The 211,857-nt window shown below is 39.2% G+C and overlaps 22 protein-coding genes across 38 annotated transcripts; 11 read left to right on the plus strand and 11 right to left on the minus strand.

Annotated features, from left to right (window-relative positions):
* Positions 1 to 893: 893 nt before the first annotated feature.
* Positions 894 to 20,921, minus strand: fkbp5 (FKBP prolyl isomerase 5). The gene is made up of 11 exons (XM_026306697.2): positions 20,695 to 20,921; positions 15,395 to 15,527; positions 15,074 to 15,218; positions 13,300 to 13,442; positions 12,299 to 12,413; positions 12,030 to 12,186; positions 11,012 to 11,102; positions 10,747 to 10,830; positions 10,475 to 10,660; positions 10,107 to 10,346; positions 894 to 3,148 (listed from the first exon to the last, which is right to left on the minus strand). The coding sequence occupies exons 2-11, from the start codon at positions 15,497 to 15,499 to the stop codon at positions 3,047 to 3,049; spliced, it is 1,368 nt and encodes a 455-aa protein (XP_026162482.1). The 5' UTR covers positions 15,500 to 15,527; positions 20,695 to 20,921; the 3' UTR covers positions 894 to 3,046.
* Positions 20,922 to 27,734: 6,813 nt separating this feature from the next.
* srsf3a (serine and arginine rich splicing factor 3a) lies at positions 27,735 to 33,780 on the plus strand. Its single transcript, XM_026306383.1, has 7 exons — positions 27,735 to 27,851; positions 28,723 to 28,770; positions 30,261 to 30,471; positions 30,577 to 30,711; positions 32,850 to 32,888; positions 32,972 to 33,058; positions 33,146 to 33,780. The coding sequence occupies exons 2-7, from the start codon at positions 28,764 to 28,766 to the stop codon at positions 33,171 to 33,173; spliced, it is 507 nt and encodes a 168-aa protein (XP_026162168.1). The 5' UTR covers positions 27,735 to 27,851; positions 28,723 to 28,763; the 3' UTR covers positions 33,174 to 33,780.
* Positions 33,781 to 34,023: 243 nt separating this feature from the next.
* Positions 34,024 to 49,266, plus strand: rab44 (RAB44, member RAS oncogene family). 3 transcript variants are annotated; one of them, XM_026306380.1, is made up of 11 exons: positions 34,024 to 34,098; positions 34,364 to 42,636; positions 42,679 to 43,897; positions 44,388 to 44,458; positions 45,405 to 45,493; positions 45,623 to 45,745; positions 45,829 to 45,910; positions 47,013 to 47,127; positions 47,710 to 47,808; positions 47,910 to 47,986; positions 48,107 to 49,266. In XM_026306380.1, the coding sequence occupies exons 2-11, from the start codon at positions 34,382 to 34,384 to the stop codon at positions 48,192 to 48,194; spliced, it is 10,218 nt and encodes a 3,405-aa protein (XP_026162165.1). In that variant the 5' UTR covers positions 34,024 to 34,098; positions 34,364 to 34,381; the 3' UTR covers positions 48,195 to 49,266. The 3 variants fall into 3 exon arrangements, with proteins under 3 accessions (XP_026162165.1, XP_026162166.1, XP_026162164.1); XM_026306381.1 differs by having other exon boundaries at positions 34,364 to 42,633; positions 42,676 to 43,897; XM_026306379.1 differs by having other exon boundaries at positions 34,364 to 43,897.
* A 4-nt stretch (positions 49,267 to 49,270) lies between these two features.
* trub2 (TruB pseudouridine (psi) synthase family member 2) lies at positions 49,271 to 52,901 on the minus strand. 2 transcript variants are annotated; one of them, XR_003295660.1, is made up of 9 exons: positions 52,643 to 52,901; positions 52,348 to 52,482; positions 51,907 to 51,981; positions 51,749 to 51,810; positions 51,587 to 51,668; positions 51,121 to 51,193; positions 50,909 to 51,045; positions 50,511 to 50,815; positions 49,271 to 50,150 (listed from the first exon to the last, which is right to left on the minus strand). XR_003295660.1 is itself a non-coding variant. In XM_026306382.1 (8 exons), exons 1-8 carry the CDS (start codon positions 52,758 to 52,760, stop codon positions 50,589 to 50,591), a joined length of 909 nt encoding a protein of 302 aa, XP_026162167.1. In that variant the 5' UTR covers positions 52,761 to 52,901; the 3' UTR covers positions 49,271 to 50,588. The 2 variants fall into 2 exon arrangements, 1 of the variants encoding a protein (XP_026162167.1); XM_026306382.1 differs by having other exon boundaries at positions 49,271 to 50,815.
* A 250-nt stretch (positions 52,902 to 53,151) lies between these two features.
* Positions 53,152 to 56,074, plus strand: hdhd3 (haloacid dehalogenase-like hydrolase domain containing 3). Its single transcript, XM_026305813.2, has 3 exons — positions 53,152 to 53,253; positions 54,361 to 54,695; positions 54,890 to 56,074. Exons 2-3 carry the CDS (start codon positions 54,366 to 54,368, stop codon positions 55,280 to 55,282), a joined length of 723 nt encoding a protein of 240 aa, XP_026161598.1. The 5' UTR covers positions 53,152 to 53,253; positions 54,361 to 54,365; the 3' UTR covers positions 55,283 to 56,074.
* Positions 56,075 to 57,889: 1,815 nt separating this feature from the next.
* Positions 57,890 to 62,685, minus strand: tgfa (transforming growth factor, alpha). Its single transcript, XM_026307400.1, has 7 exons — positions 62,425 to 62,685; positions 61,496 to 61,666; positions 61,218 to 61,382; positions 59,613 to 59,727; positions 59,143 to 59,292; positions 58,867 to 58,958; positions 57,890 to 58,394 (listed from the first exon to the last, which is right to left on the minus strand). The coding sequence occupies exons 1-7, from the start codon at positions 62,462 to 62,464 to the stop codon at positions 58,387 to 58,389; spliced, it is 741 nt and encodes a 246-aa protein (XP_026163185.1). The 5' UTR covers positions 62,465 to 62,685; the 3' UTR covers positions 57,890 to 58,386.
* Positions 62,686 to 65,048: 2,363 nt separating this feature from the next.
* Positions 65,049 to 74,921, plus strand: slc2a11a (solute carrier family 2 member 11a). Of its 3 annotated transcripts, none has more exons than XM_026306275.2 (12): positions 65,049 to 65,200; positions 65,501 to 65,599; positions 66,227 to 66,387; positions 68,340 to 68,464; positions 68,658 to 68,787; positions 68,868 to 69,016; positions 69,424 to 69,611; positions 70,078 to 70,188; positions 70,437 to 70,538; positions 71,757 to 71,832; positions 72,318 to 72,445; positions 73,182 to 74,921. In XM_026306275.2, exons 1-12 carry the CDS (start codon positions 65,177 to 65,179, stop codon positions 73,398 to 73,400), a joined length of 1,512 nt encoding a protein of 503 aa, XP_026162060.1. In that variant the 5' UTR covers positions 65,049 to 65,176; the 3' UTR covers positions 73,401 to 74,921. The 3 variants fall into 3 exon arrangements, with proteins under 3 accessions (XP_026162060.1, XP_026162062.1, XP_026162061.1); XM_026306276.2 differs by having other exon boundaries at positions 65,159 to 65,200; positions 66,227 to 66,292; XM_026306277.2 differs by lacking the exon at positions 66,227 to 66,387 and having other exon boundaries at positions 65,059 to 65,200.
* Positions 74,922 to 76,395: 1,474 nt separating this feature from the next.
* Positions 76,396 to 84,941, minus strand: patz1 (POZ/BTB and AT hook containing zinc finger 1). 3 transcript variants are annotated; one of them, XM_026306271.1, is made up of 6 exons: positions 83,501 to 84,941; positions 82,245 to 82,308; positions 81,943 to 82,114; positions 80,626 to 80,784; positions 78,173 to 78,385; positions 76,396 to 77,772 (listed from the first exon to the last, which is right to left on the minus strand). In XM_026306271.1, the coding sequence occupies exons 1-6, from the start codon at positions 84,739 to 84,741 to the stop codon at positions 77,300 to 77,302; spliced, it is 2,322 nt and encodes a 773-aa protein (XP_026162056.1). In that variant the 5' UTR covers positions 84,742 to 84,941; the 3' UTR covers positions 76,396 to 77,299. The 3 variants fall into 3 exon arrangements, with proteins under 3 accessions (XP_026162056.1, XP_026162058.1, XP_026162059.1); XM_026306273.1 differs by lacking the exon at positions 78,173 to 78,385 and having other exon boundaries at positions 83,501 to 84,938; XM_026306274.2 differs by lacking the exons at positions 78,173 to 78,385; positions 80,626 to 80,784 and having other exon boundaries at positions 83,501 to 84,940.
* Positions 84,942 to 86,038: 1,097 nt separating this feature from the next.
* On the minus strand, positions 86,039 to 97,496 carry eif4enif1 (eukaryotic translation initiation factor 4E nuclear import factor 1). Its single transcript, XM_026307872.1, has 19 exons — positions 97,147 to 97,496; positions 96,252 to 96,395; positions 96,100 to 96,173; positions 94,855 to 94,982; positions 93,500 to 93,774; positions 92,899 to 93,097; positions 92,608 to 92,765; positions 91,745 to 91,883; positions 91,235 to 91,411; positions 90,684 to 90,955; positions 89,959 to 90,033; positions 89,274 to 89,457; positions 89,016 to 89,104; positions 88,499 to 88,632; positions 88,064 to 88,145; positions 87,838 to 87,970; positions 87,434 to 87,748; positions 87,126 to 87,296; positions 86,039 to 86,778 (listed from the first exon to the last, which is right to left on the minus strand). Exons 2-19 carry the CDS (start codon positions 96,348 to 96,350, stop codon positions 86,591 to 86,593), a joined length of 2,892 nt encoding a protein of 963 aa, XP_026163657.1. The 5' UTR covers positions 96,351 to 96,395; positions 97,147 to 97,496; the 3' UTR covers positions 86,039 to 86,590.
* Positions 97,497 to 97,864: 368 nt separating this feature from the next.
* Positions 97,865 to 109,794, plus strand: sfi1 (SFI1 centrin binding protein). Its single transcript, XM_026306794.1, has 31 exons — positions 97,865 to 98,433; positions 98,521 to 98,592; positions 98,745 to 98,855; positions 99,270 to 99,364; positions 99,448 to 99,565; positions 99,668 to 99,770; positions 99,899 to 100,055; positions 100,150 to 100,311; positions 100,408 to 100,478; positions 100,563 to 100,655; positions 100,755 to 100,852; positions 100,984 to 101,050; positions 101,375 to 101,505; positions 101,622 to 101,703; positions 101,789 to 101,967; positions 102,076 to 102,151; positions 102,619 to 102,714; positions 102,819 to 102,895; positions 102,997 to 103,099; positions 103,202 to 103,298; positions 103,413 to 103,573; positions 103,657 to 103,731; positions 106,804 to 106,878; positions 106,985 to 107,161; positions 107,236 to 107,426; positions 107,525 to 107,608; positions 107,772 to 108,012; positions 108,343 to 108,421; positions 108,515 to 108,659; positions 108,775 to 108,874; positions 109,358 to 109,794. Exons 1-31 carry the CDS (start codon positions 98,276 to 98,278, stop codon positions 109,529 to 109,531), a joined length of 3,648 nt encoding a protein of 1,215 aa, XP_026162579.1. The 5' UTR covers positions 97,865 to 98,275; the 3' UTR covers positions 109,532 to 109,794.
* A 150-nt stretch (positions 109,795 to 109,944) lies between these two features.
* Positions 109,945 to 116,876, plus strand: sxph (saxiphilin). 2 transcript variants are annotated; one of them, XM_026306795.2, is made up of 17 exons: positions 109,945 to 110,144; positions 110,506 to 110,669; positions 111,217 to 111,316; positions 111,400 to 111,576; positions 111,687 to 111,849; positions 111,960 to 112,024; positions 112,533 to 112,690; positions 112,814 to 113,000; positions 113,091 to 113,239; positions 113,360 to 113,450; positions 113,859 to 113,933; positions 114,014 to 114,196; positions 114,406 to 114,553; positions 114,900 to 114,982; positions 115,072 to 115,256; positions 115,594 to 115,774; positions 115,872 to 116,876. In XM_026306795.2, the coding sequence occupies exons 1-17, from the start codon at positions 110,090 to 110,092 to the stop codon at positions 115,913 to 115,915; spliced, it is 2,208 nt and encodes a 735-aa protein (XP_026162580.1). In that variant the 5' UTR covers positions 109,945 to 110,089; the 3' UTR covers positions 115,916 to 116,876. The 2 variants fall into 2 exon arrangements, with proteins under 2 accessions (XP_026162580.1, XP_026162581.1); XM_026306796.2 differs by having other exon boundaries at positions 113,859 to 113,906.
* Positions 116,877 to 123,706: 6,830 nt separating this feature from the next.
* On the plus strand, positions 123,707 to 126,877 carry sirt4 (sirtuin 4). The gene is made up of 4 exons (XM_026306337.2): positions 123,707 to 123,845; positions 124,601 to 125,082; positions 125,824 to 126,118; positions 126,223 to 126,877. The coding sequence occupies exons 2-4, from the start codon at positions 124,601 to 124,603 to the stop codon at positions 126,373 to 126,375; spliced, it is 930 nt and encodes a 309-aa protein (XP_026162122.1). The 5' UTR covers positions 123,707 to 123,845; the 3' UTR covers positions 126,376 to 126,877.
* Positions 126,878 to 127,300: 423 nt separating this feature from the next.
* Positions 127,301 to 128,255, minus strand: c5h1orf74 (chromosome 5 C1orf74 homolog). Its single transcript, XM_026306338.1, has one exon. The coding sequence runs from the start codon at positions 128,221 to 128,223 to the stop codon at positions 127,342 to 127,344; it is 882 nt and encodes a 293-aa protein (XP_026162123.1). The 5' UTR covers positions 128,224 to 128,255; the 3' UTR covers positions 127,301 to 127,341.
* Positions 128,256 to 128,391: 136 nt separating this feature from the next.
* tomm6 (translocase of outer mitochondrial membrane 6 homolog (yeast)) lies at positions 128,392 to 129,703 on the minus strand. Its single transcript, XM_026306343.2, has 3 exons — positions 129,571 to 129,703; positions 128,645 to 128,779; positions 128,392 to 128,439 (listed from the first exon to the last, which is right to left on the minus strand). Exons 1-2 carry the CDS (start codon positions 129,666 to 129,668, stop codon positions 128,683 to 128,685), a joined length of 195 nt encoding a protein of 64 aa, XP_026162128.1. The 5' UTR covers positions 129,669 to 129,703; the 3' UTR covers positions 128,392 to 128,439; positions 128,645 to 128,682.
* An 87-nt stretch (positions 129,704 to 129,790) lies between these two features.
* Positions 129,791 to 132,214, plus strand: uqcc2 (ubiquinol-cytochrome c reductase complex assembly factor 2). The gene is made up of 4 exons (XM_026306342.2): positions 129,791 to 129,954; positions 131,245 to 131,319; positions 131,902 to 131,968; positions 132,047 to 132,214. The coding sequence occupies exons 1-4, from the start codon at positions 129,817 to 129,819 to the stop codon at positions 132,151 to 132,153; spliced, it is 387 nt and encodes a 128-aa protein (XP_026162127.1). The 5' UTR covers positions 129,791 to 129,816; the 3' UTR covers positions 132,154 to 132,214.
* Positions 132,215 to 132,908: 694 nt separating this feature from the next.
* tspo (translocator protein) lies at positions 132,909 to 135,615 on the minus strand. Of its 2 annotated transcripts, XM_026306341.1 has the most exons (5): positions 135,533 to 135,615; positions 135,241 to 135,416; positions 134,231 to 134,406; positions 133,999 to 134,137; positions 132,909 to 133,881 (listed from the first exon to the last, which is right to left on the minus strand). In XM_026306341.1, exons 3-5 carry the CDS (start codon positions 134,401 to 134,403, stop codon positions 133,702 to 133,704), a joined length of 492 nt encoding a protein of 163 aa, XP_026162126.1. In that variant the 5' UTR covers positions 134,404 to 134,406; positions 135,241 to 135,416; positions 135,533 to 135,615; the 3' UTR covers positions 132,909 to 133,701. The 2 variants fall into 2 exon arrangements, with proteins under 2 accessions (XP_026162126.1, XP_026162125.1); XM_026306340.2 differs by having other exon boundaries at positions 135,241 to 135,607.
* Positions 135,616 to 137,385: 1,770 nt separating this feature from the next.
* Positions 137,386 to 148,265, plus strand: frs3 (fibroblast growth factor receptor substrate 3). 3 transcript variants are annotated; one of them, XM_026307661.1, is made up of 7 exons: positions 137,386 to 138,114; positions 139,369 to 139,494; positions 139,610 to 139,698; positions 139,833 to 140,019; positions 140,690 to 140,851; positions 141,601 to 141,722; positions 141,805 to 148,265. In XM_026307661.1, exons 3-7 carry the CDS (start codon positions 139,633 to 139,635, stop codon positions 143,125 to 143,127), a joined length of 1,860 nt encoding a protein of 619 aa, XP_026163446.1. In that variant the 5' UTR covers positions 137,386 to 138,114; positions 139,369 to 139,494; positions 139,610 to 139,632; the 3' UTR covers positions 143,128 to 148,265. The 3 variants fall into 3 exon arrangements, with proteins under 3 accessions (XP_026163446.1, XP_026163447.1, XP_026163445.1); XM_026307662.1 differs by having other exon boundaries at positions 137,386 to 137,692; XM_026307660.1 differs by having other exon boundaries at positions 137,386 to 139,494.
* Positions 148,266 to 160,108: 11,843 nt separating this feature from the next.
* ppil1 (peptidylprolyl isomerase (cyclophilin)-like 1) lies at positions 160,109 to 162,584 on the minus strand. Its single transcript, XM_026307121.1, has 4 exons — positions 162,412 to 162,584; positions 162,031 to 162,185; positions 160,965 to 161,033; positions 160,109 to 160,393 (listed from the first exon to the last, which is right to left on the minus strand). The coding sequence occupies exons 1-4, from the start codon at positions 162,546 to 162,548 to the stop codon at positions 160,173 to 160,175; spliced, it is 582 nt and encodes a 193-aa protein (XP_026162906.1). The 5' UTR covers positions 162,549 to 162,584; the 3' UTR covers positions 160,109 to 160,172.
* A 210-nt stretch (positions 162,585 to 162,794) lies between these two features.
* Positions 162,795 to 170,782, plus strand: eno1b (enolase 1b, (alpha)). 2 transcript variants are annotated; one of them, XM_026307773.1, is made up of 12 exons: positions 162,795 to 162,847; positions 164,244 to 164,344; positions 164,533 to 164,628; positions 165,411 to 165,469; positions 165,567 to 165,636; positions 167,221 to 167,354; positions 167,455 to 167,677; positions 168,286 to 168,483; positions 168,721 to 168,922; positions 169,621 to 169,729; positions 170,015 to 170,073; positions 170,421 to 170,782. In XM_026307773.1, exons 2-12 carry the CDS (start codon positions 164,260 to 164,262, stop codon positions 170,485 to 170,487), a joined length of 1,302 nt encoding a protein of 433 aa, XP_026163558.1. In that variant the 5' UTR covers positions 162,795 to 162,847; positions 164,244 to 164,259; the 3' UTR covers positions 170,488 to 170,782. The 2 variants fall into 2 exon arrangements, with proteins under 2 accessions (XP_026163558.1, XP_026163559.1); XM_026307774.1 differs by having other exon boundaries at positions 162,807 to 162,847; positions 164,250 to 164,344.
* A 927-nt stretch (positions 170,783 to 171,709) lies between these two features.
* Positions 171,710 to 181,874, plus strand: rereb (arginine-glutamic acid dipeptide (RE) repeats b). Of its 3 annotated transcripts, none has more exons than XM_026306973.2 (17): positions 171,710 to 171,860; positions 172,695 to 172,743; positions 173,491 to 173,615; positions 173,948 to 174,047; positions 174,150 to 174,248; positions 174,506 to 174,586; positions 174,689 to 174,842; positions 175,021 to 175,107; positions 175,271 to 175,464; positions 175,689 to 175,850; positions 176,149 to 176,259; positions 176,475 to 177,601; positions 178,267 to 178,465; positions 178,561 to 179,257; positions 179,352 to 179,492; positions 179,587 to 179,758; positions 180,842 to 181,874. In XM_026306973.2, the coding sequence occupies exons 1-17, from the start codon at positions 171,835 to 171,837 to the stop codon at positions 180,873 to 180,875; spliced, it is 3,558 nt and encodes a 1,185-aa protein (XP_026162758.1). In that variant the 5' UTR covers positions 171,710 to 171,834; the 3' UTR covers positions 180,876 to 181,874. The 3 variants fall into 3 exon arrangements, with proteins under 3 accessions (XP_026162758.1, XP_026162761.1, XP_026162759.1); XM_026306976.1 differs by having other exon boundaries at positions 176,152 to 176,259; XM_026306974.1 differs by having other exon boundaries at positions 175,692 to 175,850.
* A 5,252-nt stretch (positions 181,875 to 187,126) lies between these two features.
* Positions 187,127 to 191,741, minus strand: perm1b (PPARGC1 and ESRR induced regulator, muscle 1b). Its single transcript, XM_026306309.1, has 5 exons — positions 191,696 to 191,741; positions 189,784 to 191,136; positions 188,273 to 189,600; positions 188,037 to 188,153; positions 187,127 to 187,203 (listed from the first exon to the last, which is right to left on the minus strand). The coding sequence occupies exons 2-5, from the start codon at positions 191,109 to 191,111 to the stop codon at positions 187,127 to 187,129; spliced, it is 2,850 nt and encodes a 949-aa protein (XP_026162094.1). The 5' UTR covers positions 191,112 to 191,136; positions 191,696 to 191,741.
* Positions 191,742 to 192,822: 1,081 nt separating this feature from the next.
* c5h1orf159 (chromosome 5 C1orf159 homolog) lies at positions 192,823 to 202,663 on the minus strand. Of its 3 annotated transcripts, XM_026308016.1 has the most exons (10): positions 202,469 to 202,663; positions 201,127 to 201,220; positions 200,959 to 201,043; positions 200,561 to 200,656; positions 200,423 to 200,479; positions 198,241 to 198,375; positions 196,018 to 196,043; positions 195,813 to 195,837; positions 195,040 to 195,157; positions 192,823 to 194,079 (listed from the first exon to the last, which is right to left on the minus strand). In XM_026308016.1, the coding sequence occupies exons 2-9, from the start codon at positions 201,196 to 201,198 to the stop codon at positions 195,057 to 195,059; spliced, it is 597 nt and encodes a 198-aa protein (XP_026163801.1). In that variant the 5' UTR covers positions 201,199 to 201,220; positions 202,469 to 202,663; the 3' UTR covers positions 192,823 to 194,079; positions 195,040 to 195,056. The 3 variants fall into 3 exon arrangements, with proteins under 3 accessions (XP_026163801.1, XP_026163800.1, XP_026163799.1); XM_026308015.1 differs by lacking the exon at positions 192,823 to 194,079 and having other exon boundaries at positions 194,380 to 195,157; positions 201,127 to 201,207; XM_026308014.1 differs by lacking the exon at positions 192,823 to 194,079 and having other exon boundaries at positions 194,380 to 195,157.
* Positions 202,664 to 211,857: the final 9,194 nt, after the last annotated feature.

Genomic DNA, 211,857 nt, shown 5'->3' on the forward strand with positions numbered 1-211,857 from the left:
CTTTAAGCATGATAATCTGAGAGAAATGTGGTGGGTAGACATTAGCAGATTGTGAACACTCTATGAATAAATAATCAAACAATGTCAAAAGCATCATTTATATAAAACATATATTTAAGATCCTCCGTTTTTTGTTTTTTTTTTTTGGTGGATGCAATACACCTTCATACACTTCTACACAATGTAAGAAGAATGTGTAACTGTATTGTTAGTTTTGTAGCTGTGGTTCTACAAAACAGGTAAGCACACCACAGACCTTGAGGCCTGAATAGACATCTCTTGACATACCAGATAAAAACTGAGGTAACCTAATTTTTAATCTTGGATGTGTTGTCTTCTAAAACATTATTATGCCACCTTTTAATTGCAGCACTGTATAAGCACCTCTACAAAGCAGGGCACATTTCTACACTGATGCAGCTCTTAAGACAACTGTTTATTTAGATGGTGGAGCAGTGGTTAGCTATGGTGCCTCACAGCTAGAAAGTTCTAGGTCTGAACCCCTTTTAGACTTCGGTTTACTCCCAAAGTTTGATTGGTGACTGTAAATTTTCCTTCTGGCTCAGTATGCCTCAAATGCAAGCAGGACATTTCTGGGCCACAGTCTTGGCCAGAAGATTTCACTAGAAAAAAGTTGCCATCTTGCAACATCTAGTGGTTACTAAAGTGCACCACATGAGGCACGAAAAAAGTCTATTGAGCAGTAGACTACAACATCAAGTGTATTCATTTACCAGAAATAAACTAAAATGTTTGTGGTTTTCTTTGACTAACATAAGACTAAACTATACTGAGATTTACTGCAGGATAAGGCTGACAAATATGACTGAAATTAAAATCATGTTTTATTTCATATATAGCCTAAAATGACTAATAACATGAAGAATGACATTTTTCTGGAACTCTTTAATTCATTTAATGCTTGCTCCAAGTGCAAAAATAAAAATGTATAAAGAAGACATGACCAAATGGACCTTAAGTGTTTTTTTTAGTCAGAAAATATTTCTTTTACATAAATGTCAGTTTAAAACATTGATAACATTTTGATGACATTTTTTACCAGGCTGATGGTCTATCTGAGTACATGTAAACATTTTATCTGACAGAACACTTGAGTTCTAACTTTGCCAGTCTAACTTTGGTTGTGCTGCTGCTTAACCAGCTGCATTTTCTCCTACTTTTTTTATCAAATCTTTCTAAATTATTTATGGAAATAACATTTTCAAGTTATCAGCAATCATCATTGTAGCACCATGAAGCCTATAAATGCTTTTTGTATTTGACAGGGGCAGGATTAATAGATGGTATATACTTAAATATATTGTATAATTGCCACAAATCATGCTTATTTCTACTGGACAAAATTGTTGAATGTTGCAAGCAAATAATACTTGAAAACAACAACAAACTCTTAAAAACCTTGCTAGCATACAGTAATATATATTGACACACACTGTTGATTTTTCACACAAATATTTAAGACAGCAAAGGTTTTCATTCTGAACCAACTGTTTATAAAACATTGTGAGATTATTGACCAGATTTCATCCAAATATTTAACAGTGTTGGTTTGACAGTCACCAAAGTGCATCATTGTCCACTAACCACTGACATTCATACATTTAGAAATAAAACAAATAATAAAGTGAAATAAAGACACAGATTCCTTCTTCATCTTCTTCTCCTCACAAACTCAATACTAGTCCGTCTGAGCTGTCAAATGGGCTGATCAACTTCTATTTCTTTCTCGAAGTTTGAATCATAACTAGGATTTTGACAGTCAAGGGTATTTTTGTGTCTTAGGAATTCATGTCAGATAATGCTACTTGAAACTGCTAAATGTATACTTTATGTGTTGATGATTGTGCCACATACGATGAATGCAGAAACATATTTAGCTGTATTAAATGATTTTGTAGCTGCCACAGTCTATAAGAATGATGCCATCTGTTATCACTCATATAGACAATCGTTGTTTTAATAGATCAACCACACTACCAGACTTCTCGTTAAAACTGTTGCCATACTGCCTGGTGTGTATTTATAGATAAAATGCAAGATTTCAACAATTAATGACAATGATCACGCATGTTAATGAGTTACCTATTTTACTGCATGATTGTGGTCTAACCCATCTTAGGAAAACAATTGCTCATACATGCCTAAAACAAAAAACTCAATTTTAAATGTATTCCTGTAAATAATGCCACTACACCACAATTTGAAGATGTACTGACTTGGCTTCAGTAGCTAAGCAAATACAGTAGTGAATTTGTCAGAATGCCAGAATTATAGATATTATTTAGTATTTAAAGTTTGTGCTTTTATCAAACTCAGGTCTTTGCCTCTGGTGTCTGCTGCTTGGAAACCTTTTTTATCAAATAATTTAAGATATTATTTCAGATTCATGCCTGAAGGAGAATTTAGTTATTGTGTGATTTGTAGTATTCCATTATGCTGGTGTGATAAACTGTAAACCAAGGCTAAACTGTGGGCAATTAACTCAACTTACTTTGATTTTGTCTAAAACACCATTGAGCTAATAGGACTTGTTGCACTTTTTATTCAAAGCACATATTGCACATTTAAAAATATAAGTTTCAAGTCTGAATCCCAAACACCTTGTGATACATGCATGCAGCTGCCCAAGAAAAGGCAGAGGTCTGGAAACTAAAGAGGGTAGTTTTGGAGCTTTGAAATATTTTAACTCTACACAGTAGCCTAATGACAAAGAAATTCATTTGGTGTGTGGTTTTTAAGAAATAAACTATATATTTTTTGTATCCACCCATCATAACTCACTGATTCTGCAGTACTAAATCCACTGGGAATTCCGGCTGGACAGTTGTGCACTCCACATAACGGTAAATTCTGTTTGGCTTGCATCCCTGCTTAAAACTGTTTTATATGCAGGAATGGTAATGCTGGATTTTGGGATAAAGAAGTTTTATTAGAGGCTTTTATACAGCTTCATTACTGCCTCTGCCCTCTGGACTTGGAAAGGAAATGGAAACGTCTTTCTTTTTCTCCCTTTCAAAAGTCAGTGTTACGATGAACAGTCATGACTCCTCCGTCGTCGTCTAACGCTCACTTCGCCATTCATGCTGCTCTTCACACTGTCATCCCGCTTCCTCTTTGTCGTCTGAATCTATTGAAAAAATATAGCATTCAAGATTGTGCTCAGACAAAAGAATACTGATGAGGCATCTCATAAACAACTATAAAAAACAGCAAAATTGACAACAAGATTGGTCATTGACATTGAGAAGCTGTTTTAGTAACATGTTGGTTCTTGTTTTTTGACTACTGATTTATATTTTTAGCCAGAAAACGTGTCAGCATCAGTAAATGATAAAATCAAACCCACAAATGAACACCAGAGGCCAGTAGTACACTGATAATGAAAGCACAATTACACACATGAAGACAATACAGAATGTTGATTTGTTATCAAAATATAACACAAACCACTGAAAAAAATTATATAAACCACATGAATGAATGAAATGCCCATGAATATGGGGGGCATTCTCACCATCAGACTCAAAAAATGCCTGATAAATGGTCAAAACATACACATATTGGTCAAATACAAACACTCCAGTTCCCTGGGCAATGCTGTGAAATGCACATACAGAAAAAATATGTCATCTGTGGCAGCAGCTGGGCACACCTGCCTGTCAGACTATTTCCTACTTTTACACCCTCTGTCCTTGCGCTCAATACATGAGCAGTCTCCCACAAGCCTTTGTGAGCAGATGCGTTACTGCTGTGTTTCACCTCTACCAGCCTACCCCTAGTGAACTACTTCATGGCAGAGAGGGTACCTATAGCTTTCAGTCACAAACAGAAGATTGTATTTGAGAAAGCTACAACTAAAAAGAAGTTGGAGGATGCAACAACTAAAACCAGAATTAATATTGTCATAGTTTCTCGATGATAAAAGAGCAAAAGCCATGGTGACTGTATTTCTGCTGGGCATTAGTTTCAATTTGTTTTGGGGAGATTTGTTGTTTTCCTGAAATAGCAAACATAACTGTTCTGTATGAATTAGCTCAACGCTAATGTTGCTACCCCTTTTCCACTGAAGCAGTCCTGGAGCTGGTCTGGAGTCAGTGCCTAATTTTGAACCAGTACGTTGCATTTCAACAGCAAAAGAACTGGCTCTGGGCCAGGAAAACTGGTTTTAACTTGGCATGAACTCTGCTGGTCTAGAACATCTTACATCAGGAGCTGGAAGCAGGATTATCGTGACAAACAAGGCCAAGTGTGACCTTGTTTGGGTTCCAGTATAGGCTCACAAAGCCAGGAGCAACACGACAAGGGACACGATGAAGTGCACCATAGTTGTTTTTGTGCTTAGCACTAGCATTCCTGGGAAAGCAAAGACATACAGTGATGTAATTATGTGGATCTGTGGTGACTCCAGCCCATGGAAAAGCAAACCATTTCGTAGAAGGTTCACAAGTTAAATAAGTTTGGACTGGCTCGAGCACCAACTCCGAACTAGAACATAGCTCATGTTGAAAAGGAGAATGTGATTGCCTTCTCAATACTCCCTCGTAGAAAAAAAAAAGACTCCTGAGTCATTAGGCTGCTTCGGAGATAAGTCGGAACCAAAGAGTGAGAATAATTTGATCGCTTACATTCAAGCTGCCTGTGGTTGGGTTTTTCAGTGTTGCTAACTATATCTTTAACTGTTCTGATTTGTGATTTTTCAACATAGTGTAGCGGCCATAGGAGGGCGCTTGACGCAGAGGATTGTGGGTAAAAAGGAAAGCTGGTTATTGGTGTTGTTTTCTGTGTTCTACTGTTCATGTTCATGTATTAATTGTTCACTGTGTGTATGTAGGTTATTGTGGGGGGTTATAAGGTGGAAAAGGGGTTGTGAGTTCGGGGAAGGGGATTAAGATACCGTGACTGTGGGAGGCTGCTGGGGGAAGGACCCTTCTTGGGTTGCTGTATGCAAGTTGTTGGAGCTATGCTCTGTGTTGTGTGACTAAATAAATACGCGTTCGGAGTCGTGCGGTGTATGGGGCACGGGCGCCAATAAGAAAAGAGACACTGTGTGAGAGTGAGTTCTTGCTAGCTCTCATAGTTACCTTCTTAGCCAGCTTCTAGTTCGCCACATTGGTGTCAGAAGTGGGATTCGATTGTCTAGAAGATAAATGATGGATCCAGAAATACGTGAACTAGAACGAGCTGTAGCAGAGAGCAGTCTGCTGTTGGAGCAGATAAGATGTGGCCGTCAGCAGAGACCAGAGGGTGCCAGCGTACCGCGAACGGGTGCCACAGAAACAAAGAGAGTGGCCACCGAGAACCTAACACCCCTAGCGATGAGTGCTGTCGTCAATGCTCCGACGAACGCAACTCGCTATGAGGTGATGCACCAGACTCCCAAGACACCGGCTAAGCTTCCCCGGTTCAATGGAACAACTCCGCTGGAGCCTTACCTCACTCAGGTGCGTCTTGCCGCGCTACACAGCGGATGGAGTGAGAAAGAGACGGCTACCCACCTGGCGTTAGCTCTGGAAGGAGAGGCATTACAGATTCTGGTCGACCTCCCTCCCCCAGAGAGCCAGGAATTACCCGCAGTTATAGCCGCACTGGAGAGACGGTTCGGGGAGAGGGTTGCAGTGGAGCAGAGCCGTGCCCAGCTGGCCAACCGACGGCGTGGCGATGGCGAGAGCCTGGGGAGCTACATGGCCGACCTGCGACTCTATGCCCGGCGGGGCTATCCTACTTTTCCACCAGCTGTCCGGGAGGAGTTGAGCCTGCATGCATTCCTCCGCGGGCTCAGCCCCGGACGGCTGCGCCAGCACGTCTGCCTGATGTCACCCCGCTCTCTGGAGGAGGCCCTGCTGGAGGCTCAGCGAGCAGAGGACGTACTGGCCGAGGAACAGCCACACCCGAGGTCACCAGGCCGGCGACTGATAGCCCGAGCAGCTGAGCCCGACGGCGAAGGAGGGGATACCCCAGAGAGCATCTGTATGGCCCAATCGGTGACCACCCCTTTGAGGCGTCGCAGAGAAGGACCCTGTTTCCGCTGTGGGGAGCTGGGTCATCTGGCTCGGGACTGCCCTGCTCCGGCACCGAGAGGCAGAGACCAGCAGCTGTCGGGAAACGGAAAAAGGGCGGGGCAGTGAGGGGTTTCCCGCCCCAGGACCAACATAGTCCCCTAGAACTGTGCACGGTCGCCAGCTGTGAAAGACATTTAAAAGGATTATATTTGACTTGCACTTTGGAGGGGCGACCCTGTCGAGCTCTAGTGGACACAGGGTCCACCATTTGCCTGCTTCGGCCAGGAACTCTGCCGGGCACCAGTGGGGCGCACCCAGAAGGGTGGGTATCTACCAACACTGAACTATTGACAGTGACTGGACAAAAGACTCCCATGCCAGGGAAGAAAACACTGCAAGTCGTGGTGGGGTCCCGGGTGGTGTGTCATGAGTTCTGGCTAGCACCCATCCGTGATGATTGCATCATTGGCTTGGACCTGCTGACCCGCTGGGGTGCCTGTGTCGATGTGGCGGGGCCTGCCCTTTGCCTTGACACGGAGACCGTGGCACTCCAATCCGGTCGGAGTGTAGAGAGTCAACCAAGTGGGGCACGAGCAGGAGACAACCAGCCGAGTTCAGTAGGTGACCCACCCATAGTGCCAGCAGCCGCTCCTTTAGGGGCCCCTGAAGGAAAGATAAAGGAAGCTGTGGAGGAGCTGCTGCAGTGAAGTAGACAACACCTGAGCCCCCAGAAGAGTGGACAGTTGGAGCAGCTCCTGTATGAGTTTGTGGACATTCTGGCTGCAAGGGATGAGGACTGCACTCAAACAGGACTGGTGCAGCATCATATAGAGACTGGTGACGCACAACCTATTCGCCTCCGACCCCATAGACTGCCCCTGGCCAAACGACAGGTTGCAGAGGACCTAATTCAAGCTATGGCCAGTAACGGGATTATTGAGCCCTCCAGCAGTCCCTGGGCCGCTCCGGTAGAACTAGTGAAAAAGAAAGGGGGAGGATGGCGGCCCTGTGTGGACTACCGTCGCCTTAATGCAGTCACCAAGAAGGATTCATACCCTTTGCCCCGCATCGACGACGCGCTGGATCATGTAGCAGGGTCGTCCTGGTTCAGCTCCCTTGACTTGCGCAGTGGATACTGGCAGGTAGAGCTAACACCAGAGGCAAAACCCAAGACTGCCTTCACAATCGGGGAGGGACTGTGGCAGTTCCGGGTCATGCCATTTGGACTATGTAATGCCCCTGCAACATTCGAGCGCCTGATGGAGAGGGTGCTCAATGGGATCCCCAGAGATCGCTGTGTAGTGTATTTGGATGACCTCTTGGTGCATGCCAGTGACTTTGGGGGGGCTTTGAAGAACCTCAGGGAAGTGTTCTCTGCCATCCGGCAGGCCGGGTTGCGGTTGAACCCGGCCAAGTGCAACCTGATGGCCGGGGACACAATGTTTTTGGGACATGTGGTCAGCGGTCAAGGGGTGGCTACTGACTCTGGTAAGGTGGCAGCCGTGAAGGACTGGCCGACACCAACCACCATCAGTGAGCTGCGGAGTTTTCTGGGGCTGGCGTCGTATTACAGGAGGTTCGTAAGGAACTTTGCCAGCATTGCCAGCCCCCTACATCAGCTGACTGAAAAGGGACGAGCCTTCGGATGGACTCAGGCGTGCGATGCCGCCTTTCAACAGCTCAAGATGGCGTTGGTTGACGCCCCAGTGTTGGCTTATCCCTATCCCCAGCAGCCCTTCATTTTGGATACCGATGCCAGCAATGTGGGAGTCGGGGCGGTTCTCTCACAGATGGAGGGCGGTGCAGAGAGAGTGGTGGCCTACTACAGTTGTAGTCTGAACCGGGCAGAGCGCAACTACTGTGTCACCAGACGGGAGTTGCTTGCTGTGATCCTGGCGGTGAGACACTTCAGGCCATATCTGTTGGGCAGTCAGTTCCTCTTGCGCACTGACCATGCTTCGCTCACCTGGTTGCTCACCTTCCGGCAGCCTGAGGGCCAGGTGGCGAGGTGGTTGGAAGTGCTGCAGGAGTATCGGTTTGAGGTCCAACATCGACCAGGGCATCGACATGCCAATGCTGATGCCCTCTCCAGGCGACCCTGTGCGGAGGGGATGTGCCGTCACTGCCAGCGCCAGGAGGAGAGAGAGGGGTCAGAGCCGGCGATGGTGGTAGAACGAGTATCTGGCCCCACAGGCCCCGGCGTAGCGGCGGCGGAACTGCACAGTAGAGGTGGGGGACCATCGGTGACGTCATCGGCTGGGCAAGCAGCAGGTGACCACCTGTTCACCAGGGCCCAGCTGCGACAACAGCAGGCAGCAGATCCCGCTCTGGCCATGGTGAAAGGGTGGCTGGAGGCACAGCAGTGTCCGGACTGGAAAACCATAGCAGCGGAGGGGCCGGAGGTGAAGGTGCTGCATTCCCAGTGGAACAACCTAGAGTGTCACGAGGGGGTGCTCCATCGACGATGGCATGCCCCTGGCCGGGGGACCGATCTGCTGCAGCTGTTGGTACCTCGGGCCCTGAGGGCAGAGGTTCTCCAGATGGTTCATGGCGTGGTGTCGACCAAGGGCGGAATTTCGAAAGCCGTCTGTTCCGTGAAGTGTGCCACCGGATGGGGGTGAGGAAGACGAGGACGACGCCCCTTCACCCCTAGAGTGATGGCCTGGTGGAGCGGTTTAACCGGACTCTGGCTACTCAGCTGGCCATTCTTACTGATCGGCATCAGAGGGACTGGGACCAACACCTGCCTCTGGTTCTGTGGTCCTATAGGACGGCAGTACAGGAATCTAGTCAGTGCACCCCTGCTGCACTGATGTTTGGGAGGGAACTTCGTACCCCAGTGGACCTGGTGTTTGGGGCACCCCCTGAGCCGGAAATAGTTGGGGGAATGGAGTTGGATTATTACCGGAGGCTGCGAGAGAGGCTTCAGGTGGTGCATGACCTGGCACGACAGGCCCAGAAGAATGCAGGGGTAAGACAAAAGCGGGCTTACGACAACCGGTGTTATGGGGGGACATTTCAAGTGGGGGACCAGGTGTGGGTTTATTGCCCTGTGCGAAAGAGGGGTGTCTCCCCAAAGCTCAATAGTCACTGGCGGGGACCAGGGTCTGTGGTGGGGCGTCTTTCGGATGTGGTGTTCCGGATAAGGATGCCAGATGGCGGCAAGACAGTGGTTCTGCATAAGGACCGGTTGGCCCCCTACCATCCCTTGATTTCAACTGGAGGGGGTGGGGGAGGGGAGTCTGCCTCTGCCCCTGGGGACGGTAGCATGGACAATATAGGCTCGGTGCCAGGGCCATCCACCAGGCCTGAGGGCGAGGGGAGACCAGTGCGGAGTCGGCGGACTCCTGGACACTTAAGAGACTTTGTGTTGGGTGATGGGGTCAGTGGGGACACTTGACCCCTCAGGTGGGGGCTATGTAGCGGCCATAGGAGGGCGCTTGACGCAGAGGATTGTGGGTAAAAAGGAAAGCTGGTTATTGGTGTTGTTTTCTGTGTTCTACTGTTCATGTTCATGTATTAATTGTTCACTGTGTGTATGTAGGTTATTGTGGGGGGTTATAAGGTGGAAAAGGGGTTGTGAGTTCGGGGAAGGGGATTAAGATACCGTGACTGTGGGAGGCTGCTGGGGGAAGGACCCTTCTCGGGTTGCTGTATGCAAGTTGTTGGAGCTGTTATTATGCTCTGTGTTGTGTGACTAAATAATCGGAGTTCGTGCGGTGTATGGGGCACGGGCGCCAATAAGAAAAGAGACACTGTGTGAGAGTGAGTTCTTGCTAGCTCTCATAGTTACCTTCTTAGCCAGCTTCTAGTTCGCCACAATAGTAATGTTTTGGTGGATCATAAAACTATCTAGAAATGGTAAGCAAGTCAGTTACTCACAGTCACTGCAAATGTCTAAAAAAGAACACAGATAACTGATCATATCAGTCCCATGGTGTGTGAGTGCGGTAATGCATTAAATGTTATAATTATGTCTTCTACGATTAATGTTCATTGTAAATTCACTTAAGAGAAAGGAAAAAAGGAACACTACCAAGTCATGTTGATAGTTTACACTTATTCAGGAACAGTAAGTGTACTGACCTTGGCGTCCTGTTCTGCAAATTTCTGGAACATGTTCGCGTAGGTCTTCTTATCTTGTTCATGATGTTCCTTAATCTTACTCTGGCAGATAGAAATCTGAGCACGAGCTGCCCGATTCAAAGGATTGATTTGAAGCACTTGCTGAAAGTCTGCATTGGCCAGGCTGAACTCGTTGCGGAGGAGACGGGCTTCCCCACGCCTATACAAAGCCTTCTCATTGATCTCATCGAGCTCAATCACCTTATTGAAATACACACAGAGAAGAATATATTAAAAACAGCAGCAACTACAGCAAAGTGCTGTTGTCAAATTAATTTCATTTAACAGAAAAGACAAACAAGAAGGATCATCAGAGTGATGAAGCTCACCTTGTTGCAATTCTCCACTGCTTGTGAGAACTCTTTTATCCTCAGGAAACACAACGCTAAATTCAGGTGGGCTGTCAAAACAAAGTCTTTTATTCTCTTCTGTTGCTCTACCCCAGTACCACACTCGATCTCTAGCCACGAAATAATACGCTGGTACTGGATGACAGCCTGGTAGTACTGCCCTGCCTAGAAACAGGAGATATTACCAATTTATGACCATGTAAACAAGAACAAAATCATTTAAGATTTAAAATAAAGGTTGGGAACTGTACCTTAAAATACTGATTCCCTTTATGCTTCACCTCAGCAGCCAACTCCAGCTTTTCATTCAAGTCCATTTCCCAGGATTCTTTAGCCTTGTGGACGCACAGCAACACAGTGAGTTAAGTTTGATTGTAGGTAGATTTTAGGTTTAATCTGAAATCATCTTTCAGTCTATCTTAAATTAACCCTAAAACAATATATATCTAATGATGTAAATAAAATAAAATGTATGTGAAGTGTGTGTGCGTTTATTCATTATAAAGCACTGCTCACCTTTTTAAAGTCCTTTAAGGTAACTTCATATACAACATCTTTGTCTGGTCCAATTTTGTATTCTGGTTTGCCTTCACTTCCAAAGCCATACCTGTAAAAAAAATAAGAATATGCATGAGCCTGTTCAATCAATCAATCAGACTTTATTTGTATAGCCCCTTACATCAGCCATAGCTGAACGAAAGTACTTTACAAACAGAAACAAACAGAAACAAACAAATTAGGCACAACGATGGCATCAACTCAAGCCATTTGACTTTTAAACAACTATGGACATGGCAAACCCCATCTGTGACAAGTGAAAATTCTTCATGTTACACCTGTCACAGTTTGTGTTTTTTTAGCAATATTTTAGGAACTTGTTAAAAATAAAATCACACTCTCACTATGGGAATGGAGGTTGATTTAAATTAAAACAAATGACACAATAGAAGAGCTGGTTTCAACCCACTGCCTTTTATTATGAATCTACACTCTCAGTATTTCCATATAAATAGGGGTCAGGATGTACAGGGATGTCATTTTTCAATGATGCTAAGAGGCTGATTGTCCTAGATAAATGTAGATTTCTTTTATTTAAGCTGGAAAAGCATATGAATATAGTTTTACATATATTCTTTTTGTTTTTATGTATTTATTTTTTCTGTCAGATTTATTTTTGTGTTAGTTAACTACATGCTGGCACTCTTGCTCTATGAATTGTTATTATGCTATGAATTCCCAAGAACTTATCACTAGTACTTTGTATTGTTTTGCCTGAGGGGATAAGGGGGATGGTTGGTGGGAGTGGAATTAAAGCAATGATACTGATGTGGTTTGGGCAGTACAATGTTCTCTATTTATTTGTATAATTCCTCAAAATTAATTTTATTTAAGAGAACTATATAAATGTGGTTTGGGCTATACTTCATGATCTCTTCTGTTATTTTTTCTTGGAGGAGAATGGCAGGGAATCCCAAAAAATATAGAGAGGTGGATTCAGTTCTATCTTATCAGTTTTAGATTTTCTGTAACTTACTTTGGTTTTAAATAAAGTACACAGCACTCTCCTTTCTGCATCTTGTCCATGGCTCGGTCCACTCCCAGGGGTACACCTTTATCTTCTCCCTCACCAACAATAAAGCTGACATCCCTGCAGTCAAACAGTCGACCACCACAACTCCCCTCCAGGTGCACTGTGGGACACATGACACAATTTAATCTTTGATGTAACTTATTTACTGTATTTGTTATTTAGCAAACTGGCCCAATATCAATATTTATCCATGAAGAAAAATATGTTGTTACCGTCAACACTTGATCCATCATTGGGATTAGTGTAACCATCCCCTTTGACCTTTATTCTTCTTATGATGCCGCCGTCATCTGTAAGCATCTCTCCTTCGAACTTGAGTAGCTCCATCTGTTTTGGTGTAAACATTTATTTAATCATGGTATTACACAAATAGTGATCTAAGTTCAAAACTACAGCTCTTCAGAGTCTTGGTGTGTGGTGTGACAGTAAGTGTGGGAAAAGAAGAACAAATGCATAACAGACGACATGAAATAATCATCAGTCATAAAAACAAAAGAAGTGATTGAAAAAAGAACTTTTGGTGCAGGACAAGTAGAAGCAGATGTTTATGTACATGTTTTGGAGAACAAATATCGTGAATCAGCCAGCTAAGACTAATACTCAATAGTGAATCAATATGTGTTTATACACCAGCCTCCACTTACAGAGTTAATAGTTAAGCCTACAGGAGGAGTGAAAGTTAATAAATACCTTACTGAACATAGTGTACAACTGTATAAATACATTATAGTTTGTTACAACTGCTAGATAAGGAACTTAAAATAAGGTGTTACATAAAATTCAATAACTCTTGAAAAAAGTGTATGAATAATCTCACTATGTCTACGTGTACAGCGCTTGTTAAACAATTAAATTTAAAGTTAACGCTAAAGGACAAAAGAATATTCACAGGGATACAGTATTCAATTTGTTGATTAGGACGTGTCTGTGGGAGATAACTTGTACAGTAGAGTAATTGTCAAAATGTCTTTTGATTTTTCCCAGAAATGAAATATAATTATTATTGATTATAGAGGACTGAGAAAGCCTGAATTATATCCCCATTGAGCTCCATACATGATGGTAAGATTAGCACCTGCATTATGTGGGATTGAAATAGGCAAACCATTTAATTTTATGGCCAGCTCCATCTGAATAGACTGACACACATGAAATGATCGGGGTCCCTCAGTACAATAAAAAATTTATGTACTGCACAAATGGCACCACCTACCTCGAAGACTACCAGGGAGTTGGGAGGAATTTTGTCGGGATTTCCAGCAGGTCCATAAGCATACTCTGGTTTACAGAGAAACATGCAAAGTTCTCCTCTCTGCATGGACAACACACCGATGTCCCAGGCCTTAAGGATTTGTCCTGTGAGTGGGTAAATTCATTTTAAAAATCAGTGAGAAAAGATAGTGCTGGTTTCTCTGGCACCGAGTTACACGAGAAGGTCGATATCAGTCTCAACACAATCTGTCAAATACATACTTGAAGCCAGCAGTTGATTAGCTTAGCTTAGCATAAAGAATGGAAATGAGGAAATAACTAGCCCGACTCTGTCCACTGGCAAGAAAATCTCTGAAGACACCTGTAAAGATCAGCAATTAAAGGAATATTTTGAGATTTTGGTTATTTTTCTGCTGCCACTAGGCTTCTACATGTCAGCTTATCAGGTGGTCAGATACCTTTAAAAACCGTATTCCCCCACACCTTTCCAACATTGGACTTGGGGGGGGAGTTCGGATTTCAAAACCCTAAGGTTTAACATTAAACCCAAAGGGTAGAAAAAAGACAGCAGATCAATGATGTCAAACTTAATAAAAGTCATGCAGAGAGGTCAGTGCTGCAGGTAGACTCTAAGTTACCCAAGTTAACCAGTCTCACATTTAACATTACGTTCTTGCAAGAAGCAGATGACCTAAGTTAATTTAACTAACAATCCACAAAGAATTAAACAATAGAACAGAAAAACAGCTGAGACTAACTACAGAAATCCAGGCAGCCCACCAACAATTTAACATTAAAGGCTGTAGACAGTTATGTAACATTTCAGTAACCTATCTTTGGCACTAGAAATTATTAAATTCCTGGATTAATATTAGCAGTCAATCATCTACATCTTCCGGTAGATATTAAATAGACCAATGTCACTGTATTAATGTCATCCGACAATTTAGCTTCTCCTTCCAAGCTAAACCCAGTGAATACTATTTTAGTCCACAATCCAGTTTCTCATTTATTGGTTGCTCTGTAGACAGTAGTGTAAGCAAAACAGACTTTTCCAACAACCTCGCAATAAATTCAAAGCAATGTCTATAGCTGTACACATTCCAGGTAATCATAATTGTAATGTAAGAAAATAAAAAAATTTAAAAAATGCGAGTAACATTACTGACAAACACCAGTCTAAAGCATTTCAGCTTTTTGTTGACAAAAAATCAAATGACAAAATGCTGAGTAAAACCAATGTGCATTTTCATCAAAAGGCTCAATCTAAATAAAAATTACTTGGCAAAGTTAACACTGCTTCATATTCCAGCATGTTTTTCATTCTTGACACAATTATTTCAGTGTGAGCAGTGGTGTTGGACTATGAATGCCTTCCATGTCTGAAAATCTGCACATTTATCCCTAGATTTGAACAATGTGTTTCACCCATGTCTGTGACAGCCAACTTTTTACTTCACCTCCCTTCAGAATGATTATACTTTTGATTCCCAGTGTGCTCAGACAATATGCCATAAGAACTAGTTCTAATTAAACTTAGCTCTACTGAGAAGATGCTAAATGGCCCAGATGTGCATAAAGGCAGAAACAGGACAAAGCAAAAGAATAACAATTTTTGGTTTTACAAAGGAGTCAGCTTATATGACTATTCTCAGTCCTGGCTATTCTGTGAAACCAGGAATTGTCTTGTTTACACTTTGTTTTTTATTAAACAAATGAGTACCTTGCTAACTGACCCTAAAGCACCATCAGTTTTAACAGTAATGTGTACCTACCCTTGCCCACATTGAAACAAAAAGGTTCTTGGCGATCTCGACTGCAGTCAAATTTCTTCCCATTGAGCAGTCTTCCAGTGTAGTGGACAGTAACTCTGTCCCCAATCATTGGTCGGTCTCCATCTAAACCTGGATGTTTTACAACCTGCAGACAGAAAGATCAGCATCCAGTGCTACTACAAAATGCTTTTGACAGAGAAAATAGAATTGATAGGAACAAACAGAGACAAAAAAAACATGCCTTATGGTGAAACAGCGAGTCCCAGTTGTGCCCGAATGCCTACAATAAAACGTTAAATTTAAAGCAATGACAATAAATACCTTGATAACACCTTGGTCTTTGTTGGGAGTTATATCAGTGCCCTTTGCAGCAAATATGGCTGTGACTGACTGGGCATCCATTGGCAAATCCTGATCAGTGGTCATTTCTGCGTGTGGGCATCACACAGTAACACTGAAAAAAACATGAACACACGAGCCCACACATGTTAGCAATCTGAGCAACAGAAATAATATGTCCTTCTGTCTCATGTTTTCCCTTTGGGACAAGCTTGAAATAAAGAAAATGGCAATTAACTCATAGAATTTGTGGAGATGGACTGGGAAATCACAATCTCTGACAAAAATGTCAATAAGAGGTCTATAATCAACACATTAAATATGACTTTTGCCCAGACATTATGTACTTTGTAGCTATTTAAGGCCACATTTTCTAATGTCATGTACTCTACTGAAGATATATTTACAGTTTTGCTGCAGAAGTCATATTAACATTAGTTTTATAAGAAGTATTATTCTGAGCTGCAGTTACAGTGATATCACTCATCTGTATCATACTCTGTCTGATCCCCAACAGATAAAGAAATTACATAACTATAAAACTATATTAAAGTCAGTGGCTAGTTGCTTACTATAGTAATTTTATTCTGTAACTCGCTGTACTCATGATAGTACAGTATGTTCAGGACTATTATTTAATAATAGTCAATGCCAAAATAATAGTCAATGCCAAACTATGTCTGCAGTACAGCAGAAATTAATTTAGATATCTGCACTGTTAATTTTGTGATGAGTATTTCAACATTATTCCTCTGTGTTAAAGCCTCATATGTACTGGAAAAGTGTGGGCTCGATAACACTCACACACTCTACTGATAAAGTTGCATCATCAAGTACAGTCATGTTGATCTTTTTCAGTGTTTGTGATGAGGCAGATGAAAATCTTAGATTTGATCAAAACTGATATAATAATAATATAATGCAGCGTATTTCTGGCTTCGACTGGTGATGTGGTTTCTTTATTGCTTTCATTTTTGCATCTTTCAGGCTGTTACACAGTTTTTGGCCTTTATCTGAATAGCCCACAGAACCAAAGATGCTTTGATGAGATTTCTTTCTTGTGCAGCCTATATGTACAGAATACTGTAACTTTACCAATATCAAACTACTATTCTCTCCTCTCTTTCTTATAGAAAGAATAAAATAGAAAGAAAGAATAGAAAGAATAAAACTTTTTTAAACAATATTCTAAACACATCCACTTTTGGGGCATCACAGTTTTAATATTTGCACACAAATATCCATCCAATAACCTCAATAAACTGAAGAACAGGTAAAGACAAATTATAACTTTCAGCAAATTAAAGTTTATTCAAATGCTTGTTTTTATTTTCACTACCCAGCCTTTACTACTATTGCTGATATAATCCCCAATATACATTTTCCAGTAACCTTTGACATATAGATATGTTTTTGTACATCACAATAGTTTTCTGAAGTTGTATGTAATGCAACCGCCCTAATTAAAAATGCCCACAGCTACAATTATACTGATTAAAATTAGGTAGTGTCTGACAAACCAGTAAACCATATCATAAATCTGACCACACATTTGGTGCTCTGTGCACAAGGCAGACAGATGTATTTCTATACTAGTGTTTATACATTTCAGTATTGATTCATATTGATGCAAAAGTGGTAAAGTCTAGATTTAAATCAAGAATTTCCATAATAAGTAAACACATTTATGACAACATTTTACATATAATTGTAAGGAAACCTCTCTGTTCTAGAAATGTTTTAAATATAGTCTAACAGCTGCGTAACTCCCCTAAATTAAAAAACAAGTTCTGAAGTTGACACACTTTTGACAAATGTGAATGAGAGAGTGTAGAGAGCTAGATAGCTGCTATATAACTTTCTTCATGTTTTCTGCTTCCACCTCACACATCAATATGGAAAAATGAATTTCACAAGCAGCTTTGCCAGAGCAATAAAACTGTAATGACCTGTTGGCGTTAGAGATGCTAAATCATATCACAGCAGCAATTGTCAACATGCATAGTTACTGCCTCAATACACATAGCTGCAGGCATTTGCAGTCTGCCCTGGCAAAATAATCTTGACATTGTTTTAAGACAATGAAAAAGCTGACTAGTTATGTTAAGTATGCTGGCAAACACTATTTGGTGGCCGTTATCACATGCAACAGATGGGACGTTAACACTTGTTCACATAGCATCAGAGCACAGTTGTTCTGGGACTTCTGGCGGGATGTTACTAAGGTTAGCACATGTGGCAAAGTAATGAAGTAGTGAATACAAATGAAAATGTAACATGTAAAACAACATACGCTGTGTTAGGCTGACCAGTAAGTGCTTTCTCGAAGAACATGTTTCTCAGAAAAAAAATCAAACTTTTGTTATATTTAGGCTAGAAGAACAACGTTTTGAGTCCATATTGCTTCCATATGGGGTACAGAGCTAGTGTTTTGAAATATACTTTTCCTGAAAGTATTAATGGTATTTTTTTTAAAGGGACCATTCAGTGTTGCAAGCTTTTCAGAAGCAGGAATCCCTGTTCAGGTTTTGGAGTCAGTGTTAATGTACATGCATCCATCCATAATCTATCACTTATCCTGGAGCATCCAGGATTGCCAATGCCAGCTGACATTATGTGAGAGTTGGGGTGCACCCTGGACAGATCACCAGTCTATCACAAGGCTAACACACAGAGACTGACAAACACTCAAATTCACACCTACAGGCAATTTAGTCTTTTGATTGTGGGAGGGAGTCAGAGTACCCAGTGGAAACCCACACAGACACTGGGACAACATAGAGTCTCCACATAGAAAGACCCCAGGATCAAAGCTGTGTTTTGTGTTTGTGTTCTCTGTTTTTGTAAGAGAAACAGTATAAATAAAAATGAGAGATCACCTTACTGATATCATAGGCACAGTTTTTATCAGTCTCAGTCATCATTCAAGCTGCACTGCATATCATGTAACATTAGGACAAGTTTACATAATATAGTGTAGACCTTCTGTAGTAATATAGTGACAGACCTTCTCTCTTCTATTTCTGCCTTAAACGAATATAAAGTATTAAGATTTACTGCAAAGGCTAGTGAACTAACATGAGAGAGAGAATAGATTATACCAGAAACGGATCTGATGATAGCTTGGTGGCGTAAAATTTCCACAAAGATGATTTAAGTTTACCATACAAACTTTGCTCAATGGCACTGAGTTTTGACAGAGGGGAATAGCAGCTCTCATTAACTGCATCATTTTTCTAGATTTTTCCATCAGATGTCCTGTCTGACTTTGAGGACATCCCAGCTGCTGTCGATGACCATGTACAAATATCAGGACATTTCGCTGTGATGACCATGTTCTTAAAGAGCATGTAAATATGAACACTAAACGAAATAGTACACTGTCTAAAATATTTATGAAAAAATTGATTTCAAGTCATTTGTTCTGCGTGAGAAAGGTCTGAGGAACAGGAACATGAACCCCATCAGGGTAAAACCATAAAAATCTCTCTTAATGATAGCTGCAGAATTAATTCTTCTTCTTCTGTGTCCCTTCAGTGTCACTCTCAAAGATCAAGTGTCCATTTACTGAACTCTTCAATTCATGCAGCACAAAATGTCCGTCTCTTCAGTAGCTACACCTTGTCTTGTCTGTTTTAATTTTCATGGATTTCATTTTAAATGAAACTTACCTCTGTGCCTGTGTCTGTATGTGTAGGTGTGTGTGTGTGTGTGTGTGTGTGTGTGTGTGAGGGTGTGTGTGTGTGTGTGTGAGTGTGTGTGTGTGTGAGAACAAAATGTTCCTTCCATTCACAGTTCCCTGCTGGCAAAGCCTGATGGAGTTCACCAATCTGAGACCCCCTCACGTACAACCTTGTTTCAATATTTGGATGAAAAGTAGATTTTAATTAGTCCATTGCTGTTAATTGACCATACTTTTACAATTGTATTAACAAATAATTTAAATTTGAGTAACATTGTGATGGTCACCACTAATACATTCACATTATTAAAAGTTACTCAATCCATTTATTTTATCATTTAACTATTTGCTTTTCCTGTATGAAATAAAATATTTGTATTAAACACTTAACAGGAAAATAGATAGGATACAGATAAGAAGGCATGGAGGCTACGTGTATCTAAACTAAGATACCCTGCAGAGGAATGCAGGAACAGAATACAATGAGGCAAAAGTGTATCCAAAGACGCACACAATATCACTCTACGTACTGGATCACATCTGCAGGACTACTCTGCTGCTATGTGAGCACACAGTGCAGGACAAACCTATGTACTTCTAACACTGACTGATATCAGACAGTGTTTCTTTAACCCAACAAATACACCTTAGGTTGTTAAAAAGAAACCAGAAAATGCTTGTAAAGTTGCTTTTATAGGTATCACCTATTAAAACATGCTGCTAAAGTGGAAATGCTTTGTAGTCAATTTATTTAAATAATTTCTTTGGATGTGCAATGACATTGAAAACACCTGAATTTGATTTTTGTGTTTTTGTTTTTCATTTGTAAGGTAAAGGTAAAGAGCTGGTCATCCATTACTTACATATCTTTTCATCTCAGTGTACTAGGACAAGAAATTATCTAACGTCATTAAACATCTCCATAAGGCAGTCTGGTTCAGTTGTAGGATGTATGTCCATGTCAGCAGGTCAACTCTGTGTCAATGTCATCTTCTCATCTAAATCTAAAAAACATGCAGGCCTGGGATGCACCCATAAATTTAAAATTATTCACAGGTTACCATTACACCATGTAATGTAGGCTCCAACTCTATCCAGCATAAGCACGAAACGAACACAATAATGTTGCAAATTCTTAAAAACAGGGTTTGGCAGTATGTAATTTCTGAAGATACACCTAAGCCTAAAGGGATTTTGGATGCAAACTGCTATCATGGTTTGCCTCCACAGGGAACCACAGCCAAGTGCCACATTCACACAAACACGCTTACCTATAAAGACACACACACAGTCTTATCAGCCCCTATTTTCAAGAGCACAACTGGAACCTCAAATCCCCCAACACATGTGGCAAATTCAACATTTAGTTCTTTTATAACTGCACAACTTCAAATGGAAATATATTTTTTTTTATAACTAACAATTTATGACTCATTTAAATACAATGAGATTTTTTTAATGACAAGCATCTCTAACAAGTGTCCATATAACTCAACCTGGCGTTAACAGAAAACACTAGAAAGCCGGTCTCAGACCACTCAGTAGGACCATCTAATCTAATAGAGAATATCTAATAGAAAGAGAAAATTAAAACACTCACATATTCTTGCGCTCCTTTTTCAAAATTGCTTCTCCAGATACCCAGGTCTATTCCTTCTAATTTAAACCTTATCCAGGGTACTAAATGTTCTGCTCATATGATCAGTGAATAGCGATGTTTTCTATTTTTCTTTATCCCTTTGCGCTCTAAACGTGCCGGTGGAGCAGCCACATGGAGTTCAGACTTCAAAATGACACTGTGGAAGAGAGGCAGACGCACAGAGGGAATAAAAAAATACAGAGAGAGAGAGAGAGAGAGAGAGAGAGTAGAATAGAGTAGAGTTGTGGGAGGGCGTTTAGCGTAAAATTAAGGGCAGGTCTTGGAAAGCAGCCACAAAGTAACACAATGTTCCGGCTGTACTGTAGCTGTACTGCTGCCGCTGCTGATGAGAACACTGTGTTCCAATAGACACCCTGACCTGTAACCCGTTCCGTGCCGAGCAGGCCGGGAACAGCCTGTACCGCAGCAGGCTGTCCTCTCCGCTCAGCTGACAACACATATCATCAACACTGCTGTGTACGAGCCCTGCCTGTCTGCCTGCCTGCCACACACACGGGACGTGAACGCACCGAAATAAAACACACCTCACGCCCGATAAAACGCGTGGTGAGCCGGATTACTCTTTCTGTGAGAGACTGGGAATTTTTGTAAGCATTGTTATTTCTGGTTATATTTTATGCGTTAAGTGCAATTGCGGTTTCTGTAACTCTTATATTAAGGCAGGGACTTCGCTGAAAAACACGCATGAATGTTTTCTTTTATTATTATTGTTGTTTATTATTGTATTTATTTTAAATATTTTTTTTATCAGCGTACTGACTTGTCTAATTTTCCTTTATTGTGATTTTTACTGGTATTGTTTGTATTTGTTTACAGTGTGGAAACAAGTATTCACATGTTTTATGTAAAAGCAGCAACACATATACAAGCATATATATATATATATATATATAAATGGTATAAGTGATCACTTGTGGAGAAAACTTAGCAAACAAATGAAGAAAAGTAACAGTACTCACCAATAATGATGGCTGTTGTAATAAATATGGTCCTGGGGGTGTTCCTGTATGTGTAATTATATTTTGTAACTTTAGGAAGTGTGATAATGTTCCATGAACTATTTTGCAATTCAAATTTTAACCTGCAAAGAAAATTCAGTTGCAGTAACTATGTCATATTTTACTTGCCATCCAAGCATTTCCTGTAGCTTAATAAAGTTTTCCTTCAGTTTAAAAGTAGCTACAAATAAGTATGGAATGACTTAAACTTATGAAGCTGCTTCTGGTGTTGGTTTTTTAGAATTTGAGAAAATTTCATGCATAACTATTTAACAAGTTCTTGTTTTACACGTTAAATCTTAAATCTGCAAAGAAAACAGTGCAATTGTATTTCAATAACCATTAAAATTGTAACTTGAATTATTATATCTATTTGCCTTGCTCCTAGCCAAACCCTATATCAACATACCAGTAAGTATTAAAAGTAAAAGTAGACACTCAAGGATAGAATAGTGTAATGCATCATGCTTAAAAAGTATCATGATAAATATAATTTTAGCTACTTCGTGATTTATCTATTATTGTTGATTAGAAAACACGTTATAAGTAATAGACCATTGAAACACATGGTATTGAAAGTGAAAGTACTTCCTGTTAAGAACTGTCTCATTGACAAGTTCCACAATTCTCTGAACACTACAGGAGGTATGTAGCACCATTCTTCCACAAGATATTCCCTTATTTGGTGTTTTGATGTTGGTGGTGGAGAGTGCTGTCTAACACAGTGTTTAATTGAGTTGAGTTCTGGTGCCTATGAAGAAAACAGTATATGCTTCATATCATTTTCATACTCACCCAACTGTTCAGTGACCCTTCATGCCCTGTACAGATACATCTGCATTTGTTGTTTCCCCATTGTTGTTGCTCCACTCATTGTCCTTTAAATTTGTCAATCATGTGTACTTGCTGTGTTAATTGACACAATAATGTAACAAATAATGTAATTATAAAATAATGTACAAATCAAAGCATAATCTGCAAAGAAAAATATTGTTGGAGTGTTGAGACAATCCCCGCTTTATGCTCTTACAGTAAATAGGCATGCAGAGAGTGACAGTATTCAACAAAGTCTCTCCATCGTCTCATCATAAAACATTGCACATTTGCAAAGTTTAGATCAACACAATGAGTTTTGGGAGCATTTAAAAACCACATGCGTATAAAATGTATGTTTTTCCTTTATGACCTTTGATTGCATCAAGGACTTGTCACCACATGTCAGTGTATTAACACACTTGGTGCAGAAAATTTAAAAAACAAATGAAGAATAGAGCTAGAGACAAGAGAGTGTCAAACCAAGCTAAATAATTTAATTTCGAGAGTTACTATTGCAGTGTTGAGAAAAATCTGCTTAAAAGATTGAGTAGTATCTTCTAGAAAAAGATTTTGTTTTGTTTGTTTGTTTGTTTGTTTGTGTGTTTTTAACTGCGTGCTGTGAAAAATTGCTCGGGGACTAAGTACAATACGGTTGGTGGCTGGAATATGTAACCATAGCTTGCACCAACATTCAGAATGAGAATTTTATCTATTGCTGACATCATATAGAGTTGAGATATTTAAAAATAAAAATCCATTTTCCGAATATCTTTAATGAATTCACACTTTCAGTGACTTTAAGGTTGTGCAAGCTGAAATCCTAAGTCATAAAAGCTTTTTTACTACTTTGCTTTTGTGGTGTAGTGATATTGCTACTGTATACTATTATGTATATCCATGTGAACAATGTTTGCAACACAGGGTGTTTTACGGCTGTAACTTATATTTATTCTCTTCATATTTTTGCATTAAAACTCTTTAACATATGGCATCAGGTCTTCATTGTGGTTTGTATGTTGTAAATATTCAGTTAAAACTCAGCATGCCCCTTATTGTTGGAAATGAACAACTTGGACAGTGTTTTGCAGGTTTCTGGTGGGTGAATCCCATAATCATAGGTGGTGAGGACACTGTCTGGTCACACAGCTGGCAGATGGCCAGGCAGCTATTGAAGGGAACATGATGATCCCATTAATTATGGAGGTGACATTACAACACAAGTGAACTAGATTCTGCCAAGCCACAGGGAAGTTGCCAACCAGCTGAGTAATTATCTGAGAAATCACTTATCAGAAGAAAGTGGGTTTCACACTTTGTTTCATACTGGAATTTTTTATTCATGACAAGACCAAAAAAAGCACAGAAATTGAATGAGTGTGGTCTCATGATCTAATATCACAGCTAGTTCTCACTCTGATACCTCTGTGATACCTCTGCCCACGTGGACTTCTTAACATTCAATGCACAGATTTTTGTTTTTTACAAAACTTGTCAACACAGTTAAGTCCAGCTTGGTCAGAGATTTCCCAGCCTTTCATCTGAACTGCAGTGTCTTGGTAGTTTTGTTGGCACTTCCTCCTGCCTTGTATACTAAAACTGAGATCAAAAAAGGAGTCAACTGACCTGATCTGAACTGAATTGCATAAATAGATATCTATATTGACACATGGCCTGACCTGTTGTCTTCCTTCTTGAAACTTTACGAACATCTTGTTTCTCTTTTGGTGAAACCATCAACCTGGTAGGAAACAGGAAAAGATAGTGAAAGGTTAAACTAGCTGCTTGTAGCTTTTTATTGTTAATGCAACAAAAATACTTTTTAAATATGCATATGGTTATATTATGCACTCTGTGGGCTTAATAGCTTCTTGCTGCATTGGGTTAGAAATTTGAGCTTAACTTTAACTAAAATGCCATGTATTCTTTGTTAAAATAAACCAATAAACACTTTTCTTAATAACTGGTTAATACATTTCCAGGATTTAGCATATAGGACTAAAATCTGACAGGCAGTCAAGAAAACGTCTGTCCAAATGAATGTCTTGTTGTAACCAGAAGCACGCGTGTGAGTTCATACAGGGATACAGGCTGCACAGTCATCAGGAAGTGAAACAGAACAGAATGTGCTGTTCTAATCTGATTGAAAAACACTGCCCTGAGTGGATGCAAGAAAAAAAAGATGTTTCATTTAAACAGCTAAAAGGAGAATCCTATGGCACCAGGCAGATATGTACAAAGAAAATAAACGTAGCTCAGTTGGTGATATAAAAAACAACCAGTGATGATAAGGTTGGAGAAGAACTAGCTCTCCACACCATGACTAAAAGAAAGCTGAGTAACTTAATGCTCTTTGTTTGTGTTCTAGGCATCTGTGTTATGTACATTTGATTAATCTCCTGAGTGATTCCTTTTATCCATGAACTTTTGCCCGCAGAAGCAAGAGTTCCTTACTGCTCTGTCTGCCAAGGATCCTAAATATATGATCTCTTGCTGCCACAAATAAAGAGAAACACAATAGAACAGTGACAAACAGGAGAAGCTTTCAAGTCAACTTGAAACTTAAATGCTTCTATTTTATTCTTTGGTGCTCTGTTATTTCCTTAGATAATCCAATATGAAGGCTGCTTAAAAATATCAGATAATGATAAAAGTTGATGTTTACTACATATTGTACATATAGGAAGTATCCTGAGTTTCCACTTAAGTTACAATACAAGTACTATTTGAGTAAATGTATTTAGAGTCTACTTAACATTGGCCCATATATATTTAGAAAGAACATTTCAAGCAGAAGCTGGTTCCTCCTGTGGCTTGTGTTCAGTTTTAAATATCATTTAATGTGACATCTCATTTTAGATGCTTTTCTCTAAATGTATTTCCACCACACCATGGTAGATGTTTTGTTTTGTATCTCCAGCACCAGGTTACTCTCATGCATGATGGGTACATAGTTAAATTAAAGAATGAAAGACTGCCAGATGTGTGGTTCCTTTTGTCTAACTTTTATGTTTTGTCGGGCCTTATAGAAACACGATTTTGCTGTAATTACATTTTCTTACAATAAAAATTATGAAAAGAACATATCCGTAAAGCTGCCGTGCAGGACAGCACTTAACTTATAATGTTTTATCCTCTTGATATTTCATGACTTTTCCTGATTTTATGAGAATTGCAAATAAAGTTGATGTTAAACGGATGACATGCTTCAGAAGTCCCACACAGAACATTGCTTCTGTTTAGCATCTGAAACCCCAGCTGTAAAACTTTATGTTAAATATAACTAGTTTAAATGTAACTGGTGTTGACACAACCTTTTGCTGCAAGGAAAAATCAGAAAAATCCAAAATACGTCTAATATTTTCTCTACAGAGGTGTTTCTGTAAGAACCTTGTCCATGTAAATGGAATAGGCAAAACACCATTTTAATGCAACACAAGTACAGAGCACCACAAACTACTAGTGATCAAAATGACCATAGAAATGGATTGATAGATCTCCGAGACACTTTCAATAAAAACTGAGCATTGCACATTTTATGAAGGTAGGGTATACTGTACTGTATTAGAGTGCATTAGTTGTAATTAGGTGTACCTAACAAACTGGCTATCTCTTGAATATCTCTCTATGCTTAGTAACACATTCATCGTCACCTTTTTGGTGCAGTAACAAGTTAATTTTCAGATTTTGTTAATTTCATATGACAATGTTGTTATGATTATAAAGGATACAGCACTAGAGTTTGTGGAAGTCCAAAAATGTCAAGGATTAAACTTGTAATTTCAACACCTCTCTCCTTAATGGGGCTGCAGATCCATCAGACACCATGCTAATGGGGAGTTAATATTCTTCATTAAATTTTCTGGTATCGGTTATGGGGACACCTAGCAAGTAGCAATTTCATATGCCATGTTAGACAGTCATTAATCAAAGCTTACAATATGTGTGACTAATAGCTTGATTACAAAGACGAATTCTCACAGTGGTAGCTACTGGGAGCTCAAATGTTTTTCAATGATAAAGGACTTTGTTTAATGCTAGTGTCAATCTGTACTCAGATTAACACTTAACTAAACAAGTAATCTTCCCTCATTTTTTGTTTCATTTTGTAATATAAGGACACGTAGCTAAAACTAATGCTCTGACAATGGGATTGTCCTGATGGTTTAGGTTCATGGCCAGAGACATACAAAGGCTTCTGTTACGCAAACATTTTCCCCTGCTCAGTACAACGTCTTGAATGTTGTCTTTGTATGAGAAGTGTACACACAGTATCTAACCACCCACCTGAAAACATACAAGGGGTCGTTTGTGGTGTTGTCCCCTGTTGAGCAATAACCCTCCTGCTCTGTTCCTTTACTCATGTTACCAGCACTGCAATCACTAAATGGCAGACAGTAACTGTTTCTCTGTTTAAGGTCAAACTTCATGGGTAAAGTTTGTATTTCCTTTCAATTTCAATATAAAACATAAGTAAATGGCATGCTATCAGTACCAACAATGCATTTAATGTAGCAAGACACTAACTTTTCTTATAACCACTGTTTAGCCCACATAGTTAGTACTCAAATCAAGATTTGTTTCCTGTCAAAACTCAATGGACGAAGCCTGTTGCAAACATGGCATTTTCCTCTTATCAAGAGTGACATAACACTTATATCATTTATATTACTTAAAGAAAAAAACATTACAGGTATAAGTCCTGATTTTAAACAAAATTGCAAAAGTATCATCACCTAAATGTGATCACTACAGTAATAGTCAAACTAGCTGTACTTGTACTTGTTTTTCAGAAAACTAAATTGCCCCTGTGACTGATCTAATAATTAACATTAAAATGCTATAGGTGGAACTTGTCTAGACTACTTTATTCAGAAACTAAGGGTCTAACAGTCCGGGCTCCTCAGAAAAGGTCAAGAGATAATTCCGTGGGGTTGTGAGATGATTCATAGAACAGGAAAAACACAGATTGCATTCACAAATAAATTATTTTATTTGATGATTAGATTCTTTTTTTGTATGATTGAGTATGGCTACTCTACAGTCCAAGGGAACAAACTATCAACTCTGGTGCAGTAGGTGACGGTGTGTACATTTAACATTGCATTGAAAACACAGCGAAGAAGAAATTCGTGTCGTCATGCTTGTGGCTCTTACACTAAGGGTGCACGCAACCTGCCGGAAATCTATTAGTAGAAGAAGACGGCATCGAGGCTAAAAAGATTAGCTTAGTGGGGAGCTGACGGCGTGGAAACCGCTGCTAAGATTTTGTCCGTTGCTAACAAGGTGAACTGTATTTCTTTAATCTATGGCTCTGCTGTTTAGTCCACTTCATGTTTCGTGTCTCCTAACGTCGGTTATTTCGTTAGTGGATTTAGAAGGACGTTTTCTTTTTAAATATTTGATAAATGCTAACGCTACTGCATTCTGTGTGAATTAGCGTAGCCACGCTGTTTGCGGGTTTGGGGATATTAGCTGTTAAATATTTAGTAAGGTAGCTAATTTAGACTCAGGTAATTGCTTATGTAGTAACTGTACAAATGTGTGTCAAAATAAAGTGAAACGTTACTCTGGGCTTTATAGTAAAACTACTTAGCGTTAGCTGCTAATATGGCGCTATTGTTAACGTCTAACGTAAAACAATGGCGTTAATCTTAACTCCGTTACAATTTAGTAATATGGCCAGATAAAACCACTGCAGCCTGGTGTCATCCTGTAATAAACCCTATCTTGTTGGAGGCTGTAAGTTTGGGTGTTTGTTTCACTCCGGCTTAGATGGGAGTTTGTCCAGTATTAGAGGCTGTAGTCTAACCCACATTGATCAAACTGGATGGATGAGATACCTGTCATTGTTCCTCTGCATTCTCCAAAATGAAATGTTGAATCAACATCAACAGGCCTTTCAAAAGAAAGCGAACACAGTAACGTGTCCTTAGTAAACTGGCAAATGGGTGTAACTCACAAGTTTCATTTGTAGTCATCATCGCACAGTTAACCATGTGTAAAAGTACCCACGGTTACTTTAGAAACTTGTGCATGAATAGCCAAGCACTGATGGTGGAGTTTCTAAATGGACTCCTATAACATTAAATTGGATGAATGCATTTATAGTAGTCACTCCTCAGGTTTAAGTCTTACTGTCTTTCTTCTGTTTCAGAGTCATCTAACTGTAGGCCTCTAACAAGAAGATTTGTTGAAATGGGAGGTATGACAACTTATTTCACTCATGCTACTTTTTCTAGTTCAATAGGCTTAATGACCACACATTTTAATAACACATCAAGATCTATGTGAAAACACCATTGGTCCTTTCTGTTAAAGGTCAATGTTGGCTGCCGATGTGTGTTTTTGTTTTAATTTATTTTGTTTAGAATAAGCCAACACATTTTCTTTAGTATTTAGTCTATACAGCATTGTCTGTGCAGGTGAAGTTATCTAGAGGTTGAGTCGTGGAAACTGGACTTCTAATTTTTAAGTTGAAACATTTCACTATTCATCGGAGTAGCTTCAACTACATCCTAATCTATACAGCATTAGAGACTGGAAAAATACCCAAGACAGTTTCAGAATACATGGTTATGTCATCAAATGTAAGAATGATGTAAGAAGCCAAACCCGAGAGAGATACTATCTGCTGAATTGAAACAAGGAAAACTGCAAATTCTCACTCCTAAAAAGCTGGTACCATGAAGTAATTTCAACTTTGAATTGTATTTGGTCATATTTGATTATAGCAGAGGTGGTGTTTAAAGGCAGCTAGCTCACCTGTGGGTAAACCCAACATGACTGATATGATTGACAGTATATGGGAGGAGAGTTACCAGGCAGTGACTCACTTGAATCAACATAAATAAAGAATTGCTGTACTCAATATTATCTGAGCAAACACTGCAAGCAAGAAAGGTAAGACTGGTATCTTGCAAGCATGCATGTGAGGGTGTCTGTTGTTACATTCGTTGTTTCCATTTACTAGTAACCAGCAAATATGGCTTTGTTCATTATATGTAAACTTTTGCAGTTTGTGTCATTTATTTTAGTTTAGCTTTTCATGTTGATAATGGGGCTTTCTCATCTTGATCTAAAACACAGTGACTACTGTGTCATGTCAGATAGGCTTCCTCAATCACATTCAATTATTTTCACAGTGGTTGTTTGTGGCTGCATCAATGAATTACTTAAGAGCACCAGTAGCTCATATTATAAATGTAGCTTACCCTTTATGGCTGATGTACATTGTGAATATCGTCTTCTGACTGTCTGTTATTTCTAATTGTAGTGTATATACATATATACATGTAAAAATGGCCAAATGTTTAACTTGGTCAGACATTAAACTTGGCAGAAGTATCCTGTCAGTTGAGTGTCATAAAGCAGTTAAGCTGGATATTTTGCAAGCAAGGGCTTAAATGTTTTGCAGACAGTGGCTTAATACAATCAGAGATAATAAAATGCAGTGTGGCATGTAATGTAGATGGCAGTACAGAAGGCCCAACATTTAATTTAAGGAATTGACACAATGAACTTCTATTTGTGCTTGTGTGTTGTATAATGGTATGTTTCCCCAGAATACAGATGAATGTCAAACAGGCTGAAACGTAAGCAGTTAATACATATTTCTCCCTTGATGAGACAGGTTGTGTAGTGTGTAGGAGAAGGCCAAATTTCTCATATGTCTGTTTTTGTTTTTCATTTCAGATCCTGCTCTTCACAGAGACTGTCCCCTCGACTGCAAGGTGTACGTTGGAAATCTAGGAAACAATGGAAATAAGACAGAATTGGAAAGAGCTTTTGGGTACTACGGTCCTTTAAGAAGTGTTTGGGTTGCCAGGAACCCCCCAGGTTTTGCGTTTGTGGAGTTTGAAGATCCCAGAGATGCATCTGACGCTGTGAGAGAACTGGATGGAAGGTAACTCCTTAAACACATGTCATTATTGTTATTTTTTTATTTTCTTTTTTCATTTTATGATCACTTCTAAAACATTAGTTTTCTGATCTGTTCCGTTCTGCTTAGAACCATGTGTGGCTGTCGAGTGCGTGTTGAGTTATCCACTGGGGAAAAGCGCTCTAGGAGCCGTGGCCCTCCTCCATCCTGGAATAGACGTCCTCGTGATGACTTTAGGCGGCGTAGTCCTCCAGTGAGACGGAGGTATGCATTTCTCAACTTATAATACATTTTACTATTTTAATTCAGTCTCAGTTGCAGTGTTCTTTCTTTCTTTTTTTTTTTTAACCACAAATTACAAAGCAGATGTACATTTCCCACACACTGTAAGCATCAGCATTATTACTCCTTCAAAATATTATCTATTGCTAGCCTGCTTAAGCTGGTTGACTCTACCAACCACACACCTCGGCAAAAATCTTACATTTTAAGCTGATCTTCAAGTCAAGGCCAAGTAGGGGTTAAAGTTTCTGATTGGTAACTGCTCTTGCCCAAATTTATTTCCTGGTATAGTAGAACAAAACTATCACTGTTAGCACACATATAGTATGAGTTCATCAATAGATAATTTGTGGATCTGGCTGCTTCAGGATTTTATATTGCACCCTCTCCAGTCCTGCATTAACTGGAGTAATACTTTTTTAAAACAGGATATCTTCATTATTCCATCGTTTCAAGGGCATTTTTGTCAGGACCCCTTTTGCTAAGTTCTTTCACAGTCAAGTCTAGTGGCATCTTATGTCAGCACTTGGCTATTTATAAACTCTTAGGTCTACCAGAATGATAATGCATTATGAGGCCATCTTAAGTGGAACAGTTAGAACTTCATCAAATATTTTTAAAGGTACTTTACTTTCTGCAGGTGTTAGTTTTGTGTTCTTTCTGAGTTCAGTTGCCATCTATTAATAAAACTGAACCCCGTTGCAGAGTCACCACCACGCTTCTCACCATCTGAGTCAGTCAACTAGTCCTCTTTCAGCATCATGTGACTGCTGACCAGCGAGCCCGAATCAGCTTGCCTGGTGTTGTCACATGACCCAGGCGCACCACCAGTCGTCAGGTTCCACCAACCTTTTGGTTCCTGAGCATGCAGTTCCCAGCATCCTCCTCTTCTTCCTCCAACCTTAACCCAATCGTCTGCAGCCCACTTCGCATTATCAACCAATCAGCGTCTTTACACTTTCTATTCTCCACACAACTACTGTATCAACGGGAACAGCCCTTGGCTTACATACCTTCCCAACCTTCCCCAAAAAAAGGCAGGGAAAATCGACAACTACCCCTTCCAACCAGCCACCAACCAACTTCATATCTCCATGTGGCAAATCCTCTCTGCAATTCGACTTCCCTCACCATCAGTCTGGCTTCCTTGCGTCATTTCTATCTTGTCCAAATCCCCCAAAATAGTAAGTTGCCTTTATCCTGCTCTTTTTAGTTATTTACTCTTAGTAGTTTTCAACACTGCTTGACAGTTTCCCTCAGCAGTTGTCATTTAGCATAAATTCAGTGCAGAGCTTCCGTAATCTAAAGGTCAAAAGTTGTGGGCAAGGAACTTTGCTGACAGTCTCTAATTTTCATTTGCAAAAAGTTGTGTATCAAATATTCACAATGTAGATTTGCTGCTGAGTGCATTTTCATGGCTCGACATTAAGCCATCTTGAGGAATATCCATTTGGAATAAAGTTTACATTTGTTTTTGTAGTGCTAGAGCTATTCTCATTTTTTCCACGTCCTACCTGAAAACACATCTTAAAAATGTTTGCGTTGCCAAGGTTCTTTTGTAGCTGCCTTAAGAGCCAACACATATAGCTTACAAATTCTTTCCCAGACATGTCCCACATCAGACCTAAAATTGAAAACAGTATTTTCTGTTTCTCATAGGTCCCTCTTAAGGAGCACAATTTAAATTCATGGACTTCATTTAGATCATTTTGCACAAGCTGTTTCAGTGTAGCATAAAGCCTAATTCAGAATATCATAGCTTTTGAGCAATAATCTAAAATATATTTTTTTCTTTCTCATAATTAAGGTATATCTCATAATTAAGGTATATCACAGGCAAACCTTAATGTCGAGCCCTGATTTTGTTGCATGTACTGAAATCTGGCTCCATGATTGGTGCTCATTGTACAATGTTTGCTTTTAAAGAGTTGATCTGGATACAGTTCATGGATGCACACGATCTTTCTATTAACAGACAAGGAACTACGTGTAAACACGTTTCCATGTGTAACCCTCGTCTCCTTAAGGGTCAAGAGTACCAAAGGTTTCAGTAGTGATAGGAAGTGTTAAATTCTGTCATAATTTTTTTGTTTCATTTTCTAACTTCACATACAACATAGATCACCAAGGAGGAGGAGCTTCAGCCGCAGTCGCAGCAGGTAAGCTTGTAACAATTGCTTTTATTTAAATTGTTCATACATGATAAAATTCATGTAAAATATCTTTTATGTTTGTTCCCTAGGTCTCTGTCCAGAGACAGACGCAGATATCGGTCTCTTTCCAGAGACAAGAACCGTAAGCGCTCAAGATCCTTCTCACGGTCAAGGAGGTAAGGTTAACTATTACTTAAGTGATATAATTGCATCACATAAATATTGGTTTGTTAGTTGTATTCACCACATCATTTATTTTACAGTCGTTCCCGGTCTAATGAGAGGAAATGAAGACCTCAAAGAATGATTCATCAGCAGGATCCTGTTAATGGTTGTGAAAATGCAAACTTTTTATACTTTTGTTTTCTTTTTGGATTTTGTTTTTGCAGCTCAAGGCAGGCCAAGGTTGGCATGTTATGTATGGTGTATTAGCTGTTAGTTTAACAACAAAAGGCTTTTTTTTTCTCCTTATCTCAGTCTTCCTTTTCTTAATTTACTAAAAAAAAAAAAAAATTGTCTTATCTTGCATGTCATAAAATTGAATACTGGGTTTAGATTTACATGACCATACTGTTATATTTTTTTTTAACTGTATGATTAAAGTATATGTGATGTTTTTATTTGTTTTTGCTTTCTTTTCCTTATTCTTGAGTGGCTCTTAAAACTACTTTCAGTGAAGCATACTTCATGCCATTGACAGAAAACAGACACAACAAATACTTTAGGTACTGGTCCTGTTATTTGAAAGCTACCACTGAAGCCTAAAACACTTGTAATATTTTTTTATCTGTCCCTTTTGCAAAAGAAGGAATTTAAGCTGTTCTTTTCTTGATTCTGAGCTGACAGTTTGTGCAGAAGCAGTTAAACAACTTGTTCAATAAATGTTTTTCCAAAGTGACAACTCCTTTTTGTCCAGGATTTGTGCTGGAATAGATGCCTATGATAATTAAATGAATATAATGGAAAAAACATGCCATGCACTGTATTCAGATTTTAGTAAAATAAAGATGGAAATTTGATCTTGATTCAAGTCAGGAAGAACTGTATGTTTGTGCTAGCTGATAAAGGTTGCAAGTATAGCCCACACAGGAAGCTATCAGACATGGTTGCAGTATAGGAACACCCCCATGTGTGAAATGAAACTACCGTTAAGACAAGGCTGATGACTTGACACAGAGTAGTTCATCTCATGAAACAGAATTGCCAGATTTAGGTGGTAAGTACATGCAGCGTTGTAACTATCCTGTATTCCTGTAAGCATAATTTTTATTGCTAACCCATGTGATTATTGGCATTTATCCTTTCAATTGAAAGTGCCTGAATAGTTTTCATCTGTCTTGTATGTAGGTTGTTGAAGTAGTTAATGGAGACTTAAAGACATTTAAATAGTTTCTCACAATTAAGTTGTTATTTAATGGGTAGTAGAATTACGTTAAGAAAACTTTTACAAACACTGTATGACTAAATTTCTCATGCTCTAGGAGAGAAGATTATAAATCATGTCTTCTCAAAGAAAGAAAAGAGTTGGTTCAAATCGCTGGGTAGCAAACCAGAATGCAACACCCTTAGCAGATGACTTGCACTTATTGGAGAGTGCTTCTATAGCACAACAGTCAGTACCAGAAGAAAATATTGAATCATTAAACGTGTTGCCTGACAAGTCACAATTTGAGACACAACATCCATCTTTACCAGAACTCGCAAACAGAAAAAAGCTGTCGTCTAGTCGAAAAAATAAAGGAAGGCAGCATGTAAAGGACTCACCAAGTGAATCATACCAAGAACCCAAAGATAGAGTTGTGCAAATGACAAGAGGTGATGACACGCTCGAAACAGTACAAATGCCACTGGCCATAAAATCTGAGAGAGAGGGTGAATTAGGTCAAGGGAGTGCAGATGATATGTATGCAACAGTAAACAGTTCTCTGTTTTCAACCGCTATGCCTGGTTATTCTGAAGATCAGAAACTCACATCAAAATGTCCAGAAGAAGAAATTGTCAGTATTTGTTCTGCAACAGAGAAACAAAACAGGAAAAAAGATGAAGATCCGTCTGTTATACAATCATATCACAAAGGTAAAGAGGAAGTTTTAGAAAATGTTAGAAGTAATGAGGCAGCAAAAATGCCATCAATAATAGAGACAGTGGTGCATGTAAAAACAGTTGAAACTATGCTGGAGGGAGTGACTAAAACTGACATTCATCAAACCAAACAATTAAGTGGTCAAGGCAAAGAACATCTTGCTGACATCTCTGGCTTTAGTAATTCAAATTTAACTCCAAGTCCTGCAGACAGTCAAAAGCTGACAGATCAATCAGATGTCAGAGAGATGCCAGATGAAGTTCCCAGTTTGTTTTCTGTAACAGAAAAAGAAAATAAGGAAGGAAGTGAGGACACAGAATTGTTAATGCCGTGGGGATTTTTACAGGCTAGCTATTTGGTGAGTGAGCCACATGTGAAATCAGAAAAAGCAGAGTCTTCTATCGCACCAGAGATAACCACAAAAAGGAACAGTCCTGGAGAATATACAGAACCCGAAGGCGGTGTTGAGCGATCAATGGAATCATCATCGAAAGAAGAGTCTTTTTCAAAAATGAAACAAAATGAGCATTTAAATTTGTCTGAAGTCAGAGGAGCTCAGAACTCAGAAGATGCTGTAAATAAAAGGATAAAACAGGTTAAACCAACTCAAATTTATGAAATATTTGAAACTGATCATTCTGCAGAAAATACTGCCACCAGCACAGGAAAACCAGAAGACCCAGCTGAATTAAATGAATCCCAGTCTGAGTTAACTGTGAAAAATGCTGATGATCTTCTTACCAAGCAGGAACTTTCAAATCATGGTGATGAACAGAATGAATATCCTACAAAAGAAAGCAATGTGGAGGCTTTAGACCAGATAAATGAAGAGTATGATGTACATGACACCAAGAATCCACAGACCAGTGACACAGAAAGATTTGACACTGCACTAGGCCAGGTATATGAGACTGAAGACCAAGGAGAGGATGAAATAACACCCAGTGCTGAACAAATAAAACATCAGGACAAGGAAGGAATCTTCTCTGAAGTTGAGGAGTGTGAATTATTCTTACAATCCCTGCAACTAAAAACCCATACTCTTTTTGACTACCAATCTGAGGAAAATTCTGTGGGTATAGATGAGCAACATGATGACCCCATTGGGAACGTGAAAAAACTGGGGTCTACCCATAGAAATACAGCCAGACAGTATGTTAAGAGCTCTGCTGCTGAGTCAAACCATGAACTCAAAGATGTGGATAATAATGGCAATGCAACTGTCGAACCAATGTTATCAGGATTACAGACAACAGGACAAGAAGAATTAAGTCATGGGAATGAGGATGATATTATCATGTCTGCAACACAAGACAGTTCTTTGTATTCAGCATCTGCACCTGGTTATCTTTCTGAGGTTGAGAACTCTATTACAACAAACTGTCCAGCAAGTGATCTGGAAAGTTCAATTCCTAAAAGTGAAAGTCTTCAAGAAGATCATGGTGAAAGAATAACGGACTTTAATGTGGAGGTGTCTGCTAAATCAGTGGAAATCACAGTGAAAATGGACAATTTTGACATTCTTCAGCTTGAAGAAGTCAGTGGAACTCACCAGTCAGACGATGATGTAAATAAAGTAGATGAAGAGGAGTTTAAGCCAACTCTAGTTTATGAAATACATGAAACTGATCACTCCTTTGATAGTGTAACCCATAATACTTCAGAAAACACTGACACCAGCACAGGGCAACCTGAAGACCAAGTTGAAGTCAGTGACATGTCCCAATCTGAGTTGACAGTGCAAAGTACTAATGATCTTCTTACCAAGCAGGAACTTTCAAATCCTGATGAGGATACCAAGAATCCACAGTCCAGTGACATAGAAAGACTCACAACTGCACTAAGCCAGGTAAATGAGACTGAAGGCCCAGTAGAGGATGATGTAAAACCCAGTGTTGAACAAACAAGTCAGCAGGCGAATGAAACACTCTTTTCTCAAGTTGAGCAGCACAAGCCTGCCTTACAATCTCTGCAGTCAGAAATACCTGCTCCTTTGGACAATGAACCTCAGGACTATTCTGTGAGCATCAATGAGCAAAATGAGACAGACTTCAGCCCCATTGGAAACAGAAGAAAACTGGGGTCTAGTCGTAGAAATAAAGGACAACGGCATGGCAAGAACTCTGTGGCTGAATCATATCAAGAATACAATAAAGAAGTTGCAGAGAACACCAGGGGTAATGACGCCGTCAAAATAACACCCACATCACCGGAAATTGAAAGAAAGACTCTGGAAGAATTAAGTCATGGGAATGAGGATGATATTATCATGTCTGCAACACAAGACAGTTCTTTGTATTCAGCATCTGCACCTGGTTTTCTTTCTGAGCTTGAGAACTCTATTACAACAAACTGTCCAGCAAGTGATCTGGAAAGTTCAATTCCTAAAAGTGAAAGTCTTCAAGAAGATCATGGTGAAAGAATAACGGACTTTAATGTGGAGGTGTCTGCTAAATCAGTGGAAATCACAGTGAAAATGGACAATTTTGACATTCTTCAGCTTGAAGAAGTCAGTGGAACTCACCAGTCAGACGATGATGTAAATAAAGTAGATGAAGAGGAGTTTAAGCCAACTCCAGTTTATGAAATACATGAAACTGATCACTCCTTTGATAGTGTAACCCATAATACTTCAGAAAACACTGACACCAGCACAGGGCAACCAGAAGACCAAGTTGAAGTCAGTGGCATGTCCCAATCTGAGTTGACAGTGCAAAGTACTAATGATCTTCTTACCAAGCAGGAACTTTCAAATCCTGATGAGGATACCAAGAATCCACAGTCCAGTGACATAGAAAGACTCACAACTGCACTAAGCCAGGTAAATGAGACTGAAGGCCCAGTAGAGGATGATGTAAAACCCAGTGTTGAACAAACAAGTCAGCAGGCGAATGAAACACTCTTTTCTCAAGTTGAGCAGCACAAGCCTGCCTTACAATCTCTGCAGTCAGAAATACCTGCTCCTTTGGACAATGAACCTCAGGACTATTCTGTGAGCATCAATGAGCAAAATGAGACAGACTTCAGCCCCATTGGAAACAGAAGAAAACTGGGGTCTAGTCGTAGAAATAAAGGACAACGGCATGGCAAGAACTCTGTGGCTGAATCATATCAAGAATACAATAAAGAAGTTGCAGAGAACACCAGGGGTAATGACGCCGTCAAAATAACACCCACATCACCGGAAATTGAAAGAAAGACTCTGGAAGAATTAAGTCATGGGAATGAGGATGATATTATCATGTCTGCAACACAAGACAGTTCTTTGTATTCAGCATCTGCACCTGGTTTTCTTTCTGAGCTTGAGAACTCTATTACAACAAACTGTCCAGCAAGTGATCTGGAAAGTTCAATTCCTAAAAGTGAAAGTCTTCAAGAAGATCATGGTGAAAGAATAACGGACTTTAATGTGGAGGTGTCTGCTAAATCAGTGGAAATCACAGTGAAAATGGACAATTTTGACATTCTTCAGCTTGAAGAAGTCAGTGGAACTCACCAGTCAGACGATGATGTAAATAAAGTAGATGAAGAGGAGTTTAAGCCAACTCCAGTTTATGAAATACATGAAACTGATCACTCCTTTGATAGTGTAACCCATAATACTTCAGAAAACACTGACACCAGCACAGGGCAACCAGAAGACCAAGTTGAAGTCAGTGACATGTCCCAATCTGAGTTGACAGTGCAAAGTACTAATGATCTTCTTACCAAGCAGGAACTTTCAAATCCTGATGAGGATACCAAGAATCCACAGTCCAGTGACATAGAAAGACTCACAACTGCACTAAGCCAGGTAAATGAGACTGAAGGCCCAGTAGAGGATGATGTAAAACCCAGTGTTGAACAAACAAGTCAGCAGGCGAATGAAACACTCTTTTCTCAAGTTGAGCAGCACAAGCCTGCCTTACAATCTCTGCAGTCAGAAATACCTGCTCCTTTGGACAATGAACCTCAGGACTATTCTGTGAGCATCAATGAGCAAAATGAGACAGACTTCAGCCCCATTGGAAACAGAAGAAAACTGGGGTCTAGTCGTAGAAATAAAGGACAACGGCATGGCAAGAACTCTGTGGCTGAATCATATCAAGAATACAATAAAGAAGTTGCAGAGAACACCAGGGGTAATGACGCCGTCAAAATAACACCCACATCACCGGAAATTGAAAGAAAGACTCTGGAAGAATTAAGTCATGGGAATGAGGATGATATTATCATGTCTGCAACACAAGACAGTTCTTTGTATTCAGCATCTGCACCTGGTTTTCTTTCTGAGCTTGAGAACTCTATTACAACAAACTGTCCAGCAAGTGATCTGGAAAGTTCAATTCCTAAAAGTGAAAGTCTTCAAGAAGATCATGGTGAAAGAATAACGGACTTTAATGTGGAGGTGTCTGCTAAATCAGTGGAAATCACAGTGAAAATGGACAATTTTGACATTCTTCAGCTTGAAGAAGTCAGTGGAACTCACCAGTCAGACGATGATGTAAATAAAGTAGATGAAGAGGAGTTTAAGCCAACTCCAGTTTATGAAATACATGAAACTGATCACTCCTTTGATAGTGTAACCCATAATACTTCAGAAAACACTGACACCAGCACAGGGCAACCAGAAGACCAAGTTGAAGTCAGTGACATGTCCCAATCTGAGTTGACAGTGCAAAGTACTAATGATCTTCTTACCAAGCAGGAACTTTCAAATCCTGATGAGGATACCAAGAATCCACAGTCCAGTGACATAGAAAGACTCACAACTGCACTAAGCCAGGTAAATGAGACTGAAGGCCCAGTAGAGGATGATGTAAAACCCAGTGTTGAACAAACAAGTCAGCAGGCGAATGAAACACTCTTTTCTCAAGTTGAGCAGCACAAGCCTGCCTTACAATCTCTGCAGTCAGAAATACCTGCTCCTTTGGACAATGAACCTCAGGACTATTCTGTGAGCATCAATGAGCAAAATGAGACAGACTTCAGCCCCATTGGAAACAGAAGAAAACTGGGGTCTAGTCGTAGAAATAAAGGACAACGGCATGGCAAGAACTCTGTGGCTGAATCATATCAAGAATACAATAAAGAAGTTGCAGAGAACACCAGGGGTAATGACGCCGTCAAAATAACACCCACATCACCGGAAATTGAAAGAAAGACTCTGGAAGAATTAAGTCATGGGAATGAGGATGATATTATCATGTCTGCAACACAAGACAGTTCTTTGTATTCAGCATCTGCACCTGGTTTTCTTTCTGAGCTTGAGAACTCTATTACAACAAACTGTCCAGCAAGTGATCTGGAAAGTTCAATTCCTAAAAGTGAAAGTCTTCAAGAAGATCATGGTGAAAGAATAACGGACTTTAATGTGGAGGTGTCTGCTAAATCAGTGGAAATCACAGTGAAAATGGACAATTTTGACATTCTTCAGCTTGAAGAAGTCAGTGGAACTCACCAGTCAGACGATGATGTAAATAAAGTAGATGAAGAGGAGTTTAAGCCAACTCCAGTTTATGAAATACATGAAACTGATCACTCCTTTGATAGTGTAACCCATAATACTTCAGAAAACACTGACACCAGCACAGGGCAACCAGAAGACCAAGTTGAAGTCAGTGACATGTCCCAATCTGAGTTGACAGTGCAAAGTACTAATGATCTTCTTACCAAGCAGGAACTTTCAAATCCTGATGAGGATACCAAGAATCCACAGTCCAGTGACATAGATAGACTCACAACTGCACTAAGCCAGGTAAATGAGACTGAAGGCCCAGTAGAGGATGATGTAAAACCCAGTGTTGAACAAACAAGTCAGCAGGCGAATGAAACACTCTTTTCTCAAGTTGAGCAGCACAAGCCTGCCTTACAATCTCTGCAGTCAGAAATACCTGCTCCTTTGGACAATGAACCTCAGGACTATTCTGTGAGCATCAATGAGCAAAATGAGACAGACTTCAGCCCCATTGGAAACAGAAGAAAACTGGGGTCTAGTCGTAGAAATAAAGGACAACGGCATGGTAAGAACTCTGTGGCTGAATCTTACCAGAGGCCTTTCGAAGAAGTGCTTGAAATCGCTATGAGTAACGAATCCCTCAAAACAACAACGTCATTAACAGTAGAGAAAGATATAAAGGAAATAGTCATGGAAAGCACTCTGGAAACAACGGACAAATTTAACGCTGAAAAAATTAATGATCACGTACAAGAAAATACGCATGTTGACACCTCTCAGTTAACTAGTATTAGTGTACATTTAAGTTCTACAGTAGACCAACAGGTAATTGACCACTCAAGTTCCAGAGAGATGCCAGATGAGGAACTTCCTCATGTGCATTATTTAAAAAGCACAGAAACCAACCAGGAGACAGAGTTGTTAAGACAGTGGGGTCTCTTACTGGACGATAACATGAATCCAAATGGTATAGAGTCTTCTATCACACCAGAGATAACAACAGATATAAGATGTCCTGGAGAACGTACAGATCATGAATGCAGTGTTGAGCAAACAACAGTTTTATCACCAAAAGAGGAGTTGTCTACAAATGCAGAACAAAATGTCCATTTCAAAATATGTGAAGTCAGAGGAGTTCAGCACTCAGAGGAAGTTGTAAATCAAACACGTGTAAAGGAGGCTAAGCGAACAGAAGTACAAGAAATGCATAAAACCGACTTCAAACCTCAGGACAATTCTTTGAGCATTAAAGAGGAAACTCACACAAGCTTCAAACCCATAAGCAACAGAAAAAAATTGGGGTCAAGTCGAAGAAATACAGGAAGGCAGCGTGTATTGGACTCAACAAACAATGAAGTTAAAGAAGAAGTTGAAAAAACTGATGGTGATGAAGCCTCTGAAGCAATAAAAATGTTAGCAGAGCCTACTAAACAGCAAACCGACCCATATTTCAAACCTGCTGAAGAAATAAGACAAATTATTAAATCAACTGAAAAAAGAGGAGAGAATGCAGAAAAAATGCATGTGGAAGGTGCAACTTTGTCACAGAATATTATGGACTATCGTACAGGTATGATAGCAGACATCATTTCAAGGTCCGACGAAGATGACTTGCTCAAATCCACAGAAGAAATGAAAGAGGAGGAAAAGGAACACCTAAAAGAGCCTGAGAATAAAGCTCCACTTACAGGCTATGACACAGTTAAAATGGATGCAATACAGTCACAGAAAGCCTCAGTTTGGAAAGATGATTCAGGAATACAGAATTTTTCATATCATGATGACAATGTCACATCCCACGATGTCACTTTTGCTGTACTTGATCAAGAAGAAGCCGTCAGTACAGAAGCTTTATATTTTGACAAAACCTTAGTGGAACAAGAAATTCTTGTTCAACCCTGTAACAGAGAAGGGGAAATTGGAGTGGATGTACAGCAGCCTGGACAGGATGATGTGGAAGAAAAATGTGAACATACAACCAAGAAAGAACATAGCAGCCAAGACATGAATGCTGAGATCAAACACGTTGAAATGTGTTCTGCTACACAAAATAAAATGGACACGCATGCATCTGTGGAGAGCAGAACTTTTGTGGAAGTGGATGCAGGTAAGAGCCAACAGCATATACAAGAAAAACATAATTTAGATAGTGAACATTTGGAAGGAAAGTCCAAACAGAAGAAGAGAAAAATGGGGTCTACACGCAGGACTCAATTACATAGAAAACAAGAGGAAGAAATGGATAACCAATATCAAACAAGAGAAAGCAACGTGGATACAGAGGCTGACGTGAGAAATCTTGACCGGATGGAAGTTATGGAGGAACTATCGTTCATGGTAGCAAGAAAGTTATCACAACATGAAGGTGCACAACCATCACTGAGTACTGTGTATAAAAAACAACAGGAAACTAATGAAACAGGCTCTGTTCATGATGAGGAGCAAAACCTGCAAAGGAGAAACTCTGATGTGCACACTATAGAGTACACTATAGAGAACATTATAACTGGTGCCAATAAGGATGCTGGTGAGGCACCATCAAAGGTACGGATGCAAAAAACATCTGAATTTGCTGGAAGAAGCAGATGTTCAATAAATTGGTTGCTGTCTCCAAATACTGAAAACTCTGGAAACACAGACTCTGGTCTCACAGCATCTTTTTGTGAGACTGAACAAAGCATACAAAATGTTGAGCAAGATCTAGACAGTATAAAAGTAATACAGGGCAAAGCGTTGAAACCACAAGAAGCACCTGGAATGGATGTGGCAGATTTGGGAGAAGTGAAATCTGTGGACAAGGGAGGAGCTGGAGAAGAGCAAAGAAATGCCCAGGCTAGTATACAGGAGCCAAACATGAATGAAGAAGCTCACAACGCAAGCTTTGAGATGAAGAGTGAAAAATTCAATTCAACCAACAGGCGAAGAAAGATGGGCTCCACTCGCAGAAACCTTGGATCACGGCACCAAGGTGGAAATTTGGATCAAAAGCAGGAGGTGGATAATGAGGCAACTGCAGAGGATGTTGGAGATGTTTTGGCTGAGGGTGTCTCAGTAATCAAAGAAGAAGAGCTACGCTTTCACAAGGAAAACAAAACAATTGAGCCTGAACAAAGTAAAGAAACAGTCTTTGAGACTGTAGAATACCACCACATTGATAAGTCTCAGACAAATCCCCTGGCTCACCAGACAGTTGAAGAAAATCCTCTTTCTCTAAACCAAGAAGTAGAAACAGAATATCAGCTCACTGCAGATTACATCACTGCAAAACCATCCACTTCTACCAAACAGGACATAATGTCAGAATCAGCATCAGGAGGGAGAAGAAGAAAAATGGGATCCCATCGGAAGTCTCGTGGACATCATACCTATGAAGATCAAACTGTACGAGAAGACAGAGTAACAGATACAGAGCAAGGTAGAGAGGTCAGAAGTCTCACAGATGAAAGTGTGATTAAGACAAATGAAGACTCCTTGGGCCTGGACAAAGTATCAGAGGTAAGCAACAAGTTAATTAATATTATTGAAGTTAAATGCAACATACATCAGTTTCACTGCACACTAGTACTTTTAGTGTGTATTCAATTCTTATTATTCATTATTATTATTATTGTGCTTGGTTTCAGCAGCAATGCAACACATTTGCAACACACATACACACACATGCACCCTTCCCCTCCGAGCTCTGGTAAAGTGTGTGTTGCAAGGAGAGCAAAATGACGCGGTGAACCAAAATGAGGAACATTCAGTTTACTGTGCACTACAAGTTTCACACAGTGAAAATGAGAACAAAAACATGTAGTTACCTTCCTGAATACTTGTACACTGATATAAGGCATTCAGCTTAAACATATGTACAAGTAGGTATGTCTAAGAAACAAGAAAACAATGTATGTATGTAAATTATATACAATGCATGTATGTAAATTATATTAAAATGTCAGAAATTGAAGAAGAAATCTTCAATTGTCTGTTTTTGTCTCTGCAGGAAGATGAAATTGACACAAAACAGTCATCCAACATCGGCATGTCTAGGGCAGAGGAGTCAAGGCCTGTGAAGTAAGTCGGATACTGAGATTCAACAGAGATAAAAACACTGCTGCCAACAACATTTGTCCAGCAACCAAAACAGTTTTGCACAATAAAATTTTGCCATTAGAGAAAAATCTTCAGTGATTAATTTTTGAATATATGGCACTGTACTTTACATAAGTACTGTAATTGATAGCATGCCATTTATTCCTACTGTAATAGTGACCATTCTGCACCTGTTTTTTAAACCTTGAAACAACTTGTCTAAAGGTTAGCATTGAAATATGACATTAACCTTACATGCACACTAATCCTTATGTATAAACATTAGTATAGCACAAACGGTTTATAGTACAGGCACTCTAAAAATACATAAACAAGTTTGTTTTGTCAGCATGCCAGTGTCATTGTTGGTTCATAGTGCACTTATGTTATCCTGTTTAACAGGCAGGATTTCATTCTTCACTGGTCTGATCAAAATGATATATTGTGAAAGCCACATTGTAAAAGGTTTAAAGGATACAATGTAGATGCGTTCATTACAAGTATTAATTTGTCCATCTATCAGTGAAGTTATCAACGGGAATCTAATAAATGACAGAGTAAAGAGTAGTGAACAGGGACATATATGTAGGATGGGTCTTATTACTGTGTGCTTGTGGGGTTTTTTTATGAAGCACTTTGTTCATTCCATGATAACTTCCAATGAAAGCCATTACCTACTCCTGGAAAAATCTATTTTGTAAATAGATCTGCTATAGGACAGTCATTTTAAAGCATATCTGATGTTAGCTTTAACCACCAAATCACAGAAATTTTAATTGATTCATGTTAGTAATCTGCACAGTTCTGCAGATTCGTATCACAGAGAAATTGGAAATGCTGACTATTAGGAATTTTCAGAATATCATGTCACTAATACTGTATATAGCATGCTGTATATAGTGTTATCTAACACCCGATTGTTCTACAGTGAGAAGGCAGCTAAACCAGTGACTCCAGTTCAACATCCTCATGCTGAATTTCGTCTGGATCAGGAGGGTCAAAAGAAGACTTCTTTGGGTAAACAACACTAATACTTAAACATTGAAGTCAAAGTCATGGTAGTAGGTGGGTGATTGCAGACAGTTTTGTATAGAGAAACAAAGAAACATCTGTGACTGGAGGTGTGTTCTTGTTTTTGCTTCACAGGAGCAGACGTGAAATCGACACGTTACAATGTTTTGATGGTTGGAGACGCCAGTGTGGGCAAGACATCTTTTATGAAAAGAGCTCAAAATGGGAAGTTTTCTTTAGATATACCTTCCTCTGTTGGTGAGATCCTAGTCATTATCTAATTGTATTCCTATAAATCTATGTAAAAATACAGAATAGTGTTACATACATATATTTTCTAGGTCTTGACTCCTGCATGTGGACTGTGGTTGTGGATGGAAAACCTGTGGATCTACAGTTATGGGATACAGCAGGTCAAGAAAGGTATGCTACTCATACAGTGCATCATTGAAATACTTGCACTAGGTATTGGTGTTTCAGTTAATCATGTGAACTGAAAGGTATAAGCACATTGTAAGGAAATCTTGCGTTACCATTTTAGGAGTCTGCTTTCCTAGATAGCACATAATTATTGGACATATGGCTGACATTTGATAATTAGATAATTACACAAATTTATGGTAAAATCAAAAACTATGTTGCTCAACTTTTCTGAGATCTAGAATTTAGGTCACATATTACACATCATGTGATTTTGTGGTTTATGATGGCCTAAATGTACTGTTGTATGCATCATGGGTTTAAGAAGACACAGCAGTGGTGTATAGATGAATAGTTGCTACTCTTGTTGTTCAGAACAGGTTGTCCCTCTGTCCTAACAGCTTTCTTATCACCTCGATCAGAAGGCAGAGTCAGTACTATAGCAGCCTCCTGAACACGTGCCAGACACTATTCAAATCACTTCAAGTTTTGCAAATCCTCCTGCAGGCCAGGTTGTCATCCATTTCAAGATTGGTTTCACACATCTCAGCATTGCTGTGTTGGCTGATGTTAGCACAAGATATAGGTCCCTACAGCAGAGGCCGGACTATTGTGCAAGCAGCACGTTGATGTCCACACATTCGCTACATCTACTGCACGTTTTTTGAATTCCGACTGATATTAGATTAGCATGGATGAGATACAATGAGTTTACCAACAGCCCTATTATTGTAACTACTGAGGTGTATACATGAAGTTAAAACACTAACATGAATAAACAGCAAAGATCCCATTTATTTATGCATTTTTATATTATTGTAGAGATAGTTGCTGCTAGCACTGTGGTTCTATAATCACCTGGAGAGAAATAACAGATTGTGTCGCTTGAAAAAAGCTGTTAACCAAGTATCATTACACTATTGGAAACACACATTCTAGCCTTGGTGTATTTAGTCATGGTATAGTGTTTCCTACTACATTGTGATGTCGACTGCTGAATCAATATGATGAAAGTAATTAAAATGTGTTAGGGAGTGCAAGTAAAAAATATATATGTAAACTCTCTGTGCAGCTTGTCTCTGATTATTCTTTACCATCCTCATAGGTTTCACAGCATCACAAGGCAGATTTTTCATAAAGCCCATGCATTTCTCTTAATGTATGACATCTCCTCTGCTCAGAGCTTCTCTGCAGTCAGTTACTGGGCCAACTGTATTCAGGTATGCTGCATTTAAAGCTTCAGCCTAGGTCCATTGTCTTAAATTGTGAAATCTTTTCACTGCTTTACAGTCTTTCTTTGTATCTTTTTAATAGAGTGTGAAATTACAAATTTAGAGACCAGACATATAGTAATTTAGCAAATTGTGTTTAGTGGCTGTTTGTTATGAATAACTGAGGGACACTTGCTTCTAATAAACTGCCCAGTTTGTATATAGATAATAGTCTGATTAATATAGTTTTGCAATTGCTTTTGCTGCATAGTCAAAAGGAAACGTGCATGAACATACCATGGGTATTGCACAGCACAAGTACTTTTAAAATTTGGTTGTGTCTTTTATAGAAAATAGTGCATCTGCACCTAACTGTATTGTATCAGTGTTGATTGATGATTTTCAGAAAAGCTTTTTTCCCAGAAGCCAAGAGAAAAAAAAAATTAAACTTGCTTGTAATAAAGATTTTAAGATTGTGCACATGGTATCTAAATACCAGAAACATATCCGCCTGTCCATAGTGACAGACTGATGGCAGGAAAGATGCTTGTATAGCTGTTTGAACAAAAACCAATAAACTATGTTTTGCAGGAAGGGGCTACAGAAAATGTGACTGTTTTACTTCTTGGGAATAAGAGTGATGTTGCAGAACGGCGGGTTAAAACTCAGGAAGGAGAAATTCTTGCTAAGGTGTGGATCTGTAGCCTCAAATATCTGATGATCCCAGAATATAATAAAATATTTTTAATTATTAAACAAACACACTAAAGGCAGATGTTTTACTTCAACAGGAGTACAACTTTGAATTCATGGAGTGTAGTGCTGCATCAGGTGAAAATGTGATTCAGTCTTTGGAAACAGCGGCCAGGTAATATAGAAATACAGAATTTTTTTTTTTTCAAAGCACATCTTTTTATATTCTCTGTGCTGTGCTGTAATATCACTTGCCAGTCTCTCAGCTGATTGTGTTGTGTTGTGTTGATGTCAGGATGTTGAGCCAAAAAGCTAACACCAAAGAGGAAACCACAGTGTTACACAAAGAGTTCCAGCCAAAAAAAAAGTCAGGATGTTGCTGATCAGATGCGTTTGCCTAATCAGTCGAGCGGTGAAATCATGATTCCAAGGTGGACATTCTGTTCAGGTTAAGGCTAAGTTTCTGTGTTCATCACAACAACATCATATACTCAAACCATTCTTTAATCCAACATATTTTTCATTATTTACACAAGTTATCAGTTATATTTCCTTTTTACATTTACCTTAGCTATCTTATTATTTCTGTCCAGCAGCAGAGGGAACTCTTTCTGAGTGTTTTGATATGTATTTAATATATACATTCATGTAAATATCACATAGGTCAGGGGTCGGCAACCTAAGGCACGCGTGCCACAATTGGCACGCTGAAAGAAAGCCCACAGCACGCCAAGCACATTAAGACCAGACATAATCTTTTTCCCCCCAAAAAAAAACCCCTGGTAAAATGGTTGCCTACCCCTGATATAGATGGTGCAGGCATGATCTGTAATTATTACGTGATGAATAATGGATTTTTCTTCGCTATGAATGCTACTAAATTAATCTTGATATATTAACTAATCTTGGCACTTTCTGTTATTCAGGTCCATGGTTGAAAAAAAGATGGTTCTATGTTTAGAGGAATTGCTTCTGTCCTGTTATGTGCACAATCAGGCTGTGCAGGTCTGTTTTTGGTTTCATAGAAAACAGAAGAAAACATAAAAAATACAACATATATACAATCTTCAGTTCCTGTGGCACTCTCTTGGTCTGGCATCAAAAGTGTCATGCTCATAGTAAAGGTGACATGGCCTGTGCAATTGAGCAAGAGCAAATATTTTAATTTTGTAGTCATTTATTACAGTGATATTCAATAATAACTTAAGTTTAGTATGATTTATTATATCTTCTGTCTCTTCTAAATTAATTTTACATGGTCATCAGGTTGGCCAGATGATCATGAATAGATTTCATGCTTCCACAGTCCAATGCAGTTGTAGTAAAATATTAACAGGCTTTATAAATAAGACAAGTATAGATCTGAAGTTATATTTTATATTTCTGTGTATGTCCCTTCTCTCCACTGAATGCCTTTACTCATTTCATGTCTCATGTTTAATAAACCTCCAGAACTATATGTGTGCTCATGTATTTAATTTGTGACTGACAAAGACAAGTGTTTTCACTAAGGTAGCAAGTCTTTCAATTGGATCAAGAACATGACAACAATGGTGCAAATGCAATAAATTAGTAACAACCCTAAGGAGTGTTTGTGGCCAGCAAGAATGCTAAGACACCATCTTCCAACACTATCAGAGGACCCAGATGACTACAGCAAATCAAAGTGACTAAATAAGTGACTGCCACTGACTCCACTCCCAAAGATTTATTTCCACTGCCTTCACTTATTCAAATAATTCAGAAAAATTAATCACACTTTATTTTACAGGTTTGTAATTTCAACATACTAAATAACCTCCAACAACCTAAAACCTAAAACAACAATGGTCCATGAAATTTGGTTCCTGTTACAGGGTAAATATTCAGAGTTGTATATTCACACCAGATCAAATTTTGCATCTTAAAATTTGCATCAAAATATTCATCTACACACAAGAATATGATTAAGTATATAAGAATATATATTTCTTTTAGTGGAGACCTGTAAAATAAATTGTTAAAACTTTTATAAAATAAGTTAAGGTATAGAGCCGCAGGTGGAGTTTTATATTCTAAACTCCCTGTATAACTGCAGATTGTTATCTATTGCAATGGGGGAACTGTTAGCTGTTGATTTGTTTGTTGCATGTTTATTGAGACACTGTATCACAGCAGGGATCAGAGTCTGAACGCTCGTAGCAGTTCAGTTAGTCTAAATATTAAAGTTGTCTTGGAGAGAACAGCAGCTTGAAATAAAAGTTACTTTGACTTTTTCCACTTGTGCAGATCAAGCAGGGGCATCATCTCATCTATAGACCTTAAAGGGTGTTGATTTAATTCAACTTGGCACACCGTGTCTGTGATATAATCAACCAAAAAAAAAAAAAGTTTTTGTTTATATCAACATAGAAATCCACCACTTTTACAAAGAATAAGAATATATTACATACAAAACACATAGTGGCGAAAATGCTGAAACACTGATAAATGAAACTTAAAGACTAAAGTATGCATCTACAAAGCAAATGCATAATTTACAGATTGTGTCCAGTTTCAAAGTAACTTTCTCTGTTAGAAATCAGCGTTTCTGGTCCTATTTTTTCCAATTGAGCTCAGGCTTACAGAGTTACTGTTGACCAGAAATGTATTTTGTGAATTTTTTAGAAACCAGCTATCACAGTGACTTGCGTATACAGAAACAAAATATTTAACTGTACCTGCTGCTGTTTCCTTGTTGGTTTCATTTTATTGACTGGGTGTCATATTTACTTTCAATGCTTGTACTCCTAGCTGCTTCACAGGGAGTCTTTTAAAATTTTTTTCTTAGAGAAGTGGTAGTGCTGGATAGCCTGCATGACATCGGTAGCAGTCCAGTGGTGATGGATCAGGGCATCCTGCAGAGTGAAAGGCCCATCTCTTGTCCGTCTAACACCTGTACACACTGCTGTGCTGCGCAGCTCAAGTCCTATCTCATGCACAACTTTGCACAAATATTTCTGCGTCTCATTTATACACTGCACCTCTGTAAATGAGAATAAATGAGAAATATATCAAACATGATGATTTTTTATTGTCAAATTAGATTTTTTTATGTGTTCCATTGAAGACTATTGACCTAATGTGAAGTTAGGCAGCTCAAAGTGAGTGCAACGCAGGCCTATCAAAATTGGCAGCGATTTCCCCTCTGGCCCCAATAAACCTTGCACAGCCATTTCATAGGCTTCCTGTGAATGCATGTCTACATTGGAGTACCTGTATTGGAGAAAAAAAAAAAGTGTAACATATGTAGTTATGTTTACAAAAATTCAAGGGATGTATTTGACATACATTAACAAAGCTTTCTGATTGGCTCCCTGCAGCACTGCCAGTACTCTGTCCAGCTTATCCTGTGTGATGTGACCTATTGGATACAACATTGTTTCAGGGTCAGAAATACGCTCTGGGGCACAAGTGAGCTTATGTTTTGTTTATTAGTACAATAATGCATAAAATGGTTTTCACTTAACAAGGGGAAATGAGGCAAAAGCACATGCCCATAAGCCACTGTGGTCGTTAAATAGGAAAATCTGAAATCTAAGAAAGCAATTCAAGTTGCAGTATACAAGATGAATGATACACTAAACACTGTTACTTCAAACCAGTGGTGAGCTAAGCAATCAGTAAATCAGTTTGGCTTAAAGTAGTTTTAGCTATAATAATACTACCACAGCAAGACTTTAGGTCAATGAACTGAGAAAATTCCTAAACATCAACAAATTTTCATGAACTTCTGAAAAACAGTAAGATATCCTACCATAGGTGGACCTTTCCACAACTCGACCCATGTGAGAAAAATCGTTTGTTGCAGTCCCAAATTCACCCTGTAATGTGTAATCCTGAAACACATCAAGTTTATGTTGTGGCTTCAGTGGATCTTGTTATTTCTCATATAAAACAAATACAAATCTAAAATTACCCTTGTGATTCGTGTTTTGTATAAATTATTCAGGGCCTTGTTTCCATTTCCAACTGCAAGAACTGAAGATAAAAAAAGTGAATATTCTGTACAACTTCATAAAATAAAATAATGCCCACAAAAGTATTTTCTGGTATCATCAGCACTAAAAATTATACCTAAGACACCAGAAGAAAATGCATCCAGGCGATGTCCTACTCCAACTCGAATGTGTTGGAATTCAGGCCCAGTTACTAAAACACAGAAAAAATATAGTTTATTCACAGAGAGAGAGAGAGAGAGAGAGAGAGAGAGAGAGAGAGAAAGAGAAGAGAGAGAGAGCTACTTTATTCATCCCCCATAGGGGAAATTCAGGATGTTTGGCTCTCATATTATCATGTCAGGATGTTTATTAATATTAATCAATGACTGATATTTTGGATAAGTGGGATTTTACTGTGTATCTAAGCAAAGCAACTGTTTGGGAGTACATCTTTGACTCTGTCCTCAGAGCAGACACCATGACATGAGGCAGTGAAGATCAAACAAATCTAAAGACCACCATGGGTCAGTTTGGTGGTGTGAGATCCAGCTATGTATTTAAAAGTGGACTCACATACCCAATGGATGCTTGGATAGTACAGGTATAGAGGCTGCAGACAGTGTGAGTTCTTTGGGTGCTGCAGTACCACTTTCTGGGTGTGGCAAGAAGCGGACCTCCTGAGGAAGTGGCTGGGATAGTGTGACGTTCAGACCTGTACGGTGATAGATACAGAGGTCAATCGGTTAAAGTGATTTATTTAAGGGTACATTTAAAGTTGATAAAACATACATATTATGCCTCACTGTTCCAGCAGACAAAAGAATTTATTTCAGTGCGAGTATTTTGAAGGATAACCGTAATGTTGTTCTCACCTTTAAGAAGATTTGCCTCGATGCTATCACGTACGAGTTTCCAGTGAACACCCGATGGTTTGTAGACACAAAACAGACCCTCCAACCTCCGAAACATGCGAATCGCTGGAGTTGCCATTGTAGTATTATCCGATCATTCAATTTCTTGAACAACTACATCTCTTGAGCTTTTTCAAGGGACCGTTTATTTTCTAAAACATGATTTGCTTCTCCTAAGCCTTCCTTCACGGCATGTGAAGATCTGACATGCGTACCCAGTCCTGCACTTTTTGGTAGCTAATTCTGACCCTACCGCCACCTGCTGTGCTGGATGTATAAAAGAGGGAATGACAACATTATAATGGTAAAACATATCAGTCACCAAAAATATAAATGAAGCGGGCTTATGTGTAGTACGATTTGGATGCGGCAGATTTGTTGTTGTTTTTTTTAATATATACATTAAAAATGAATGTTGATAGAGGTCGAAACCAGAAGATGGTAACAGCTGCATTAAAACCGAAGAAGAAGAAGAAGAAGCAGCAGCAGCAGCAGAAGAAGAAGAAGAAGAAGAAGAAGGGTACCAGTAGCAGTTAAATACAACCATTGACAGTTCTGAAGACTTGACCTTGGTAACGTTAAAATGTTATACCTTGTACAGTTAAATGTATTTGTTTTGAGTGGTTTCTAACATAGTTTCATGGACAAAAAAATGACTAGTAATAAAACTAAATGAAGTAACACAGCGCTAGCTGTACGAGGACATTTTATGCAAACAGATTTGGTTTTAACGTCCATTACCAAGACGACGTTGACGATGGCCTCCAATTAAGTGACGTCACTTAGTAATTATTACCACGGAGCTGCAACAAAAACATTTATCATAACTCCAACACGCGCGGGCATGTGTGTGCAGTAGTATTTATATCTTTGTAAGGACCACTTTGAGTATAGTTCCATTCGAGTGAGGACATTTTGGCAAAGTGAGGACATTTTTGTTGGTCCTCATTTTGTCAGACTGTTTGAGCGTTAAGTCTTGGTTTTAAGGTTAAGATTAGGGTAAGAACTGAGGTCAAAGCATTTTGTTGTGTGTGGGTAAGGGTCTAGGCCATGCATTATGTCAGTGAGTGTGTGTGGGTGTGTGTGTCAGCAGGGATTTAAATTTAACCTGTGATAGACTGTAGTGATAGTTTGAGCAAAGTTGTTTGGGTCACAGTCGCTTTAGTTAGCCTGGTTTACAGTAGCATCAAAATGTTCAAAGCACCACTTTGTCTGGCAGGAACATGGATGTTCAAATAATATAAGTTACATTATATATTATTATTACATCCATGGGTGGTATTGGCTTCATTTGTGAGAAGTGTTAAAATAGATTTTTATTTAGGAATGTCCACTGTGTAAATTTGAACAAAGGCAGATACAAGACAGATAAGTTTCCTCAATGCAGGACCCACTCTCAGGCCATTACCATTTCAGATGATAATATGCTTTAGTGGTTTGTATTACTATTACAAACCAAATGACATAGAACATATGAAGATATGGTCTTGATACCACTATTCACAAGTTACAATTGAGCGTGGTGAACTATTAACAGAATAGTTAATGACTTTAGATACAGACTTTAAGGTTTGTCTGAGTGGATCTCATAGAAACAGTCTGGGTAGGCAACATTCACTAAAAAATGTTCTCGATTTGTTTAACCATTAGCTGTCTTATCTCTGATCTCACTTGTGCAGGTATAATGCAAGCTCCTCTGCGGTGGGTGCTATGGGATGTAAAGGACACCCTCCTAAAAGTGCGTTCATCTGTGGGACAGCAATACTGCAAGGAGGCTGAACGAATGGGCTTGTGCCTCAGTCCTGTTGAAGTCGATGCTGCTTTCCATGAGGTGTATCGAAATTATTCCAAAAAATACCCAAACTACGGCATTGCTCAGAACCTGAATGGAAGATCTTGGTGGATGGGGGTGGTGCAGGACACTTTATCCCTGTGCAGGGTACAGGACCCAGACCTGTTAAATACAATAGCTGACAATGTATATTATAACTTCTGTAATGCTGAGAACTGGGAGGTAAATGACAATTCATTTTACACATTACAGACAAATTCATACACATAGATTGAATAATCAATGTTTTAAATTAAAACTGTCTGTAGATAATTTTGACATTATGGGTCTGTGTTTGAACTTTATCATTGTTTCCAGTGGTGAGTACACAGGAAATAGAATTGATTTGATAATAGAATAATATTCTTTTGTTTCAGGTATTTACAGACTCAAAGAAGACCCTGGAGAGTTGTTTTTCTCTGGGACTGAACCTGGGTGTGGTGTCCAACTTTGACACCCGCTTAGAAGCAATTTTACGTGTTTCTGGCTTGTTATCTCACTTCAGTTTTCTGATTAGTTCTGAGGAAGCAGGTGTAGCAAAACCAAATCCAGCCATCTTTCATCATGCACTGCAGAAATGTGGTGTACCAGCTGCCAGTGTAGCACATATTGGGGACCACTATGTGAATGATTACCTCTCCTCTCGGTCTGTGGGCATCCACGGGTTTTTGCTAGACAGACGCAATCTTTGCCAACCTGGTGTTCCTCAAGATCATCGACTCAGGTCTTTGGAGGAGCTGCCAGCACGGCTTCAGCAGTACATGGACTAATGCCAAACAGACATGTGTTTAAGTGCAGAGCTACAACAATCTAAAAATGTCACCTTGGAATCAGTGAAACCGAGGCATTTTTGACATTAAGCATTTCTTGATGCTTGATGTTGTTATAGTTTAAATTATTAATTGAGAAAATAGTAAGATTAATTAATTAATTAATCTGCATACTAGGCATCTAAAGTTGCAGTAGTGCTAATATAGCTCTAATTCATAAAATGGTTTAGGCCATCATTAAATAATTTTGTGGATTTTAATCAGATTTTCCACATATTTGTAAGCATAGATTAGATGCTATACATACAATTTAAACAATTTTGCCCAGATGAATGCAGAAGGAAGCATAGCAGCATAATGGCTATCAACATCTGACGTTTATCACTTCATGAATAAAAACTGAAATATCAGGGTCTCATGTTCATGATCTCAAGATCCTCTTCGGATGAACTGACCTTTTAATTGAAGGTACTGGGCTTTCATCATTTCTAATAATTTGTTCAGTGATTAGCAGGTTGCTTAACCCTAATACCTTTGTAAATACTCTTATTTTTAAACCATCTGGTCAGAGGCAGATACTGGGAATGTTGAGCTGGGTATCAGAAGGGCCAGAGCAGGAAATGAATGAAAACGAATAACATTACAGTTCAAAGGAGATCTCCAGTGTCTTTTGGGGAATAGGGATTGGCACAAATCAGATTTAAAGGGTTCAAGTGAATTTTCTGATGTTCACAAAATGGCCTTCCATTTTGTGGCCCAAAATGTGAATAAACACAAAGTTTTTAGAAAGTTTTCACTTTCCTTTGTTTCCTTGTTCGAACATGACTTAATTTGTTTTTTCTTGAACTTCTTTGTTCATAATGGGTACGGTATATTTTTATGGAAGCACCCACAAGAGCTGCTTAATTCAAAGCTGGTTTAGAGGCTCAGCCAGACGGCTCTAAAGGGCTCCACTGAAATCCAATTGCAGACATAATGAGATTGCAAAACAATACGAAGCTCCTGATACAGAGAGCAGAAGTTAAGAACAGAGCATGTGCAAGATGTTATGAAGTAAAATGACAACCCAGTGACGTATTGGAAATATAAAACCAAAGTATATATGTCTTGTACAATAAACAATTAATTTATATAGATTATAGGGTATAGATTCTGTCAAAAAGGCACAAATTAAAAAATTAACTGAATAGCAATGCTGTATTGAAGAGCGTTGAAACATTTCCTTCAGCTAAAAAAGCACTCAAGAGTTGGCCTCTGTTCAATTGTGCTTGGGGTTCAGGGTTTCATGTTGGCCATTCTGCATCTTAAAATATTCCATGGAAGAGAAAAATAGAAGAGCAGAGTGCTCGGGTGGAATTTAAGTATTTGAAGAGAGCAAAAAACAAAAAGGAAAGACCTTTAGAAGTGAAAAGAAGGTCACACAATGGATCAAATAATGGACTCGAGCTGGACTGGCAATTATAAAGCACATAAAAAACAAGAAGACACACTTGCATTTATAATTCTTCATTGGAAAACAAATGCAGATAAAGGCTTTCCAATTGTGACAACTTAAATCTAACAATGAAAAGGGTTAATCATTCGTGGCATCTCCTTTTCAAATGATTCTGTATTGACACTATATACATATATACACACAGAGAATATTTCTGTTTTTCATACAGTATGTACACACTGCTGTAATAACAATGCATATTATGAATGTAAATATCACATACTGTAAACTAAAGAGTGGTATGTCATCCCCTCAAGAGTCTTTTGGCATGTAATTACCATCACATTCATTTTATGGTGGATAATTTTGACTCATAACACAAAGTGTGTCCACAATTTATGTCAGTTTGTAATAATCATTTTGGTGTCCTTTATCAACTCACCTTCAGAGGCTTTTCTCACTTTAAAAGTATTTAAATTGAAAGTAGTGGCAATGCTATAACACACATCAAATAAAGAGCATTATTTGATATTTGTTTAATAAATTCAAGCAGTGACTAAAGTGTGTGCATGCCTAGTGGATGAGTGCACGTGCCTCTTCCCATCAGTGCTCATTGAAGCAAAGTTAGAAATGAGTATTTGGCATCTCAATGTGTAGATGCCCTTTCAAGTGACTATATTGTACAGTAAGTACAGTTTTTTATGATCAGCAAGCAAGCTTGCAGAAAAGTGCAATTTTACATTAGTACCATAGAACAGTGTGGCCACTCAGAACATGCATGTGTCTGTACAGTTATAGCTTGCAAATCAAAAACCTCTGATGCATGATCAAGTTCAAGTGCAGATCAGTAATAAAAAAACTGACATTAGCTTCAGTAACAAAGTAGAGTCATCAAATCATTTGAAATTTTACCTGAATTATTTTTCTTCTCCATATCCAAAACATATTGGAACAATATTAAGTTGCAATCTTTTTGTATAATAGATGGAAGTTTATGTTTGTTTTTTAATCTATTAGTAGTCAATCCAGTTACAATTCCTACCTGTTAGGTGAGGTGAGTTTGTTCTTTAAAAACTGAGACTAAAACGTTTTAAAGCATTAGATTATCCCCCACCCCCCCACACACACTCCCACCACCACCACCACCACCATAATTTCCTAAAAATGTCCTCTGTGCTTGTGCAATTCTGATGAAAAGTGTGCAAAGAAAAGTAGGAATTGGGGTCTTCTGATATAACTGAATGGATTATAGTTGTCCTGTATCCAAAAATAATCACTTTTTCTATTTAGCAGTCACAAAGGATTATTAATGATCTTGAAGATCATTTTTCATACCTCAAGGTCAGCTGTTAACAGTAATCAGGGCATACTGAGCTCTTCTCATGTAGGATTTGGCAACACCTTCATCTTCAGAGCTTCAGACAGGTTTTTTTTGTATATATCCACAGAATCAAAGAGTCAAGCAAATACATCACTAGGTTGCTGCAGTTCAAATGTCCCAGTCAGTGGAAACATGCCATGGAACATTTAGCCTCCCACATCAAGCAGGCCTACCTTATTAGCAATGATGATAAGGATGCTTTGCCTCTGAGGGTTTGCACAGCCGGTAAGATGAGGAAAACTAAACACACCATGATGCACATAGCTCATGTGCTAGCAAGATGTCTTCTCAAACCACTGGAAGAGAAAAGTAATACATAAACAAGAGTTTTGTTTCCTTCATAAATGTTTAAAGGAACTGATATTATCTCTTTTAAAACCATGAAAAGACAAACACCTTCACCAACTGACCTCCTTTAGCTATGTCCTGAGGGCAACATGTTCACCCTGAAAACAGCCACTGTCATTTATTTTAAGTAGATTTAAGATGGTAGATTAAGTAGATAATGCGTATTAATCCACAGCTGAAAACAGTACATTGTTTGTTTAACCAATGTTTTCATGAAAAAATTATGTTGGATATCGCATTTTTCATATTCATATTTCACAGCATTTCATCAACAACTGACTTTTGAAAATATGAACAGACACTGAGATGCCATCTACCTGTATAATTTTTACCCAGCAACTGTAGGACACCTTACTTTAAGTTTAAGTTAAAAATACAATCTTAGTAGTGCACATTTCACAAAAAAAATAGAAAAAGTACCACTCTCAGATGGATAGCAGGATGCTCTGTGCTTCTCTGAGGCGTAGTGATGTGCATAGCTCCGCCTTCGACAGCCTTGCCTCCACCAACAACTGCATGAGAAAAACTCAAATTCCTGTAAATTATTCTGCATCAAGTTCAGCACTGAATTACATGAAAAATGTACTGCACTCATTTTGATACATTTGTTACAATGACCATGTATAGTTTATCAGTTATGTTGGTACGAGGGACAAGTAGATTGATAAAATACAATACAATATACCTGTTACTTACTGTAAAAGAGTACACACCACCATGATCAGAACACACCCAATCACACACAGCACCAGCAGTGTGGCAACAGTGTGTTGTCTGTGATTAGTTGCTACTACAGCCAGCAGATCAGCATGCTCACACCTCATCCCAACAAAGCCTTGCTGACACCTGGAACATGGAGACAAATTTAGGGACTAGTAAAACAAGAAAACCAGTGATTAAATGGTCTTATATGTAACTCAGATCACAGTTCAACACCTCTAATTGAGTGTAATGTTTAATATCATGACCATATCATGTCTATGTTTCACAGGTGGTATAAAATACTTTAAATGGACAAAATAGTAAAGGTTTTTTAAAATTACACATGTAGAAGTGGACATAGTATATTCCTATGTAAGGTATATGTAAAAGACAGTAACTACTATAACTACAAATTAAAGTATATGCTACCATTTCTAGTGAACAAGAGATTCACAATGACTTACACACATGCAGGTGTCTCCTCCAATATCAGGAAGCGACATGTGCCATGTAAGCAGAAATGGCGGTGAGAGTCGGGACAGTCGTCAAAATGAGACCGAACAGCTGCAGCCACAAACTCTGTGAAGACATACAATCAGATTCATTTAAATCATTTTATTCTATCATTTGAATCATATTATTGTAGTGGTCAGTTATTTTTGCATCCATTAATGAATGGTGAATTTTAACTGAAAATATTCATCCATCCATCCATTAACTATACCCGCTTATTCCTAACCAGGGTCATGGAGATCTGCTGGAGACTATCTCAGCTCTTTTTGGGTGAAAGGCAACAAAGGGTCCGTACACTGTACAAACGTCTGTACACCCCTGACAGGTCAACTGAAAATATATTAACTAGAATTTGAACCATTTAACTACAGAAATAAACTGATCAAATTCTACTATAAGAAGTGTAATCCAAGTGTCCTTAGTCAGAATACAGAACATGACATGGGTGGATACCATATCTAAAAATAACCTAAGCCTGCAGAGACCTGAAACAACAACATGTGCTAAATCCTAAAGCTGACACCCACGCCACCACTGGTACAACGGCACTTTTTGTTCCCAGTTGTGCGTGGATTTGTGGTAGTATACATCTCTCACTATACCTGGGAGGGACAATTTGAGAAAAGTTAAAGAGATGCCTGCAAACAAAAACCGCCATCCATAACATCGTATTTGGACTGAGTACAGAGCACACCCCTGAAGGAAATGTAATTCTTTAGCAGAAATTAGAGCCTTTGGTGTAGCTTTTTTAAGCATCTATCAGTTTTCACAGACAAACACAATAACAGAACAAAAAATATCTCTTTAAATGAATATCCAGACAAAAGATTTCTTACACATAAGCTGTACAGTCATACAAATTCTTACAATGCTGACTCAAACAACAATCAATACTCCACAACCGGTCAAAACAGATGCCACAGTGTGGCATTTAGACTGGGAAGGAGTATGAACATCCAGACAGATAGTTGCATTACAGATTTCGTCACACACTCCATTCCAACGGTAAATAGGCTTTTGGATTGCAGCCTACATGTATTGTCTCCTTCTTTCAGACTCTGTGAAAGCCCTCTGTTGTCCCTAAGGCATCTTCCTACCAACCCCTCTCCCTTTCCATGTGATTTTGGCAGTTGAATGAGAAAAACATTGAGACAGAAACCAGCCTTTAGGACAAATAAGGTGCTTTTCACATAATAATTCAACACTATAGGTGCAGCTTTTGTGAAGGTGCTGAATATGCTGCTCACATATACTACTAATTATCTTTCATTTACCACAATTGCTGCCCTTACTCACGCTAAGAGGATCAATTATCAGTGTATGCCACACTGTCTGCATAATGTTGATGCACTGCAGCTCAATGAGAAGCTTTACAATGTTGAGAACTCCTGCTGTGGATCCAACACCGCAGTGAGAGTGGATCAAGGGCTGCAATGAGGACAAATGGCACATTATCCTAAATACATCTTATCCTAAACAGTGACTTTCTTTGGCTTCAGATTTCTTGGAAGTGAACTTAGACTTTTTCACCACATCTTGGCTATACTAAAATTTACTTTTAACTGGAGAGATGCTAGTCATAGCAACTGCAATCGTTCTGGTGGTAGTATTTCTTCTGCTGGCTGTTGCAGAGTTGTTTGCTGTCAAGAGTGGAGCTGCAGAGGAGTTCGTATCAATAAATGCTGAACTGGTCTGCGCTGCGCCAAACATTAAATGGGAACCTGTACAGAGGAAAATTAACTGCTGTTACTTTCTCGTTTTTTTTTAAATGGCTTGACAATGACTTTGAACCCTTCCTTGTATCTTCACATAACATGACTGCTCTGAGACTTACCTTTAACCATGGGTCTGTCAATAGTAGTTGCAATTGTTGTCATGTTTGTGTGGCCAGGTGTTGCAGGGCTGTTTATGAAGGTGTCTGTTGTAGCACTGGAGTTAATATGAATGGAAATGCTAGCTTCAGTAGTTGAATTGTTTGGTTCTGCTCCAAATGTAAAAAGAGAACCTGGAAATAGAAAAATAAACATATGATATATTCCTGTTATGAAAAATAACAAATCCCCATAGGAATAACAACAATACATGTGCAAAAAAAAAAAAACTTTAAACTTAAATTTGAGCATCTACAGAAATATAAAAAAAATATATATTACTCTATTGTGATTTTTGTCCCATGAAGAAAACCATCTGTCATGTATCCTTGATGCACAACCAGAGCATTATTTCCAGAAATCTGCCCCTGTACTCCTATGATCATGTGACCTGTACCTCAGTGTAGTGATACCAATGTTTCATTGAGTAACTGCTACCAAACACTGGTAAGAGAGCCAAGCATCCACTAAAGGGATGAACCCAAAGCTCTATAAATACATCAGGTCCTGTTAAGACACATAACCACAACTAGAGACTGAAAACATCTGACAAACACTACTAAAGTGGTTTGTGGTAATTAAAAGGAAAAAGTTGATTGAAACCAAAAGAAAATGAGGACTATGTTCATTTTCTCAACCGTATCGATATTGAGTACCACAGAGAACTATAATACATTTTCAGTAGGTAATTTGAGATACTGCCATTGGAAGTCACACAGTGATCGACTGAATTAATATTATATTAATTAAATCATATATAGGGAACAATACTGAGGAACCCAATGTTTTTGTCTACTCTGTCAAATGTTAATCATTATCATAACATACATAAATTGACAAGTCGGGAAAAAGATGTAAACTCAAGTTTTTACCCGAAAAATTAACTACTTACCGCTTATGAGAAAAAACGCATCCCAGAAAATCCGAGTCATACTGGCTACCTGAAGGCTAAACTATCGCAACCTGACGGACAGCTTCACTGAAATGCGGATGTTAAAAAACCACATTAGTCTTCTGTGTTGGAGGCTCCAGAGCGAGCAATCAGCACGTAAAACATCTAATCCGTTATCAACCACAACGTCTGTCGACTAATGTCAAACACAAACATCAGTTCAGATGCAGTCGTAGAAAAGAAGAATGTCTGAGCCTTTAACTTCACTGTGTTCAAATGAGGAAACCCGTGTAATCCTGTCAGAGGCTGACCAATTAGAGACTGAGAGGGGAGGGGACGAGGGGTCTCATCTAATTTGGACCTCAGTATGACACTTTGTTTATATTTTAATTAACTATCTAATTATTTAAGTTGTTCTATGTTAGGCTAATTTAAGTGATTAAAAGATAATGTGGGTGTCCTGCACGGTAAGGTTTTTCTAGTTTTTTGCTTTTGAGCTACACTTAGAGTATTTAAATTATTTTTAAGAGTATTGTTAAATACAATATAGATTTTTTATTTTCATTTTATAAATTTTTCATTCTTAATTTGATAGAACTGATTAAAAATTTATTCTCCTGAAAAGTAAGCTAATAACTTTTCTTTTTACCAAAAAAAATATACTCAACAAAGTGTTCTTTTGTTTTTTGCTTCTTTTTAGCCTAGGAATAGCTTTGCCTGTCCTTATCTGCGGCCTTTGTCAGTTCCATTGCTTTAAGGAGAGGAAAAGATCCTCTTCTCCTATATGAATATCACCAGTCTATCAGGTCTGACTCAGAGACAAACAAACACTCACAGGCAATTTAGAGTCACAAGTTAACCTAATCCCAACCATGTCTTTGGACTGTGGGAGGAAGCTGGACACAGACACAAGGAGTAAAGTCCACAATAGGGAAATTGAACCTGCAATTTTCAGGTTATAAGTCAGACTCCCTGTCCATTAGGCCACAACTGCCCCCATACAAATGTCACACAAGGCTTTTAGCAGGCAGTTATGTGATAATATTAGGCTAAATGAAATTTAATAAAATTTCACTATACATCAACATATAAAAAAATAACAGAAAAGATAATAAAGTTGATCTCAATAGATGGCAGGCTAGATAAACAACCCAAAGCGTGCCACCACAGTAACCACAAAGGTAGGTTATACATTACTTTCTAATTTTGTAGTCATGTCTTGTAAGGTGTTCCTTGTCAAAATCTAGATTTAAGATCTTAACAATAACAGCCTGTATTACTAAATAAAGTTGTGTTCAACCAAAATACCTCAAACCGATGAACAGAAACCTTGGGGCCCGGTAATGTTCTGCATAGGAAGCCACCATATACTATTCACAGATGATGTTTGTGGGTCAATATACTAGAAGACAAGTATTTTCATGCAGTTACTTTATGTCAATAGTGGACTACATATATAGTTATACAGCAGTTAGTTCCGACCAAGTAATTTGATTGGACAAGAGGCATTCAATGAGTGCTGATATAGAATAGCCTACAGCAGCACTGGTACCTTTAATTTTATGTATCACTCCGCTTCACAGGTGTAGTCGTTAATTACACGGTCAGTCGCCAGCTTAATGACACGTTGTGACGAAAAAATGGATATTTATCCGGAAATAGCATTTGCGTTAAATTATAAATGGTCGTTTGGAGAGGACGAGGAGAAGGATAAAAGGCAGGAAACTTCCGTGCGAACCTCCCGGTGTGCTTATATGACATCAGCCGAGCCGGAGAGGAGCAAGAATGAAGCAAACACAGTAAGGCAAACAGTATTGGCTTTAAAATGTGTCCACACTATCTAGCGCGGCCCTCCGTGACCAGCCGTGACCCGCCGAGATCCCCGTAACCACACGTGACCGTCCATTACAGCCCGTGACCAGCCCCTGGTGCCGATGTCAAACCGTGTAGCCAACGATTTCAGTGGGTCCCTTTAAAAAGACTGAAAACATGACACCATTATGTTAAGTTTAAAAAAATAAACATTGAACTTAAAAAAAAACAGCTGAATACTGTTTTAAGACAAATATGTTAGCTACAGTGTATGCGCATGGCTTTTTGTTGCTTAGCAACAGTCAATTCCCGGTCCAGCTACGGAACTATTTGTGTTTGCAGTGCCAACTAACTGATTAAATAAACAAACAACCTATAATATGTTGTCGTTTATTATTGTCAAATTTTAAATAGCGTTTGTAGAATTCCTGTATAAATGCAATAACATATATAAAGTTTTAATATATATATAGGATATAGCGTTATACATTGTAGTGTTGAATAGATCCTTTATTTATGTTTGACAGTTTACCTTTTGCTTATTTATTTATTTATTGAATAAAAATTCCATGTGTTGGACTCCTCTTCTACCTGAGCGTCCTTACATCGTTCTTTACATTGACCTGACTGCGCATGCGCTGTCGCTCTTACAGTGCGGCGTTAATACTTATCACATTTATCTCCAAACAGTTAAGCACTAGCAGTTACCTTCAGTAAATCATTGTTGTGGCTTTTTAAGACGCTAGTTTACTCTTTCACATCTAAGCGGGTGGTCGCGCCGAAGCAGCCAATCAAAAGTGGCGGCGTCTCATGTACGGTGCAGGCGCTTGCTCGGCCATACGAGCTTGTGAATTGTCATTTGAGAGGTGGGCCGACCCGGGGTTTCGCTTCTATCGGACCTAACCAAGTCACTTCTTTTAACTTCCACCATCGGTTAACAATGTCCTATTTAGGTGCACAACAGGTAAAATAACAAATTATACTGTAAAAATGTATGTGTTTTAGAATTTAAATTGCGCTTGAGCTGTATTCTCTGGTATCATCATGCATAACATTCTCGTATTTCGTAAGTTTCAGTGCCAAAAGAAGCATATTGTATTTTGAACATGATTTTATTTAGCACGAGTTTCCATTGATATCCTAAGACAACAGTAATATCTTTAATTGTGCCAGAGACTATGAGAAGACAATTCTGTTCAATTCTGTTATTGTTTCTCCAGCTGCATGTTATGCAGTTGTAAAAAGTATCTGTCTGTATTAACAGAGCAGTCCTCTTACATTGGTGCTAATGGTTGCATCAGCAGCCATTGGAGGAACTCTTCAGTATGGCTACAACCTGGCTATAATGAATGCTCCCACAACCGTAAGTTCTTTGAGTTTCTGGTTCAGTTTTTAAGTCTGTATAAAAGGCTCTGGGGTATACCAGTATGGACATATATTAAGGATGGTATCATGGTAAATACTGTGGTACTTCTCTATAAAGTATGTGTGTTTTTCATTGCCTGTACACGTTATGCAGACTAGCATCATTATGATTTCTCAATTGGGTCACAGTAAATTGGCAGAAACAAGAATTAGGCTGCTTGTGTTACTCATTCTCATTGTAAAACATCCAGTTTTACTCTGCTCACTACAAACTAATTCTGCATGCCGGCTTTTTCCTTCGTGTTCGGTATTGCTGAACAACTGCACTGACAAATAAAAACCACTAACGTCAGTCATTAACAATTGTGCAAATATTTTATTCTGATCATTCAGAACAATTGTGAACTTGATTTAATGTGATAAAGTCATCCTTAAGACAAAAATCAGAGTATAGATCACCACCAAAATGTAAACAGACAAACCAAAAAAGTAATGTGCAAACTCTTTTGGTAGAGGTAATAAGTGTCAGGTTTAACCACTGCTCTGGTGGCAGGTATGTGGAAGGCGTGTGTGTGTGCGTGTTTGGTTAAAGAGACTTTAATGGCTGACTATTTTGTTCTTACAGTTTATTCAGACCTTTATAAATGAAACATTCCTGGAGCGCTGGGACATCCAGTTGGAGAATTACCAGGTGACACTGGTCTGGACAATCATTGTCTCCATCTTCTCATTGGGGGGCTTTGCAGGGGCACTTATTGCAGGACCTATGACCATACGTTTTGGGAGGTAATATAAGATGCTAAAAGATGCATCATGTCACTGTATAATGCATGAAGTTACAAGATAGGGTTTTTAGTGCAACATGCAGAGAGTAAATTATCAACTTGATGCACACATGTACAAATGAATAAATTGTTCATTTACTTGCTTATAGCCTTGCAAATGATAGTAAATTGTGTTTTGATCAGTTGTATGAATATGTACTGTAATGCTAGCACACAAGGCAGATTTTTTTTTAAATCTTATTTTAAGTTCCTGTTGTCCTCAGCCTTAAAAAGACCAAAACCAACATGTTAATCTCCCAGTACTCTCAATACCACGGCACTCAGCCCAAAGCCCACTAGTTTTTATTTAAAATGTAAATCTTTTTTTTAAAAAAACAGGTAACTAAGATTTTTGTTTCATTAAAAATACTAACTCATTTCATGAAAACAGCTGGGAACTGTAGTTTTTAACGCAGATTTTTAAAAGGGGAGAATGTTGTGCATAGAATATAGTAAATGGTAATGGACTATTTTCAGTCTAGTGAGTATTTACAGCAGCAGGATGATGTATAAGTGATTGATTAAAAGTAAACATCAGTGTCCGCGTTCATCATAGTGAAAGAAGATGTAACCCGGTTGTGGCTCATTTTTGCATTTAATAGGTTTTAGAAAGCAGTGGAGCTATATTACACTTTAACAACACAGCTATAAGTATTATCATTTACAATCTATTTACTACTTATTTATTTCACTGATTACCAAATGATATCAGCCTTCCATTAACCCTCTGATGCACAATTTGGATCAAAAGTGGCCCGAGTGAAAAAATCTGTTTAATATCTTTGGATATGATGCATGCTACTAGTCAATATTTTATGCATTCCTCTACTCAGTTGTTTTTTAACATCACAAACAATAATTTTTATATTATTTAATTTTATCTTTATATTAAATACGTTTTTATATTGGTATATGTGCTGTGCTGCACAGCACAGGTTAAAAATGACCTATATGTATTCTCAGTGTAATTTAATAGAAACCTTTAATTTGTTTTATTTCTAGTGAGGGGAAGATTTTATTGGGGATCGCTCCAATCAGGGTCACAGTTTCACTGGCATAACAGTTGAAGAATTCGTGGTATTGGTTTGTCGCTCCTGGCACGTGTGAAAAAAAGTTGTGATGTGTCTTATTTCTGGATCCAGTTTTTAAGGTCAAAATACCTTTATGCAAGGATAACAGTTAGAAAATCTACTGTGGTATACACGGAGAAAATGCAGGAATGCAAGTCGATGTTGACATGTTGAGTTGTATAGTATAGTTGATTTTGACATGAATGTTTTTGCTCACCAGCCACTGTAGCTAAGTCGTTTTCCTGTTACTAGCCATTCAGGATTTTGACTGGACACACTTTAGTTGTTGGGAAATTGCACTTTATATGACTAAAGCTGACTATGGCTGGGTGTTATACCAGCCACCCTCAACTAGATTTCTAATTTCCTTGAACAGTCATTTCTTTTTCTTTGTTGCATCTTCTTTTCAGTTTCATTGTCAGGTTTTCTCTTGTGTGCGGTCTGCTTTCCAGGTTTTGTTTATGTTACTTGTGTTTGTATGTTTATGTTACATCACACCTTTTTTGTCACACCTTTTATGAACTGCTGAAGACCTCCACCATGTTGCCCACAGGGAGACCATATATAATGTTTTTTGTTAGTATTGTTCAATCTTATGGAAATGAAAATTGCAATCCAGATCAATAACACTGTAATAACATATGTAATGTGAGTGTTATGTGAAAAGTGATAATTTCTTAAATTCCTAGGTTTAAAGGTTTAAAGATATTACAATGAAACATTGAGCTATGTATAAAATAGCACTGAAAAACAATGTGGGTTATTTTTAACCTGTTTTGCACATTAAAAGGTGTAGAATAGCTTGTGCATCAAAGGGTTAAGTTTGTCCTCTTTTTCCCTGAAGGAAGAAATGTCTACTGTTGAACAACATTTTCCTCATGACTGGTGCACTCTTAGCACTAACAAGTAGAGCTGCCAAGTCTTTTGAGATGATCATTGTCTCACGTGTCCTGGTTGGAATAAATTCTGGTATGTTAATTATATCAGATATATTGTGTACCTTATATCTACTATATATTTAAGCCGATGAGCAAGTTATATGTCCATCATGCACGCGTCAAGCTGGTATGGCAACTGAAATAAAGTGAGACATGGCAATAATAGTTTCAGAGGAACAAAATAGGTAAAAACTGAATCTAAAGAAAGTCACTTTGTTCTGCAGGAATCAGCATGAATGTGCAGCCCATGTATTTTGGAGAAAGTGCACCAAAACACTTACGGGGGGCAATCTCCTTGTCATCGGCTGTTTTTACAGCATTTGGTGTTGTGTTAGGACAGGTGGTCGGACTCAGGTATGGGCATTATAAATGAAAAATGTGTGATGTAGTTTTCAAACCTCTTCACAGTAACGCTGTGGATTATTTATTTGCAGGGAGATTCTGGGCAGTGAGCCGTGTTGGCAGTACCTTCTTGCCAGTAATGCTATTCCTGGCCTCATTCAGCTCCTGACTCTGCCGTGGTTTCCAGAAAGCCCCAGATACCTGCTCATCGACAAGGGTGACAAAGAAGCTTGTATTAATGGTGGGTAGCATTACACCTACTGTACTCAGGTACAGTACTTCAACACTATTATAGGGTACTACTTTTAGGTATTATAGGAATTTTGTTACTCTATACTCCACTACATTTTAAAGGAAAATATTTTGTTGTTACCTAGCAGCTAATTACTTGTTAGTACTACATCTTTCTCCATAGTGACTACTTCTACGTTTAATACTTTGATTGTATTTTGTTGATAATACTTGGTCAGAATTTCACTTTTGAAGGAGTATTTTTACATTGTTTTATCACTATTTCTACTTTAGCAAAGAGAAAGAGTCCTTGTGCAAATTATGACATTATTATTATATTATTTCATTTAGGAGAAGCATAAAATAATATGGACAAAACTTTCTCAGCTAATAAAGTTGTGATTTCCTCCTGGTCAGCTCTCAGACAGCTGCGTCGCTGTGAGGTGCAGAATAGCGAGCTTGATGAGATCCTGCAGGAACAGGCTGAAACCAAAGGCATGAGGCCCAGTAAACCCTGGGAGCTTTTTACTGATCGCTCTGTGCGCTGGCAGCTCATCTCCGTCATGATCATCAGCAGTGCCATGCAACTCTGTGGTAATGACTCGGTAAGAAGAGCCTGCATTAATGTTGTGTTTAGAAATATTATAAGTTAGTTATATAACCCATGGAGATCAGTTTTACTGATCCTTTTCTATAGCAGTAGTAGCAGTAGTATGTAATTATCAGTAAGCAGTCATGCTGTGTTGCAATAGTAAATTATCGGTGAAGATAGTTTACTGTTTTGAATAGGCACAGTGGGTTAAAGGGCTTTTTTAATTTAAAGGTTGCTTTCATATCTCTGCACTGTACTGAGTATTATTACAGGTCTGGACCCACTCAGGGCTGCATCAAGTTGTTGTTTCATGTGGATTAAATACTCCTATGTCTCAAGGCACATGCTTGGCAGGTTTAGAGAGGGACCTGGGTACACACAGTTATTGCTAGGTTAATCAGCTTATCAACAATTAAACATTTGCAACAAGCAATGATGCTTTGCAGTACTTATACATTCCTTTCTTCTTTCTCTTACAGATTTACTTCTATGCATCATATGTATTTAAAGAAGCTGGAATAACTAGTGATAAAATCCAGTATGTCACAATAGGCACTGGAACATGTGAGTTCATAGCCTGTATAATGTGTGTAAGTATTCATCATTAATCAGTTGATTGCATGCTTTATTGCAGACTCAATTTTCAAAAAAATGTTTTTATTATTGTATTCAGTTTGGAATATGTTTACTGTGCACTAATATTAGTCTGCATTCATTAAGTTCCCGATCTGTTGTTCTTGTTCACCTATTACTTTTAATGGATTTTATGTAATTTACTCTAAAATCGTGGCTACACAATTTGATTTGATATAACAAGAATAGCGTGTGATGTTTTCAGAACCTACTGATTGAGCTTAAAGGTCGGAGGTTCATGCTGATGGGAGGTTTCATCTTCATGACCATATGGGCAGTTGTCTTCACAGTCGCTCAGTTGTATGAGGTATTGTAAATCACTTATATGACCCACATTTTTACTTTTCCAAAAAAAAAAAATCACATCTGCATCTTTAGTGTTCACTTTAACAATGAAAATGTATTTATTTCATTGTATTTAATGAGGGGGCAGCACGGTGGGTGAGTGGTTAGCACTGTTGGCTCACAGCAAGAAGGTTCTGGGATCGCAACCTGGCCTTTCTGTGTGGAGTTTGCATGTTCTCCCCATGCTTGTGTGGGTTTACTCCATGTACTCCGGTTTCCTCCCACAGTCCAAAAACATGCATGTTAGGTTGATCGGTGACTCTAAAATTGCCCATAGGAGTGTGTGTGGTTGTTTGTCTTTGTGTGTCTATATGTGGCCCTGTGATGGACTGGTGACCTATCCAGGGTGTACCCCTGCCTTCCACCTGAAAGAGAGCTGGGATAGGCTCCGGCAGATCCCCGTGACCCTGGTTAAGGAATAAGCAGGTATAGATAATAGATTGATAGATGGATGTATTTCATGAACATGAGCATCTAGTGTGAGAGAAGTGAAATCTAGTGATGTTTCTCATCACTGTAATATTTTAGTGTGCCATTCAGTCCACTAGGAGGCATCATAATTTAAGGATCATGCATCAGTTGATGTGTCACACAGTATACATATAGAGTACATGTGATACAATATATGGGAAAAAACATTCCAGGGACTGAGACTGGAGTGAACCCTCTTGTTGCCATCGGGTCAATTTGACCCATTTTCAAAAGTTAATATGTGATAACTTTGGTTTTCTTCCATATAATTAAGTAAAAATGACATGGATGTTCCCTACTGTAAGTGTAAAATATATGTTAATATGTTGGAAACAAGTTTACTAAAAAGGTGAAACTAAAATATTGGTGATCATTTTATACCTCATGCTTTATAAGCAGTCAAAACAGAATGGATAAATTTGACCCAGGAGGACAAAAGGTGTGCTACTACTACACTTACTTTTGTCAAATTGACCCAAAGACCACAGGAGGATTAAAAAGAGGATGATTTAAAGAATTTCACAGTTTGATGTCTTGACTACAGAGAATATATTTTTTTCAACCACCCAAGGAGTTTGTGGAATTTAACAGCTATAGTAATTTAAAGACAAATCACACATTAGTGGTCAATCTATAATATAGAAAAGTGGCCGGTTCATTTTGTTTTGAGTTGCTCATTTTGGATATTTTACTTTCAACATACAATCAGGACTATATATCGTGGATGTCGTACCTGAGCATGACTTGCATTTTCACCTATATTCTCAGCTTTGGCATGGGACCAGGTGAGTTTAACTTTTTTTTTTTTTTAATCAGGATTTTATATCAAACAAACACACAAAATGTCTCAAGGTATAATCATGCAGTCATCAAGATGGACCAGTTAAATGCTGAATTGAAAGTGCATTATTCATTCTGCTTTTCACAATTCAGAAACTCACACAGCATCTTTATTATAGTTTTTGCAATTTATTCATTGTTGTCAGCTAAAGTAATTACAGAAATCCTAAATGTCACACATTTCATTTCTAAATGAGCCATAAAAACAGCAGCCTCCTGCGTATCATTAATATATGTGTATCATGTTATATTTTAATAATACATTTTTTTGGCCACTTTGCATTACATTAGTGTGCCACCTTTTAGTTATTACCTGAAGAAAAAATAAAATCTGGACTGATTTTTTTTAAAAGTGATATAGTAAGTTATTAATATCTAAGATTGTGATGACGGAGTTAACTATAATCAATATGTTTATTTTTTTTCTCAGCTGGAGTGACTGGCATTCTGCCCACAGAGATCTTTAATCAGACCGCTCGGCCAGCAGCGTACATGATCGCTGGCTCCATGATGTGGCTCAACCTTTTCATTATTGGAATGATCTTCCCATTTCTAGTGGTCAGTCTGTCCATCCACACACTAAACATCATCTATCCATTACCATTTTTGGATATAAACATATTACTCACTGTTCCTCGGTTTCCTGCCTGCACCTCTATTGTAACCTAATCTAATAATATAGAAAAATGCTAAAACAAATCCCTAAAAAACATACTGGTGTAGTTTTAAAAAGAACGTATGCCTGTTTTGAAAAATGTAACAATAAGGGGATCTTAGTAGCAGGTGAACAAAAGAGAATTTAAACCAAAAGACTAGGCAGCTGTGGCATATTTGTCCTTGTTTTATAAGAAACTCCTTATAACTTCAAATAAAAAAAACACATTTTATACTTCATTAATAGGATTAGTGTACAACTTTAGTGGAAAATTGTTTCTAGTTTATGAAAACAAAATAGCATTAAAATTAACAGTGTAACATCTAAAATAAATATGGTAAGTAAACAAGACTTCAGTATGAAATACACTAACAATAATTCATGTTTCCACAAGATTGTAAGTGCTCCGCAGAATGGACACTATTGGCCACACTAGTCATAGAAAATATTTCTCTTATGGTAAATTGTATTTTTTCTGACTTTGAATAAAACATTAAATTTTTTGGCATGATCATTCTCATTAAATGCAACAAAGTTCTTCTCAGAAATATTTTTGTCACTTCCCAGAGTTCAGTTGTTGATGTTGATGTTTAATGATTTACAACAGTCTGACAGCTTTCCTTTGCCTTTCCTTGACAGAGTGGGCTGAGTGAGTACTGCTTTGTGCCTTTCGGAGCGGTCTGCATGTTGTCTGCACTGTATGTGGGATTGTTTCTGCCTGAGACCAAGGGAAAGTCCCTGTCAGTTATCACTAGTGAATTCCACAAGCTCAACTTCAGAGGCCAGGACAAAAAATGTCCATTGCAGACTCAAGCTCTGTATCAGCCAGGTGAAGTGTGTCTCTCCACAGTCTTCTAAACATACCTTTTCCCCTGAAACACAATCATATCCATTCTGTGTCACTCTGACTTGATCTGATTGAGCTGGAAGAGGTCAGGGCAGGAAGGGGAGAGGAGGTTCACTTTCCTATCACTGAAACAACTTTGATCCAGTACAACTCCTTTAAATGGAGTATGTTTTCTATGACAGTTTAAAAGAACTGGCCTTACATTTGTGCCCCTGGTGTTATAGAACAAATGTGCTACCCACAGAGCTGGAGCTATGGGATGCCTACTGCAGACTCCAATAACTGAAATAGAGGGAACAAGTCAGTAAATCCCTGCTGCTTTGTCTTCTAATGTTGTGAATGTGTTAGTTGATTTGTATAAGAACCTGTATATGAACTGAATGTTTCAGTAACTACCAGCAGTAACTACTAGACAAAAGCTAGGTGCTTTTTCAATTGCAATTTATTTGAAGCTCATCTCTGTACCAACGAGAGATGAGGCTCAGTAACAGAGTACAAAAACAAATATCTATAGAAAAGTATGCTTATATTGAAATATGTCCAAAGACATTATAACAAAACATGTAGCTCACATTTTAAGAGCAATCTTGTTGAATATGACGATAAAATACCAAGTTAACATATTGTACATTTTCTGTGTTTTTATACAAAAGTGTCAATGCAAGTCACTCTGTACAATTCTTAACCTTTAGAAAAGAGGACCTTTTTTAATCCACTGCTGTGCACAGTCAGTATTTGGAAGGCACTTTGCAACAGACCAAAAGCAGAACAACAAAATGCATGAAAACATCTTTTACACTTGAGTACCAACATGAGTGAAACAAATAATACATCTCAGTGAAGAAAAACACTGAAACAAAGGTTCATTATTACCTTACAGCATCTTACACTTGATTTCAAATAATAACACAACCCATATCACTTTTTAAGGAGTGAATACTAGTGCAGAGTGGTTAAAAAAGGAAAAGGACTTGGTGAAAGATGTGAGTCGTGCAGCTGGCAGTGTGAGCGCTACCAGAGCAGAGTGACAGTGCGGTGAACAGTCAAACTATTACTGCCACCAACCAGTGATTGACATTCAGTCCCCAGCTCAGCTCACAGACCAGAACATGCAGTCTACACTTTCAGTCAAAATGGCCATAATTTAACATCCCTCCACATAATAGACAAAAAAAAAAAAAAAATCTAAATATGTACAGGACAACCACTGACAACATTGATCATATTGGTTGGTTCATATATATTTTTATATATATATATATATTTATAGAATGTGTATATGAATTATATATACACATATACAATCACAAGACCATAAATAATAAAGGAATGTATTGAATTTAACAGACTAAATTACGCACACATAATTAAACAGAAAGCAGGAAACACAGATCAAAAACAGAGACAGACAGCAAATTTATATGCTCTCTCTTTTTTGTTTTTTATAGTCACCACCTCCCTCTTTCACACACATGCACACATACATCAGCATACTGTATACACCACATACAGCCCATTTACTGTTGGACCAATATTTGCAACAAAAAAAAAAATTGACGATGTGATTTGCTAGAGGCCTGTATAACACATAATTATCTATTTATATACTTTGCAAATGTATTTCAACATGATGTTTATCTCTTCTCAGCAAAGACGTGACACCTTCTGCCAGTGACTGAGTATATATACAAAACAAAGGGAGCACTGTAAAAAGAATCTGAGATTGGAGTTTCTGTTAATACAAGATGAAGTAAATTAGTCAACTGACAATAACTATCTTTTTAAAGCAAAAATGTCAAACATTTTCTGTTTCACCTTCTGAAACATGATATTTTGACGCTTTTCTTAATCATATGACAAAATACTGAATATCTTTTGATTTTGTACAGTGTGTTAGACAACCAAAGCAAACTGATAAATGCACCTCTGTGCCAAATTAAAACTTGACTTGCACTGATTCTCACAACACACAACTTCTAACCAATAATGTTCTGTTGAGTCATAAAAAATAAAAACAACAGGAAATTTCATTGTTTTGGATCCCAGATGAAGACAATTTCTCATTAAACAAAGCAAAACACAAGGTTAGATGTAAGGCTCCCAAAATATATAAGAATGTCTTGTATTCAACAGTATGGATTAAATATACTTTTACTGTAATCCACCCAGATGGATTGCTCAACCCAAACCCAAGACACATTGTTAAGATTTGCATTATGTTTTGTTGGTCCATATGCTGGTGGATCAGGGTGTGAATCCTACTTCCAATTCCCCAGCTGTGGCAGAATACGCACTACAAATACACCTCTCCAGTTAAGGTTAACTTAGAGTATCAAATTGAGCAAATCACAAGATTTTTGTTTGACAATTAAAAAAAACTATGCAAAACAGGACATGAATAAGTTAATAAAATATAAATCTACATTTCTCAAAATATATACTGAAAATATACCTGACCTTGGTCCCTGTTTAATGTACACAACTAATTTAACACCTAACAAACAATATATGGAAACACTTTCAAAGTTGTGGGGATAAAAAGCTAATTCCTAACAGGCTCAGGGGCATGTTTCAAGACCAGTTTATCAAAATTTATGCAGATTTCTCAAAAAAATTCCCATACACATAGAGCTCACAAATTAATTAATGGCTTTCTTCTCCATACATACAAAATTTTCATGTGAATTTATTTCGCAAATCAAATTTAAAAAAAAAAAAATTATAGAGGGCTTTCAATATGAGCTAAAGGTAGATTTTCTTCATCCCTCTTGCTACCACATCAGTGTAACAACTCTGCTTTCTAGGGTTTCTCAAGTTAATGGTGAACAACTGTCCTCAAAGGCTTTGGTAAAATAATGAGGGAGGAAAAAAAAGTTTTAGTTCTAACAGTAAACTGTTTTTATGATCAGGAAAATCACAAAGTTTAATTTTACTATTACTTTTTTTCACTACATTTAATAAACTTAGCACGAGAAGTAACATTAACTGGCGCTTATTTAAAAAAAAAAAAAAAGCAGTGGCACTTTTTCTGAGGTAGATTAATTATTCATTTGTTTTAAATATTTTGCCAGCTTTTATGAGCTTTGTGTGGTTGCTGTAACAATTCAAATTTCTCATTTTAATCATACATTATTTAAAAGTGCTTCTGTCTGTTGCTGACTGCCTGTCAATAATAATTCATTAAAGTTCTAGACAACTACCAGCGCTCCTCTGTGGCCTTTAAACTGATTTAATAATAAATGTGTAATGAAATATGCCGTGTGCCTGTTAGGAATGTGTTAAGTTATTGACAATTACCAAATTCCAAGCAAGAGCCGTTATCAAAATTGTGGCCAATTTAAATCCCTGTTCTGAAGAAAAAGAAAAGCAGAAAACAAGATAAATGCAGACATCAGTTCTCTTGTTGCTCTGAGATAAATACATATACAGCCTTCAGGCGACCCAGGAATATAAAGCTTGGCCAAGGGTTGATCTACCAAGTACATGAGAGCAGCTAAAGTGGCCAAACAAACAAATTACTCATTGCAACAGTAATGCAGTAAATAATTCATCCAATGTCAAGAACACATGTGCAGCTACAAAAGCTCAAGAACACACAAGCCAAAAAACAACTGAAAGCCTACCAAACAGAACTTCAACAGCTCCACATGAGATAAAGGAAATAAAACCTTAATTTCACTTCGTTATAAAGAAAATATAAACACCATACACACAATTTTCATATGTTGAAAAATTAGAAAAAGTAGGAATCTTATGGTAGTCTCTGATAAAAAATATTGGATACACATTAAACAAAGATAAACAGAAAAAGTAGTCTTGAGGCAAAGTTATTCCCAAATACAGAGTGCCTTATGTAGGCAACCCGACTGTCCAGCAAACAAGAAGCCTTGTTAGAACTGTAGCAAATATGTCACTTCCCTCCAAAGTCAATTCCACTTTGACCTGCTTCGGCATCCACCAGTGAAGATGCAAAAGCAGACTGAACAATCTGAAAGCCAAAGGACTCAAGCAAAGACATGTTTTGCTGAGGGGAGAAAGGAGAGGTCAGGGATGGGGCCAACTCACTTAAGCCGGACCCTGAAAGCCCCTGAGCCTTCTGGGCTTTGTGAACTCTGTGCTGGTGCTTGTTGAGGTAGGACTTAGTGCGGAAGGCCTGACCACAGACCCCACAGGTAAACTTCTTTTCAGGGTCCGTCTTGGCTTTGGTTCCCTCTGGGGACCCCAAGGCCTCCGCAGAGGCTCCATTGCAGGCTAAAGATGGGATTTCGAGCTCCGGCCCTTCAAGTTTGTGTGGAGACTTAAGTTCATCACCGCTGGGCAATTCCCCAAATGAAGGATCAGATTCTTCCAGATGAGGGCATTTACCAGTGTTTTCCCTCCCATCTGAGATAAACAAAGTATGGATAGGAAGAGGGAAGTGAAGTAGGAGGAGAAAAAAGGGGGAATGGGAGGAATTAGGACAAATGAATTAACAGCTTTTTTTTCAAAAACAACTTAAATCCAGTAGTTGGCTGGCACCTGCAAACAATTTAAACATCAGCTGTTTAGTGAGAACGCACCAAGCACAAGTAGAACAAGTTGTGACAACTGATTTTACACATGGAAAAACTAAATGAAGTTTTAAAAAGACAGCTCCTTCAAAAACTGTCAATAGCGTAAACCAAACAGTGATCTAACTCAGTCCATTTGCCCAGTGTCCACTGACAATTGTGCCCATCCAACCAGTGGGCCATGCTACAGTAGCACCATGTCCCCACCCACCCTCCTGCTGGACTGTACTGACCTGCGACATGCCCCAGGACGGGGAAGCCAGGCACCCCGCCAGAGCGATACTCCCAGAAATATGAAGCCCCACCTGGCTTCCCCATGAGCAGCTCAGGCTGCAGGCCCAAGGCTGGAGGGCCAGGCTGGGGAAGAACTGGGTATCCAGAGAGCCCATGAAAACGACCCTCTGCCTCAGACGAGGTGAAAAGCAGCTGGCGACTGGCGCACAGGTCTACACACAGACATAACAGGCCAGCGGAAACCATATGGACAAAATTACCTTCATTTCATGACGAGTATTTAAAATTCTGTTTGTAAACACAGTAGGTTAGTCAGATTTGCTAGTATGAATGAGTCTGAGTGAGTCCTGCCATTATCAGTGATGAATGATTTCCCCTTTTTTTCTTCTTCTTTTTAAAAAATGCCATCCACACTATTCACGTGACTAACAAACCACTTTTATCAGATGGTCACTTGAACTGTATAAAGTGTGTTGCATTTGAGTACAGGCCTTTCTCACAATGGACATGTACTCATAAACACAGGCGTAAATAAAAACATTAAAAATGGCCATATTTTAAGGAATAACAACATCAGGATCCTGCTATTGCACAGGCTGGATCACTGACACCCTCAAACGAACAGAGTCATCAGCAATGTTATACCTGTGCACGTAATATATCAGTACAGCCCTGTAAGAAAAGCCCATAACCTGTAAAACTAAGTACAATGTTCACAAACATCTCATTTATCTTACATATGGCATGACACTAGATACAGACTACAGTGAAAACTGCAGTAAATATAGCGACAGTACACATTTCTGGCTATGGCCATTTCCAAGGGCAAATCATATGATCATATTTTTTTCTGATTTAAATCATTTAATTTAAAGTTATAAGCCCCAATTAATGCATTTACTCGATATTTTATCGCTCGAATATTCAGACTGTTTCTGTGTCATTTACCGGAGCTTAAGGTTCAGATATTTGCACAAATTTAAACTTGTGCCTTCAGTGCTGAAGAATGACACATTTACACTAATTATAGCAAAAAGTCTGTTAGTCTACTGACAGTACATTAAAGGAAATGAATTTCCAAAGTAACTACTTTATTTAAACAATCCTTCAGCAACTCTGGTAAAGTATGATGAATACACAAATAAAAAATGACTCATTTGTATGAAGAATTTCATAAACAAAACATATAAACCATGTAAAACATACAAGAATTCTGCCCAAGGGCACACAAATAACATGACAAAGTGTTTTACACTGTTGAACATTTACAGGCCAAATTGCAGCCAGTTTTTCACCAGATAAACTTTAAACTTTGTTTTTATGTGTCGTGTTGCTTTTTGACAGACTAATATGTACAGTCTGCAATAAATGTTCTCATTTCATGACTTCCCTCCAAAAAAGAAAAATGCCAATTGTGGTTGCGGCTTACAGTTTGCTGTGCACTGTCTCTATGCTACTGGTTCTCCGAAAAAAAAAAAAAAAAAAAAAAAAAACATCGCACAACTACAAAGGTTTCAATGAATACAGGGCAAATGGAGCACACATTAGAACAATCGTGCAACACTGCATTGCTGAAAAACTGCTGATGGACCAGCCAAGCAGGAACAGACATAGTTATAATCATACACTGCCATGGCCATGCTCGACAAACAAAAAACACACATACAAAAGTTTTTAAAAAAAAGTGAAAGTGACTCAGCCCTCTGCATAATTAGGTGGTTACAAGTAATAACTGTCAGCTAAATAGTGTACAACATGTCTAAATACCCAATTAATGGATGCGATCGCAAGAACTTAAAATTTGAATACATACACAGCACTAAGTGTTCACCCAGCAAAAAGTGTTGTGCTAAAGTAGAATATGAGCGCACAACATACTGGGCATCCCAACTTATCAAACTACAGCCAAAGTCATGATTCCCACTGTAGTTTCATTTATGTCGAATCTATGCAAGTCAGTGAGTTGTCTGCCCGTCGACCTGCATTTTCTCTATAGCAAAAGATGCACTGCTAATAGTTAGAACCTCTTTGGGATTCCTACAGCCATTACTACAATCCTGACCTTTGATATGAGTAAGTGAGACTACTCTAAGCGAACCTGTACCCGACAGTCCAGGTCTTACTGTGGGTTACTTAACCTGCGGTTCATTATAGAAATGGTGTAATCAGAGAATAATTACAGAAAAATATCCTCATGGGGTTGTGCAAAACGTCCAGTTGTTTCCCTTCCGCCACAAAGTTTCTACATATTCTCAGTAAAAGATCCCTACAAACAGACAACAGAAAGACTGCACAACAGTGAGGGTTTAAGTGAAAAGCTTGGCAGCAGAGATTGATGTATGCTTATGCTTTAAATATACACAAAGATGCATTAGCATGTTTCTCCAAAAAGCAGCAGAGCAAATGACAGCCAGAAACATGAAAATCTGGGATGGGGCGGGCGACTGCTTGCCTTCCACTGAGCACTGGCGTCCCATGTGGTAAGGGGTGCCGTTGTGCATCTGCAGTTCCCCCCTTGGTTCAGGGAAGGTGTGCATTGTGGCAGAGGGGGGCAGTGGAGAGCCATGGTGTGTCTTTATATGGACCTTAAGGTAGGATGCAGTGGAGAAACCTGGGACCAGAAGAACAAAGAACAAGGCAGTTTGACACACTCAGGGCCTTGGTTATTAGAGGGACAGGATTTCCCATGTCAAACCTGGTCGGTTTCAAAACATACTTAGAAGTGGTGAAGACCGGAATACTGATGCTTAGTCTGATTTTAAATCAGTGGGGGGATTTCAAATGATATCCATTCCTTTGAAGTGAAAGATCACAAAAACGAACAACATCACAATACCTTAGGCAAAGGTCCTGGCCGAAATAAACAAAATATCTATTCAGATACTTTGGATCCCACTTCATCCACTCAATGAACAGTGAACAGCTATGAGATGGCGATAATGTTCCTATCTTTCTCAAAACACCATACAACATGGTAAATCTGCTACATGCATGTATTTGGTTGGCTCACACACTGAGTTACCAGATCGCAACGTACAACGTTCCAATATAAAGTCAGCTTGGATAATTGAGTTTTAGGCTTGCACAGTTCTGGCACACATCTGTTGCCATGCAAGTCTTTCTTCATGTCCCAGTGAGTGTTTAAGACCAGACTCCAATTTTACACTAAAAATATCAACAAAACCTAGCCCAAAAACAAATAATTGCAGTAGCCTAAGCAGAACTCCACAATCCTGTTAACATATGCCACTTCTGATCATAATATGTAATTACTATACTTTGAATATTTTATTGATATAGGGCTGAGTCGTCTCAGAGAAGTTTGTGCAGTGTATGAGTGTATGGTATGCTGACGCTTTTTTTTTTTTTTTTAAATGATTACTGTGAGGTAAAATTTACACCTTGACAGACATCATGTCTGTCAACTCCCTGCGTGAATATAACAGTATGTCTGCTACCTCCCTGTGTGACTTCAACAAAGACTTTTGACACGGCTTTGTATTTCATTAGGAAGCAGACGAAAAGTCAGACACACTAATTATATTACGTATGCCACCCTGTTGGCATGATTTACATGTGAGTGACTGATATGTAAATTAATGCTGCTGAACGGATATAAAAGTTGATAATTTTCTGTGTTCGGGGTCAATCTGTATTGACCCATTCTGCAGATGGTATGCTCTGCTGTGACTCTGCTGCTTTTGCTTATTAAACTTGCCATCCTATAACCTGAGATTTGCCTCCAAGTACTTTTTGCCACAACAATTACCTTTGTTGCAAATGCCACAGTAGTTATGGGTTCCTTCGCTGTGCTTCTTGAGGTGGTCCGTCATGTAGGCAGCTCGCAGGAACTTGCCACAAACTTTGCAAGGGATTTTGTCCTCATGGCATGCAAGGTGTGACCGGAGGCGATCTCTTGTAGCAAAAGAGGCATTACAAATCTGTAACACAAAATGGACATATTTGGACACAAGGTGCATTTCTGACATATGATGGTTTAAAACAACTCATTGGCTATAGGTTCTAATAATTATATAACATTAATTATGATATATGGATCCTAAGTATTACCTGGCACTTGTGGGGTCTCTCTGTTGTGTGAACTTGTTTGATATGTCCATTCAGGTGGTCTGGTCTAGAAAGTAAAATCATAAAACTCATGTAAGTCAACAAATAATAAAATGTCCCCACAGCTAAATAGTTTTTTGATGATGCTAATGATTTTACTATCATTAGCATTTCACATATAAATTGTAATAAAATTTAAACTGTCTTGTAAAACACTTTTTTTTAAATTACTTGATACTCTGGTGGTGTATGAATGTAATACATATGGGCTTTTAATGCTTTTAATACAAGAGTTACAGTTACTGTTATAAAAATTATAAGGACAGCACTCACATTAAATTAACTTTCCCATTATAAGAACAATCAAACAAATGTTGGTGGAGCTTGCAACATAAAGCAGCATTTGCCTTTCTTTAGTAGACATTTGGACTTACCATAGTAGAACAGCACAGATGTTACTAATAACATTTATGATGGTTCAGTTCAATTCAAGTTCCCCATTAAGCCATGATCCTGAATTGAATAAACAATACAGGATTCCTGAAACTGAAGCAGCCAATAAAAACATGCTCTTCTTCTAAAAGAGCCTATTACTACTGGCACAAACACAAGCCAATAATTAATTCATGCCAGAAGCCATAAAAGTGGTAACATAATTCAAAGACACTCACTCTGTAGTGTGTGTTTTTTTTTCTTGACTGGGATTCTAGCAGTGGAAATGTTTCACCACTAATTCAGAGATAGTTATCCCACAAACATGCACTCTATCCCACGCCAAATATATGAATTCCCCCCACGTGATTTGCTTTTTATTTATTATCTGTTGTGCATTTGAACCTCCTAAGCAGTAGGTGGTGACAGCGAGTCAGTAAGAGAGCCGGAGATCACTGAGCCTGGGAAAGAGGGGAGTGTGGTGGTCGAAGCCCAATTACACTGTTACTGAAAATACTGAGAACATTTCCCTTCCTGCCTTCACGGTTTCGGCTCATGGCACCAGGATGCTTATTTATCAAGCTTTACTCGTGCCTTTGTTTTGGCTGACTACACTGTGCATGTCAAAGGCTGTCAGCTTTCTGCAGAGCAACAAGCAGGGCTGCCGTGCTTCTGTTTACGCTTTGTGACTGTCACTCATTGTCCATACACAGACTCATATGGTGCACCTACAGTCACAGACGCAAAAAAACACACTGCCAGCTGTGCACATGATAATAGCACTGAAGCACAATCACAGACCCCCCCCCCCCAAAAAAAAGACATACCTTGAAAAACCTTTACCACAGCTTTGGCACACGTATGGTTTGCCGACTGATCCATCGTGGGACCGTACATGGTAGGACATCCTGTCTTTGCGCTTGAACCGGAGCCCGCACACCGGGCACGCGTACGGCTTCTCCCCGGAATGGGAGAGCTTGTGTCGGTTCAGATGGTAAACGTCGCGGAAAACTTTCCCGCAAATATCACAGCCAACGTGCCGCCTGGTTCTCTCCCGTTTGCGGCCGTTATCCAGTGTCAGTCCTCCGTGTAACAGCACGCCGTTTTCCACCAGACCGGATTGAGACATTAAAGACATGGCGCTCGCTGTTGACAGGCTGTCACCGACGTTGTTTACACCGCCGATTGAGGCTCCGTGTTGCGCTTCATGGTTCTTCAAGCGAGAAGCTTCTGTGAAAGCTTTCCCGCATGTCCCGCAAGGAAACAGCCCATTGTCTTTCTGGGAGCTGTGGTTAAAGTGTACAGACTCCACCACTGCGCCGGCTTTCTTTGGTCTCCCCCTGCCCCGCTTTGACCCCGGGGAGCCGGCGTCGTGATGAAACGTGGTCCCCGTTATTTCCGTTGATGGAGAAACGGACAGTCCATCCACAGGCTCCAACATCGGCGCTGACGACTCACCGCCGTCCTCCAGTAACACGGCGGCGGCGTCCTCGCTTCCATCCACATGCATGTGTGTGTTGTTTGCAAAGCCCTGGCCGTTCACCAGCAGTCCTGTTCCGTTTACCAAATCCTGCTGGGCCACCGGGAAACCCAGCTCCGTGGGCCCCGTGGCCTGGAAAAGGCTGGCGTCTCCTCCCCGAGAGGTCGGGACGAGGATCTGCACGTTGGACTGTTTGATCACCTCCTGACAAATCTCGATGACCGAGCGCATCAGCAGAAACTTGGCGGCTGTCATCAACTCCGGGAAACACTCCAGTCGCACCACAATCCTGGAGGTGTAGGCGAAGTCCAAGATATCTTTGAAAACTTTCGGGCTGATCGTGTGCATCTCCAGCTCCTTGGCATCGCCGTCCGTCTGGCGGCTGAAGACCGACTCGAAATACTCACTACACGCAGCTAACACAGCCTTGTGCGCAGGGAAGCTCTCCTCGCCGACGCGTAAGACCACATCGCAGAACCTGCCTCCATCTTTCCTCTGGACGTTGAGATTGTGTAGCATCTCCGCGCTGTGCTTGCTCACCTGGTAGGTGTACGAAGAAGTCCAAGACGGCTCCGCTACTTTCTCCATGCCGAGTTCATCCAATAACGACGGTTGTAAGCGACGACGGTCGGAGGAATGACGGATTGCGCGTAACGATTCGGACGAGTTAATAAACCAGCCGCCCCTCCCCGTCGTTTTAGCATCTAACGTTAAGCGTTAGCAAGCAGCAAGGAAAAATGGCAGCCCCCCAGCTTCCTGTGAACTTTGACCCTGGTTTCTTGAAGGGTGGGGGTCGCTCCTGGTCTGTGATTAACAAAAATCTCGTTTTTCTGTGGTTCGATATAGGATTTTTAATTGTTTTGAATAATCTAATTATAATTGGACATTTAAAGAAGAGCCCCAGCACCGCAGGGGTCTTTCATAATGTGAACACGCAGGTCTCTTCCTGCTGTGTTTGCAAAACCCCTCCCCCAGCCAGACAAACCAGAAGCCTTGTTCCTTTGGGTGCAGGCTTTTAAACCCACTCAAAGCACGTTAACACTGCACTGCAAAAGCAGGGAACCTCTGAGAGGCACCTGCGAGTTTATACGTGAACTAAGTCAAACGACAGCGGCATAAACTGCCAGTGTTTTTATATCAGTCTTGACAGTAGGTAAAACTTTTGTTATAATCAGTTTTCAGATTTTTAATCGTTCATGTGTAGCGCTATTGACTACTTATGTTGTCTAATTCCATATCCATGAATGGGGCAGAAACCTTGCCAGGGCTTTGAAAAACTAACTCATGACTTTATTGGTGATTAATGATACTTACACTAATGCTTTGTATAGAAACTAATTCTTTGAAAGGACCTCAAGTTTTGTTAACAAGTGATCATCATCCTGCATCATCTTAGACCTCATTTATCAGGGATTCCTCTCCAATGAGCTGCTACAGGAACCTCAATTTGTAATAATACATTATCAAAAGTTAATAAATCATTTTATAAGCTTGTGGGTTTCACAGTCCAGATGATCTAATGCCCACAGCCACTCCACTGGATTGGCTACCTTTCAAGCTAATACAGCCCCCATGACAAAGGAGAACCATTAAAATGAACTTCAGTGGACGGCTGTCAACCGAGCCAGGATAGCATGATCAAGTTAGCAATACAGCTGTATTACAACCATTAAAAAAAAACAAAAAACCAAAAAAAAAAAAACTTTCACTGAAGATTTTTATTAATTCTATTTGTGCTTTTTATAACTTAATAGCACATAACTGAACCCCACCCACCCTCAAAAAAAAAAAAAAAAAAAAAAAAAAAAAAATACAACTGAGCAATGTCATCCCCCATACTGACAAGTTGGATGGGAGAGGATACAGTTAAAGGAAAAAAAAAAAAACAAAAGAAAAAAGGCACAAAGAAACCCTGGAGTTGTCTTGAAATTCCCCAGCCAGTCACCTCTACAGAAAAGGACCACTTGCCGTGCCACAAAGCAAAGGTATACATTGAAGTTACACAATCCAACATTTCTTACTGGCAGTGGTCCTTTCTCCTTTCTCACAGGAGGTCAGGGAGAAAATAAGGTGGACAAGACAGGAATACTACCAGCTCTTGGTGACCATCTCACAGCTGAACTGGATAATAGTTTCACGTTCCTGATATCGAGATAAAGAAACCATACCTATGTACATTGAGAATAATATTCCTTCCCATGGTCTGTACAAATGGGCCTATACATTATTTACTGTGCAGTTTAATAGGGGGGAAAAAAAAAAAAAAAAAAAAAAAAAATCCTTTGTCCCTTCAAAAGCAGTGACAAAGCATGGCCTGGTTACAATAACCAGTTCTGTGCACTCAAATTAAAGTTCACATTTTTATGGTAACAAAGAGGTGGAGAGAAGAGGGGAAAAAAAAAAAAAAAAAAAATTCTTGCTATCCAACACCATTTTCTTATGGCCGGAACTCCAATTCATCTACACTTATGACCTTGGCTGGCATGGAGGGGAGTGGCTGTTCTAAGACATCTGATCCAAACCACTTGGAGAGGCCTAGAGGAGGGCTGCCCCCATGTCGCTGGGAACCGTTTGCCCGATGGGGGCCTTGGCTCTGTGACTGAGGACCTGGGACACTTGGATGTACTGCAAAATGAGAATTCATTTTAATCCAAATATACATTTCAAAAAGTAATGTTCTAGTATGTTATTACTCTACCTTAATCTTCATTCCTGCTTTTATTAATCAGGTTACTATACACTATGTCACTAGTTTCATGTGTGAAGACAGTATATTCTAGCCACTTTTTGCATTTTGAAAATCTCAGTCTGAAAATTATATGCTTCTTGAAATTTTATATGGAGAATCTATAGTTCCATTAACAAGGAACCATCCAAACTGTAAATGTTTAGAAAATCTAAACCCTTTGAGGGGACTGTACCCTAACTACCATATACTCCTATTGAATCAGAATAACAATTCCTCAACGCACTTGGTCTCTGATGCTGAAGTTGCTGCTGCATTACTGCCAACTGCATCTGAGTACTGGCTCTGGGAGGTAGAAGCGGATGCCCTGTTGCACTTAAAGGGTAAAGTGGTTGTCCAAGCAGGGCAGGAGGCAAGCCTTGAAGTTGTGCAAGGTCAACATGTGGTGGAAATATACCTGGGAGAACAATTGAAACCTTAGTTCTCAAGGTCCTACATTTAACATCAGATCAATTACTTAAAAGGAGTAAATTTGCAGTGAAATTAAAATATATTTTACAAGACAATAAAAGGGTGGCACTAGTTAATACTAACCTGCTTGCACAAGAGCAGGCCCAAGCTGCTGGGGCTGGATACTTTGTGCCAGCATTCGCTGAACGACATTAGGGTGTAGCTGGTGAGGAGGGCGCACCATAGGTACATGGGATAGCAGTGGTACTGGATAGATAGGACGAGGGAAAGATGAGGAGGGTCCTGGAGGTACCATGGAGGGAACATGGTGTGCAGCAGAGCCAGGCCTGAGACGTTCCTGATCCTTGCTTGGCATGGTCTGTGAGCCACTCTTTACCCCCCCAGACTGGCCTGCATTCCCATCTGTTGCTTCCAGGTATAGATTGGGGGAACTGCGGTCTAATCACACAGCCCAAATCTTAGTGTTGAAGTACTATAGTTCAAACTAAGCTAACAAGTTTTAGCTATGGTAAATTAATGCTCCTCACCATCTTGAGTGTTTGCGGCAGCGGCGGCTTCCTCCTCCTTGGTCTCTGAACGGCTCAATGGTTCATCTTTGCTTTTCTCTTTTGTCGCATACATTTTGCGGATCACAGACGTGGGTGTAAATGAAGGCGACAACTATAGCAGTTGAATAAATAAATATTAGCACTAACACTAGGCAACTATAAAACGTTTCAAGATTAGTCATGGAGGATAAAGTTTATTGCTCACCATGCTGGTGACAGAACTGCCTGGAGAGCTTCTCCCAGCAGGCTGAGGACCTGGACCAGGGGAGCGATTAACACGCTGTGGTCTGTGGATCACAAGTGCATCAGCCATATATAAGTGGTTAATGTTAAATGATCCTTGGTTTAGGTGTATGCATCCATACAAGCGATGCATGTGCATCAAAAGTTTTTTTTTTTTTTTTTTAAATTAATAACTGCAAAATGTAATACTAGGTTTTATTATATATATATATATATATATATATATATATATATATATATATATATGCACCATACTGCCAGCAAATATGAAATTCTTCATGTCATACAAATAATTCTAATTAACCAGAAAAGCATACAACTAACCAATGACTTAAATACTGTTCAGTGTTTAAAGATGTTTAAAACAAACAAACAAAGAAAAAAAAACAAAACCAACCGATTTCGAAAAGACTTATCCTGGAGTGGCTTGTAGCTGGGTTGCAATGAGTGGTGGGCATGTAGGGCAAGATCCTGCTGGAATGCAAGAGCTTCCAGATCTGCCTGATTCACTGGCATAGAGAGCACCCTCATCTGTACAAACACAAATAGCCAAATCCATCTGAAAACATTACTAAAGCTTAGAGCAAAGCTCTAATAAAAAAAATAAATAAATAAAATTTTTGAAGGCAACTTAGTATGTGAGTAGTTAGGATTGTGTTCCACTGAAAACAGATACATTACTACGGGAAAATAAATGCTATCACATGTTATTTAAAAGAGGTTTAGGTTGGCATCATATTGAAGGATATGTACTTCATGTTATGAAATGTTAAAATTAATTTCGTAAATAAAAAATGAAGGCTATGTAATCAAATCCAAGGCATTAGTATAATTTACTGATATTAGAGCCTTTCTCTAATAATCCAAAAAGCTATTAATCTAAAGTTCACTGCAGCCAAACATTTACAGGTTACCTGATGCTGTGTAGCAGATCCAGGGCTAATAGACCTGTGTACATCAGTGAACTGTTCTGGCAGGACAGGTTGATGACCAACAGGAAATCCTTAAGGTAGGAGTGAGGAACAATGTCATTTAAACTAAAGATTTTGAGGGTAAGTATATGAATCATAGTATATATGTATAATATACATAGTATGACTGCTGTGCCATGCTGAAAATTAGGGGAAAAAAAAAAAAAAAGACAGCAACTTGATACTTTGTGCAAGACATGCCTGCTGAAGGAGGTAACCGACTGAAGTAATCAGGGGAGGGTGTCCTCTGGGAAAAGAGAGGGGGTGAAGGGCCCTTGTGTAGTAGGCCATGTACAGGGGCAGAGGCTGATGGGCCCTCAGAGCTGCCCAACAAATTGCTAAGTAGTGTAGGGGAGCCCGTACGAGCAGAGCCTCCCAGGAGCTCCTGCAAGAAGAACATTTCCAAAGAAATCCCAAATCACTTATGTTTGTAGTCTGGCAGTTTGATCCAAATCCAAAAATGAATATTTTTTCCCCCTCATGCTCATCCTGCTAATTTAGGACCTAGCAACCTTGCTACACCACTCTTGTTAAGATGTCTCCTGGCACACACAAGGTTAAAGTGTTAGACATTCACCTTAACATTAGTACAGTATACATTTAACTGCTGGTTCAATTTTTCCAGATTGCAATAAAGTTTCAAATGTAGTTCCTCCAGCAGCAGTGTACAGAGGGTCAGACTGAATCCACAGTGCACCGAACTTGGAAGTAGCATTGACAGGTTATCAAGTGTTGACTTAGTACTCAACGGTCATCTATCCAGCTCTTCCAACTTTTTTAAAACAGTCATCTTTCAGATTTACATGCAACCCTAACAGTTAATAGGAACTGTGACAATGTCCAACCCATCATAATCATTAGCCTGAGAGAATAGTCAACTACTCACCTGGAATACGTTTTTCTGCTGTTGAGTAGGCACCTGAGCTTCAGACAGCATCACCACAGCTGTATCTGAAAGTTGCTGCATTGCACAGGGAAAGAATTTGTGGCAATAGCATTGCAGCCAAAACACAGCATCTCATTGTAAAAAACCATGCCAGTAAACACTTCAGTGCAGGGCTGGTGTTCATTGAAAAAGCAACTGAAATTCAAACTGGTTTCAACACGTGTTTGATTCAAACCCAGTTTGAAATACACCCCACAACAGTGTAAGCCTGACATAAATTTGTACATGTGAGTCAGTGTCCCTCATGCAAGTCAGTTATGCATTTGGATTCAGATACCTATTTTCCTTAAAGAATATCTTTCCAATGAGAGGTGAGGCGGTTCTAGCCCACGTACAAACCCAGGCACCAATTCAGAAACAGATGTACATAAAACAGACATTTGCAGCTTTCAAACAAACATTCAAAAACAAAACCTCCAAAAGAGTTAAGAAGCAAATTTATGCCCATCACTTTCTGATTCATAGGATTTTTCAAAATAGGGACATCTAAGTTTAGGTTAAAAAGCTTGTATGCAGAGTTTGATCACTGCACAGATATGTTTCAGAAATTACCTTTTCCAATTCAACATGCATACTGCTGTTAATTATCCAGTGTAATTGTGGTGCAATATTTATAAAAATAATATTTTTAAAAAAAAAGCAATACTTACAAACAATACACTTACATTGTTTGTGTTGGTTTTGGGTTGAGTTGGCAGAGTTCCACTTGCCTTCATGCTGCTGACCAGTTTATTAAAGGCAGACATGTCTGAATCACGTGAGCGTGGGCGGGCACTGGGGCCACCAGTCAAAGCCTCTTCTAAATGCTCTGCCATGAAGGGTGTGCCATTTCCCCTCTGAGGGGGCAGAACATTTCGTACCTTTGGTTCTGAGTCCAGCTTCATCCCCTTCATCTCTCCCTCCACCTGCTCCAGTGAGAGCACCACTCCAGAGTTAGCTGGGGACAGAAAGACTTTTAATGTCATGTAGCTGTTCAAAACAAAAGGTTGCACAACACTTGGCAAGTAAAATGAAATACCAACAAAAGCAACTCAATTAACAAGAACTCTGTATGATAAACCTGAGTTGTGAACAAGATTTTGTGCACCCACTCTACAGAGACATTTTAAATTCTGTTGATAAATATGTTCACATCAAATTTTTGTAAAACAGTACAACAATTACAGTATATACTGCTATAACTATTGTGCAAAAGTTTAAGTGAACTGACACTCACTGCTTTCCCGTAGCCGAGCTTTGTTGACAGACAGGGTAGACAAAAGGGGCTTTAGGTCTATTTTTGCCTTGTGCAGCAGCTCCAGGATGTCCACCTTCTCCTTGCATTCTGATGATTGAATAGGTGTAAAGTATGGGGCAGGTCCTTGGCTTGGGGACACACAATGTGGTTCGAGCCCTTCAGAGAAGCATAACAGCAGAGGGTTGAAGACATACAACAAAGCAAATTGTTGTGGGAGCATGAATACTACAAATCAGTAGCTCACACTAGCAGTCACATAGCATTAAGTGTAATATAGTAAAGTAACAGGGTTGACAATCTTAAGTCATTTTAACTAGATACGAATGTCACACCCCCTGACTGGTGTAGAGTCAATATTAAACATCTTTAAAAAAAAAAAAAAAAAAAAGAAACATACCCAAAGGCCTATGATCTTGTGTCCTTTATAGCACCACATACCAAAGCAGTGTTTAAGAGATCTCTGCCAGCCAAGGAAATTAAATCCTCTACCTGCTAGTTTTTCCAGCTCCTCATGAGGAGTGGACCTCAGACTGCTGGAGCGGCTGCCTGAGGGGCTCAGGTGACTAGAAAACCACCGACTGAAGCGGCTACCCGGAGCAGGGCCTTCCCCCAAAACATCCTCTATCATCTGTAAGACAAATGACAACCTGTGAGAGAAAAGAAAAGCCCAAAACTTGGCAGACCAAACAGTGTGATGACAAAGTTGGCACTTACGTTAGATCGTTTTCCATTGATTTAGCACAAAATGTGCTAGAAGACTGAGGGCTGTGTCATTGAATGCATTGCTTTTTGGCCTTGTGTTGATTTATGGCCAAAAGCTATCAGTACAGTTTGTTTGTTTTATTATACTTTAGGCATGTTCACTTAGTTCTCCCATTAGTAACAAGAGTAATATAGTTATAATGATGGGCATAAATTTGTATCACAGAGGGTTTTAATCTCAAACAACATGCAAGAGCACAATGACAAGTGTGCACCATTCAGTGATAATACCCACCACCAGAGCAGGTTTGGTGAGATCAAGAAAGTACAGCAGAGGTAACCTCATACTATTCTGCAGGCTTAATGGTCAGGGTCAAAAAGACTTGCTGAACTCTGACATGAAAAGATTACACAGTATTATTTCTATCAAGTCAAAGCTGTGCCACAACTGTCAATCTGACCAATAAGATATTTTAATGATTGTACAAACAGATATACATCCTGACCTCTACCGTTTATACTATTTAGTTGACAGCAAAAGAGGGAAAAATGCACTGATCCAAAGGTATCAGAAGACATATATAAGAGCCCATCTGTGCCATTCACACCTTTAACCCATACAAAACCAAACAGTGCACCCCAGTACTTACAGAGGCCAGTCCTGGCATGGTTTTTTCTAGATTGAAGAATTCATTGAAGTCAAAGTCTCCAGTTGACTGGTCTGGCAGAACAGGGTGGGGAACCTCCTGATCAGCTGTAGACTGCAAACCCCCATCTTGCTCTTCAGCTTGGCCACCATTACATTCCACTGGTGCCCACCATAAAACCAAAAACAAAAAATCCTTAATGTGAGACTAATGTTTCACACTAGGCTAAAATTAAACTGCATTATGTGACTCAATCTAAAGAAAAATTTTATAGACCACATAATTTTGACATGCCTTCTTTCACAGACTCTGTCCGCTTCCTCGAGCGCTTGGTTTTGCGCTTATCATCTTCCAGGATTTTGTCATCAAAGCCAGTAAGCTCTATTGTCTCAGACTGACTTGTGGGACCCCCAGAGAACCATTCTGGCTCCTCCTCCGCATATGAATCATTCCTCCTCCTTTCACTAAACACACGTTTATCACCAAAATCTCTCTGCAAACAACAAACATTATTTGCATTTGTAAATGGATGACAAGACTCACATGCCACTAAAAATTTGATCTTGAAATCAACTTTTTCTATGGAGTAATTGATAAAACAAATCTTCAATCCAAGCAGCACTGTTGTCATTTTACTTAGATGATCAAAGTGTTTTATTTATATAATAAAAGATCGAATCAAAATCCAATTCTATAGAAAACATAGGTAATATGAATTTTAGTCTCGATTACCTAAATTTGTTTTGTGAGACGGACTGAAGAGTATATGCAGCTGACTCTTAGCAATCCTACTTACATTAGCAGCATGAAGAACTGGCAACCCTTAATGCACTGAATACCTCACCATCTGAAAACTAATGGAAACTGCATTATGGATATTCAAAGTAAGACCAACCCTGAATCTTTTATCCTTAAAGTCTCTCTCACGTTCCCTCTCTTTTTCTGTACGGGCTTCTCTCTCAAAGGCTCGTGCAGCAATTATGCGTCCACTGCCAATTCTGCGTGCTCCTCCTAGACGGAGACTCTCATTCTCCTTGTTTTCCAATGGGCTGATTGGACAACGGGGGTAGGGTACAGGTGCAATATTGCCTTGACATCCACCTCCAAAGCTGCGTCGTTGTGGGCTCAATACCACATCCAGATCATCCTCCTTTAACCGCTCACGGGGATCTGAACACAATTAAGCATATAGGCTGGGGTTTAGATGTTTATAGAGTGAATAGACTACACCAGGGGTATTCAACTAAAATTTAAAAGAGGTCCAGTTAGAGAAAATTTCTTGAAGCAAAGGTCCAGAAGATCATAATGTCTAACTAGTTAGTGTGATATATATTTAAGTAGCCTAGTAGTTTTATCAACATCTGCATGTAATCAACACCTGACTGTCTAATTAAATGAATTCATAATCTTTATGTTGTGTCTCATAACGGCGTTTCACATTGGCACTTTTAATAAGTGCCACGGTTTCTGAACATATGAGACACTGGTTTAGTGTTCCCAGTTGGAAGTATGAACAGAAATGAGACTGTCCATTCCGGATTAAATGCATTATTTCCGCAGTCCACTTTTCTTTTTTTGGAGGGCGCCATTTGTTCCTTATTTTTCTCTTTCTCCATCTCACTCGCCTGTTTCTCTCCCTTTGTTTTCTACATGTATCACCTTTTTTTTTTTTCTTTGTACCATCTTTTCATGTGTAACTTGCCTCTAGCTCTGTTTACACTGTAGCGTCATAATGTTTACCACCTGGAATGCACAGACTTGATTGGCTGACTGGTATCACACGGGATGGCTCAACTCACATGCAATTGGTCTGTGTGTTTCCACTATCGTAAAGTCTACAAAAGCGGCGCCGGTGGAAATAAATCATAACCTTCTGCGTTGGCTGTAGGTCCGGGTCCGTATGGGGCAGCTTTTGGGTCCGCCTGTTAGTGACCTACGGACTACAATATTATCCAAGCTAACAGTAACATTAAATTAACATTTTTCATTAAGAACTTTATCTGCTCTTTAAAATTTGAAATGTTTAAATATTTGCTAGGGCACACTCCAGAGCTGCTGCATATGTAGTTAAAGCATGACCATTAAAGAAACTACTTCTGGAGAACATTTTCATTGCTTCATAACTTGTACAGAAGATCTCTCTCACGCATATGCTACAGACCAGAGAATCAATTTGACTTTTTTTTTTTTTTTTTTTTAAATAAATTCGAGGTGTAGATTTCTCACTTTGTCTCCACAAACCAACCCTACCTGGGATCCTTCGTTTCAAAGGAACTCTATCATCTGCATAGTCCTTCTTATAAACCTCCACTGGAGAGCTACGCTCTGAAGTAGGATACAGTGAGGCATGCCACTTCTCAGGATCCCAGACACCATCACTGTATCGAAACACACATTTGAAGCCACAATTAAGACAGTGTACAGAACGACCACTTTGTAATATCAGCAACAGTGTAACACAAACAGAAGCTTGCTCTGCAATTCAGTACAACTGGTTTTGGAAAACTGTTAAACAAGGTTGAAACAAATTTATGAGCAGATGCCAGGACTCCCTCCAAGTCCTGAGACTAGCTATCATTTACTCTACAAATGAAAGCAACCCATATAGAATGAGTTAGGAACTAAAACTAAAGATAGCTTGTGGGGGCAAAGGCTTTCTTGATTACAATAAAGTAAGCAATTAGCAATGTAGCTCCAACCGAGATTTGACTGGAATTTACCAAGATTAAAAATAAGGAAAAGGAGAAAAAAGTGATCTGTAGAAACATTTGTTTTACACATGCCTTTACTTTGAAGTAGATGCATCAGAACCCATGTTTGACCAACAACTTGCAACACTGTGTGGCCAAAAAGAAACATGATACCAGCCAAAAGCCTTTCTGTGTGGAGTTTGCATGCTCCCTTCCCACAGTCCCAAGCCATGCAGGTTAAATAAAGCAATTGCCAGCATGTGTGAATGGGAATATGAATGGTTGCCTCAGTGTCAGCTCTGTGGTAGATGGGTGACCTGTCTTAAGTGTCCCCCACCTTTTGCATAATGTCAGCTGGGAAAGGCTCCAGCATCAACACAAACCTTCACAGGGCAACAAATGAAGTACAGTAAATGGCTAAACAGAAGTAACCAAAATGTTGTGCATGACCTTGTCCTTTTCATTAGTCTACATCCTGCACTGTAGATTCCATTCTTGCAAACAAACTTGTAAATGAAAAACATTTAATCCTTCACGATTACAGCAGCACATACGATTCAACACTGATGCATACTTTAATCTCTCTACTCTGAGGTGGTTTGCACACACAAGATGCGTGTGAGGAAGTTGTGCTTTAGTCCACACCATCCCCTCAAGAAAAACCAGTATCTTATAAACCAGAATCAACACTATCTTGGCCAAATATCACATATGTCTCAGTTCAGGGAAAAGCAGAAAAAAATTGTCTCACTTGGGGGGGGGGGGGGAGTCTTATTATATAAACTTTCTAAAGAAAAATTCTTACCTGTCATATTTCTCAGAAAGACATTCTGGTCTTTCATTGGAGATGGGCAATTTTTTTATTTCCAGAAGCTCCTCCTGTACAGACAGAGTAAGAGTGTTAGGAGGACCTCTATGTAGTCTTTAAAAGACCATATAATTAGTATTTGTCATTACCTTAGTGTATCTGTAAGGAGCTGTGGCTGCTGGTTGTTGCTTAACATTGTCCACAACAGCATCACAACTCTTCTGTGCTACACAAGCCTCGTTATCCATGACTGAATTTTAGACAAAACCTCTAGGAGAACAATGTGTCTGCTCCTGTTTTTTTTTGGGAGGGGGGGGGGGGGAGAGAGATAAAGTTCATAATTCAAATCAAGTTGATAGTAGCTGCTCCGTTTACATTTTGATCCATCGACACGATACACCATAAATAGTTCAATGCTGGCTGTAGCCGATGTTAATCATTTTTGTCAATGAACGAAAGCCTTTTTAAAATTTAGTCAACACAGTGTCTTCACAGATTTGAGCAGAGCTGACAGGGAAACTTGAATTTTAACACTTGTTTGCATTAAAAGTATTTTTTAGAAATATGGCCGGGCCTCAAACATGATCAAAAAGCAAAAGCAAAAATATAACCAAATCACCAATAGACTTCACACATGTGGCGCTAATGTATGTGGAGCCATTGTAGCAAAGGTGGTTAGCCAATTAGCGAGTTAATTGACAACAGCCAGAGACTGCGAAGAAACGTGATTTGTCAAATACAATTAGTTCCCCAGCGTTAGCGCTAATTAACAACTTGCCTATAGCGTCTAAAGTGTGAACCAAGAGGCTTTAGAAAAAAAAGTCTTCAGCAAATACAGAACGTTGACAACACTTAATCAATTGTTGGCGAAATTAATAACCTTGTTAACGCTACGGAGTTTCAAAGTAAATATGCTAACAGTTAACATTAGCCAAGAGACTGTTGAGGGGTTAGCTTGGATTGCGTCCCCAAAGTTAACTCTTAACGCTTAATTGTACAGAATCAATATGTAGTACATTTAGAAAACACAAACCAACAACTTACTGAGACTGAAAGCTGTGTGGAAGAGTGATAGCCAACGGCCGGGCGGTGGCAGTTCACGTTAGCGTTTGTTAGTTAGCTAGCTAACCTAGCACTTCTGGCTAGCTAGCTAGCTAGCTAGCTAACTAGCTGGGGTAGGGGATAATGCCCACCCAGCAAGTACCAAATCTTAAACCGGTAAAGTTGTTGCAAAAAATTCAGCAAACGTACACTGTACTGGGGTAAATTAACACAACAACACAGTTCCAGTTAACAAACTAAGTGACTCGGAGACTGTGTACTCTCAAATAAACGTCTGCTCTTTCTCTGTTTTCTAAACCGTAGCAGCAAATTTCCTCTGATCGCCGCTTTAAGAAGGTCCTTGGAACGATTACATTGTGCCCATCGCGCCTGAATTTCTAAGCCTGGCGTGCGTCTGTGGTGTTGCATTTTATTGTTTAAATCATAACATTTCTATCACATGTTGCTAACAAACCGTTTATGTGCGACTATAAAAACAGTGACAAAAATGTCTGCTTTGTATTGGGTATATATTGCTTTAAATTTAGAAATCATAAAAGGCATATTTTAGGGCACCTACTAAGGTATTAGGGTTTGTTCGATTTATTATTCCCTCGTATCGAGGTCCCTGCGTATCTGCCTGAACGTAACACCCCGCCCTCATGGGCTGTCCAGGACTAACAATGCGCGTCGCCGTCGCCGTCGCCGTCGCCGTTACCGTGAGCGGACCCTGGGACCCTTTCTGACTTACAGGGCATGGCAAAAGTAAACGTGTTACAGTGTCTGTTGTCCATAGCCTCAGTAACATCCTAGAAACATTAATAAAGTTGCGAAACAGACAGGCACGTTTAACGTTAATGTGCACGCAGTGCAGCCTGTAGCCTGTTGCCTTGACAACTGTATCTATGAAACAGACCCCCGGTGTCACACCCGCGGACACGTGACACGGAAAAACAAACTCGTGACAGTTCGTTACTACACAGTTTTCACAACGGTGAAGTTTGTTAGTTATATACGGGATCTTAAAAGACATCTGGTAACGTATTGTGCGTGTCTTTTTTGTCGTTTTTACTACAAAACCGATGTTACTGTTCTGCAACTTAAACCTTTGGCCCAGACTGATATAACGCTAATGCATAGTAACACTAGAAAGCCAGATCGACCTAGACAGATCAGGGTCGCATCTGCTTGTGAAACAAAACACGTCCGCAAAGTTCAGACCAGAGCGGTTCCTTACAGAGTTGGATATAACTGGAACAAAGGGGGGAGACTCAAGGAGCTGAGAATACGGTGCTGAGACACTCATTTTACTGTATGTCTGCTCACTCTTTTCATCCTGTTATTAATCATTTATTGTAACGTTTTCAATCTGTACAGGCACTTGGCAAGAAAATTCCTGAAAATATGGATTCAGAATACCTTTGGCCGAATTCTTCCTCATGAAGCCAAGTAATGTGTTACACTAATTTTACAAAGCTGAGTTGTTGACATAAGAAACGCCCTTTATTTTAAAGCTAGATCACAGTGTTTGGCACTTTCAAATGGCCTATCTGATCCTGAGTTTTCTAAATTAAGGTAACTAATATTTTTCTATGTTGCAGGGCTCACTATAACAGCGTGGTCCTAAGACGAGGCTTTGAAGAATGGAAAGAAGAGTGGTGGACGTCCAGAAGAGCGTGGAGTCTTACAATGCGGGCAGAGTGTCACTACAGGTCAGTATAATGCAAGGCTTTACAAATGGCTCTTTTACTTAAGTACAATAGTGAGGTACCTGTACTTTACATGAGTATTTTCCCCTGACCACTTAGTTGGGAACTACCAGCTTAAACGACCTTAGACCAGTTGAAATAACAAAATGGTACATTTGTATAAGTATTAATATGTAATATGTAATTTATTAAAAAATATATAAGTTTGTTGTACTTTTGATACCTTAAGTTTAACTGAGACCTATAAGGCTACTATACTATATGTAATGCAGTATTTTTTACCTTATTGTATTGGTGGCTGTACTTAAGTGGGGGATCTGAGTACTTATTCCACCACTAAACTTAAAAATCCCATACCTTAATCAGCTGGTGATCAGACAGTGATCACATATGCTAATTATGTATTGTGTGTTTCAGGTATTATGTTTATAACATGGTGTTCCATAGCTGGCGAACATTTTTGTCACTGCAGAGAGAAAAGAAGAGCAAAGTGAAAAAAGCTCAATCATTTGGTATGATTTTACAAATTAGAGCATATATATATATTAGATATCACATGATGTTTTACTGATCACTTATTTGGCTTTTCAACCAGCTGACAGGCAGCGGATGCATTTAGTTTTGGATAAATGGGAGGATTTTATAGAGATGAGACGAATGAAGAAGCGGATGCTGGAATTAGCACTTGAGCAGAACCGACTGGCAACCTTGCAGTAGGTTTTCTATATTTAAAAATTAGACCTACACTCTATTATTTTATGTTTTTTTCCTTTAATGTTCAGCAGGTTATCAGTGTTGTGTTTTTTTCTATGTAGGTCTTCATGGAGTTCGTGGCAGACTAGGCTGCAGCAGTGCCATGAGCTTTACACTTTAGAAGACCAAGCCCTGAAACATTGGGCGCTGACTTTACAGAGAAGGGTAAAGATGTTATCCAACTCATTCATAACTCATGTATTTTCACCTGGATATAAATAGTGATCTCTGTAGTATTTCCTTGTGCCCTGTATGTGATGTTTGCACTACTACTTTTTTGTTTTTTTATAAAGATCTGGCTTCGGTGGAAAGAAATGCACACAGCTGCTTGTTGTCAGAAAGAGAAGGAATCCAAGGCCTCACTTCACTTCATTCACAGACTAAAAATAAAAACATTGCATCAGTGGATTTATTATGTGTCCTGTCGCCAAACAAAGAAAAAGTCACAAGGTGGCTCTCATATACTGTATATTCATCTATTTCTTAATGGTTTTAATCTCAGTTGCTCAGTTTTTTCTTACTGTTCCCTTTCTGATATTTTTAGCTGTGGCTCAACATGCCTGTTATCTCCGCCTGTTGAGGTTTTGTTGGAGTAGATGGAGCAATGTGTTGTATCGCAGATGGAGAGAGGAGGACCGTTTGCAAGCTGCCAGGCATTTAGAAATACAGAGCACCCAACGCAGGGCACTGCAGCGATGGAAAACTTGTATCCTAATCAGTACAAAAAATAAACATGTCGTTCATTTTTATCAAGTGCTTATAAACATCAGGCCATTAGTTTGATTCCTGAGCTCATCAGTAGATTTAACACTATGCAGAGAAGTAACTGAAAGAAACCAGATGGCAAGCCAGCATCACCGTCATCGTTTAATGGTAAAAAACAATAAATGACATAACTACTCTTAAGTATAGAGTCTGATCATTTCATGTACTGATCAGTGCGTGTTCTTGTTTCAGAGTGCTGGATTGCAGGGACTTTCGCTTAACGTCATCTGGAACAAAACACATCGACTGAACAACAATGTGTCTATTCAACATTATAATCAAACTGTAACTGATTAGCACTCACTCTAACATTACATTAGAAGATAAGAACTTGAATTAAAGTTTTCTTTGAAGGTTGAAGTTTCATATTTGTGTTTCTCGTAGATGACAAGTAAGTACTGGAAGCTGTGGCAGGACCGTCTGGAGGAAGCTGAAGACAGGAGTTTTCAACCACTCACAATAATGGCACAGACAAACTACAGGTGCCCTTATCTACTTTTTCATTCCCTGGGATTACTTACATTTGCACTGAGTAAGAGTATTTTGTGTACTTAATTGGGATTTTATTTAAGTAAGTTAAGTGGTGCTACTTAAGTGTCATTTCTCCTGACAGCGCATCCCTTTTGAGCTGGTGTTTTCACTACTGGAGAGAGAAACTTGCTGAAGAGAGACACATACAGGTATTTTTTGAAAAACAGCTTTTTAATTTTCTTATGTTTTCTGGAAATAACTTCTGACCAATTTAGAATTGCCATAGAAACTATGATTGTATTTTTCCGTACACTGTCATTTCATTGATAAAACAATTAATCGGCAAAAAAAAATCAGATTAATCAGCAATGAAAATGATTGCTGCTTATAGCCTAACTTCATAATATCACAGTTTCATTTACAAGGTTTAAACACCTGATGTTAAAATTGGGGTGCAAAAATGAGTGATGTTTGTTATACTCATACATACAGGTTATTTGTAAACTTATAGAAGCCACACTGCTTTTCTGCAGGAGCTGGAGCATTGTGCAGATGTTTGGTTTGCAGAGCGTATGGTGCCTCTGTGTTTTAACTCCTGGGTTGAGTTCACTTTGCAGAGGAGACTATGTAAACACAGGAGCCACAAGGCAGAAGCCTATAATCAGTGAGTTACTGTCCTTTTTCCTCCAGATGTGTGCTGTGATTAATTTCCAAACCAAACAGACTTGACTAGCCTGCTGTCTCCACAGAACATGATTTGTTTGTTCACTGTGTTATCAGGCGCCGTCAGTACGCTTGGGTGTTTTACACCTGGTGGGGACAGTCAGAGAAGCACAAGGAGCAGATGCTTTCTGAACGAATGGTATACCAGCTGTAGATGGAAAGTATATTGTTGATGAAGACAACAAATGTATATCAGACACTGACAGGTAACATGCTGTTATCAGGCGGTTCTTCATGAGGAGCAAGGCCACATGCAGAGAGCCTGGGCTTGCTGGAGACAAAGAAGAGAGCAGCGGATCAATGAGAAGGAAAAACAGAAAGCTTCAGACCATCTGTATCTGCACCGACTTCTCCACAAGACAATGACGCAGTGGAAGGACAACAGTACAGAGATTCGAGACAGGTGAAGGAAACTAAGGGCTGCTGAAGCAATAGATTAGTATGAATACAAGTATATGAGATCTGAGAGAAAATGAGCATGTATTTTTAAAAAATTTTCTTTACATGTCAGGAGAAATCGAGAGCAGCAAGCCTCCCATCAGGTTGACCTGCGCTGCATGAAATGGGCTGTGGAAAGATGGAAAAAGGTGCTTTTTGTTGTCTTTGTCCTGTTAAATCCTCTCCAACTGTTCATAACACTTTAAGTCATCAGTGCTTTTGTCTTATAATTAAAAACCATAGATACTTAGCTGTTTTAATTGCCTTAATTTCAAGGGAATGTTTCTTATGTCTGCTAACAGTTGCAAATCCAAAGATAGTCAGTTTATTATTATTATTATTTATTTTTTATTAGTTTGATAAAGGATCAAATCTTTACATTTTGACAAACTCGAACTATCAAATAATTACCACATTTTTTGGGAAATTATTAAAATGAGAACTTTTCAGATTCAAAAAGGTTTTAATTTTAAATTGATTGAATTTTCTGTTGATTGACTGATCAATTAATCAACTTATCATTACAGATCTATACATTGCCACTGATACCAGCACAAATCTAATATAGAGTTGTTTCTGCTAAGTGTTTTATTAGTGACTCTTTGTGTTTGAGCAGTTTGTTCAGAGTCAGAGAGTGAAGAAAAGCAAGCTGGAGCAAATGCTACGTTATCATGAAGTTAAACTTCTCAAGCGCACCTTTATGGCCTGGAAGGTATGGAAGTGTCAACTACAGACTATATAATGATGTGTTGTTGGATGTTGGGTGAGATAAAGATAATGTGAAAGCTGATACACTATGGTCTGTGCCGATCACAGACACACCATCTACAGATGTCTCACATCTACAGCCTTGCAGAGAAGCTTTACAGACAGCAGACACAGCGCTTCCTCAGGTATTCCCCTTCAATATCTGAAGTCTTGGCTTTCTGAAAATTATAAATGTGTGGTGTTTGTCAGCATTATTAGTCTCAGTGTCAGTAATATCCCTCTTCAGGATGATTCTTTCAGTGTGGAGGGATAACACAGTGCTGCTGTCAGAGGTCCGGCTCATGGAGCAACAAGCACAGAATCACTTTCAGCATGTTGTTCAACTTAAGGTTGTAAAGGCGTTTGTCGCCTGCATTTACTACAAAGCCATTGCAATTATTTTTAAATTTCACTTCCTTGCTCATTACTTTCTTTGGACTAAATCTTTGAAGGTGTTTCTTGCTTGGAGAAAAGCATCAACACTTGCAGTGTCAAAGCGTCACCAGCAGGAGGAAGCAGTCAACAAAGCTCAGAGGTCAATAAATCAAGGTAACAACATAATTCCTGATAGTTTCACCTCTATTTCTGTGATAACAAATTTAACTTTATTCATGTTACTGTCACTTCCCATCGCACTTTTAACATGATGTTTTGTATGTTCAGTGCGACTGCTACAATCTTTTACACGGTGGAGGAAACAGACCAGAGAGGCTCAGAGAGAGAGGATGTGTATGGAAAAAGCGAGACAGCACCATAACTCCAAAGTCCTCTCCAAAGCACTAAAAGCATGGAATAAGCATCACTACCAGTATCGGAAATACAAGGTGTGTACTTCATCCTCCCTACACTGTTCTAAAAATCCACATGTTGTGACATGCATTCATAAAATTGTGATCTGATTTTGTAGATGATGAAACGACAAGGAATCTTGTTGCTGAGATTAAAGATGTATCAGACCTACTTTGAAGAGTGGAAAATTAAGGTTTGTTGAAAAGAAGCACTCTGGTAATTTTACACTTTAAACTTTATAACTTTTCTTGAGGAGTATTACTCACCCAGTGAAAATTCAATTCAATTCAATTCAATTTTATTTGTATAGCGCCAAATCACAATACAAATCATCTCAAGGCACTTTACAAAAACTAAAACTAAAAACCCAACAATTCCCTTATGAGCAAGCACTTGGCGACAGTGGAGAGGAAAAACTCCCTTTTAACGGAAGAAAAAACCTCCAGCAGAACCGGGCTCAGTTTGGGCGGCCATCTGCCTCGACCGGTTCGGGTGAATGGCTAGAGCAGAGAGAAAAGAACAGCAACAATAAACAACAGATAGACATTGCAGGTTGGTGGGACCAGTAACTGCACATCAGCGATATACAAGTCCAGGACCAGGGACACCTGCAGAAGGTACAGAGAGAACAGAGAGAGAGGGAGAGAGCACAAACTAGGGCAGAGAGAGAGCACAAGGTTAGTGACATTCAATGGTGGAATATACACGAGGTGGGAGGAGAGGAAGAGAGGGGAGGGGAAGGGAAAGGGGGGCGGGGGGGTTAGGGTAGGGGAGCTCAGTGCACCGATGGTCCTCGGGCAGTCTAGGCCTATAGCAGCATAACTAAGGAATGGTTCAGGGTTACCTGAAGCCAGCCCTAACTATATGCTTTGTGAAAGAGGACGGTTTTAAGTCTATCCTTAAAAGTACAGAGAGTGTCTGCCTCCTGAACCCAGGCTGGGAGCTGGTTCCACAGGAGAGGAGCTTGATAACTAAAGGCTCTGCCTCCCAGTCTGCTTCTGGAAACTCTGGGAACCACAAGTAGACCTGCACTCTGAGAGCGAAGTGGTCTATTGCGATAATATGGAGCTATGAGGTCTTTAAGGTATGAAGGAGCTTGATTATGAAGGGATTTGTATGTGAGAAGAAGAATTTTAAATTCTATTCTATATTTTACAGGGAGCCAATGAAGAGAAGCCAATATAGGAGAAATATGATCTCTCTTGCTAGTTCCGGTCAGGACTCTGGCTGCGGCATTCTGGATTAATTGGAGGCGTTTTATGGAGATATTGGGACATCCAGATAGTAATGAGTTACAGTAATCTAGCCTTGAGGTAACAAATGCATGGACTAGTTTTTCTGCATCATTTTGAGACCGGAAGCTCCTAATTTTGGAAATGTTGCACAGGTGAAAAAATTTGTTTTATGTGTGAGTTAAAGGACATATCCTGGTCAAAAATAACTCCAAGGTTTTTTACAGTAGTGCTGGAGGCCAGGGCTATGCCATCTAGAGTAGCTATAATTTTAGAAAAGTTATTTCTGAGATTTTTTGGACCAAATATAATGACTTCTGTTTTCTCTGAGTTTAAAAGTAAAAAGTTACTGGTCATCCAGGCCTTTATGTCAGTTAGACAGGCTTGAAGTCTGGTTAACTGGTTTGTGTTAACAGGTTTAATAGATAGATACAACTGAGTGTCATCTGCATAGCAGTGGTAATTAATAGAGTGCTTCCTAATGACATAGCCTAGAGGAAGCATGTACAGGGTGAACAGAATTGGTCCTAGCACAGAGCCTTGTGGAACTCCATAACTAACTTTTGTTCGAGTGGAAGGTTCATCATGGACATAAACAAACTGGAATCTGTCCGATAAATAGGATTGGAACCATTTTAACGCTGTTCCTCTGATACCAGTCACATGCTCCAGTCTCTGTAATAAGATGTTGTGGTCAGTGGTGTTGAATGCAGCACTAAGGTCTAGGAGGACAAGTATAGAAACAAGTCCATTATCTGAGGCTAAGAGAAAATCGTTGGTAACTTTTAACAGTGCTGTTTCTGTACTATGATGTGCTCTAAATCCTGATTGAAAATCTTCAAATAGTTCATTCCTGTGTAAGTGGTCTGATAGCTGGTTAGCAACAGCTTTTTCTAGGATTTTAGAAATAAATGGCAGGTTGGATATTGGTCTATAATTAGCCAAGACTCCTGGATCAAGACTAGGCTTTTTGAGTAAAGGTTTGATTACTGCAGTCTTAAAGGCCTGTGGTACGTAGCCTGATACTAGAGATAAATTTACCAAGTCTAATAAAGATGAGTTCATTAATGGCAGGGTGTCTTTAAGCAGTCTAGTCGGGATGGGGTCTAAGAGACACGTTGATGATTTCAATGAAGCAACTACTGATGTAAATTCAGAGAGATCTATGGGAGAGAAGCAGTCTAAACATAACTGAGGTCCTACAGATGATTCAAGAGCTACGGTAGTAGAAGATTCATTTATTGCAGGTATAGGAAGCATGTGCTGAATTTTATCTCTAATAGTTGTGATTTTATTTGTAAAGAAACTCATAAATTCATCACTGCTGAGAGCTAAGGGAACACTGGGCTCAACAGAGCTGTGACCTTTTGTCAGCCTGGCTACAGTGCTGAAAAGAAACCTGGGATTGTTTTTATTTTCCTCTATTAGTGATGAATAGTATGCAGTTCTGGCTTCATGGAGAGCTTTTTTATATGGTGGTAGACTGTTTTTCCAGGCTAGAAAAATTTCCTCTAAGTTTGTGGAACGCCACTTCCTTTCCAGCCTTCGTGATGCCTGCTTTAAGGTACGAATATGTAAATTATACCATGGGGCTAGTCTTCTCTGATTCACTAACTTCTTTTTCAGAGGGGCCACAGAATCAAGCGTTTCACGCAGTGAGGTTACAGCGCTGTCAACAATATGATCAATTTGGTAGGGAGTGGGATTGAAGCAGCTGCCCTCCACTATGTTTATACTTGACATAGATGTAAATAAAGATGGAATCATTTTCTTAAAATTATTAACAGCGTTGTCGGATAAACATCTGCTGTAGTGGAATTTTCTTCCAAATGCTGCATGATCCATCATTTTAAATTCAAAAGTGATTAAAGAATGATCTGACAATAGATGTCTGAAAATAGCTGTATAATATCTTTTCTGGCTGTGGAAGAACTTTGTGAAACAATAATTTGAGAATGAAATAGATGTCGAGTTTAGACTCGCAGACAAATATATGTGGTTTGCAGTGATTTTGGTTTATTGCCTGCTGACAGCTGCAGCACAGACGGAGAGAAGCTAAGCAGACGGAGCAAGCGCTCTGGCACTGGTCCCTCACTCTTCAGGCCAAGGTAACACCTTCTCCTGAGGCCTTACTAGGAAGTTGAGCACAGAACTATACAATTGGTGCTCAGAGGGGTTAATGTGTCTTGATGTCACTTGGTGAACCTGCTGCAGGTGTTGTATGGATGGAGGCTGTGGGTCACAGAGCAGCACAGGAAGCAAGAGCAGGTGGTCAGAGCTGCACAGATCTACAGAGACCGCCTGCTAAGGGAGGGCGTCACATGCATCCTCACATATGCTGCTCACATGAGCGATCTAACAACGAGCCTGGCACAGCACAGCCAAGAGCACGTGGGTATTTGTGAGTGTTTAGTACATTCTGTCATTTCAGACATCATGTGTTTTATTCTGGCTGTGTTCTGCAGAGATCACGTCATCTCCAGAGAGTTGTTAAAAGATGTGCTATGCGGTGGAAGCAGCGGGCGTTGTGTAAACCACATGGAGAGAAAGAAGTTAAAGGGAAACCAAAAAGGAGTGTAACCTTCTGCTTGACAACACCTGAACCTATGAGCATTTCCACATCTGACTCAACTGGAGATGGAGCGCTTAGCAAATTGTGAGTCTGTAACCTCAGCAGGCTGAGTCTGTGTTCATTGTTCTGTGAACATAATGACTCAGGCTTACAGGGTTTGTCTCTTTTTATTTTTTCCCCAGGCTTCCTGCACATATGCCTCGACGTCAGCCACGCCGCTGTGAGGAACTGTTTGAGTCTCCACTCACTCTTTTGCCACAGAAAGGGTAACGCATTTATGACTGAACTGATGTAATTTTTTTCCATTTTTGATTCTAGATTTTGTATTCTTACTCATATATTCTCATATTTAAAAAAAACTCAATTGAAGCATCATGCTAAAACATTTCAAAATCAGTGACAGTGGTTTTTGCTTTGTTTTTTTCCTAGAACCCAACAGCAGTCTGCCATCACTAGCACTGAAGCAGCTTCACAAATACAAAATCCCTCATTGAAATCTTGTCTCCTTCCTACCAAAGTCCCATTTACAACCACACATCAGAGCACCATCTCATCTACCGTGTCACCTTTGGAACCTTGCATGCCAACTGTTGACTCTCCCCAGGGAACTTCAAACCGAGATCTTCTTTTGCCTCCATCTGCATTCATGAGCACTGCAACCCAAATTACTGTAAGAATTCTCTATTTAACTTAGATATTTATCTGTAAGCATTCATGGGCGGCTGTGGCTCAGGAGGTAGAGCAGGTCGACCATGAGGGTTGGTTGTTCGGTCAGTCCACAGGCTGAAGTGTCCTTGGGCAAGACACTGAACCCCAAGTTGCCCCCAGTGGCTGTTCCACTGTTGTATGAATGTGTGAGTGTTTGTGTGAGCGAGTGGGTGAATGAACTAATAGTGTAAAAGCGCTTTGAGTACACTTGGGTGTAGAAAAGCACTATACAAGTATAAGACCATTTACCACTCACTGTGAAACTCAGATATTGTCTCTCTTCTTTTCCAAGTTGGGAAAGATCAGCAGCTCAGCTCCAGGAGATTCTCCACTTTTCACACCATTTAAGCATCTATCATCAATACATCCAGGTATGGTAAATGCTCTTAATTTTTTATTGTTCCATGCTTGGATTTTAAGAGCATCTTATACACCATGGTCAACTGTTTTGATGCTTCTTCAAGAGACACATCTGAGAGTATTCAGTGGAGAGACGCAGGTTTCTCGTGTAGAAAATGCAGCAGATGATCCAGCTTCAGCTCTGACAAGAGAACTGCTGAACATTCAGGTGGACATGAAGATGTTCCAACAGGACAGGAAGCAGCTTCGGTAAGAAAGAATGAAAAGACATTTTTTCATTATTATATATATATATTATTTTTTTAGGTTTTGAATGTGTTGTTTGCATGATAATTAAGGTTTGAGTGTATGTGAATCCGTTCAGGTCATGGCAAAAACTAAAAGAGGTGTTACAAAGTTGGCTGCAGACCAGTGGAAAGGAAGAGCAAATGGGGAAAAATGACATTTGTCAAGAACTGATGGAGGTTGGTAAATAAAGATAATTTTGACAATGGTTTTAGTTCTTCTGGAAAGCAATCAATATTTAATTTGTAAAAAATACATTTTGGTATGATGCACATATGTATGTGTGATGAGTCACAGTAATGCACATAACTTCTCATGAATGCATCTATAAATAAATAGATATAACACAATAGTAAGAAAAATGTACTGTGTTTGGCTAATTACCTAACACTTTAACCTAGCTGAGTTGGTCATTGCTCAGCCAGAGTTTATGCACTTCTATTCTGTGATAAATGGAAATACATTCACCCATCTGAATCACTCTGCCACTGCCAAGTTACCTCAAGGTAACTTTCCAAATTACTTACACAGATTGCTTCAATTTTGCATCCATTCTTCTTTGGCCTTATTTGAACAGTAAATCTCTGGCTGTGCATTCAGAAATCACATAAGGGGAAACTTTGAAGTCACAGGTCATGTGGTGATGTTTTTGATGTTGACAGCTGGAGGAACGCATCAACAGGCTTTCTGCTACCCTGGCAAAACAAAAACCAACAATGCTGCTGTACGCAGAGAGGATCCAACATTTACAGACTGTTCTCCATACTTCAGGAGTTTTTTTTCTCCATCAAAAAACAGAAGAGATGGAAACACACAATTCCATGTTTACAACATGACAGGAAACAGTGCCGATCCTCCCGCTCTCTCAAAGCAATTCATCCCAATGTGTGGATTGTTTCGACTGTACATGTGCAACCCACAATCGCATGTTTTAAAACTTTACTAAGACTGACTGAACGAGAAAACAGTTGACAAATATTTTGTTTTTTAATTGATCTTTCATACCTCTACTGCATTGTGTTTGTGAGGAAAAAAATTCTAGTTAAATGTCAAGGTTTTGCTATTCTCCAGTAACATTAAAGTTAAGTATTTTACAACAGCCTTCACCTCTATGTCTACACTTTAAATCTACAAAAATGTTTCATAGGGGTCGTCCTTGTGGCAGATGGTGCTAAATATTTTCCATATGTGTACAAAAAGTGATTTTAGTGTTTTCAGGGGAGCTGCCCTTACGCAATAGGTTTTCTATTTCCCCATTAGTACCAGTGCCTCTAAAACTCTGGAAGATCTATGCAGGAAAATTTGATATTTCAGTCTAACAGAAAGAAAGCTGTTGCACTCTACTGACTGTATAACACAGATCTCCCTGAATTTTTGATTTACAACAGACCACAATGCGAGGGGTTTATTCTATTTTACTCTTTTTCATCTTTGTCTGCTGTATCAGGGGTAAGTTGTTATTGAACTAGTTTATGTAAATTATTTTTTTATGCTTGTACTGAATCTCATTGGGTTTTTGAATGTTTTCTAGATTTTCTTTTGATTTGTTGATTTTGACATTCAATTGTTGCTGGCAAAGTATTGTCTTTGTTTTATAGAAAATTGTGCTTTTCAGAGCACTGTTAAAAAAAATTTACATTAACAACATAAAATTATTTCATGGTTTGTTAATATTGATTAACAAATGCTCAGAAATTTTTAAACACAGATATGTGTCAAGCTGACAAATACCAAAAATCAGCACCAGATGATTTTACTTTTGTGTCTGGCTCTCATGGGTTGATTATATAAATGATTTTTTGCATGGCAGCTAAGAAGATGCGGTGGTGCACAGTGTCAGATCCTGAACAAAGGAAGTGTGCAGAACTAGCTAAAGCTCTGGTCTCAGTGCTGCCTCAAGCTGCTGTGGCAGCTTTTGCCAGACTCTCATGCATACGAGCATCCAGCACGACCGACTGCATCGATAGGATCAGGGTGAGCCATCTTTCATCTTAGATTTAACATCATAAAGTTAGCTGAAGTCATTGTAGCAAATAACAGAGCTAGGGACTACTGAAATTAATGGCAAAGTGAAGGAAGCTGCAGAGTTAAATTCTTAATTTTCAAAGTTTGTTGAATATCAGTGTGGATCAGTACAATTAAAGAACTCTAACTTTTGTTAAAACCAACACTTTGATATGTAGCTGTCATTTGCCTTTTAAGGAGAAGGGAAACGTCCAGGAGGTATTGAGTATTTTTCCCATAGTACAGTTTTTTGACTGTTATTTCAAAATGCAAAGAATCTTTGCTCTTGGGACCTGCTACCCAGGTTTTGAATTTGGAGGCCTCGAAAGGAAATCCCACCAAACACAATCCAGATTTTAAAGGATTTTCATGTTAGTAGTACAGTACATTTAAACATAAAATATTTTAAATCAATGCTGCAACCACACAAATGTATAATGAATGAACTCTGAAAGCATATGACCTCTGACAGAACATCACCAAATGGTCTGCTTTGAGTTATTATTCTTTGTTTCAGGGAAACCGTGCTGATATAGTGACGTTAGATGCAGGAGAACTTTATTCTGCTGTGAAGCAATTCGGCCTAGTTCCTATTGCCAAGGAGATATACAGTGACGGTAGGTATACTTTTACATTTCAGCACTATAGTGCCTGGGTCAGTATACCTGCCTGTATATGTTTGTCTGTGTCTGCGTTGCAGGGGGCTGCCTGCTGTCTGTGGCTGTGGTGAGAAACAGCAGCCTGGACATACGATCCCTGCAGGGCCACAGGAGTTGTCACAGTGGTGTTCGATGGACAGCTGGATGGAGCCTTCCACTCGGCTTCCTGTTGTCCAGAAACTACTTGAGCTGGTCAAAGGAGCAGCCACTTAGTCAGGGTAATGAGGATATTACCAGCAGGCACAAGTGAAAACAGTACAACATGGAGGTGTGCTCTTTTTTTCCTTTTGTTTTCTCCACCTTGACTTATGTTCCTCTTCTGAAGCAGATGTCAGTACCTTTTTCAGTGCCAGCTGTGTTCCTGGAGCTTCTGCCATGGCACCTTCTCTGTGCGCTCTGTGTCAAGGCCAGAAGTCTTACATTCGGCAAAAGAATTACCACTGCGAAACATCCCACAGCGAGCCTTTCTACAACAGCCACGGAGCCCTCAGGTCAGGCTTAACAAAATACCTACAAGCTCTTGAATCAGAAAAGCGTGTATACTGTATTTCAAACATGTCACATGACACACAATGACTTTTTCCTGGTAACTCTGTCACAGATGTCTTAGAAGTGGGACAGGGGATGTTGCATTTGTGGACCATTTAGTTCTTGCAAGTATTGAAGGTAAACTATATTTTGCAATGGATCTACTTCAGTAGTATCTTACTAGTCCTTAATTTTGTTACAGTTAAAACCTTTGGTACAGCATTTTTACATCCTATGCATCCAATGTTCCCTCTTTCAGACCAGCCAGAGCAAATTGTTCCACACATCGCTCTCTTTGAATTTCCTGTGAAATCATGTTCTGCCACTCCAAGTGGTTAATGCAGAACTCATCAAGCCGACTGAAAAACGACAGACTCAAAACTTAACACCGAATTTCAGGAGAGCTATGTCCATGCAAACATTATTTTAACAATGGACACCTTTATATAATCAATATATTAGTACATAACATATCATCCAGTTCAAAATTAGTTCAATACAATACATTTGGACTATATTATCAAATGTTGACACCCACAAATGTTGAATTTACACAATATTCTGCTGAACCTAAGTACCTCTTTTTTTTTAAACAACTATCATTATTTGCTTTTCCACCCCTTTTTTATTTTCTCTTTCCTCTCAGACAGTGAGATCGATGACTTCAGGCTGCTGTGTACTGATGGGACACAGGCTCCTCTCAGCCACTACAGAAGCTGTAATCTGGGACGTGGTCCAGGAGGTGGTACGGTCACCAGGTCTAACTTTCGCAAGGTTGCCCGCAAATTCCTAGCAACCACACAGGTAAACTATTTTTTCAGTGTTTCAAGTTTTCAATTTTTGTTTCTCTGTTCCATATCCATAGCTATACCTTTATCCCTTTTTCTTATTAATCAATATTCCTCCTTATTCTTCATGATTCTTTAGACCATGTTTGGTAAACAAGGAAGAGAGAGGCAGCGCTTCCAACTCTTCAACTCATCGACTTTTGGGGAAAACAATCTTCTCTTCAAAGATGTGACAGATAAACTAGCTGTCCTTCCAGATGGCATAGACATCATTCAAGTGCTGGGTCTGGATTATGTGACCCTCCTCAAAGGTCTTGGACATGAAGGTGGTTATCCTTACTGAATGTGTGGTTGTTAATTTTAATATTTAAAACAGACAGTGAGTTAATGCCGTTATTAAACCTGTATGTGTGCAGGAAGTTCACTCGAGGACAGTGTTGTGCGGTGGTGCTGCATCAGCTCTGCAGAGCAGAAGAAATGTGAGCAGTGGGCTCTCAGTATCAAATCAGACCCTCTGGTGTGTGTTAGCGCAGTCTCAATGCGTGACTGTATCAAAAAAATTAAGGTAGGTCATATAAAGGGCAAAATATGAAAATATTGCACTGAATGACTATACTATACAAAATCCAACCAGCTGTATTGTACCAACTCCAATCTCAACATTAACTGGTGCGTTTTACTACAGAGGGATGAGGTGGATGCTGTTTCACTGGATGCAACTCACTCATTCATCGCAGGGAAATGTGGTCTTGCCCCTGTAGTAACAGAATATTATGGTAAGAACACATTCTTCATCCTCAAAACCATGCATAAGTTTCATGCAGTGGTAAATGCAGCTGTGCTCAGGCAGAAACCAAATAGTGTTCATTCTTAGCTGTTGAGGTAACTCAGTACAGAAATGTGTTGCTGACAAAACACCTGCACTAAGATGTTTAGAAATCTGGATAACATTATGACGTAAGCAGGGATATGAACTACCAGGTTTTTCTCCATATAAACCCCATATCCTGAAACCCCCAGTGAACCAGTGTAAGAGTCAAAACTGTGATACAAGCATGAAAATGTACTCATAAATGGATTGTTTCTGGGACTTTTTGGAAACTCAGTGAGTAATTGATAAGGAAAGTAATTGTTAGCTGTAGTCCTAGTTTGTATTACGCTGTGTTGTCTTGGTTTTTTTCCAGGTGGAAAATGTGTACCTGCTGAAGGATCAACCCACTTAGAGACTGACGGTAAAATGAACAGAACAAAAAACACACGTCAGTACATAACCAGCTTGCAATATTCTTGGAAGCTGATGTGATTAGTGTCGCTAAATTAAAACCACCTCTCTCCTCAGTGTTGCCCTCAGTGGTGGGTGTGGCCGTGGCAAAGCGCTCCAGCAGAAACGTATTCCTCGGGAAACTTGGAGGGCGTCGCTCCTGTCACAGCCACATGTTCAGCCCTGCAGGCTGGCTACTGCCATACAGACACACGTTAAGCCTGGAGCATAACAGCAGCTCCCCCTGTGATCCAAACCATGGTACTGTTCCAAACCATTCATTCAGATTCCTGCATAAAAAGTTTGAACTTACCCACTTATTCAACTTAATACCTACACTGATTATAATGGTTACACCGGTGTCTCTCAGTGTACACCTTACTCCTGATTTCTTGTCTTATTGGCACTGTGAATTTTATTCACCATTGCATTAACCCTCTAACTACTGTATAGCGTTTTTGTTTTCTTAGTGTACAGCCAGGTGTTTTGGAAAGGCTGTCTGCCTGGCTCTCAGGGGAATCTCTGTAAAGTGTGTATGGGAGGCAACGAGGAGGCGTCAACCAAACGCTGTGCTGACAACCACAATGAGCGTTACTATGGCAACATGGGGGCTTTAAGGTGTGAGCGGTGGCTTAACCACAGTTTCCTATTCATCTATGATGGTTCAATGAAATTACAAATAGCATATTTTCTTCATTAACTTCAGCATCATTACCACAGCTCCTGTTTTATCATAGTTAAAAGAAATAATATTTTAAGTTAATGTATTGAACTTTTAGCAAACACAATTACAGAACAACATTGTGACTTATGTTTCTGGTTATTTGGCACATTTCCTATATAAGCTTCATTTTTATATGAATATCTCAAACATGGGGCAAACAAACAAGACTGTGTTGCTGCTGCTAGAGCTAGGCCTAATTTCTAAGAACTGACCCTCAAATATTTTTTTTATTATTCACAGGTGTCTGGTAGGAGATCCCAGTGGGAAAAGCTATGGAGATGTTGCCTTTCTTGAGCAGCACAACCTTCAGGCGAACATCCTCAGTGAGATATTCAAGATAAAGTTTTGACTTGAACTCATCAGATACACGTTTATTAATTTTACAATACGCTTTTGATATGTTGTACTTCAGGTTTGAGCTCCACTGGTTGGGCAAACGGGTGGACACCATCAGATTTTGAATTGCTGTGCGGTGATGGTCGTCGGGTCCCATTGTCAGAGTGGGAGAGGTGTAACCTTGGGGTCATCCCTCCGAACACCATCATGACACGACCAGTGCTCACCGCACGAGTGTACGACTTCCTCATGAAGTCACAGGTAGTTTTTTCAAAACTTTCTATGTCTGACAGATTTATAGGACAGGTTTATTTCTCATTACAATTTCATAGATAAAAATTTATTTCAACAAAACATTTCATGTAGTCAAAAAGACAAATTTCTGAAATGTTGACCATAAAAGTAAAATAATGTAATTAAGTTTACAATAAGTAAACAAGGCTACAAATCTACATTTTTTGTTTCGTTTTTTTTTTTTTTTCATTTTTTGTAAAGTGCCTTAATTTGATTGTATTATGTATTATATTGTATTATTTGAGGCTATACAAATAAAACTGAATTTAATTGAATTACATTTAAAGTATTTTTTTCATTATAGGAAACTTTGGCAGTAAACACAGAATTCAAGCTCTTCGAGTCTCAGCAATATGGAGAAAGTGATCTGCTATTTAAAGACGCAACACAGTGTTTGGTTCACACAAGCCACATGGACTACCGTTCCATCCTCGGGGAGGAGTTTTACACTCAGGCAGAAACTGTCTTCAACTGCACACATTCAGGTATGACCAGAATCATGCACACAGACCTGTCATATATCTCAATAATAAAAATTAAAAAGATTAATCTTTCTCATAATGATACCTTTCCTCACAACAGATATCTTAGAGTTTTGCAACCAGGATGTGTGCAGCATTTTCTAATGGACACACAGAATGAAACACCGTTTTCATGTGGTTCAACCTTTCGGCCATATATTTGTTTCTGAAGACTGCAAACCATCTCTGGTATCATGATGTTCACACAAAAACTGTTGAATGAATGGTTAGGCACAACAAGAGTTGAGATTACGTGGAACCTGCCAACAATTCGAACATTTTTCATCAGTCATTACTTTTACTTTCACTCTTGCAACTTGCAGATGCCATTATAACTCAAACTGACGAACTGTTTATAACCTGTCTCTTTCAAAGACACAAATCATTTTCAAGCTTAAAAATAAATATTTAACAGTATCTCAGCAAAATCTCACACGTAATACCTGAGATAACATTTAGCACTGTAATTACTGTCTTACTACGCAGAGGTGAATAAACACACAAGGAATCCTGCAACAGATGTGATATAAATTTCTGTAGAATGGGAAAATATATTCATGTGTAAATGTATCTCGGTTTCATCTAACTTCTTAACTGTTTATCCAGGGCAGTTATTTTACCCTATATGTTCATAAATGTTTCGATGGAGTAGAATTGTAATATATACAGTGCAGTACAATATAAAAGTTTTAGGCTGTAAATGTGTAGATTCTTATCCAGTATGCAATAGATGACGGAGGTGTTTGAACAGTCCCAAAGCATAAGAGCTTAGTCCTTAAGGACTATTATCAGCTACAACAAGGAGTCCCGCAACAGAAGGCCCCTTATCACAGCATTGTGGAGTCAGTCTGGAATTGTATGAAAAGACAAAAGACACTGTGACAGACTAAATCCACAGTATTGATCATTTTGGACCAGACTTCATGCAACATACCTTGAAGTCCACTGAGGAGAACTAATGATGTTTTAGAGGCTGGAGAGACAAAACACTGATTGGATGTAGTTTTTTGTTGTTTACTGCACTTTGTATGAAGTTAAATGATAAATAAAAACTACTATTATGTTACTATTATTATTTTTTATTTTTTATTTTATTTTTGATCAACCTCCGATGACCATGCCTCCCTTCCCTGAGGACGATCACAGCAAACTCCTACAGAAAATCACTATGCTGGAAACTAAAGTGCAAAGGTTAGAGATGTACGTGGAGATAAATGGACTATCTGGGAAAGAGGACACTACTCTACCACTCTACCATAGTAGCAGACAAGAGCATGCTAGTAGCTTGTTTCGATACTTGTCCTCCTAGACCTTAGTGCAGCATTCGACACCATTGACCATAACATCTTATTACAGAGACTGGAGCATGTGATTGGTATCAGAGGAACAGCGTTAAAGTGGTTCCAATCCTATTTATCGGACAGATTCCAGTTTGTTCATGTCCATGATGAACCTTCCACACGAACAAAAGTTAGTTATGGAGTTCCACAAGGTTCTGTGCTAGGACCGATTCTGTTCACCCTGTACATGCTTCCTTTAGGATATATCATTAGGAAGCACTCTATTAATTACCACTGCTATGCGGATGACACTCAGTTATATCAATCTATTAAACCTGTTAACACAAACCAGTTAACCAGACTTCAAGCCTGTCTAACTGACATAAAGGCTTGGATGACCAGTAACTTTTTACTTTTAAACTCGGAGAAAACAGAAGTCATTATATTTGGGCCTAAAAATCTCAGAAATAACTTTTCTAAAATTATAGCTACTCTAGATGGCATAGCCCTGGCCTCCAGCACTACTGTAAAAAACCTTGGAGTTATTTTTGACCAGGACATGTCCTTTAACTCACACATAAAACAAATTTCTAGAACTGCATTCTTTCACCTGCGCAACATTTCCAAAATTAGGAACATCCTGTCTCAAAATGATGCAGAAAAACTAGTCCATGCGTTTGTTTCCTCAAGGCTAGATTACTGTAACTCATTACTATCTGGATGTCCTAATATCTTAATAAAAAGCCTCCAATTAATCCAGAATGCCGCAGCCAGAGTCCTGACAGGAACTAGCAGGAGAGATCATATTTCTCCTATATTGGCTTCTCTTCATTGGCTCCCTGTAAAATATAGAATAGAATTTAAAATCCTTCTTCTCACATACAAATCCCTTCATAATCAAGCTCCTTCATACCTTAAAGACCTCATAGTACCATATTATCCCAATAGACCACTTCGCTCTCAGAGTGCAGGCCTACTTGTGGTTCCCAGAGTTCTCAAAAGCAGAATGGGAGGCAGAGCCTTTAGCTATCAAGCTCCTCTCCTGTGGAACCAGCTCTCAGCCTGGGTTCAGGAGGCAGACACTCTCTGTACTTTTAAGGCTAGACTTAAAACCTTCCTCTTTGACAAAGCATATAGTTAGGGCTGGCTTCAGGCAACCCTGAACCATCCCTTAGTTAGTTATGCTGCTATAGGCCTAGACTGCCCAAGGACCATTGGTGCACTGAGCTCCCCTACCCTACCCGCCCCCCCCCTCCCCCTTCTCTCCGACCTCATGTATATTCCACCATTGAATGTTACTAACCTTGTGCTCTCTCTCTCCCCTAGTTTGTGCTCTCTCCCTCCCTCTCTCTCTCTCTCTCTCTCTCTGTACCTTCTGCAGGTGTCCCTGGTCCTGGAGCTGTTTATCGCTGATGTGCAGTTACTGGCCCCACCAACTTGCAGTGTCTATTTGTTGTTTATTGTTGCTGTTCTTTTCTCTCTGCTCTATCCACTCACCCCAACCGGTCGAGGCAGATGGCCGCCCAAACTGAGCCCGGTTCTGCTGGAGGTTTTTTTCTTCCGTTAAAGGGAGTTTTTTTCCTCTCCACTGTCGCCAAGTGCTTGCTCATAAGGGAATTGTTGGGTTTTTAGTTTTAGTTTTTGTAAAGTGCCTTGAGATGATTTGTATTGTGATTTGGCGCTATACAAATAAAAAATTGAATTGAATAGTATACAGATAACTAGCACTAACAAGACCGAGCAACAGGAGGGTTGTGTCCGGGTAAATAAAACTACTGGTATCAGTCCTCCCTGGAACGCTCTCGGAGCAAAGCCAAAGACTAAACCAGGACAAGCAACAGGCAGAATTCAGCGCCCAGAAATCTGTGATGCGACAGGCTGGCCAGCGTTACCATCCTCCTCAACTCCTGTGCAGAGGAAAGCACAGCCATGGATAACAGCTAAAGGGAAAAGGAGCAACAAAACTCCTAAGAAACTAACTGTACAGCTACAAAATAGATTCGCTCCACTACTGCAGGACCCTGGATCTTCATCTGATCACTTGGACAATCCTCCACATCCACAGAGAGGGGTAAGGTCTGAAAACTCAACAGAAGACAGAAAATTAAGAGGAAAGCTAACAGGGCCTCAGACTCTGATTGTGGGCGACTTGGCCATAAAAGATGTGAGACGGATGTGCAGTAACAACACAAAAGTGCTGTATTTCCCAAAAGATATGGTCTCTGACACTACTGACAAAATCCTGAGCATTGTTGCAGAAAACCCAACTGTGAAAAACCTCGTACTACACACAGGGGCAAATGATATTGTGAAGCAGCAGTCCGAAATCCTCAAAAAGGACTTTAATAATCTGCTAAACACAGTAAGGTCTCTAAATGCGGAGGTTTTTGTCAGTGGACCTCTACCACCAATCAGAGGAGGAACTGAGAAATTCAGCAGGTTACTAGCACTGAACACATGGCTTTCAACTGCATGTGATGTCCACTCAATACATTTTATTGATAATTTTAACCATTTCTGGGATCGCAGGCATCTTTTTAAGGGAGACGGATTGTCTCTAAATAAATCAGGAGTAAAAGCTTTCACCTCCAACCTATTTTTCTTCCTGCGCCACAATCTTCCCTCTGCCAAGGACAAGATACGACGGGAATCTGCCAAGGACAAGATACGGGAATCTAAACAAAATGAAGAAATATCAAAACATCCAAAGCCAACACTCCCCCCCGAATGCTCTAACATGGAGAGAAGTCAGAGCAAAGATGAGGAGGCCACACCCCCTCCACTAGCAGACACTGCCTGTGAGGATTCACTTCCCACAACCCCGCAAACCCTACCTAGTTCACCATCTTCCCGGGGCATCCCATTCCCCATCACCAAGAACCTCGCCAACCTAATGAAGCACATCACTACTGGGCCCAAACTGACCTCCTCCCCCAGTGTCATTTTTACCCCCAGAAGTCCCTCAAAGCGGCATGCCCCACCAATTCCTCAGCAAGCTCTGCTGCAATCATCACAATTGCAGCATCCACCAACCCCTCCTCCACGCCGTCACCAAAATCATTCTTTGTCTCCACAGCCTGATAACAGCACAGTAAGCTCTAACTGATATGTGCTGGGTCCAGGCTGCAATACTGTTAGTCATGGCTCTCTCCAGGAAAAGCCGGGGCCCAATATGCAAATAGCTGTTTCAATCCCAGTTTTGATAGGTAACAGAAAAAGTTTGGTAAATCTACAGAGAAATAAGATTTACCCAATGCATTCTGCAAATTTATGTATCCCTTGCCAACCACAGTATGTCCCAGAACATGGGGAAAACAATGTTTTTAACACACTAAATTTAGCTCTTTTAAATGTCAGGTCTTTGGTAGGCAAATCATTTTTAATCAATGATTTTATTATTAAGCACAAGCTTGATTTTATGTTTTTAACCGAAACATGGTTAGGACAAGATAATAATGCTGCAGTTCTTATTGAATCAACCCCTCCAAATTTCAGTTTTATGAGTGAAACAAGAATACATAAGAAAGGAGGTGGAGTTGCTATTTTATTTAGTGATAGCCTCAAATGCAAAAACATATCATATGGAAAGTTTGACTCCTTTGAATATGTTGCTATTCATACCAAATCCTCCTGTCGAGCAACATTTGTAACTATTTATAGACCCCCAAAGTACAATGCACATTTTTTTTGATGAGTTTGCTAAATTACTATCTATTGTATGCATTGATTTTGATTGTATTGTTTTAGTGGGTGACTTTAACATTCATGTTGATAATCTCAATGATGCAAGTGCAAATGAACTCTTGAACATCCTGGACAACTTTGGGCTTTCTCAGCATGTAACAGATCCAACACACATCAAGGGACACACACTGGATCTAATAATTTCTAAAGGTCTTAATATTTCTGAGGTGGAGGTGACCGATGTTGCTCTTTCTGATCATTACTGTGTTTTTTTTAAAACAACCACCCCTGCTGTTTTGCACACAGGTGAAACAGAGGTAGTCAAAAAGCGGAACATCAACGAGAAGAGCTGTGCATTATTCATTCAGGCTTTTACATCATCACCAACCATGCCATCAGCCCCTGTTGATGATCTTGTAAGCAGTTTCAGTTCCAAAGTTATGACTGTTATTGATTCCATTGCCCCAATTAGGACCAAGGTATTGTCAGCAAGAAAAAAGTCAAAGTCACCTTGGAGAAAAGCCACAGTGGTTAAAATTCAGAAAAGAATATGCAGACAAGCAGAACGCAGGTGGCGAAAAACCAAACTCCAGGTTCATTTCGACTTGTACAAAGAGAGTCTTCAACACTATAACCAAAAACTAAAAAATGCAAGGCAATCATTTTTCTCAGAGGTTATCAATAGAAACAGCAATAATGCCCGCGCATTGTTTTCTGTTGTAGACAGACTCACAAACCCAGCACCCTCTTTTCCTTCTGAACTACTGTCCAAACAGTCATGCAATGATTTTGCAGCCTTTTTCACAGACAAAATATTAAAGATAACACAAACTATATCTAGCTGCAGTCCTAGGAACATGACAATATCACCTGTGCCTCCTTGTTCTCCAGTGAATCTAGAACATTTTGATCTCCTTGATCACAGAGCTCTGGCAGAAACGCTTCTACAATTAAAATCTACATCATGCTGCCTTGATATTTTACCAACAAATTTTTTTTAAAATGTTTTTAACAGCTTAGCTCCAGATGTATTGCAGATTGTCAATAGTTCTCTTCAGTCAGGGCAGTTTCCCCAGGCCTTAAAAACTGCTGTTATAAAACCTCTTCTTAAAAAGCCTAATCTAGATGCTTCAGCAGTAAGTAACTACAGGCCAATATCAAATCTTCCATTTCTGGGAAAAATAATTGAAAAAGTAGTTTTTCAACAAATTCACAGATTTATGGTACAAAACAATCTTTTTAATGCACTTCAGTCTGGATTTCGCGCACACCACAGCACAGAGACTGCACTTATTAAAATTTTAAATGATTTACATTTAAATAATGATGAGTCCAAAACCTCTGTTTTAGTACTACTGGATCTCAGTGCTGCATTTGACACAGTTGATCATGATGTGCTGCTTCATAGACTAGAAGCTTGGGTGGGAGTTACGGGCTCAGTGTTAAATTGGCTAAAATCTTACTTACAAGATAGAGACTATTTTGTCTCACTTGGTAACTATGAGTCTGAGCGAACAAAAATGAAATGTGGGGTTCCTCAGGGGTCTATTCTTGGTCCTCTCTTATTCAATATCTACATGCTGCCCCTTGCTCAGATTATGGAATACTACAACATTGACTACCATACCTATGCAGATGACACCCAACTTTATATATCAGTATCATCTCATGATTATAGTCCTCTAATTTCATTATGTGAGTGTATTAATCAAGTCAAAGAATGGATGTGCCAGAATTTTCTCCAGCTTAATACAGACAAGACAGAAGTGATTGTTTTTGGCCCCAAAAATGAAAGGTCAAAGGTCATTGCTCACCTTGACTCCATGTCATTGAAAGCTACAAATCAAGCCAGAAACCTTGGTGTAATCATTGACTCAGACCTGAATTTTAACAACCACATAAAATCCATCACTAAATCTTCCTATTACCACCTGAAAAACATTGCTAGAATAAAAGGTTTTCTGTCTACACAAGATGCAGAAAAACTTGTTCACGCATTTATCTTCAGTAGGTTAGATTATTGTAACGGCTTGTTCGCAGGTCTTAGCAAAAAGTCAATCAGGCAGCTGCAGCTAATCCAGAATGCTGCTGCCAGAGTCCTTACAAACACCAAGAAACTGGACCATATCACACCAGTTCTCAGATCCCTACACTGGCTTCCCGTTAGTCAAAGGATAGATTTTAAAATTTTATTGCTAGTTTATAAAGCACTAAATGGTTGTGGACCAAAATATATCCAAGATATATTGGTTCCCTATGAGGTTTCCAGACCCCTCAGGTCATCTGGGACAGGTCTATTGTGTGTTCCCAGAACCAGAACCAAACAAAGTGAAGCAGCATTTAGTCACTACGCTCCTCACTTGTGGAACAAACTTCCTGAACACCTGAGGTCTGCTCCAACTGTCAGCTCATTCAAATCAGGACTGAAAACACTGTTGTTTACTGCTGCCTTCGAATAATTGTTATCTTTGTTTTCTTAATGTGCTTTTATGTTTTATTTTAATTTACTTTACTTGATTTAAATTTATTTTATGTTAAATGTCTTTGTTTTTAAATGCTCTTTCAATGCTTTTAATGCTTTTAATGTAATTGTATGCCTTGTAAAGCACTTTGAATTGCGTAGTGTATGAAAGGTGCTATACAAATAAATTTGCCTTTGCCTTTGCCTTTACTATTATATTTGAAATCGACCTCACTTTCTTTTCAATGCCTAAATCCTTACAGTAATGTATAAGGAAGTTGTTTAAAACCACAATAACATGCTTTGAATGAGTCTTCCCAGAAAGAAGCTCATGTATAAACAAGATCTGACATCTCAATTATTTAGGAAACGTTTATTTTGGTATCTATGGCTATCCTTAGTCATGATCCAGAAACCTTTCACTACAGTTCCCAGAGTCCAGCGCGACTGTTTTTTTTTTTTTGTGCGTTACATAAAAAGGTTTTTTCCTGTTCTCGACACTATGCGTCAGACAAAGGTTCCTGGTTCTTGTTGTTTGTGTTGTTTTAGCTGCTGACACCTGTCTGTGTCAATTATTAACGTGAAGCTGTAGACACCGCTGTGACATAAGGTAAATAAAGACTACAGTTAACGCACCTGAACAACGTTAGCTGATTGACCTTTTAGCTGTAGCATTAGCTAGATGTTAGTCAGCTGAAGTCACTGGGATAGTTTCAGGTTTTCGTGCATTGTTTTCATATTTTAAACCCATCGGTTTAATGGGCATTAATGTAAAGTTTTTGTTGTACAGTTGTGATAACGTAGCTACTGCCAGGTGATGTGAAAAGCTTGTAAAAGCATGGTTGATCAGTGACTGTATTTAAGGTTTTATGTTTTAATAACAATAACTAAATGTTTTTTAGTCATAGATGGTAACGTTAAATTAAACAAGGTCATGTAGGTGATTTCAGCAAAACCTGGCTTGAAAATCCCCAGTATTGTTGTTGCTTATCTTAAATTAAATAATGTTCATTTCTAATTGGTTATTCCAGCCTTCCATTTTTTGCTGATTATCCAAACCCAGGACATGTTAAATTATTGTTTTAATTCAATAATAAAACAATTAATAAATTGATGAATTGAGATTTATTTTATTTTGCATTTATCAAAAGATTCTAGGTTATATCGTCCCTAATGATTTTCCATTAGACTTTTTTACTGTGACTGGTAAAACATGTTAAATTAGATTTCGCATGCTATTAAAAATGTCACTGAAAATTTTCAGTTGAATTTAGTGAACCCTGCAGAAACCCTATAATCTGTGGACTAGCATGGTGTATGTTTGGCTGTTTCTAACCATCACCCCTGTGTTTTGTCCTGTTGTAGATGAGACTGCCATGGCAGACCCTCACACCACACACAGCTCCTGTGAGGGGGGCATCCTCAGTCCTCAGTATGTTGAACTTTGTCCCCCCATGTGGCACCACTGATGCTCACTCACTGGAGTTGCTGCAGGACTTTGTGTCCCGAGCCAGTCGTCTGTTTGTTATCACGGGAGCAGGACTGTCCACCGAGTCAGGGATCCCTGATTACCGCTCAGAGGGTGTTGGGCTCTATGCCCGCACTGACAGACGACCCATGCAGCATGCAGAATTTGTCCGCAGTGCGAAGTCCCGTCAAAGATACTGGGCTAGAAACTTTGTCGGTTGGCCACAGTTCTCCTCCCACCAGCCAAACTCTGCACACAAAGCCCTGCAGCAGTGGGAGGAGAGGGGGAAGCTGCACTGGCTGGTCACACAAAATGTGGATGCACTTCACTCAAAGGCAGGACAGAAAAGACTGACTGAGCTGCATGGCTGTGCCCACAGGTGAGAATACATCAGCTGACACATTTATCATAGGCCTTCAGTGATAGACGAAGTTAACATACTTTGCTTGAGTAACAGTAACAATACTGCAATATGATAATATCTCATCACCATAAATTCCTATTCTGAAAGTTTTCTCTTTAAATATGATGAAGAGTCATTCAGAAAAAAAGGCCCCTGTGAATATTTTATTATCAGGTATTATTACTGAATTATTTTAACTGATGCATTAATGTGTTATGCATCAGTTTTACTGTTGTTTTTGGTTGGTTGTCTGAGAGATGTAAATTGCAGGAGCATTGTTGGAAATACATCAATTATATGTTTATTACTGAAGTCAGAAAAATGTGGCATTTCACTGGACTACATTATTTTTCTAAATACTGCACACCGTCACCACTAAAAATAGACTTTATGGTAGAACTGTTGTATTGAATTACAGCAGCTTCTACTAGTGTGCCTAATGTAGTGTATTTCTTTACTAGGAAGCAGATACAAAGAATAAAATAAAATTCTATTCACTTCCACTGTATCAGGTTGGTGGTAGAAATATCAAAGACGGACATCAGGAAACCTCTGCTAATAAAGCTGAAACTCTGCAGGGGACACCACTAACATAGGGGCAACAGAGGAAATTATTTTTTGTCAATTGGGTGAACCAACTCAAGTCACCATTCACATCCCTTTTCTACTAAAAAGTTTTAAATGATGAAATTTTAGTGATGATATATGTTTCCTCAGGGTGGTGTGTCTGGGCTGTGGTGGTATCTCAGCAAGAAAGGAGCTCCAGAGGCTTTTTGTTGCATTAAACCCTGACTGGAAGGCCCAGGCAGGTGCTGTGGCACCGGACGGTGATGTCCTATTGGAGGATGAACAGGTTCTCCATTTCAGAGTTCCCTCCTGTGAGGACTGCGGAGGGATTCTGAAGCCCGAGGTCACGTTTTTTGGAGACACTGTAAACAAAGTGACAGTGAAGTTTGTGCTTGACAGACTGGCAGAATCAGACACGGTGCTAGTTGTGGGGTCCTCGTTACAGGTAGATTTAAAAAAAGATGTACCTTAACTGAAATAATGTAAGCTCATAACCCATTTTTACCTTTTACTTTTTATTTATTTGTGTCCGTCTCTGCTGTTCCCAAGGTGTACTCAGGATACAGGTTTTTACTGGCAGCTAGTGACAGAAAAATGCCAATAGCCATTCTGAACATTGGCCCCACAAGAGCAGACCACCTGGCTGAGCTGAAAGTGGGCGGCCGCTGTGGTGAAGTGCTGTCAGTCATTCAGCCCTTCTGACTGTCGTGGACCTGCAGTTTGGATATTATATATTCAACTTCACTAAACAGCTGTCAAACCTACCTCATATAAGGTAACACAATCAGCTTTTGGAGTATAATCTGTTCTGTACAACTATTCAACAATAGGAGCCAGAAGAATCTTAATTTCTCTTCCAGAATTACTGTTTTTAAAAATGGCAAAATTTGACATGTCTAAACTTAAATAAGAGAGAAGTCCTTCATATGAAAAGCATACATATTTTAGTAGTCCTTCTCTACAGACTTTCTGCCAGTGGAAACAGAAAGCTGTTCTTGAGCTGTAGTATTTCTTTCATTATGGCTTTGAGTTTAGTTACAGCAGAATATATTAGATGATTCAACATGTGGTTCACGGTCTGAGCCATGAACATGTAGGTGAAGGCTGTAAAACGGCAAAAGGGACATGGCAATGAGGAAAAAGCCAGTTTGGCAGTCATGCTCTGTTTACTGAAGGATTTTATTTAAATTAAATCCAAAAGCTATGAAAAAAACTGTAAAATGAAAATTGACAAACTGTCTTCTTGCTTTTATTAAAACTTCTATGAAATCATGTTAAAGATAGGATACAGTTGGTGGGTAAAGCTGTTATGAGATGTTGCTTGTGAGTTTGTTACACAATATGCAAGAGCCTTGAGACTTAAGTGTGGTATATTTGAAATGTCATGATAAAAACAGGTCATTGTTTTAGTTAAATAAAATAATTTTAAAGCCTTACAGCACTTCCTATGTCAGAACATCTTCTGTTATTCACTACAAATTTACATTTTTTGCAATAGTAGAACTTAATGCAAAAAACATCATCTTACAACATCCAGGTCCTGAAACATCATTGTAATTTGTCTCTATGAAATATACTACACTCGAGGTAATTTTATTAATATTGTATTAATGGAGTGGTAAAGGAATCCATTTCACATAACAGTTTATTTTAAAAAGAAACTTGGTATCACAAACAGACTGAGGGCAGAGTAACTGTGTTTTGACAAATGGTGAGATCCTGTAGGACATTTTGCTGCTGAAATCGTTCTTGTAAACAAAACCTCCAGTACTCTAGGTTCGACCGTGTCTCTTCATGCAGGAGAGCTGGAACGCTGAAAGAGTACAAAGTACACCTGTGACCTACTTCACCTGCCTGCCACACTGCTGCAGCTGCGGTCACCATTAGTGGAGTCATAGACAGACAGTTTTCAAAGCTCTCAGTCTGATCAAACCAGTAGATGACGGGATAACCCAGTAAGAGACCAAACACTGTGCACAGGTTCCATTCTTTACATTTCTCTCCAACATAAAGCGGTTTCTCAGCCTCCCTCAGTTGTTCAAACTCTCTCAGAAGAAGCAGCAAATCTTGTGTCATGCACTTCAGCTCTGCTCTGCGAGGGTCGGCAATGGTGGGCTTCTCCAGCGAATGACAGACGTTGATCACAACTATGCAACTATCATGAAGCACTTGCTCTAAATTTGATATTACTGTAACTGGATTAAAAATAAACGTGTTTCCATTTAGGTCCAATATGAGAAGTGATTTAGAGACAAGCTGAGCAGACTGCAAAGAACTCAAATACTGCTGCACTTGCTCTGCACTGGCGCTGTTGCTATCATAAAGCAGAGCAGGTTTCAACCTCAAATCAACAGCCAAGACCTGAGTAGCTAGGTCCAGGCTCTGACGAACAGAAAGATGTTTTCTACCAACACACAGACGCATACGAGCTGCCTCAACATAGAGCTGCTGAGCAGACATAGCTGCAGAAATTGCACAATTCAAACAAATATATGCACCAAAATAATAAACCTCAGTAACTACACCAATTTGAGGATTTAAAAATTGCATTGAGCTATTTCGAAATACATGGGTCAAAGACAACAGGAACAGAAAGACTGATTGAATGTAACTATTCTTGAGGTCATTTAAGTTACATGGAAAACCCACAGAGAAGTGATGCTACATCACATTAACATGTTTTTAAAATGTGGCTATTGATATAAAAGTTACATCATGGTTAATTCATGTTCCTTTATTGTTGTTTTCATTGTTGGTCCAAGATACCTAAAGGAACAGAAACATCAAATCAATTTCAAACATGACGCCCTTTAAACAAATTATTTGTATATTTGACACTGGTCTGCATATGAACTGACATTCAGTTAAAATGGGATCAGATCATTTGCTCAGATTACAAACTCAAGAACTAGAAATCTCAGATAATTTTAAAATATGTATGAATTGATTACAAACAGACTTGTTCCCTTACCATCATCCTCGTTTTAGTGGTGCTGTGCTTTGACCAGGTTATGTCACAGGATGAGGAGCCATCAGGTCAAAATCTGAGAGATTTCTTGCAACCCAAACACCAGCTGCAAATAAACCCAAGTTGACCAGAAGATTCCTGAAAAACACAAAAAGATTTTAATGCACCAAAACTGCTACAATCGCTACAGCCAGATTATCTTCCCAAATGAAATTATATCTGCATGTTTTGAAATTTAGTAGTCTTTGGCCCTAGATTTACCATGTCATTGTTTGATTAAAATGATCCGCTTATACATTTTATAGGCCAAGAGCTGCGAGGTAAATTAGCCAATATACAGGAGTATTTGAATTTACTAAAAAATAATGACCTGCAAACAAATTTTATACATCTCAGGATGAGTAAAACATTTTTGAGCAAGGATCCCTGTGAATTATTTTTAATAATACAAAATTAACACTAAAAGAAGAAGAAGGCCTTAAAGTTACATTTTGACACAGGACCCATTTCAAGAAAAGGCTTGTGGTTGCTCCAATCCAGTTGCCCATTTCATCTGACTGACATTTGACCGTGACAGTGGATTGAGGAAAATTAGTCAAGCAAGGGTTGAAACTTTCGATTAATTGATCACATTAGTCGATAAAAATAATAGTAAGTAGTAAGTAGGTCTTGACGTTGCATAAACTGAAAACATGTTTTTTGCGTTTACCCGCTGAATGAGTCACTTAAGATGAACAAATAACTATTTTCTGTTAACTGCTTACCCTAAACCATCATCAGAGTAATGGACTCCATAGTTCCCAGTATAAAAATCATGGTTTGTACAGGACAAGGGCAAATCTCCGCCTTGGCCCAGGTTGTGCTAACGCTAGCCGTCTAGCAGCGCTAGCACACGTGTCTCACAGATTTTAAACAATTTTAACGTTTACCTTCTGAAGTCGTTTCTGTCTGTCGCAAATCGACACGCTGAAGTGATCCACTCCATCACACCGGAGGAAGAACCCTTTTTCCCGTTTGATCCGCTCATCTCGTTACCGTGCGGTGTAACGGCGGAAGCCACACGAGGTGAACAAACGACCGAGGAAGTGTTTAGATGTGACGCCAGTACGGTGTCCCATAAGGCTGAAACACCAGACGTCCTTACTTGGCTAACCACTTCACTTTTTTTTAGAAAGATGTCTGCGACCCGGTACCGTCGCTTTTTGAAATTGTGCGAGGAATGGCCGAGGGATGAGACCAAGAAAGGCCGTGATTTGGGGACGTTTCTGCGGCAGAGAGTAGCTGCTGCCTTTCGGGAGGGTGAAAATACGCAGGTAAGAATTTTAGTGACACAACAACATACTAATGCAACAACAACATGCGAGCTAAGCTACAGGCACAACCGCGAGGAGGACAGCCGGGGACGGGAGGGCTCAAAGCTGATGATCGGGGGACTCAAAGCCGGTGACCTTGTATGCATAAATCGTTAATACATGCGAAGCCTCTTTGTTATGCAAATTAATTTGAGTATATTACTGTGCCTTAGCTGCAGAGTGAAATAACTACTTGCTGTGACTTAAGTTTGCATACCAGTGGTGGAATGTAACTAAGTACTAAATTACAAGTTTGTGGTATTTGTACTTTGCTTCAGTATTTCCATTTCTTGCCACTCTTCTACTCCACTATATTACATAAGAAAATACTGTACTTCTTCCACCACATGTATGTGACCAGATACAGAAAAAGTAAAAACTTTGGACACACTTTTTCATTCAATTCAATTGTAAATTGTGGTAGTGTATGTATGAGTTAATAACAGATCTAACAGGCCCACATAGCTAAAAATATGAAATGTTTCACACACAGCAAATAGTGGAGAAAAAGCAAATAAACTAAAAACCATGTAGCGTGCCAGACCTTTATTTCTGTTTTTCCTACTTTCATCTTAAGACCCTTCAGATTTATCATGGTGTCCTTTGGAGGGGTCTGACCCCAGGTTTGGGAGCCATTGAACAAAGCTTGACCACTCTATATAAAGTTGCTAATACAGTGATTTAATTGCAGAATAAGTACTTTTACTCTTAATACTCAGAAAAAGTTCATTTTAGGGCTTGTTATGAATGTGGGACTGATATTGAATGGCTGAAGTTGATAATTGAAACAATAATAAATTAAATATTCCAATATTCAGTCTAATATAAACTTCACAAGTATTTTTGAAAAACATCCTTTAAATTGTGTTGGTAAAATGAGGCACTGATCCAGACATTTTTCTGTTGGAAAAATTTATGTATAGAGTCAATTTAATTGGATATTCCGTTATTGATAAAAATATAAACATCACAAATTTAAAAAATAAATAATGTACTTCAATTTCTTGGTACCTGTCAGCCTACATTCAGTATTACATCACAGTACAACAACTGTATTTTCAGATAACACCAACCTGCCATCTGGACTCAAAACTCACCAGTTATTTTTGAGATTAAACATTTTCATTAAAAACATATTCTAAGTATGACACATTATAGATTTAAATACAGTACAGCTTTGCAGATAGAGTAGTTAATATCGGTCTATGTTTCTACATTTTGAGCAGTCAACCCTAAACCTTTTCCCTCCAGATTGCAGATCCAGAGAAATGTGACCAGATGTATGAAAGCCTGGCCCGCATTAACGGCAACATATACAGACAACGAGTAAGAATCTCATATGCATCTCTAAATGTGTATATATCTGTTCATTGTAATAAATCTTTTTGAATTGGTCTTTCCTTTTCAACTGAATGTAACAAACCGAGAAATCCCTCATTGGACAATTATATTATATTCCCTTTCAGAGCTGAATTTTAACAGCTAAAATAACTTCTCCATCCTTTGTAAGGGCGTAAATAGATGCCATGCTACTGTTTAGCAATCATTCATATGAAGATAAAAATATTAAGGATACTACAAAGGCCTCATTAGTTTTGTGATGAGGAAGTACATCAGATGAAGACCACAAACATTCATATTACACATGGACTGCCAGGTGATGCCCTCTTCTGAATGACTCGTATGCTTCAGTTACCCAAGAAAAACAAGTAGACAGTTATTAATATGTCAAGTATCGGTGTGCTAAAATGTCAAACAGAAAAATTTTGCGTTCATACCAGTATTTATGAGTACATAAGTACTGAAATCCTATGGAAATATGTGTTTTGTTTTGTACCTTTTTTTCAAATTCTGTAAAATGTATTAAATTAATGTTTTCAATGCAAACATCTCTTTGTATCTGTTCAGTTTCCTCGTGTAAGAGACACAAGCTTTACTGGAGTTACGGTGGAGGAATGCAGATTGCTTCTGTCAGGTATAGATTCACAATATTACATGTGCTGTGTGTTCATCACTATCTATAAAACACATTCACTTTATTTTCATTTTACAGGCAGTATGCAACAGACGGATGAGGCAAAAAAGGGATTGTGGAAGACATTGATGGAGAGATTCTCCAAATCACCAGAGGACGCTCCAGAGAAAGCTCCTGAAAAATAACTCTCTTCTCTTTCTCTTTTCTTGCATGTATATAAATAAAGCTTATTGTTTGTATCTTAAAGACTTGTTTTAATGAATAAATTTTACAGACAGTTTTAATTCTGCAAATATTTATTGTATAACCTCTAGTTTTGGAGGTGCTCAAGATTCAAAAGCAGGGGGGAAAGGGAATTTCCTCCACAAACTTTATTGCAAGATAATATTAAGAAGTTCATAGACATTGAGGTAGTGCAACTTTTATCATAGGCCAAGTAAAAGGTTATTCTAGTTTTTTGTCCTTTTTTAAAAAGATATCTAAACATTAAGATGGAAGGTATGCTTAAATGTTTTCATTACTATTATTTAGTTTTTAGTTTTTGTGGGCTATTAGGTTGGGAATAGTGGAAAATAGTGAGGTGTAATTGTAGTTAATTATTCATCATTTTGATGGGGATTCAAGTACAAATGTAAAAATGTCTACACATTTCCAAAGAGTACTGGAAAGAATACATGTGGTGAGTTGTGCAGTCAGTGTTTTTAGCTGCGGAGTTTCTGGTTCAAGTACTGCAATTTACTGGTGCTACATTTTTGCAGATAGTCAAAATGAACATTTACATGATAAACTGCATATGTCCTAAGACCTACATGCAAAATCTTTCAAATTTTTAGCACCCAAAAATAAAAGAGGGCTCTGACTTTGCATTATAAATGATCTTATGAAAGGTTTCTCATGAGTGACCTTATTGTGGAAATAATACACACTTAAAATACTAACATGGACAGAAATCATCTTTTAATAGTGTTAGCATTAACTACAAAGTTACATAGCTCTTCATTATAAATGCAAATTATACATTCTTCATTAAAAATTTTTTTTTATAAATTCAGTTTTACACCTGATTTTTAAAAATCCACAAATTTGATCATGGAGTTTGATATTTTTTTGTCTGACATATTGATACATGCCGATGATATACTGGGCCTTTTATAAGAGTTTTGATTTGAGGCACTTTTAAAATATAAAATAAACTATGAAAACATTTACACAGTTGGTAGTTTATTAGGTAGAAGATGCTAAAATTAATGCAGTCTAATGCAACAGTCCTGCAATAAATCCTCAATTCCTGAAGGTGATAACATTCAGTTTTTGCTTAAACTGTTTTACAGAGCCATTAATTCAACTGTATGAGCATTTTGGATGTAAAAGTGTCTGACGTTGGTGAACTGTATAGTGTTACACTGTATTGTGTTTTTGGTAGGTGCACCTAATAAACTGCCTGAGAGTATATCAGAGTTCGTTTGTTTACAGTTGAACTTTGAGCTTACAGAGTAACAACATTGGAGAACTGCAAACTGCTGTATCTGACTTCAAGGTGATTTTGTTTTGGGTTTTTTTTGTTTTTGTGTACATTGGCAATCATGTTCAGATACTCTCACTTAACCATTTACTCTAAAATTAAAGCTAAGCAGTGAAACAGTGCTGACATTTCATACAAACAAAGTTTTTTTCAAACATTCAAATCAGTAATAATTCAGAATTTCTTTCCATGTTTTTTAGAGAAGTGTCTCCTACTCTTCTTTCTTCTTCTCCTCAGGGTTGTCTCTCCATATGCAGTAGTTGAGGGAGGTAGCAAGGCACAGCCAAGACAGGTAGGGCGCCAGGAGCAGAGTGGCAGTGCGACTGATTGGATACCAAGACACCATGGTAGCTCCAACAGTCCCAGTAAGAAGCACGATCTCAATCATTGCCTAAATTGGGCAAAAAGAGGGCATTTAATGGAGAATGTGGGGAATTGAGCTTATTTAATTATTTAATCATCTCACATAATGTTCCCATTAAGACATTGACCTTTGTGTTAAACCTACCCATTTTATTTTGTGTGCACCAAAGAAAATAGGAGTCCAGGCCCAGTTCAGAGCCAGTTGCAGCCCATAAAGTCCCAGTGGAACCAGTGCATCCTCAGTGAAGCCTCCAAGTTCTTTCCACACCAGGTAGGAACCATACCTACATGACAAAATTCAACATAGGATAACTTAGAAAAGGAGGGTACAATACAAGGAGTAAAATGCTGCAGAACAAAATCATTTTGTTGCTTACCCCATGCCAGTATACAGACATGTCCACACCACTGGAAATGCTGCATTTGGTGGGCGCCATGATGGTTTCTGCAGGGTTGGGTACCAGGTATTCACCTCTTTCCGTGTGATGTAACCACCGTACAAACCTCCCAGGTGGGGAAGGGCAGTCATTCCAATCATAGGCAGCCACATGTTCTGAGATAAGAGCAGGACATCATAGCTGTTTAATTACAATTATCAGATTTCTGGAACTCTCAAATATCAGCATTGGCTTCTAAATTCCTGCATCTGTGAGGCTTCTGTCCAGAGATTTCAGAAAGCATTCAGACCCCTTCACATTTGGTAGGATCTACCAGGAAGAGCTGGGTGAATTTAAGGTTTGTTAGGCTTATAAAAAAAAAAACAACATGACACTGTAAATGCTGTCAAAACTCCATTAAGGTATCTGACTACCATTCAAAATGAGGGATTTATGCTTTGATTTTTAACAAGTCTGCAATAAAATTCTTAAAACATAGCTTGACTTTGTCATCATGGGTATGAAAACTTTCTGAAGCTAAAAGTTAGTCAATAATTAACAATTTCAGTTCAAAAAAGATATATTTGAGGTAAATTAGAAGTGATGCATATTTTATGCAGGAGGTATCTAAACATTTTAAGACAGCACAAGATCTAGTCAGGATTTTGTCTGTTTTAATTGCATGATACAATTCAAGCCCAAGTGTAGAAAAGTCTGCACAAGCAAGTTTATGTTTGACTGAATGCAATCAGAAATGTACAAGTAAAAAACGATGGTAGTTTGGCAAAACAGTGCCACATGACATGACAGCTATACAGAAATGAAATATAGGCATAATAAAACTCATTTTAACACATCAAAGCTAATATTAGAATAACCTGTTCTCTTTTTTCCTTTTATAACCATGCTGTAGTGGATGGCCCCACAAGGCTCTAGGTCAAAGTTTTGGTAGGTGACCTTTAAAAACATGTAATGTCGCAGGTTATAGGGCTGCAGATTAAAACACTTACCTCTTCAGTCAGCTCTCAGCGCCTCTGTACAGTGTGTGACGCTTTGTTGTATTGTGGACTAAAGCTACAGCCAAATCTTCAAGCCTGGAGCATGCTGCTATGCTGATATAAGTTTTCTGCGCGGGTAAGGCTGTCTTATCTCGGCGGCCAGTCCACGCAGTCACTCCCAGCCAGGGCTGCCACACGAAGCCAAGCAGGCACCGGGACAAAAGGAGTGATTGATGGCAAAATAAATATGTTGTGTAACACCACAATCGTGCAGAGGTCAAAAATACAAAAGCTATAACGTTACGTTTGCTTCCCGTTCACCTGGTGTTACATATTTCCTCGTCGCTTATGAAACAACTGGAAACGTGACTGCTTAGGCGTCAGCAAAGATTACAAAACCGTCAAGATAGTTCCCGCCCCCACCTCTGCTCCACTGTGGCGTTTTGTAATATGTTTATTTTACCACCTTCCTAAAAAAAAGACTGAAACCAACAATAAACTGCCCCCACTAACAAATATTTTAGCTAAAATCTGATCTCTGGGCCATCGATAGATAATTAAAAAAAAAAAACACTCAACTAAAATGAATAAAAATGGAAAGATGTGATGCATGCATCATTTTGTTTTGTCAAAATTGTTGCATATAAGCACAGAGGACAAAATACACTGACATTTCAGCCATTGTTTCATAAAACATTTCTTGGTTATTGTCTGGAAATTTGTCGGGCAGGTTAGCTTTATGACTTTTTATCAGTGGGCAGAGGAAGAGGAAATTTCAAGCGGAGGTGTCGCGGTGTGAGCACATGTTGCGGTGGGCAGGAATAAAGCTTGTGTCAGATAATGTTGGAGGAAACTTTAATTTGGTTTTGCAAAGCATGCCTTCTAAAAAGTAATCTTATGTAAAGTCATCACTGATCAATTTTTTGAATGAAAGTGACGCTCTTGAGCTTTGAGCTTTTTTTTTTTTTTAAAGTCTCCAAACAGCGGTCTGTTCATTCCTGCTGTCCCTGCTCTCTGTCAAAATGCCCTTGTCTATTCTAGTCCATCTGAAGCTGTATGAATTATAATATAGTAGTGTTGGAATATATCCAATTCATTTTGTCCCTTGTTTCATTAAACTTAGATAGAGTTTAATTATGTAACACTCACTGACCTTCTCTGAATGTGGGAGTGAAATAGTAAAATCATCCATGTACAAGATTTCCGGCAGTCATGCGTCTAACTTTGTTTGGATTTAATTCAAAATCTTTAAATCACATCTAATCATTCTTCTTAAAATAAAAAAAAATCAATCCAGACTCTATGAATACTACTTGTTTAAACTTAGTTTATCATAAACACCGTCAAACACCCTGACTCTGTCCAAGAGTGACAAAATCTGCATCTTGCTCTGAACTGAACTGTAAAAATGACAATAGGGCCAAGAAATATTATCTAACACATCACACTTTGTACCAATTCATCAAACAGGTTAAAGAGTGATGTTTAGAGTTGTCCCTGAATTGTGAGCATGGAGACTATGAACATACAAACAATGAAACAATGAATTTTCATGCAAGTATCCAGAACCCAAACAGTGCAGAGATGAAATAATTAGTTTATTTATCAATTGTTTGATCCACAGAAGATTAATTAACCGATTAATCATTTTTGTTATTTTAAACCAGCTTCGACTAGGCAATCAGTTCAATATTAAAGAAAATAATTGCTGCTTTTAGTCCTATGGTACTTTTGGTAATAGACTAAAAGTATCTAAGGTAAGGCTTTCTGTGTGTTAATTACAGGAAACAGAAAAACTGAAGTAATTTGACTCCTACACCTAGAAGACCCTACACCCTACAGGATGAAGGTACTAACCATAGTTAATATTTCAAGTAAAATATTTTAATTATGCAAATAGCCAGTAATCAAATTACATAGCTGTAGAGTAAACCTGAAGCTTGTGTGTCCTGGGCTGTTCTTGGAGGGAAACTTTAATGAAGCTGTGGGAAATGAATGATTAAATCATAAATACAAAAGTCATACCTCACCTCCACAATAAAAACACTAACGCCATGATGCACACACGGGCACTGGTGCTCTCTCCTCCCAGAGCAGTGGTTTTCTTTGCCCCTCCTCCTGGTCCGTCAGACGCACCTTTCCTTTGGTCCTCCAGCGTTTCTTACCTTCTTGCCGCTCCATTCAGCCTCGTTGTCTGGCTGTGAACTCTCACCCCAGCTGCTTGGGAAATGTCATCCAGGCAGAGGCCCGTGCTGCAGTAGGGGGGGCGTAATACGAGGAAAAAATAACATTTTTTTCCCGTCACTGCATGTTTTTTTCGCGTTTCTGTCGTTCAAGTACCACATCCCGCTACCAGCAGCAGCAGCAACAGCAGCCGCCGCCGATAACTAACCGCAGGCTCAATGCTTATTTCGCATTAGGGCTAATATATAAATATATAGTTTTAAAAATCCGTGCCAGACATGTGAGTAGCAACCCATCGCTGTCGTTCTCCACATACCCGCTGACTGTTATTGTGTCCTCACACCAGCTGAGAACAAATGGTCACTGAGCCGTGTCGTGCATTGGGTGTCAGGGTGCTGGCTTTACCATAGCATGGCTGTGTGTGTGTCTGTGTGTACGTGTGTGTGTGTCTCTGCGCCTTCATGGGGCAGATGGAGCGTCGCTGTCGACTTGGTTCTTGGGGGGGGCTCTGCGTCGGCTTGGCTAATTAAGTACAACGCTGTGATTTTATTTTTTTTGCTGTAAACAGGGAAAGCCCGTTCAGTAACTATGGCTGTAGTATGACAGGTGTGCGATAGTCCTGTTCGCATTGATTGGAGGTGGCTCGTGTGTGGATTGGCGTGGAGTCCATTTGGGCTTCTCCAGGCAGATGTAGAGGCCCAGGTTAGAGCTCACATAATGCGGCGGTGTGGGTCTGACATCTGTTTGTGAGGGTGGCAGAAAGCACATGATAATCACTGAGGCAGATGTGCACACGGAGACAAACAGGCGATATTGCTCTTTTGTGTAGCGTTGAGTGAGATTTGTTAGATTGTGTGTGTTTTATGAAATAATCCATTGTTGCTTTTAGTATATAATGGCTTTTGTTTGTGATTTTCAGTAATAACTTGCTGTACTTTTTAAAAATGAGCAGCTAAGTTGTTTGCATTTAATTACAACTCAAAGTTCCACTTACTAGATTTTCCAAGCTTTTAGCTGGAAGGCACCAATACAACATTTACTGAGTACTGCTGTAATATCCATTCTCTTTATCTTCAAATTCAATTCTGGATACCTTTGAGAATAGGGACATGATCAATTAATCTGTTGATTAGTTTATTGATTAATCATACTCTATATTATGTCAGAAAGTGGGTTTTCCAGTGTTGCATCTTCTGATGTCTTGTTTGTTCGACTACCAACCCAGATCTTGTATCTTATCACATATTGGAGAAGCTGGGAGTTTCAAAATAGTTGCACTTTTATTTTCTGCTGATTGATTAAATTTTGCAGCTCTAACTGGGATTGTTTAAATTAACAATAACTCCTACTGTGAATAGAAGAATGTAAGTGGTAGTGGAAACAAGTTATTTTATAATAAATTTGAAAAAAAAAACAAAACTTGAATTTGTGTGGACTAGTTAGATACCCAGACCAATAAGTAATGTCTCTATTGATTAGCATTAATTCACTGTATTGAATTAGTGTATTCCTACTTTTATCTGCATTTCTGCATCTTCATTAACAATCTTCATTAGGAGAGACTCCAGAATATCTATATTTATTCATAAAGTATTTTATAATGTGGGCAACCAGGGACAAAATCAAAAATGTGTTTTAAATAAGTTTGTTTGAAGGCTTTCAAAAGTTTTAAAAACGAGTAGGTTATGATTTTTGTTGTTGTCAATTAAGGTAAAAAGGAAAACATAAAGGGCTTCCTCACAGACTTTGTACACCTTTATTTCTTTTTTCCTTTAAGGACAGTTTTGACTTTATTTTCACAGAGGCTGGTGAAGAGAGGTCTGGAAATCAGAAGAGAGGAGAGATGACATGCAAGATATTTAGTGTCAATGCCTTTGACATTTGTTTCCAAGTGTAGTTTATGTATATTAACAGAAAGGGTCTCTGTGTAAACATTAATACTGTTCATTGTTGCAGGGGAGAGAACGTCATGCCGCTCTTGAAGATATCAGTCCAACAAACTAAGTGGCTTGTGATGCTAATGCCCAGTAGAAGATCCTGGGATTGAGCTCTGAATCCCTTTACACTGATGGCCTGGACTGAGTAAGAGGTTTAAATGTGGATGCTTCCTAATTTAGTGTTGTTTTGCTTGTGTTGCATGAATAGCTTTCATTTTTTTCACTGATGTTAAAGGCAGTGTTTGTTTCATGTGTGACAGGCTTCAGCTGGCCTGCTGAAGCTATGGGGAGCTGTTGGAGCTGTCTGTACAGAGACCCCATCCGAGATAACCATCTCACCAAATTTAAGGTCAGTGATCCTAAATATTTCCTAAATATTAAGTTCTGTGTTGTGTTTTTGACACCTCAACATGTATATTCCAAAAAACTGTACTATTATTCCTTTATCTCATAAGTTGTTTTTTTTTTCCCTCTGTGTCCTAGGTCACCAATGTGGATGATGAGGGCAATGAGCTGGGGTCTGGTATCATGGAGCTCACCCAGACCGAGCTCATTCTTCACACACGCAAAAGAGACGCAATCCGGTGGCCATATCTCTGCCTGCGACGTTACGGCTATGACTCCAACCTGTTCTCTTTTGAGAGCGGTCGCCGCTGTCAGACTGGGCAGGGTAGGTAACATTTTCTGTCTGTCTGCTTCAGCTGTGGAGTCGTGATGATTGTGTGTGTGTGGTTTTTTTAATGTTAATCAAAACTACTATTTATATTTCAAATACATATGTTAAATTTTAACCATTTGTTTGTCTGGTCCTTACTGGTCCTTTTTTGTCTGATCCTTGGTTTGTCCATAGAAGACAATTTCTTGAGTCAAATTAGAAAAACACAGTTTTAAATAACAATAATAAGCGCTCAATTTCATTTAGCTTCTTTAGTTTCAGTCCTGATCTTGTGCGTGCTAGGTGACACACTGGTTTCACACACTGGTTTCACACTGCCATGGCTTACTGGGAGACTTGAATAGTTTTATGCTGTGTATTGTGACTTGGTGTGTATTTGTTTTCCTAGTTTGGCACATTTGGAGTGAACCTGTAACTACTTGACAATCATGAGCATTATGCTAAATAAGTCAGAGCGTGCATGTGACATCACCCTCTACACAAGTATTCTGCAAACACTTTTCACTAAAAACGAAAAAAAAAAAACTAAAACCAAAAGGTCACATGTTATTATAGTGTATATCAGTAACCATCACTCCTACAGCCAGTGACTTATAATGCCTCCCTTGTGTTACTGGTGACAGACTCTAGCCTAACAATATTGTTATTTTGCTCATTTGATTAGGAATCTTTGCATTCAAGTGTTCACGGGCAGAAGAGATCTTCAATCTGCTCCAAGAGCTGATGCAATGTAACAGCATCAACGTGGTGGAAGAGTCAATGATGATGAGTCGCAGTGGTCACACTCCAGAGATGGACATGTCTCGCACGCCACAGACTCCCAACAGTGAGTCAAACAGCCACACAAACACAAGTAGGAATCTTGCTAAGTGTACACGTAATTTGAGATTAACTGTATAAATTGCATGCAGCGATACAACAGTATATTTAGCAGAATTTATATTTACTATTAATAGACACTGGTTAGACTGAGTCAGAGGTACCCAAATAACACCAGGTGGAGCTCGGGCTCAGCATATCAGCAAGAGACAGTCAGTAAGGGCTGGGTGACAAGATATTATCAATAAATATGTTTTCTTATGAGTGTACAATGACAAAATTATCATATTGCGATATGGTTGATTATAGTCCTCATCTCTTAGTTAATTGTAGTTGAGTCTTACTAAAATCTGACAGAGTGCAAGATCTTAAATTCTTGATAGAATTTAGGATTTTAGTCTAAATCACATAAGAAGCAAGTACGTAATGTCACAAATGTGAATTGAAGTTTTTTTACATTATTTAGAAAAGTTCAGTTTGGGATTTTTGTGTATTCTGCTACATAAAGTGGTTAGACGAGTGTAGGTTTTGGCAACAGTTACAAAACAAACTGAATGGAAGATAAATGACAAAACACATCGGAAAACTAAAATTTCTTAATGTCCTTTTTCAAGTCTTAACTTTAAAAAGAGTGTCATAATGTTCATAACATGCTTTTCTTTAGGTTTGGAAAACTTGCATTTGTCAAGCTCAGTGACACAAATGCCAAAGTTACAGTTCTTTGTCTTTATATTGTCACACAATCTTTCTTTGCAGCTCCAGCGTTCCCTGTCCAGGCATTTCCCAATGGATACCCTGGTTATCCAATTAGAGGTGATTCCTCTCAGCCCTCTCTTGCTGATGATCATGGACATAGCCTCATAGGTTTGGAAGACCAGGTAAGACCTGTGCATGATACTTATACTGTAGCTGTATCTGTGTTAGTTTACAATTTGACACAGTTTTTATTTTCCCTAACAGACCCACACCTATGTAAATACTGTCAGCATGGAGGGGGATCTCTCTATGCGTCACTGTGTGCACTCTCTACCTGAAGTACGGCCGAGCAATTTCCCTGAAACAACACGGGGAGCCATGCCTGTCGGGGGCCAAGGAAACCCGCAGTCCAATTTGCGGTGCTGTCCCCTCGAGGAGCATAAAGATCCTCAGGTGTTTTTACAGCCGTCCTCACAGGAGGTCAAATTCATGCTGGGCCCTACTCCAGCACAACGGCATCTGCTGGAGAGAGAGAGAGAGCGAGAGAGGGAAAGGCATGGACATAATCCTCACAACCTGCAGCCAGTAGAGGGTGCAACAGGCTCAGAGACGGAAGGAGACGAGCCCTCTATGCATCTGTGCAACTCTCACTCGTATCACCACTTTCATCACCATGCACACCGGCACTCCAGCCACGATCACCCAGACGACTGCCAGAGCAGTGAGCTCACCTATGAGAATATCAACGGCCTGCGGAGCAGCCGAAAGCAGCGGCTAAGTCCCAGTAGTGTGTCGCAGTCTGTCGGTTCAAGCAGCAGCAGCAGTACTGGGGACAGTCACTCCCACTCCCTCCTGCACCCACACGGCCATGGTCCACCATCTCTACCCTCACAGGGCTATGGTTGTGAGAGGAGTATGGGTGGAGGTCACCGTCGGACAGCTCTGCTTAACTACGAAAACCTGCCCTCTCTGCCCCCAGTATGGGAGTACAGTGCTCTGCAGCGGGATGATGAGCAGGGAGAGGAAGATGATGAGCAGGATGAGGAGGAATATGAAGAAGAAGATGAAGACTTTGATGAATATGAGTTATCAGAAGGCCCTGGGACGCCCAATGGGTACCACCAGGACAATCGGGGCATTCACAGAGATGCCCTGCAAAATTATGTCAACACAGAGCAGGTCCAGCCACCCCGGCTCCGACACTCCTGCCCCCCGCATCCACGGCCGTGTCAGCCAGACAGAGCGGGGCGAATATTTAGCTTTGATTTCCGCAGACGATCAAGGTCAGGGGTTGGAGGCTGTGAGCATGGCCACATGCCTCCATCGCGGCAGCTGAATTACATCCAGGTGGACCTAGAGGGAGAACCTCCCTGCCAACCCCTCAGCAGTGGGGGTGCACAGACCCAGCCACAGCACCAGCGCCTACCACCCAAAAAATGTGGCCCACAGGCACCCCGGCGCAGTGAATGCTACGCAATCATTGATCTAAAGAAGACCGCTGCCATGTCCAACCTGCAGAAAGCTCTGCCCAGGGATGATGGGACTTCCAGAAAGACTCGCCACAACAGCACAGACCTGCCTCTGTAAACGGTGTTGAAGCTGAAGAAGAAAGACAAAGACAGATGAAGACTTACCCTCATCATAGCACACAAAAGAGCTTCACTGTCATCCATCCATTCAACTGTCAGGCAGACTAATACAGTACAGGTACCTAATTAGAAACATACATCTGTGCATATAAAAGGAAATAAGACACCTCTGAGGAAAATGTGTTTGCCATTTCATCCTGTTATTTATTAGATCCGTGATGTGAAAAAAAATCAGCAATTTATGATATATATATATATATATATATATATATATATATATTGCAGAAATTGATAACATTCATTGCCATACTGAATTTGCAAATTTTTTTTCCTAAATCCTTAACCTAAGTCTAATGTTGTGGCTGGTATAAGAGGCCTGTCTTTGTTACTATATGCCTATAGAGCATTTTGCACACAATCCTATGGAATTGTATTTTATCATATTTTATGAATAGTTTTGTCCAATTCAAGCTGAAATGGAGTAAAATGAAGAGAACACATGGTAATATTTAAAGAATCAGACTAAAGTGAATGATGGTGAAAGTAGCACACAGGGATTAAGTGGTCTTTGGCTCTCTCTGGTCCACATGCAGCATATGAAAAGGTAGCATATCATCTTTACTCACACCTTCTGCATATCACCGCAGACATGCAGGAGGTCCACATGTTTTACTTGCTTGTCACGTTGCACTTTTGACCCTGGGCCACTGAAATGCTCTGTCACTACTCCCACTCCACTGGAGCCATAGGTTCGACCGTGTCCTTTTACCAGAAGCAGGGGGCCAAATAGTCCATGGACATTCTTATTCAGCATTGGAGATAGGGTTTATTTAAATATTTTGATGGAGACATGAGTATTCTCAAATAGTGGCATTAAGGTATAACCTCACATACAGTGTGCTGAAACTATAATTTGTCAGTTATCATGTGAATGGTTTGTTTAAGGGGTAATCAAGTATGTCACAAAGTCATGCAGTGAAGATTTTTGTGAGGCTGTTTATCAACCTTTTAGGTCAGATATTTATTTATTTATTTCATTATTTATATATTCATTTTTTAAAAAATAGTAATAATTTTGTTTTCCACGTGGTGACCAGCGATTTCTAATCCAGTTGGTAACATGGAGACCAAAGTTTCACCTCAAATTATCACTGGACACTGGTGTGTTACTGTTATAACTGTGCTTGATTATATTTTGAAAAAAGAGACTGTATTTATATTTTAAGTGCCAAAATTTAATTGCAAACTGTATAATGAATAAAATCAAATGTGCCATTAGGATTCATAGGACAGAAAACATAAGGTGATAACAGTTGGGATACAAACTTACCTACAAAAATACCTGAATCCAATTTTTTAACGATATTAGAAATTAAAATAATAAAAACCACACATTCCACCTCATCCACATTGACAGCCATTTTGGAGTGTGATATAAGAATGATAATGTTGTAGTCCGATAATCACAGTTCGGGTGGTTTTATGCTGCTACATGTACATACTGACAGTAGCCTATTTAAGCTACAGGTACTTGTCAAAATGAAAACTTCTGTGATGTCACATCTTTTACCATATTGTTAATAGAAGTAGCATTGTTGTTTTTCTAGATTTTTTTTCAGAGCAGCAGAAATGTAATGTACCATTTAAGAGAGTGTTTTTGTTTTGCCCAAAATTTAATTTAATTTAATTTCCTGATTGGTAGGAGAAGTAAAGGACGCACAGGCCGACTGACGCTGTCATATTTTTGTTGAGGTCTCATATCAAAGCTGATACTTTCAGCTGAGGGAGCAAGGCCAAGTTTTCTACATTTATACATGTGTACATGCGTTTAAAGGCAGATGTACTGTGGCATTTAGCTGAAGTAGATTTTTATATCTCGTTCCCGAGATAAATATGAGACACAAATACAAATTCTCATCAAGTTTTTTTTTTTTTGGCTTCTGTGTAAAAAGTATAAGTAAACTTTTAACTTTAGCAGAAAAGTTTGTGTGTAATTAGTCATTCAGGCTGTAACTGTGATCAAATAATGAAAAATGTCCAGTATAACTTCCCCCAAAACAAGGTGACATCTAAAAGAACCCTTTATGCCCAAGGAATAGCCCAAAATCTAATTTACAGATTCAATCAACTGAAAAAAGTATAGCATTTTTGCATTTGAGATGAAAAATGTGAATATTTTTCTGTCTAGTGTATCATCCATTAAAAGACTTTAAATTAATCATGAACCCTTTCAGCATTATATGGTTCCCGAATTCAAACACTCACAATTACCAATCTGTTTTAGATATGTGATTAAAAAATAAAAAAAGGAAGTTGCCATTTGTGATGTTTAGTCTGGTTTGCATAGGTTAAACTCATGACTAATATCATTTCCAGTTATTTAGGTATAATATATTTAGTATATATATATGTTTAGTCAGGAAAATAATTTAAAAAGATTGCCCATCCTCCTACAGCTCATGGTGCCATCTTCAAATTACTTGTTTTGTCAGCCAAACATATTTGATTTAAAACGATATTTAAAAAAATCAAACCAGCAAATGTAAATTATTTAATTTCTGCAGTTGATTAATGAATAATTGTTTGAGCATTACTTGTTTACTAAGCTCTCATTTTAGATATTTAATAATAAATGTATTGAATGACTTTCATTCAGTCATTTTTAGGGCTGGCACAATTATTTCATTCTGTCAGGCATCATAGTAGCACATGACACATAACTGTTTACTTCAAACCCCCATGTTTTCTGTCTGCATTTTTTTGTTTTCTTGTCAAATACAGTCAAACTTGGCAAACTGAACTTCCTTGAACCTAAGTGTACCACTTCAAAATACTTGACCAACAATCCAAAACCTTAAAATTTGCAAAACGGAAATGAACGAGAAAATCCCCAGAAATGAGAAAATATCAACTAATAACTAAACCATCTAATTATTTCAGTGCTACTGATTTGATAGTGGCAATTGGAAACATTCCCAAAAAAAGAGCCCAAAATCAAAAGTTGATCTTTTTTTTTTCCTCATATTTTGCTATGAAATGGAAAAAATAAATAAGCTTCATACTTACTGCTTTTGTAACATCAAAGCCACTTTTTTTTTGCTTGTCTCAATACTTTTTGGCTGTGCAAAGATTTCCTCATGATACATTGGAGTAGGGATGTTTACATTTTTGCAAAAATAGGTGAATTTTTGTTTTGTCAATCTAAATCAGACCAATGTGTGAAGTGTGAAATTTAAATAGTAGTCTATAGAGCTGTCAGCTTAATGTATTTAATCTCGTGTTTTTCTGTGAATCAGCAGTCTTATTATTATTTCAGGTATGATGTTTTATTTTAAACATTCATAGTGCGATTTTAGCTATGAAAAGATAAAGATAAAAAGATGCCTGTTTTCTTGATTGTCAGACACTGTCTTTGCTTAAACTCACATAAACAGTGCCATACAGTAGGTGACCATTGCCAGTGTTTAAATTTTATTGTATTAAACTTTTCAAAGCATTGGCAATGTTTGTTTCATACAGGAATCAAGAAGTGTTTCATCTAATTTCTCTGACTATTGTTACATGTGGTTTTATGGTCATTTGAAAAAAAAAGATCCATGTTTAAATGTGTTAACTATCTTTGTTATAACACAGTAACCTCACCACCACCCAAACCAGTTAACAGTGATTACAACATCATTACCACATACTCCTGTGTTTTCTGGTTAATAATCAAAATAAATAGATATGTTAAATAAATAATTGGTTTTTTTTTTTAGATCACTCAGCACTAAAATTTCATGCAGTTTCATTGCACTCAAGTTAAAATGAAGTGCAAACCTCGCCTCATTAATCATTGTGATTGGCTGGATGTTGAAGCTAATTTTTTTTTCACAATCTTCATGCTCCAGGTGAGATTCCCACAGATGTTGGTGAAATTGTTGAATGCCACTCATGGGGTATGGTTGGTTCTGCTGGTGTAATCTGCAGGGCAAGAAGCCACAAGTCAAACTAACAACTGTGTCATTAAGTTCCCCACATTGAATTTATTGACTGGGTTGTTTAACTAAAAGGGCTTGTGTGTTCACTGTACAAACATGAAAGTGTATGTTAAACTCCATGTGAAGGAATTTCTCATTGTGCCTTTCATATTCAAGCTGGAAAACATTTTCACTGCTGTATATGAGGGCGGCCTGTTTAAAATTTTAAAAAAATGTCACCACCAATGAAAGTTTAAGGACTGGTGAAGTTAAAAGGGGCTTTAATCAAAGTGCTTTTATACTTCAAGTTGTATTTGAAAAAAATATGTGCCAACTCTTGATTGCTTTGCACCAAACTGTATTTACAAATGTAGTCTGTTGAAGGAATAGTTTTACATTTTGGGAAATTGACTTATTTGCTTAATTTTTTTTAATGTAAATTGGATGAGAAGTCTTTCATGTGTGTGGTGAACATAAAGCTATGACCACCAACCATTAGCTTAGCTTAGCAAAACACTAACCTGGCTGTTACACATCCAGCACATCTAAAGCGCGCTAATTACCAAGTTATATCTCATTTGCTTAATATACACAAAACCCTACAAACAGTTTGAAACTGACCATTTGAGGTTTTTTAGGGGTGCCAAAACAAACACTCCATAAACATCAGAATGTCAGTTTTACACTTCTTTTTTATATGTATGGGGAAAAAAATAATGTGGTGATTTGTGAACTTTAGGAGTGCTGGTCAGTGCTTTTTGTTACGCTTGGCCAGAGCCACCTTCATATTGAGCATGCACAGTGGGGCCAATCATCTAACTTCTAGCAAGAACATAAATAAGTATAATTCCCAAAATGTGGAACTGTTGCTTTACATTATAGAGTTCAAAACTGAGTAAAGTAGTCCTATTGTGTTGAGATTACATGAGACAGAACATAACCTTAGTAATCTGTTCAGTGCTTTAGGGAGTGCAGTGAAAATAGCTACAAAAGCTAATGTGACTGGAACAGTGTTGAATCATGACTCGTGTGTTCTGTAGTATATAATGTTAATTAAGAGTAAAGACTACAGTGTGTTTGTTATTATAATGTTGTGGCTACGGTGCAATCTGATTTCTCATCAGCTGCCATTTCTTCTTAGTGCTGAAGAATGTGGAAATAAACCTCCTTTCCGAGATTTCTGTTTTTTTGCATACTTTTCTACTCAAACTACTTGAAATGTATGAAATAATTCAAAATATATATGTAAGTCAGATTATAAGAACCGAGTAAGAATAGAAAGAAAGGCCAGTGACATACTTTGCACCATTGTGCTAGGACATCATCTTCATGACTGGTTTTCCTCATCTTCACGTCTTCACCGATTTTGATATGATCATTTCAATAAGTACATCCTACCAAATAATATATTGTAAAACCTAATTTTCCTGTCCATTCTACAAGATAGATCTCTGTCAAAATACTGAAAGTATGAGAAACCTGTAAAATCTCTTAGTATTGTGTAATTTTTTACTATCTGGTCTGTTTCTGTTTGATACAAGGATGTAATCACCACCAGAAGTTGATGTGCCCTTACAGGTCTGGGCTGTACATTTCTGTGACAGATTTGTGTATTTACATACAGTTTGCATTGGCCTAACTTTGTGACGATTATATCAATTTATGAATCAAATGAGTGCCAAATATGATTGAGCATGGCAAAACCTGGGACCTACAAGAAACTGCAGGTACTCTATGACAACTCAAGTGGGACTTTAGTGAGTTGCTGCTGTTGTAGATTCTACTTGTGATATGAATGCACAGCTGAAGGTTTCACCTTTTGCTAAAAGAGAGGAAACGTCTTTATGTTTTGGTCTTGGTTTGAACAAGTTTCTTCAAATATTTGTTGTATGTTTCTGTGTCCATCCATGGCTTATGAGTGTGCAGTGATGGTCTTATCATGCTGCCATTAGAGGTGAATATAAATAACGCCGATTTGCTTCATTTGTTAGACCGTCAAAAGAAACACTTGGGTCATTTTAAATCATTCCACGCAGTAATCATTCCAGATTATTGCGTGGTTTTGGCTGTTGTGGCGTTTCTCTTTTGCATGTGTTTTGGCTGTTGCAGAGCTTTTGCCCTTGTCAGCCACCATACCAAACACAATGATCAACAGTCAAAACAACACAGGATCTAAAAAATAATGTCTTTTTAAGAGAGAAAGAAATGGATCACAGACAAGAAAATGGCCTCTTTAAAAGTGTATAATACAAAACTCAAACTGTTGTGTGGATGATTTGTCCTCTGGCCCAGCAGCAGAGAAAAACTGCACTGTTTTAGGGATATCTAAAAACCCTGTGGAGAAAGTTTATTATGTGTGAAAACCATTCACAGTACATTGCCTTTTACAGCTATCTGTATCTGAACAACCTGCCTGAGATAAATTACTTAATATCCAAGCACACATAATCATGGTTCCCATTTTTGCTCAAACCAGAAATTAAATTGTGATTTTATTGACTGTTCTTGCAGCTGAGTATTAATTTCTTTTGTGCATGTACTCATTGTCTGCCTGTGTGTAAACAATTTAAATTATTTTATGTACAGAGAGTTTGGTCTTTGTTGCCATATACCAAAAGCTTTTTGGTGAAGCTGAACTGAGCTAAACAAGATAAAGTGATGGGTAAGTGATTTTAGGTGGGCGTTTGTGATCAGACTAACAGACCAAACTGTGTTAAAGCAAGTTAACTGATTTGTTTAGCAATTAATAAAACCTACACCATACTTTAACTTAAAGGGTCAAATTTCCTGAGCTTTGTCAAATAGAAAAAAAAATGCCAATGACCCAACTTTAAAATTTTGTGAATGCTGGTTTTCCATTTAAATTCTTCTTTGTAAATTGAATTTAAGTCTTTTTAACTTAAATCAGTGCTTTATACAACCTTTGGTCTACAGAGACCGTTTTATATAAGGAAGTGAGGAAACCAATATTTACATGTCCAGCATGTACCCCTGCCTTTCACCCAAAGAGAGCTGGGATAGGCTCCAGGATATAGACTCCGGGTGACCGAGCTCCTCACCCTATCTCTAAGGGAGCGCCCGGCCACCCTGCGGAGGAAGCTCATTTCAGCTGCTTGTATCCACGATCTTGTCCTTTCGGTCATGACCCAGAGCTCATGACCATAGGTGAGAGTAGGAACGTAGATTGACCAGTAAATCGAGAGCTTCGCCTTCCGGCTTAGCTCCTTCTTCACCACAATGGACTGGTACACTGACCGCATTACTGCTGCCAATGCGAACCAAGGACTAATCTAACACATAAACTCTTGCACCTGAGGCAGGATCTCTCCCCTGGCCTGGAGATGGCAAGCCACCTTTTTCCGGATGAGTACCATGGCCTCGGACTTGGAGGTGCTGATTCTCATCCCAGCTGCTTCACACTCGGTTGCAAACCGCCCCAGCGCACGCTGGAGATCCTGACTTGATGGAGCCAACAGGACAACATCATCTGCAAAAAGCAGAGATGAGATCCTGTGGTCCCCGAACTGGACTCCCTTCGGCCCCTGGCTGCACCTAGAAATTCTGTCCATACAAGTAATGAACAGAACTGATGACAGAGGGCAGCCCTGCCGGAATCCAAAGTGCACTGGGAACAGGTCTGACTTACTCCCGGCAATGAGAAGCCAATATAGGAAAAATATGATCTCTCTTGCTAGTTCCTGTCAGGACTCTGGCTGCGGCATTCTGGATGAATTGGAGGCTTTTTATGGAGATATTGGGACATCCAGATAGTAATGAGTTACAGTAATCTAGCCTTGAGGAAACAAATGCATGGACTAGTTTTTCTGCATCATTTTGAGACAGGATGTTCCTAATTTTGGAAATGTTGCGCAGGTGAAAGAATGCAGTTCTAGAGATTTGTTTTATGTACGAGTTAAAGGACATGTCCTGGTCAAAAATAACTCCAAGGTTTTTTACAGTAGTGCTGGAGGCCAGGGTTATGCCATCTAGAGTAGCTATAATTTTAGAAAAGTTATTTCTGAGATTTTTTGGACCAAATATAATGACTTCTGTTTTCTGAGTTTAAAAGTAAAAAGTTACTGGTCATCCAGGCCTTTATGTCAGTTAGACAGGCTTGAAGTCTGGTTAACTGGTTTGTGTTAACAGGTTTAATAGATAGATATAACTGAGTGTTATCTGCATAGCAGTGGTAATTAATAGAGTGCTTCCTAATGACATATCCTAAAGGAAGCATGTACAGGGTGAACAGAATTGGTCCTAGCACAGAGCCTTGTGGAACTCCATAACTAACTTTTGTTCGTGTGGAAGGTTCATCGTGGACATGAACAAACTGGAATCTGTCCAATAAATAGGATTGGAACCATTTTAACGCTGTTCCTCTGATACCAGTCACATGCTCCAGTCTCTGTAATAAGATGTTGTGGTCAATGGTGTTGAATGCAGCACTAAGGTCTAGGAGGACAAGTATTGAAACAAGTCCATTATCTGAGGCTAAGAGAAGATCGTTGGTAACTTTTAACAGTGCTGTTTCTGTACTATGATGTGCTCTAAATCCTGATTGAAAATCTTCAAATAGTTCATTCCTGTGTAAGTGGTCTAATAGCTGCTTAGCAACAGCTTTTTCTAGGATTTTAGAAATAAATGGTAGGTTGGATATTGGTCTATAATTAGCCAAGACTCCTGGATCAAGACTAGGCTTTTTGAGTAAAGGTTTGATTACTGCAGTCTTAAAGGCCTGTGGTACGTAGCCTGATACTAGAGATAAATTTACCAAGTCTAATAAAGATGAGTTCATTAATGGCAGGGTGTCTTTAAGCAGTCTAGTCGGGATGGGGTCTAAAAGGCACGTTGATGATTTCAATGAAGCAACTACTGATGTAAATTCAGAGAGATCTATGGGAGAGAAGGAGTCTAAACATAACTGGGGTCCTACAGATGATTCAAGAGCTACTGTAGTAGAAGATTCATTTATTGCAGGTATAGGAAGCATCTGCTGAATTTTATCTCTAATAGTTGTGATTTTATTTGTAAAGAAACTCATAAATTCATCACTGCTGAGAGCTAAGGGAACACTGGGCTCAACAGAGCTGTGACCTTTTGTCAGCCTGGTTACAGTGCTGAAAAGAAACCTGGGATTGTTTTTATTTTCCTCTATTAGTGATGAATAGTATGCAGTTCTGGCTTTATGGAGAGCTTTTTTATATGTTGGTAGACTGTTTTTCCAGGCTAGAAAAATTTCCTCTAAGTTTGTGGAATGCCACTTCCTTTCCAGCCTTTGTGATGCCTGCTTTAAGGTATGAATATGTAAATTATACCATGGGGCTAGTCTTCTCTGATTCACTAACTTCTTTTTCAGAGGGGCCACGGAATCAAGCGTTTCACGCAGTGAAGTTACAGCGCTGTCAACAATATGATCAATTTGGTAGGGAGTGGGATTGAAGCAGCTGCCCTCCACTATGTTTATACTTGGCATAGATGTAAATAAAGATGGAATCATTTTCATAAATTTATTAACAGCGTTGTCGGATAAACATCTGCTGTAGTGGAATTTTCTTCCAAACGCTGCATGATCCATCATTTTAAATTCAAAAGTTATTGAAGAATGATCTGACAAAACAGGATTATGGGGAAAAACTATTAGATGTTCAATTTCGATGCCATAGGTCACAACAAGATCAAGGGTGTGATTGAAACAGTGGGTGGGTTTATGAACATTTTGAATGAAACCAATTGAATCTAATATAGAATTAAATGCAATGCTGAGGCTGTTATTTTCAACATCTACATGAATGTTAAAATCTCCCACTATAATGACTTTATCTGATCTAAGCACTAAATCAGACAGGAAGTCAGGGAATTCAGTTAAAAACTCTGAGTAAGGAACAGGTGGACGGTACACAATGACAAGTAGAACTGGTTTTTGTGTTTTCCAGTTTGGATGCGAGAGACTAAGAGTGAGGCTCTCAAATGAGTTATTATATTCATATATCAGTTATCATAGAGTTATCATATTCATCCTGCTGTAACCAGGTTTCAGTAAGACAGAGTAAGTCAATTTGGTGATCAGTTATCAAATCATTTACTAACAGAGATTTAGATGAAAGAGACCTGATATTTAATAATCCACATTTGACAGTTCTGTTTTTCTGTTCAATAAGAGGAGTGGTCTTAATTTTTATTAAGTTTTTATGAAGAACTCCTCTTCTGTTAACTTCTGATTTATTTGATTTATATGTTCGAGGGGCAGACACAGTCTCTATGTGGTTTGAGGGGGGCGGCGGCTCTAAGGAAACTGCAGAGAGGCGTTTTAGACGGAGTCTCTGCATCCCGGTCCCCACCCTGGATTGAGAGGCGTTTTAGACGGAGTCTCTGCATCCCGGTCCCCACCCTGGATTGTCAGGCTTTAGGTCGGCTAATGACCTCGGCCAAATTTCTAGAGATGAGAGCTGCACCATTCAAAGTGGGATGGATGCCATCTCTCGCTACCTGACCGGGTTTTCCCCAGAAAGTGGCCCAATTGTCTATGAAGCCCACATCGTTTGCTGGACACCACCTAGACAGCCAGCGATGGAACGATGACATGCGGCTAAACATGTCATCGCTGGTCAGATTGGGGAGGGGTCCAGAGAAAACTACGGAGTCCGACATTAATAAATAATAAATAAATTTGACTATGGTCGCTGGCGTCTCTATTTTCACGTTCCTGACTATGGATTCGCCAATTATCAGAGTCGGTTTCTCAGCGGGTGTGTCGCTGAGCGGGGAAAATCTATTAGAAACGTGAACAGGCAGGTGATGAGCCGTGGGCTTCTGCTTAGGAGTACGTTTCCGTCGGACCGTAACCCAGGCTAATTCTCCGGGCTGCTCCGTAGCTGCCCTTGGACCGCTACCAGACCCTGAGCTCGGTGGCTCCACACCAGCTAACGGGGCTGGGCTAGCTGGCTTTTGTTCGAAGGTGCGGAGCCGCGCTTCCAAATCAGTGATCCTCGCCTCCAAGGCTAGCAGAACCTTACACTTATTACAGGTATCATTATCGCTAAAGGAGGCAGAGGAATAACTAAACATGTGGCACACCAAGCAAGAAAGAGAGAGAGAGGGAGAGGCCATGTTACCTAAGCTAACTAGCTAGCTAAGCTAACCGGTAGGCTAACGAGCACTAAGTCAGGAAATAGCAATAAATACCGGTCAAAATAGAAAGGTACTTGACTAGTACCAGAATGTAGCAGTTGATGAATTGTTTAGAGTTTAGTTGGTTTTTAGGTGTGTTAAACTATAGCTAGTCTGTTGCTAGTCTGTAGACGATCTATACAACACACACAACACGACACGCTTGCAAGACAAAAGTGATTCGCTTATTCGGAGGGCCACACCAACAGGCATCTAGTGAGATTCAATATCATGCAGATAAAAAGAATTTGGCAACACTTTACTTTGAAAAACCTGTTTTGTATTTTTAGGCAGTAGCCTACATAATCGTTTAATACATGTGTCATGAGGTGGATTTTTCAGTTCCGATTTATGGACTTTTATTTTGTGTCTGGTTCTGTTTTTCACCTGTGTTGATCTAGGTAGCTTTATGTTCATTAGTTTGATCAGTTTCACCTGTGTTAGATTAGTCCTTGGGTCGGAGTGTATTTATATCTCCAGAGTTTGTTTGTTCTTTGTCAGGGGCATTACATATGTTATGTTTGTCCAAGGAGAGCTTTTTGCCCGTCTCCAGTGTCTTTGTTTTGTGTCCTGAACATCGAGTGGCGTTAGTGATTTTTTTTATTTTTATTTTTGTTTTTGCCTGTGCCTGGTAAGTCCAGGCTAATAAAGCGTCTTGGTGTCCTGCACTTGGGTCCTCTCCTCTCCTCCTTCGCTACCACACCACCACATCATGACAACATGATTTCTAACATTCAATACTTTCAGATGCTTGTGTGGTATTAAGTAATTATAATGTCACTGGACCTCGTCTTTGAATTCATCATTATCAGAGTTTTGACAGTAAGTATTAATCTAAATTTGATTTTACTCAACTAATATGGGGACCAAAAATTATTTCATGATGCTTGTATAGACACATTTGAACATTTAAACTGCCATTGCCATTTATACTATGGCAAAAGCCCCATGCTCCCACACCACGATTTTTTCTTAATTTGTGATGTTGGACCTCTGTGTACAATGTGTGTTTGATTTAAGACATCACTTCATTTTGTTACATGTTAGGGCAAAACAGCTTCAGCCCGTTTTGGTATGTCATTTGTTGCCCTGATATAGGTCCTGACATAGCTTCAACCTCACTTGACACTGAGCTGAAGTGTAATCAGTTTGAATGACAGAAAATATGTCTGTGTGTGTGTGTGTCTGAAACAACAGTGAATGATCACAGCTTTAACAATTAGATCTGTTGGGTAAGGGAGGGCTCCTGATCTGCAGTAAATGCAGAAAGACACATATTAAGCATACTGTTACAACCCTTTTTGTCTAGGGGATATTTTTAGGGAAGAACACAGTGACCAGGTGGTAAAAGGTCGGCCGATATTTATTTACAAACTAAAGCAAGGCCAAGGAACTTAAGTACAACAACGAAAAAACAGATTCTGGTATGGGCACAGCCAAGTACTTCAAAAAAAAAAAAGTTTAACAAAAACACTCAGGCTCAAAGGCATTCTAAAATGAACTAATATTTCCAGATCTTTTTACTATTTCAGAAAATCAACACAAACACTAATAACTAAACAACTCTAATTTTAACAAGAACAAAACTAATCAAACCGACAAGCGGTATACAAAGCACTATACTGACAACCAGGTTTTTGAGGCAAAAGTCACAACACCGAGGTGAACTGACCATGGGCAAGGCACAGCTCACCCCAAGTGACGGAAAATCTTGGGCCTTAAATACATGAATGGAGGTTCTTCATGGAGGTGTTCTGCAGCTGCTTTCCGGCATCTTCCTCTACGGTTAGTCACCCGTCTACAGCTCCACTCAGCGGACGGAGATTAGAAGGTGTGGATGAGGATATCCCAGGCATCCTTTCACTGGGGTTCTCAGTCAAACATTGTCACAATAACACACATGGGGGGGCGAAAAGCCCAAACGGCCCATGGCCATAACACATACCCTTTAACCATTTAGTACACAGGAGTTACTACATTAACTCTGCCACATCATCAAGATGGATACATGGTTGTATTATAAGTCATCATATGAGGCTTAACGGTCATTTATGTCTGATGTGACAGAAAAATTTGTGTTTTTCAACCACTTTGACATTATTACATGCCAAGTAAGATATTCTTTTATAAATACTGGGTTTTTCTCTAGAATTCACAGTACACACTCACAGCACAGGTATTTTCATTTTTGTCCCTGTTAGTAGCCTACTTTGTGGACATGTACCGACAGTATTTGATTGTGTTATGGTGTTTTGTTTAGACACTGATGGGTTGCCTTGATGGCTATGTTTGTGTGTCTTGTGGACTGAGAGTGTTCTCAGAGGTACCTGAGTCTGGTGTGTCCAGGAAATAAAGAACTGTGTACTGCATTTGGGTCTGCTTCCATCTTTCCACCCCAACACATAAGATTGACATCTTCATCTCTTTTTATTTTATTTATTTCTTGCGCCTAATTTACACCTAAAAAAGACTCCCAGCATAGCTTTCCTAAACTTAATTTTGAGAAGGTGTCTAATATCAACTAAAGGTGTGTGAAGTACGGGTGTTAAATATATCCACTGGCATAGAGGACATGGGAAGCATAAAGTGGGACGATCATCATCTGTTACTTTTGTGTCTGGAAGGGAGTGAGGTCCACAGGAAAGGTACAAGTACAGAAACAAATCTTAATTCAGAATATACAGTGAGGGGAAAAAAGTATTTGATCCCCTGCTGATTTTGTACGTTTGCCCACTGACAAAGAAATGATCAGTCTATAATTTTGATTGGAGATTTATTTGAACATTGAGAGACAGAATAACAAAAAAATCCAGAGAAATGCATTTCAAGAGGAAGAGGAATGCTGCCTATGACCCCAAGAACACCATTCCCACCGTCAAATATGACAACTGAGGGTGTTTTTCTGCTAAGGGGACAGGACAACTGCACCGCATCAAAGGAATGATGGATGGGGCCATGTACCATTAAATCTTAGGTGAGAACCTTCTTCCTTCAGCCAGGGCATTGAAAATGGGTCATGGATGGGTATACCAGCATGACAATGACCCAAAACACATGGCCAAGGCAACAAAGGAGTGGCTCAAGAAGAAGCATATTAAGGTCCTGGAGTGGCCTAGCCAGTCTCCAGACCTGACATACCTGTGGAAGTATGGAAGTGTTTAGGAGACGTGGCAATAGAGTTTTTTACTGGGCTACTTAACAAGATCTTGGAGAGTGAGAGGATGCCTGAGGAATGGCGGTGCCCATTTTTAAGAACAAGGGAAATGTGCAAAGTTGTGGAAACTACAGAGGAATAAAGCGGATGAGTCACACAGTGAAGTTATGGGAAAGAGTAGTGGAGGCTAGGCTGAGGTCAGAAGTGAGCATTTGTGAGCAGCAGTATGGTTTCATGCCAAGAAAGAGCACCACAGATGCAATATTTGCTTTGAGAATGCTGATGAAGAAGTACAGAGAAGACCAGAAGGAGCTGCATTGTGTCTTTGTAGATTTGGAAAAAGCGTATGACAGGGTCCCGAGAGAGGAGCTGTGGTTTTGTATGAGGAAGTCTGGAGTGGCAGAGAAGTATGTTTGAGTGGTGCAGGACATGTATGAGAGCTGTAAGACAGTGGTGAGGTGTGCTGTAGGGGTGACAGAGGAGTTCAAGGTGGAGGTAGGGCTGTACCAAGGATTGGCTTTGAGCCCCTTCTTGTTTGCTGTGGTGATGGACAGGCTGACAGATGAGGTTAGACAGGAATCTCTGTGGACCATGATATTTGCAGATGACATTGTCATCTGTAGTGAGAGCAGGGAGCAGGTGGAGGAAAATCTAGAGAGGTGGAGGTTTGCTCTGGAAAGGAGAGGAATGAAGGTTAGCCGCAGTAAAACGGAGTACATGTGTGTAAATGAGAGGGATTCAAGTAGAACGGTGAGGTTACAGGGAGTAGAGGTGAAGAAGGTGGAGGATTTTAAGTACCTAGGGTCAACAGTCCAGACCAACGGAGAGTGTGGAAAAGAAGTGAAGAGACGTGTGCAAGCAGGTTGGAATGGGTGGAGAAAAGTATCAGGTGTGATGTGTGACAAAAGAGTGTCAGCAAGAATGAAAGGAAAGGTGTATAAGAACGGTGAGACCAGCAGTGCTCTATGGTTTAGAGACAGGATGCTGAGGTTAGAGGAACCCAAGTATTTTATTCCTATGCCATATGTTTGGGTTATTTGAGTGCATTTGGAAGCTACAAGTATAACTACAACTGCTACAGGTTAGTACTTCATAACTCATTAGGATTCAAATAGTTTACAGGTGGATTTTCAAAACAGAACATATTCACAATTTATATAAAGGTAACTCTCCGTGACTATGTAATTTGCTGCTAAACACAGCTGTCTGTGAATTCTTACATAGCATGAATAATCTATTATACTTACAGTACTTATGTTGTAAGCCATTTTAATTTAGTTTGTATTTACTTTGCATTGTTTTTCCATAATATAGTTATCCCAATTTTATCAACCCTTGATGCTTATTACCAAGACAGTGCAAGTGCATTGTTTCTGTCTTGCAGAGACTCCCTCTATCTTTGCTTGTTGAACAGTGGAACTAGTTTTATATCTGGGTTTGCCATCTTCTCAATTCTTGGCTACATGTCACAAAAACAGGGTGCAGTTGTTGAGTCAGGTATGGGAGTGCAGCAACATGATGCCAATTACAACAGTAAAAATGTAAAAACACCTGGACTTAAATAAATATTTTTATTTTCAAATGGGTATTCATTTTAATTTACAATTTTATATGCTATGGATGTTCTAGCACAAATCATGAAATTAGTAATATTATCAATTAGCATAATTACTAACAAACATTTGTTGTTTCACACATTCTATTTTTTTTTTCCTTCAATTCCTTCAATGTTGGTATGGATTTTCTAGTGTTTTTTTTTTTTTTCATTCTTCTGGACAGAGAGCAGTTGTTACTAGGTAAAGTAATTTCCCCTCCTGCATGAATAAAATTCTTTGAATCTTGAACATATCATCTCTGATTTACTCGTTGTTGTCTTTCTGCAGGCCCTGGCCTTGTATTCATAGTCGACACATATTTTTGCATACCAAATGATGGGTTTCGTTGCCTTTGGAGTCTGGATAGTTGTCTCGTAATTCTTTCCAGTTTCAGTGACAGTCCCCTATGTAAACTCTGGAGTTCTTATTATTCCTTTACTTTCTTCTCAGTTTCCAGTTGTTCTAACTGAACAGGCCTGACTAGCAGTGGCTCTGAATCGTTCCGTAAAATTCTCCAAGGGTCTGGCACTATAGTATCAATATCGCCATCAACATTATCAGTGATATTCTCCATTCTGGTGTGAATTCAACATATTTAAAGGAGGGGAATCCAGTCCTTTGTCATACCAGGTTTTTATTGTGACTGGCATGAACTTATTAGGAGAAGCAAAGTTTGATTGCTTGAGTATTGATTGATTGGTCCACATACACAGTAGACCTTATGACACACTTTTTAAAATAAAATAAAAATAAAAAAAATAAGCCAAATATTTTTGTCAGTAACACAATTTTGAATTTTGTTTCAATAATTGCAAACAACCAATCAATCAGTAACTCCTGCCAAATTAAAATCAATATCTACTAAAAAGAAAACGTAGATTTTTTTAAAAACTTTGTATAGCCATATATTCATAAATATTTAATTTGCTTATTATTTACTTTTTTCCTTAGCTTACTCTTTCATTCCACTTTCACATAATTGCTGGATTTAAATATTTTAATTTCTTAGAAATTAAAGTGTTCTAATTGTTTAAAAATAAGAGCAATACTTTCACGCATCATTTCCATAGGCTAGCTGTGTGAAACTAAATGAAAAAGAAGGAATTTTTGACATTTACAAATTTCAGACCTTTATTTAAAAAAACTGTCTAAAAAAAAAAACATTTGCTTAATTGGGTACACTAGCTCTGATAATTTTGATATCATCAACTGGACGATCTTGGCTGCTTGTCTCCACCATCCCAATGCGGTTCAGCACTCCCATGCCCTGGTATACTCTTCCAAAAATACTGTGCTTTCCATCCAGCCATTGAGTGGGTGCAAGTGTGAGGAAGAACTGACTTCCATTGGTGTCCGGTCCTGCATTGGCCATCGCTAAAATACCTGCACCTACCAGACACAAATTAAACAAAAATTCACTCACTGTCACATAAATATTGAAAGATGGGCATTCATAAATGTGAAGTGACTTGTGGCCAAGTATGGTGACCTATATTCTGAATTTGTGCTCTGCATGTAACCTATGTAAAGTGCACACACACCAGAGCAGTGGGCAGCCAATGTTGCGGTGCCCGGGGAGCAGTTGGGGGTTCGGTGATAACACAATGATGGTCTATTTTATGCTTGAGTTAAAAACCACAACTAACTCATTTTTATTTAAGATTGATAGACATTAACTTTTGTACATTTCCAAATGTGGAAATATGTGTTTTAAATTTGAATGTACACTCAGTTTGATACAAAACAAAAAACCCGTGCAATAAATCCTACTGTAATTTTTGTAAAATTATAATTGAGGACTAACATTTTAAATTCTCAACACTAGACATATGCTTATAATAAGTTTAATGTGAACTCTGAAATCATCTTTGCTACATATACGTTAGATTTAATCATCTTCCCCACGTTTCTCACCTACTGTTTCAGTAGGATTTTTCCACTGTGAAATTTTGTAACTTACCTGTGAATTTGAGTTCTGGGTTCAGTTCATCTTCAAACTGTTTCCCAAATATGGAAGCACCACCCCGACCTGTGAGGTAAACAAAGATCACTAAACTGCAAATTTACTCTCAAGTCAGGCAAATAAACATAACAAAATGCAAATGTTCTTATAGTTGATTAAACTGATATTCATCCAGTTTACAATCTGAGAAGAAATGTTGCTTGAAAAAAAATAAACTCCTTGAAAGAGTAATTATTTGACTAACAAGTATTGATTTTTTCTGAAGTTTGATGAATGGTTTTATGCTCTACATCATATAAGCTCTAACAGCCTCCACTGGCTTATTGGGTGCATGCAGACAGACGAATCAATCTATTTAAATACAAGAACATACTATTCATTCATTAAATATTAATTTTAATGGAAACCTTTATATCCATAGTTGTTGAACTGCACTCTTCCTGTAGACAAATTTCACATTTGACCTTTGCACTGACTAAAATAATCTGCAGGATATACTATTAGTTAATTAGAATTATTAATTAAAGGGGCAGTCGTGGCCTAATGGATAGAGAGTCGGACATGTGACCTGAAAATCGCGGGTTTGAGTTTCAGGTCCGGCAGGCATTGTCAGTGGGATAGAGTGAATAGCCATGAATTAGCCCTGTCCACCTTCAATACCACAATTGAGGTGAGACCCTTGAGCAAGGCACCGGACCTCTAACTGCTCCCCTGGCTGCCCACTGCCCCCGGTGTGTGTTCACGGTGTGTGTGTTCACTGCTTTGAGTGGTAATGGAATTTCCCCATTGTGGGATTAATAAGGGTAATAATAACTTAAGTTGGTAAATGTCCTGTTTAACATTGATTGAGCAATAATTAGTGTCAGAATTTTTTTTTTGGTGTTGTAAGGCAGTTCTTCCATTTCTGGAAGACCTCGTAAATTATTAGTAATTTTAGGATGCATTCCTGATTTCTTTGCATTTGCAGCAAAGGGCCTCACTCAAACCATTTATGACATCCTCAGACTGCAAGTACACAAAACCACGTTATTATATATTATACCAGTGCATGTGATGAACCCACCTGTCCCTGTAGGATCTCCCCCCTGCACCATGAAGTCTTTGATTATCCGATGAAACTTTGTGTTGTTGTAGTAGCCTCTTCGGGCCAGTTCTGCAAAGTTCTTGCAGGTCCTTGGTGCGTGTTTCCAGTACAGCTCCACAACAATAGCCCCCATCCTATAATACAAATGAATCCAAGCAAAAATGACGCTTAGTTTTTACACGAGCCCTTAAAACATATGAACAAACAAGTGTTATTCTAATTCAGCAGCAGTCAGACTGGTCGCTAAAGATGATCTAAAAACCTTATATGCACACATGTATCATCAAGGTCAACCAAAAAAGCTCAATGCTAACTATGAGCTAGCAGAAGTAGCACTCTGTGGTTTTATTAAAAACTTACGTCGTCTCTAAAGTCACCGTGGGTGGCTGCCATGTGTCCGGAGGTATCCCTGACATTATCACTCCAAACAATAACTTTCGGTAGTTTCTAAATAAATGTGCTTGATAAAACGTTTGTGATTTATCAGTGAAACGCATTCATTCACTGTTCTGGAGGAATTCTTCTTCTGTGGTTGCCACTCATTTACACTGGGTGCTGGAAGGAGCCAGCAACAATTTACTGCCTCCTACTGGGCGGAGAGAAATACAAGCAGATCAAAACTGTTTTAGGTCAGTGTCGATCAGGTGTAATTCACATTGAACACTGTGGGGGCAGACACGGAGGCAAAACGTCAAACCTTCCCGGTGACTAGAAGAAGAAGAAGAAGAAGAAGAAGAAGAAGAAGAGCAAGAGCATCTTCTTCTTTTTATTTTGTTTATGTGACGTCTTATTTAATGTATGTAATTAATTAATTTCCTTTTCTTTGCTAGTTTGTTAACAGCATCGTATTCTGTTTTTACCTTTAACGCCTATGAGCTAAGTTGGCTAATCACACACACTTGTTAACATTAGTGCTAATCTGCCTTAAGTTACATCTGCCTAAAGTTTACAGTTTGATGTATTTTCTGTGCATTTATATTAATATTAGTATCTTCATGTATATCGGATTGTGAGCTTGTTGTCTTTTCTTTTTAATAATATTTTGTGGTGGTTTTTTTAGCCACCTGTTTCGTGAGTAGTACTAACTTTGAAGAGTCCAGTGTTACTGAAAATCTTGCCCAAACTCATATGTACTCAGTGTTTAAGTGCTGTTTAAATCGCAGAATTGTTGACATATACAGCTTCACTACAAAGCGGTATACCTAAACCCCAGACTCTGCTTTGTGAATTGGTGGGGTTTAGAGTTTACTTGCGGTTGAAAAAACGTTTTAAATTCAATAGCAGCATAAACTCGTGTGTCTTTTGCTGTAAGTGTGGCGTGTTTAAGCATGACTGGAGAAAATAACCACTAGCAGTGAGAGCTTAGAATGGATGTGTGAAACTCCTAAGAGGCAGAGGCAGCGTTGTCGTGCTCGTAGTATCTGCGGCACCTGTAGCGTTTTTTCCCCTGTTGGCAAAGGGATAGACCCGCCTTACTCTGCCTCTGATTGGCTTACCTTAATGTTCTTTCCCTCATCCAACAAGCTAATGGTAAGAAGGCAATGAAGGTGTTGGTGCAGTCCAGTTTAGTTTGTCACCTTTTTCACCCCTGACGAGTTTGCACCCCTGTATACATACAGGCACACAGATCCCCAGTTACTATATAAGCAGGTGCTGGTTGGATGATTTTGTCTGTGACCTGCTGGATTTCATATGGTGACTGCTTTGCCCCTGAGTTAGAGTGGCTATTGATCTGCTTTAATCCAGGGTTCTTAATTTTGGGAGGTGGTATGGGAATTGCTGTTTACCTAATCTGGTATGCAACCAATTATGCATGAATAGTCAGTGCGTATGTTACTTAGTTAACTTGTTTATCTGACAAGGGGTTTTGCGGAGTTGACTTTAAGAAATTTCATCATGACTCTGGGCTCTTAAAGTCAGGGTTAACAGCATCACTGTTGCAGCAGCAACACCAAGTTCTACTTGGCTTTGGTAGATGCAGCAATTTTGGCATCCTAACTGCCATGTGATTAATCAGATGAAGGAGCCCAATCCGATTAGAATAGTAGCATGTCTGTTAGCACTGTCCAGCTTGCAGTTAGGTCAGGGTTTTTTTGTGAGTAAGCTCCAAGGAGGGAAGAAGGTGAAAGAGGTATAGTAGCCATTCAGGAGTATAACTTTATATATGTGTGTTATTCTTTTGTCTCTCATAGTCCAAGATCCTGTAACATGTCCATTGTAAAGATCCACGCTCGAGAGATCTTTGATTCTCGTGGAAACCCCACTGTAGAGGTTGACCTCTACACTGATAAAGGTGGGTTTTGCTAGTTATATGAGAAATTAAATGTATGATTTTTGTTAGCATGAAATACTTAAAATCTTAGATGACATTGAATTTAATTGCTTCATATCAGTGCTTATTGTACACTGTTTTGTCATTGTTTTTTAAATATACTTTTTAGTGATTCTTGTGCCCTTTTTGTTCCCATGTATGTTTCTTAGGCCTGTTTAGAGCAGCTATACCAAGCGGTGCATCTACTGGAATCTATGAAGCCTTGGAGCTCCGGGACAATGACAAATCTCGCTACCTTGGAAAAGGTCTCTGCATTTTTTTTTTCTGCCCCCCCCCCCCTTGATAGGAAAGAATTAGTTAAAAAGGCACCGGACACCCCTGCTCCCCGGGTGTCGCAGCACTGGCTGTCCATTGCTCCTGGTGTGTGTGTTCACTGTTGTGTGTGCACTTTGGGTGGTAATGGAATCTCCCCACTGTGGGACTAATAAGGGTAATAGCTTAACTTAAGAAGGAGATGTAATTTTGTTATTTCTCACCAAAAAGTGTTCTTGCTTTAGCCCATTTGAAGCAGACTTCAATTAAAAGGAAATTATACCACATTTTATTATTTTTCAAAAAAAAATTTTTTTTTGTTCTGCCTTCCCCTGTTCTCCATTCTCTCCTCTTCCAGATTTGAAAGGGTTAATGAGTCTATTGCCTGTCCTTTTTTGGTTTAAAAAAAAATAATATATGTATTGTATGTATGTATTTGATAGAATGATTCATTATTTAATTACAGGATCATAAGAACTCATTGTGCATGCTTTAGGTAATTAGGCAGATATGATGTGCATGGTGACTTGTATGTAGTATGCTACCACCACAGTATTGATGTTTGTTCTGTGGATTGGGGTTTTGTTGAATAAGAGCAATAAATGTTGAGTCAACAGTGGAAAAACTAATTTATACTCTTGCATGTGTCTGTCAGCATATTATTTAAGAATGAGGAGCTGCATGTGTTGATAAATTCATGGCTTTTTAAAAATTTTTTTTATTAGTCTTGCAAGATTTGCCCATGATGTGAAAGAACACAATGTTTCTGTTACAGGAGTCTCACAGGCGGTGGAACACATCAATTCAACTCTTGCACCTGCACTGATCAGCCAAGTAAGACCAATCCTCACTCTCTTTTTGTATTAATGAAGCCATAGAAGGTTTTTAAATGCTACTGTTAATTGTGAACTTGTTCTTCCCGTTTCTTCAGGATTTATCTGTGGTTGACCAAGAGAGAATTGATCAGATGATGATTGACATGGATGGCACAGAGAACAAGTGTGAGTGACAATAATCTTACCATTGTGACCTATTTTCTAACAACCATATACAGTGGAGTCCAAACTTTAAGTATCTAGGCAGTGATGCACTGTCATGCAGCCATCATAGATTGTGTGCATGTGTGTATTTCTGTATTTCCCTCTTTGGCAACAAATCTGCAAAATTGCTGCCAAGCCACCATTGAAGTTTCAGTTAAATAAAGTTCACTTTTAACAATAATAAATAAATCCAGCTGATTATAAGGAGATGAGCTGAAAAGAACAATGCAGAAAACAACTTAAATGTCTGCAAAAGTGGAGTGAGTTTGTTTGTATATGCTTTCACAGTATGTAGCACTAGCGAAGCAGTTAAAGGAGCTTTTTAAATTATGTGACTTTCAGACTAATAGCAGAGACAACCATTTTTTAATTATATGTGAATGCCTAAATAAATAATTTAGAAATATTATAACTATTATTATAACAATAATAACAATTTACTCAAGAAAACCAGAGAACTGGTGGTGGACTTTAGGAGGAGCAGGAAGACCCCAGTCCCTGTCTCCATCCTTGGAGACGAAGTAGAGATTGTGGACTCCTACAGATACCTTAGAGTCCACATTAACAACAAACTGGACTGGTCAAACAATACAGATGCACTCTTCAAGAAAGGACAGAGCAGACTGTTCTTCCTCAGGAGACTCTGTTCCTTTGGCGTGTGCAACAAGATACTGAAGATGTTCAGTCTGTAGTAGCAAGTGCACTGTTTAAGTTACCCTTATTAGTCCCACAAATGGGGAAATTCCATTACCACCCAAAGTGCACACACAGCAGTGAACATAGACAACACACACCCAGAGCAGTGAGACAGTTGGAGGTCCGGTGCCTTGCTCAAGGGTCTCGCCTCAGTCACGGTACTGAAGGTGGACAGGGCATTGGCTATTCACACCATCCCACCTGCCGGCCCTGAGACTCAAACCTGTAATTTTCAGGTTACAAGTCCAACTCCCTATCCATTAGGCCACAACTGCCTGTTCTTTGTAGTTGTGTGCTGGGGTGGTATCAAGGCTGGTGAGGCCAACAGACTAAACAAGTTGATCAGGAAGGCAAAATCTGTTGTTGGACTGGAACTGGACAGTGTGGAGGCTGTGGCACAGAGGAGGATGGTGGACAAAATCAACTCCATACTGGACAATTCTGCCCACCCACTTCATGAGGAACTGTGGCGAATGGGAAGTTCATTCAGCCACAGACTAATTCCTCCTAAAGCTAAGACTGAGAGATTCAGGAAGTCTTTTGTGTCCACGGCCATAAGACTCTATAATTCCACAATATAAACAATAATACACACACACACACACACACACCCACACACACACACTCACACACACACACACACACAAATCCCCAAAAATAAACAATTACTTTAATATAATTTAAATAATATTAAATTTAATAACTTTCAATTAGAATAACTGCTGTAACAATTGAATTTCCCCTTGGGGTTTAATACAGTACTTCTTCTTCTTAAATAGGTTTTTCTAGCATTTGCAAACTCGATGTACAAATTTAAGGGGAATTAGATTTTTCTCTACTTCAAAACAGCCAGATTTGGAGCAAATGCCATCCTTGGTGTGTCTCTGGCTGTTTGCAAGGCGGGTGCAGCAGAGAAAGGAGTTCCTTTGTATCGTCATATCGCTGACCTTGCAGGAAATTCTGAGGTCATCTTGCCTGTGCCGGTGAGGATCTGTATGTCAAATTAAATGCATAAACTCCCTGCCCCCCCCTTCATTGTGTAGTTCAGGCAACTCTCATTTCACCCTTCTCTACCTCTGCTAGGCATTCAATGTGATCAACGGTGGCTCTCATGCAGGTAACAAGCTTGCCATGCAAGAGTTCATGATCTTGCCAATTGGTGCAAGCACCTTCAAAGAAGCCATGCGGATTGGAGCTGAGGTCTACCACAATCTAAAAAATGTCATCAAAAAGAAATATGGACAGGATGCCACAAATGTGGGTGATGAAGGTGGCTTTGCCCCAAACATCCTAGAAAACCAGGAAGGTAATCTTTAGTTACTGATGTGCTTACTTTGTATTGTACAGTTTTGACATTCCTTCCAAAATGTATTTTCCCAGTGTAAAGATGAACGCTTTTCTCACATTGAGCATCTCGTATACTACAAAAATAAAATCTGAATCCAGGGTCCAGGGTGTACCCCTGCCTTTCACCCAGTAGAGCTGGGATGGGCTCCAGCAGATCCCCGTGTCCCTGGTTAAGGAATAAGCAGTATAGATAATGGATGGATGTTGCTTATGCAAAGCTGTAACAGAAACATTTTTGGAAGGATTAGTACATTCATCATCTTGCTTATCTTATGTAGTATGACCATACACAAAGTGACAATAAAATAAGAGCACTAGTGATGCAATTTAATACAATACCCCTGTAATAAATACAACCTTAAAATATGTTTCAGTTGCAATTTTCGTTTCAGAGCTACAGGACTTGATTTACCATGTGTTTTTTTTAAATTTAATTTAATTTTTTCCCTTCCTGGTCTGTGTTGTTATTCATGTGAAGTCTTTTCTGTGCTGCCCTAAGAAAGCTATAACAAATATGATAAGCAATACTCTGCATCTTAGATGTTTTTATTTTTTTGTAAACTGCAGCTCTGGAGTTATTAAAGGATGCCATTGCCAAAGCAGGATACACGGATGAGGTTGTGATCGGAATGGATGTGGCAGCATCTGAATTCTACAGGGAGGGAAAATACGACCTGGATTTCAAATCTCCTGACGACTCAAGTCGTTACATCACTCCTGACGAGCTGGCTGATCTCTACAAGAGCTTTGTGAAGGATTATCCAGGTAACCTCTGATGCTTGCTGTTTTTACTTTGTCAAAAGAAGAGACACAATGTAGTGTAACAGGAGGTTAATGAAAGGAAGGGGTCCAGTTCTGTAAATTTACGAGGTCTGGAAATGTAACGACTTCACAAAAAAAAAAGGAGCATAATTATTATTGTCCATGAAACATTTGAAAATGGACACAAATATTTCAGGTCACATCAATTACTGAGGAACATCTGCATGTTTTCTCTTACAGTGGTTTCCATTGAGGATCCTTTTGACCAGGATGACTGGGCAGCCTGGACCAAGTTCACTGATAGTACAGACATCCAGGTTGTTGGAGATGACCTGACAGTGACCAACCCTAATCGCATCAGCAAGGCTGTCGAGGAGAAGGCTTGCAACTGTCTGCTGCTGAAAGTCAATCAGATTGGCACTGTTACTGAATCTATGAAAGCGTAAGTCTTCTTTTCCTTTCGGCTGCTCCCTTCAGGGGTTGCCACAGGGGAATCATCTGCCTCCATTTAACCCTATTCTCTGTATCCTCCTCACCCACACCAACTATCCTCATGTCCTCTTTCACTACATCCAAGAACCCCCTCTTTGGTCTTCCTGTAGGCCTCCTTCCTGGCAGCTCTAACCTCAGAATCCTTTTACCAATGTATTCACTGTTCCTCCTCTGAACATGTCCAAACCATCTCAGTCTGGCTTCCCTGGCTTTTTCTCCAAAACATCTAACATGAGCTGTCCCTCTGATGTACTCATTCCCGATCCTATCCATCTATGAAAGCATGAGTAAATATTTAAAACATACAAAAACTATGTATGTAGGTCACATACTTATTAAAAGATATACATCAAGAGTATCAGACTAAAAGTCTTGTGCCAATGTATTTTTCCATTTGGAGAAACAATCAACCAATCACAGTTTAGCAGGTGGGATTAAGAATTCAGACATCACTTTTGTGACACAGAAATGCAGAGAATGTGACATGCAAAACAAAATCCCTGTCCTCCAAGAAAAATAAATGGCACCTCCAGCCTCCAGACTGATTCAAGTGAAATGAAATGCCAGATCATTCTGATTATCAAGAATTATCATCTTCTGATAATTCTGATAGTTATCTGATAACTGAAATCTAAATTCTCCTCACAGGTGTAAGATGGCTCAGGTCAGTGGCTGGGGTGTGATGGTCAGCCATCGCTCTGGTGAAACTGAGGATACCTTCATAGCAGATTTGGTGGTCGGTTTATGCACTGGACAAGTATGTTCAGATAACACATATATTTATTGTGTGTGTATGAGTCTTTTGAGAACATAATAGTATATATATGACTAAACTTGCAATTAAATTTATATCTATAAAGGTAGTAGTTATTGTCATAGAGCTTTGTTGATTCTAAACAGTTTTGGAGGCTGTAGTTTGTGGTGCTTGTGAATTCATTATCCTACCTTCACAAAGAGAATTTTAGAATTTGTTGTATGGCTGGATTGTTTGTCACTAGGAGTCCTTTACTTTTGGTTTAAATCATTGTATACAATCTTTCAGATCAAGACTGGGGCCCCCTGTCGTTCTGAGCGTTTGGCCAAATACAACCAGATTCTTAGGTGAGTTCTTTGACATACTGGGCATTCAATGTATTTGTCATTATTACTATAAAATAAATCCTTGCATGTAGTTTTGTCTAGTTTGTAAAGTAAAATAGCAACATTACCTGTATGTTACATTACAGCTATTGTGTTGATTTTAAAAAAGAAAAAAATGCTTCCTGTGTATTAATTTAAATTTGTATAATTTCCATTTCTTTAAAAATCACTGTCTGTACTTCAGCTCCTATATTGAATTTAGGGTATCAATGTCTAAGTTGGGGATTTGAATTAAACCAATAACGTAATGAAATACACAGGGGAAAGACCTACTTTTTGTACATTTCTGAAACTATTCTTTAATATAGGATTGAAGAGGAACTGGGAGACAAGGCTCGCTTTACTGGAAAAAACTTCAGAAAGCCACTGGAGTAAATGGATGAGCCACTTTCTTCATAATTGGACTTTTTGTACAAATGCATGACCTATCAGATAATAATGGAAAACACATCAGAGCATGCTTAATGTAGAACTACTTGCATACCAACTGGTAATGAATTTGAGAGAAATAGTGTAGTTACTATAACTGTAAGACTTTTTTTTTTTTTTTTTTAAATGTGGAGTTAAATATAGACCTGATTATAAACTGAATATTTATTTGTAGCACTGACAAACTGTAACCACAAAAGAGGCACTTTAAGAAACGGTTAATAAAGGTTTAGTGGCTGAATGTTGTGTGATTGTTTTCTACATTTTTGGCTTGTATTTTGCTGTTGTTGTAGTAAAGCAATATTGAGTTAAATTAGGCTTACTGGTCTGGTCCCAGGCCTATGGATTTTCTACCACGTTTATTTTTTTCAGCAGTTATTAAATAGGTATATAATGGAAATTCAGCCACAGGATCAGGTTAGAGCCATAAATTCATTGACAATATGCAAAAAGATACGTACATGAATGTTTCAATCTGCAAATGTTTGATATTTGTATGTAAAATACTAATGTGAACATGAGTCACATTTTTGGCTCAGAATGTCTTTTCTGCTTTTTAGCATTTCTGATCACATGCCTGCTTTATTTCACACAATAAAGGGGGGTTAAAGCAAAGAAAATGTAGACTCATGAAACAAGCAAAATTAAATAGGACAGTGACCTTTTTATTTTTCGGCAGTTGCGTTTTTAAGATAATGTTTACAAAATGTTAAAGCAAGTGATTTTTGTAAAAAAAAAAACCTACAGTATTTGACTTGAATGTCAAATATGAATGAATTATACAATAATATATATTTTAATACTGAGCTGCTTGTTTTCCCTGCTAAATTACAGACCCTAAATGCATGCACATTGGCAGTACAGTGGATGTCCTGCGCTTACTTTAAATATTGTAATTGTTCATAAATACTTTAAATACTTCAGTATTTGTGATGTGTGGGTGTTGATCCCTGTATAACCGGGCTGTGAAATATATTATTAGAGGTTTTTCTTCACCACAGCCAGATATTAGTAGCAGCTGCTGGCCGCTTTATGTTAATGGCCTTACATAACAACGTTGATGAGCCACAGCAGTACACACAGTAGGATATGTTTGTTTGTTTTTATATGCGCCCGGGCAACTTTGAAGGCTTTAGCTGTGGCGGCTGAGGTCACTGCACTGGGAAAAAAAAAAAAAAAACAACCTCTCTCCACTACACCGCCTCCATTTTGAACACCATGTAATAGGGAACTGACTGAGTTTGTTTCGCCCACTGCGTAGTGTCAACAAGCCACATCCAAACATCCCTCGACATGGACGACCTGTTCAGTCCGCGGAGGTAATTGGGTTAATTTATCGTTTGCGTCTGTACCTCCGCTGTTACTCGTCGCATGTGCGTGTCGGAGGTTTTTATTTTCTGTGGTGTGACTTCGACATGAAACAGTCGGAGTGTCAGTGGTCACGAAGTTCGTGTCTGGCTAACGAGCTAGCCAAATAACGTTAGCGTAACGTTGCCTTGTATTAGCTAGCAGCTCCGATGGAAAATCGCTTTAATGCTGTTAACACTTTCTGCAGCTTTTCAATATCGCCAGTAATGTAGGTTGACCTCAAACATGGATTAATAAGTCGACTGTTAAATTCCCTTCGGGATTGACGTGTTTTTACATGGTGTCTGAACGACATATTGTGCATGCTAACATAAATATTTGCTATTAACTGCAGACTTTGTCCAAGAAGACTGAGCTGCTGTCAACCTGTTAATAAATATTGCACACAATGTTCTTCTCGTATTAATGGTGACCGTAAAAATTAGCAGCTCGTGTGATTGATTGACGGTCCTTTGCGGTAACTAGCGTCGGATTTCATTGAAGTGATATAAGGAAACGCAGCTGAGATTGGTTGGCAGCGATGCAGGGGCGGGAGGTTTCTCTGCTGCTGAAATCACTGTGAAGCTGCTCGCACATGCACACACATCGATCACATGTCTGTGCACATACTCTGCAGCGTTAATTGCAGAGTAACTGACAGGTAATGCACAGAGAGCTAGCTTTAACTGTGTGAGGGCAGGTGAATTAGGTTTTCGTTGCTTATAAAAACACGTCGCTGCCAAATGACTGGATATACTGACATTTGATGCCAGTGATGAACTTGAGATGTTTTTGTTTTATTTAAGGAGCCTCAACAGCACACAGGGCGAGATAAGAGTGGGGCCGAGTCATCAGGTAAACCCTGCTAAAACTACTACAAATACTATCTTTATGCATGTTACAGTATAATTAGTTATTGGTAAAAATGAATTTTCTAGGTTTCTAGACCTAAAAATCCAATTTTTTTTCTTGATATGTTTAGGTATATAATATTTTTGAAAATCTCTAAATGTGTGGGCATACCTTTTTGTTTTTATCTTTATTAGTAACCTCCTGGCTTATTTGGTTAACAATTAAAGTGATCAGACCTGTCTGTTCAGTGCAGAACGGCAGCTACCAAAGCAGTTATTTATCACTCTATTAACTAATTGTTGCAGCTCTATTCAGTGTGCTTTATTATGTGCATGTAATACATTTTATATATGTAATATAGTTCCGTCATAGACAAATAAATTTGAGATTCTATTTGAATATCTATGTGGAAAAGATTTGTACTAACAGGTACAGCTGTATTACCAAACACCAACAAATTCTGTTGGAATACAACAAATCCTGTTTTCATTAAATATTGAAACAAACATTGGAATGGTACAATTTTTTAAAGTTGACAGCAAAAATAAGGCTTAAAATGTAATGAATCTTTTTCCAATTTTGTATAAGGGACTCAGGAAGATGTTGTGAATATTGAAATTAGAAAATAAGCAGTTGGATTTTTGTTATTGAATTGCACTTTTGTAACACACAAATGTTAGCAGGGTCAACAGTTTCTGTTCTCCTAGGAAGTGTTTACTACTAATTGTCTCTTGTTTGGTTTCGGTGCAGGCTAAGCTTCCAGAGCTGCAGCCCAGGCCTGCTCCAGGTTTACAGATTCAGACAGACAGTGAGGACCTGATGTGGACGCCTGGGGTCAATGACTGTGACCTCCTCATGTACCTCAGAGCTGCAAGGTCAGCATCTGCACTTTGTAGCTTCAAATTATTGCTATTTAGATAAACTCGTTTACCTTTGCAACAGAGGTAAAAAAAATAATCTAATTTTAGAATGAACTCCAACAATTTACCTGCAGCTTTTTTTACTGACCAACAAGATGCAGCTGATATTTAATCCTTTTAAATAGGTAATTGCCAGTATTATGGAACTGTTTCTGTCACTGAAGGGCTATAAAGCAGTAAAGAAATATCTTTGTGCTATAAACAAATACTGCTTCAAATACTGCCAAGAACTGGTCTAAAAAAAGCACTTGCAGCATTGATTTCAATTGTTTTGTTAATTTTACAAGGAGCATGGCAGCGTTTGCAGGGATGTGTGATGGTGGATCCACAGAGGATGGATGTTTAGCAGCCTCCCGTGATGATACCACACTCAACGCTCTCAACATGGTGGGGGAGCACATCTTGAGTTTATAATAATCATTTTCAAATTCAACAATAATGCTACTATATTTCAAATTTACAAAAAAAAGTTTGTTTTCATAATTCTAGCTACATGCAAGTCATTATGATGCCGCAAAAGCTCTCCAGCGTCTGGTTAAAAAACCTCTACCAAAGCTTATTGAAAAATGCTGGTCGGAGGATGATGTGGTGAGATGCCTTTTCTTTGTAACGCAACACTGAACATCACTGCTGATATGTTGTTAGTCATTAACTATGTTATTGCACGCAAACACACTTATTGGTGATTAAGCTGACAGAATGCTGTTTATGCATTTTTGCATTATCTAAAATCGCTATCAATGCACAGAGCTTAGTTTTAAAAAAAACAGATTGGTTTCATCACCTTCACTGACTGTTAATGCAATTTTATTATACCCAACCACCTCTTTCTTTTTTCTCAACAGAAACGTTTTATTAAAGGCCTGAGACAATATGGAAAGAATTTCTTCCGCATCCGGAAAGACTTTCTACCCAGCAAAAAGACTGTGAATGAGCACTTTTTTTGTACAACAGTTTGTAGATATTTGGAAACAACATTCAGTAACGTAACTTGTGTTACTCCTAATGTTGTGTGTTTTTGTCATTAGGGAGAACTCATCACTTTTTATTACCACTGGAAGAAAACTCCAGACGCTGCAGGAACAAGAGCCTATAGACAACAGCGCCAACAACCGTTCTCTCGTAAGGCAAAGACTCGCTCTGCGGTAGCTCCTGTGAACACCCCATCACGAAATTATTCAGGTGAGCGCTTAGTTCTTTGGCTGTCAAAACAAAGCAAAGAACTGGCTCAAAAGTTTGGCACTGACTCCAAACCAGCCCTAGAACTGCCTTGGTAGAAAAGGGATAAGAGTTGTGTGGTCATAAAAGTGTTGCAGTCACATGAGTTGGACTTGATGTATGTTGATCTAATTGTTTGCAGTGGATGCAAGTTCTGCCAGTGAGGATGATCTTGATAGTGAAGACAGTGAACAGGACATAAAGAGCTGCAGCCACTGCGGTACAACAAGTGAGCACAAGTCTGTATTTGTGATTTATTTGAAAGGGCACAGTTCATTATTTGATGAAATACTGATGTTTTACAAGTTTCCACAAAGCGTTTATATGTTAAAAAATGTTTTAAATTCTGTTGCGGAAGAGTGCTTAAAAGCTCTTTTAACAAACTTTAATAGATTCTAAAGATTGGCACCATGGGGGAAGAGACAACCCTTTGCTGTGTACGACGTGTTGCACATATGAAAACAAACATGGATGTCTGCCATCAGCTCCAAAATCTACAGGCGGCTCATTCATGTTTAAACCTGTTAAAGAGGAGGAAGAGGTGAACAGCAAGCATAGCATGAGGACACGGCGTAGCAGAGCACCTGTAAGCTTGAGGCTGGCAGATCAGTCACACTACCATCCTTAATATCTGTAATAAACATTAACAAGTAAATGTCTATAATAATAGCATTTTTTTAGCCAAAATATTATTATATTATACACAGGAATTGCATTTCAAAATATTTTGTGTTGGAAAATATCTTAAGAATAAGCCCGTTTTTCTTGATTGCATTGTAATTATTAGAACTTGTGACTATTTTTTTAAAGCAGCTACCATCTTTGAGAAGTGGCCACAGGAGGCTCACAGGCTCCCCCACCACTGAGGATCAACGGTCCAGTAACCAGCCCTCCTCTAGTGGAGTCACTTCTAATTCTTTGAGATCATCTTCTGTTGATAATAAGAATGAATCCAATAAAAGGGCAAACAAGGTAAATGTAATCTGCACACTTCATATACTCTAAATATATGTGTACCCATGCTGCATGTTATCAGGCCAGTTTGAGTGGTTGTATATTGTCGAGTCTGTGTGTCATGTTAAAGTGGCTGTTTGGCTGCGGTTCTTCCTCGCAGTTTTTACACACACACACTCATATATATATATATATATATATATATATATATATATATATATATATATATATATAGCTGGAGTTGCAGTTTTTCTTTTTTGTCAGTCGTCAGTGTGTTCTGTCAACAGTTAATATAAATATCATACTGTGTCCACAGAAGATAAAAGAGGAGGTAGCATCACCAAAGACAACAAAACGTGTAAGGGAGAGTCCTGCTCAGGAGCCTGATGAGCCTGAAAACGTTACATCTAAAAGGCAGAAGACTCAGGTGAGAGGGAATACTCCTTGTCAAATAACATTTCACATTTGTGTGTTTTTATACATCAATTAAAATTTAACAGTGACTTCCAAAACATAAGGAGTTTATTTTATTTGGAAGGTCCTTTTAAATAACACTATCTGAGCACAGAAAGTCATAAAATAATGGGATGTTGCTGGGTGTGAACTGGGTGCAGCATGATCCAGTTTTGTTTGTTTTTCCAGGATCCACAAGGCTCTCGATCTGAGGGAGACGCCGAGGCAGAGGGGGAAAGCTCTTCAGAAAGCCGCAGTGCTCAGGATGATGGCAGCAGTGATACCAAAGACATTGATCAGGATAACCGCAGCTCCTCTCCCAGCATTCCCAGCCCCCAACAGGGCAATGAGAGTGACTCTGACTCATCTGCCCAGCCGAACGGTGTCCCATCAGAGCCCGTTGTCCCTGCTGCTGTGTTGGCTGACACACCAGTCTCACAGGGTCTCCCCTCTCAGGGTCCCCCCATCACCCCTCAGTCACCACAAAGGATCCCCTCTGCTGATCCTGCTCAGAGTCCCCCTCCTCCATCTCCAGACCACCCTCAGCCAGCTGCTGGTCTGTCACCTGCCACAGTGGGTCCAAGCAACCAACTACAGCCCACCTCTCACTCTCTTTCTGGTCCACATCATCAACCCTCAGCACTGGGTCAGGACTCTCCTCTTTCTACACCTTTTCATGTCCCACCTACTCCTGTACAGTCACATGGCCTGTCACCTCAGGCCTCCCAGCGACACCCACCCTTTTTGAGGGAGTCTCAGCTTACCCAGCCTCCTCTGTCTGGGTCACAAATAAAGCCTCCACCCACCACCCCAATTCCACCTTCACACAAACAGCTACCACACCAGTCTCCTACACCGTTCCCCCAGATGCCCTCTAATCTCCCCCCTCCACCCGCTCTAAAGCCCCTCAATTCTCTGCCCAACCAGCATCCTCCAGGTGCTCCACCTCCCCCTCTTCAACTAATGCCACAGTCCTTGCCAGTGCAGTCCCATCCAGCCCAACTTCCAGTGATCTCTCAGGTTCAGACCCACCTTGGAAAGAGCACGACTTCTTCACACCCACCTGCTGCAGCCTCACACACTCTCACTTCTGTAACATCATCTGCTGTTGTCCCTGTCCCAAACCTGCAGCCATCCTACCCACCTCTTCCTCTGAGACTGACAGCGAGCAGTACAGCAGTTGGACCTCATATTCAGATTAAAGAAGAGCCGCTAGATGATATGGAAGAGGCAGAGAGCCCACCGTCTCCTCCTCGCAGCCCCTCGCCAGAGCCCACCATTGTTAACATGGCAAGCCATGCCAGCCAGTCTGCACGGTATAACTGAAGACATTGTCACTCAGAACCTACCCCTTTAAAACATTTTAGGCTTTGACATTTCTTGGTTCTGCTATGAAAGCAGATATACAACTTGTTTCAGAACAGGCAATAGGCAATGTTATTTGCCTATAGAATATTTTAGTAATCTGCTAAATTTAAAGGAAAAGTCTATTATTCCTTTGAATTATAGTGAGATATTACCCACAATATAGCACATTGCACATATGGCCATTATTTATACAAACCACTTAGTTTAACTTATCTAAACCACTTTTTTGGAGGTGAAACCCAAAGTGAATGAATCAGAAATTCCCATTATAGTTGTCAGCTGGCTTTTAAAACAGCTTGTATGCATAAATAAGTTCTAAAGTGAATAAGGAAAAATGTCTCAAGGCTCACATGACTGTTAGTATTTGATTTCGGTTTTAAACTGTGGACATGTTTAAAACATTTCTGATTGTTTATAGTTGCCCTATGGACTTAAACAGTAAAAAAAAACAGGAATTGCGCCCAAAACTACAAATTACAAATAAATGACTAAAACTGTCATTACTAAATGTAAATACATGTCAAGAACAAATAAGGACTCGGCATGTTTCACTTTGTGTGAATATAGTTTATGAGGCAACAAATGCATCTCATCTTAATCTTATTTCTTTCAGGTTTATTAAACACTTGGATCGTGGTTACAACTCCTGTGCTAGAGCAGACTTGTTCTTCACTCCACTTTCATCATCTAAACTGGCCAAGAAAAGGGAGGAGGCCGTGGAAAAATCCAGGAGAGAGGCTGAGCTCAGTGCTCGCCAAGAACGTGAAAGAGAGAAGGACAGAGAGCGAGAAAGGGATGCAGACAGAAGCACTGTGAGTGCAAAACTACTTTCATTCCTTCTTTTCATGCATCTTCTCTGTCACGCAAACCATACTTGAATAGTTTCGCACACTGTCATTACTTACAGAGAGCATCCAGCTCCTCCCATGATAGCCGGATGAGTGAGGGCCAGATGACAGCTCTGGGACGCCCCTCCTTTGAGCAGCCACCTACAACTGTAGCTGCTGTGCCTCCCTATATTGGCCCTGATACACCTGCTCTGCGTACACTGAGTGAATATGCTCGACCACATGTCATGTCCCCTACCAGTCGCAACCATCCTTTCTATGTGTCCCTGAGCCCTGGCGACCCCTTGCTGGCCTGTCACATGCCTGGTCTGTACAGTGCTGAGCCCAGTCTGAGAGAGCGCGAGCTGAGGAATCTTCGAGAGAGAGAGCTCCGTGAGAGGATGAAGCCTGGCTTTGAGGTCAAGCCTCCTGACCTGGAAGCTTTACACCCATCCTCCAATCCGATGGAACACTTTGCTAGACATGGCGCATTGGGTCTTCCCCACATACCTGGGCCACCCCACCCCTTTGCACCCTTCCACCCTGGGCTGAATCATCTGGAGCGGGAGAGGATGGCACTGGTGGGACCTCAGCTGCGCCCAGAGTTGAGTTATGCTGAGCGACTCACTGCAGAGCGGCTTCATGCAGAGAGGATGGCCTCTGTGGCAACCGACCCTGCTGCCAGGCTGCAGATGCTTAATGTGACACCACATCATCACCAGCACTCTCACATTCACTCCCACCTCCACCTGCACCAACAGGACCCCCTCAGTCAAGGTGAGGTCGAAATTTGAGAAGTCAGTTAGTCAACAGTAATGCACCTATGGTGGAAAGGTGGCCTCTATTTTCTGTGTCTTATTTCTTCATACAGGTTCAAGCCCTCATCCTCTAGTGGACCCTCTAGCAACAGGACCACGTTTGGCCCGATTCCCCTTCCCTGCAGGCCCAATCCCCAACCCTTTACTCAGCGAGCTTCCTCATGAGCATGAGATGCTGCGCCACCCATTGTTTGGTTGGTGATTTTATTCACAGCCCACAATTTTTGACTCTTGTTAGAGTGTAGCTCTTATAATTTGTGTATTTGTCTTTTTTTGTACTTTTTATAGGAGCTGCATATCCACGAGAGCTGCAAGGCCCAATTCCTCAGATGTCTGCTGCTCACCAGCTCCAGGCCATGCATGCTCAGTCAGCAGAGCTGCAGAGGATGGCTATGGAGCAGCAGTGGTTACATGGGCATCATCTGCATGGCCCTCTACCAAGTCAGGAAGATTATTACAGGTGAGGTCATTGAATGTTAGAGGAGTTTGGTTTTTGAGTGTATTATCTAGAACTATGGTAAGTAGCTTGAGTTTATGGCAACCCTATTTTCCAGCAACAGTTTGAAACTTTGAAGTTTTATATACAAGTGCACTTGTATATAAAACGTTTACATTAAAGCATCACATAAGTCCCACATTTGTACACCTTGTCTCTCAGTCACATGGTCAGAAGTCATTGTTGCACCAAAGAGCTGACTGCATGAGCTGAAAACAAATATTATAAACAACTAATATGATAATATGATACAGAAATAAATAAATAAACACACATTTGCTCTTATTTAAAACTTTGCTTTTACTTTAATGTGACTTGCACTGTGACTGTATCTAGGAAAGCTTATCGGGGCAATCCCTTAGTATTTCCTACTCCTCTCTGGAACTTTGGCAGGCATTACAGGGTCTCCGCAGATCCTTAAAAAGTCTTAAAAAGTCTTAAATTCCATATTATAAAACTAAGGCCTTAATTAGCATTAAAATGTCTTAAATTCGCGTTTCAAAGGTCTTAAAATGAAATCTAACCAACCCCATAAAGAAGATTTTATTTGAAAGCCTTTCGCGTATTTGTTACGCAGAACGAAATAGGCGGAACCAACTAAAATACGCGTTTGAGGGGAGTTTATTTATCACATGCTTTCCGGCAGCTGCGTGAACTGCGGGAAAGTTTCAGCCTTAGTCTTTTGCCAGTGGTAAATGTAAATTTAATGACAATTGGTTACAAAACCCTAATTTTGCGCCGTGGTTAAGTCCAGTTAGTGGCAAACACCTGGCATTTTATTTTTGTTTTACTCAATAAATCAAACGGCGTGTAAACAGTTTATATCAATAAACAGTGTGTTATGGGAATTGGTTGTATTGTGGGATGTTTTATTTTATTTCTACAAAATTGGTCTTAAATTTCATTCAGCGTGGTATTAAAAAGGTCTTAAAAAGTCTTAAATCTAACTCTTAGAAACCTGCAGATACCCTGCATTAGTTATACTCATGTAAACTATCTGACAACTGACTGCATATTGCGACTCATTTTTGTTTCTGTTTTCTGAAGCCGTCTGAAGAAAGAAGGTGACAAGCCATCTTGAGTGCCAGGTGGTGCATACTCTTAAATCCGACACTTATACTTAATAGAATACTGTGTACTTTTGAGACTGTAGGAGAATATGCGTGCCAGTTTTTTGTTTTAATATATTTTAGAAAATGCTTTGTGAATCTTTATGTGCATTCCTTGTTCAGCACTTAATGGGATTGTCAAAGTCCGTCTGAGATCTTCATATCTTATCAAGACTTTGTATTATTAAAATAACAATCTCACCTGTTCATGTGAGATTTAAAAAAACGGATATTCGCTACCAAACTGTAAAACAGTTTATTATGCAGTGCTATAAATTTGCTAAAATACAGCTCTTAAAAAGGATATGAAAACAGACTGACTTTGGTGTCAAGTTTAAATATCCCTATAATCATTTCTAAATGATTTCCTTGTACAGAATGACATTTAAACCAGTGTTTGAATGATTGTAACAGATCTAGCATGATTCAGTCTTTAGTTTTCACCAAACTAGAATAGCAAGTTGCATTGTGGTGTTTAGACTCTAAAAGTAGAGGTTGGTTTTATTCTTAAATCTGCTAAATATTTGTCTAAATCCTAAAAATTTTATATACTAAGATATCTTTTCACAGTATAACTGAGGCTTTTATTCTCTCATTTTTGCAATTGTAAATATTATATGTTCACAGTATTCTATATGAATGAATACTATCAATATAGTAGTAGATGTGAGCACTTGACCCTTGATTCAGCACGATATTAGTAAATCATAACCTAAAAACTATATATACTATTATAAGATGAAATACTTATAAATTGGACCATGATTTGTCACTACACACAAAGTTTTATTAGAACAACATACAGTATGTACATAATTTGAATGATAACAGAATTGGAGAGAAACTAAATGTTTGGCATTTTAGTGGGACTTCAGAAAAACTGCCTCCAAATTCAATATTTATGTGATATAATAAGAAAATGTATCCGTTGCATATTTATTTCAATAAATATTTGTGCAATTATGCTTTAATCTCTTTGCCTTTGGAGTACTGTGCAGAAAAAACAACCTTTGGTGTACACTGCAGAAAAATAACAGCATAGTTCTTGCTAGTTCTGTTTTTTAGACCAAGATGAGAGTCACATATTCATGGGTTCGTTGCACAAAATCACTAATATAAAACATGTAAAATCATACAGTGGTGTGAAAAAGTGTTGGCCCCCTTCCTGATTTCTTATTTTTTGCATGTTTGTCACTTTGTTTCAGATCATCAAACAAATTTAAATATTAGTCAAAGATAACACAAGTAAACACATCATGCAGTTTTTAAATGAAGGTTTTTATTAAGGGAAAACAAAATCCGAAACTACATGGCCGTGTGAAAAAGTGTCCTCCCCCTCATAACTTAACTGTGGTTTATTACACCTGAGTTCAATTCCTCTAGCCACACCCAGGCCTGATTACTGCCACACCTGTTCGGAATCAAGAAATCACTTAAATAGAACCTGCCTGAAAAAGTGAAGTAGACCTAAAGATCCTCAAAAGCTGGACATCATGCTGAGATCCAAAGAATTCAAAAACAAATGAGAAAGAAAGTAATTGAGATCTATAGTGATGGGCAAGTGAAGCCTCATGAAGCACTGAGGCTTTCCTGACAATTGTGCCGAAAAAGATTCAAAGCTTCGAGACTTCAGTGACGGTGACATCTGGTGGACAACTGAAGCAATAGCAACCTCTAAAGAGCACGAATGAAGCACTGGCACTGTTTCAATCCCATGACAGCAATAAAAGTTCAGACCTCTTGAGATCAAAATCATCCCAAACTTTAGAACGTCGCTTATTGGTGGGACTCGCCGTGAAACTTGCCAAAATACTCTCACTCTCCAAATCCTGAAGCATAATGATGCATCTTATATAGCTGGTATGGCACTAAACCACTCAAATCTGTCAAACCTGTCAAGCTGTCATTGCCTCAGAATGCATTGAAACGCCATTAGCCAATGACACACACTGAAAGACTATGAGCCAATGAAAAGCTTTGAAACATTTTGAAGCAATGAAGCGCGAAGCGAAACAGTGAAGCTTCGAACGTCATCAGTCACATGACACTGGTGTTTTGATACAAGCTCCGACACAGTGTTTCGAATCACTCCGCTTCAGGAAGAGTGACACAAGCTCCGAAGCCTCGGTATCATTTGCCCATCACTAGAGATCTATCAGTCTGGAAAAGGGTATAAAGCCATTTCTAAAGCTTTGGGACTGCAGCAAACCATAGTGAGAGCCATTATCTACAAATGGCGAAAACATGGAACAGTGGAGAACCTTCCCAGGAGTGGCCGGCCAACCAAAATTACCCCAAGAGCGCAGCGACGACTCATCCAAGAGGTCACAAAAGACCCCACAACAACATCCAAAGAACTGCAGGCCTCACTTGCCTCAGTTAAGGTCACTGTTCATGACTCCACCATAAGAAAGAGACTGGGCAAAAATGGTTCCAAGACGAAAACTGCTGCTGAACAAAAAGAACTTAAAGGCTTAAAGGTTTTGCCAGAAAACATGATGATCCCCAAGACTTTTGGGAAAATACTCTGTGGACTGATGAGACAAAAGCTGAACTTTTTGGAAGGTGTGTATCCCATTACGTCTGGCGTAAAAGTAACACCGCATTTCAGAAAAAGAACCAACAGTAAAATGTGGTGGTAGTGTGATGGTCTCGGGCTGTTTTGCTGCTTCAGGACCTGGAAGACTTGCTGTGATAAATGGAACCATGAATTCTGCTGTCAACCAAAAAATCCTGAAGGAGAATGTCCGGCCATCTGTTTGTGACCTCAAGCTGAAGCGAACTTTGGTTCTGCAGCAGGACAATGATCCAAAACACACCAGCAAGTCCACCTCTGAATGGCTGAAAAAAAACAAAATGAAGACTTTGGAGTGGCCTAGTCAAAGTCTTGACCTGAATCTGATTGAGATGCTGTGGCATGACCTTCGAGCGGTTCATGCTCGAAAACCCTCCAATGTGGCTGAATTACAACAATTCTGCAAAGATGAGTGGGCCAAAATTCCTCCGCAGCGCTGTAACAGACTCATTGCAAGTTATCACAAACACTTGATTGCAGTTGTTGCTGCTAAGGGTGGCCCAACCAGTTATTAGGTTTAGGGGGCAAACACTTTTTCACACAGGCCCATGTAGTTTTGGATTTTGTTTTCCCTGAATAATAAAAACCTTCATTTAAAAACTGCATGATGTGTTTACTTGTTATCTTTGACTAATATTTAAATTTGTTTGATCTGAAACAAAGTGTGACAAACATGTAGAAAAATAAGAAATGGGAAAGGGGGCCAACACTTTTTCACACCACTGTACATATCGAGTTTTGTTTGACAAGAAATATGACACGTTCTGATCACAATTATTTTACATGTTGATATAAAATATCCTTGAGCAGAAATATTTAAAAGCATTTGAGACAGCAGCACTTCATGGAAATGTCAGTACTGAAGTCATGAATACAGACAAAACGACTGAGAAGAATTAACAGATTGATATACACTGACCAAAATTATAAAAACATTTTTGTTTTTGCCCCCATTTTTCATGGGCTGACCTCAAAGATCTAAGAGTTTTTCTATGTACGCAAAAGCCGTATTACTCTCAAATATTGTTCACAAATCTGTCTAAATCTGTGTTAGTGAGCACTTCCCCTTTGCCGAGATAATCCATCCACCTTACAGGTGTGGCATATCAAGATGCTGATTAGACAGCATGTTTAATGCACAGGTGTGCCTTAGACTGGCCACAATAAAAGGCCACTCTAAAATGTGCAGTTTTATCACACAGCACAATGCCACAGATGTCGCAAGTTTTGAGGGATCGTGCAATTAGCATGCTGACTGCAGGAATGTCCACCAGAGCTGTTGCCCGTGAATTGAATGTTCATTTCTCTACGGTAAGCCGTCTCCAAAGGCGTTTCAGAGAATTTGGCAGTACATCCAACCGGCCTCACAACCACAGACCACGTGTAACCACACCAGCCCAGGACCTCCACATCCAGCATCTTCACCTCCAAGATCGTCTGAGACCAGCCACCAGGACAGCTGCTGCAACAGTCGGTTTGCATAACCAAAGAATCTCAGGGGAAGCTCATCTGCATGCTCAGGGAAGCTCATCTGCATGCTCGTCGTCCTTGTCGGGGTCTCGACCTGACTGCATTTTGTCATCATAAATGACTTGAGCGGGCAAATGCTCACATTCGATGGTGTCTGGCACTTTGGAGAGGTGTTCTCTTCAAGGATGAATCTCGGTTTTCACTGTACAGGGCTGATGGCAGACAGCATGTATGGCGTCGTGTGGGTGAGCGGTTTGCTGATGTCAACGTTGTGGATCAAGTGGCCCATGGTGGCAGTGGGGTTATTGTATGGGCATATTATTACAGGTGCATATTATTGATGGCATTGTGAATGCACAGAGATACCGTGACGAGATCCTGAGGCCCATTGTGCCATTCATCCACGACCGCCACCTCTTGTTGCAAGGATCTGTGCACAATTCCTGGAAGCTGAAAACATCCCAGTTCTTGCATGGCCAGCATGTACAGCGTGTTCCAGTTCCTGCCAATATCCAACAACTTCGTACAACCGTTGAAGAGGAGTGGACCCACATTCCACAGGCCACAATCAACAATTTGATCAACTCTATGTGAAGGAGATGTGTTGCACTGCATGAGGCAAATGGTGGTCACACCAGATACTGACTGGTTTTTGGACAGGGCAGATATGTTTTTGCATCATAGCAAATCCTGCACTGACATTTAAACTATAAAACATTTTAGATCAGTAATTCCCAACCTGGGATCAGAACCTCAGAATCGTAGAAATTCGTTACTAGAATTATCTTTATTTTCCAAACTTAATTTTGAGAGTGTTTTACTTCTTCAGAAATGTATTTTAGAAAAAGGCGTGTGCTAAAGTGGCACCAAGCTTAGAAATATTGGGAAGCATTGTTTTAGACAAAAGTTTTCCAGGGACACAGTTCAGGCAGTCACCTACTTAATCTTTTCTTCGGACATTCAGGCAAATACAATATCTACAACATTCATTGTTTTCCTTCTCTGTTTCCGTGCTTCAAAGCAAACACTTTGTATCAGTACCTCTATCAAAACCGCATAAGTGCTATTATAGATGACGTTGGTTGTAGCATTATAACATACAAATGCGTGTTGGATGCACAACAGTACATTTACAACTTCTGTGCTTACATTATGGTCCATATATACATGTCAGTTTACTGATAGCTAATAAAGCCAAGTTATTACAAGCTTAAAAAGCGGCTGGAATCGTTTTTTGTTTTCACTGACTTGCCCCAACTGAATAACTAAAAATGTAGGACTGTTGATACTGTGTATTTTTTCATTTTGTTTGTAAATCTCATGACAAGACCAAAACCAATAATCAGTTGGTTACTGGTAGTTTTGCTTTTTTGTTTCCAAAGTCTTATTTAGCTATTTCTGTGTGTAACAGACCTCTGTTGTCATCAGAACACTCTTAAAAACACATCAGTTAGTCACACTATTGCAGTAGCTGATGTTCAGCTTCATTAACAGGACCTGCTGGAAATACTCCCTAACTCACCATGTCCATAGCTGAAAAAAGTCTTAATGGATTCAGAAATGCCTTATTGATTTGGGTATTGACAATAAACAAAATTTAAAATATGACCATCCTTATTTAAAACATCTGTGTGCAGATTTCTAAGTTCACATGTTGTATTTTAATGTAGCAATTTGTTATTGAAGACAGCCAACATTTAGCATTTATCTGTACAGTGCGGGGCAGCATGGTGGGTTGGTGCTTAGCAGTGTTGCCTCACAGCAAGAAGGCTCCTGGTTCGAAACCCGAAAGGGGTCTTTTCTGTCTGGAGTTTGCATGTTCTCCATGTGGTTGTGTGGGTTTTCTCCGGGTATTCCAGTTTCCTCCCACAATCCCAAAAGTTGTATGTCAGGTTGGTTGGTGATTCTAAAATGCCCAAAGGAGTGAGTTTGTTTGTGGTTGTTTGTCTCTATGTGGCCCTGTGATGGACTGGTGACATGTCCAGGGTGTACCCCTGCCTTTCACCTAAAGAGAGCTGGGATAGGTTCCAGCAGATCTCCATGACCCTAAATTGGAATAAGCAGGTATAGATGATGGATGGAAGGATGTACAGTGTGTACTGTATATGTTTATGAATGGACCCAGATTCGGTGTTTGGAAATGACATCTCGTGTGAACATAATATATCAGGGATCATGTTAAATAGGATTCGTCTTCTTCACATACTGCCGCAGGTACTGGATAGCCGATAGTGCACTCACATTTGCCAGCAGAGCTGAACAGAATTTCAATAGAGGTTATTTTAAACAGCAGAACAAGATGTCACCAAGATTCATAATACAGGCCGTTTTATGTTCAGTATCTTAAGAAAGTATTTGTCACAATTCAATCTTTTACAATCACAGTTAAATTATTATTTTTTTAGAATGAAAAAAATAGCCTGACACTATTTTAAAGGTCCCATAATGTGAAAAGTGAAACAATTGCAAAACAGCAAGAAAGTTGCATGATAGCATGAGCAAGCATCAGAACTAGTTAGACAAAAACAAATTATTTCACAGGTATGTTGTTTTGAAATAAACAGAACATGTGGCTTGGTATTAATTTAGTCAATTAATTTAGTTAGTTAATTTTATCGATGATTCCAGATGCATTTCCATGAAATCAATTTAAACCTCTGTGAATATTTCTAGTTTAACTATATTATTGGAAAATCTATTCTTAATTCATGCTGAACTGTTTGTAGGCACATTTTGTTTCTGTAGCTCACTTGTTTCCTTCTTAGTCTTGTGGTTGTGCTAGCTTACTATTTAGGAATCACTTAAAGTGTACCAATAGATCACCTAGTTATTTATTAAGAGTTTAATAATGAAAAATAACCCGTTTTTAAATCCATTGTAACACAGTTATATAAAATAACCTAAGCCTTTCAAAATTTGCTCATGATTTGCAGATTTTGTATGTTAGTTCAGTTGTAGTTAGTTCAGTTAGTTCTTGCTCATGGGAAGAAGCTGATTGAGGAAATATGCTTTCAGGGGTTTTAATATTTCATTTCAGAAATGTTTACTGAATAACGAGTGCAGCAGACTACCAGTGCAAGCTTCGTACCTGCTTTCCAGGCATCAGCTGCCTCTGGGTCAGATGATCTCAGCACCCAGGAGGCAAAGGCAATGCAGACCAAACACATATCTGACTGCTTCAGTGTAGAGAAGATGCCCTCTCGACCTGTAAGAAATCAATAATAAATACATATGCAACAGAAAGTAGATTTCATTTTATTCTAGTTTTGGTTTGGATGTGTGAATTTTTATATGCTCAGTCAGGTTTATATGGCCCTGGCTTACTTGTGGGTATAGTTTCCAGAATCGTCTGCTGCACTGCTGGCTCTCTAGGAGCTGGAGAGACCCTTCCCTCATTGAGCACAATGACTGATGGATCCTTTCTCTTGTTAATCATATTCTCAGCCTCACCTGGAAACACCCAGGGACCAGACCTTTGGCACCAGATGCTAACTTTGTCATGGAAGCAAATCTTCCTCATCATCAGCCAGCTTTTCCAACTTAGAGATCCATCTGCAGCTGTTGCTCCACTGTCTCTGGCCTGGGTGAAAGATTGAGACATGACTCTAATTGGAGACATGTCCTCCTCCTCATGCTCTGCACTCAAGAAAACATGATCCCATTTTGGGAATGTGAGTTCTCTGACAGTAGGATGAGAGCTTGAGAAGATAGGGATTGGTTTCTCCTCACTGCACTCGGAATCATGGAGGGAACAGAATGACAGTTCATCCCTGAATGTACAAAGATTATAGTCAAACACAGTAGACTCTGAGATGTTCTCTGGATGATACACAGTGACACATCTGGAGTCATTGTTTGCTTTATCCTCTGTGGAAAAGAATTCAAACAATTCTGGGAAAGGTATTTGGTAATGTTCATCCAGGATGTCTGTGTTGGATAATAACGCCATTGGTGTTTCTAGGCTGTCACTCACTTTTTCCTCCAGAGATTGACACCTACTAAAAAAAAGACTGCTTTCATCATTACCAAATAAGGTCTGTAGCGCTGAATCCTCTGTGCTGAGAGCTTGTACATTATACATACTTGTGCTTTTTGATATCTGTCTTGGCTCTGTAAGTGCGCCAAAAATGTGTGACTCCTGATGTTCAGTAAACTGCTCTGCAAAGTCATCTAAGAGCACAGGTGTCTCCTTTCCATCAGAGCTTGTGAATTCCTCATCTTCCTCATGTGAGAAGAAAGAGTCACACCTCCTTTGTTGGTTTTTGTCTTGAAGATCAGGACTGTGGTTCCTACTGGTGCCAATAAACTGCCAGTAGTCCTCTTCAAAATCTGAGGTGGAAAGCTCACAGCTTGAGCAGTGTGGCTGAAATTCATCAGGCTGCGTGAAATAGTCTGAATCTGCAGCATCCATCGTATTCATTGGGCCACCATAAGACAAATTACGCCCCACAGTGTCAACCACAGAGCTGCAGTTTGTTGGAGAATCATCTAGATTTGATGTAACCGTTTCTTGTGGTTCATTGGGGGGGGTGTTTCTAACCATCTTAAGCTGCAAAATATCATGTATTGTCAGTTTTTCCATTTCATCCCAAAATGCAGAAATGGCATACATAGGTCGAGTGTGGCCTGTAGCTTGGGCATATGTTTCAGGGCTGTCAGCCACAGAGCAAGGTGTTACACTTAAATCAGGAACAGGGAGCGGACTGAACAGATCTCCTGAAGCGTTACCAGATGCTGAGAGATTAGTTTTGTGGTTTTGGATTCCTGGTTTGTGTGAGGGTATGCAGAGCATTGTGCTGTGGGTGTTATTATCACATGTGGAGTTATCATCTGACATTTTGTTGGCTTTTTGACCATCATAACTGGTGGGTGATACATGGCAGGACACAGTATTATGACAAGAATTTAATACTCTGTCCTGTGTATCTTCGGTATTAACACTCTCAGTCTGATTTAGTAGGTGGCTTTTGGTTGATAGACATACTGAGCTTTGTAATTGTTTTTCCATTAGATGGTCTTCAAGATGTTGAGGTTCTTCCACTGATTCAGCAGCAGACAAATAGGTTTCAGATTCATAACTGTGAACTGAGAAGAACTCAACATTGTCTTCAAGCTCCTCTAATTCCACACTCTCCAAATGTGAAGGGTCTTTCTGGTTTAAAGTGTCATGTAATGTGGAGCTGGTTGGTTCATTTTTGTCCAATATTGGCTCAGTTATATGTTTTGTGAAGGAATGAGGGAATGACATGGCATCTTCTTCACAATTAATTTGTAACAAATCTGAAGCGCTCTCAGAATTTGTTTCAGCACTTAGACGCCCTCCTTTTTGAACCCACGTGTCTCTCCCTCCCTGCGATTCATTTTTATATTTGTGGATCTTGAACTCTAAGCCTTTTTCAAGTGATTTCTCCTGCCTAAGGTTGCACATGCGACTGATCTTACTAGGTTTTTTTTGTCCTTGTTTTTTTTTCACTGAGTTGGCGCGTGGTCGATCTTGTGCAGGACTGTCATTCACTATGACAAACCAGTGCTCCTTTTCTGTTGTTGCGGTGGCACTGCTCACATCCTCTCTCACAGTTCCCTCTGCAGTGTGTGGCTCATTCCTATTTAGTTTTGCTTGGTTGTGAATCTGTGGATGAGGCTCATTTATGGAATTATCCATTTCTATTTGCAGATATTTTTTCATCTCTTTTGATAATCCTGAACACTGAGCATGTAATAGTTCAGTTGGAGGTGTGTTTGTTTTCTCCATTCCTGAAATCTTCATGTGCACCTCTTTTGTGTTGAGGGTATTTCCGGCAGGACAAATGAGGCCGTCCTCCTGTGTAACACTTTCCTCCACAGTTTTTCTTGTATCATAACCCTGTTCTCCTTCTGTACTACTCTCATTCAACTGCACAAGTAACTGTATACAGCTCTCTTTTGTGCTGCATCCTGCAGGCTTGCTCTCAGCTCCATCACAGTTCACATCAGGACTCTGCAGTGTCTCCTGCTGGCCTGTGCTGGAGGCTGGACTTGCAAATTCTGAATCCTCTGTATCACTGAGGTTTGAGCTATCATGACAGGCAAGTGGAGGCTGCAACATGTTGCACTCCTCACTCTCCCCATAGAAGCTCATCCAGTCATACTCTGCAATGTACATGCTGTGGTCTAAATCATCCATTTTGATACCTCACATGCTCTCCAAGCTGAAAACAGAAAATCAAAGATCAGAAGTTTACACATTTCAAATTTTATTTTGCATTAAAAATAACAATTGGCAGTGTAGCAGTACATCCTTGGCATCCAGCTATAGTGACCAGCACAACAGACATACATCAACACATCAGGGTTAAATATAGCACATATTTGTCTGAACAGTGCGTGTAATCAATTGTCAGTAGAAAACTATTGTGTAGAAAGCAAACAAGCTCCTTTAGTAGTTCAGAGACCTCAGAGAGCAACAGAGCAACACCAGACCCTAAAATATTCCATGGCCCATGTAAGTGTATCTTGTATTTTGCATTTGGTGAACCCAGTTTTTGGACTCTTGTTTTACCTTTAGGGTCAAATGTTCTCATTATTTTTTTACATATGCAATTATAATGATCACACCTTCAAAATTAACAGACTTGTTTTTGAACTCTGTCTTCAGCTACATGTCAAGGTCATTGAAGGTCTAATATTTCTGCTTCATTGAAATGAACACAAAGCACATCTACTCAGTATGTTATGGTTAAGGTGTTTCTGTAGTAAATAAGAACCTACCAGTTGCAGAGGGACGAAGCATCCACTCTGAAGGTGTCAGTAGTTTCTCCCAGCAGGGAGAGTTCAGCTCTGATGTCTGTCTGTCCTTGCATATGTCCGACTGGGGCTGTGCTCTTAGCTGTTATAAATAGTATGTTCAGTCACATGTAGCTGCTGGTGCAAATGTTCTTTTCCGTGTTACCAGAGGTTTGACATTTCGATACAAGCCATCCTACATGTGTCAGAGGTAACATCGATAACCGATCATTAGATGAAAACATAACAGACATACCATATGTGGATAATGATATATTTTGCAATGATAATGATTTTATTCATAAAGCATATTGCAAAATAAAAAAACTTAACTTAAATATAATTAGATATTTTTTTATAATGTGTTTTCAAATTCAAATTTCAAGTCTGGTTTCAAGTATGTTTTTGGAAGCACTAAAAAAACATGGTCATAGGATATATATCTAGTTTCAAAAACTAGATATATATCTTACTACTTTTGCCATTCCCTCTGTTCAGTCACTGTATGTAGGACAGCAAAATCATCAACAAATCTTTTAGAATTCTGTGTTAAGTACCCATAGTTTTAAAATTCATCTTGAAACAATACTGTGATGTTCAAGGCTTTTTTGGAGTTGCAACATTTAGCTTCTACAAAACTGTTTCATGAATCTAAAAATCAAGTATAAAGTATAATGACTTGATACATTTTCTCTGCATATAAAGAGAATAGAATACAGTGCTGCACTAACTTATAGCTTTGGTATAAATTACCAGTGAAAATAAAACAGCATTTTAATAATAATGTTTCTGTTGTGCACTATACAATACAATCATAGTTTTCAGTCCTGATTAGGTTCAATTGAATTCAATTCAATTTTATTTGTATAGCGCCAAACCAGAATACAAATCATCTCAAGGCACTTAAAAACCCAACAAATCCCTTATGAGCAAGCACTTGGCGACAGTGGAGAGGAAAAACTCCCTTTAACAGAAGAAAAAACATCCAGCAAACCCGGGCTCAATTTGGGCGGCCATCTGCCTCGAACAGTTGGGGTGAGGGGTTATATTATGCTCATACCTTGATCAGGTAGGAGCCAATCAAATAATTCAATAACCAACAGGAGGTTTATTTTTAGGAGTAAGATTCACATGAGAAACATGTCAAAACTATTCAAACTTGTCTTTGAGTGATATCTAGCTGAACAAATGTCATTTATACAAAGGAAACATCAGTAGACTATAAAAAGCACAAAAAGAAACTGATTATGGAAAGGTGCTTTAATTCTGCAAATATTACATACATCTTCAAAACATTCTTAATGGCACTGAAACTAGCATATATACATTACAAAACAATACATTATTTGTAAAAAAAAAAAAAAAAAAAGAAAGTCATATATACTGTATCTACATGGATTCACCATATGGCTGCCTTCACAGCTGAGCTGGAAACACAAAGCAAAAAGGGGAATTATCATGGACTAATTCAATTTTCTTGATGGACATGAATCTTTACTGTTATCCAGCTAAATTAAATAAAATATCATGTAGCAAATAAAAGTAAAGAACCAGCATTGGTTTAGTGCACCAAAAGACCACTGGGTAATACCCAATTATTACATCATGTCAGTTTCCCAGCTCTACGTAAAGCTCATATTGGCACAGTTATCACAATAATGGCATAAGGTAAATATTTTTTATTCAGACATTTGGCAAATGTAATAGTAGTCAGGTTATGTCCACAATGCAACAACAACGTTGCCAGTTATCCAACAAAACTATCTTCATATTTGATGGCCCCAAGTTACTGAGTATATCTTTTAAATATTAATCTACAACATTGAGCTGATGACCTCAGACAAATAAAGTGCAGTAGAATTAGAACAATGTTTTGAGAGAAAAATGTATTAGAATTAAAATGTACTTCATTGAACAAAACTGGTGTTTTAAAAGGTTTAGAAGGATCACAGAAAACAGTTTACCTCTACCACGATCCAGTGTGTCTGCTGTGGAATGACTTGACTCTGATGCATGTACATGTGAAATACATTCACCTTGGTTGAGCTCAGGAAAATAATAAATACTAATGTAACAAAAATGAATTAAATCAATCATTCATCAATACATACCCTAATAATAACTCTCCCTAAAATGTCCTGATCCACCTGTTAGGCACCCCAGATGTAGTCTGTTGGCCTGATTATAATCAGCATACTGATATAAAATGCAAATAAATATCATGTGCAAAAAACAAAAAAAAAAAAAAATATATATAGTAGTTAGTAAACTCAGCAAAAAAAAGGTTCTACATGTCACTGGAATGCCACTTCATCCTAAAAATCTGTGTCCTATAATCAACTTGGTCATTGGCTGGATTCATCTTGGGTCTAAACACACAGAATCACATATTCATGAAACCTGTCAATTAAAATAACACTTGTACATTTAGGGAAATATTGTACTCTTACTCGCTTTCTTGACAAGATCAATACTACTGTCAGCCAGTCTGGCTCTCCAAAGATTAAAAAAAGCCCTAACCTTAACCCAGCACCTCTAAAAACCATTATGAATATCACAGTTGACAATCCATATCTCATATGAAAACAAAAGTGTAAAAACAACAATTCAATGCTGCTCTCAGAAAAGAAATAATCCTTTTACATTGATACCTTAATTTTTTACCAATTACCAATTAAATGAGATATTGAATTAATACACTTTGTTTTTAACTTTAACAAACACAGGCTAGCTGTTTCTTACTTTTCCAGTCTGAGTTCAGTTAATCAGCAGCTAGCTCCAGCTTCATCTCTACCATACAGACATGAGAGTGTTATCAATCTTCTCATCTAACTCTCATTATGAGTGCACGTTGAACTATTCCTTTAACAGACAGATCCACATATTCATGAAAACCATTACTTATGTTTTGCGAAACAACTGAATGTACCTGTCAAACAGCACATAGAAATTGCTTAATGACTTAAGACTGAGCAATGAGTCTCAGCCATCACAACAGTGCTAAATGATTAGATTAAAAAAAAACAAAAAAACAATACAATTAACAGACAAATACCATTTTTTCTGTTATATTATTGTGTTTCTGCTAATTTAAAAGAAAACAATAAATTTAATGTGACTGAGATTGTGTCACTAAAATATCCCTAACAATGACTGGGTACCTGTTCATTATAATACTCTCATTAAATACATAAAAAAGTACATCCATGTGACAATGGGCCACCAGCAGTTAGAGTTATATTTGGCCACCAATACAAATCAACCTTGCCTGTTTCACACCTCTGAACCTTTAAATGACAAGAAAATCATTCCTGAGCTTTCCTTCCTACCTACACCAGCATTCGTCCTACACATTATAGACTTGAGTGGTGGATGTGCTTGGTATGGTGGCATTGTTCATTGTTGACGCAGAGGGCCGCTCTCTTCTGACATATCTTGGCTTCCTCACTTTAAAAGGAACACAGACACAAAAAGATGTAATCATTTGTGAGGTAAGACATGCTCTGAAACTGGTCATAGCATCTTTGAACAGCTTTTATACTGAAGAACATTTTTTGTGCATACAACTATGGATGTCCCAAACCAAGCTTAAAGATTGGCAAATTGAATCAGAGCAAATTGAAGCTTTTTTTTTTTCCCCTGATCAACATCGACTTTATTGAGCACAAACCCAAGCTCAATCCTTTGCTTCATGTCAGCTGTCACACAGGTATTTTAAAGAGAGTGCAATTTGAAGTATGATGAAGCTAAAATTTCTGCAGTGTGGAAACATTTTCAATTAGAAAATGAAAACTGTCCAACAGCCAATTGTAATGCCTGCAATGCAGGCATTTCATGAGGTGGTAGTAACAGAGCTATGTTTAACACTAACTGTCTGATACAACACCTAAAAGATCTCTTCCAATGCTTAATAGAAAATGAGTTGGATCATAATGGCGGGGTGGGGGGACTTAACCCTACAGTCCTCAAAAATGCATCACTTAACAATTTTTCCAAATACTCTTGCATAATGTTTTGACTGTTTTACATTACTAGCGTCATATGAGACTATAACCTGTTCTGCAAGGTCAGACAAGTAGTTTAGACAGTGTAGTCATCTTACCTGACGAGGATGGGATCATAACAGCCTGGAAGGGAAAAAAATACAAAGGAATTATAACTACTCTCCGAAGTAAACATTTACAAATAATGTCTTTGTACTACAGGAGCACTTTGCTAAGGTTACAATCAACAGAATATTAGTCCTTACACGAGTCTCTAAACGTGCTGCAGTATGTGATTAGCTACAAACAATAAAAGTGACTTACTGTCTCACTTGGTTGGAATATGAAGGCTGTAAATGTACATGGAATAATGTTATATTTTAGATTAGTTGATTGAAAAATAAAAAAAATATCACTAAAGCAAAGCAATAACATTTAATTTTCCATCCACTGTCCATGCTTTATTTTATATAGGACTTTACAGTGGGTACGGAAAGTATTCAGACCCCTTTAAATTTTTCACTCTTTGTGTCATTGCAGCCATTTGCCAAAATCAAAAAAGTTCATTTTATTTCTCATTAATGTACACTCAGCACCCCATCTTGACAGAAAAAAACAGAAATGTAGAAATTTTTGCAAATTTATTAAAAAAGAAAAACTGAAATATCACATGGTCATAAGTATTCAGACCCTTTGCAGTGACACTCATATTTAACTCACATGCTGTCCATTTCTTTTGATCCTCCTTGAGATGGTTCTGCTCCTTCATTGGAGTCTAGCTGTGTTTAATTAAACTGATTGGACTTGATTAGGAAAGGCACACACCTGTCTATATAAGACCTTACAGCTCACAGTGCATGTCAGAGCAAATGAGAATCATGAGGTCGAAGGAACTGCCCAAGGAGCTCAGAAACAGAATTGTGGCAAGGCACAGATCTGGCCAAGGTTACAAAAGAATTTCTGCAGCACTCAAGGTTCCTAAGAGCACAGTGGCCTCCATAATCCTCAAATGGAAAAAGTTTGGGACGACCAAAACTCTTCCTAGACCTGGCCGTCCAGCCAAACTGAGCGATCGTGGGAGAAGAGCCTTGGTGAGAGAGGTAGAGAAGAACCCAAAGATCACTGTGGCTGTGCTCCAGAGATGCTGTAGGGAGATGGGAGAAAGTTCCACAAAGTCAAATATCACTGCAGCCCTCCACCAGTCGGGGCTTTATGGCAGAGTGGCCCGATGGAAGCCTCTCCTCAGTGCAAGACACATGAAAGCCCGCATAGAGTTTGCCAAAAAACACATGAAGGACTCCCAGACTATGAGAAATAAGATTCTCTGGTCTGATGAGTCCAAGATTGAACATTTTGGGGTTAATTCTAAGCGGCATGTGTGGAGAAAACCAGGCACTGCTCATCCCCTGTCCAATTCAATCCCTACAGTGAAACATGGTGGTGGGAGCATCATGTTGTGGGGGTGTTTTTCAGCTGCAGGGACAGGACGACTGGTTGCAACTGAAGGAAAGATGAATGTGGCCAAGTACAGAGATATCCTGGAAGAAAACCTCTTCCAGAGTGCTCAGGACCTCAGACTGGGCCGAAGGTTCACCTTTCAACAGGACAATGACCCTAAGCACACAGCTAAAATAACAAAGGAGTGGCTTCGGAACAACTCTGTGACCGTTCTTGACTGGCCCAGCCAGAGCCCTGACCTAAACCCAATTGAGCATCTGTGGAGAGACCTGAAAATGGCTGTCCACCAATGTTCACCATCCAACCTGACAGAACTGGAGAGGATCTGCAAGGAAGAATGGCAGAGGATCCCCAAATCCAGGTGTGACAAAACTTGTTGCATCATTCCCAAGAAGACTCATGGCTGTACTAGCTCAAAAGGGTGCTTCTACTCAATACTGAGCACAGGGTCTGAATACTTATGACCATGTGATATTTCAGTTTTTCTTTTTTAATAAATTTGCAAAAATTTCTACATTTGTTTTTTTTCTGTCAAGATGGGGTGCTGAGTGTACATTAATGAGAAATAAAATTACCTTTTTTGATTTTGGCAAATGGCTGCAATGACACAAAGAGTGAAAAATTTAAAAGGGGTCTGAATATTTTACGTACCCACTGTATATAGGTGTGGGGGGAGTATAGAGCCAAAACAGTGACAGTGAGAGACTTTGGCACAATATCCATAATAAAATTCTCAGTACTAGAAACTGTATCTGATGTGTAGTGACCGGTGAGGCATGAGCCACGCTTTGGCATTGAAAAATACTGACATTGACTCAAAGTTGTCACTGAAAAAAATAACTTGATTGAAAAAAAACTTACATCAACAAAAACTCAACAACTACTTTCTTTAATACCAAAGTTGTTGTTTTTTTCAGTATAAATGCTTCATTGCCAATGTTTTATTTTTTCAGTTTCGATTTTGCTTTCTGTGCCAGAGTTGTCATTCACTGTTCTGGCTCTATAGAGGAGGAGCTGTGGGGCTTCATACTTCAGGTTTGACAAACCCTGCTGGTATAATCACAGTCAGCTATGCAGGGATTACTGTACCCTTGTTGCGGCGGTAGAATATGCTCGGGAGTTGGTTGGAACGTTTGAGGTAGAAAAAAGAGGCAACAGACAGGATCAGGAACAGGCTTATCAACAATGTTCCCAGAAGAAGAGAGGCTGCCACGCCTGGCCCTCCTGCACAAAAACACAGCACAAAACCAAAAACAGTTTATGAGAAACCTGACAAATACATGTGTCTGCTGTGGCCATTTACTATATCATCATGAAACATGTATGGTAGGTCTATTTTCAATCCAGCAGCTAAATGACATAGTTCTATTTCTTGAAGCACTGGGTGATCATCCGTGCACACGTGCAGGCCGAGTATTAATAAAAACAGAGTCACCTGACCATCCAGTGACCCCCCCCCGGTGACCTACTGAATCTATAAGATTATGTGACACTGGAGGCTCAGTCCCTTTTTGTTCTTCTCGCATGCAGGGTTGCTGAGTGCATGTGTGGTTGTGATTAGCACCACTGCTTACTTTCATTTGCTCATGACTGTATTATAGTCGGAGCTGTGAGTGCATCTTGCCCTCCAGGGGCTGCGCAAGCTCAATTAACATTATAATATATTCAACGCCGGACTGATGTTTTCAACAGCTTGTTAGTATTAATGCATTGGCCATAGCATGTACTGCTCTGTCAATTATATTAAGTTAAGAGTGTCCCGGTTGGTGATGGGTCGTTAAAGAGAACACATAAATGTACTGGAATTGGTCGCTGTGCGGTTGGCCCTACAGCACTTCCTCCTAGATCTGCAAGGCAGGCATGTCTCGGTGTGGTCCGACAACACCTCTATGGTCTATCGTATCAACCACCTGGGAGATCAATGAAGCTGATGCTTTGGGCTCAAGAGTGGCTGACTTGGACAGCTTCTCACTTTCTCAGTCTGAGAGCAGTTCACATTCCAGGGACACAGAACCGGGTAGGGGATTTCCTGTCCCACCAGACATCTCTACTAGGGGAATGGAAACTCCACCTAGAAGTGGTAGAGTACATTTGGGACGCTTGCAGCAGAGCAGAGGTGGACCTCTTGGCCTCAAGAGAAACAGCACACTGCCCTCTCTGGTTTTCCCTGACAGACAGTAGCAGTCCTTTGGGCCAGGACCCACTAGCACACGACTGGCCCAAGGTTCTCCTTTATGCCTTTTTGCTGCTGTCACTAATATTCCCGACACTCCTGAGAGTCCTTCAGGAGGGACACAGACTGCTCTTGGTGGCTCCTTTCTGCCCAGGGAGGACTGGGTTTGGCCACTGCAGGGCCTGGCACTTCCTTCTCAGAGTACCTTGGGGAAGTAGGTCATACGATATGTCATGCCCGAGCACCGTCCACACGTCTGTTGTATGCCAACAAGTGGAAGCTTTTTGATAGGTGGTGTCGGGGGGCAAGGGACTGGATCCTGTACGCTGCCCGGTCTCATCTGCCCTAGCGTTTTTACAAGATGTCCTTAATGAGGGACATTCTCCATCTACTCTGAAAGTTTATGTCAATGCAATTTCCTGCTGGCATGATGAAGTGGATGGTGGTACCTTTGGCTGTAGCAAGCACATCTCCTTGTTCTTGCAAGGTGCTCGACGATTGCACCCACCTAGACGCCCTATAGCAGCGACATGGGATCTCTCACTGGTGCTTAATAACCTGCGGCCCCCCCATTTGAGCCCTTGGCAGATGCAGACCAGTTTCTCGGGCCCTCGCAAAGGTCAGGCACTCTCTCACACTGGGTGGTTAATGTAATAACCCAGGCGTATGCCCCACAGGGTAAGCTACCACTGCCTGGAGTGAGGTGCCATTCTACTAGGAGCCTCCTAACCTTGTGGGCTGCAATGAATGGAGTACCTCTGGATGTCATATGCGAGCACACGTTTGCCAAATTCTACAGGGTGAATGGGGCCACACCCCTTCCATTAGAAGGGATCCTCCAGTGTCACATGATCTAATAGATTCAGTAGGTCACCGGGGGGCCAACGGAAGGTCAGGTGACTTTGTTTTTATTAATACTTGGCCTACGCATGCGCAAGAATGATCATCCAGTGCTTCAAGCACCGGGATTCATAGAACTGCAGTTACAGTCGTAACTCTCGTTTCGTTCTAGCAATTCATACTGTAGACACATTACAGTGCAGGTCAATGAGTGTAAAATAAAATTAACAAATCTGTATAGAGTGACTGTGATCTTACCAATTTTAGGAATAACAGTAGTTACAGTTGTATGATTTTTCCTCTCCACTGTGTAATCTAAAAACCACAGAAAAAAAAAAACAATATAACATTCAGATTTTGTCTAATTTAAAAAAGTAGGCAGTTGCACATCCTTACTATAGGTGCAGACGGTTACATTGTCCAAATCCACAGCTGCTGAGTCACAGAATATACAAACAGTGTTGCTGTTCTCAAGGACACGAAAGAAGCACCCTAAGGAATACAAAAGAATATATTTCCCATTACTTGCCACATTTTCAGTTTTAACTTCAGTACAGAAAATGTTCATTACTTGCCATGTACACAAATGTTTATTTCTTGAACATTTTCCAAATTCTCAGCAGTCATTATTTTCTCTTAAATGTAATAAAGTAATATGAGACATGCTAACTAATGGGTAGAACTTCTTTCCCCTCTGACGAACCTCACAGTAGTGATAAAATAATATTTTAAAAGGTCAAATATGGCAGACATATTAGAAGTGTTTGACAGTGATAAATCATTTACCACCTTACCTGGTTCACAATGAGTGTCATTTGAACATGAATTGTTTGCTTTCTGTTTCTCACCACAGCACTCAAGGGAGTTTTGATGTAAGGCCTGTAAACAGAGCAGCATTCATATCAGGGTAGTCTGAACAAAACATACATTGGTCCTATGGCTTAGTAATGTCCATCTTCTACCTTAGTTACAGGTGTCTCTGGTCTGATAAGAATCACAGTGGCAGCCAAGACCAAAAGGAATGACAGAGCCATTTTCAAGTCCTTGGAGATGAAACAGACTTGAATTAAATATAAATTTGACTAGGTACATATTAGGACATGATTAAAACAAATATCTTAAACAACTGAATTTAAAGAATTACCAGAATAATTTAAATAAGCCTAATTTCTGCTGAACTGGTGTTTATTGTCAACACAAAATTTAATAACTTTTAAGTAGTGATTGAAATGTGTCTGTAGCAATAATAACCAAAGTTGGCACCAAACACCTGGTCAGATTCATAGTCTTGTTTACTTATTCTTCAATGAAATATATAGTTATTTAGCTTTTGTATCAGTACCAAATCTCCCAATGTAATACTGACACAAGTGTTGCTATAGTTTAAAGCTGGGTGTAGACCAAAAAAACCCCGAAACTATTGCAACAACACATCATCAGTAGGGTAAAACTAACCTGTCTCACGACGGTCTAAACCCGCGAAAACCCAAACCCACTAATAACTTTGAAATATTTTGCAAATATTTTACAAGTTTTGCACCCCTCCATATAACTCCATACAACTTCAGGTTCACACAATACATTTGCCAACTTAAATTCATATTTTGGGGTAAAATTCACTCCAGTCAGAAACACAAGAACAGTTTTTACTTCAGTTTTGCATATCAATATGGCAGTGAAAATGTTATAAAATAAATTTAAATTCATCTTCAAAGGTTTTATCTAACAGTCAAAAAACAACAATATTCAGTTTACAATCAAATAAAACACATGAAGGAAATGGGATGGTTGAAAACAGCAATTTTGAGTAAAATTTTCGACTTTTTGACAATTCATTATAAACTCATGTGTATTTATTAATTGACAAGATCGTTGGGGATTCAGCCTATCCACATTAGTTTAAGTGTCAATGCTGAGATAACCTTCATCAGCAATACTGTACTTTGGGTACTGTATGTATTTACGTGAAAATGTTTAACTTTTACCCGTACATTTATAAATACAATTATTTTAGGCTAAAAACTCAGAAAACATCCTGTAATGTGCTCCGTTAAAACCACAGGATACAAACAGATGTATGTTGAACAAGGCGTTTAGCTAGCTAGCACCTGTCAGTGGGATGAAGTTATTGTGTTTAGCAACCAGAGCTGAAACAACAACCTCAGCGCAATAGAGAAAGATCTTCTGTGTGTCTAAATCTGATTAACAGTAGCTATATATGATAACGTTGCGTTTACAAATAACACATTCAACACCTGAAAATGACGCTAGGTGAATTTACAAACGCAACAAAAGTTAACTCACCTGCCAAACGTTCGCCTTTAACCTGGCCAAAACTCCTAGCTGTGGTTTAATCAACGTCAGGTTTCGCCCGATGCAGAACTATTACCAGAAGTCTCTACATTTGTTGTCAGCTATGTCTCCAGCCCTCCTCTAAAATAGTAATAATAATCTGCTGTGTCGTAGCTCCCAGCTAGCTATGCACTTTTAGCACTTGCACTTCCGGGTGCGACTTTCAAAATAAAATACCAACCGGTTTTCTGCTTTATTTACACACAGGCGTCGCTTTATTTTGTAAATCAACCCCTGGTTGAAGATTATGCGGGCAAACAGAACACCTGATACAGATTATTTTTGCTGTCATAGTAATATCTGCAAAAGACGTAAAGTATTACTTTACTGTTAGAGAAGATCTTAAACAGCCATCTAACTGGTCAGAGCAGGGAAAGTGTATCTGCCAGACCTGAATGTAATGCAGCCATTAACTATAGTAGTTACACTTGTGGTTAAGAAGTATGAACTTACCTGTTCAGAGGGGTTACTGAGTCCTTATAGAAGTACCAGCTTCCTTCTGTGCAATGTGTAAGCACACTTCACACATAAATTCGTATAAAGTGAGTGCAGCTAATATGCACATATGGGAATAATACAAAATTTTTGTTTGAGGAAATTAGAAACAGACACACATCTGTATCTATATTAATAAGAATAAGCATAATCTGAGTAAAGCAATAAAGCTGTTGAAACTAAAATTTGGCACAAGATACTGCAGTTACAAAATAAGACAACAATGTGGAGCCTGCATTAGTGTGTATAGCCTATTGTACTCCCTAACAAATTTGCAGTAAATCAGATACCACAACAACCACCACAATAATTCACAAAATGACTTTTGCGGCGTATCTGAGGGAACTTACCTGCTTTGGTTATGCAGCTTTACTCTTCTGGTCATACATTTTGAATTAGCAACAGTAAAGTGTCACTTCATCAGTGTTGTGCCTGCCAATAAGTGTATATATGATGGACTTAATAAAGAAAACATGTTGTTTAAGCCCATAAATAAAATAAATACATAGCCCCCTGTCGACTTTTGTTGTGCTGATTTCTTCGACGGCACTTGAATGCAGCCAGTCCGTGCTCTGCAAGGTCTTATGGCGGGAGATTTAAACACTCGAGAGCGTACTCGACAGCTACTGTGACTTGTAAGTCCATCAACAAACTAAAATTAAAAATATTTTTATTCCACGATAGCCATTGTTTTATCTCAAAGATAAAACGACCACCATATGGGAAACATTTGACAGTATTTCGAGCTTAACAATTTAATGGTAAACCAAGTCAAAATTGAATTTGTGTTAAAGTTAGCTAGCTAATGAACCTAATTAGATTCTATAGTAACCTTAGCCAATGCTAACTTGCATCACTCCCATACATGCTGTGTTGATACTGTTAAAGCATAGCTAGTTAAAAGTGTTGCTGTTTGGTTTTCTTTATAAACAGGTAGCAGAAGCAATGAATCATGCGAGGAATATAAAAGAAATGCTGAGCATCCCAACTGGAAACAGGTAGTTAGCCAGTCAATCTTGACCACACATGGAACAATAGTTCACTTATTTGCCAAATGCTGTACAAACAGGTTGTGTGTTTGTGTTTTCTTTATTCATCAAACCTAGTGGGGACAAAGCATCATTTATCAGAAATGTGGCTGCCAGTGGCTACTCCAGTTTTACAGATTCTCAGTTATTTTTTGGGTCTCAGTTTTGGCCTGAAAATTCTCAGGGCATGTCTCAGGATATGAGTTTGTCATCCAGAACCTCTCAACACAGTTCACAAGAGGTGAGATTTATTATCTTCATCTTGTAGGTGGTTCTTGTTGAGGCAGTAATATCTTCTAATACCCACTTACATGCATAAACCTCACTAGGTTTAAGGGATAATTATTTGCTAATAGGTTGAAGGTATATTTACAGTGGGTACGGAAAGTATTCAGACCCCTTTAAATTTTTCACTCTTTGTGTCATTGCAGCCATTTGCCAAAATCAAAAAAGTTCATTTTATTTCTCATTAATGTACACTCAGCACCCCATCTTGACAGAAAAAAAACAAATGTAGAAATTTTTGCAAATTTATTAAAAAAGAAAAACTGAAATATCACATGGTCATAAGTATTCAGACCCTGTGGTCAGTATTGAGTAGAAGCACCCTTTTGAGCTAGTACAGCCATGAGTCTTCTTGGGAATGATGCAACAAGTTTTTCACACCTGGATTTGGGGATCCTCTGCCATTCTTCCTTGCAGATCCTCTCCAGTTCTGTCAGGTTGGATGGTGAACATTGGTGGACAGCCATTTTCAGGTCTCTCCACAGATGCTCAATTGGGTTTAGGTCAGGGCTCTGGCTGGGCCAGTCAAGAACGGTCACAGAGTTGTTCCGAAGCCACTCCTTTGTTATTTTAGCTGTGTGCTTAGGGTCATTGTCCTGTTAAAAGGTGAACCTTTGGCCCAGTCTGAGGTCCTGACCACTCGGGAAGAGGTTTTCCTCCAGGATATCTCTGTACTTGGCTGCATTCATCTTTCCTTCAATTGCAACCAGTCGTCCTGTCCCTGCAGCTGAAAAACACCCCCACAACATGATGCTCCCACCACCATGTTTCACTGTAGGGATTGTATTGGGCAGGTGATGAGCAGTGCCTGGTTTTCTCCACACATGCCGCTTAGAATTAAGGCCAAAAAGTTCAATCTTGGTCTCATCAGACCAGAGAATCTTATTTCTCATAGTCTGGGAGTCCTTCATGTGTTTTTTGGCAAACTCTATGCGGGCTTTCATGTGTCTTGCACTGAGGAGAGGCTTCCATCGGGCCACTCTGCCATAAAGCCCCGACTGGTGGAGGGCTGCAGTGATAGTTGACTTTGTGGAACTTTCTCCCATCTCCCTACTGCATCTCTGGAGCTCAGCCACAGTGATCTTCTGGTTCTTCTTTACCTCTCTCACCAAGGCTCTTCTCCCACGATTGCTCAGTTTGGCTGGACAGCCAGGTCTAGGAAGAGTTCTGGTCATCCCAAACTTTTTCCATTTGAGGATTATGGAGGCCACTGTGCTCTTAGGAACCTTGAGTGCTGCAGAAATTCTTTTGTAACCTTGGCCAGATCTGTGCCTTGCCACAATTCTGTCTCTGAGCTCCTTGGGCGGTTCCTTCGACCTCATGATTCTCATTTACTCTGACATGCACTGTGAGCTGTAAGGTCTTATATAGACAGGTGTGTGCCTTTCCTAATCAAGTCCAATCAGTTTAATTAAACACAGCTAGACTCCAATGAAGGAGCAGAACCATCTCAAGGAGGATCAGAAGAAATGGACAGCATGTGAGTTAAATATGAGTGTCACTGCAAAGGGTCTGAATACTTATGACCATGTGATATTTCAGTTTTTCTTTTTTAATAAATTTGCAAAAATTTCTACATTTCTGTTTTTTTCTGTCAAGATGGGGTGCTGAGTGTACATTAATGAGAAATAAAATGAACTTTTTTGATTTTGGCAAATGGCTGCAATGACACAAAGAGTGAAAAATTTAAAGGGGTCTGAATACTTTCCGTACCCACTGTATATGCTATCTGACCTGAGTAACAGGTCTAACGAGACAGCTAATGTTTTAGAAATCTGAATGTGTATTAAAAATCAAAAGACCCAATGATGTAATTTATGGGGCTATAATTTATTAGTAAGTTTATATATCTATACAGTGTCAATTTCGCATTATGCAGATATAACAAATAAAATGTAACTGCTTTTTATGCTTTTTGGATCATCGTTTTTGTGAAAGTAGACTTTTCAATATTGACAACACCATGATGCAATACGTTCTTGTTTGTTTATTTGAAACCTAAAAATGTATTCTAACTATGAGGTCGTGAGTGCTTTTTTTTTTTTTTATTAATCATCTTTCAAAATATGTGGCAATAATGATGTCTTATCACTTAACCTATGTATATTTTCTTTTTTCAGGCAAATGACCAAAAGTTTTTAAGTAGTTATCACACTAAACCTCTCCTGTTTGGAGACTTAAAGGACAAACCAAGAGCTTTTGGAATACTTGATAAATTTGATGAGGATAAGACAAAAGCAAAAGAAAGACATGACAGGTATGTTTTGGTGTCACACAAAAGCAACTCTGCTATATTGCATACTTGTGGGGTTATATATTGTTGTTGTTTTTTTTTTCCAACAATTTGTTCTTTTTCTTCAACAGTGATATTTTAGCCAAAGAATATCAACATATTAGAGAAGCTCTCAGTGATGTAAGTCATGCAAAGCATCTATGCAGATGTTTTTTTATTATACATAGTCTTTTTTTCTAAATGTAAAATTTTAAACACAAAAGTGTTTTTTTCAGATCCAACAATTGATTGCGGGCACTGAGAGAAATACAGCTATATGCCAAGCAGGTCTTGAGAAATATGACAATTTCACATCAACATGTATGTTGTCTAATTGATTTTTTTTTCCAAATAATTGAAGTACTGCATACTCTTAATGTAGTTCATTTATTGGTCAAAAAGGCGGCAAGCATTTTCTATTACCAGTAGATGGTGCTCTTTGGGCGGTGATTTGTCACTAATACTTTTTCCCAATTGTAGAAGATTACTCTTTAGTCCCATATATTTTTTAATTTTATTGACTGCATTGCAATATAGGGAAATACAATTTTTTTAATGCGTATTTCTATCTTTTTAATTCGCCTCAGTGCAAAATAATCTCAACAGTCTTCAGGGTGACATATCCCAGCAGTTTCAGACTTTGCTGACTAAAGTGCAATCTCAGAAAGAAGTGATGACAAAGCTGGAAGAAAGAATGCAAAAGGTGAATAGTATGCAGCTTAGGGTGTAAGTGCCTGCATTTATTATTTTTATTTATTTATTTGATGACAGGGACAGTGTACATTAATCAACATTCAACAAATGTAAATGTGCCCAAGTTAGCCAAAAGGCTAGTTTTCATTGGCAGTCCCCCTGCCAGATATCAATTGGCATCCTAAAATATTTAGTACATAGTCATAAACGTACATCACAATAAAAACACTTACATAATAATAATAGTAACAGACTAGTCAATTACTAATCAATGCTTGTGACTACTGATGAGTGTAATATTTTTGTTTTGTTTTGTTTCTTCAAAGAGTGGAGACATCACATCAGAACTTGGTTCAAAACTGCAAGACTTAAAGAAAAGTCTGGAGAGTCTGAAGGACGAGCAGGAGAGAGAGCGAAACATGTTAGAAGAGGCCCTGAAGCTACTCAGTACCCTAGTGTCAACACCGTCAGCCAAACCCTGTCCTCAAGGACTAGCAGACAGTGCCATCCAGACATCACCTGGACTGGAACAGTCACTCCTCAGTATGTTACAGGACAATAAACTTGAAAGCACACAGGTGTCACATAGCCCTGAACACATTGAGGCTGTGATTCCCCCTCATGATCCCAGCTTGATCATGGGAAAGAAGAGATTTAAAATCCATAGGAGACACAAAAAGCGACCACTTGTGCTCTCACACAGGAGAAGACGCACTGTCTCAAATGAAAATAGTCAACCTCATGCGAAACGTAACAAATGGCAGAGTGTTTCAACATCAGAGTGTGAACTGAACATGGACACTAACTTGGACAGTGTCAGCCCAGACTGTGTCACAGCACTGAACAGGGTGACAAGGCCCAGCAAAACTGGCGGCTGTTATCTCACTCCTCTCAGCTGCTGGTCTCAGGACAGCAACAGCTCTTCGTCCCTCACAGGATTCAAACCCATCTTAGGGAAGCTGTCAGCTGAGTCCAAGACAGCCACTCCAGTGAAACCTGATGGCTTTTGGCAATTGTTTGATCTGGATTGAGATTTAGACTTTTAGAGGATGATTAAAGGACGTTGAATGTTAAATTGTATTTTTATTATTTGTGTGCTATTGCGCTTTGTTGTGAGATTGTTTTTTTGTTTGTTTTTTCTTTTGCCAGAATGAACACACTAATAAATGTTTTGATACTGAGGAACAGGAGTCATCAAAGTATTACACATTAAAATTTTTAATCTTGTTTGTAATTTCTGCTAATATAAGAAGTATTCAAACAGTTCTAGAGCATCTCTGCTTACTTTAAAATGAACTTAAATATTTGTATCCCTGAGTTGTATTGAAAATAAACTGAAAGGCTTTACAGTTGTTTGTATAATCTCAATTTTCTCAAATAATTATTGGTAACCCAATTTTTAATTTTTTTTTTTTGGTTTCATTACTCAATTCAATTCAATTCAATTTTATTTGTATAGCGCCAAATCACAATACAAATCATCTCAAGGCACTTTACAAAAACTAAAACTAAAAACCCAACAATTCCCTTATGAGCAAGCACTTGGCGACAGTGGAGAGGAAAAAACTCCCTTTAACGGAAGAAAAAAAAACCTCCAGCAGAACCGGGCTCAGTTTGGGCGGCCATCTGCCTCGACCGGTTGGGGTGAGTGGATAGAGCAGAGAGAAAAGAACAGCAACAATAAACAACAAATAGACACTGCAAGTTGGTGGGGCCAGTAACTGCACATCAGCGATAAACAGCTCCAGGACCAGGGACACCTGCAGAAGGTACAGAGAGAGAGAGAGAGAGAGGGAGGGAGAGAGCACAAACTAGGGTAGAGAGAGAGCACAAGGTTAGTAACATTCAATGGTGGAATATACATGAGGTGGGAGAGAAAAGGGGGCGGGGGGTTAGGGTAGGGGAACTCAGTGCACCGATGGTCCTCGGGCAGTCTAGGCCTATGGCAGCATAACTAACTAAGGGATGGTTCAGGGTTGCCTGAAGCCAGCCCTAACTATATGCTTTGTCAAAGAGGAAGGTTTTAAGTCTAGCCTTAAAAGTACAGAGAGTGTCTGCCTCCTGAACCCAGTCTGAGAGCTGGTTCCACAGGAGAGGAGCTTGATACAGTGGGTACGGAAAATATTCAGACCCCTTTAAATTTTTCACTCTTTGTGTCATTGCAGCCATTTGCCAAAATCAAAAAAGTTCATTTTATTTCTCATTAATGTACACTCAGCACCCCATCGTGACAGAAAAAAACAGAAATGTAGAAATTTTTGCAAATTTATTAAAAAAGAAAAACTGAAATATCACATGGTCATAAGTATTCAGACCCTTTGCAGTGACACTCATATTTAACTCACATGCTGTCCATTTCTTCTGATCCTCCTTGAGATGATTCTGCTCCTTCATTGGAGTCCAGCTGTGTTTAATTAAACTGATTGGACTTGATTAGGAAAGGCACACACCTGTCTATATAAGACCTTACAGCTCACAGTGCATGTTAGAGCAAATGAGAACCATGAGGTCGAAGGAACTGCCCAAGGAGCTCAGAGACAGAATTGTGGCAAGGCACAGATCTGGCCGAGGTTACAAAAGAATTTCTGCAGCACTCAAGATTCCTAAGAGCACAGTGGCCTCCATAATCCTCAAATGGAAAAAGTTTGGGACGACCAGAACTCTTCCTAGACCTGGCCGTCCAGCCAAACTGAGCAATTGTGGGAGAAGAGCTTTGGTGAGAGAGGTAAAGAAGAACCCAAAGATCACTGTGGCTGAGCTCGAGAGATGCAGTAGGGAGATGGGAGAAAGTTCCACAAAGTCAACTATCACTGCAGGCGCTTTATGGCAGAGTGGCCCGACGGAAGCCTCTCCTCAGTGCATGAAAGCCCGCATAGAGTTTGCCAAAAAACACATGAAGGACTCCCAGACTATGAGAAATAAGATTCTCTGGTCTGATGAGACCAATATTGAACTTTTTGGTGTTAATTCTAAGCGGTATGTGTGGAGAAAACCAGGCACTGCTCATCACCTGCCCAATACAATCCCTACAGTGAAACATGGTGGTGGGAGCATCATGTTGTGGGGGTGTTTTTCAGCTGCAGGGACAGGACGACTGGTTGCAATTGAAGGAAAGATGAATGCGGCCATGTACAGAGATATCCTGGAAGAAAACCTCTTCCAGAGTGCTCAGGACCTCAGACTGGGCTGAAGGTTCACCTTTCAACAGGACAATGACCCTAAGCACACAGCTAAAATAACAAAGGAGTGGCTTCGGAACAACTCTGTGACCGTTCTGGACTGGCCCAGCCAGAGCCCTGACCTAAACCCAATTGAGCATCTCTCGAGAGACCTGAAAATGGCTGTCCACCAACGTTCACCATCCAACCTGACAGAACTGGAGAGGATCTGCAAGGAGGAATGGCAGAGGATCCCCAAATCCAGGTGTGAAAAACTTGTTGCATCATTCCCAAGAAGACTCATGGCTGTACTAGCTCAAAAGGGTGCTTCTACTCAATACTGAGCACAGGGTCTGAATACTTATGACCATGTGATATTTCAGTTTTTCTTTTTTTAATAAATTTGCAAAAATTTCTACATTTCTGTTTTTTTCTGTCAAGATGGGGTGCTGAGTGTACATTAATGAGAAATAAAATGAACTTTTTTATTTTGGCAAATGGCTGCAATGACACAAAGAGTGAAAAATTTAAAGGGGTCTGAATACTTTCCGTACCCACTGTAGCTAAAGGCTGTGCCTCCCATTCTGCTTTTGAGAACTCTGGGAACCACAAGTAGGCCTGCACTCTGAGAGCGAAGTGGTCTATTGGGATAATATGGTACTATGAGGTCTTTAAGGTATGAAGGAGCTTGATTATGAAGGGATTTGTATGTGAGAAGAAGGATTTTAAATTCTATTCTATATTTTACAGGGAGCCAATGAAGAGAAGCCAATATAGGAGAAATATGATCTCTCTTGCTAGTTCCTGTCAGGACTCTGGCTGCGGCATTCTGGATTAATTGGAGGCTTTTTATTAAGATATTAGGACATCCAGATAGTAATGAGTTACAGTAATCTAGCCTTGAGGAAACAAATGCATGGACTAGTTTTTCTGCATCATTTTGAGACAGGATGTTCCTAATTTTGGAAATGTTGCGCAGGTGAAAGAATGCAGTTCTAGAAATTTGTTTTATGTGTGAGTTAAAGGACATGTCCTGGTCAAAAATAACTCCAAGGTTTTTTACAGTAGTGCTGGAGGCCAGGGCTATGCCATCTAGAGTAGCTATAATTTTAGAAAAGTTATTTCTGAGATTTTTAGGCCCAAATATAATGACTTCTGTTTTCTCCGAGTTTAAAAGTAAAAAGTTACTGGTCATCCAAGCCTTTATGTCAGTTAGACAGGCTTGAAGTCTGGTTAACTGGTTTGTGTTAACAGGTTTAATAGATAGATATAACTGAGTGTCATCCGCATAGCAGTGGTAATTAATAGAGTGCTTCCTAATGATATATCCTAAAGGAAGCATGTACAGGGTGAACAGAATCGGTCCTAGCACAGAACCTTGTGGAACTCCATAACTAACTTTTGTTCGTG

Source organism: Mastacembelus armatus, chromosome 5 (genome assembly GCF_900324485.2).
Source record: "Mastacembelus armatus chromosome 5, fMasArm1.2, whole genome shotgun sequence".
In the NCBI taxonomy this organism is placed as follows: Eukaryota; Metazoa; Chordata; class Actinopteri; order Synbranchiformes; family Mastacembelidae; genus Mastacembelus; species Mastacembelus armatus.

What these genes read in the sequence shown, in the direction of transcription:
- fkbp5 (XM_026306697.2), bottom strand. Translation starts at nt 15,499, where the DNA reads ATGACCACTGATCAGGATTTGCCAATGGATGCCCAGTCAGTCACAGCC. An exon ending in GTACTTTATTTAAAACCAAA is followed by an intron (nt 11,103 to 12,029) that starts GTAAGTTACAGA and finishes TTTTTTTTACAG; the next exon opens with GTATGGCTTTGGAAGTGAAG. An exon ending in AAGGGAATCAGTATTTTAAG is followed by an intron (nt 10,661 to 10,746) that starts GTACAGTTCCCA and finishes TCCTGTTTCTAG; the next exon opens with GCAGGGCAGTACTACCAGGC.
- srsf3a (XM_026306383.1), top strand. An exon ending in AGTCCTCCAGTGAGACGGAG is followed by an intron (nt 30,712 to 32,849) that starts GTATGCATTTCT and finishes CATACAACATAG; the next exon opens with ATCACCAAGGAGGAGGAGCT. An exon ending in TTCAGCCGCAGTCGCAGCAG is followed by an intron (nt 32,889 to 32,971) that starts GTAAGCTTGTAA and finishes TTTGTTCCCTAG; the next exon opens with GTCTCTGTCCAGAGACAGAC.
- rab44 (XM_026306379.1), top strand. Translation starts at nt 34,382, where the DNA reads ATGTCTTCTCAAAGAAAGAAAAGAGTTGGTTCAAATCGCTGGGTAGCA. An exon ending in TCAAAAGAAGACTTCTTTGG is followed by an intron (nt 45,494 to 45,622) that starts GTAAACAACACT and finishes TTTGCTTCACAG; the next exon opens with GAGCAGACGTGAAATCGACA. An exon ending in AAGGAGAAATTCTTGCTAAG is followed by an intron (nt 47,809 to 47,909) that starts GTGTGGATCTGT and finishes TTACTTCAACAG; the next exon opens with GAGTACAACTTTGAATTCAT.
- trub2 (XM_026306382.1), bottom strand. Translation starts at nt 52,760, where the DNA reads ATGGCAACTCCAGCGATTCGCATGTTTCGGAGGTTGGAGGGTCTGTTT. An exon ending in CGAGGCAAATCTTCTTAAAG is followed by an intron (nt 52,483 to 52,642) that starts GTGAGAACAACA and finishes ATCACCGTACAG; the next exon opens with GTCTGAACGTCACACTATCC. An exon ending in ATTTTCTTCTGGTGTCTTAG is followed by an intron (nt 51,811 to 51,906) that starts GTATAATTTTTA and finishes TTTTATCTTCAG; the next exon opens with TTCTTGCAGTTGGAAATGGA.
- hdhd3 (XM_026305813.2), top strand. Translation starts at nt 54,366, where the DNA reads ATGCAAGCTCCTCTGCGGTGGGTGCTATGGGATGTAAAGGACACCCTC. An exon ending in GTAATGCTGAGAACTGGGAG is followed by an intron (nt 54,696 to 54,889) that starts GTAAATGACAAT and finishes CTTTTGTTTCAG; the next exon opens with GTATTTACAGACTCAAAGAA.
- tgfa (XM_026307400.1), bottom strand. Translation starts at nt 62,464, where the DNA reads ATGACTCGGATTTTCTGGGATGCGTTTTTTCTCATAAGCG. An exon ending in TAGCATCTCTCCAGTTAAAA is followed by an intron (nt 59,728 to 61,217) that starts GTAAATTTTAGT and finishes ATGTCTTCACAG; the next exon opens with AGTTTGTGGCTGCAGCTGTT. An exon ending in GAGGAGACACCTGCATGTGT is followed by an intron (nt 59,293 to 59,612) that starts GTAAGTCATTGT and finishes TCCATGTTCCAG; the next exon opens with GTGTCAGCAAGGCTTTGTTG.
- slc2a11a (XM_026306275.2), top strand. Translation starts at nt 65,177, where the DNA reads ATGTCCTATTTAGGTGCACAACAG. An exon ending in CAGTCGCTCAGTTGTATGAG is followed by an intron (nt 70,539 to 71,756) that starts GTATTGTAAATC and finishes ACATACAATCAG; the next exon opens with GACTATATATCGTGGATGTC. An exon ending in TGATCTTCCCATTTCTAGTG is followed by an intron (nt 72,446 to 73,181) that starts GTCAGTCTGTCC and finishes TTTCCTTGACAG; the next exon opens with AGTGGGCTGAGTGAGTACTG.
- patz1 (XM_026306271.1), bottom strand. Translation starts at nt 84,741, where the DNA reads ATGGAGAAAGTAGCGGAGCCGTCTTGGACTTCTTCGTACACCTACCAG. An exon ending in AGAGACCCCACAAGTGCCAG is followed by an intron (nt 82,115 to 82,244) that starts GTAATACTTAGG and finishes TTTGTGTTACAG; the next exon opens with ATTTGTAATGCCTCTTTTGC. An exon ending in CTGTGGCATTTGCAACAAAG is followed by an intron (nt 80,785 to 81,942) that starts GTAATTGTTGTG and finishes TTCTGGTCCCAG; the next exon opens with GTTTCTCCACTGCATCCTAC.
- eif4enif1 (XM_026307872.1), bottom strand. Translation starts at nt 96,350, where the DNA reads ATGGATAACGAGGCTTGTGTAGCACAGAAGAGTTGTGATGCTGTTGTG. An exon ending in CCAAAACCAACACAAACAAT is followed by an intron (nt 90,034 to 90,683) that starts GTAAGTGTATTG and finishes TGTGCAATGCAG; the next exon opens with CAACTTTCAGATACAGCTGT. An exon ending in GATAAGTCTTTTCGAAATCG is followed by an intron (nt 88,146 to 88,498) that starts GTTGGTTTTGTT and finishes TGTGATCCACAG; the next exon opens with ACCACAGCGTGTTAATCGCT.
- sfi1 (XM_026306794.1), top strand. Translation starts at nt 98,276, where the DNA reads ATGCATAGTAACACTAGAAAGCCAGATCGACCTAGACAGATCAGGGTC. An exon ending in CTGAAGAGAGACACATACAG is followed by an intron (nt 101,051 to 101,374) that starts GTATTTTTTGAA and finishes GCTTTTCTGCAG; the next exon opens with GAGCTGGAGCATTGTGCAGA. An exon ending in TCTATCATCAATACATCCAG is followed by an intron (nt 108,422 to 108,514) that starts GTATGGTAAATG and finishes TGCTTCTTCAAG; the next exon opens with AGACACATCTGAGAGTATTC.
- sxph (XM_026306795.2), top strand. Translation starts at nt 110,090, where the DNA reads ATGCGAGGGGTTTATTCTATTTTACTCTTTTTCATCTTTGTCTGCTGT. An exon ending in ACTGCATCGATAGGATCAGG is followed by an intron (nt 110,670 to 111,216) that starts GTGAGCCATCTT and finishes TCTTTGTTTCAG; the next exon opens with GGAAACCGTGCTGATATAGT. An exon ending in CCCCTGTGATCCAAACCATG is followed by an intron (nt 114,197 to 114,405) that starts GTACTGTTCCAA and finishes TTGTTTTCTTAG; the next exon opens with TGTACAGCCAGGTGTTTTGG.
- sirt4 (XM_026306337.2), top strand. Translation starts at nt 124,601, where the DNA reads ATGAGACTGCCATGGCAGACCCTCACACCACACACAGCTCCTGTGAGG. An exon ending in CTGCATGGCTGTGCCCACAG is followed by an intron (nt 125,083 to 125,823) that starts GTGAGAATACAT and finishes ATGTTTCCTCAG; the next exon opens with GGTGGTGTGTCTGGGCTGTG. An exon ending in TTGTGGGGTCCTCGTTACAG is followed by an intron (nt 126,119 to 126,222) that starts GTAGATTTAAAA and finishes GCTGTTCCCAAG; the next exon opens with GTGTACTCAGGATACAGGTT.
- c5h1orf74 (XM_026306338.1), bottom strand. Translation starts at nt 128,223, where the DNA reads ATGCAATTTTTAAATCCTCAAATTGGTGTAGTTACTGAGGTTTATTAT.
- tomm6 (XM_026306343.2), bottom strand. Translation starts at nt 129,668, where the DNA reads ATGAGCGGATCAAACGGGAAAAAGGGTTCTTCCTCCGGTGTGATGGAG. An exon ending in GACAGAAACGACTTCAGAAG is followed by an intron (nt 128,780 to 129,570) that starts GTAAACGTTAAA and finishes TGTGTTTTTCAG; the next exon opens with GAATCTTCTGGTCAACTTGG.
- uqcc2 (XM_026306342.2), top strand. Translation starts at nt 129,817, where the DNA reads ATGTCTGCGACCCGGTACCGTCGCTTTTTGAAATTGTGCGAGGAATGG. An exon ending in GGGAGGGTGAAAATACGCAG is followed by an intron (nt 129,955 to 131,244) that starts GTAAGAATTTTA and finishes TTTTCCCTCCAG; the next exon opens with ATTGCAGATCCAGAGAAATG. An exon ending in GCAACATATACAGACAACGA is followed by an intron (nt 131,320 to 131,901) that starts GTAAGAATCTCA and finishes GTATCTGTTCAG; the next exon opens with TTTCCTCGTGTAAGAGACAC.
- tspo (XM_026306341.1), bottom strand. Translation starts at nt 134,403, where the DNA reads ATGTGGCTGCCTATGATTGGAATGACTGCCCTTCCCCACCTGGGAGGT. An exon ending in TGTCTGTATACTGGCATGGG is followed by an intron (nt 134,138 to 134,230) that starts GTAAGCAACAAA and finishes TTTGTCATGTAG; the next exon opens with GTATGGTTCCTACCTGGTGT. An exon ending in GTGCACACAAAATAAAATGG is followed by an intron (nt 133,882 to 133,998) that starts GTAGGTTTAACA and finishes TGCCCAATTTAG; the next exon opens with GCAATGATTGAGATCGTGCT.
- frs3 (XM_026307660.1), top strand. Translation starts at nt 139,633, where the DNA reads ATGGGGAGCTGTTGGAGCTGTCTGTACAGAGACCCCATCCGAGATAAC. An exon ending in CCGCTGTCAGACTGGGCAGG is followed by an intron (nt 140,020 to 140,689) that starts GTAGGTAACATT and finishes TCATTTGATTAG; the next exon opens with GAATCTTTGCATTCAAGTGT. An exon ending in CACGCCACAGACTCCCAACA is followed by an intron (nt 140,852 to 141,600) that starts GTGAGTCAAACA and finishes CTTTCTTTGCAG; the next exon opens with CTCCAGCGTTCCCTGTCCAG.
- ppil1 (XM_026307121.1), bottom strand. Translation starts at nt 162,548, where the DNA reads ATGCGTTTCACTGATAAATCACAAACGTTTTATCAAGCACATTTATTT. An exon ending in ACGGTGACTTTAGAGACGAC is followed by an intron (nt 162,186 to 162,411) that starts GTAAGTTTTTAA and finishes TTTGTATTATAG; the next exon opens with GATGGGGGCTATTGTTGTGG. An exon ending in GGGAGATCCTACAGGGACAG is followed by an intron (nt 161,034 to 162,030) that starts GTGGGTTCATCA and finishes TTTACCTCACAG; the next exon opens with GTCGGGGTGGTGCTTCCATA.
- eno1b (XM_026307773.1), top strand. Translation starts at nt 164,260, where the DNA reads ATGTCCATTGTAAAGATCCACGCTCGAGAGATCTTTGATTCTCGTGGA. An exon ending in CACCTGCACTGATCAGCCAA is followed by an intron (nt 165,470 to 165,566) that starts GTAAGACCAATC and finishes CCGTTTCTTCAG; the next exon opens with GATTTATCTGTGGTTGACCA. An exon ending in GTTACTGAATCTATGAAAGC is followed by an intron (nt 168,923 to 169,620) that starts GTAAGTCTTCTT and finishes TTCTCCTCACAG; the next exon opens with GTGTAAGATGGCTCAGGTCA.
- rereb (XM_026306973.2), top strand. Translation starts at nt 171,835, where the DNA reads ATGGACGACCTGTTCAGTCCGCGGAG. An exon ending in CCAATAAAAGGGCAAACAAG is followed by an intron (nt 175,851 to 176,148) that starts GTAAATGTAATC and finishes CTGTGTCCACAG; the next exon opens with AAGATAAAAGAGGAGGTAGC. An exon ending in CATGCCAGCCAGTCTGCACG is followed by an intron (nt 177,602 to 178,266) that starts GTATAACTGAAG and finishes TATTTCTTTCAG; the next exon opens with GTTTATTAAACACTTGGATC.
- perm1b (XM_026306309.1), bottom strand. Translation starts at nt 191,111, where the DNA reads ATGGATGATTTAGACCACAGCATGTACATTGCAGAGTATGACTGGATG. An exon ending in GGTCAAAAAGCCAACAAAAT is followed by an intron (nt 189,601 to 189,783) that starts GTCAGATGATAA and finishes TGTGGCTGACAG; the next exon opens with CCCTGAAACATATGCCCAAG. An exon ending in TCTGGAAACTATACCCACAA is followed by an intron (nt 188,154 to 188,272) that starts GTAAGCCAGGGC and finishes GATTTCTTACAG; the next exon opens with GTCGAGAGGGCATCTTCTCT.
- c5h1orf159 (XM_026308016.1), bottom strand. Translation starts at nt 201,198, where the DNA reads ATGGCTCTGTCATTCCTTTTGGTCTTGGCTGCCACTGTGATTCTTATC. An exon ending in TGACACTCATTGTGAACCAG is followed by an intron (nt 200,657 to 200,958) that starts GTAAGGTGGTAA and finishes TGTATTCCTTAG; the next exon opens with GGTGCTTCTTTCGTGTCCTT. An exon ending in ATTCTACCGCCGCAACAAGG is followed by an intron (nt 196,044 to 198,240) that starts GTACAGTAATCC and finishes GTACATTTACAG; the next exon opens with CCTTCATATTCCAACCAAGT.